We start from the raw sequence: 245,888 nt of genomic DNA, 5'->3' as shown, positions 1-245,888 counted from the left end.
ATGCAGTGTCCCCAATGATAGACCCCTCTATGCAGTGCTCCCAGTAATAGTCCTCTCTATGCAGTGCCCCAGTAGTAGTCCACCCTATACAGTGCCCCCAGTAGTTTCCATCCCCCCCATAACATGCCCCCAGTAGCGGCCACCCCCTATACTGTGCCCCCTAATAGCCACACACCCCCCCCTGTGCTGTGCCAGAAAAAAAAAACACACAGAATAAAAAAGGCAACTTACCTGATCCCCGCTTCTGCTGACGACCAACTCTATTCACTCCTCGGGCCCGCTCTCGCTCTGCACCATGGGATGGGAGAAACGTCATGATATCTCTCCCGTCACCCGCTGCGGGGGGGGAGCCGTAGGTCATGAGTGTGCTCCAGCTGGCTCCCTCTGTGGATGCAGCAGCCAATGAGAGTCTGTCTGACTCTCACTGGCGGCTGTGTTTGTTACTGTGTAGGGCAGACCGCTCTCACTGCGGTCTGCCCTACACTTGTGGGGCCCGGGGGACTAGCGGGGCTAGTTCAAGCCCCTGGGGTAGTCCACCCATTGGCTGCTGGTGGCACTGCCGGATGGCACACCCCTTTGGCCGCACCTCTGGTGAGTGCCATTCTGGCCAATGGGTAGATACGCCCCTGAATGGCTGTTAAGGATGTAGCTGGATTTACTGTCAGCCGGCTCTGTCAGATCTATTATGGTCCCCGCTATTCCTCCTCCGCTACCCCCGCAGTTAGCACAATGCTGGGGGTTAGTTAGTCTTATATATTGACAGTGTGTGGCTGCCACACATACACATAAGACGCCTGGACCCTCCACAAAACAAGAGAGGGAGACCGTTGCATCCCGTGCTCCCATAGGGAGTTTACAGAGCACACACAGCGCGGCCCAACCACTGATCAGAGCGCAGCGCGCCATTATGTAGCACTGCTCTCCTCTCACAAAGAGAAGAGAGGCCGTGTCCTTCTGCTCCTACGAGGGCAGTACAGTATTGGTGAGTGGTTATCAGTAACTAGCGCTCTGCAGTTATGCTGCGCTGATGGGATGTCTAGGGGTGTATACTGACTCGGCGAGCGCCTCCATGCTGGTGTGCTCCTTATAATGTGGCCCCACCAGTGTTGCCAACTCTGAAATGGAAAACAAGCAACCTATAAGTAAAAAACAAGCCTAAACCAATCCAAAAAAAGCTAAATTTATGGGGGTGTCTCTTTGTCCTCACTCTCTATCTGCCTAACTTCCTTTATTCCCCCTCTTCTCTAACCTAAATATGTTAGTATGTACACAGTCTTATCTGCCTATATTGCTTTTCTCCCTCTACACCAGCTTCCATATTGTTACCTCCTCCCTCTTTTCATACCTCCCTTGCCAGTCTTCAGCTGGGTACACACTTGCCAAAGTGTGTGTCCAGCGATGCGACACCCGACCACCCAATATATATCGGGCGGTCAATACATACTGCATGATGTGGTGACCAAACATCCGAAATGTCGGGCACCGGCTCCATCCACTATGCCGGCGTCGGCATCTGGGTCGTTCCATCGGCCGACGGAATGTCCCCGATGGACAACCCGTGGAAGTGCGCTGAATCACGCATAGTGGTTACACACTGGCCGATGTGGACGATATGTTGGCCCAATCGGCAGGATCAGGCGACATATTGTCTAGTGTGTACCCACCTTTCCTTTACCTGACTATTCTTCTCCGCAGTTTTCTCACCCCTCATCCTTACCTCCTTCATTCCTGTCCATTATCCCCTCTTTTTAACAGCCTCAGCAATTTTAAATTACCCCCATGTACCTGCCTCATTTCTGTCATCTAGTTTACCTCTCCTTCATGCCTGTCCCCTCCAACTTCACCCTGTACACTGCCCTCTATTCCCCAGACAAAACCTTCCCCCATCCCTCACACACACATTTACTTACCTCCAGGGGTGCCTCGGCAATGCTCACAACAAAAACAAGCTAAAAAATTAGCCACGTTAAAAAAAACAAGCAACTTGCAAAAAAAACAAGCAATTTGCAAAAATAACAAGCCCAATTCCGCTTTTTATAAGCGGACTTGGCAACTATGGGCCCCGCCTTTTCATTATATTGTTGGGGGGGCACCACAGGCTGCTACAGCTAGCAGCACTATTACTCTGTATTCTCTGCCAATGTGTTCCTTAAGGCTGACACGTATTTGCTTCTCGGCCTTTGGCTAGGATCAATATACATTAAGATATGTAATTACATAGTGTTCCTGGCGCTCTGTAGTCCAGGTACAGTGTTAATGCTATTGCTGAAAGGAAAAATGCGGAACCAACAGCGTCAGTCTTCCAAAAATCTAGCGGAGCACCATTCCTATCTGTTACGCCCTATAGGGGGCCTATTACGATTTAAATCGAATTGCTCTGGGAAGCCTATGACCTCTCCACCCTGAACTCACAGATCTAGTCTGATCTTTGAAGCTTGCGGGGTCAGGTTGGGTAAATACTTGAATGGAAGACCATATGTAGGTACGTGTGTGTGTGTGTGTATATATTAGAGATGAGCGGGTTCGGATCTCAGAGATCCGAACCCACCCAAATTTCGGGGATCCGAGCGCAGCTCGGATCTCCCTGCCTGCCCCGGATCCCTGACCCGAGGCAAAACCTCGCAACCCGTCTGTCGAGTCGCGAGGTTTTGTTTTGAGCGGGCTTAATGCTGATTGGCTGAGAGAGCCGTCTGACACTGCTCTCAGCCAATCAGCATTAAGCCCATTGAAAACCGCACAAAAGAGGAAAAGAAGATGGTGCTCGCCATCCCCCGCCGGCACCCCCTGCTGCCGACACTACTGGCGCCCCCACTGGAAGCATCCCCCGCTGCCGACACCACCGCTGCCGACACTCCTACACTGCTGCCCAACCTACTGAGGACACCGTTAGCGACCCCCACACTGCCGACACTCCCACACTGAGGACACCACCAGCACCCCTGCACTGCCGACACAGTCAGCAAACCTGCACTGAGGACACCGCTGGCACTCCCGCTCTGCAGACACCGCCGGCTCCCTGCATTGAGAACACCCCCGCACTGCCGACACAGCCAGCAAACCTGCACTAAAGACACCGCTGGCACCCCTGCACTACCAACAGAGCCAGAAAACCTGCACTAAGACAACGCTGGCACCCCCGCACTGCCGACACAGCCAGCAAACCTGCACTAAAGACACCGCTGGCACCCCCGAACTGCCGACATCACCGGTACCCTTCACTGAGGACACTGCCAGCACCGCAGCACTGCCATTCCTTGTACTGAGGACACTGTTAGCAACCCCGCTCTGCCAACACTGCTGTCACAGTAAGTGCACTATTGGTTATCCAACCCACACTGTATAACACACTGTATCCGTGATGGAAATTAGAAACTGAACTGCCACATGTTAGTGCCGCCCACTGTGACATTTAGCTTAGTCAGCCAGCTAGCTGGATGCAACCTTTTGGCCTTAACTAGATGAAGCAAATAACATTGTGAGGTGGTCAAAATTGATTGGAAACTACTGGAAATAAATGTTATTGAGGTTAATTATACTGTAGGAACAAAAACAGGCCCATTTCATGTGATTTTAGCTGTTTTTATGATTTTTTAAGAAAAAATCCAGATCCAAAACCAAAACACGAAAACAAAACACGGAGGTGAGGTTTTGGCAAAACCAATCCAGATCCAAAACCAGGGCAGATCCAAAACCAAAACACGGGGGTCGGTGCACATCTCTGGTATATATATATATATATATATATATATATATAGCTTTTTGTCCTTACCCTAAAGCAAGGGTAGGATCTGTTCTTATCAGTTCATGGCTGATGTCTAGCATATTTAGAAAAACAAAGGAAATAATATATATTCTCCCTGAGAACACAATAGTATAAATACCATGTTGTGTGTGTATATATATATTCTGCAGCTTACATTGTGATAGTCACAATTCCCTAAAACATTGCTAAATCTCTATTTCTAGTACGTAACCCATACATACCTGGTGCCTTCTTCTATGTCCACGCATGTATATAAAGGTATGTACTTACATAGGTGCTCTAGGTGCCTAGGTTCAGCTCAGGCTGTTCTGAGAGGGGCTTTCTGCCTCACCATTCTTAGGTCTTGGGCTATCGCATCTCGACCTAGGACTATATCTAGTGTAGTTCTGTCCCCATCAATTTCTACTAAGAATGCAGTATTCTAAGTAATATACAAGCATGTTGGTCTCCTGGTGCGGGAGTCTGACCATAAACTTACTAGGTTGGTACTAACTCTTCATTTCAAAGAGATTGATTGCATATATGTACATACATACGTACATATAATTATATATTTCCATTCTTTGTATGTATATTTCATTATAATCGTGGACGCCTGTTTCAAACCCTTACTTGGGTTGTAATACAGATATACAGTATCCCTTATTTAATTGGGATAAGTATCACATTCTATATCCGTGTACAGGTACCCTTCTCAGTATACAACCATAATATTGTCTTGTTGCAGACTGAACAAAGATAACTCGGCAAGTTAAGTCTCTAAAGCGGTAGTCCCAATGTACTGTAGATTCCTACCAGAATATAGAGAATCCAGGTCCTATCCCATCCTCAGGGCCTTTTTGCTTGCATTATAGCAGACTGCAGTTACAGCTACTAGGCCTAAAAGCTTGAGGGCCATCCGCCTGATGCAGGCCTGGGTGGTATAATATGGTAGGTATCAAGTAAATCTTTGACCCTGCAGTTCATTTTTATCCCTCTCGTTGTGACCTCTTTAAAGGTCAAGGGTCACTGGTGAGGATCCATTGACATTTCCATGCATACCTTGACCGAGATAGGGTCTTAGTTAATATCTTATGCTATCCTGGGATTGTTTTTTATTTGGCTAATACACACTTCCCCTTTATGTGTTACTGTAATGATACTTACACTAACAGTCTTTTTTTTTTTTTTGGGGGGGGGGGGGGTATAGTCTCTATATGGATACACATCCCTAATGGTACACTCTCAAGTAAAGTCATGGGGGCATATTCAATTGGGTGCGTAAATAGCAAAAATCTTGCACCTGCGAGGTTTTACCTGCAGGTGCGGGATTTTTGCTATTCAATTAGGTGCGTGGGTTTTTCTTTTTTGTGTGCTTATTGTCAGATTTTTCCCAAAAACGTTATTTTTGAGGAAAATTACTGGGACTTGCTCTGGGACCCTAGCGGCACCCGCCCTGAGGACTAATTGAGCAATTGGGAGTATCCAATTAGCTTAATTAGTCCATAATTACTCACCTTCTGCAGCGCTGTCTTCTGCATCTTCTTCTTCATCCAGCGTCGGAAGCCGGGTCCTCGGCTGCAGGATGAGTATGTCAGTGTGTGTATGAGTGTTGTGTGTGTGACCCTCGGTGTGTGTGGCCCCCCAGTGTCTGTGTGCCCCCCCCCTGGAATGGGCGCTGGGAGAACTACATCTGCCAGCAACCCTTGCCCCTCCCACCAGCCCCCTCTCCAGGAGCCGCGGAGACCCCCGGTCAGGTAAGTGGAGATTTTTTTTTTCTCGCGCCACAGGCTTTTCAGAGCTAAAAACGCCGCGACCACTTTTTTTTTTAATGGATACCTCGGGTATCGGGAGCGCGCATACCCAAGGTATTCCAAAATTGGGTGCGAGGGACGCAAGGTTTTTACCTCGCTAAACCTCGCGCCCAACTGAATTTGCCCCATAGAATGCAGTCCTGTTGCATGACCTAAATGTCTCCACTAACAATTCTGCTAGTTTCTACAGTATTTTCTGCTGCAACTCTCCAAGCTGAAGTCCGAGCTGTAGAGCAACTGGGTTTTAAACCACCGATGCTATTCTCTATTCCTGACGAGACGGGTTGCAGAGAGATGGAAGAGGTCAGTGACATTCTACGTAGCGTCCAGAGGACTTCTGGTCGCTCATAGGTAAGTGGGCTTATCCCCACTAATGCCTCGGAAGATGCTCCTGATAATGCATCCTGACATTACACAGCCGTTATTACTCCCTCCCGCACACTGGCTGTTGCCCTACTGTAGAAGCCATCCGCCATGTATGGTACCTCTCAGGGGCGTTTCTAGAGAGGGGGGGCCTGTGTGCAGTCTCCGACACGGGTCCCCTCCTCTCCGCCCGGCGGACGGCAGCGCACTGAGCTGTGCACGCCCAGCACCGGAGTTATAGACTCTGGGCACTAGAGTGTGCCCAGAGACTATAATGAATGCACAGGTCACCGGGAAAATGGGCGCAGCGGGCATTTTCCCTGTACTGCGCATGCGTAAACGATGGGAAAATGGCAGCCGCGGCCATTTTCCAGTCATTTTACAGCACCGGACACCCGCGCCGATGTGGGACTCTGGAGAGGTAAGTAATATTATGGGTGCACGGTGTGCGGTGCGGGGCCCCCCTGGACCCAGGGGCCCGTGTTTCCCGCACACTCTGCACCCATTATAGATATGCCCCTGGTACCTGTTCATTTTAGTGGGCTCTACACCTTAGGGTTTTCCTAGCGTGTGGGTTCATAATTTCAGTGTACAGATTTGTGACACCATTATACTAGAATCTGTTGGTATGCTATATTCTGAATTGAGGTGCAGCTATGGGTTAGCGCCAGGTTTACATTAAAGTGTGACAGCAGAAGGCCTAGTTTGGTTTTACTGTTCTGTAAATGTTAATATTTTCATTACACTGACAGGAACTTTCATGGTTGTCCTGGTGTATAGGATATTTCTCTTTTGGGTAGTTTGCTTCCCAGGGGGGCTGTTGCATCTGTAATGGTTAACAGCTAGGGTAACCCAGTTATTTTCATTCTATGTTAGGGCCAGAAGCTGGTTCTGTCTTCACACTTCCATCAGGTTGGAAGTAGTCTGTTGTTTTGGGTTTTTCTGCAGTGGTTTTTCATTTCCGCTGTTACCGGAGGTTGTTTGTTTTTTCCAGGCGAAGTGGACGCTGGTCTTCGCCTGGTCTCGCTGAAGGGTTTCAGTTGCTGTTTTATCCCTCTGTTCCAGTATGGGCTGTCCTGTCCCTCCGCAAAGAGTTGTAATCTCAATCCTCTCAATGCTGTCTCTGCCTCCTGCACAGTGGGAAGTCCACTTGTTGGAGGCTTCTATATTCTAACCCTTCCGCTGGTTAAAAAAACCCTGATTGGTTGGACCTCTAGAATGGTCCTAGTCGACCTTCATGTATACCTTTTGTTAAAGACGTCTATGGACAGGATCAGTTTTTTATATATATATATATATATATATATATATATATATATATATATGAAAAAAATAATCAGCGGCACTAGGAGACTTGAAGAAAAAATTAGCTTTAATGTGCCATAAAATATCACATCACCAACGTTTCGGGGCTCACAGGCCCCTTTGTCAAAAACGTTGGTGATGTGATATTTTATGTAATATTAAAGCTAATTTTTTCTTCAAGTCTCCTAGTGCCGCTGATTATTTTTTTCTTTTACACCTACTTGCGGAGGGCACAGGAGCACTAGTATATCCAGTATAGCTGAGTGCCGGTCCAGACAGCCATTTATGTATATATATATATATATATATCTGTATAGTTCTACATATATCTATAGGATTGTTATTGTCCGGCAGTGCTGGGGTTCTACTGTCTGCAACTGTTGCATCTTCTTGCAGTTTTCTTGTGTTACCGCCCTTCTCCTATGGATTCTTGTTGGGGCTCTCTGCTACCAATGGTTCGGGTTGGTCTGTTTTCAGCTGAGATTTCAGGGGTTGTGAAGATTCTCATATTTTGTTGTCCATATTTTTCGGTTCCATTCGCCTTAAGCTGTATGTTGTGGAATTTTTCTGTGGCTGTTCCGCACGGAGTTCTGATTGTCCCTGTGCTCTATGACTCTTGCTCCTCTGCCCTAGCTTTTCGCTTAGACCTATGGTCCTTGACGGTCCCTGTTTCGGATTGGCCGCAGGGTCGGCAAGTTCTCCGCGCTTCCCACCTGGGAGGTTCGCTTTGGGATGTCCCCACTTAGCTCCAGTGTCCCCTAGTGGACTGGACGCCCGCACAGCGCTGCGTACCTGCCATTCTGTTTGGTCATTATATGGTTGTGTGACTGCATGTATTCTCTGCAGTGGATTCCTCTGTTCTCCTTTAGTCGGTCTTCTTCCATCCTGTGGTCTTTTCCTTCTCTTTGTTTTCCTATTGTCCTCCGTTTCCTCTCGGGCTCAGGGCCTGATTCAGAGCCGCTCGTAAGCGGCCACTCGCTTGCTCCGAGCGATGTTCGCACATCTGCGCATGTGTATGGGTCATAATGCGCATGAGCCAACCAGTCATTGCGGGCGGAAATCGTGCGCTCGCAAAACAGCAAGGGCCTGCTAATTTGAGTGACAGAATGAGGCGTTTGTGGGTGGTAACAGGGGAAGATGCTTGAAAACGGGGAGTGGAGATCCGAACACAGGCGTGCCAAACGGTCAAAACGGGCGTTTTAAGGGTGTGCATAATTAACAAAGCAGCATCATCGACCACGTCACTTGGTTGTCTTTTAGCCTGAACTGCTCGCAGTGATTGCGGGAAGTAAAACCTACCACAAGCACTGCGAGCAGTTCAGACGCCTTTCGATGTACTCGATTAATCTAATAAATAGTAGATATGACGTATGATGCGAACGGCCAGGGGGCGTCTTTATAAAATTGCGAGCGCATGTTTTCGTTCGCTCGCTCAGACATAGAGGCGTCAACAGACCGCAAAGAGCGAGCGCTCAATTTAAATAGCCGGCCCCTTTTTCTGAACGACCGTTCGCAAATAGCGTCCGGCTCTGAATCAGGCCCTCAGTTTCTTAAACTGGGACTGATGGGGCATAGAGTGGGAGGAGCCAGTCACACTTCTAAATTATTTAAAGTGTCAGGCTCTACTCTACCACCGTCTATATCCCACTGTCTTTGGCTCCAGTGTCCCCTGTGGAATCGGAGAAATGGATTTACCGATAAGTACCAAAATCCTGTTATTAATGCAGCTGATTTGTTTCTAAAACTTGAATGCCTGCAATTTAGAGTAGCATTGGGATGGCATTATCAGAAGCACAGGCACTTTATTTGTTATGTATAGACATTGGCAGTCCTCTGATTGTGTACATACAGATTCCGAAGGGAATGATTAATTAATTTAACTGGTAATCTCATTGTTTCATTTAAGCCTGCCATTAAGATTAGCTGATTAGCTCCTTTTTTGCACTACATATAAGCACAGGCACTTTATCTATCTTGCATAGACATCCGTAAATCTGCTATTTGAATGTACATGATTTGTTACACACAGCGTTCTCTGATTTTTTTTCTATGTACCTGGTGTTTGCATTTGACTGATGAGATTTTGTGAATACATCTGCAAATTCATCAAGCACTTGCTGTTGTCATTTTGGTTATACAACAGGATGACTCTTTTGTATGCTGACTTGTCTATTATTATTGCATATGTATATTAATCCACACAACAAATTACATCCAGATGCACTATATGACTCATTATATTAGTATTTAACACTGCCATTAATACGTATTAATCTATAAATATTATGAAATGTTTATTTATATATATGCTGCCAAAGATAGATATTTCTCTGCACTTTAACAACTTGTGAAGAACAATTGTTTACAATCAATTACTACTACTCTCTACAATTATTGTTGCAGTTGTATGTTACTTTGCATTTGTTAATATCTTCTATCAATTTTCTTATCAACCCCCTAAAATAGCCTACTAGTTCTCTCATTTACTGTCTAATACCTGAGGGCAATACAGTAGAAAGCAGAAATAAAAAGCTGTACCAGGGATTTGATACTAGCTGTTTTTTCCAAGGGGGACTGTACAACATGGGTCTCTCACTCCCCACCCTATGCCCACGGCAAGATAGGAAGCAGCAGAACTTGATGTATAACAGATTTCTTGCCTTTTTCTACTATTAAAATGCAGTGTCCCACGACAGCGCCTTATATCTACATACAGTACTAGTCAAAAGTTTGGACACACCTCATTCAATGGTTTTTGTTTATTTAAATTATTTTCAACATAGTAGTGTAATACTGAAGACATCAAAACTATGAAAGAACACATATGGAATTATGTTGTAAACAAAAAAGTGTTAAACAAATCAAAATATGTTTTATGGGGCGTGGCTTGATGGCCTACGATGGTGGACGTTACTTCTAGGGCTCCACATCCATCACCCAAACAAAAAGGCTTCCCTGTCGGATAGGTGGACGAACCCTGCACCATTGTTTGCCCGGTGCCCTGCTAAGGGCATAGGGGTCCTGCTGAATACGCTTGTGGGGCTCCCCGATGGTGTGTTTCCCTGCATAGAGACCTCTCCTCGGTGATTCCCACCGCCATTAATCCTGCTCATGGCTGCTTCCCCACGCACCTTACCTGGGGCGGCTCCTCTGGACGGATCCTCATCGCTGGTGAGGTGACTGGCTTCCCTGCTCGCGGCCATGGCTGGACACCTGGACACCGCCGAGGATCACAGCCACGTCGCCATCTTCCCTCCGCGATGAGTGCTGTAGCCGGCACCCGACGCCTCCTCACCCTGCGCTCTGGGATTGCCGCTGTGCGGTCCTTGCTGCTTCCGGCTGGGATGCTGAGGTCTGCCAGAGTATCGCCTCCTGCCCCCCGCAGGGTCTCTCGCAGACGGCACATTCCTCCATCTCCCTCTCCCATCAGCCCAGTACTAGCATCAAGCACTAGTATGATTAGTGATATACAAATTATTCATGAATTGACATATCATTTTTCTAAATAATACTATGGATGCCTTATATAAAATTATTTCCTGTGTATATAGACTGTAAAGACTGCTGCTTTAATCATTAAGTATTGAGACTTGAATACTTTATCAATATTTGCTGTATTAGCACCTATACATTTTAATATCTGTCCATTTTCATGTTGTTTGTCTTAGTATTGACTTATTATTTTAAACATAATTTAATAAAAGTTAGTTTTACATTAACTACTAAGTGTGCCCCCAAAAAGATGAGAATTTCTTTTCTTCTCTTTTCCCCCCTAATGATTATAGTATTTATACTCTCAGGGGAGCACCCCCACATGAGACAGTGGTATCTGAGGATACAATATTGATCTATAATAGTGGGTTTAAGATTACATTGCTTGCTACTCACCTACTCTATTTACCATCCTCTATCCACCTGTGCTCGGGTATCCCTATTTTTCCCCTTCCTTTACAATTTAGAATCTACATTTTAAGTTTTGCAATATTTTGCTACGTAGTAATCTAGTAATAATATTTCCATCTCTGTTATTGTGTACCCCTTGGTGACCCACTGTATTCCCTCACGCCATTGTCCTCCCATTTACGGAGTAAACTATTCCCCTGACATGATACTGCCAATGCCCTTCATAGCCTTAACTCAACCATTTCTATAGGTATTAGGGCAATTTATACGGTAGACCTGAAATTTGTTGCTCTGTTACTGTTTTTCTATGGTGTGACAAACTTTATATTCTGCCGTATTTACTTTTGTTTTTGTATCAGTATTATGTTGTCCTTCCATCTCTGATGCTGACCATCTTCCTGACCTGTTTCGGCTAATGCCTCCCCTCGCCTTATTTTAATTATTAATATTGCTCCATGGGCAATCTATAGTTTTGTCTGCTGCTAGGCTTATTTTGTGTTACTACTGTGATAGGCTGAATCTCATATTTTACTGTATTTTATTATGTAATTCTTGTATAAGTAATACTTTCTCCACTGTTGTACTTACTGTTATTGAACCTCATTACTTCTATTGCCCTCCTCCCTTGCCTCACTGACCACCCTACTCTTATATGGTTTCTGAATGTGGTCCCCCCCCACCCCCCTATAATTATCTGTATTAAACACTGACCCCTTCTGACCACCCTTTCTATGGCAGTTGTATTGCCATCCTCCTTCCCCTAATTCACACACGTTCCCTTTTTTCCTTTAAGTAACTTCTTTTCACCCTGTTGTTTTCTTGTATTGCTTTTACTATTAACTCCTTCCTTCCTTCCTTCCTTCCTTCCTTCCATCCATCCATCCATCCATCCATCCACGTTAAAGGTTTGAACAGCCCACATCGTCATTCCACCTTGTTTCATACTCTTCACCAACTCCAAGGTGATGTTATTTTTTTACAGGAGACCCATTTCGCTGGCACTCATCACCCCGAACTTAAATCCAAATACTTCCCCTTAACTTATCATGCTTGTGATCCTACTCGTAAAAAGAAAGGTGTTGCTATACTATTATCTCGTCGGGTCACCATTGTTCCCTCCTTAGTCATTCAGGCCCCAGAGGAGCGCTATCTTCTCTTTGTTGGGGAATTAGATGGTACCCTTTTTACATTTGTTAATGTTTATGCCCCCAATTCTGCACAACCACGCTTTTTTCACAATCTAAGTTTGCTGTTGTCCCAACATAGAAGAGGTAGAGTGATTGTGGCAGGTGACTTTAACACTAGCCTAGACTCACGGGTTGATAGATCTAAGCCTCCCCCATGCTTGTCGTATAGCTCTGTCCGTGCTAATTCTGACGCCTTACAAAAGTTATTCTCCCAACACCTTCTATTTGACTCTTGGTGCGTAAAAGAGCCTTACTGCTAAAGATTTTACCTTTTATTTGCCTGTTCACGATGTCCACACGAGGCTAGACCCCAGCACCTGGTCAGACCACTTCCCATTACCAGTAGATATTGAATCTCCTTTTCCTCATAATCATTCTCATGTTTGGCGCCTTAATAATAGGCTCCTTGTGAATCCTGCCCTGCAGTCACAGTTGGCCTCTGAGATTACAGAATGTTTATCTCTTAACTCCAATCCTACTACCTCTCCCCAGCTTCTCTGGGATGCCCATAAAGCAGTGATCCGAGGGTCTCTGATTAAGTCAGCGGCTCTTGCTAGGAGGGCTAGAAGCAAGAGACTTCTTGAAGTCATGGATCTCGTTACTCGACTAGATAAAATCCACAAAACCTCAGGCTTGGCCGACGATTACCGTAACCTTGTAGCTGCCAGAGGAGAACTAGGCCTCCTTCTTACAGCAAAAGCTGAGACTTCTCTTAAATGGCTTAATCAAACCTTTTGCGAAAAAGGAGATAAAGCTGATAGAATGCTGGCATCTAGATTACAATCTAAACTTTTGCAGAACAATGTTCTGACGATTAACTCTCATTCAGGCGAACCTATCGGGGATCCCTCACACATTACTGAGGAGTTTCATCAATTTTATACTAACCTATATAACCTTTCGTCTTCTTTAGGTAGCTCTTTACCTGCTGTGAACTTGGTACAAAACTTTTTAGCCAGCTGTCATTTACCTAAACTATCCTCATCGGCCCTTGAATTCCTAAGTGTTGAGGTGCGGGAGATCTCAGAAGTGATAAAGAACCTTAAGGTCAACAAGGCCCCTGGCCCCGACGGTTTTATGGCCACCTATTATAAATCCTTTATCTCCTTACTCTCCCCCCATCTTGCCGCTGTGTTCAACGGTGTGATTTCTGGTGGTTCTTTCTCCAAGGAAGCCCTTGAGGCTAGGATTATTGTTATTCCCAAAGAGGGTAAAGGACCACTCCAATTGTGCTCATTACAGACCCATCTCGCTGTTGAACACCGATGTTAAGATTTATGCAAAGATACTTGCCAACTGTCTGAAGTCAGTATTACCTAGCCTGGCCCATAATTATCAAGTTGTCTTTATACTGGGGAGAGGGGCCAGGGACAATACCAGGTGAGTTATTAGTCTCATTCACTCCATCAATTGTACTCGAACTCCAGCCCTGGTGCTCTCCCTAGACGCTGAAAAGGCCTTTGACCGGATCTGCTGGCCCTTCATGCTTCAAACTCTGAGGGCCTTTGGCTTAGGTGGTAATTTTTTCCAGGGCATCCAGGCCCTATACACTACTCCTTAGAATGTAAGCTCTCATGAGCAGGGACCTCTTACCTCATGTGCTTCTCTTTACATTTTCTTCTACTCTCTACTCCCCATTAGGGCACCTAACACGGGACCGCCAACTCCCGGCAGCTTATTGTGAGTGCTTTAATCACTATTTCAGCAATGTATATAAGTTGTGTCCCTGTCCTGCACTGTAATGTACTGTAAGTTACTTGTTTCTTGTTCACTTATTAGTTCTATGTACTATGTAAGGCGCTGCGGAACACTTGTGGCGCCATATAAATAAAGGATAATAATAATAATAATAATACTCCTTCAGCTAGGGTCTCGGTGAATGGTCTTCTCGCGTCCCCTTTCCTTATAACCAATGGCACTAGACAGGGGTGCCCTCTGTCACCTCTGATCTTTGCTCTCATCATTGAGCCCCCTGCAGCGCAAATTCGCTTTGACTCGGATGTACTCCACTCGGAAAGGCTGAATACAAAGTGTCTCTTTTTGCTGATGATGTACTCCGAAACCCTAACTTCTACCCATACGTCTCTTCCGAAACTTTTTCAAGTTTGGGCTGACTATATCTCACTTTTGGGCTATAAGATTAACTTTTCTAAAACTGAGTCTCTCGCACTCAATATATCATCTAGGGCCTTGGATCTCCTGCGTCACAATTATAACTTTGCCTGGTGCCCCTCTAAATTTAAATATTTAGGAGTTTATATAACTAATAGGTACGACACCCTATACTCTGCGAACTTCCCCCCCATGCTTAAAAAAATTAAACTGGACCTCCTCCGATGGCGAGATCTAATAATTTCCTGGTTGGGTAGGATAGTGGCAGTTAAAATGAACCTTATGCCTAGACTACTCTACCTCTTCCAGACCCTCCCTGTTGCTGTCCCTAAATCAACTTTATTGCAATTACACAGGTGGTTTGTCCAATTTGTATGAAAATCCAGGCCTCCCGCATCATTTTTCTGACTCTCCGTCGTCCCACCACCAATGGGAGCAATGGGTTTCCAGATGTTCACCTTTATTACTATGCTACCCATTTAAGTCAGGCAATAGCTTGGTTTGCATCTCCCCAGACATCCCGGTGGGTGGACGTTGAAGCTAATGCATGCAATATCCCCTTTCTATCTGCTATTGTAGGTTTGGCTACACCCGATTGGCTTCAATTTGCTCACTCACACCCGGTTATCTCCTTTACATGCTCTATATGAGATTACTGTAAATCTCATTTTAACATTACTTCCTATCCATCCCCCATTACTCCTATATGGTCGAATCCAGCATTTACCCCGAGTTTTAACCTCACCCACTTTTCTTCATGGATTAAAGGTGGGGTTAGGGTGGTATTTGATGTTCTTGACTTGGGTGGATGCGCCTCTCTGGGTTCCTTACAGAAAAAACTTGATGTATCTTCTGTCAACACTTTTGCTTATATTCAAATACGACACTTCATTAACTCTTTCCCCATGAATTCAATTGACAGATCTCTAACAGCTTATGAGTCTTTGTGTCTCTGCAACCCTCTCATGAAAGGTATCATATCTGTCATCTATAACCTTTTACTTTATGTTAATTTACCAGATACACCAGGCCATGAACTTCAGTGGGAAAAAGATCTGGGGAATCCACCTGATGAGGACACATGGTCTGTGGTGCTGGAGAGGGTATCCAAGTCTTCTATTTCCACCTTAATTAAGGAAAATGCCTACAAGGTATATTATAGATGGTACCTGGTACCTGCCCGTTTGCACAGAATATATCATCTAAAATAGCCAATTTCTAGGATGATGTCACCATTCTCCTTTTGGAAATTCTTAAAATACCACTGACTAAGTCTCCCTGGTCTTTCCTCCTTGGCTGTCCAGTCGAGGGCCTTAACGCACATGCTGATAAGCTGTCTTCACATATTTTAAATGCAGCCCGATGTCTAATTGCAAGACACTGGAAACTCGTAAATAAAATCTCGCACGTGGCAGCCATGGAGAAAATATCAGCTTATCTCCACAATACCTCTCATAAGTTTCTTACAATTTGGGATGACTGGTTCCTTTATAATAGCACCACGCCACACAGAACCCTGCCCTCAGGCTATTCGAACCTTCTACTTTAATGATCATAATTTACTTATATTATTTATTTGTCTATTTTCTTTTAATTCTGCTATGGCGATTTTTTATCAGGCTTTCCCAATATATAATATAAATCCGGATTCTTGCCCTGATTCAGAGCCGGACGCTCTGACAGAGCGCTCGCTCTGAATCAGGGCCGGCCTTCTTGTTTTTTAGAGCGGCCTCCTGGAGGCTCGCTTAGCTGTGGGTGACCACCCACAGCTGTAGCGAGCGGCCAGGAAGATGGTCGCGATGGTCAAGACCATCGCGACCATCGGGCTTGCGACGAGACCCTTGTCGTAGGGTCTCGTTGCCGCAAGCCCCAGAGAGATTTCGGCTCTCACAGAGCCGAAATCTCTCCCACTGACATCACTCGTGATGTCAGTGGGGCCGCCCCCAAACTGAGGCATTCACATGGGAACGCCTCCGTTTGGACAGCCACTCCTCCGGCCTGCCCACCAAAGGGGGCGTGCTGTCACTCAACATCGACAGCACGCCCCCTTTGGTAAGAGGCCCGGAGAGACGGTTTGCCCTTCGCTATCCGGGTCTCGCGCATACGCACGACGGAGCCGGCTCCGTCGTGCGCATGCGCACTGGGCCACCATCGACCCGCTTGCGAGAGGGTCTGAATGACGCCCTCTGTCTCCTCCCTACTTTCCCTGTCCCCCCCAACATATTCCTTCCCTTCTTTTTCCTTTCTTTTCTTCTTTTTCTCCATCTCTTTCCGATGTGATTCTTCTGTTTCCCATTCATATTTTCTTAATATTTTAGATTTTGTATTGTTATATATGATCTATTCTAATGTGTTTTAATATATAATAGCTTTTATTTTTTTATACTATATCTATTTTTTTTTTGTGCTTAAATATGATACCGTGCTATTTTGTATTTCTGTATAGCCCAAATGCTTTTCTCTTTGCTTATGCACATAATAGTTGTACTATTTTATTTTTGTAAAATCTAAAAATAAACTTGTTAAAAATTTTTTTTTTAGATTTTAGATTCCTCAAAGTACAGTAGCCCCCTTTGCTTGGATGACAGCTTTACACACTCTCAATCAGCTTCATGAGGTAGTCTCCTGGAATGGTTTTCCAACAGTCTTGAAAGAGTTCCCAGAGGTGCTAAGTACTTCTTGGCTGCTTTTCCTTCGCTCTGCGGTCCAACTCATCCCAAACCAGCTCAATTAGGTTTAGGTCGGGTGATTGTGGAGGCCAGGTCATCTGACGCAGCACTCCATCACTTTCCTTCTTGTTCAAGTAGCCCTTACATAGTCTGGAGGTGTGTTTGGGGTCATTGTCTTGTTGAAAAACAAATGATGGTCCCAGTAAGCGCAAACCAGATGGGATGGTATGGCGCTGCAGAATGCTGTGGTAGTCATGCTGGTTAAGTGTGCATTGAATTTTGAATAAATCACCAACAGTGTCACCAGCAAAGCACCCCCACACCATCACACCTCCTCCTCCATGCTTCACAGTGGGAACCACACATGCAGAAACCATCCGCTCAGCTTCTCTGCGTCTCACAAAGACACGGCGGTTGGAACCAAAAATCTCAAATTTGGACTCATCAGACCAAAGTACAGATTTCCACTGGTCTAATGTCCATTCCTTGTGTATCTTGGCCCAAACAATTCTCTTCTTCTTGTTGTTCATCCTCAGTAGTGGCTTCTTCGCAGGAATACGACCATGAAGGCCTGATTCACGCAGTCTCCTCTGAACAGTTGATGTTGAGATTTGTCTGCTCCTTGAACTCTGTGAAGACTATGGGGTATATTCAATTGGGCACGAGGTTTAGCGAGGCTAAAACCTTGCGGCTAAGTTCGGAATCCCGCGGGTATGCGCGCTCCCTATACCCGCGGGATTCAATTAAGAACAAACAGTGGCCGCAGGATTTTCATCAATGAAAACCCTGCGCTGCGTAAATTAAAAAAAAAGAAAAAAAGTCACTTACCTGCCCGGGACTCCGCGGCTCCCAGTGGCTTCCCCTCTCCATTCTTACTGGAGAGGGGGCTGCTGGGAGATGTAGTTCTCCCAGCGCCCATTCCGGGGGGGCCATACACACTTACATACACCACACACACTAACATACTTACCCTGCTGCAGAAGAGCCGGCTCCCGACGCTGGATGAAGACACCGCTTCAGAAAGTGAGAAATTAAGGACTAATTAAGCTAATTGGATACTTCCAATTGCTTAATTAATCCTCAGGGGGGGTGCCGCAGGGGTGTCAGAGCAAGTCCCGGTGATTTGTCCTTAAATCATCAATTTTAGGAAAAATCACGCTTGCTCAGGAGGTGCGTGAAAAAAAACCTCCCAGTGCGTGTTTTTAAAAAAAATCTGCACCTGCAGGAAAAACCTCGCAGGTGCGGTTTTTTTGCAATTCTCGCACACAATTGAATATGCCCCTATATGTGGTCTCTAATCTGAGGTGCTGTTAAGTAGCGGTTTCTGAGGCTGGTAACTCTAAAGAACTTATCCTCTGCAGCAGAGGTAAATCTTGGTCTTCCTTTCCTAGGGCGGTCCTCATGAGAGCTAGTGTCATCATAGCGTTTGATGGTTTTTGCAACTGCACTTGAGGATACATTCAAAGTTCTTGAAATTTTCCGTATCAACTGACCTTCATGTCTTAAAGTAACGATGGACTATTGTTTCTCTTTACTGAGTTGAGTGGTTGGTGCCATAATATGGATTACAACAGTAGTCAAATAGTGGTGTCCACTGTGTACTAACTCTACCTCTGCACAACACAACTGATGGTCTCAAACACATTAAGAAGGCAAGTAATTCCACAGATTGACTCTTGACAAGACACACCTGTTAATTCAAAACCATTCCAGGAGACTACCTCATGAAGCTGATTGAGAGTATGTCATGAGTGTACAAAGCTGTCATCAAAGCAAAAGGGGGCTACTTTGAGGATCTAAAATATAAAACATATTATGATTTGTTTAACACTTTTTTGTTTACAACATAATTCCATATGTGTTCTTTCATAGTTTTGATGTCTTCAGTATTAATCTACTATGTTGAAAATAATTTAAATAAACAAAAACTATTGAATGAGAAGGTGTGTCCAAACTTTTGACTGGTACTGTATGTACACATATGGTGCAGTAATCCATAGAAACGTAAAATTATACATATGGATTCTGGTTGTATTTTATGATACAATTCTAAAAATACAAATAATGTATGTTATTGTTTGTTGTCATATTTTACCGTTCACAGAGGGATGATCCCTCTTATCCCCATTATACACTCCTTACACCATACCCCTTCACTTTTACGTCCATTTTGTGAGTCAATTTTAAACGTCATTCTTTATTATCAATAAAAGTAATATTTTATGTGAAATTACATTACCCCTTGCCTCCGGCAGCCTGGGCAGCTGGCAGAAAGGCCCCCTAGCCACATGGTAGGCAGCAGCAGCTGCCAGGCTCCGGCTCCCAGTCAGTGTTCTAAAGTCAATGGCAGGTGGGAACCTGGCCCCTTGAGACCAGTGGTCCCTAGGATGGCTGGGAGTCTCTTCCGAAAATCGTGTGGCACTCCTGGCCCCCCGGAAAAGTAGGCAAATCTTCCCTATTGGGTTTGGATTGATTACTTTTGATCTATAAATCCCCTAGAAGGCTCATCATTTAATATTATGTTCAAGACTGCACCGGAGGATGTTGCTGTATGTATGTGTATATATATATATATATATATATATATATATATATACATATATATATAGTTTGCAGCAGATTGGGAAGATAAGTTACAGTCGAGGAATGCTACAGTTATTGGTATCACAGTCTATTAGAGGATGCTGGCCAGGAATAACAATTACAAATATTATATGCATTCTTAATGCTACTGTACTAAAATTGCCCAAAACAGAGCCTATATAAACAATCAGAGAGGTTATGTATCTGATGCATATGTCGCTATACCTAAAGTGTGAGACAACTATATAAAAGGCACACTAAGGGGCATATTCAACTAAGCGTGAGGTTTAGCGGGGAAAAAATCTTGAGTGTTGTGGGTCACACACAACACTCATATACACACACACACACTCACTCATACACACTCACTCATACACACTTACAAACACTCACACACACTGACATACTCACCCTGCTGCAGAAGACCTGGCTTCCGACGCTGGATGCAGACAGGACTGCAGAAGGTAAGTAATTATGGACTAATTAAGCTAATTGGAAACTTCCAGTTGCTTAATTAATCCGCAGGGAGGGTGCCGCCGCGGTCCCAGAGCAAGTCCTGCAGATTTTTCCTAAAATTAACGATTTTAGAAGAAAATCGCACTTGCTCTGGAGGTGCAGTAATAAAAAGCTCCCAGCGCTCAAAAAAGGAAAAAATCTGCACCTAATTGAATAGCAAAAATCCAGCACCTGCAGGAAAGACCTTGCAGTTGCGGGATTTTTGCTTTTTTCGCCCCCAATTGAATATGCCCCATAGGTCCTCATTCAGGCCAATGGTTTGCATACTACTCCGATGGTAGAAGATCAGCACATGTGCAGGATCTGTACTGAATATGCGCCGATCTCTCGCAGTTCCCCAAAGTCGCAGACTGATTGACAGGCCGTTGGGTGCAGGAAATGGGAATGGCCAGCCTCCGTACCAGAAAATGGGGGCGTGTTGCCCATTTCCTGAGAGCGCCAAGGCCAGGATTTTGACGTGGTCACGCCCCCAATGTTACATCACATTCTAGTCACTCCCCCTCCAATGATGAGCCATGCCTCCTGCTATGCCAACATGGCAGCCCCCCCCACTTTCATCTGACTTCTGATTCTTTGCACAGAGGAAGAAGGTAAGTCATATGATATTTACTGCAGGGCATTTCCGCCTTCACTGATCTGCACTTCCTGCAAACACTATAACGTCACATGTTGCAGAAGTGGCTACTCTGATCATGTGACTCTAGTGCTTCACCTGTGGCCCCAGGTCTGACTGATTCAGGCATATTCCTGAAAGTGAGGGCTCCAGGTGAAAGCTCACCATGCTGCCTGTCAATGAGTTATATGTAACCGTTATTATTTTGAGTGCATTATCCATAACAATCTTAATATATAAATAAGAGCACTTGATAAGAAAAAATGCACAAAAGCTATTGTGACAAAATAAACTTTATCCACATACAGTTTTACAATATAAAATAGGTTTCCTGTATTATTCTGTGAAACAATTTAAATCTATTGTTACATGATAACAGGAACCTAAACATATTTACATTAATTGGTTCTCCATAGTTCATCACATGTATGTAGTACCCAAATTTGCATTTAATAAAATCAAAACATTGAAATGATACATTACACCTGCCAATACTTTGTAAAGATAAGTATCTGAAAGGCAGATGCACATAATTGCATGAACACTCTATATGTAACAGCACAGGTATCATCTAGGTGTCCATCAGGATTTCTCCACCTTCATTAGGTGATGTTTCCTGCTGTTATCCCATTCCTTTCATCTGTTAATAAAAAAAATATACAAGTCAGCATGTAGGACGGTGTTTGTAGCCTGTATTTGTTTTCTGTATCCTGCTACTGTACAAGCTGGACAGAGATATGATGTATCAAAAGTACAATATTTTTTTGTGCACTGTGGATCACATGGGAAACTTCACTTTGCTTGCGATAGCAGCTGCACTTATTAGGGACCAACCTAATTAGCAATTATAAATATCGCAAAAAAGTGCTGTGCTTATCTTGTGTACTATAGTGCAAGATATGTAGTGATTAAACTGCCTGACTGCTACCAAATATGATGATTACTGATACAGAGTAAAGAATGATAATACATTTTACTTGTAAATAAAAATTATGAATACACATGAAGACATAAAATATATTGAGGCACATTAATAAAATCATTCCATATAAACTTGTGCCAGTGATGACAATAAATCTAGGTACAATCAATAAAGGTTTTCAGCTCCCTTCTATTAGAGGCTGATGCTGTGCTCTCTGGCACTTATTATGCAGAGAAAAATAATATATTTATGTTGCCAGAGGGTATATGTTGTCCTTATCATATGAGTCTAGAATAACCCATCCAGGCTCAATTCTTAATCCAAATAAATGAATCTAGTCCACCTATAAAGGTAAATGAATGTCACTAAAATATGAGGTGCAAAAGTCAAATTGTTTTCAAGATGAATCGAAGCAGCGTCCCGCTTGCAAAACAAAAGAATCTTATGTAGGAAAGGATATAGTTGGTGCACATGCAGCTGTAAAGGGGGGGTGAAGGGGTCAGATGGCACACTTATGCTGAGGGCTGACTGCGTGGTTCTCTTCAGGGGCTCCGGACCTGGCTCAATCTCCCAGTGTCAAAACACTTGTGTCCACCTCATTACAGACGTCCCCCGGTGTACGGCACTATCAGACTGATGCCGGCATCTAAGTGGGGGTAAGCCGGGTTGGGCTTGCAAAGGCCCGCCGCCGGGTACCCTGCCACTAAGGAGACTCACCTGTGTGTTGCTCACGCCGACTGCTCCTGCGTGCTGGTGCCCGATCTCCCTGCTGTCCGTCCGGCTGCTTCCTTCTCTCCTCTCCTGCTGCCAAGCGCTCGTTGGACCACGTGATCAATGCGGTACTGGAGCTCCCGTCCGAATGTCTTGCTCCTTTCCTTTCCTGCGCTGATTTGGGGGGCCTGCGCTCTGGATTTGAACCCTAGTATGTTAGGGACCTACCCTAAAGAGGTTACCTGGATATGGTGAGTAGGCCCATAACGTTGGCCATGATTATGCTAAAAACCTCTATTGATTGCAAAATGTTATTGCATTTATATATTATCAGTAATTTGGAGTTGTGCACCTGAGATTTGTCTGTTTCTGTGCCTACAATTAGTCTCATCAGGTAGCACCTCCCATTATATATATTCAGGGTGTGCAGTCCAGGATCTTTCCTACATGTGCACCAACTATATATTTTCCTACACAAGATTCTTTTGTTTTGCAAGCGGGACGCCGCTTAGATTCATCTTGAAAACAATTTGACTTTTGCACCTCATATTTGAGTGACATACATTTACCTTTATATGTGGACTAGATTCATTTATTTGGATTAAGAATTGAGCCTGGATGGGTTATTCTGGACTCATATGATAAGGACAATATATACCCTCTGGCAACATAAATATAATTTTTCTCTTCATAATAAGTGCCAGAGAGCACAACATCAGCCACTAATAGAAAGGAGCTGAAAACCTTTATTGATTGCACCTAGATTTATTATCATCACTGGCACAAGTTTATATGGAACGATTTTATTAATGTGTCTCAATATATTTTATGTTTTCATGTGTATTCATAATTTTTATTTACAAGTAAAATGTATTATCATTATTGACTCTGTATCAGTAATCATATTTAAACTGCCTGACTGCTACCAATCACTACATATCTTGCACTATAGTACACAAGATAAGCGCAGCACTTTTTTTCGATATTTATATAGGTATGCCCATCATGAGTTCTAACAATGCTTGAGCACCATGTCACCATCATAGTGAATGGATAAGGCTGTGTTTCTCTGTTATATAGTCATTGTTATAATATAAGAGCATGACAAATAACCATGTTCTAATTCCTGTAACATTGCTGGACAATTAGCCTTTCTTGTCCCCTTCCACCAGATTAATTATCAAAAACAAAATAGCAACACACACTCATGCTTATTACAGTTTCGACCATCCAATCAGGTATAGTAAAGGAGAAGAGAGTATATCAGCTATAACAGAGGAGTAGAGAGTATATCAGCTATAGTAGAGGAGGTGAGAGTATATCAGATAAATTAGATGAGGAGAAAGTATATCAGATATAGTAGAGGAGGAGAGGGTATATCAGATATAATACTGTAGTAGAGGAGGCAAGAGCATATCAGATATAGTAGAGTGGGTGAGAGTATATGAGATATAGTAAAGGAGATGACAGTATATCAGATATAGTAGAGGAGGTGAGAGCATATCAGATATAGTAGAGTGGGTGAGGGTATATCAGATATAGTAGAGGAGGTGTGAGTATATCAGATATAGTAGAGTGGGTGAGAGTATATCAGATATAGTAGAGGAGGTGAGAGTATATCAGATATAGTAGAGGAGGTGAGAGTATATCAGATATAGTAAAGGAGATGACAGTATATCAGATATAGTAGAGGAGATGAGAGTATATCAGATATAGTAGAGGAGGAGAGGGTATATCAGATATAATACTGTAGTAGAGGAGGCAAGAGCATATCAGATATAGTAGAGTGGGTGAGAGTATATGAGATATAGTAAAGGAGATGACAGTATATCAGATATAGTAGAGGAGGTGAGAGCATATCAGATATAGTAGAGTGGGTGAGGGTATATCAGATATAGTAGAGGAGGTGTGAGTATATCAGATATAGTAGAGTGGGTGAGAGTATATCAGATATAGTAGAGGAGGTGAGAGTATATCAGATATAGTAGAGGAGGTGAGAGTATATCAGATATAGTAAAGGAGATGACAGTATATCAGATATAGTAGAGGAGGTGAGAGTATATCAGATATAGTAGAGGAGGTGAGAGTATATCAGATATAGTAAAGGAGGTGAGAGTATATCAGATATAGTAAAGGAGATGACAGTATATCAGATATAGTAAAGGAGATGACAGTATATCAGATATAGTAGAGGAGGTGAGAGCATATCAGATATAGTAGAGTGGGTGAGGGTATATCAGATATAGTAGAGGAGGTGTGAGTATATCAGATATAGTAGAGTGGGTGAGAGTATATCAGATATAGTAGAGGAGGTGAGAGTATATCAGATATAGTAAAGGAGATGACAGTATATCAGATATAGTAGAGGAGGTGAGAGCATATCAGATATAGTAAAGGAGGTGAGAGCATATCAGATATAGTAAAGGAGATGACAGTATATCAGATATAGTAAAGGAGATGACAGTATATCAGATATAGTAGAGGAGGTGAGAGCATATCAGATATAGTAGAGGAGGTGAGAGCATATCAGATATAGTAGAGGAGGTGAGAGCATATCAGATATAGTAGAGGAGGTGAGAGCATATCAGATATAGTAGAGGAGGTGAGAGCATATCAGATATAGTAGAGGAGGTGAGAGCATATCAGATATAGTAGAGGAGGTGAGAGTATATCAGATATAGTAAAGGAGATGACAGTATATCAGATATAGTAGAGGAGGTGAGAGTATATCAGATATAGTACAGTGGGTGAGGGTATATCAGATATAGTACAGGAGATGACAGTATATCAGATATAGTAAAGGAGATGACAGTATATCAGATATAGTAGAGGAGGTGAGAGCATATCAGATATAGTAGAGGAGGTGAGAGCATATCAGATATAGTACAGGAGGTGAGAGCATATCAGATATAGTAGAGGAGGTAAGAGTATATCAGATATAGTAAAGGAGATGACAGTATATCAGATATAGTAGAGGAGGTGAGAGCATATCAGCTATAGTAGAGTGGGTGAGGGTATATCAGATATAGTAAAGGAGATGACAGTATATCAGATATAGTAGAGGAGGTGAGAGCATATCAGATATAGTAGAGTGGGTGAGGGTATATCAGATATAGTAGAGGAGGTAAGAGTATATCAGATATAGTAAAGGAGATGACAGTATATCAGATATAGTAGAGGTGAGAGCATATCAGATATAGTAGGGTGGGTGAGGGTATATCAGATATAGTAGAGAGGGTGAGAGTATATCAGATATAGTAAAGGAGATGACAGTATATCAGATATAGTAGAGGCGGTAAGGTGAGAGTATCTTATATATAATTATTAATTGGTCTGTTTGTCTGTCTGTCTGTCTGTCTGTCCGGCTATGCATTCGGACACCCTGCACCAATTTGGATGAAACCAATGTGAGGTGGTCCAGATGGAGCCTGACCAGATTTTAGGGTGGTTAGGGTCCCGATCGGACTTCCCATTGGTGTACGCTGGGCAGAACTTTGACCTGGGGACGCTGGGCAAAACTTTGGGAGTCTATTCTGGGTATTCCACTGGATGAATTTCGATGAAAACTTCACAGAGCTGTGGCAATTGGTCTGGGATGCTTAATGTAGTGGTTGGGGCCCCAGCTGGAACTCACGGCAGAGTGCGCCAGGCAGAACTTTGACCCAGGGAGCCTGTTTTGGGCCATCCACTGGATGGATGTGGATGACACCACATAATTTGGACAAAAACTTCACAGAGTGGTAACAGTTGATCTCAGAAGACATACTAGGGGGTTGAAGTCCCCAGTGTTATGATCCGCTACCAGGATTTCTGACAGCCATAGCAGTTTCTAGTCCTGGCTGTTGCTAGGCAGCAGGGAAGCTGTCTGTATTGTGGAAGCATTCAGCTGCAGCAAGTCTGCAATCTAGCTCTCAGTGTGTATGCAGTTCAGCTGTATTGCAGTTAGGAGGATGGTTGCATTGGTTCCTCTTCCTGTTATATTGCATTCACTCCCAGCATTCCCTGCCGGTGATAGCTTATGCCTTGTGTTGGTTCCTGGATCGTTCCATGTGTATAATTGTTCTGGTCTCCTGCTCTGCATATGCCCAGCCATGTCTGTTCCCAGTTTACTACGTTCTTGTGGAACTTTCATTATTGTTTCTATCAACTGCAAGCATTACCAAACCTACACAGTGAATATCTTCCTTGCACACCTATGCTGACAAAGTAAATATAATCTCTGTTGTAGTGTTTCTGCTAATACAAATATCTGCCTCGCACAAGTATATATATATTTTATAAAGGCACAGGCATATTTTATATTAAGGGGTAAATTTACTAAGATGGGAGTTCTATTTAAGAAGTGATGTTGCCCATAGCAACCAGCACCTTCTAGAAGATAATACCTGGAATCTGATTGGTTGCTATGGGCAACATCACTTCTTAATAGAACTCTCATCTTAGTAAATTTACCCCTTAGGCTACATCTAAAAAAAGGTTTTCTCCATAGAGAATTCTGGAGTGGGGGCGTGGTGTTTTAGGGGCTACACCTCAAAAGCTATAAAAGGTGCCGGGCTGAAATTTGCCACGGACGGGTATAACTGTCGCTTGGTGCTGCATACCAAATTTCAGGGCAAAAACATAATAAATTAGGATTTGGGAGTACTCTAAAGCTCCAACTGTCACTTTTTTCTGACTTTCTCAATTAGGACCAATTTTCTGCTTTGCCTTTTTTTTTTTTTTGGGAAGGCATAACTCAGGGTAAGGGGCAAATTTAGACTTGGGGTTTGTTTTATTAGGTAGCTATTGTGCTAGGGTATGTGCTTTTGGGGTTCAGGTAAATTAGAAAGTTACAGTTTTTAAACTATTACCTCAAGAATGTGTCATTGAATAGACAGGAAATTTCAACTTGTTGTGCAGCCGCAGTAGGAGCCTTCAGCAGGTGTATTCACTGTGGCTTCACTTGGGTGCAGCAAGATGGCTGCCTTTTGCATTCGGTAGCGGGGGCCAGGTTCGGGGGGAAGGAAGCCGGCGTTTGCTGCGGCCGGTATGCGGAGGAGAGGGGGTAGCTGTTAGCAGGCATTAGCTGCTGCCAGGGACGGTAGCGGGCGTAAGTGGCGGTGTAGCAGGCATTAGGACCCGGGGGACGTAGCAGCACACAGATGCAGGCTCAGATCTGGAATATCCGCAATACCTACATCTGTGTTTAAAAAAAACAAACACAGAAGCAGGGATGGGTCAGCGAGACCCGTCTGTGCTTCTGTATTTAATAAAAAAAAAAATGGCATGGCCCCCTCCCCCCCCAAAAAATGAAAAGGGCACGCTCTGTTATCACCATTGAAGTCAATGGTGAGAACAGCTCATTGGCTGAGAGGCGGAAGGCTCATTTCTGAACTGAAATGCCCGGGAAGAGCTGTCATTCGGGTAGTAGTGTCCTTAGAGGACACTGTTACTGTTCGTGGGTCCGGGTATTTTGCGTTTTTTTTTTTTTGCCAAGACCCTGAATTGCCTGAAGAGGACAGATCCATGCATAGGAGGAGGTGAGTATGGAATTTTTATTATAGGTACTCCATTGTATGTTTTAATAAAATTGTACCTTTCTACGGTGTGTTTGTTCTGTAGTTTTTTTAATATTGCTTTAGCTGTGGAACTACAGGTACCAGCAGGCCGGTAATGCCTCGCATGCTGATACTTGCAGTTCTCCAAGTACCAGAATGTGGTGGAGGCTTGCTGGTAACTGTAGTTCCACAGCAAAAGACAATATTTTAACTTACTTGCACAACACTACACAATTAACCCGACACCCACCGCCCAGGGGTGCCAGGGATAGCCCCAGACTATCAGCCTGGGCCTGGGGTTACCTGGAGAGGGGGACCCCTTTATTGGGGGGGGGTCCCAGCTCCCCAGGGATCCCTGGCCTGGGCTGACTAGCGGTCAGGGGTGATGCTTCAGCTGGAGGGGCCCGGTGAAAGGGCTCCCCTGGTTGTGTATTGGCATCACCCATTCCCCCCCCCCCCCACTAGAAAGAGACTGGTGCTGGTTCTGGTAAATACAGGGTGTCGAAGCCGGATAATTGGCAGACAGGATTTGCGCGACGCCATCTTGCGAATGGCGACAAGACTCCATCTTAGAAATAGGGCACACAGCGCCATTTTGTCAAAACCACATAGTACACAAAACATAACGTGCACACTTACATAAAAGGTTCCCTAGTCAAGGTTTATTCAGTAATTATTAAATAAAGACTATTTGATATCTAAGGATTTATACATGATAAGTAAATAGTGTTTGGTATTGTACTGTCCTACACTTTCTCAAGAGCTTTCCGGTATCATCGGGGTGAAGATCGAAACATGCATTCTCAACTTATGGATCATAGAGAGTTAAAACACCAAAATGTACCTTGTAAAACGTTAGCAGCTTAGTTATGCATGCAGGGGGGAATAAGGAGACAACAAGCTTTTGGAGGCTGATCTGTGTCCATTTGAAGTTACCTGTTTAGCATTTGTATCACACTGTTGGGATAGGAGTTTCAAGGTTTGGGAGGCCCTTTTCACAGGTGAGGGGAGGAGTATGGCATTCTGAGAACACACAGGCCAGCAGACACACTTGGAGCAGGGAATTGGAGGAGAGAGGTTCTCTCTCTCACAAGACAACCAAAACAATGGGACTCTGTACCCCGGGAACATGGCTAAGTATATTGTTGTTAAACTGTACAGTAGTTAGTCTATTTGGGTATCTGTAGCGAGTTTTGTGTTAACCTGTTATTAGCTTATCTAGATTGTTTGTAATAAGTTTGTAGTTTGGTAAGGGAATTCATAAGTCTGTGTTAGCATACAGTGGATGATATAATGTGATCTAGTCTGTAATATTATCATCTACACTGTAGTGTACAATAGTCTGTTCATACTGGTTGTTTTAGCAGCATGCAGGAAAGGGAGTGATTATGAAGTTATTGTAATATTTGTAATGATTGCTGCTGGTTGATATAATTGTTTGAGATCCTCTGGTGAGCTGTGTTAGGGTCTTCCCATGTGCTTGAACAATATCACTGCTTGGGAGAGATAGGCTTAGTATGTGTTGTATACTCTTCAATGTAATCATAGGCTAGTATTAGTGTTATATTATGGAAGTTGAATTAATAACAGCTTTGAATGGTCAGAAGTAATTATCGTGTGGAAGAGTAGTCTGCAGTTTGTTAAAGATGGCTACCTCCATGTGGGGTGAACAAAGGAAATTCCATGTGCTCCACGTTTCCCCATTGAATCATGTGTTTGATTCAATGGAAGTTGTGAATTGCTAGTCTTGTGGTTATAGTTATAATTCTACCCAGTTTTGGTGTTGTATAGGTCAGATAGGTATATTGTAATTATTATAATTGTGATCATTAATGGATATATGATTTACAGAGTTACAACTTAATGTGGGTTTTCTTACTTTCAAAATGGAGTTTGTCTAGAGACCATGCGGTTTGGACAATAGGGCATGTATCATTCCCAAACCCCCACACACACACACCATCACCAGCCATCTTGGGCATGTGTCTCAGCAGACATTAATATCTCTCTCATTGTAGTTTGATCTGTCTCTCTGTCTCTCTCTCTCTTTCTGTGTCTCTCTGTGTCTCTCTCTCTGTGTGTGTGTCTCTCTCTCTCTCTCTCTGTGTGTCTCTCTCTGTGTGTGTGTGTCTCTCTCTCTCTGTGTGTCTCTCTCTGTCTCTCTCTGTGTCTGTGTGTCTCTCTCTCCCTGTCTCTCTCTGTGACTCTCTCTCTCTGTGTCTCTCTCTCTGTCTGTGTATCTCTCTGTCTCTCTCTGTGTGTCTCTCTCTGTGTGTCTCTGTGTCTCTCTGTCTGTGTCTCTCTCTGTGTCTCTCTTTCTCTGTGTCTCTCTGTCTCTCTCTCTGTGTCTCTCATTGTATTTTGAAGTTTAATCATGCATATGTATATCAACTGTACCTTGTGACTTTATGATTTATTTGCGCTTATTGTACACAGATCACAGCGTGTAACTGACTGTACTTTTACTTGAATAATACTTTGTGCTTCGGAACCACATGTTCTGAGTCTGGAGTCTCTATTGTATGACTGTGTACGCAAATTAGCGTCATCCTTAGAGGTTTATAGGAAGGATTTTAGAAGGTACAGGCAGGGGTATATAGAAGTTCAATTTAATACCCTACGTCATTTGTCCCCCATATTTTGGCAACCAGGACTGGTTCTGAAAAGCCTGGTGCTGGTTGTGCTTAATACGGGGAACCCCAACGTCATTTGTCTCCTGTATTTAGCACAAGCAGTACTGGCTTTCCGAATCTCGGGGCTGGTTGTTGTTTGTGGGGAGGAGGCCACGTCATCAGATCCGAGCCTGCATCAGTTTGCTGCTACCTCCCCCGGGTCCTGCTGCCTGCACCACCGCCGCTAACACCCATGGGTCCCAGTCGCAGCTAACGCCTGTTATCCCCCAGGTCTGGCCGCAGTTTACGGCTGCTTCCTTCCCCCGAGCCCACCGCCACTACCACCCACACTGACCTGCCATCTTGGTGCACCCAAGTGAAGCCACAGTGAGTACAGCTCCTACTGCAGCTGCGCATCAAGTTGAAACTTCCTATCTCTATAATGGCAGATTCATGAGGTAATAGTTTAAAAACTATAACTTTCTCAATTACCTAAACCCCAAAAAGCACCTACCCTCGAACAATAGCTACCTGATAAAACAAATCCAACGTGTAAATTTGCCCCCTACCCCGAGTTATGCCTTCCCAAAAATCCCCCATAGAGAACAGCAGAAAAGTGGTCCTAATTGAGTGTCAGAAAATACTGACAGTTGGAAATTTAAATTACTCCGAAGTCCTCATTTTTTATGTTTTTGCCCTGAAATTTGGCATGCAGCACTGAGCGTCAGTTCTACCAGCCCATGCCAAATTTCAGCACCGTACCTCCAAAAGCTTTTGAGGTGTAGCTCCTTAAACACGATGCCCGTTTCTGCCATTGCTCCGCACCTCCACTGCTGCCACTGCCCCACACACCAGCAGCCTGCCCCCTGCATCCATCTCTCCCTCTGCACCCTTAAAACACCTCCTGTGTGCTGTCTGCTCCTCCACCTGTGTTAGTGTACCTATTAGTTGTCCTTCTGCCCTGCAGGTGGCCTGGTTTGCTCGTCAAAACCCTGATGGTTAATAAATTATAAAAAAGCAATGAAATTCCATAGTAAAAAAACCTTACGGTTTTACATGTCCCATTAAGGTTTCTTAGACATGATCTGAAATTTCACAAAACCTACTGAATCTGTGCCACTCAAACTAAAAAAAAGCAATGAAATTACGGTCATTAAGGCTGACGCCTTAATGGACGTGTTCCTTGCGCAATAAAGATGTGGTATGCCATCACACCCTGTGGTTAACTGCAGAATCAGCACTCTCACAGAATGAGATTGCTGTCGTTCACAAAATGGTGGAGCTGCTAATTCCCAGAATTGTGTGCTCATTGGAATACATACATGCAGTCTATGCAACTGAGGTCTAAGCAGAAAATAGAGCTGTGCAGATGGGATAAAAGTGGTGTGGATGGGGGGAGGAGACCCAGCAGCATGGATAGATGAGACACAAAGGCATGTAGAGGAGGGAAGGTTAAGCAGTACAGATGAATGGGGGGGAAGCAAAAGTGATGCAGATTTGTGAAAAAACAGTGGTGCGGATAAGGTGGAGGAACAAAGTAATGCAGATGGGTGGAAAACAGTGGTGCGGATGGGGGGGTAGAAAGTGGCATGAACGTGGGAAGACAGAGCAGGGCAGATGGGTAAAGACAGATTGGTGCGGATAAGGGAATACAGACTAACACAAATGGGAGAACACACATAAGTAGGGATTAAGGAATACAGATTGGTGTGGATGGGATGGGTAGGAAGACAAAGTAGTGCGGGTGGGGGGAGGAGACAGAGTTGCACAGTTGGGGGGTGGACAGAGTGCTGCAGATGGAGGAAGAAAGAGTGCCACAGAGGAAAGGAAGACAAAGCAGCGTGGCTTAGGGGAAGGCAGTGGTGCAGAAGGAAACAGAGTGGCATGGATGCAGGGCGGTGTGGATGGAGAAAGACAGATAGGTTCGGATGAGAGAACACAGACTAGCACAGTTCGGAGACCACACAGCAGTAGGGATTGGGGAAGACAGATTGGTGTGGATGGGGAGGAAGACAGGGTGGTGGGGGGAGACAAAGTTTCATGGTTGGGGGGGACCAGAGTAGTGCAGATGGAGGAAGAAAGAGTGCCACAGATGAGAGAAAGACAGCAACGTGGCTGTGGAGAAGGCACGGATGCAGGGCGGTGCGGCTGGAGAAAAACAGATTGGTGCGGATGAGGGAACACAGACTATCACAGTTGTGAGACCACACAGCAGTAGGGATTGCGGAATATATAGCAGCATGGAGGCATATAGGGGAAGAAAGTGTACATGCATATACAGAGTATGATAGTTTTAAAAATAAGGGAGCTGAAGGTGTATCCTAAATGAGATAAATGTATGCAGTGAGAAGGATGTTGGAAGCCAGTGAGATTGTTGTGGTGATCGAATGGGAAGATTGTGGGCTGAGTGGGATGTGGGAGCAACATAACTGCTCAAACCTCAGTTGCATAGACTGCATGTGTGTATTTCAATGAGCACACAATTCTGTGAATTAGCAGCTCCACCATTTTGTGAGTGATAGCAATCTCATTCTGCGAGAGTGCTGAATATGCAGGTAACCACAGGGTGTGATGGCATACCATATCTGTATTGTGCAAGGAACACATCCATTAAGGAGTCAACCTTAATGATCGTAATTTCATTGCTTTTTTTTAGTTTGAGTGGCACAAATTCAGAAGGTTTTGTGAAATTTCAGATCATGTCTAAGAAGCCTTAATGGGACATGTAAAACCATAAGGGTTTTTGTCTATTGAGATATATATATATATATATATATATATATATATATATATATACACACTGTGTTGGATTCTGTGCTGCTGCTACGCCTGCAAGTCTCGCTGTGTGGAATATTGTTGCTGTCTGCTAAATCATCTGTTTGCTATCCAGACTAACTGTCCTGCAATTAACTCTGTGGATGCTTTATATATATATATATATATATATATACACACACACACACACCAAGTTCCAGTGAACCGCACACATCACTTTAGTCCAATAGAACCGGGTGCAGGGCCATTAATGTAGTACAGATCCTCCATCTACTACTTGTATGACACAAGGTAGAAATGTCAGCCAGCACACCATTTGAAAAAATAGCAAAAATATTTAATAAAGTCCCATAAATGAGTGAAAAGCCATCACAGTAAACACTTGTTAGGGAAAACAAAAAAAAATACTTAGCACATAGTTTCCATGTAAACTGGGGAGCCAAACTCTGAACCCAGTGACCAGCCCCAACAGCTGTTTCGGTCCTCCTTCCTCAGGGGACTGCTGTGAAACTACTAAACCCGTGAATCGGCTTATAAACCAACCCTGCATCAACAAGTAATGCAACTCACCTGGGTCATCCTGTGTACAGGTAAGCCGCCTCCGACGGCACGGGTCGCGCACACTGGCCGCCCGGCAGTATACATCTAACCAGCGGGCGGAACTAGAGTGAACACCCACGTGCCCTGGGGAAGACAGCAGCGTTCCCTGTCACCGGAAGTGACGCAGCACAAACAGCGCTATACAAAACAAACGCCATAACAACATAACACATAGCCCAAAATAGACAGTGCATGTAATGACCGATAGTGGTCACTCCTACAGAGCAAGCCATACCATATGAAGGCTATAAAGACACCATTTTGCATTAGCCTATTAATGGAACCAAACCATCCCCATTCGTTTCTGGGGAACAGAAAAGGTTCCTAGCCACCGGATGTGATGTCATCAACACCTAGGTAACCACAACCTGTACTATTCTCAGTGGTAAACATCAATGGGTTGCTAAGCAACCTGCTTTAACTCTATATAACTTAGAAAAAAGGGCCAATTAAACAAATGGCTCAAGTAGAATAAACATTAACCTGTAAGGTCATGGGTCCTAAATAGACATAAGGTGCATAATATTTAGCAATACTATTGGAAGGCATGCACCTGTAAGGTCATGGGTCCTAAATAGACATAAGGTGCTGTCGAAGCTGAATAATTGGCTGAATAATTGGCTGAGACAAGTTCAGTTTAAAATTTAATCGCGACGACGCCATTTTGCGACTGGCCTCAAGACACCATCTTGTGAATGGCAGCAAGATTCCAATTTAGAAAAGAAAGCTTACACAAGCGCCATTTTGTCAAAAATACATAGTACACAATCCACAGTGCAAAATTGCTAAAAGTAGCAATTTTGCTACTCACAACGCAAAGTTGCTAAAAAGTAGCACGAACAGCTTTTTCACAATCTTCCCCAAACACCTACCGACGGTGTTTAGCAGACATAAAATAACTTTCCAACACATTAAAATCATCACAGACTTATATTTGAAAAGTAGCAAATTAGTGGTGTTTTCCCTGCACTTCATGTTAAACATAGGACAACGCAAAATAGCTATTTAGACGCACAGCCAGCTTTTTAGTGATCTTTCCCAAACCCATACTGGCATGCTCACACACATACACAGAAGCCTTTCCAACTTAGTGCTGGTCGCTAAGTGCCCCACAGACCGTCAAACGCACAACACAATTTAATGTCATTTCTCCCCGCATACACATTTAAAAGCAATGGTCCCGCAGCACGAAAGGAATGATTATTATTTGGTTTAATCGCAATGTCAGCATATGAAGAAATGAATGTTTTCTGTAACTATGGTTTAGTAAATGGCAAATGGACCGTGATTGGTGCCGTACTGATCTACTCTTTTCCCACAGCGTTCCGGTGGCATCGGTGAGGAGATCAGAACATGCGGCTATGAAATATGAATGATAGAGAGAATAACTCCTTGAAATGTTGTATGCCATAGTTTAGACTAGATTTATTATGCAGCGGGAAAGTGGACACAATCAGGCTGTTGGAGGCTGGTTTGAGTCTTTGCACTGACCTATGAATTGTACCGTAACGGAAGAAGCAAGAAGAGGAACCAATGAGAACCTGCCAACGTATTCTATTGTATTGCTTATCCCAGTACGGGTATATATGTGAGTGCTCTGAAACGAGATGCCAGTCTGCGGTGGTCCTGTTATGCTGTTTCGACGAAGGTTTCATTACTGATGCCGATATCTGGTCCCAGAGCGCACGCGTATGTATTGACTGTACCTTATGACCTAAATGTTGTACAATTTAGTTTGCGCTCATTGTTAGATCATAGCGTGGTAACATCTGTACTTTTACCTGAATAATAATCTTTAGCGCGTTGGACCGCTATTCCACTGTCTTAGAGTCTTATTAATGGTATATTTAAAACACAGCGCTAAATAGCGACACCTTATGGTTTTAGGAGGTATAGGCAGGTTTTGTCTTAGAGGTTCTAGGCAGGTTAATCTTAGAGGTTTATAGGCAGGAATGTACTAAAGGTTCAGTTGCACGATTCAACAGTTGGGGGCTCGTAGGTTTATCACGTTATCTGATACACGGTAACACTCGGTCAGTTCCCTCTCAGCAAAAGGGTGGAGGCGCCTTTTGAGAGACGCATTAGTCTTTCATTACCACAGTGTTGCTGAGAGCGTACTGCCGGTTATTGTGTAGAGGAAGCACTGATCAGAATCCAGGGACAAGGAGAGAAGTTATTTTCTCTCGTTGATAAAAGTTTAGAGGGAGTAGCATAATAGTGTTAAGGTAATAACACGTGGGTCTGGTCGCATCACTATGCATGCGACTAGTCGCACAATTGTGTACACGTACTTCCGGTTGTGCTGCCACGTGTTTGAACAAAGCCATTGAGGTTTACATTTTTTTCTATTACCAATATCTGGTTTAAACGTGTATTTTTCTGCGCAGAAAAAAGTGTGTAACAGTGTGTGTATTGTTGATAGGGGTAATTTATTCCCTAAAGTTAAGGGTACCGTATGATCCTTAAGGGCTAGGTGCAAGGGTTAGCCTAGTCGCTCGGTAAGCAGCTTTACCGTTCTATACACAGTAGCAGGTGTACATGTTGTCTTTTGTTGTATAGAGGTGCGTGAGAGTGGCCGACATATAAACTCTCATAGGCTTGGAAGTTGCCTTACTAAATCTTATCCGGGTGTGGAAGTTGCCTTTTTCAAATCTTATCCAGGTGTGGAAGTTGCCTTACTAAATCTTATCCAGGTGTGTGGGCGCCGCCGACTTAAATCGTCCGCAGGTAAGTGAAAGTATCTTGATTGTCTTTCACCGGTTTAAATTTTTATTGGAAAGCGTAGGAGTTGTCCCAGAATGGGAGCCATGCAAACAGTAGAAATGTTAGGCAATGATGTGCTGCTAATGGAGGCGCCGATCGGATCGGCCCGTCGTATCATGCATACCAAATACGGTACTTATGCAATAAGGTATTGTGATTTATGGCTTAATATGACGAGGAAGAGTGTCAGACCGTTTCCCAGAATTGGTAGTTTTGATAAAAATGTGTTAGATAATGTCCGGGATCACATCAGTTTGATGCGATCCCGAGAGAAAAAGATTAAATATTTTGAATGTTTAAAACTGTGGCAGCACGAGGGGGAAATGTGGCTGAAGGAGGTACCCGCGACGCAAGCAGGCGTCGCAGGCACAGTCTCGGGCAATGCGCCGGTGACGCTAAATAGCGCCACAGATGCATCGCTTGATAGCGCGCACGCACTGCAAGGTAGCGTCGCAGAAGGTAGTACAGATGGTTCACGCGCACCACCACCACTCTATGCGGATGGGGGTGTAGGTGCAGTCAATGAAAAAACAAATTGTACTCTCTCTTAATCAACCTTAAAGAAAATGTTCATGATGTGGATGATGAGCCTATTGTAATGTCTGCCATTTCCCATGCTGTGCAAATGATAGATGCTGCATCACCACAATCACGGGTGGTGCCGCCATCTCCATCGGTAACAGCAAGGGAAGTGTTAACACAGTCTGCACCCATAGAGGAAGTTGTTAATACCATACGTAGCAGCAGCAGATTAAACCCCCAGCCAGGTAACCAAGTCAAAGGTAGCAGCGCTACCGGTCTGCATCCCATTCGGACAATAACTGTTCCAAATGGAAATGCAGACGCAAACGGTATAGTGCCCACGAGGGAAGTAGTAATGCATTGTCCTTGGACAAGAGCAGAACTAAATTCCATCATAAATGATTTCCCCGATCCCAAAAAGGAATTAGCCAAATGTCAAAGATTTTTGAGAAATTTGGGTAGTTCACATGAGCCCACTAATAAAGATTGGCGTGTGGTGTTAAGGGCCTGTCTGCCACGCAATACCGACGTGACAAAATTTATCACGGATTGTGTATTGGATGGTGACGTCCTCTTAACAGATCAAGTAAACCAAGGTAACATTTCCCGCATAGTAACTCAATTGGGTATATATTTTCCAGTAGTAGTTAACTGGAACAAAATTTTCACAATTAAACAGAAAGAGAGTGAGACTGCAGAAGATTACTGCGATCGGGCTCTGCAGGCTATCACCCAGTACACTGGGATAGAGGATATTAAAGATAGCACTCACCACCGGGGAATGATAGTCACAGTACTTGTGGACGGTCTGAAAGAGAGTTTGAAAACTCGGGTACAGACCTCACAGCCTGGCTGGCGGGGACTTACAATAGATACCCTCATAGAAACCGCAATTGAACATGATAAGAACATCTCCAAAAAGAGAGAAGCCCAGAGTGAGAAACTGATGGCTGTCAGTATACAAGCTCTGGAGGGAATGACGGTAACATCACAGCCAACAGACACGCTTGCACTTGCACACACACCCACTCTCACTAACCCCACTCAACAACAAACGCAACTCTATCCCACTAACCCGATGCAACCACAGGTCCCAGGCTATCCACCAACTTCTCATCCCCCACAATACCCTTACCCTCCCTATCCTTACCCATATCCACCACCTTTACCCTCTGCGCAAACCTCACAACACCACATGTCTTCACCCGAAACACGAACATGCTTTAACTGTAAACAAACAGGACACTTAAGTAGAAACTGCACAGTAAAAGGAGTAGGAATCCCACATCAGGGAAAATTTAGATATCCCCATAAAGGATATGCACAAAGGCCAGCAAATGTTCAACAGGCACCAGCTCCGTAAATGCTTTATTGGAGAACGGTAGCCAACGCTAGGGGTCAGGTCATACCTGTAGTCTACAGATAGTCAGGTTAACGGGAAGTACTAGGGAAGAACCGGTCATGATGGTTGATGTAGCTGGTACTGAATATCCTTTTCTTGTAGACACAGGGGCGACCAGGTCAGTGATGAAATCTCCCGTTAATTTACAGGTGACCAATGAGACAGTACCAACAATGGGTGTAACAGGTAAAGTGGAACGTTATCCTTTAACAAAGTCCACAGAGGTTACTATTGGGCCGTTGCATACCAGACATTCGTTCCTTCTGGCTGCTGCGGCTCCTACTAACCTACTGGGCAGAGACTTGTTATGTAAGATGGGATGTGTTATATATTGCACCCCTGATGGGGTATATTTAGATATCCCAGAGAGAATGGTATACGAGGTGCGGGATATGTTAGACACTCCTCAAAGGATAATGTATCACTCTACAGTTTTAAATGAAACCCCATCACAAGTAGACGAAATGTTGTCCCTAATTCCAGATTCCCTTTGGACTAAGGATGGACAGGACACTGGATTAATGGCAAATGTAAGCCCTGTAATGGTAAACTTAAAAAACGGTAGGCAAGCTCCAAGAATTCCCCAGTACCCACTAAAACAGGAGGTAGAATTAGGGGTGTTTCCAATAATTGAACAACAAGGAATTTTAGTCCGTACAGCTAGTGTAGCCAACAGTCCCATCTTTCCAGTGAAGAAGAGTGGTGGGAGGGGCTATAGGCTGGTACAAGACCTTAGAGGTGTTAATAAGGTAGTAGAAAGCCAATTCCCCGTAGTGCCAAATCCAGCTGTCATTTTGATGCAGATCCCACCAAATGCAACCCATTTCACTGTCATTGACCTCTGTTCTGCTTTTTTCTCTGTGCCTCTCCATCCTGACTGTCAGTATCTATTCGCATTCACATACAGATGTTTACAATACACATGGACACGATAACCCCAAGGTTTCATAGACAGCCCCAGTATCTTCTCCCAGGCATTGCACGACTGTTTACAATCTTTTCAACCTGCCAATGGATCTGTTCTAATTCAATATGTGGAATATTTATTGCTATGTTCTGACTCGTTTATGTCATGTTTGAATGATACTAAACTTTTAATACTTCATCTCTCACAAACAGGACACAAGGTGGCTAAGGACAAACTACAGCCGTGCCAATCCAGAGTAAAATATTTGGGACACTGCCTAACCCAGGGGTTACGAAACCTTACAACAGATAGAATACAAGCCATACAAAACATGACACTGCCGCAGAATCAACAGCAAATTCGTACCTTCTTAGGAATGTGTGGATATTGCCGAATGTGGATCCCAGGTTTTTCTATTTTGGCCTTACCTTTACAGGAATTAGTCTCTTCCTCAAAGCCCGATCGTGTCATACACACAGAGGAATCAGAACAGGCTTTCCTTAATCTTAAGGATAGTCTGACAAGAGCTCCTGCATTGGGAATACCTGATTATGAAAAACCTTTTGATTTGTATTGTACGGAAGCCGATGGTTGTGCTGCAGGTGTCCTTACACAAAAACATGGTGATGCCAGTAGGCCCGTAGCATACTACAGTGCCCAATTGGACACGGTAGCAAGATCACTCCCCACTTGTTTGAGAAGTGTAGCAGCTACCGCTCTATTGGTGAGTAAAAGTGAGGACGTAGTATTGGGCCATGATATGATTGTCTACACTCCCCATGCTGTATCTGCTCTGTTGAACTCAGCTCAAACCAGACACGTCTCCTCAGCTAGGTTCACCAAATGGGAACTAGCCCTAATCGCTCCTGCAAATGTTACTGTTAAACGTTGCAGTACGCTGAATCCAGCAACATACCATATGTACAACATGATGTACAAAGGGTGGAAGGAGAAGAGTTGCTGGTGGGAGGTGAGTTCGGCAGACATAATGATACGCACGATTGTATGACATATCTGAATCAGACCTTTACTGCTAGACTTGACATACATGACACACCTTTAGAGAATGTGGATGTAACTTTTTATACGGATGGGAGTTGTCATAGACAAACAGACACAGGTGAGTTATGTACAGGTTATGCTGTTGTAAATGACACAGACATCATGGAAGCTAAACCTCTCGGTCCTCCTCACTCGGCCCAGGTGGCAGAGTTAGTAGCACTGACTAGAGCATGTGAACTGGCAGCAGGCAAATCTGCTAACATTTACACTGATTCGAGGTACGCGTTCGGGGTAGTGCATGATTTTGGGGCTCTATGGCGTCTGAGAAATTTTATGACAGCAGCAGGCACACCAGTTGCACACTCCCGACACATAAAACATCTCTTAGAAGCAATCCAACTGCCCAAGGCAGTGGCAGTAATTAAATGTAAAGCCCACACATGTGAGGATGACCCGGTGTCACTGGGCAACAACAGAGCCGATGAAGCTGCAAAATGGGCAGCAGGATTAAAAAAGTTTTCTCCAACTGAAACAATTATGCCATTCCAAACCGTTGACATGCTAAAATTAATTGAGATGCAAAATTTGTGTTCAATTCAGGAAAAATCCATTTGGAAGTCCAAGGGGTGTGGGCAAGAGTCCTCTAGGCTCTGGAGGGACGGACATAGTAAACCAGTAGCCCCCAAGGCATATTACCCCAGCATGGCTGAGGCAGCACACGGTCTGACTCACCTGGGTAAACAGGGTATGTGCAATGGTGAGGGCATACTGGTGCGCACCAGGTTTTTCTTCACAAGCAGAGAAGATAGCAATGTCCTGTCTGACCTGCTTGAGAAAGAACATAGGGAAAGCGATCCCTACCGAACCGTCCCACATTCCACCGACTGATGGACCTTTCCAGGTGATACAAATTGATTTCATCCAATTACCACCCTGCAGGAACCTTAAGTATGTACTAGTGTGCACAGACGTATTTTCTAACTGGGTTGAGGCCTACCCAGCGGCCACTAATACTGCTGCATTTACTGCCAAGAAAATAGTTCAGGAATTTGTATGCAGGTATGGTATCCCTAGAATCATCGAGAGTGATAGGGGTACCCATTTCACAGGTGATGTTTTCCAAAATATGTGTAAGCTGATGGGTATTAATAGCCGACTTCACACCCCCTACCGACCGCAAGCCAGTGCCAAGGTAGAGAGGATGAACGGGACTATTAAAAATAAGCTAAGTAAAATCATGGCAGAGACTGGACTAGGATGGCCAGAAGCATTACCCTTGGTCCTACATAGCATAAGGACCACTCCTAGACCTCCTCTGAATCTGTCCCCATTTGAAATATTGTTCGGTAGACAACCTCATTTGATTATAAGTCCACAGGAAGATCTAAAGGGTAACAACGAGGTAATTGTAAAGTATCTTATATCAATGAGTAGGCAGTTAAAGCAACAGCAGCAGAAACTGAAATTGTTGTCTAATGATATGCCTGAAACTAACTGTCATGATGTTGAACCAGGAGAATATGTAATGATCAGAAATTTCTTGCGTTCAGGTTGTTTGACTGACCGGTGGGAAGGTCCATACCAGGTGCTGCTGATGAGTACTACATCTTTGAAGGTGGCCGAGAGAGATACCTGGGTCCATTCGACTCACTGCAAAAAGGTCAATCAACCGGTGGAGAAACAAGTCGGAGACAAGGCTGATAGTGTGAACCTGTCACTCGCGAGCTTGTTCCGGGAGGATTGAAAAGGTCGTAGTGAGATACCTGAACCGAGAGAAATTTTGCAGGACTTGTTGTTAAAATGGACAGGCCTGCTGTGTTCATTTTCATATTCTCTTTTAGAGTGTTCACCATTCTGGTCAGTCCAGGGATATCCAGTGTCTGTGATGGGGGACCGATTGAGGAAATGGGAGCTGATGGCAGTGCCGATGGAGTGGAGACAGGAGGAGTGCAATGCCAATCAGGGGAGTGTCTTTCCAATCTTAGTACTGTTATTGTTAAAAGAGCTATCATTCCGGATACTCGGGGAAGGTGTGGAGGGTTATCGTCTGAGGATTCCTGTATTTGTGAGCTTTGTGGGTCCCTAGTTGATGAGAACTGTATCCAACGGTGCCAACCAAAATATAATCCGTACTGGGGAGGGTATCCTTTAGAGGATTATCACAGCATGGTAGGCAAAGTGTTAAATCAAACCGATTGCTGGGTGTGTTCACATGTGCCACAGGGACAGCATAATGTAGGGTTGGTGCCATTTCCGCTGAATATCACGGAAATTTTAGAATTGCAAAAAGGGAAAACATTGGATGGAAAATTCCTCTCATCCAAACCACCTCATTTCAAACTCTATCAATTCCAAGTAGATAGATCACTTTTGTGTTTGAACATAACCAACCCCAATAAACCCGGAGGTTGGGAAGTGACGGGGAATAATCAGATGATGACCTTCTCACAAAGAGCTGATAATGAGTCCATAAACTATGTTCTGCTACGCTCAATTAAATCAAGTGGGAAACATTTTAGGTACCGGTATACATTGAGTTCCACCAAAGAAATGATTGGTAAAGTACCACATGGTTATTGTGCTAAAATAATACAACCAGAAACTTGCTTATACCAGATGGAAGAGTCTGAGATAGGATTGTTTGCAAGAGAAATGTGTTTAATGATAATGATGCATACCATTCCTTATGTTCTCCCTGATAATGTATATTTTATATGTGGAAGAAAAGCGTATAAATGGCTCTCCCCGAGTTCCGATGGTTTGTGTTACCTGGGAAGAGTAGTCCCAGAAGTTATGACCCTCACACATGTTGAAATGCTGAGTATACATAAAAACACACCGTCACCATATCTTCACACTCAATATGAACACAGAGGCAAGAGAAATATGATACCTGGTGATATGCATAAAGCCGCTCAGTTAATCAGTGAGACAACTGGCTTCCAAGTTTTAGTCGCCCTGGATCCCACCAGAATTGCAAGGGGTACATTAAATTTTAGATATATCCAAGAACTTGCTAAATTAATAGATAATATCACCGAGATGTACGATGACACATTCAGGTACACAGGGAGAGAATTGCAAGCGTACAAGAAAGAACTGGTGCAACACAGGCTAGTGTTGAATTATTTAACAGCTGTTACTGGAGGGTATTGCATAACATTGGCCACTCAATTTGGAGTAAAATGTTGCACCTATGTCACCAACGATACCAGCGACCCTAAGGAGGTGATAGACCGGAAGATGGATGAAATTCTGCAGCTAAAGTGGGAATTTCGCAAGAACCATAACGCTTCAGTGGCTGAAGTAGGGGAAAAGATAGAAGGATGGGTGTCATGGCTGAACCCAGTGAAATGGTTCTCGGGTCTAGGGGAATGGGTCGAGGAAGTGATCGCCAGCATAGGCAAATTCTTGATCCTTATACTGATTGTCATCATAGTAATTGGCATATGTGTCCGGTGTGTTCCTATTGTGTCGAAGTGTGGAAAATGTAAAAACAGAGTGGAACGAAGGAATGAAACTGTGATGGTGGTTAGAAATGATAATATGTATACCGAGGTAGATACAGAACTGCATTACAACCCTGAGCTAGGAAGTACCATCATTTAAATGTGTAATATTTTAGACATGCATAGAGGATATTATTGAAATGTTATTTATAGAACACCCAGAAAATGTAAAGTCTCAAATTCCCCTTCAAAACTGCTGTTATAAGACTGGTGCATTCCCACACCTGTCACATGATCTCCCAAGATCCGCGGTGTGCGTATAATAGTAGTTTTATGTCCCCACCCAGAGACACATTATTGATGGATTAAGAACCACCTTGTGCCATCCCATAATAACACTAAATAATATATAAATGTAAGCCAAAATTAAATCCTAATAGCAGATTGTGATAGCATGTTGTTTGCTATCAAAGGGTGGACTGTCGAAGCTGAATAATTGGCTGAGACAAGTTCAGTTTAAAATTTAATCGCGACGACGCCATTTTGTGACTGGCCTCAAGACACCATCTTGTGAATGGCAGCAAGATTCCAATTTAGAAAAGAAAGCTTACACAAGCGCCATTTTGTCAAAAATACATAGTACACAATCCACAGTGCAAAATTGCTAAAAGTAGCAATTTTGCTACTCACAACGCAAAGTTGCTAAAAAGTAGCACGAACAGCTTTTTCACAATCTTCCCCAAACACCTACCGACGGTGTTTAGCAGACATAAAATAACTTTCCAACACATTAAAATCATCACAGACTTATATTTGAAAAGTAGCAAATTAGTGGTGTTTTCCCTGCACTTCATGTTAAACATAGGACAACGCAAAATAGCTATTTAGACGCACAGCCAGCTTTTTAGTGATCTTTCCCAAACCCATACTGGCATGCTCACACACATACACAGAAGCCTTTCCAACTTAGTGCTGGTTGCTAAGTGCCCCACAGACCGTCAAACGCACAACACAATTTAATGTCATTTCTCCCCGCATACACATTTAAAAGCAATGGTCCCGCAGCACGAAAGGAATGATTATTATTTGGTTTAATCGCAATGTCAGCATATGAAGAAATGAATGTTTTCTGTAACTATGGTTTAGTAAATGGCAAATGGACCGTGATTGGTGCCGTACTGATCTACTCTTTTCCCACAGCGTTCCGGTGGCATCGGTGAGGAGATCAGAACATGCGGCTATGAAATATGAATGATAGAGAGAATAACTCCTTGAAATGTTGTATGCCATAGTTTAGACTAGATTTATTATGCAGTGGGAAAGTGGACACAATCAGGCTGTTGGAGGCTGGTTTGAGTCTTTGCACTGACCTATGAATTGTACCGTAACGGAAGAAGCAAGAAGAGGAACCAATGAGAACCTGCCAACGTATTCTATTGTATTGCTTATCCCAGTACGGGTATATATGTGAGTGCTCTGAAACGAGATGCCAGTCTGCGGTGGTCCTGTTATGCTGTTTCGACGAAGGTTTCATTACTGATGCCGATATCTGGTCCCAGAGCGCACGCGTATGTATTGACTGTACCTTATGACCTAAATGTTGTACAATTTAGTTTGCGCTCATTGTTAGATCATAGCGTGGTAACATCTGTACTTTTACCTGAATAATAATCTTTAGCGCGTTGGACCGCTATTCCACTGTCTTAGAGTCTTATTAATGGTATATTTAAAACACAGCGCTAAATAGCGACACCTTATGGTTTTAGGAGGTATAGGCAGGTTTTGTCTTAGAGGTTCTCGGCAGGTTAATCTTAGAGGTTTATAGGCAGGAATGTACTAAAGGTTCAGTTGCATGATTCAACAGTGCATAATATTTAGCAATACTATCGGAAGGCATGCACAATTAATCCTCAAAACAATTAAACATATTTCATATACAGAAAAACATATATAGCAGCAAATATGGAATAGAGGTGGAGACACCAAGTGAGAATAAGAAGACATTGGTCAGGTTGTTCAACAAACGACTTATTCAAAGGTACAGTCATGTGAAGACCTTTACAGTCTTAACGGTCAAGGAGACACAATCCTGGATATAGAATTCAGATCTCTATATATCAAAAAATACATAATAGAGTCCTACATTTAGTTGAGTTCACAAAATGGGAGTGAGTAAAAACTCTTCATTCAGCCCGTGGGGCACCATGGTTCTGAGATGGTGAATCCATCTGCACTCTTGTTTTAGGAGCAGCTTATGCCGATCACCACCCTTCTCATGGGTGGAACATGGTCGATGGGCATAAAGAGAAAGTCCTTAATGGTGTGACCATATGTCACAAAATGCCTTGCAACAGGTGGTGTGTTAGGTTCAATTTTAACAGCAGCCTTTTTAATAGAGGACCGATGCATGGCAATTCTTTCTTTAAGCATTCTAATCGTTTTGCCCACGTAGATCTTCTTACAAGGACATATAATGATATAGGTCACAAAGCGAGTTTCGCAGCACATACGATGTCTCAACTGAAATAAAGTCCCATTCAGTGGGTGTGTAAATGTTTTCCCAGTTTGCATAAACTTGCAATTAACACACCCTGCACATCTAAAGGCCCCATTTTGCAATCGTAGCCAATTATTCGCTTTGTTAGCTCTCGGGCTGATATCAGAACAACTTATTAATTCCTTTAAGTTGTGGCTTCTTTTATAGCAAAAGAGAGGTGCTTGCGCACAATGGTCCTTAAGGATCGGGTCAGTTTGGAGTATGGGCCTGATTCAGAGCCGGACGCTATTTGCGCTCGCTCGTTCAGAAAAAGGGGCTGGCTATTTAAATGAACGTTCGCTCTTTGCGGTCTGTTCACGCCTCTATATCTGAACGAGCGAACAAAACATGCGAACGTAATTTTGAAAAAAACGCCCCCCTGGCCGCTCGCATCATATGTCATGTCCGCTATTTATTAGATTAACCGAGTACATCGAAAGGCGTCTGAACTGCTCGCTATTCTTGTGGTTGGTTTTTCCAACCACAATCATGCGAGCAGTTCTTACTATAAAACAACCAAGTGACGTGGTCAATGACGCTGCTTTGTTAATTATGCACACCCTTAAAACGCCCGTTTTGACCTTTAAGCACGCCTGCGTTCGGATCTCCACTCTCCCTGTTACCACCCACAAACGCCTCATTCTGTCACTCAAAATAGCAGGCATTCGCTATTTAGTGAGCACACGATTTTCGTCCGCACTGACTGGTTCGCGCATGCGTATTAAAATCCGTACGCATGCGCAGTTGTGCGAACATCGGTAGGAACGAACGAGCGGCTCTGAATCAGGCCCTATGTGCAAGTGTTTAAGGATGGCTTTTCTTAAAACACCTGAGGTGAAGGAGTAAGTACTTGTAAATACCATTTTGGTACTAGCATCGTCCTTAACGGCCGGAGTGAGTAATTCATCTCTATCCAGTGCTTGGCATTTATGTATAGCATTATGGACTACTCTGGGGTCATAGCCCCTGTCTATAAATTTCTGGCCCATCTGTTCCAACGCCCCCAATAAGTTCTCCTTATTAGATGTATCCTGACTACGCGAACTAATTGGGAGTAGGGTAGCCCACGTTTCAAGGGTTGTGGATGGAAACTCATTGCTGACAACAGCGTATTTTTGTCTGTCGGTTTTCAAAATATTTCAGTACAAAACTCTCCTTTTAATGATTTTAATACAAACATCAAGGAACTAAATTTTCTCTTTATTACGTGTACATCTAAATCGAATGGAACCAGGTATTGTGTTCAGACCCTTGACAAACTCAAAGCAGCCACATCACCAGTCCAAATCATAAACAGGTCGTCGATGTATCTTACGTAAAATTTTATAAGTTTGGAGAATTCGGGATTTGCCATAACATATCTTTTCATAAACGTACTTATATAAATTCGCATATGACGGGGCCATGTTCGACCCCATCGCTGTCCCTTTTAGTTAAAAATAAAACGCATTGTTAAACATGATGTAATTTCTGTATAAAATTTTCTCCATCAATGACAGTAGGAATTCGATCGGCGGACCTGGACTAAAAGTAATGGCCTCTCTAACTGCCTGTAGACCTTCAACATGTTCAATATTCATGTATAAACTGGTCACGTCAAGCGTGACCAGTAGACAGTCTCCAGTTGGCCAACCAATTGATGTGATTTTAGTCAAAAAATCTACTGTGTCTTTAATAAAGTAAGGCATATCTTGGACCACAGGTTGCAAAAAATGGTCAACATATTGAGATAAACTTTGTATGTTCGTCAATCCAGGAGTTATATACAATTGAATTAGTGTATCAATTTCTCTCTTATATTGATCAGTAGGGTCATAGGTTAACTATTTATAGCAGATATCATCAGACAGCTGTCTATCCACCTCCCCAATATAGTAACTTCGACTTAAGATAACAATTCCCCCACCCTTATCGGCCTGGCGAATCACAATTTCAGTGTTATCACGTAAACTAGAAGCCTGGTTTTCTAATCTGGTTAAATTGGAGTGTGTAATTTTTGCCTTATGTACAGTGGGAAGGGAAGTACATCTGCCATCTGGTGGCTGACATTTCTACCTTTCGTCATACAAGTAGTAGATGGAGGATCTATATATATATATATATATATATATATATATATATATATAGCAAATGCGGATGGCGGCGGCACTCCAAACAAACAGTCGAGAACATATGGGTCAAAGGACCTCTATTTACTTCAACGTTCTGTCCCCATGGACAAGTCCCCATGGACTTGCTTATATAATATATATATGAGCAATTAACCCTGTGGATGCTGGTTCTGCAATTACCCTGACCTTGTAAAGTATCTGTATCTACTCCAGCCAATATCCTGTGATCACCCTTGTATTGTATATGCCCCTGCTGCCTGAGCTTAAGTCCTGGCGACCGCCTAAGTATCGGTGAGCGTATTCAAATGTATGGGAACAATGGGTGGTTGTTATAGGCAGAAGATTTCAGTACGAGGCTCTAGGGGGTATTATATATATATATATATATACATACATACATATATACATACACACAGGGGTGTTGCATAACACCCAGTTGGACCTCCCATTGGTTTACGCTGGGCAGAACTTTGACCTGGGGAGCCTGTTCTGGGCCTTCCACTGGATGGATTTGGATGACATCACATAATAAAATGTAATAACTTGAATATTTAAAGCTGGCCGACACCGTGTTCTCCAGCTAGTATCATACATAATAGAGGAGGTGAGAGCATATCAGATATAGTGGAGGAGGAGAGAGTATATCAGATATAGTAAAGGACGTTACAGTATATCTGCTATAGTAGAGGAGGTTACAGTATATCTGCTATAGTAGAGGAGGTTACAGTATATCTGCTATAGTAGAGGAGGTGAGATGAGAGTATATCAGATATAGTAGAGGAGAAGAGACTATATCCGATATGGTAGAGGAGAGAGTATATCAGATATAGTAGAAGAGGTTACAGTATATCTGCTATAGTAGAGGAGTTGAGAGTATATCAGATATAGTAGAAGAGGTTACAGTATATCTGCTATAGTAGAGGAGATGAGAGTATATCAGATATAGTAGAAGAGGTTACAGTATATCTGCTATAGTAGAGGAGTTGAGAGTATATCAGATATAGTAGAAGAGGTTACAGTATATCTGCTATAGTAGAGGAGGTAAGAGTATATCAGATATAGTAGTGGAGGTGAGAGTGTATAAAATATAGTAGAGGAGGTTACAGTATATCTGCTATAGTAGAGGAGGTGAGAGTATATCAGATATAGTAGAAGAGGTTACAGTATATCTGCTATAGTAGAGGAGTTGAGAGTATATCAGATATAGTAGAAGAGGTTACAGTATATCTGCTATAGAAGAGGAGGTAAGAGTATATCAGATATAGTAGTGGAGGTGAGAGTGTATAAAATATAGTAGAGGAGGTTACAGTATATCTGCTATAGTAGAGGAGGTGAGAGTATATCAGATATAGTAGAAGAGGTTACAGTATATCTGCTATAGTAGAGGAGTTGAGAGTATATCAGATATAGTAGAAGAGGTTACAGTATATCTGCTATAGTAGAGGAGTTGAGAGTATATCAGATATAGTAGAAGAGGTTACAGTATATCTGCTATAGTAGAGGAGTTGAGAGTATATCATATATAGTAGAAGACATTACAGTATATCTGCTATAGTAGAGGAGGTGAGAGTATATCAGATATAGTAGAAGAGGTTACAGTATTTCTGCTATAGTAGAGGAGGTGAGAGTATATCAGATATAGTAGTGGAGGTGAGAGTGTATAAAATATAGTAGAGGAGGTTACAGTATATCTGCTATAGTAGAGGAGGTGAGAGTATATCAGATATAGTAGAAGAGGTTACAGTATATCTGCTATAGTAGAGGAGTTGAGAGTATATCAGATATAGTAGAAGAGGTTACAGTATATCTGCTATAGTAGAGGAGTTGAGAGTATATCAGATATAGTAGAAGAGGTTACAGTATATCTGCTATAGTAGAGGAGTTGAGAGTATATCATATATAGTAGAAGACGTTACAGTATATCTGCTATAGTAGAGGAGGTGAGAGTATATCAGATATAGTAGAAGAGGTTACAGTATATCTGCTATAGTAGAGGAGGTGAGAGTATATCAGATAAGTAGAAGAGGTTACAGTATATCTGCTATAGTAGAGGAGGTTACAGTATATCTGCTATAGTAGAGGAGGTGAGATGAGAGTATATCAGATATAGTAGAGGAGAAGAGACTATATCAGATATGGTAGAGGAGAGAGTATATCAGATATAGTAGAAGAGGTTACAGTATTTCTGCTATGGTAGAGGAGGTGAGAGTATATCAGATATAGTAGTGGAGGTGAGAGTGTATAAAATATAGTAGAGGAGGTTACAGTATATCAGATATAGTAGAAGACGTTACAGTATATCTGCTATAGTAGAGGAGGTGAGAGTATATCCGATATAGTAGAAGAGGTTACAGTATATCTGCTATGGTAGAGGAGGTGAGAGTATATCAGATATAGTAGAAGAGGTTACAGTATATCTGCTATAGTAGAGGAGGTGAGAGTATATCCGATATAGTAGAAGAGGTTACAGTATATCTGCTATGGTAGAGGAGGTGAGAGTATATCAGATATAGTAGAGGAGGTGAGAGTGTATCAGATATAGTAGAAGAGGTTACAGTATATCAGATATAGTAGAAGACGTTACAGTATATCTGCTATAGTAGAGGAGATGAGAGTATATCCGATATAGTAGAAGAGGTTACAGTATATCTGCTATAGTAGAGGAGGTTACAGTATATCTGCTATAGTAGAGGAGGTGAGATGAGAGTATATCAGATATAGTAGAGGAGAAGAGACTATATCAGATATGGTAGAGGAGAGAGTATATCAGATATAGTAGAAGAGGTTACAGTATATCTGCTATAGTAGAGGAGGTGAGAGTATATCAGATATAGTAGTGGAGGTGAGAGTGTATCAGATATAGTAGAGGAGGTTACAGTATATCAGATACCCTAGAAGAAGTAACAGTATATTAGTTATAGTAGGAGAGGTGATATATGTCCATTGTTCTAATATTGTCCACCTTCCCAGTGGCAAACACAGGATTTCTAAAGGGGAGTTTCCAAATGCTTGATTTTACGAGTGTAGCCAGTCCATGAAGAGGGCATAATTAGCACTTATCCAGCTTTAATATGCATCGTACAAAGTGTTCTGAACTTTTGAGTGTCATAATTCCAACATATACAGGATCAGTGATCACACTAAGCTATTAAAGCAGCAATAGGGCCATCCTGCGTGAGCTGAATGTTTTTGTTTCAGATGTGGGCACCATTCCAGAGTATGGGAGCAAGTCCAGGAGTCTGGGGGAGCAGCAGAAGAACCTAGCACTGCCCTGGACATACTGTATATGTACATATTGGTCTCGTTCTGCACTGGATAGTGTATTTGTATATGGTATTAATAATGAACCCAATTGATGGTCTATAGCAGTGCAACCCTAAAAGTACATGTTTTCTAGTTGATGCACAGGTGTATTTATTACTGGCTGACATATGTTAAAAGATCCACTGGTGGTGCTAATTATTAAATACTTAGAAGAACATGCAGCATTAGTAACATTCTGTTATATTACTATTTCTATTGTGGTCATGGTGTGGACTGGGGAGGGGGGTTTCCAGGCAACCGGAAACCTCCCCTGCGTTTGCCTATGCTTCCCTTATACCCCTATTCCCCCTTCATCTTGAATCTTACTTTTTCCCAACTTTAGGTAGCTGTGGTTTTCTGCTAGGAAATATGTATAACTAAAGCAATATTTATGTGTTTGTATAGTATGACATAGTATAACATATACATTAGGGTAGTTTTTCAAAATTGATTAATTATCTTTTTTACCTGCAAATATTGTATAACTAGCATAAGAAATAATTGATGCTTACCAGAGAGATCGCTTCCTTCCAGAGACAAATCTTGGGAGCCAAATTTCTGTTTTTCCAATATAAGAGACCTGTTACAAAACCAGGTATATATTTTAAAATCCGTTTTACATTATGATATGTAAAATGCTAAAACTATGCAAAACAAGATAAAGGCATACTGAGAATATAATTAATTGCAGGAGATACATTGTAACATAGAGATCAGGGGTGTAGCCAGACCTTTGTGGGCGTCATAGCCATAGCTTCTAGAGAGCTTCTAGAGAGACCTCTCTCCACAGTGATTGTTCATTCTTTGACCCATATTATTCAGGGACGCCGAGAGGGGGGGAGTGGGTACTAATTAACCGTGTCTGGGCTTGTTTGGAGGGGACCAGCGGGGGCGATGCCACCCCCCCTCTCTCTTAACTGAGCAGCAGTCTCCTCTTTTCTGCCTATGGGGTGGAGCGATCACACTGATTGTTCCCCCCACTGGATTTGCACCAGGCCAAGGGGCTCACAGCGCGGCCCCAGCGTGCAGCGCCGTGCTTTCATTTTCTTCTGAGGGGGCGTGGGAACCCGTAAAGGACTTGAAAGACCGCGCAGTGTAAATAGTGCGGCCCAGGTTACAATGACCCGGGTCATGCCTCAAACCAGCGGATTAGCTGGCTTCAGTAGCGCTTAGAGATAACATCATCTCTAAGTGTCCACTGTAACGCCGGAAGAACTGGGTCTGGTGTGAACGACTGGACCCGGGAAATAACCCGGGTCCAGCCACCAGTGTGAAAGGGGTAAAACCTGGCTACAAACCATGCTCAGTGTCCCGGGTTGGACCCGGGTTTTTGGTGGAAAGGGGATATAAGATTGTCCATGCTAGCATTTAGAAGTCTGGAAATCCTGCATTTGCCCCTGACACTGTCACTGAGCAATGCACTCGTGTGGCACTTGTTACAGCTCAGTAACAACTACTGATGTGCAAGTGGAGATGCAGCTAATTGTGTCTGACTCTGCAATGCACATACAGATGTGTCTTCCTTATCATTGCCTCCGCTGCAACTTGCCGCGACATGTATGCTGCAAGCCACGCACTCTTGAATGGGTGCGTGTGGCTTGTTTGCTCCAGTGATCCATAGGATTGCTTGGTGTGAATGCTGCCGCGGCCTGGCATATACGTGTATTGAAAATTGCATGCCGCAATGCGTGCGCAAGTTTGCCGCATTGACGGTAGCGATGAGCAGGGATATATCTGTAGGTGTTATTTCTGGAGCATGTACAGTGCCCCCCCCAGATGTACTATGTAAACAGGGGTACTCTCATCTCTGCCTCAGCCCCACAGACTGTGCGTTCTGCTTTTGCTTGGCCGTTCAGCACACATTTGTGAATTCTACATTAGTGGGAATTTATAGTCTGAATCAATTTAATTAACTCTCCCCGACAAGTCCGGGTGAGTAAGTGCAGTTATATTGCATGTGTCATGTGTTTAAATATCATCATCTGCAATCTGCTCAACTAATGCGAGGGATTGGGCGTGTGCAAGCAGAAACCCATGCCAGCCATTGGTTTTTTTAAACTATGTAGCAAGCCTTAATGCCAGCATGATTTCCTAATATTTCTTATGCTGGGCATACACTATACAATTATAGCCCGATATCAGCGGATCACCCCGATAATTGTACTGTGTCTGCGGGCTACCAAGGATACAATATCGATCGGTCAGGCATACCGGATCGTCCAGCATGCCCGTCATATGCAATATTTTGGAAGTTAAATGTCGGCCGCATCGGGCAGTGTATGCCCAGCCACGGCTGACTGACAGACATTTCCCCTATTCCTTCACAGGGAAGGAACGGGGAAATGTATCCTCCCCAGGGGCGGAGCACAGATATCGGGGCCAATACACTGTGAGATACCTCACAGTGTATGCCCGTGATATCTGCAGGGTGACAGGCTGCCAGATAAAATGTCTGTCGGTCTGACAGGCATTTTATCTGGCAATGTATGTCCAGCATTACATCAATCATCTGTTCTGCATGTTCAGTGGCAGAAACAGTACTGCAACACCTTATTTTCCTTTCTCCCACTGATACAGCAAGACTGTTGAGGACTCCAACGCTAACATTTAAAATCCCTTTGTTGATTCCCCCCCCCTTGTAGCCCAGGAAATACTCCGTAAAACACACACCACACGTACTATAACAGCACTCCTCACATTTGTATGTAGTGTATTGGGAGTGACCACATACATTGTACTAGTAATTCACTGCCCTGCATTTTTCCCAATAAACTTGTATAGCAATGTTCTAGTATTTAGAGTTGTCTTTGTTTCCATTGCATGCTGTTATTGGTTGCAGATGTGTCCTCATACACCTAGCCTCAATAATCTATGTGGCGCGAGACGCCTGGCACAAATGAGCCCGCCAAGTCCTATTGGACACGGCTTGCACCGAGAGTATTTTTCACCCGAAAAACAAGAGATATGGTAAGAACTTACCTTTGTTATCTCTGTTTCTACGAAGTCCATAGGGTCCACAGGGTTGACCTTGGGGATATAGCTGGATCAGGATCCATGGGCACCACACAGTTAAGCTTTTAGCTCCCAGGATGCACTTGGGTCCTCCTCTATATCCCGCCCCCGAGCCACAGGCAACTCAGTTGGTAAGCAGCCTAGGCTGGAGGAGAATATGGAACAGAGAGAAGGAAGACTGGAACACACAAGAAACCATACTCACAGAAAATGGAGACGGAAACACCGGTGACCAGCAACACAGCCCATTTGAAGCCAGGTGCGTCAGGGCAGGCGTCCTGTGGACCCTATGGACTTCGTAGAAACAGAGATAACAAAGGTAAGTTCTTGCCATATCTCTTGTTTTCTACTTCAGGGTCCATAGGGGGTCCACAGGGTTGACCTTGGGGATGTCCCAAAGCAGTTCAACTAAGGGCGGGGACGCTCCTGTGCAGAAAGGAGAATCCTGCGCCCGAAGTATGCATCCTGAGAGGCAAAGGTGTCAAACGCATAAAATCTTAGAAACGTCTGAACCGAAGACCAAGTGGCTGCCTTACACAGCTGAACAGCTGAGGCACCACGTCTAGCAGCCCAAGAAGGGCCCACAGAACGAGTGGAATGAGCCTTAACAGAGGCTGGAACAGGTAAATGCTCTCGTATCTAAGTCTCCCTAATAACAGAACAAAGCCAACGGGCCAAAGTCTGTTTGTTGGCAGGCCAACCCCTCTTATGAAAACTAAAGAGGACAAACAAGGAGTCGGACTTTCGAACAGAAGCAGTCCGATCAACATAAACTCTGAGAGCACGGACAACGTCCAACGAAGTCTCCCCTGCTGTAAGATCAGGGGACTGAAAGGCTGGGACCACCAGTTCCTGATTGATATGGAACTTAGAGACAACCTTCGGTAAAAACTCAGGACGAGTGCGAAGCACTGCTCTGTCCTGGAGAAAATAATTAAGAAGGGGGGACTACATGAAAGTGCCCCCAACTCGGAAACCCTCCTTGCTGAAGCAATAGCCAGGAGAAACACAGTTTTAAGCGTTAACCATTTGAGGTCAACTGACTCAAGAGGCTCAAAGGGAGGTCCTTGCAGAACTCAAAGAACCACCGCCAAATCCCACGGTGCCACCGGAGGCACAAAGGGTGGCTGAATCCTGAGAACACCCTGGAAAAAAGTCTGTACGTCCGGTAACATAGCAATTCTACGTTGGTACCAAACCGATAAAGCAGACACGTGCACCTTCAGAGAGGAAAGGCGTAAACCTAAGTCCAAACCCGACTGAAGAAAAGCCAGAATCCTTGAAACTCTGAATACCTGAGGATCATAGTTTCTGGACTCACACCACTGAAAGTACGTGTGCCACACTCTATGGTAAATCCTTGCAGAAGCAGGCTTGCGTGCCCTCAGCATGGTAGAAATAACGGAACTAGAAAAGCCCCGGGACCTTAAGACGGCCGTCTCAAGAGCCACGCCGTCAAAGACAGACAACCCAGATCCGGGTAAAGGCAGGGCCCCTGAGACAACAAGTCCTGCCGCTGAGGAAGAAGGTACGGAACGTCGATGGACAGACTCTGTAGGTTGGAGTACCACGGACGTCTTGGCCACGCTGGGGCCACCAGTACCAGAGTGCCTCCGTCCTGCTTGAACTTGCGCAGGACCCAAGGCAGAAGGGATATCGGAGGAAACAGATATGCCAGCTGAAACGTCCATCTGACCTACAGAGCGTCCACCAGACTGGCGCCGTCGTCCCTTGTCCTTGACCCGTACACGGGCAACTTGTGATTGTGACGAGAGGCCATCAAGTCCACCTCCGGCAGTCCGTTCTTGTCCATGAGTAGTTGGAATACCTCTGGATGAAGCGACCATTCCCCTGGATGCACGTCGTAACGGCTGAGGAAGTCTGCCTCCCAATTGAGGATTCCGGGAATGAAGACTGCCGACATCGCTGGAAGGTGGCACTCCGCCGAAGTTAGGATGTGAGACACTTCTGCCATCGCAGCCCGGCTGCGAGTTCCTCCCTGGTGATTGATGTACGCCACCGTGGTGGCGTTGTCTGACTGCACTTGCACTGCTCTTCCGTGAAGAGTGGTGCCGGCCGACTGCAGAGCCCTGTACACGGCTCTTAGTTCCAGAACATTGATGGGGAGAGCCGCTTCCTCCGCTGTCCAACGACCCTGAAGTGACAAGAAGCCTGTCACCGCCCCCCAACCCCGAAGACTGGCATCTGTCATGAGCAGAACCCAGTCCGGGATCCAAAAGGGGCGAACCTCGAGGAGGTGAGCTGTTTGAAGCCACCAATTCAGGGACTGTCGTACATCCGGAGATAGCACCAGCGTCTGGGACCGGATCCGGTGAGGCAACCCGTTCCAGTTTGCTAGAATCAGCCTCTGCAGAGGCCTGGAGTGAAACTGGGCAAATTCCACCATATCGAATGCCGACACCATGGAACCCAGCACTCTCATTGCCGAGTGTACCGAAAGACAGGCACAATCCAGGCAACTGCGTATCCGCAACTGTAGGGAAGATACCTTTTCTGGAGTTAGAAAGATCCGCTGCTGACGAGAGTCTAGGAGGGCCCCCAGATGGACCATCTGCTGAGATGGGATCAGGGATGACTTCCTCCAATTTATTAACCACCCGTGCGTCTGCAGACAAGCCACCGTCAGTTGGAGATGTTGCAGCAGAACCTCCGGAGAGCTTGCCAGCAATAGGAGGTCGTCCAGATACGGTAACAGCCATACCTCCTGGTTCTGAAGGTGGGCAGCCATAACTGCCATCACCTTGGTGAACACCCTCGGCGCTGTGGAGAGCCCGGAACTGGTAGTGATGGTGCAACAGAGCGAACCGCAGATACCTCTGATGTGACGTTGCTATCGGCACATGGAGGTAAGCGTCCTGGATATCCAGGGAGACCATGTAATCCCCTGGTTCCATAGCCAGAATTATGAAACGCAAGGTTTCCATTCTGAACTTGGGAATCCTGAGAAACCTGTTCAGAGACTTTAAATTTAGAATGGGTCGATGGGAGCCATTGGGTTTCTGTACCAGAAACAGCAGAATAGTACCCCATCCCATGCTGAGATTGTGGAACAGGTACAATGACCCCTGCAGTCAGCAAGGAGTCTATAGCTTCCCTGATCAGCATAGCCTTGGCTATGTCCTGAGAAGGACTCGTGCAGAAAAACTGGTGAGGCGGTCTGCGCCGAAAAGACAGGGCGTACCCCTGGGAGACCACTTCTCGCACCCAGGCATCGGTGGTGGTATTGAACCAGCTCTGGGTGAATTGAAGAAGTCGGCGGAAGGCTTATCTTCCTGTTTGGAAGAGGGACGCCTGGCACTCCAAGCTTGTTTTTTGGACCTGGAGGCAGACTTAACTGCTGCTTGCCTCGGGAAAGACTGACTCTTGCCTTACTCTGAACCCGAAAGGGCCGAAAAGCCGAACTCCGGACCTTGGCAGATGCTGCAGATGAAGGAAGGAAGGCCGACTTGGACTTAGCCAGTCTATCCACGATCCTATCCAAGTCTGGACCAAAAAGTAATTCCCCATTAAAAGGTAAGGCCTCCAGGCCCTTCTTTGAATCAGCGTCTGCTCTCCAGGACCTCTGCCATAAGGAGCGGCGGGCATGCACAGCCGCAACCGACACCCTAGAGGTTAGCAGACTAGCGTCCAAGGAAGCTTCTCCAATATAAGAAGCCGCATCTCTCATCTGTCCTAGTAATGCCCTCTGGACTTCCTGAGTATCCTCAGGAAAAGTGTCCTCTAAGGCATTGGCCCAACCCTCAATGGCCTTAGCCACCCAGGAAATGGCCATGGACGGGTGAGCAATTGCTCCCGAGAGGGAATAAATAGACTTAAGGCAAGCCTCAACCTTTCTGTCCGTGGGATCCTTTAACGAGGAAACTGACGGTATTGGCAGCGTAGCACTCCTAATAAGGCGTGTGACGTGGCAATCCACCGCCGGTGGAGCTTCCCACTTCCTACAATGCGCCTCCGGGAATGGATAATTGGAAGCCAACCTCTTTTGAGGCACAAATCTCTTACTTGGTGTCTGCCAAGCCACCGCCATATGATCCGTTAATTGATCAGACAGGGGGAACACCGCCGAAGTCACCTTAGTTTTTTTAAAACTAGGGAATTTCGACTTAGGAGCAGGTGCCTCATCCTCTATTAGGAGAATGGCACGCACCGCCCTAACCAGAGCTCGTACATTAATAGACGACCGAGATTCCACCTCCTGAGCCGAGGTGTACTAATCGGAGTCGTCCTGGACCTCACCCTCATCTGAGGACCCCTCAGTGTCCGAAATCTGCGCCGCATGCAACTTATGTGCACGCTTAGACGCCCCTGCAGACCTGTCATTGTGCAGCATCGACTGAAAAGTCGAAGATGCAGCTGCCAGACTCTGGACTGAACTGGAGAGCACGTCCACCCATGGTGGAGGAGCTGCCACATTGGCCTGGAAAGGCACCACAGACTGTTGTGTAGCAGGAGTGGCCTGAAAATAAGATAGGCAATCCTGAATAAGGGTCCACAGTCTGTGACCCAGAGGAACTCTGCAATAATTGCGGGGTACCCTGGTAATGGGAAATGGTAGGCTGGGACAGAGTCCTCGTAGGGACAGCAGACGGAGCCGCAAGGCGGTCCGCCAGAGACACCAGCACCTGTGAAAACATAGCCCATGGTGGCTCCTGTGTCATAGGGGGTCTGGATTGACCAGGAGTCAACTGACACCGCTCACAAAGGCCATCCAGAGATGCCTTTTCCCTATGTGATCCCGCAGAGCAGCGCCTGCAGGAAAACAACACTGGAGTCCCGGAGTGCTCAACTTCACCCTCAGACATGACCAAATATAATTTACAGACAAAATATATATGGCAATAGAGGAAAAAAGAATTGCACTTCCCTGTGTGCTGAACAACAGTCCTGAATATGGCACTGTGTAGCACACAACTGTATGTGACAGACCTCACAAATACTTGATTTATATATGTGAGGTTAGTATAAAAGCCCCTCCTCCACACCTGTAGGGCTAAGGAAGAAGGAAAGAGATAGATATAAGCTGACAGTAATGAGAAAAATACAGACAGCAGCACTAGCAAAAGTCACATACCATGCAGGAAGATATACTCACTGCACCTTTACACTACACTCAACCGCCCAGATTCAGTGTCTGGGAGGGCTATAGTGCTGTGTACGCCGTCCTAACAGGGGAGAGGTACACAGGGGGACCGGTCCGCGTGCTCCCTGAGGTATCTGCGCTGCCACATGTAGAAAAAAATGGCCGCCAGAGACCTCAGAGGAGGAGTGGCCGAGTGAACTGCAGCTCAGGGACGCTAGACATGCAGGCTGAAAAGCGCGCTGAGCTGAGGGGAGGAGCCGCTGAACAGGGAAGGCTTCCTCCCTTGGCTGGCCATTAACCCCAGGGATGATGGCTTCCCGCTTGCCGGTTATCCCTGGTGGTCTAGTGGTCCCATGGGTTATGGGGGGGCCCGCCGCCACTGCCAGCAGCCTCCGGTCTGTCCCCAGGACCGGAGGCTAAAGGACTGCATTTTAAGGCTTACCTGAATCCCCGGCGACTCCGGCAGCAGTCCTGGGAGGTAGACAGAGTCCGGCTAGTACGGACTCTGTCCTCCCGCCGCGATCCCCAGATCAGTACTGGCGTCGCGGCGCCAGTCGGGGATCAGAGCGGCAGCGTGGGCATCTGTACAGACAGCCCTTCGCTGCCGTCTGTAGTAAAAAGAGAAACTAAAATAAATAAAATCTATTAGAAAATAAAAAGCTTCTGGGGGCTGCTCCTGCAGCCCCCCTGCGCGGTGACCGACTCTGGCCGGGCACCAACTTACACTGAGGTGCCTGTGGCTCGGGGGCGGGATATAGAGGAGGACCCAAGTGCATCCTGGGAGCTAAAAGCTTAACTGTGTGGTGCCCATGGATCCTGATCCAGCTATATCCCCAAGGTCAACCCTGTGGACCCCCTATGGACCCTGAAGTAGAAATGGGTCTTAGTTGCAATCAGATGCGGCAAACCGCTTCACGAGACTGCAATGATTAATGTGATATGGGACACTTGTATATCTGTGTGCGGCTGAGTCTGTATACAAAGCACAACGGAACTTGGCGTGGAACTAAAGCTACAGCCGCTACATCGTAGCACTTTGTGTACAGATTCAGACTCAGTCGCACACAGATATACAAGTGTCATATCTCAAATCAATCAGTGCAGTCTAGTGTAGCAGTTTGTCGCATCTGAATGGGACGAAGACACATTTTCTGGCATAAAAGGCGCTCAGCGCATGCCGAGTCACACAGGACCTGGAACGCTGAGAAGGGATGTTTGGTGCGACTGCAGCGATAGTGTATGAGGACATAACACCCTCTAGGGGATGGTATTTCTAAATACACCCCTCTCCGTGTTAAAGCTTGCTTCCTGTTGTAGATATTGCATTCCTGAAACCCTGGGGATCAGTTTTCAGGTAAAGGCGGGGCTGGAGAGATAGACACGCAGGGGTGGGTAGACTGGGTGTGTAACAGGCAGATAATAGAAAGGAGGGGCGAGGAAGAACAAAGGGATTGAGAAGAAGAATTTGGGAGAGAGCAGACATCTTTGGGGAGAGTCAGAGCTGGAAGCAGAAATTTAACCCTCATGCTCCCCTGGCAGGGTGAGATTGGCGGGGCAGTGGTGGCTGCCACAATGCCCATCTAACGCCAAAGGGGAGATAGGTCTGGAGTGAGACCACTGAGATAAAGTCTGTGAGAGACCACAGAGAAAGAGCTGGAAGGTTGCAGTGTGAGCCGCCCAGTGAAGTGTTCAGCTCCCATGAGAGGGGTAAGAGATGTCAGTATATGTGTTGAAGAGATGGGCAAGAGGAATTTCCCAGTAGCTTTATTGTTAATGGACAAGAGGAGTCCCTTATGCATAAAAGCCCCTCAGCAGCCATTAAAGGGGGGGTCACTGTGGTAGTAGTGTGGCTATAGGATCCATTCCTGTAGGATAGGGATGGGCTGCAGCTGAGAGTGTGACAGCTGCAATAGAAAAGTCTGTATATTGCTGTCCCATGTGAAAGAGAAGGGGAGCAGAGAGAGGCAGATTGGGTGTGAGACACTCTGTATATTGTCTTAAAAGAGACAAAGAAGAGGCAGAGTGCAAAAGAATTTATGTGAGATGTGTGTGAAGCTGTGGGACTACAGGCACCAGCCAGAATAGGCCCAGGTGGACCTGCACGTATGAAGTGGAGAACTAAAGGCACCAGCCAGCGAAGGGCCAGGTGGACCTGTGTGTGTAAAATGCAAAGCATTCATTATGAATGTGCTTAAAGACTGATGTAATGTAACTACATCCATAAGATTGTCATATACCAGCTGACATGCCAAGTATATGAGCTGGAGGGAGAGGAGAAGCTGCTGTAACCATATTCGCATTCTTTAAAGTCATGTGCAGGAGGAGAAAAATAAAGTGGTATATTTTTATAAGAGAAGGTCTGGCGCCCAAGTTATTCAACAAGAACTGTTGCTGCATATGTCTATACCTATATCTATATGTGTGACTGTAATAAAGCCTGCATGGGCAGGGACTCTCTTCTCAGGTATTTCCCACACCCTGGACAGCTAGCCTGAGGCAATAGGAGGTGTATCACTCCAAATGCACCTTATACCATGCCGCACACTGAAGGGGGGTTACATCTGTATGTTAGCTATCCTAATGCTGCCCCTAAATGCCTTATAGAATAATAGTGTACGAGGACACATCTGTATGTTAGCTATACTAGTACTGCCCCTAAATGCCTTATGGAATAATAGTGTATGAGGACACATCTGTATGTTAGCTATACTAGTACTGCCCCTAAATGCCTTATGGAATAATAGTGTATGAGGACACATCTGTATGTTAGCTATACTAGTACTGCCCCTAAATGCCTTATGGAATAATAGTGTATGAGGACACATCTGTATGTTAGCTATACTAGTACTGCCCCTAATTGCCTTATGGAATAATAGTGTATGAGGACACATCTGTATGTTAGCTATACTAGTACTGCCCCTAAATGCCTTATGGAATAATAGTGTATGAGGACACATCTGTATGTTAGCTATACTAGTACTGCCCCTAAATGCCTTATGGAATAATAGTGTATGAGGACAGATCTGTATGTTAGCTATACTAGTACTGCCCCTAAATGCCTTAATGAATAATAGTGTATGAGGACACATCTGTATGTTAGCTATACTAGTACTGCCCCTAAATGCCTTATGGAATAATAGTGTTTGAGGACAGATCTGTATGTTAGCTATACTAGTACTGCCCCTAAATGCCTTAATGAATAATAGTGTACGAGGACACATCTGTATGTTAGCTATACTAGTACTGCCCCTAAATGCCTTATGGAATAATAGTGTATGAGGACACATCTGTATGTTAGCTATACTAGTACTGCCCCTAAATGCCTTATGGAATAATAGTGTATGAGGACACATCTGTATGTTAGCTATACTAGTACTGCCCCTAAATGCCTTATGGAATAATAGTGTATGAGGACACATCTGTATGTTAGCTATACTAGTACTGCCCCTAAATGCCTTATGGAATAATAGTGTATGAGGACACATCTGTATGTTAGCTATACTAGTACTGCCCCTAAATGCCTTATGGAATAATAGTGTATGAGGACACATCTGTATGTTAGCTATACTAGTACTGCCCCTAAATGCCTTATGGAATAATAGTGTATGAGGACACATCTGTATGTTAGCTATACTAGTACTGCCCCTAAATGCCTTATGGAATAATAGTGTATGAGGACAGATATGTATGTTAGCTATACTAGTACTGCCCCTAAATGCCTTATGGAATAATAGTGTATGAGGACACATCTGTATGTTAGCTATCCTAATGCTGCCCCTAAATGCCTTATGGAATAATAGTGTATGAGGACACATCTGTATGTTAGCTATACTAGTACTGCCCCTAAATGCCTTATGGAATAATAGTGTATGAGGACACATCTGTATGTTAGCTATACTAGTACTGCCCCTAAATGCCTTATGGAATAATAGTGTATGAGGACACATCTGTATGTTAGCTATACTAGTACTGCCCCTAAATGCCTTATGGAATAATAGTGTATGAGGACACATCTGTATGTTAGCTATACTAGTACTGCCCCTAAATGCCTTATGGAATAATAGTGTATGAGGACAGATCTGTATGTTAGCTATACTAGTACTGCCCCGAAATGCCTTATGGAATAATAGTGTATGAGGACACATCTGTATGTTAGCTATACTAGTACTGCCCCTAAATGCCTTATGGAATAATAGTGTATGAGGACACATCTGTATGTTAGCTATACTAGTACTGCCCCTAAATGCCTTATGGAATAATAGTGTATGAGGACACATCTGTATGTTAGCTATACTAGTACTGCCCCTAAATGCCTTATGGAATAATAGTGTATGAGGACACATCTGTATGTTAGCTATACTAGTACTGCCCCTAAATGCCTTATGGAATAATAGTGTATGAGGACACATCTGTATGTTAGCTATACTAGTACTGCCCCTAAATGCCTTATGGAATAATAGTGTATGAGGACACATCTGTATGTTAGCTATACTAGTACTGCCCCTAAATGCCTTATGGAATAATAGTGTATGAGGACACATCTGTATGTTAGCTATACTAGTACTGCCCCTAAATGCCTTATGGAATAATAGTGTATGAGGACAGATCTGTATGTTAGCTATACTAGTACTGCCCCTAAATGCCTTATGGAATAATAGTGTATGAGGACACATCTGTATGTTAGCTATACTAGTACTGCCCCTAAATGCCTTATGGAATAATAGTGTTTGTAGTCGCTTACTGTTTGCATGGAAAGCTGGATGCACACATGGACAGACAGACATTACAGGTAACACAAGAAACATACCGGAATGATATTGCCTGTGTGACAAATCGGCGAGCTTTGTCTATTCCTTTAGCAAGTCTTTTTAAATCATCGCCTTCAAATGTTGGGAGGGCTGGGTCCTGTTATAAAACCGATACAAACAGAAGAAAATGAATATTAGTATGATAAATGTTCCCTTACTTGCAGCACATTATGCCTGTTCTATTTACCAGAGTACAGTCAGTACCTCTCCAAATAGAGCCATGTGGCAAACAAGAATTGTATAATCGATTACAGAAATACACCAGACACTCATGAACATTCCATGTTCTGGGCTTGTGTATATCCAAATGATAACTTTGTGCTGTGAGAAGATTACTACAGTATATCACTAGTGCTCAGAATGAGCACAGTGCAGATGCCCTTTTGTCCAGCTGTGCACAGGTGTTCTTGTATAAGGGCCTGATGCAGAGATGGATACAGTAGCTGCGACTTTGGAAGAAACTACTGTGCTAAAATATGCCAGCAGAAGGCGTCTGAAGGTAGAAGACGCCTCCAGCTGACATTGCAGATCTGAGTGCTGTGTCTGAAGACGCAGCATCGGATCAACATCGCAAACCATCAGTCCAAATGTTTGTAACATCGGCCATCTGAATAAGCCGAAGCTTACTCAGACTGACCACCTTCTGCCGTTTACAAGGCCAGGAATTCTGCGTCCTCCGATACAGACCCTGGCCCTACCAGAAACCGGGGGCGACATTCCCCCGTTTCAGGGACTGCCGATGACACCCCCTCCCCGCCCCCAAACGACCACAGCATGTCCATCATGCTGCGGCCTGGGGGCACTGCGTGCTAACAGGCAGGACTCGTTCTGCCCATTGGGTTTACATGCGTCTCTGTATCAGACCCAAGTGCAATGTTTGCACAGGCCAGGGGGAGAGTTGAGCTAAATGAGAGAGTGACTTGCTACGCATGGGATAGGCTCAGAGTCTTCTAGACCAGTTCAAAAACAAGAATTAATTTCAGGTCTCATGACATTGGAAGCACTTTGCACATTCATGTTGCACTTAGACAAAAAAGGCACGCCGCCTACAATAACAATCCAGACACACAAACATATGTAATAAAGACAGTCCTGATATCCCCCCACTTCTATGATAACTAAGGCTAAACCAAGCAGGAGAACTCCAATGAAATTGTGGTTATAAAGTGGTGGCAGGTTAGTGTAATGTGATGTATACATGTGTGCACCTCTCTGCACACCTAGATTTAGTGATCTGTTCACAAGGAATAAACGCTCTACTTAATAACCATTTACTTATTTTACACAGACAACTGTAATAACTACATGTACATACATCTTCATCGGTGAAGCCCTCCGTCAGCATCCTGTGTGCAACAAAGTGACCATCCGTATCCCCGTGACAAGAATGGTATCTCCCACCAGACAGAGAAGCCAACTTCTTCAGGAATTCATTCCCTGTTCTACTTGGAGAAGGAAGAGGGGAATGAACACTCAGCTCTGGAATGTGTACAGTATTCAAAATAAAAGGGAAATTATACATAGTAAGAGAATTATTGCTTCATAATGACGTAGTTTACAAATATATTTTAATTGATGTATTTATTGCAATTGGCTCTGTTACATTTTATGCTTTGAAAGTTCTAATGTTTAAACCCTGTGAGGATTTTAAGGCGCTGATTGGATACCTGCTGGACTAGTCCTCTGACCGATCTAATGACCTGGTTGGCTAGTGATTTGTTTGGCCCCTTTAAGGGTCTAATGCTCTTATTGGCTACAGACAGTATAGGTCTGTTTATGTTCTAATACGGTTATTCTAACCCCATGAACATATAAAGATCATCTTCGTTACAGACTAATCTACTCCTATACATTTTCTTTTGCTCTGGTTGGGTCTATGTTACTTCACTTTTGTTAAAGGGGTATATTTACAAAAGTGAGGGTTTTTAGAAGTGGAGTTGTTGCCCATAGCAACCAATCAGATTTCACTTATTTATTTAGCACCTTCTAGAAGATAATAGCTAAAATCTGATTGGTTGCTATAGGCAACATCTCCACTTCTAAAAACCTGCACTTTAGTAATTATACCCCAAAGTCTGAGTGTGCTGCAGATTGGTCTATGCCTGTAAACATTGTAATGCTCTGACTACAGGTTGGCTCATTACATCTGCATACCTTTCAGATGTGTTAAAAGAAATAGTGTTCACTTTAATATTGTGAGACTTTAGAAGACGTTCCGCCAGCAAGAGGTTATAGCTAGTGTCCGGCTTCCCATCTGTCAGGAGATAGAGACCTTGTACATCCGGATAAGTAAAACCTTCCTGAAAAAAATAAAAATAAAACACATGAGAGTTTCTGAAGTGTTAAAGAAACCCCCCGTTCTCCAAAGTAAGGGCCTGATTCAAAGATGGATGCAATGAGATTCACAAGAGGAAGTTAAAAATCAGGGGTAATATCTTCCCTTCTAGAATGACCTCACAGATCATGCAATAGAGTATTCTATAACTGAATGAATAGGTCTGGTCACCAAGAAATCATGGTCTGGTCACCATGTGGGTAAATAAACAGTTTAGGCTCTGTTGTAACGTAAAGGACAGTGCACACTGACCTATAGGGTGGTAAATAAGACTCTAGGGGCCTGATTCAGACCCACTCGCAAGCGGCTGTCTGCTCGCAAGTGGGTCGATGCTGTGCACTACGCATGCGCACGACGGAGGGAGCTCCGTCGTGCGCATGCGCCAGACGCGACGAGCGAAGGACTTTCCTTCGCTCGTTGTGTCTGATCAAAGGGGGCGTGCTGTCGATGTTGATTGACAGCACGCCCCCTTTGGTGGGCGTGCCGGGGGCGTGCCTCCTTGACGGGGGCGTTCCCAAGGGAACGCCTACCGTCAGAAGCCGGTCAGTGGGAGTGATTTTGGCTCTGATAGAGCCAAAATCACTCCGGGCCTTGCGGTTGAAAAACTCAACCGCAGGCTCCGGCTCGCAGTGGCAATGGTCGCGATGGTCAAGACCATCGCGGCCATCAAACTGCACGCTCGTATAGGCTGTGGGTGGTGACCCACAGCTATACGAGCGTCCAGGAGGACGCTCCATAATTATGGAGGGCGGCCCTCATTCAGAGCGTGCGCTCTGCTCAGAGCGTACGGCTCTGAATGAGGGCCCTAGTCTGCTCCTCTGTAGATATAACGGTAATATGTACAGGTCTTACTAAACCAAGTGCAATCTGCCTGATTGTAGTGACAGAGTGCTACATAACATGTTGCACTCATGATGTAAGTTATTATAACAATAGTACTGCTCAGTGATAAGGGCAGGTGTATAAAGGTAATGTGCAGCTCCTGTCTCAGTTCAAAGTCCACCAACCTCCAGAGCATGGAAAATGCAGGTGTTTCCGCGAGGCTGTAGCCTGGAGAGCCATTGCACAGCATCCTGACACGCTTCATCAGTGGCTTCCACCAAACACTCCTGCCACGGCTCAATGTTTTCCGCAAAGCTTATCATATTGAAGCTGCATGAGAAATGGGTCACAATAGTGGACATTTACCAACCCCAAATTATTCAGTACGCGCCACTATTTGGTACATGCAGGCGCTAAGATCGCATCTTGCAATACGATCATGGGCACTAGTGATGTGCAAATGCGCTTGTTGACAATGGGCCCTATTGTGTCATATCGCTGATGGATAATTCAAGCCTATTGTCAGTGTTGGGACTGTCAATCATCTGAAATCTGCTGTAACAAACCAATGGATACAAGCAGATAAGTTCTTTTTAGGGAAGGGGGTGTTCATTTCCCTGTGTTTTCAATGTTCAGCAGCGCACATCAGGGTGCTGTACGATGGCATTTTGCCGACAGCGGCAAGAAATAAATCACCCCCTTATAGTCTAACTGCAGTACTTATAATATAATTACTATTAAAAAGGAAGCACATTTTTATAAAGGACCCCACTGACATACAGTACAATAAACATAAAACTGGATAATAGTTATAGGCTGCTGCATAGATCTTATAAATGGTGTTTATACACAAGTCTATATTAGACACGTTTCCATTACAGTGATAAATTCTTAGGTATAACTTTAGCTAAAGATGAACTTTTTGTTTAAGTAAACTTCCAAGGCAAGTCTGACTGTTTAGGTTTATCTATAGGTGCTTAGGGCCTGATTCAGAGCCGGACGCTATTTGCGCTCGCTCGTCAAGAAAATAGGGGTGGCTATTCAAATGAACCGTTCGCTGTTTGCGGTCTGTTCACGCCTCTAGGTCTGAACGAGCGTACAAAACTTGCGGTCGTTTTTTGGGAAACTACGCCCCCTGGCCGCTCGCATCCTACGTCATGTCCGCTATTTATTAGATTAATCGAGTACATCGAACAGGGTATAAACTGCTCACTATTCTTGGGGTTGGTTTTTGCTACCACAATTTTGCGAGCAGTTCTGGCTATAAAATAACCCAGTGACATGGTCAATGACGCTGCTGTATTAATTATGAACACCCATAAAACGCCCGTTTTGACCTTTAAGCACGCCTGCGTTCGGATCTCCACTCCCCGTTTTCAAGCACCTTCCCCTGTTACCACCCACAAACGCCTCATTCTGTCACTCAAAATAGCAGGCACTCGCAATTTAGGGAACAAACGATTTTCGGCCGCACTGACTGGTTCGCGCATGCGTATTACAAACCGTACGCATGCGCAGTTGGGCAAACATCGCTCGGAGCGAACGAGCAGCCACTTGCGTCTGGCTCTGAATCAGGCCCTTAGTGTTTGATTTTTACTCTTAATTAGTACTTTACTAAAGCTCTCCCTATGAATAGCTTTATTGTCTTTCCATAGCTAATGTATAGTAGTATACCCATTCCATAAAATCATTGCATTGGTCTGTGAACAGTATGCTATGTTTGACATTAAGGCTCCCATACATTGCAAATTGCACGATTGCTGCAATCAGTTGCTGATGTATGGGGGCCTTTATATGTTACCACAATTAATCTCCACCTACCAGAGGTTTCTTGGCCTTAGCTGTTCCCAGAGGAGTGAGGTCAGCCCCTTCTGCAGCTCTGCCAGGAAAGGAGCCATGGAACTTGATGCATCAATTAATATGCACACCTTATTCTCCAGTATGGTCCCAAACAGTCTGCGGCTCCCTGCAATGTTCAGCACAGTGTACATTATAAACTCTGATAGGCTGATAGCATGTTCAGTATACAGTAAGTGTGTGAGATAGGGCTGATTGGGTCAGATGTAATGGAGCAATTGTAACCGTCTGAACATGCATCTAAGTTGCACTGCGAATGTGCGCCCAGATTCCCTGCGCACAGAGGGCCTAATTCAGAGATTTATGTAAACGCAATGTTTACGCAACCTCCGATGTTTTGAGATCTGCACATGTGCAGACCTGGGGCTGCGATGTTGCTCGCAGTGACCCAAAGGTTGCAGTATATCAAGCTGCTGGCATTTGAGAGCGGCATCAGGTTAGTGACACAGAGCGTCCCAGAAAACAAGGGCATGTCGGCCCTGATGTCAGTGACTGCATCTTTGGACGCATCCTCACAGGTCTCGGCTGTGTGATTTTCCCGGACATTAAACGTCAGGTTACTCAGATGTCCGATGGTCACACAGTTGATCCGATGGCTGCATATCCGGATGCAGATTCGGATCAGAGAACACACCTCCTGTGGCTATAGCATAATGACGCTGTGAACAAAGACGTAGCGGCTGTGATACTGTGTCCATCTCTAAATCAGGCCCAGAGTTGTAGCTGCGACTGAGGCGCACGTACAGAAATGTTGAGTGTCCAAACTCAAATGAAAATTACAGTGTAAAAATAAAGCTATCCAGCATTTCTGGGCTACATGCAAAAGCAGCCAGTATGTACCCTGCATGCAAAAAATAAATAAATAAATGTATTTGCCCCTTATTTTTTAGTAAATTTTTTTTTTCTTTGCTCCCAACTCAGAATCAGTACTATAATATTTAATATACAGCCAGGGATGTATCTATGGTAGTGTCCCTTATTCACATTACAATACACAGTAGTGCCCCTTATTCACATTACACTACACAGTAGTGCCCCTTATTCACATTACACCACACAGTAGTGCCCCTTTTTCACATTACACCACACAGTAGTGCCCCTTATTCACATTACACCACACAGTAGTGCCCCTTATTCACATTATGCAACACAGTAGTGTCCGTTATTCACATTATGCAACACAGTAGTGCCACTTATTCAAGTTATGCCTAACATGCTCCAGAGGCCTAGGCCTGATTGCACCCACGAGCTGAACTGCCGCCGAGAGAGGTCGCTGGATTGGCTCTTCGGGGCTGCTTCTGATTGTCTGCCAGTCCTCGAGGCGTGATTGCCTCACAGTCGGTGACAAATTGAAACTGGCACTGCCCACCACTGCTGCTTGACCAGTGCTGGGAGCAGACACATTGTCCCTGCGCCGGCCACTGATGTGTCCCACTGGGGACACATCTCTACATCACGCCACAGCACTATCAGCGCTGGGATCCGACACTTGATCCCAACGCAAGCTCCAACCACATACACACTAGGGCACATCTCCACATGTTCTGTAAGCCGGGCACACCACTAACAACATACATCACAGCAGCACCCGACTAATAGAGATTGAAGCAGCGGCAGAATCTGGCCCCAGGGCATTCTGCACACTGTGTGGCAGCACCGACCGTACCGCCTCGTTGCAGCCCTGGTTCTATCCCTGTCCGCGTGTGGCATCGCTGGGAGATGTCCCCACCCTTGGCCGGCGACCCTGGCGAGTGCTATCCTGGCCAAGGCATGGATATGCCCCTGAGATCCATTAATATACATCTCAATGAGTTAGCGAACATTCCCCATTCCATGACTGAATCTGGGATTGACCAGACTTTATCTGGCACCTGGTAGTTATGGTTTAAGCAGGGACATGCAGTCAGGGGAGGCGGAGCCTCCCCTATCATACTCCTGAGATTTGATATAAAAATGATTAAAATAATACTAAGAAGATATTTTTAACTTTTAAACATCTTCTTTGTATATTGTACTCATTTTTATAGTTAACACTCACCAGCTTTGTGGAGCTCCCTGGGACTGCAGGGAGATGAGAGATGAGGCAGCAACAGCTCAGCAACACTGCTTGCAGAGCTGGGGACTGGGCCACACCACGGGCAGTAAGCTGCACAGAAAGAGAGTTTTGGGGGGGTGTGCCTTGAGCACTGATTGACAGCTTGGATGTGTCATGTGACCAGGAAGTGCACTAAAGTGTTTAGAGATTGGAGCTCAGTCAGCAGCAACAAGAGAAGATACAGTGATGCAGGTAGGAGAATCAATGGATACTGAAGCTTAGTGTAGTGAGGGGAGAGTTACAGTGAGTAATGGTAAGACGGGCTCCCATCTCCATGTGTGCCTCCCAGCTATTGACCTCGTGTCACTGGGTCTAAGTAGTGCTATAAAGATATGAATATGTGCAGACTGCTTTATGGGTTATAGGATAAATAGTCACCAGACAAAAGCCACTGCAGCCTTTGGATGTAGCGTCTTAGAACCTTCTCCATCTGTTCAATATACTCCTCCAGCTCCTTAGGCTGAAACTGGAGATGCCTTACCACTCCCTGCAAACAGACAATTCCATTAGACTTTAGCAATAAAGAAATAAAATTAAGCTTCACATGTACTTTCAAGCAATTCAACTGAATAAAGAAGAAAAAAACAGTGTGATCATATATTACTGTGCAGCAGAGCCGTAGGAGGTGCGTAAATGATAACGATGTAACTATAATCATAGATCTGAAGGTGAGATAGTCTTGTACAGTAACATTACAGGGATTCTACTGGCTGAGTTCTGTGGATTCATCTGCACCCAAATACTGACAATACCCCACAGCAGAGTTTTTTAACCACTGTGCCGTGGCACACTAGTGCGCCCCGAGCGGTTGTCAAGTGTGCCGCGAGCTCAATGCAGTCAGAGCTGACTTTACTTGTACTGCTGGGCTGGGAAGTGCTGGGCCCTTCAGGGAGGCAAAGGCACGCTCAGTCTGTGACCTATGGAAACGCAGCGGCGTGACATAGGTCATGTACGCCGTGTTGCACACCTGCCTGCACACTGCTCCCAGCTCTACACTGTGTGCTCAGTCACTGGCTGTGACTGAGCAATTCCAGCAGATGAGGGACAGGACAGGGACAACAGTGAGCCTTCTCAGCTGGTTATTTTCTGTGAAGGCCAATGTGTGTGTTTGTTTTATTTCTGTGGGGTCCATTTTGTTTTATATTTTTTTCTGAGGGGCCATTGTGTTTTATTTTTTCTCTGTGGAGCCCAATGTGTTTATTTTTGTTCTTTGGGGGCCATTGTGTTTTATTTTTTTGTGGAGGCCAATGTCTATTGTTTGAGTTGAGAAAGGTTAAAAATCACTGCCCCACAGCATTCATCTCAATCACTGCTAGATGATCACAAATGTCACGTGGAAGGTCTGATGAGAGAATTGAGGGACTCACATTGATCTCCACACTTGGGAAAATGGTGCAGTATTTGGCTGAGACCTTTTTATTTAGCGTTGGCACCAGCTTTTTCTGGTGAGTGCAGTCCGGGCCAAAGACCAGCTTTGGTAGCTCCAACTTCAGTTTCTTCAAGCCATACTTTTTCAACCACTTTAAAAAAATAGAGCACAATAAGGTTACACAATAACAAATAACAGGATACTGTGACTGTGCACAATTATAGTTGCTCTTCTCAATATCATAAAATAAAATACATGTGGCAAATGTACAATAACATAACTTCCTATTAGTCCCTCGTTTCAGTGCATACCATGTACCATTGTCTACACCTACTTCTTTACCAAATGTCACTCCCTCAGCTTAATGTCAGGATACAGAGAGAAACAGGAAGCTACACGTCCCAGTACGTCTAATGTAAAGGGAGATGTGGCTTCGATATGTACTGTTTGGGGTTTATACAGACGCGTTACTGGGGTGTGGCGACAGCCGGTATGGGACTTGTATTCCCCTAGCGCACGCCTTTGAGCGATAGGGGGCATGACCTAGTGTCCGAGGCCACGCCCCCTGATGTGCTGTTTTGAGGCAGTGACTGTGTATCATGCATGTCACGTTGGTGGCCTCTCTCAGTGACTGCGTCATCCATCACCACTGCAACTCTGCTCAGTGACACCATCCGAGGGGCTGGGTGTGATATGTATTATGTTCAATCCCGACAGCGGCTGCCGGATAAAGGAGGAAATCCCGATCGTCCTAAAGGTAAGTATTTACTAACCTAACTTAACCCTCCTTAGGGGTGCCTAACCCTAACCTCCCCCCTGTGCCTAACCCTAACCCCCCCTCTAAGTGCCTAAACCCAACCCCCCCTTCCCCGCTGCCTAAACCTAAGTCCCCGGGGGGGTGCCTAAACCCTAACCTCCCCCCTGTGCCTAACCCTAACCTCCTTTCTAAGTGCCTAAACCTAACCCCCCCTTCCCCGCTTCCTAAACCTAAGTCCCCGGGGGGGGCCTAAACCCTAACCTCCCCCCGGGGGTGCCTAACCCTAACCCTCACTCCCCCTAGCCTAACCCTAACCTCCCGGGGGGGTGCATAACCTAAGTCCCCCCCGAGAGAAGTAAACCTAACTCTCCCCCCCCCGCGGCTGTCCGCTGCGGCGCCCGGCATCCGTTCGATCGGGATGCCGGGCGCCGGTCTCGCGACGTCGGGCAAATTACATGCGTCTACATTTAGACGCCTGTCATTCGGCCCTAGTCGGGATAAAGAGCAGTCTGGAAGCCGGCGGTAGGCATTTAGACCGTCGGGTTCCAGACTACATCCCGAGGGGCTGACAACAAAATAGCAGAGCAGCTCTGCTATTTCGGTGTCACCCCCTTGGATGGTGTGACTCGGTGCACCCCGCACTCCTCACACAGTGACGCCACAGGGTCTATGGAGACATTTTGATTACTTTGAAACTATGTATGACTATTATTTATATTCTTTATTTGTTTTTGTTTTTTAAAGAAAACTAATGCTGTTGCCCTTTCATACATAAAATGTTATAAACCAGATTTCATGGTGAGCAGGCATTATACCTAATGAAAAACTGGTGGAATATAATTTTACAAAAATCAAGGAGACCATGCAGGTTTCTGCTTTGAGACACAGTAAGCCGTGTGAAAAACTCATTACTTTTTAATACAGGTTGAGTCTCCCATATCCAAAATGCTTGGGACCAGGGTTATTTTGTATGATGGAATATTCCGTATTTTGGAATATTTGCATATCATAATGAAATATCTTGGGAATGGGGCTCAAATATACACACAGAATGTATTTATGATTTATATACACCGTATACACACAGCCTGCAGGTCATTTTATACAATCTTTTCAATAATTTTGTGGCTCAAGCAAAGTTTGTGTACAGAAATGAAATTCATTTATGTTTCATATACACCTTATACACACAGCCTGAAGGTAATTTTATACAATATTTGTAATAATTTGTGCCTTATTCAGAGTTTGTGTTCATTGAACCATCAAAAATCAAAGGTTTCATTATCTCATTCATGCCAAAAAAAATTAGTATTTCGTAATATTTGGATATGGGAGACTCAACCTGTAGTTCTGAAATAGAACACATTACTTGCCTTATAGCATTATTTGTGCTGATATGAAAGGTTTGTATACTTTTCTTGCTATAAATGCCATAAGTAAATGCTGCTATGGACAGTGAGCAGGCAAGAGAAGTGTGACGTAGGGAGAACACCGAGTGGGCAGTATATAATTGTACGCCAAAGCCACCTATCACATGCTGCTTTGTTACGCCTAAACCCAATGACATACTGTACAACCACGATGTCACTGTCTGTTTTTTTCTCACTTTTCCCAACAGTTCGCTGCAAAAGCAGCAGCTGGTATTTGCCACAAGGGGATTAATACACCGCCTTTATACAAATGATCCCCTCACTGCAGCACTATAACCACTACAGCATTGTGTAATGCAGCCACACGTCATATATTGCCACACACTGTGCACGTCTTACTCCTTTTGTTGAACAGATCTCCTCTTCTTTTGGTAATACAATGAAAGGAATATGTTTCCTTACAGTCTTGGACATTGGATAGTCTTTGTACACCACTCCTGCACAAAAAAAGAATGTTTTATCAAAAGGACAATTAAATTATATCATTGAGTACTTATTCTGTAATGTCACTTTTCTTTAAGTACTCATTCCTTTACCTACAACATACATGATACATTTACTAACTTTCTTTGTCCCCTAGCTTGTGCTCTGGGGAAATAGTTGCAGGGAGCGTCCTCAGCAGAAAAACCGCCAGGCGTGAGCGGGAGGACCAATCACATGATGAAATTAGAAAATAATCACACTGACCCTCTGCCACCATTTTACACTGGCATAGAGAACGCATGTAAGCATATATGAAAACGTAACCCATGGTTTCCAATGACACCAGACCCACTTAACTTTTTACTATAGATTGGGTGCGTTATATTTGTCTTGTGTTTTACCGAATGCACCCTGTTCTATTCAACGCATATACAACCAGTTAAATGCACTTGGGGAGGCCTAGAGTTACCTCTAAAGGCCAAATAATTTTTCACTAAAATTAAAAAAAACTACAGATCTGTGCACATCTATCCCTGCACATTTCAATACACACACATATATATATATATATATATATATATATATGTTTTCTGAAGAAACTTTAAATTGTATCAAAAAGGGTCTGACTGACCCATAGCCTTATAGGACTAGAAAATAGAAAATAAGACTAAACAATACAAAAAAGATCCCAACTTTAGGCCTGATTTAGAGATGGACGGAAACTGAACCCAATGCTGATGATGGTGGAGTTGAGCGATTATTTGCTACTGCGCATGCGCAAAATACTCAGAGCCCCACGGCACATACGCTACCCTGAGTGTAAGCACAAATGTGCTGTTGTGTAAGATATCACTAGAATTAGGAACTGCAAAGTCAAAACCATGGGCATTTGTGACTGGGAGGTGGCCTGAAGTGTGCGCAAAAAAAGTCTCAGGGGCGTGTTATGCAAGTGTCATAAGCGTGTCTATGAAACCGGCTGCATTCTCTCACAGAGCTGCAGCCGTAGAGGCCATGTTTATAAGGAGTTGAGAAAAAGACACTGCGCCTGCCATAGGCTGGTGCAAGGGTCAATTGGGAATGCAATGGTGCGTCGATTGTGGAGTGTTTGGAACCACCGGCGGAGTTCCGCTGTCCACAGTCATTGAAAGTGGTCATCTCATAGCTTGTACTCTACAGGGATCGCTAGCACACAAGTGGAAGGCTGAAGCCAGCATATGCTTATTACCACCGCCTGCAAATCCTTAAAAAATCACAATAGGGCTACAATAATGTTGATCTGTGAATCAGGCCCTATGTAATGAGTTCCACCCATATCCCTGCCTGTTATTCTCCCCTTTTTTTTGTTTTTTGTACCATCAAGGTTTTACTTACTTACTTTTCTTTAATAAAAATTGATGAGAAAAAAAACCGACTCTGTTTGTCGTTACTATCCAGCCGAGTTAGTGAGACTCAGTATTACTACACACAGAGGAGGAACTAGGAAGACTCACTTACCAACATCCCTCCCATTTCCAGTATAAAATACATTAAATGACGTTTTCTGATGTTTCTTTTGTTTCATTTTCTTGTCAGTAACCAAATCCCGATCTTTCAATGGCTGAGCTGTAGTAAAAGTAAAATCATTGTTGTCTTTTATTTCCGTCTTCTCATTTCTGTATAACTTTTAGCTTTAGTTTTGGATTAGGTAGTTGTAGCTGTACTAGTACGCTTGCCGCTATAAAGGAGGATAAATACTGTAGTATTTGGTGATACATTATTTAATTTGGACCAACAGATCATTTTTTTAAAGACAAGTTTACAAATAAAAAAGTATTTAAATTTTTAACTGGTAAACTTCTGTGATTCAGTACAGTCTGACCCGAAGAAGGGAATAAAATCTTTAATGTGTATTTACAAATGAACTGTAAGTCCAAATTAATAAGTATCACCAGACATGTAAAATCGCACGTGGCAGACACAGAAAGCACCCCAATTATAGTATGGGACTGCGACTATAACCAAACTTTACCAGTAACGAGCTGGTGCAAAGTTCATGTCCAATTACAACATGTAAATGTCTGTACTCTTCTACACAGAAAGAGCCATCACTAACAATGTACTCCTCCACCCATTTAGCATTCTTGCACTACTCTGCAAACCTGAAAGCCCAGGAGCACCTACTCCATACATAGCAAGGAGCACCCTCACTGCACCTAACTCTTCCTTTCCTTAATTACAAACGTCTAAACCTCCACAAATGTTACCAAATAGTGGAAATCTAGGTAAATCTGAGCTAATTAAGGTGCACAACACCATCAAATGTGATTTTGTGATTTGTAAAAACAGGGCCCTATATTTTCTGTGACCCTTGACATTGTCTACTTGTTTTAAGCAGAACTTACTTCCCAGCCATTCAGTAGCCAGGGTCCAAAGCAGGTAAGAAATCTTCAGCAGAGTCGTTTCAACCAAATATGGGGGCCGTGTGTGCTCCATACTTGGCTGTTAGCAGCACCATCCTTCCTCCTCCATTCCTGGCTGTTAGCAGCACCATCCTTCCTCCTCCATTCCTGGTTGTTAGTAGCACCGTCCTTCCTCCTCCATTCCTGATTGTTAACAGCACCATCCTTCCTCCTCCATTTGTGGCTTTCAGTGGTACCATCCTTCCTCCTAGATTCCTGGTTGTTAGCAGCACCATCCTTCCTCCTCCATTCCTGGTTGTTAGCAGCACCATCCTTCCTCCTCCATTCCTGGTTGTGAGCAGCACCATCCTTCCTCCTCCATTCCTGGCTGTCAGCGGCACCATCCTTCCTCCTCCATTCCTGGCTGTTAGCAGCACCATCCTTCCTCCTCCATTCCTGGTTGTTAGCAGCACCATCCTTCCTCCTCCATTCCTGGTTGTTAGCAGCACCATCCTTCCTCCTCCTGGTTGTTAGTAGCACCATCCTTCCTCCTCCATTCCTGGCTGTCAGCGGCACCATCCTTCCTCCTCCATTCCTGGTTGTTAGCAGCACCATCCTTCCTCCTCCATTCGTGGCTGTCAGTGGTACCATCCTTCCTCCTCCATTCCTGGTTGTTAGCAGCACCATCCTTCCTCCTAGATTCCTGGTTGTTAGCAGCACCATCCTTCCTCCTCCATTCCTGGTTGTTAGCAGCACCATCCTTCCTCCTCCATTCCTGGTTGTTAGCAGCACCATCCTTCCTCCTCCATTCCTGGTTGTTAGCAGCACCATCCTTCCTCCTCCATTCCTGGCTGTCAGCGGCACCATCCTTCCTCCTCCATTCCTGGCTGTTAGCAGCACCATCCTTCCTCCTCCATTCCTGGTTGTTAGCAGCACCATCCTTCCTCCTCCAGTCCTGGTTGTTAGCAGCACCATCCTTCCTCCTCCATTCGTGGCTGTCAGTGGTATCATCCTTCCTCCTCCATTCCTGGTTGTTAGCAGCACCATCCTTCCTCCTAGATTCCTGGTTGTTAGCAGCACCATCCTTCCTCCTCCATTCCTGGTTGTTAGCAGCACCATCCTTCCTCCTCCATTCCTGGCTGTCAGCGGCACCATCCTTCCTCCTCCATTCCTGGCTGTTAGCAGCACCATCCTTCCTCCTCCATTCCTGGTTGTTAGCAGCACCATCCTTCCTCCTCCATTCCTGGTTGTTAGCAGCACCATCCATCCTCCTCCATTCCTGGTTGTTAGCAGCACCATCCTTCCTCCTCCATTCCTGGTTGTTAGCAGCACCATCCTTCCTCCTCCATTCCTGGCTGTCAGCGGCACCATCCTTCCTCCTCCATTCCTGGCTGTTAGCAGCACCATCCTTCCTCCTCCATTCCTGGTTGTTAGCAGCACCATCCTTCCTCCTCCAGTCCTGGTTGTTAGCAGCACCATCCTTCCTCCTCCATTCGTGGCTGTCAGTGGTACCATCCTTCCTCCTCCATTCCTGGTTGTTAGCAGCACCATCCTTCCTCCTAGATTCCTGGTTGTTAGCAGCACCATCCTTCCTCCTCCATTCCTGGTTGTTAGCAGCACCATCCTTCCTCCTCCATTCCTGGCTGTCAGCGGCACCATCCTTCCTCCTCCATTCCTGGCTGTTAGCAGCACCATCCTTCCTCCTCCATTCCTGGTTGTTAGCAGCACCATCCTTCCACCTCCAGTCCTGGTTGTTAGTAGCACCATCCTTCCTCCTCCATTCCTGGCTGTCAGCGGCACCATCCTTCCTCCTCCATTCCTGGTTGTTAGCAGCACCATCCTTCCTCCTCCATTTGTGGCTTTCAGTGGTACCATCCTTCCTCCTAGATTCCTGGTTGTTAGCAGCACCATCCTTCCTCCTCCATTCCTGGTTGTTAGCAGCACCATCCTTCCTCCTCCATTCCTGGCTGTCAGCGGCAACATCCTTCCTCCTCCATTCCTGGCTGTTAGCAGCACCATCCTTCCTCCTCCATTCCTGGTTGTTAGCAGCACCATCCTTCCTCCTCCATTCCTGGTTGTTAGCAGCACCATCCTTCCTCCTCCTGGTTGTTAGTAGCAACATCCTTCCTCCTCCATTCCTGGCTGTCAGTGGCACCATCCTTCCTCCTCCATTCCTGGTTGTTAGCAGCACCATCCTTCCTCCTCCATTCGTGGCTGTCAGTGGTACCATCCTTCCTCCTCCATTCCTGGTTGTTAGCAGCACCATCCTTCCTCCTAGATTCCTGGTTGTTAGCAGCACCATCCTTCCTCCTCCAGTCCTGGTTGTTAGTAGCACCATCCTTCCTCCTCCATTCCTGGCTGTCAGCGGCACCATCCTTCCTCCTTCATTCTTGGTTGTTAGCAGCACCATCCTTCCTCCTCCATTTGTGGCTTTCAGTGGTACCATCCTTCCTCCTAGATTCCTGGTTGTTAGCAGCACCATCCTTCCTCCTCCATTCCTGGTTGTTAGCAGCACCATCCTTCCTCCTCCATTGCTGGCTGTCAGCAGCACCATCCTTTCTCTTCCATTCCTGGTTGTTAGCAGCACCATCCTTCCTCCTCCATTCCTGGTTGTTAGCAGCACCATCCTTCCTCCTCCATTCCTGGTTGTTAGCAGCACCATCCTTCCTCCTCCAGTCCTGGTTGTTAGCGGCACGATCCTTCCTCCTCCATTCCTGGCTGTTAGCAGCACCATCCTTCCTCCTCCATTCCTGGTTGTTAGCAGCACCATCCTTCCTCCTCCATTCCTGGATGTCAGTGGTACCATCCTTCCTTCTCCATTCCTGGATGTCAGTGGTACCATCCTTCCAATGAGGTCTTCAGAAAGATGGCGCATGTGCAAAAAAAATACATAAAATCTGGCACATTGCGAGTCTTTGCTATCTCCTGTGTGGGATCCTCCTTTCCAAAGACATCACTGGAAAGATGGCACCGCCAGCAGCCCAGTAAAAATGTTCTTGGTGCAGAGTGTGTAGCAAGGTGTCCCTCCTGAATCATGGGCCCATTTGCACAGCACACACTGCACCCATTGTAGCTTCTCCTCTCATCTCAATGTGAAGTCAATGTGTATTATTTTTTTTATCTTGTAAATGAATAATCGGGGCTCTGGTCCAGAATACCAGAAAGCTCTGATGAAAAGTGGAGAGCAGACCAGGTATCAAAATAAACGCATCCGTCACATTGCCTCTTCTACCACTTGCCATATCGCCGCTGACTGGGAGCAACTTGCTCCTTTTTCTCTACATTCCATCTTATCCCGTATTTGGTATACATACCGTATGGAATACATGACCTTGATCATTAATAATTCTTTCAAATCATTTCAGAAAGTTTGGGACCCCTGGCTCACCTCAAAAAATGCCCATTCTCCATTTGAAATAGGTTAAGTTACCTCCTATTTTTATCTTTTTATTTTGGTATCCATCCACCTGGATCTCTTTCCTCTTCTCTCCTCTTTCTGTACCTGTCTTTCTCTCTTTTCCTCATTACGGCCCACCACACCATCACTTCTCCTAACTCCTTTCTCCTCCCTCCTTTATAATAAAACCAGTCACTATGTGATTTGCTGCATTTTGATAGGCATTGACTATGTTCTGTTTTTGATGCTCATTGGTGACTGTCTGTATGTCATTGCCACTATTTGTTGTGACCTTCTCAATAAACTTTATGTATAAAAGAAAAGAGCAGAAGGGGCAGGCCAAGGACCAAATAAAACTTATAGCAAGTCTATGAGCAGAGTGTATGAGTGAATGTACACGCTGCTTCCCTATAAAAGACTATTATGTATATATAGCATATATCACAGACAGGATTGTCAGACTAATATCCCTGCACCAAGTACAAATAAATAAGAGCATTGTTTGAGGTTTGCGTTCCTAAATGTGAACCTGGAATAAAGAATAAAGAGTTACTGTAAGTACCTGGGGGAATATCGGCCTTGGCGCTATTTGGTCGCCACAGCAATGCTTTCATGTTAGCATCCTTCTTGCCATCTTGCTCTTCGTTAATACCCTGAAAATAAGATTTAATATTCCCCCTTTAATAAGTACTTATAAAGCATTCTGAATACAAATGAAATGATACTGTATCAATACCAGGTAATCCATACCCTATTGTTACAAGGTGTCTTTTGTTTTAAAGTTTCCCTTTAATAGCTTATTGGAAGAGAATCACCAGCTGACACCTAATCAATTTTTCCAGTATGATACTGTAGTTGACATCATGACATATGAATAATGAAGTAACATTACACACCATTCTAGCAAGTGTCAGCGCAGTTGGTTTTGGAAGTGGCAGTTTTTTTGGCTTGCATTTCTCCTTCTGGTATGGGATCACTGATCCGTCTGCTGGAGAAATCGGGCTCTCGTCTTTATTTCCTGCGCGCAGCTTTAAGGATTCCACCAAATAAGCGCACTGCAACAGACAATCACACAAACTACTAACAGGTTTGTATGTCAGAGTGTACTAGTTGCCTATTATTAGATAAATAGATAGATAGATAGATAGATAGATAGATAGATAGATAGATGGCACATGCATTGGAGGCAGGGATTGTGTTGAATATTCATGATAATGAAGCATATCAATTCACCAGGGATTACATGACTATTGGATCAGCCCACATACGGCTGTGTCCATGGTGTGTAGGTGATGAGTACATGTAACATTCTCAGAGATAATTGGAAATACCTTTTTGGAGTAGTTTACAGCTTTTTCCATCTCGGATATGAGGCAATTGATGTCATCACTTTCAATCATACCTGTAAATAAGCAAATATTATTGCACTGCCAAAATGAATATTTTCAAATAAAGTGTCATTTTACTAAAGAGTAGTAATTTAATCACCATATATGGGTATCATCCCTGGGTGTCACAGTATATAATATGTGTTCCTCCACTGATAAAGCCACTCTGTAATCTAACATTCTGGGGATGATAGCTAAATAGCAAGGAGGAGAAACGCTGTACAGCACTGTGCACTGCACTACATTACAGTAAGATCATTAAAGGTATTTAACAAATGCCCCCCAAGTAGTTGGCAATTTTTGAAAAATAGTTTCAGGTTAATTTTTCACCTGAGCTGGTGCCTCTAAGCACATCACATGCGATACTGTCTTGATGGACTATGAAGCACTACAATCCCCATTGGATTGGGTATGAAATACGGGCAGTCGTGATGCCTGCTGTCAAAATGCTGACAGCAGCATCCCAATGCTTGGTATCCCGACAGGGGTCGGGTAAGTATACTAACCCTACCCCTTCTACCCCTAACCCTCTCTTCTTGCACCCCAGCCCTTCCCATCCCGCACCCTAACCCTCCCCCTTAGTGCCTAACCCTAACTCCTAACCGTCCTCCAGTGGTGCCTAACCCTAACTCCCCCTAATGGTGCCTAACCCCCCCAAACCAAACCCTAATTCCCCCGTGGTGCCTAGACCTAACTTCCCCCCCGCGGCTAACAGCTAAGACGCCCCAGTTTACCTTCGTTCAGGATGGCGGCTGTCAAGATTCCGGCGTCAGGATATAGACTGATGTTGGGATTTTAACTGCCTATTTTTAGTCCCGCGTCGGGCTTCCAACAGCCGGCATCCCATTCGCCGGCATACTACCTACATCCCATTCCCATCATGTCATGTTTTCTCAATTTTATTATAATGCACATTCTAATATTAGAAATGCTCCTAAAAAAGGCCATAAAAAGAGGAATTTTATATTTGAATGCATTTTGTCAATGCAGGAATATTTCCTGTGACAAAAACTTGGACTGTTCCTTGAAATTAGGGACAGTTAGCAACTACAGTGTACCTACGGCATGCTACTGTCATTATTGTTTGCCAAAGATCTTAGTGAGTTTGCTTTACTGACGGCTTTGAGGAGCAGAAGTTACATTGTGTGAGAATTGTGATGATTGTGTCACAATGCTAATGTACAATCTTACTGAGTAATGGGGATGCAGTCAGGAAGCCGACGGTCGAAATGCCGACCGCAAGGGTCTAATGAGAGGTGTCGAAATCCTGACGCCTGTCCTTTTACCTACGCCGGTAGTCCGACGCCCGGCTTCCCGATCAAAGGTAAGCCGAGCGGTGGGCGTGGACAGCCGCCGGGGGGGGAGGGTTAGGTTAGGCGCTCCGGGGGGGACTTAGGGTTAGGCACCCCCCTGGGAGGGTTTAGGGTAGGGGAAGGGGGGCTTATGGTTAGGCACCCCCAGAGGATAGGGTTGGGAACCCCCCCGGGAGGCTTAGGTTTAGGCACTTACAGGGGGGGTTAGTGTTAGGCACTTGGGGGAGAGGTTAGGGTTAGGCACCCCTAAAAGAGGGTTAGGGTTAGGGCGGGGTGGGTTAGGTTAATAAATAAAGAAAATACTCCCCTTCCGGGATCTTCACTGCTGGTGTTCCAGCATCGGGATTCGAACTGCCGGACGTGCGTCTGGCAGTATTTCATACCGATCCCGGGTAATGATACTATCGCCAAACATATGTGCTAAAGCACTGTTATAATATCACATGTGCAAACATACAAAACTGTAAAACGGCTCAGTATAAAAAAGGGTACATGTTAGACTTTAACAAAATGCATTACATTTACTCTGCCTCTCTCAATTGTTAATACATTTCAAGTCACAATTGTGAGACTTTTATGAAATTATATTGTTTACAGTATATATTACATAAAACTCCAGAAATGCTTTCGTACAATGGGCTGGCACACTCATTGCAGGATTTTTCCCACCTGTGATATCTGGAGGCAGGGTATTGTGTAAAGCAGTGGTTCCCAAACATTGGGCCTGATTCAGAGCCGCTCGCTCTGACAGAGCGCTTGCTCTGAATCAGGGCCGGGCTTTTTTTTTTTTAGAGCAGCCTCCACAGCTATAGCGAGCGGCCATGATGATGGTCGCGATGGTCAAGACCAGGGTCGTAGCTAGGGTAGTGCGGCCGGTGCCATCGCACAGGGCACCACAGGTCAGGGGGCGCATTTTGGGCCTGTCAAATTTCTGTTTATTACCATTCTTGCTTGCAGCTTCCTCTTATTTCATCCCCAGCATCTCCGGGCCTCTCCTATCTCTTCTCTGGCCCTTCCCCATGAAACCAAGGCCCTTTTTTGGGTGCATTATGTTCCTTTGAAAAATGAGGGGGGCACCAATGCTCTTTCTGGCACAGGGCACCAAAAAGTCTAGTTACGGCTCTGGTCAAGACCATCGCGACCATCGGGCTTGCGACGAGACCCTTGTGGCAGGGTCTCGTTCATCGCAAGCCCCAGAGAGCTTTCGGCTCTAACAGAGCGGCCGCTCGGTCGTACCCAGCGATGTTCGCAAAACAGTGCATGCGTAAGTTTCGCAATGCGCGTGCGCAAACTAGCTGTTGCGATCGGAAATTTCTCTCTCCTTCAACTTGGCCAGGTCGTCAGTTTGAGAGACAGGATGAGGTGTTTGTGGGTGGTAACAGGGGAAGGTGCTTGTGAACGGGGGAGTGGAGATCCGAACGCAGGCGTGCCTGACTATGCAAACAGCGGTTTATGGGAGTGCATAATTAACTAAGTAGTGTCATGGCACATGTGACATGGGAGGTTTTTACACTGACTTGATCGTAGTGCTTAAGAGAGGGTATGGTCAACCTTAAGCTCTATGACCAGCTCCGATGGTTTCCGATGGTATCGATTAATCCTTATATGCCCGGAGATGACGTGTATTGCGAACGAGAAGAGGGCGTGTTTTTAGTCTTACAGCCGCATCCTCCCCTCGCTCGTCCAGCTAACGATCCCATCTTAACGATGCAACTTGCGAGCGCTTCATTCGCATATCCGACCCCTTCTCCCTTACGACCGAGCGGCCGCAACGACCGACTCTGAATGAGATCCTCTGTCTCAAAACTTCTGAAGACACAGGGCCTAGATCTGGCTACTCCCTTATCGTGCTCTCGAGCCTTGGCTGTGCTTTCAGAGTTGCAGACCATGGGGATTTGGGGCAGGTGGGGAGTGGTCTCCTTGAGACAGCTGTATGCAGGTGGGCTTAAATCCTTCAGTTACAACTTGAATTTGACCTCCCACAGTCACATTTCTTCAGATATTTGCAGCTCAGACATGCAGTAGCGACCCAATTCCCTGATGCTCCCCCAAATATTCAGGATTCCCCTGTTAAAATATTTCTGTTTATAAGCGGATCTCGCCGTATTGTTTCTTACGCTTATTCCTTTGTAATGCAAGCTCACCACCATGATGATATGCCAGCTCTCAGAGCTAAATGGGAGGTTAATTTGGATGTAATACAGGAGGAATCATGGCAGGATGCATTGGGATGTCCACGACTAGCTACCACCTCAATTCGCTTCCAACAAATCCAGTTATTTCTGTTGCACCGAGTTTATTTAACCCCTGATCGCCTGTTCAAGTTTGGGGGGGTGTTCAGATTCCAATTGCCCTAAATGCAATGCCCCTTTGGCCACCTTTTGGCATTTGCTCTGGGAATGCCCTAGGATTATGTCATTCTGGGAAAAATACTCAGAGTAATCTCCTCTACAGGAGTCTCACAGGCTGTTCTTACTCCTATTGTTTGCACGCTTGGAATTATAGACGAACGCTTGCTTCATAGACACACTCGTCAGCCGGAATATTATGATTGGTTATCCCTAGTCTCCACCACAATTACGCATGAGAAATATACTTATTTGGGTATAAACGCTGAATCTAAATTTGACAGCATCTGGGCCAAATGGTTTAACTCTGCTTATGCTCAGACCTCCCATGAGCTGCAATCTGTTAATAATTCTACATCTAGGTCTGCTATCTAACAGCCTACACAACCACTTGTTAGTATGTGCATTTCTTTACATGTAACCTGTTTTTCTTTGTATATTTATAATGAAGTGTTATCAATATATACATGACTATTGATATAAATAATGGTTATATGCTGGCCTGTTTGTCCATTGTAATATGACATCAACTGATATGTTATCCATACATCTTTTTATATGGATTGTTTTTTCGTTTTTTACTTGTTTGATTTGTTTTTTTTTCTCTGAAAATCAATAAAAAATATTGAATAAAAAAAAAGCAGGATTTCTACAGAGGAATTTACAAATGCTTGATTTTAAACAAGTGTGGCCAGTCCATGAAGCGGGCATAATCAGCATTTAACCAGATATAATATACGTCATACGAAGGTATAAAATATTTCTGACATACACAGGACCAGCAATCACATTATGCCATTACATGCTACAATAGGGCCATCCTGTAGCTGAATGTTTTATTTCAGATGTGTGCTCCATTCCAGAAAATGTAAGAACGTTCTAGAGCCTGGGGGACCAGAAAAAGATCATTGCAATGCCCTGGACATAGATGTACAGATTGGTCTCCTTATGTACTGGAGAGTGTATTATTATACAGAATCAATAACTGACTCTATAGATGGTCTATATCAGTGCACCCCTAACAGTGCATGTTTTCCAGATCTCCTAGTTTGTGCCCAAGAATATTCATTACTGCCTGACACATTTTAAAAGATCAACAAGTACTGTAGTGCTAATTCTTTCATTTGTGACACTGATGGGATCTTAAAAAAAACATTAAACTTTTGGTATTATATACTATTTCTATTGTGGTCATCATGGTGTGGGCTGGGGAGGGGGGTTTCCTGGCAACCGTAACTCTCTCCCCTGCATTTTCCTATGCCATTGATCTGCAAAGAATATCAAAGAGGCACCACCACTAACTAGCACACATTTCAAATAATAACATACACAAAATAATCTAAATCAATTAACTTGTATTAAAAATAAGAATTTTAAATGTTTGCAATGCATATGAAGGGGTGACACTTGACCCATTACCATCCCTACAAGCTGTATAATAATGTAAAAAATGTAAATACATTTTATTGAACCATCATACAGCATACATAAGCAGCAAGAAGATTACAGCAAAAAATATAATTATAAAATGGTTTTAAGGACCATGCCCTAGGTGATTACAAAGTAGTATAGTAGCATATGACAGAAGTATTTGCATGAGAGCATAGCTTTTCCAACTGTCATATAGTAAAGACCCAGCACTTGGATACACATCCTGTATAGGGCATTCAATATTGTATCTTACATGTGGAATACATTCCCAAGGGACATCCTAAGCTATGCAGCACAGATGTGGCATTAAAGGATCTCCCTCCAGAAAAACAATACTGATGTCATGCAATGTGCAAAAGATGAAAACTAAAAAAGCATTTTACTTTAGACTATCTCTCAGAATATTATTAAAAGCCTCTCTTTCCCCGTTGCTGCTAAGGATGAGTGGGACTTATCCTAAGCACTGCAGGGGCTCGAATAGGGCTTATCGGAAAGACCACCCTTATAGTTACATTTGTTTGGACAAGGGAAAGAGCAGGGTTTGATGATGTCATAGTTCTGGCATTGTAATAATGCAATTAAGCCCACCCCTTCAAGGCAAAACACTACAGTACATATAATTTTATTAGCCAGAATATCGGAAAATTAAAAGTGTTCTATCGCCTCCATCCTGGCACCCACATATTCAGGGGTATCCTCCTTTGAAAAGAATAAGTCCTATCTCTCAAATGATTTGACACCCTGGGAAGTTATTCTCTGTTAATAATGTGTGATCACCTGAGAACACCCTGATCGGGGAACATTTCTAAATCCTGGCTTCAATAAACTCAGTGGCACCTTTGTTTAAAAGAGAGTCCCCTCTTTCAAATGATGTGACCACTTAGTGGTTATTGTCTGCTGATCATCCTTCATTTGATGTGGGAGGATATTTGTGAGTGGTGTGCAGGTACGCTGCTAGTGTGTCAGCATCTATGTGTCTGGAACTGTTTAGATATTGAGGTAACAAATCTCCAATGTGACCAAACAGGAAAGATGTATATTTCAGCGTTATACCTGGGGTGTGTGTCTCGTGATTTATGACAGGATGAAATCATTCATGGTACAAGAGCCTTTGCACCATCTTCCCGAATATCACTGGGAAAATGTCGCCGGCTTTAGAAGGTACAGGGGGCCCATTACACAGTAAGGGGGGGGGGAAGCTACACATAGAACAACCCTGATGTAAAGAGACACTTCGCTATTCATTAGTATAGCGAGATAACGCAGTTGCAGACAGGATTCGTTACAAATATTTAATTTTTTATATTTTGTACAAATGCAGTTTAGTAATACATTGCACTTGGACAGTTTTAAACAAGGGTAACATGTAGTTCTCCTCTGGTGGTCTGTACCCTGCAGCAATCAGATCTGCAGAGCTGTCAGGAGTTGTCTTTACTCCTCAGACGCCTCCTGCTGCTTTATTTTTACAGTGCTGCTGCGTCCAAAATGCAGCAGCGATGTGACATGTGTGCATCTGTGATTCAGGCCCTCAGTCACTTACAAACAAGCCTGTCTACTTCTGAAAACCCAACAATTTGAAGCCTTCTTCTGGAAAGTGAGTTTTCTTAGGCATTGGATAGGCTACTGGATTAAGGTGTCTGTAATAATATAATGTTTGTTACCTAATGATGGCTTATGGGGAGAGGCAGCTAGAAGCTCAGGACTCAGTGCCAATGCATAACTCACATTCTTCAATGAAACATAAGTAAGTGAATGGGCAGCCCCCACTTATGTACTATGATATAATTTATGTGTGTTCAGTAGGTCCTTGCTATGCCTGGAACCACTTCTATGTCTGCCTCCCTACTAAGTTACCTCCCAAATGTGTCTGCTATTTTACTCTGAGATGCTGCCCTGTGTCTCCCTGGGACCCATATACCGGTCTGTCATATTCATACACAAAAAGAATAGACAAAGTGAACCCAAAAGTAAATGGCATAAGCTCTCACTCGGCCTGTGTAGTGCTGGCAAACCCTTAAAGTATAAAGTAATGTGAATATCATTATAGCACTGGGACCCTGGGAAGCCACTCATCCATACGTTAATAAAGACAAACAAGAATACACAGACACAGCACAAAATACATGCTTGAACATAAACATAGAGGGACATGTACAGTTCACTTTAATGACCGGCTCACTTTTGCTAACTCTTCTAATCCCTACGGTGTACTTACCTTTTTCATCAAACCAGTGAAGCCTTCCATTAGTGACATGTGCCAAATTTTGTAAGGCATGGACGGTGTGACTCCTGTCATTGGTGCTGTCATCAGTAATGTTATACAGACAGACATGGAGCTGTAAATCACAGCCAGTAGCTGCCTCTGACAAGTAAGCAGAAATTGCATGCTGTGGGGAACAGGAATGGAGCACTCATTATTTGCATATTGCTTACTGGCAGCTGCAAGTGATTGGGTGTAATGATCTATGCAAATTAACTTACAAAACTACAAGGCTTCGCAATAGCTGACCCTTCAGTACTACATAATAAAAGCATTAAAAAAGGAGAAAATACACCTACTCTAGAATGGCAGAATATCTTTTCAACTAAGCATCTCTCAGTGGTGTAACGTGGGGGGTCGAGAGGGGCATGTGCCCTGGGCGCCGTCTAACCCGGCAGCACGGGGCACCACCGGCCGCAGTCCAGGACACATCCGCGGTACATTAAAACAAACACGCCACCACCAGCGGTGTGTTTGTTTTAGCACTGCAGCTGATAAGAGTCAGAAAGACTCTTATTGGCTGCTACTCCCAGGGCCAAAGCCAGGTTGGAGCTCACTCATGAACTCCGCTTTCCAGCTCCCGCACTTGGTGAAGGGAGAGACATCATGGCGTCATGACGTCTCTTCCATAGTGCCAAGCGAGACAGGAACAGCGGGCGCAGGAGCAGAGATTCTGGTAAGTATAATGTTGTCTGTCTGTGTTTGTCTGCAAGTTTTATGTGTAAAAGGCACTACTACTGGGGGCACTGTATAAAGGGCACTGCATAGGGGGCACTATATAAGGGGAACTACTGGGGGCACTGTGTAAGGTGCACTACTGGGGGCACTGTATAAGGAACACTGTATAATAGGCACTAATGGGGGCACTACATAATGGGCACTACTACTGGGGGCAATGCATAATGTGCACTTCAACAGGGGGCACTGCATAAGGGGCACCACTACTGGGGTATGCTATTCTGTGCCATCTCACCATGAGAACCGCATGTTTTCTTTAGCAGGCTCCATAAAGAAAGAGTAAACTCTGATATAGAGTATATACTCTGATATAGATATGAGAGCTTTCCATCAGTGACAGAAACCCTCTGTTACTGCACCAGGGTATAACATCATGATGCAGAAGGACCGGTCACTCACCACTTCCTGATCTGGAGCACCGCTAGTGAATAAGTACATTCCCTGGGATTCTTGATTTTCTTTATCAGTGAAGTTGAATTCCACTGCGCTTTTTATAGCACCCATTACATTCCTACCACCTTCACACTGCAAGGTCAGCAGCCACCTGGAAGCAGAGGACACTTCATCATTAAGGGTCAGGTAATTCTTTAGGGTAAATCCAGAAAACAGATATGGTTAAGAATTAATTGCGAATAACATGATAGACTGAACAATAACATCCCTTAAAGTAAAATAGGGGCCTATTCATCAACCCTAAAGTTCAGTTTTTAAGCAAATTTTTTCTATATTTATCTTTCACTTGTATTCATTAAAACACTAAATGTAAGAGATATTACCGATATCTCCTGGTTAAGTCCGTCTACGTTGAATTCCACACTCCCCATATATTAATATGGTTATGTCTGAATTCCTTCATCAAACTCAGGAAATCTTAGATTTTCGGTAATTGAAGTTGTAAATGTACGCCATCTCCTGATGGCGTACAGCCCCCGAAAGCACTCACAAGCTGCTGTTTAGACAGCACGGCAGCTTGTGTAGCAATATTCCACCCGCTTCTGTGCGCTCCTCCTCCCTCTCCTCGTCGTGTCTGGCAGCGGTCACCATCTTCACCCGTAGCACAACAAATCTTACCCCGGCAGCTGCCTACCGTTTACAGCAGTTTTCTCCGGGATGTCGGCTCTGTCCTCGGGGTCCCTCATCATTTGGGTCACCCCATGCTGCTGCTGACGGGAAGCATCTCCCCTCTGTTCCCCGGTAGCACTTGTAAGTAAGCTTAATAATTAACTGATTATTTACTATAAATAGTTAATTGAATAAGCACTTACAAGTGTCACTGGGGAGCAGATAGAGGGGTCAGCAGTATCTTGAAAAAATAATATATATATATTTTATATTCAATTACCGCAGCTGTAATCAGTGCTGCTCATGTGCTGCTTCTGTTTTCCTAAAAGCTGTCATCGCAAAATGACAGCTTTTCGGAATAGATACTGATGAATTCCTCCAGTAATTAGGTAGAACTCCATGCGAGTTCTAAACCTAATTATCGCCATAGATTTCTAGTAATGATGAATAGACCCCTTAGTGTCATATTTATCAGAAAATATTTTCAGGATATTCCCTGAAAACACTTGTTTTCAGGGGCTACATGCAAATGTTAAGGATCCCCTGAATATATATATGTATGTATGTATGGGGGTCCGCAGCAGATATAGGCAATATCTGCCGCAATTAGCAGTTTCCAAACCACAAAAGCAGCCCCCATAGGTTTCCATGGGAGCTTCTAAAATGCCAAATTTACCAAGCCCCAGTAGCTAATGCCATCTTCAGATGACGGTAGCCATTGTAGCCTATGGTTTAAAACACCACAGAAGATTCTGGAAGAGGGATCAGCAGGCTCTTTCTGCTCGCACATATACAGTGTGATCACTGCACATACGCATTAGCGTGGCCTGTCTGTCTGTCATAGCAACAGTCGGGGAACCGGGGGAAAGCCTGGATAATGCCATCTCCAGGTGGCGTTATCATCATAGGGCTTCCCCTGGTATTTTTTCACAATTTATTTGTAGTAAACTTGAGCAGATCACATTTCCCATTACAAGAATGGGAAATGCATTCTGCTTACTAAAAATAAGTGAATTGAAGGGCTTGGAGTAGCTTTTCATGAAAACTGCTCCCAAACCCCTAAATAATAAACACATTTAATGTGATATTAAAATAATTTGAACACCCATTTTCACATTTCTTTAGTAAAAATAATATTGATAAATAGGCCCCTAAATGTCTTGACAGTAACACGTGCCATCTTGAGCATAAAATGGGCAGATACATGCTGTTGTATGGGGACTCCTCACTTATTAATTGACCTCCTACTGTATGTCTAAACATGAACCTACATCCAAGCACTTTGCAAATTTTCACAAGTTGCAGCGACCATTTCTGACTTCCAGAATTGAATATCACTTCCATATCTGTAAGACACAAAATGGCAGATTTCAAAAATCTAAATAAACATCCTACAATAATAATTATTACTAATACTAGTATCCATTAAGATACTTATGGTATTCATTTTACAAGTCTCAAAATTATAATACAACTTAAAAAGTTAATAGTCGGCTAGACATGGAAGGAAGCTTCATAAATGTAACTAGCTGATCATGTAAATGTGGCCTCTGTAGAGCACACAGAACTTCCCCTCCCAACTCACTGCAAACATTACAATTCTTGTTACTTAACCAAATTCTCCATCGCCCCTTTTCAGGACTACAGAAGCTCCCCCGCAGAATATCTGCCAGCCAATTCCACACCTGGACTCATGCAGGCCTCAGGTTCCCAGTAACTGTACCAAACAGTGATGGTGGGTTGCCCTCCCAGATAACCTCCCAACTGAAATGAACATCCAAATTAATTAAAATTAGGAAATTCCTGTTTTTGCAGCTTAACGAGAGAAGTCAACCTTAAAGGCCATTTGCAGCTGCTCAACTATATGCAAAGGCACGAATTATAGAACATATAATACCACCATTGGACAAGGATTGCTGCATGAAAGCGAAAGAAAGAAAAGCAAAAATCTCTATCTCTACCCCCAGTTAAAGAAACAGTCTATATTATATTATATGTGAGACTATAAACTGGGCAGGTTTAGGAAGATATTTTCTCCTTCCATCCCCAGACGTTGGAGGAATAGCTGCAACAAGGGAACTGTACTCCATATCAGTTGGGCTTCCAACAAATTATTATTTTCTGGAATTAGATACACGTCCTCTTTGATTCCATGTTGCAGTATCCTGTTCATAAGGATGCATGGACATTCCTTTTTGCTGACCCCCAAAATCTCACTAGACATCCAAGGAGCTAATCACTCATGTTCTGCCCACTCCTAAATGTCTCTTTGCTAAGAATGAGAAGAACACCCATCCACCTTAATCTTAAACTCTTAAATCATCAATGAATCTATGGAGAAATTACACACTATTTTAATAACAAAGATCACGCATTTGGGCAGGTATGGTCATCTGGGGTCTTTAAGGAATTCCATAACCAACTACAGCCTCCATGATTGTTTGGTGCCTGAGCCGTACCTGGAGCCATTCTTGTTGTCTGTGATGTTCCCAGTCCTACTGCAAGTACTCATACCCATATTCTGGGATGTAGTTAGGTTACCGGCGGCCAGGATGCTGGTCGTCAGAATCCTGACAGTGGAAACCCGACCTGAGTCTAAAGATAGGTGTCGAAATCCCAACGCCTACTGTATCTTTAGCCCCACGCCGAATTCCCTACGGCCGGCATCCCGAATGAAGGTAAACCGGGTTTCTTAGATCGAAGCCGTGGGAGGGGGCGGGTTAGGTTCTGGAACCACAAGGGGAGATTAGGGTTAGTCTAGGAGAAGTTAGGGGAGGTTAGTGTCAAACAACCAAGGAGTTTTAGGGTTAGGGACCACTATGGGAGGGTTAGGGGAGCGAGAGGGGAGTGTTGGGGTACTTACCTGCCCTAGTCATGATCTCCATCCTTCGGTTTTTCAGCATCGGTGTTTCATCCGGGGGCTATTCAGACACTGGCATTACATACCGATTCCCATATTCTTACTTGGAGCCTGTCTCTTTGCCAATTTCATTACAGAATTCTATTAACCATTCCAATCGTCCCTATATTCTTCCTACCTTAATCTTCCCAAAAACTTAAGGTTTGCATAGTAATTCTCTAACTCTTAGCATACTAACTCACTATCCTGATGTACTTCTTGACATGCATTATGCTAAATGACTATGAAAAATTATGGTAATCCATCTCAGTGTTTTTCTATTCATGATGACCTATCAACATAAAGAGCGTTAACAGCAGGAATTATATTACTTCATTGTCTTCAATGCATCTAATAACTTACGCTATGATGTTAAATAAATCCTTGTTTGCCATTTGTTCCTCCAGGAGAAGTCTGAGAGAATGCTGAATGTGTATAATGTGCAAGGCATTCTCAGCTGATATGTCCACCAGCAACACAACCCTGCAGGAAAAGAAACATAGATACTGGCCAATTACGGTACATTTCTTCCTATAAGTTAAAATCTATATTTGGAGCATCAATGAACAAATCTGTTACAGAACTTTAGTTAAGTGATACTAACCAACTACTTCTGCATCCCCCCTCCAAATCACATTATCGCCCCCTCCCTCCCCCACTGTACAATGCTGTGATTGGTGTATCACGTAACAGCGGGTGAGACCATGAATGGCGTCATAAAGCCCCTGGTCTTTCCTGGGGCAGTGGACGGGATCCTGGAGGCTGTTCTGCTCTCCTGGGAAACTCGGCAAGCATGATTTAACTTGAACTGTTTAAAGTACTTTTAAAATATAATATTAATAATAATTTTATTTATGTAGCGCTTTGCTCCAGAAGGACTCAAGGATTCTTCAAACCTATGTATTTATCCTATGTGAGGGCTTCTCCATATTTATCTGTTTTTAATGTGCCATTCTTAATAAATACATAAAAAAGAGCATTAAAAAATGTACAAATAATAGTCAGTGATGTTACGAGTGCATTCTAAAATGCTAGCACTGTATTGAAGACTTTAGAAAGTAGCATGGCCGATTTGTAATGCACAACATGACACTGCAAGGCTAGTCTTACTAAAAGTGATGTGGACAAGTCACTAAAGAATGCTCTAGAAATCTTCTGAACACAGGTTAGTTTTCATTCCATTCTCTGCTTCCTCCCAGTACATATGCCTGAACCAGTCCCAATATTTTCCCTTATATCGGCTTTGAAAAAAGTTAGGAAACTTGCAAAGAAAATAGGCTTTGTTTATGTAGGTCAGTTATACACTATGGCTGCATCAGTTTAAAAGAGGGGGCATGGGAGCCTTTGCAGCAGTACAAAACATAAAGACAAACATTGCGGTAAAACCACAGATGGGCAGTGACAAGTGCAGGGGAAAGGACAGGGTATCTCTCTGTAACCAGAGTCAGCAGGCAGTGATGAATAGCAGAAGGCACAATAACTCTCAATGTACCTGTACCCATCACTAAAGGGGAGAAGAGAACAAAATACAAGGAGCTCTGGTGGAATAGTGCAAGGGAAGTGCAAGAGGGAAGAGGGCCCGAAAGCTTACATTCTATAGGGAGGGCGTAATATGGACACAGGGAGGATAATAGACCCCCTAGGTGTTTTATTTTTCATTAAAACATTTAAATTGACTTAAAAAAAATATTTTTACTTACTTTTTCTTTTAAAAATTTTTTTAATTTTTTTAATGTCATTTTTATTTTATTTTTTAATTATGAATTAAGTGGTTAAGAATGCATTTTACTTATCTAGTGGTCAGGAGAAGGTTAAACATCCCATCATAAATATACAAACTTATTGTAACTATTAGGGGACAGAACTGAGCTTTCCAAGCACACATTCTCCCTCATGGTAAGATGCTGGCAGCTGCTCTCTAGTCCGGTGTGCTAAGTGAGCGCTCAGATCCACACACACAGCAGACTTGAAAGGATAAGCTCAAAGTTGCTGACAATCTGGCTGCCTCTTCCGGGAGGAGGCAGCCAGATCAGCACAGGAGGGGACAGCAACGCAAATTTGGGGGCGGGACTTTGCGATCGCGTCATCATGGCCACGGCCAGCTACACAATGCCGAGATTACTGGCATTGTGCAGCCGGGGCCACAATCATGCAATTCAGCGCGAATTGCGTCATCGGCTCCCCCGGACCGCCAACTTACAAGGGGGAGCGGATGCCGGCGAGGGGGTGTGGGGGTTTGAAGCAGGATACGGTGGAGGGGTGCGGGCAGGTGGCACCGGCCGGGAGTCTTGTCCACTCTTCCTGTGGGCCGGGAGCGCAGATTTTCGGGAGGCAGCCGACCGTCCCAGGAGAGTAGGCAAGTAGAGTATGGATAAGATGCTGCCACTGGGCATGCACAGCAGCTCCGTTCCATCCCTTACCCTGCATGATGTGGCTGCAGTTTAGTAAAACCATATTGTATTAACAATGCTAAAAAACACTAGACAGCGGTAAATTAACAAAAATGTAATAATAATATTAAAAATACAAAAACAAAATATAAGAAAATATATCAATAACCTGATCACAAACACTGGCCGGTGTAACCACAATTTTATAATTTAATAAAAAGTAAATAATAAATAAACACTAAGACATCAGACTATGAACTAATGATTGATCAAAGACATGTGCTTTTGAAATCTGTAGAATCCTACATATAAAACCTTCTAAATAGCTCTCCTATGGTTGTTTGAGATCCTTATTTCACTAATACATAACATATAGGATATATAGAAGAACAGCTGAGAATATGGTTAAAAACAGCTTGAGGATAAATCGTTTGATATTCAGCAGTCTTTGTCAGTCAAGCATATTCATAGAGCAGTCAGCCCAAATACTTATTGTAGATAGTAAAGTAAATTATTAGGTCCTTAGGCAAGCAAAGGAGGAGAAAAGCAGTCTGTTTTGTAAGGGTGGAGATCTTTTCAGATCTTAATTAGAACTTAATCCCACAGGACAGGTTATTTTTAGGAAATCTGAAAACCTAAGATCAAAATTGACAGCGAGTAATTTTAAAAAAGAAATGCAGCAAGCTACAGAAGATAATTCATGGCTTCCAACAAGACCTGCAGGGTTCCTTAGATGCGGCAAGTCTATGTGTGGCACATGTCAACAGACAGAAAGGAAGAGTACAGATTTTATCTCAGCTGTCAGTAAGGAATGTTTTCAAATTAAACAATCTTTTTTGTTTTTTATTTTTAATATTAATATAAAATTTTTGTTAATTTAGCGCTGTCTAGTCTTTTTTTGCATTGTTTGTATTAATAGGGTTGGTTCACGTACAAAACCAGAAATATCGGAAACATGGAACACTGGGCCTGATTCAGAGCCACTCGTAAGCGGGCGCTCATTCGCTGTGAGCGATGTTCACACAACTGCGCATGCGTATGGGTCGTAATGCGCATGCGTAAATCAGTCGTTGCGGTCGGAAATCGAGCGCTTGCAAAACAGTGAGGGGCTGCTAATTTGATTGACAGAATGTACCGTTTGTGGGTGGTAACAGGGTAAGGTGCTTGAAAACGGGGAGTGGAGATCCGAACGCAGGCATGCCTAACGGCAAAAAGGGGCGTTTAATGGGAGTGCATAATCAGGGCCGGATTAAGGTCTGTGGGGGCCCCTGGGCAACAAACATGTGGGGGCCCCTATTAAATGTGACAAACTGGGGGTATGCGCAATGGGGACCTTATGCAGAGCCCCCAGTAGTGTCAGTGCCCACAGTGGTAGTGCCCCGTATGCAGTGCACCCAGTAGTAGTGCCCCTTATGCAGTGCCCCCTATGCAATACTCCCATTAGTAGTGCTCCCTGTAGTAATGCCCTCTGTATAAATGCCCTCAGTAGGGCCCTGTAGTTGTGCCCCAAATAGTAATGCCCCCCAGTAGTAATTGGACATGTGCCCAATAGTAATGCCCTAGTAGTAATGCCCCCTGTATAAATCCCCCAGTAGAAATACCCATGCAGTTGTGCCCCAAATAGTAATGCCCCCAGTAGTCATTCCCCCTTTAGTAGAGCCCTCTGTAGAAATGTATCCAGTAGTAATGCCCCTCTATTAGTGCCCCCAATACTAATGCTCCCTCTCTAGTAGAGCCCCCAATAGAAATGCCCCCTGATTAATGCCCCCAGCAGTAATGCTTCCCCCCCGAGTAATGTTCCCAGTAGTAATTCCCCCCCCCAGTAATGCCCCCAGTAGTAATGCCACCCCCCTCCCCGAGTAATGCCCCAGTAGTAATGCTCCCCCCTGAATAATGCCCCCAGTAGTAATGCCTCCCCCCTCCCCGAGTAATGCCCCAGTAGTAATGCCTCCCCCCTCCCAGAGTAATGCCCCAGTAGTAATGCTCCCCCCTGAATAATGCCCCCCACCAGTAATGCCCCCAGCAGTAATGCCTCCCCCCTCCCCGAGTAATGCCCCAGGTGTAATGTGTAATGCTCCCCCCCGAGTAATGTCCCCTTTAGTAATGCCCCCTGCCAGTAATGCCCCCAGTAGGCCTTTGCACTAAAAAAAATAAAAATAATGCTCATACTTACCTTAACCTTAGCCCCTCGTCCGCTGCAGTCCGCTCAGCTGCTCCTCCACACTATGGCAGAGACGTCATGACGTCTCTGCCATAGTGCTCTGCGTGAGCGGAAGCTGGAGCTCATGTGAGCTCAAGCCTCCGACTCCGGCTGCTGCTGCGGGGAGGGAGCCGGACGCCTGCTGTTTACAGCGGGCGCCTGGTAATAGGAGCCTCCCTGCGGCGCCGGGGTTAGGTTGGCCGGAGGAGGCGGAACTGGTTCCGCCTCCTCTGGTCCACTTTAACCCCGATGGGTGTGGGGGCCCTTAACGTGTGGGGGCCCAGGGACGATCGCCCCTGTCGCCCCCCCGTTAATCCGGCCCTGTGCATAATTAGTAAAGGAGCGTCATCGACCACGTCACGTGGTTGTCTTTTAGCCTGAACTGCTTGCAGTGATTGCGGTAGGAAAAACCTACCACAAGCACTGCGAGCAGTTCAGATACCTTTCGATGTTCCCGATTAATCTAATAAATACCGGAGATGACGTGTGATGTGAACGGCAAAGGGGCGTCTTTACAAAATAGCGAGCGCATTTTTCATTCGCTCGCTCATAGAGGCGTCAACAAACCGCAATGAGCGAGCGCTCAATTTAAATAGCCGGACCCTTTTTAGGAACGACCGTCCGCAAATAGCGTCCGGCTCTGAATCAGGCCCACAGATCAGACGGCCATCAGCCTTCTGAGTAAGTATAATCTGTTGCAGACATAGCCGTTCTCCAGACACGCAGAGGGCTCTTCTGTTGCATGCATTAATGCAGTGGCTAATTTATGGACGTCCAGAAAACAGAGTTTAAATGGTCTGACACGTCTGCGTTTTTGAGCCACCACCGTTGTCTCCCACAACAATACAATGTAGCACATACAATACAGGTAAATCTCCCATTGTAATCAGAATGTTGTCATGATTTTCTCAGCCATTTACAGACATTCTAAACCGTATGTGACAGGAGGGGCTTTCTCTGCCATCCTGATGCAGCATGCTTTAATGGGGTTTACTCATAAGCGTTTCATAAGAGGAGGGGACCATCTGAAGCTTCAATGCAACACCCCCTTACGTCTGCACATTAGATGAGAAGAATCCGGCACTGTGACCAGAGTCTACTTAACACGTGCCAGGAAATGTAGCTGGTGCAGCGATGGAAAGGTAAGTATAGGCAATGGGTGCAGGGTGAGCAGTGTGGGCCTCATTTGAGTCTGGAGCCCGTTTGCACCGCACGCCCTTCACAGTTATAGATACATCTATGGTTTCACTGGTTGTCAGCAACTTTTTCTCGCTGAATTGATACTCCTAATGGCACCACTCACTGTCTGTCAAATGTGGTGCCCTCAGTTGGAGGAATATGATTGCTGCAAAAGGCCAGGCTCCTTCACTGGCACCCTGAACCATTTATGTGTATAGTGGCTGCAGCACCACTTTGCTGGCTTCGTGGTTGAATCCTTCCTGCCCATACAGTATACTTTGTGAGAGCACTGTTGAATACCGGGCTGAACTTTCACTCAGGTCACATGACAGCAAGTGTGTGGTCACAGGAAAACAGCAGAGACCGGAACTAAGGAGGATCTAAGTATAGATTAAGTTTATTGCTCATGTACTGGCAGGAGTGGACCGGGCTACAGGGAGGACAGGACACTTCCCACTGGGCTGGACTCCCTCTCTGACCAGGTCAGTGCCAGACTAAAGGGGGGTCATTCCATGTCAAGTAGACCTATTTTGAAGATCATCCCCGTCTGACAGTTGCACCCACCCCTAATTTTAGGGCCATAGTTTTACTACTACATATTGTGAACTAGAATTTTCCCAAAATTAGTCTGACATTTATGCCAACCTTACTGTAAACTTTCAAAATTGGAGATGGTCAGGTGGGAACCCCTGAGTGCACCTGACATAAAAATACCCAGGGGAGACACTGGGGTCACATGCCTCGGGCCCCTGTCACCGATCGGAAGTTGCTGTCACAGCTTCACTCAGGGGAGAGAAGGAGGATAATGGAGTAATGGAGGGGCCAGAAAGTGAGAGAAGGAGGATAATGGAGAGGAGGATGTGGGTGGGGTGTAAGGGAAGGAGGAAGATGAAGAAGAGGAGAAGCTGGGAGTGTAAGGGAAGAAGGATGATGGCGGAGAGGAAGGGTTGAGGCGTGGGAAGGATGATGGATGAGAGGAGAGGTTGGGATGTAAAGGAAGAAGGATGATGGAGAGGAGGGGTTGAGGTGTGGGGAGAAGGATGATGGAGGAGAGGAGAGGCTGGGTTGTAAGGGAAGAAGGATGATGGAGGAGAGGATGTGCCTGGGGTGTGGGGGAAGGAGCCTGAGGAAAGGAGGGAGTGGGGTATGAGGGAAGAAGGAGGATGGAGTAGAGGAGGGATGGGGTGTGAGGGAAGAAGGATGATGGAGGAGGGGATGAGGCTGGGGTGTGAGGAAAGAAGTAGTATGGAGGTAAGGAAGGGCTGGGGTGTGAGGAAAGAAGTAGGATAGAGGAGAGGAGGGGCTGGCATGTGAGGAAAGGAGGATGGAGAAGTGGAGGGGCTGGGGTGTGAGGGAAGGAGGATGGAGGAGAAGAGGGGCTGGGGTGTGAGGAAAGGAGGATGATGGAGAGTTGTAGAAAGTAAGGAGGTTGAATTCTGCAGTAAAATAGTACATAAGGCTACTGTATTTCACTCAGTGCTGTGTCCTCAAATCCTTCATCTTCTCATAGGAATTAATGATCTCTATTGCTGATGAACTTAAAAAAGCTGCCAACATTAATTCTGAACTGAAAGAGAGGTGGGTCACAGTGAATCCTCACACAACTGCAGCACCTATATCCCCCAAGACCTAGTTATATTAGGCTTATTCTATTTTTAGACATTTCAAAGTGACTGACTAGTCAAGGTCCACAGCAGTTTTTTTCATAGTGGGATAAAGACACACTGGACAGTGAAATTATCTTATCTTTGTTAGCAATTAAACTTAGATGTTGGGTGAGAGGGGCCAGAGTAACTGAGTAACAGAGTCATTGTGAGTAATTGTAGTTGATGGGGTAATGCAATGCTGACTACAAACAGTGTACTTGGAGGGTGTGATGGTCATTATCTATAGTTTAAATATTTATATATTACAGGTACAGTATACTAGCCAGCACACAGCTGGAGGAGGCATAGGCCTTATACAGGGGCGTATCTATAATTGGTGCAGCGTGTGCGGGGCACATGGGCCTCTGGGTCCAGAGGGGCCCACACCATACACCCTGCACCCATATTTCCTAATACTTACCTCTCCGAAGTCCCACATCGGCTGGAGAGGCGCTACACAGAATGCCTGGAAAATGGCAGCAGATGCCACTTTCCTGCGTTTTGTGCTTGCGCAGTACGGAAATTGCCGGGAAAATGGCTACCACACAGTAGACTTCAGGCACAGACTAGTGCACAGAGTCTACTGAACCTGTCAGTGGTATGCTGCAGCCGCCTGAGAGCGAGGAGGGGGCTCAGGATGGTGAGTGAACACGGGCCCCCTCCTCTCTAAATACACCCCTGCCCTTACCCCATCTCTGACTTTATTAGTGATGAATAATAATGTATTACCCCCTAACACTGTCCTTTTTGCCCCAGCACAATGACTCACCATTCTGTCACCTCTATTTGACAACCCCTCCCCTACAGATTATAAGCTCTCAGAAGCAGGGCCCTCTTCCTATATTTAATCTTTATTTGCTTACCTGCACCATCATCTCTTCTCTCTTAGGGCCAAAATCAATTATCCTCAATATGCAACCAAGTAACGAAAAGGGTTGTAAGCCTGTGACTTCTACATCCGATGCTATTCTATTATGAGCCTTTCCCTCAAGCGGTAAATCCGCTGCAACCAAGCATTAACCCATAGATTCCAGGATAAGTACCCAGAGCTATGGGTTAACGCTATTGCGGCGGCCATGACAAAAACAGCAAGCCCTACTGAAAACTGATTTCTGCTCAAGCCTCTAGAGAAGGTGAACAGAAATCCGTGTTAAGTGCAGCCTGCGGGCTTATCGTGGGCTGTAACTGAATAGCCCGGGCACTGCTTTGAGACTAATTGGAGCTTAAAGGCTAATTGAATCCGGACCCTGGTATTCTTTTGAAATCAGTGGCTCTAAACCAAGGGGTAAAGCTTTGCGCATGACACCCGGGGTAAAGACTCAGCTTGGAGACCCCTCCCCCTGCTCTCCTTTTAACATGTTTGTTCTAATATGCCAACACAATCCTCCACAAGCCCCTTTATAGACCATCTGTCCCATCTAGGTGCCCCATAAAAGTAATCAGACACCACCCCCTCCACAGACTCCACTCCCTATGTATGGCTGCTTCCAAAATTTCCCAGGCTGGTTTTTCATCCCAATCCGTCCGTGCAATACCAAAATCATGTTATTAAGTATCTGTGTGTTGTAAGTTGGATGGCGATTAGGTGCATGTACAGATGATGGGAAGACCTGTGTAATGTGCAGGAACACCATGCCATTTGTGAAGGATAAACACTTTTTAGTAGTGGGCAGGAGAGAAGCTTAGTATAGCTTTTGATTGATGTGTATTTTGTTACAGGGATGATTTTATGTTGTGGTACAGATGTGTCCTTATACATCTTTTTTGCCGTCATGCTAAAAAGCCCCTCTTGGCACGCCAGGTCCCATGAAATGCGTGCAATGCGATACAACTAGGATGCACCAGCAGCCTGTGCTGATTAATTTGATATGCGAAACCTGTATATCAGTGTGCGACTAAAGCTGGCCACACACTAGACCAACTTACATCCAACCAGCCAACTTGTTGATTGGTTGGAATGAAAATCTGGTAACGTATGGGAGTAACTGATGATCAGCAATTTGCTCCTAAATGCCAGAAAACAGATGAAAATGGCGTCAGACAAGTTTGTTAAATGTTTGATCTAGGTGTGAGCGGGTTTGGATTTCTGAAATCCGAACCCCCCCGATCCGAGGCAGATCCGAGTCAGGCTCGACTTTTCCCGCCTGACTCGGATCTGAAATCGAGGCAAAACGTCATCATCCCGCCTTCCGAGTCTCGCGGGTTTTGGAACCTATATAAGGTACCCGCGTCGGCGCCATTTTCTCACTCGGCTGTGGACAGTGAAGAGGGAGGGTGGGAGTTAGGGCTGGCTGGGCTGTGTAGTGTAGTGTAGTGTAGTGCAGAGTAGTGTTGTGCTGTGCTGTGCTGCTGTTGTCCACTACTTCAAAGTCCATAGGGGCTGGCTGTGTTGTGCTGTGCTGCTGTTGTTAATAGGGGCTGTGTCCACTACTTCAAAGTCCATAGGGGCTGGCTGGACTGTGTTGTGCAGTCAGTTCTCCATAGGGGCTGTGTCCACTCCAAAGTCCTGTGCAGTGTCCCAGTCCTAAAGGGGTGCTGTCGTATTGTCCAGGGGGTGCTCTGTCCATCAGGGGTGCTCCCCCCAAGTGCTAAAAAAATAATATTTTTTGTGTGTTTGTGAATTGTGTGTGCAGTAGCCGCACGTGCATCAACAAAGTAGTGCCAAGCGTGCGCCTGTGTCATAAGTAAAGAGCCGGCTGGCTTGACCGTTAAAGGGTGCTGTAACCCCCAAAGTACACTCCAGTCCAAACCAAAAAAAAAATTATTTTCTGTGTTTGTGAATTGTGTGCGCAGTAGCCGCACGTGCATCAACAAAGTAGTGCCAAGCGTGCGCCTGTGTCATAAGTAAAGGGCCGGGTGGCTTGACCGTTAAAGGGTGCTGTAACCCCCAAAGTACACTCCAGTCCAAACCAAAAAAAAAATTATTTTCTGTGTTTGTGAATTGTGTGCGCAGTAGCCGCACGTGCATCAACAAAGTAGTGCCAAGCGTGCGCCTGTGTCATAAGTAAAGGGCCGGCTGGCTTGACCGTTAAAGGGTGCTGTAACCCCCAAAGTACACTCCAGTGCAAAACCAAAAAAAAAATTATTTTCTGTGTTTGTGAATTGTGTGCGCAGTAGCCGCACGTGCATCAACAAAGTAGTGCCAAGCGTGCGTCTGTGTCATAAGTAAAGGGCCGGCTGGCTTGACCGTGTGCACTTGATTGTGTGCACTGTGGCTGCACGTGCATCAACAAAGGAGCAGCGCCAAGCGTGCGCCTGTGTCCCATAAGTAAAGAGCCGGCTGGCTCATTTCTTAAAGGGTGGTGTAACCCACAAAGTGCACTACTCTCCAGCAAAAATAAAAAAATATTTTCTGTGTTTGTGTGCGCTTTAGCCGCACATATATATCAATATAACATAAATGGAGGACCAAACTTTCTCCGATAAAAATAAAATAGGGAAAGATCAAGAACCACTTCCTCCTAGTGCTGTTGCTGCTGCTGGGAGTTGTTCATCATCCCAGAGAGGAAGTAGGAACATCACTACTTTTACTAAACAATTGACCCTCCAACAGACCCTAGCGATGAGGATGAAGTACGACAGCAGTCATCCTGAAGTAAAACGTATAACTGAGGCCTTGACTGCTATGTTGGTGTTAGACGTGCGTCCGGTATCCGCCATTAGTGCAGTGGGATTTAGACAATTGATGAAGGTAGTGTGTCCCCGGTTCCAAATCCCGTCTAGATTCCACCTGCATCCTCAAAGCAGCAGCGACAAGCGTGCGTCTGTCTGTTAAAGGGTGGTGACACCCTCAAAGTGTGCTACACAAACAATAAAAATATTCTTCTTTTTTTTCTGTCTTTGTGAATTGTGTGGGCTGTAGCTGCACTTGCATCCTCAAAGCAGCAGCGACAAGCGTGCGTCTGTCTGTTAAAGGGTGGTGACACCCTCAAAGTGTTCTACACAAACAATAAAAATATTCTTCTTTTTTTTTCTGTCTTTGTGAATTGTGTGGGCTGTAGCCGCACCTGCATCCTTAAAGCAGCAGCGACAAGCGTGCGTCTGTCTGTTAAAGGGTGGTGACACCCTCAAAGTGTGCTACACAAACAATAAAAATATTGTTCTTTTTTTTTCTGTCTTTGTGAAATGTGTGGGCTGTAGCCGCACCTGCATCCTTAAAGCAGCAGCGACAAGCGTGCATCTGTCTGTTAAAGGGTGGTGACACCCTCAAAGTGTGCTACACAAACAATAAAAATATTCTTTTTTTTTCTGTCTTTGTGAAATGTGTGGGCTGTAGCCGCAGCTGCATCCTTAAAGCAGCAGCGACAAGCGTGCGTCTGTCTGTTAAAGGGTGGTGACACCTTCAAAGTGTGCTACACAAACAATAAAAATATTGTTCTTTTTTTTTCTGTCTTTGTGAAATGTGTGGGCTGTAGCCGCACCTGCATCCTTAAAGCAGCAGCGACAAGCGTGCGTCTGTCTGTTAAAGGGTGGTGACACCCTCAAAGTGTGCTACACAAACAATAAAAATATAGTTCTTTTTTTTTCTGTCTTTGTGAAATGTGTGGGCTGTAGCCGCACCTGCATCCTTAAAGCAGCAGCGACAAGCGTGCGTCTGTCTGTTAAAGGGTGGTGACACCCTCAAAGTGTGCTACACAAACAATAAAAATATTGTTCTTTTTTTTTCTGTCTTTGTGAATTGTGTGGGCTGTAGCCGCACTTGCATCCTCAAAGCAGCAGCGACAAGCGTGCGTCTGTCTGTTAAAGGGTGGTGACACCCTCAAAGTGTGCTACACAAACAATAAAAATATTGTTCTTTTTTTTCTGTCTTTGTGAATTGTGTGGGCTGTAGCCGCACTTGCATCCTCAAAGCAGCAGCGAGAAGCGTGCGTCTGTCTGTTAAAGGGTGGTGACACCCTCAAAGTGTGCTACACAAACAATAAAAATATTGTTCTTTTTTTTTCTGTCTTTGTGAATTGTGTGGGCTGTAGCCGCACTTGCATCCTCAAAGCAGCAGCGACAAGCGTGCGTCTGTCTGTTAAAGGATTACATCGGTGACAGCATCCAAGTAGGCATGTCAGACAGTCCGTACCTGTACTGGCAGGAAAAAGAAGCAATTTGGAGGTCCCTGTACAAACTGGCTCTATTTTACCTGAGTTGCCCCCCCTCCAGTGTGTACTCCGAAAGAGTGTTTAGTGCAGCCGGGAACCTTGTCAGCGAAAGGCGTAGGAGGTTGCTTCCACAAAATGTGGAGAAGATGATGTTCATAAAATGAATTATCAACTCTTCCAGGGAGACCAGCCTCCAGAACGTACAGAGGGACCTGTGGTTGTGGATTCCAGCGAGGACGAATTAATACTCTGTGAGGATGAGGATGTACACAACACTGAAGAGGGTGAGGAATCGGTGGATGAGGAGGATGAGGACGACATCTTGCCTCCGTAGAGCCAGTTTGTGCAGGGACAGATTAATTGCCAGCTTGTTTTGTGGGGGCCCAAACGAACCAATCATTTCAGCCACAGTCGTGTGGCAGACCCTGGCGCTGAAATGTTTGGTTTGTTAAAGTGTGCATGTCCTGTTTATACAACATAAGGGTGGGTGGGAGGGCCCAAGGACAATTCCATCTTGCACCTCTTTTTTTTCTTTGCATTATGTATAGTTTGGGGCCTAGTTTTTCAAACTGCCATCCTGTCTGCCACTGCAGTGCCACTCCTAGATGGACCACGTGTTTGTGCCGCCCACTCGTATCTCTTAGCATAGTCATCCAGCTACCTCGATGCAACCTTTTGGACATAAAAACACTATTGTGAGGTGTGAGGTGTTCAGAATAGACTGGAAATGAGTGGAAATTAAGGTTATTGAGGTTAATAATAGCATAGGAGCAGAAAAACCCACAAATTCTGTGATTTTAGCTGTTTTTATGCTTTTTTTCAAAAAAATACAGATCCAAAACACAAAACCCAGAACCCAAAACACGGAAGGGTGATTTTGGCAAAACCAATCCAGATCCAAAACACGAAGAAAGATCCAGATCCAAAACCAAAACACAAAACACGAAAAGTGGCCGGTGCACACCCCTAGTTTGATCTAAACTATTTGTTCAAACAACAGTTTTGGTCCATTTTCCAGCGTTTGGGAGCAAATTGCTGATTGTATACCTTACCAGATTTTCATTCCAACCAATGAACTAGTTGGCTGGTTGGACAGATAATCTTTAGATGTGTGGCCAGCTTAAGTCTCTGAATCTGTATACGAAGTGCTACAATGTAGTGGCCGCAGGTTTTTTAATTCATATACAGACTCAGGTGTACCCAGTTATACAAGGGTCGTATATCAAATTAATCATCTCAGTCTGCAGGTGTGTCCTTAGACACATTTTCAGTGAAGAAAGACACACGACACTAGCAGAGTTGCAGAGGACCTGTCGGCTCACTCACGCCAGGCAAGTCGCGCTGTATGGCATATTGAGGCTAGATGTATGAGGACACATCTGTAGTATGCGTTTGTGAAAAATGATAGTCGAGTGCACTTCCAGGAAATAATTGCAGAAGGATGAGTTAATACTAGTTGACCACTTTTGCATTGCATTATTGTTGCACATTGCAGTCCCCAAGTTGATTATGGGTTGACCATACTATGTTGCTGGAACTGAGAAAATGTTTATGGAGATGAAGTAGATACGCAGAGACCCTTAACAGGTAGCAACAAGTTCCATCTCAATCAGGGAAACCCCGTCCCCTAACTTTAAATCCCCATTGACAGCTCCTGACCATAGTTAAAACCTACTGCTATTGCTGCTGTATTATTCCATTGTTCCATCAGAGAGCCTGGTAACTCCATATACCATGCCAAATTTAAGTTGTTTTCATTAGCAAGCTGATCTTTAAATAAAAATGTAGATCAGCCTGTTCTAGATTTGCTGAAGAGATATATAGTTCACTTACCGGAGATATAAAATCATGCTATATAAATAAATAGACATACAACCAGTCAGGCTGAATAAAACTATTTTATTAGGTAGTATAAAGGTTCTTGTAAAATCAGTCTCCTTCTTTAAACAGTGATAATCAATAAATAAATCTATTTAATGTAAAACTGATATGTGATATCTAAAAACATCACAGTAAAATATATGAATATATAAATTGCTATTAAATAAAACCTAATACCGGTATACTTGACATACAACAAAAGACAACATATAAGCTGATAAGCAATGTCTGATATTGAAAGTTCTGATTGAAATGTCAAAGTCCCATAGTAATCACTTGCAGGGTCTCCTTGAGCAAAAGTGAATCTCTATTATCCTGAGGAAGCCTGGATAGGCGAAATACGCTAGGCGTTGATAGCGGAGCCCAGCATGCAAACAGTCTGCCGGCAGACACTTCACCGCCCAGTAATGAAGCCGTGACCAAGGTGAAAGGTACCACTAGAAGCTGAGAGTCAGATGGCTAGCGGGAGACACTGAGATCGAGACCATCCACAGTAAAGTCGAAAGGGAATGGGGTGAGTAAACACGCCAGGACATCTTCCTATTACTCCCGTAATTTCAATTAATCTGAATTAGCATTCAATTTTGCTCAAGGAGACCCTGCAAGTAATTACTATGGGACTTTGACATTTCAATCAGAACTTTCAATATCAGACATTGCTTATCAGCTTATATGTGTCACAATCCTGGCTAGTTTTTCACCTTTTGCATTGAGACTTACCTCTGCATGCTGCTTCGTGGATCTGTGTTTGCAATTCGCCTGGGAGATCTGTCCTGATCATGCTGGCTGCAGCACTTCTGTGTGTGCATTTGGACTGTTCTCTCCTTTCCACAATGATTACTCACCTGGGCCCTCCTCTGTCTGTGAACACTGCTAGCCTTGAATGAGGTTGCAGGTGTAGTTCTGACTCTCCATACTGCAGAGATGATTGCTCCCTCTGCATGTTGTGCCCTCCACCACTCAGAGTGCTACTGCCAGACCACCTGACCGTATCCACCAATTCCTGCCAGAACCAGGGTATATACATCCTCCTCTGATAGCATTCAGAGCCTGAACATCTCACTACTTCCCATAGTGTACAGATTGTGCTACTCCTGTCTCCCTGTGTACAAGTGTATCCCAGGCTCCTGCTGGCTGCTGGTGCATCCGGAAATCCTGCTGGTTCCCAGACCAGTTCATCTAGTAATCCTGCTAACAGCAATACCTGGCACATCTAGAAATCCTGCTGGTTCCCAGACCAGTTCATCTAGTAATCCTGCTAACAGCAATACTGGAAGTCCTGCTGGTTCCCAGATCAGTTCATTCCGCAATCCTGCTAATAGCTATACCTGGCACATCCGGAAATCCTGCTGGTTCCCAGACCAGTTCAGTCAGCAATCTGGCGCCTCCGGAAATCTTAATGGTTCACAGTCAAATTCAGCAAGTCCTTTAGTTTGTCTAAAGAGAGTCTCCTCACTGTGCTCCCAGAGCATTTTCTACCTTCCAGTGAATAATTCTCCTTACGGCTTCCCAGCCGCACCAAGTAGCTCCCTTGTTACCACCCTTCTCCATATGGCTTCCCAGCCGCACCAAGTAGCTCTCGTGCTAGCACCATTCTCCATACTGCTTCCCAGCTGCACCAAGTAGCCTTTCGTGCTACCACCATTCTCCATACGGTTCCTCCAAGTCATCTACTGGTACCCTGTCCAGTTCAGCTAGCCTTCCTGCCGGTCCCAGTCCGGTTCCTCTACGTTTTCTACTGGTTCCACTCCAACATTACAAGTTTCCTGTTCCTGTCATTTGTCATTAAAGGTAGTTCTCACTGCCATGCAATTCTGATGCAAATAGAGCTATTTACCTCATCCATGGTTCCAGTCAAGCTGGTCTCCACTGAATCCAGTTCAACACCTGAGTCAGGTAACTCTCAGACACCAATTGTGACAATATGTTGTCTTTTGTTGTATGTCAAGTGTTAAAGTTAGATATCTTGGAGGAAGGCATTTACTTATATAGGTTACAATTTAAATGATCAGCCAGTTTTTATGTTATCAGATCTGATCGTATGCTATTGTGATTTATTATATTGCACCATTCCTTGGCCTTGTTCTGTTATATATTTCAATAGGATAACTTTGGTGACCATGCAGAAATGATTACACCGTGCGGTTATAGAATATGATTAATGCAAAGTTCTTACTTTAAATATACTTTAAGTATAATTATAATTTTACATAACTGTATAGTGATGTTTAGTCTTGTTTTAATCAGAATTTAATAAGTATTGCTTTATAGATATATACTGGTCCTCTGTTGTAATATAAATGTAATATTATTGATGTAATGTTCTAGATCCCTTTATTTGCAGTTAAGAAATGTAATGTTCTGCCCCTGAAACTCAAATATTTCCCCTCACCCATGATACTGTAAGACAAAGAAAATCCAGCATGGGAAAGTCATCGGCCGGGCCCCCAGGCCTTATGAAGATCCGGCTGCACACACAAAGGAGAATGAACTGACCTATCCAATGTTGAGTATACACAGATCCCTGACTGCACCCAATTATTTTATTCCCTAAGGACTATTTATTTGTTTTTTATTTAGTTTATTCATCAGAGCAATAATATAATATACATCCATCAAAGAACATGGTAAGTAATAAATAGAACAAAAACCTATTAAAGGTTGTAGTATACAAATATTACAGTATAAATACAAAAAAGTATTTCCTTCACAAAACAAAACCAAGAAATGGCATATATATTAGTCTCCTAAGCAGGGCCGTAGCTAGGGTAGTGCAGCCGGTGCCATCGCACAGGGCACCACAGGTCAGGGGGCGCTGTTTGAGCCTGTCAAATGTCTATTATCATTCTCACTTGTAGCTTCCTCTTATTTAATCCCCAGCATCTCCTGGCCTCCCCTATTTCTTCCCTGCCCCTTCCCCATGAGGCCATTCCCCTTTTTTGGGTGCATTATGTCCCTTTGAAAAATGAGGGGGGCGCCAATGCTCTTTCTGGCACAGGGCACCAAAAAGTCTAGTTACGGCTCTGCTCCTAAGGACTATTTGAAAGTGAACTTATAAATTGTACTGCAGTGACCGTTGGAAGTCAGTGCATTCAGAATTAAAACCTTGTGTTGGTGCCAACCGCGCATGCGCATTGTAAGGGTCGGGACTCTTTATTTCTTTGTGCAAATAAATCTTTTGGACTTTGGAACTCCAAGTAAGCTGAGCGGACTTCACAATTATTTTACTTTAATACAAGTATATCGGTATAAGGTTCCCAATGCGCTGTGTCCCCTGTCGCCCGGTCACCCTCAACATGTCCTAGTTGCCACGGATGTTGGATGTGACGCCGAGCTGCGCCGCCATCACATGTTCTTCCCATTGGAGGCTCCATGTCCACCGGCAATAAGGACACATGCCGTTAGTGAGTGTTCTGAGAGACAGGACGAGGCGCATTGGGGCAGGGAGGGAGTACCGGGTTGTGCAGCTCGGGCCCAGCACAGTGCAGGGGCAGTGTCAGGCTGGAGGGCAGAGATCCCTCCCCCTGTATAAAAGCACAGACAGTATCTGGGAGCTGTATAAAAAATTATTTCTGTGGTGCCACTGCCAGCAAGTGGGACCAGTATCTGTGTAGCTGGCAAGTGGGAACACTGTATCAGGGAGCTGTAAAAAAAATAAATTCTGTGGTGCCAGCAAGTGGGGCCAGTATCTGGGAGCTGTATAAAAAAATAATTCTGTGGTGCCAGCACTAAATAACCTGATGCTTATTTCACTAGAGGGGCCAGATCCTACAGACTTTGCTTATGAAAAAGCTGCAGATGACTGGGCCTCTAAGAAGAAGAGGATAATTAATATATAACATGTTATCTCAAGTTAAATCATTATAAGGCCAGGATTTAAAACATTTATTATTGCGAAGGCCCCCACCAAGCTACTTCTTGATGCCACCCGGCTGGAAACATTTTCTGGGAAGAACACTGAGTATCCCTGTTTATTTCCCACTTGCTGCTACTGCGAAGAGTATTAGATGTGACAAGGGCAGCCAAAATATATTTTCTGTTCTATATTTGTCTGTTAGTGACATGTGATTAAGTATATTCTCTAATGTTCCATTGTGGCCTCAGAGATCCATATGACCTGTATTATCCAACATTGTTCAATTTCTAGTAATTCAGAAGTAAAGAGAGACTACAGAAAAGAAAAAAATGATTGAAAAAATTGAGAATTACAGTAATCCAAAACAGCAGTGTACTAAAGGAGAAAAGAAGCAAGCGTAATCTAATGCACACAGTCACAGAAAAGAATAAACTGGATGAAAATGCAAGCAGTATGGAAACCAGTGAAAATGACATCCATCATATCTAGACGTAATCAGGACTATAAAATAAATAATAGAATGACCTTTGGACTATATTTGGTTTACTCTGTGGGCAAAACTTACTAAGCGTCGGTTTCTATTCTATTCTAAACCCCGGCGGTTTGGTGGCGGGTTCTATTTTGTTCTAAACCCCGGCGGTTTGGTGGCGGGTTCTATTTTATTCTAAACCCCAGGGATTTGGTGGTGGTTTTGCAGCAGTTTGTAAATGACAGCCCTGTTCTATTTTATTCTAAAATGTGTTTTGACTGTGGTTTGGCAGCGGTTATTAATGATGTATAATTATCTATACTGTTTTGCTATTTGTATTTCTTTTGGTTTCCCCCAATAAAAACACTATGGGCCAAATGTAATAGGTAGTCTGTTTTAGTAACAGTACAAACTCGCACTTTCTCGCACTTTTAGAAAGTTTGAGTTTGTACTGAAACTCGCAAATTCAATAGCCTGCGAACTTTTGAGCTCGAGGCTACAGCATTTGCGAGTTTAGGCGAGTTTAGGACAATGTAAACTGACACCTTTTAATGCGAGTAGTATTAAAAGGTGCGAGTTTTAGAGAAGCCATCACAGATCAGTGAGATCTGTGATGGCTCCTGTGTGTGTGTTAAAAAAAACAAACGTGCACCCCCTCCCCAAAAACATAACCAGCCCCGGGCTTTATAAAGCCTGTTCTGGTTCTAAAAATACAGGGGCCAAAATGCATAGGGGGCCCCTGTATATTAAGAACCAGCACAGGGCTTTGTTGAGCTGGTCCTGGTTCTGGAAAATCAGGGGACAAAACGAGTAGGGGTCCCCCGAAAATTCCAGAACCAGCACCGAACTCTGTCTAGCGGGGGGATAATGCCACAGCCAGGGAAAACCTTTCACCGGTTTCCCCGGCCAAAGCATTACCCCTGACCGCTAGTCAGTCCAGGCCGGGGATCCCTGGGGAGTTGGGTACCCCCCCAATAAAGGGCTACCCTCTCCAGGGCACCACAGGCCTAGACTGATAGCCCGGGGCTATCCCTGGCACCCTAGGGCGGTGGGTGCCGGGTTGATAGTGTTAGTGTAAAATAAAATTTTCAATATTGTCTTTATTTGTAGAACCACAAGTACCAGCAAGCCTCCCCTGCTTGCTGGTATTTGGAGAACCACAAATACCAGCATGCGGGGCATTACGGGCCCACTGGCACTTGTAGTTCCACAACTAAAGAAATACATAAATAAACAAACATACACCGTGAAAGTATAATTTTAATAAAACATACATGCACACTCACACATACTCACCTAGTATCCAAAGTAATCCATAGGGGTGTACCTGAAAAAAAAAATCCATACTCACCTCTCCTATGCGTCGATCACGTCCTCTTCTGCAAGTAGGCAATCCAGGGGTTAAAATAAAAAAACGAAAAAAACCCGATCCATGCCGGACACAGCAAAGGTATGTGTGTACACATACCTTTGCTCCGCGTAAATGACCAGGGCACACCTGTGCCCCGTCAGTGAAGGGGCCGCCAGCCAATCAGGGAGCATCTCCATCGGAGCAGCTCCCTGATTAGCTGAATGCAGCCAGCCTGTGTGTCCCATAGACGTCTATGGAGAGAAATCCCCATAGACGTCTATTGTGGGAACCGCTGCATCGTAGCCGCAACATTAATTGAGGTTAATCTTGTGGTTACATCAATGATACAATGTCGCGACTTTCACGGTGTATGTTTGTTTATTTACGTATTTCTTTAATTGTGGAACTACAAGTGCCAGCGGGCCCGTAATGCCCCGCATGCTGGTATTTGTGGTTCTCCAAATACCAGCATGCAGGGGAGGCTTGCTGGTACTTGTGGTTCTACAAATAAAGACAATATTGAAAATTTTATTTTACACTTTACACTAACACTATGAACCCGGCACCCACCGCCCTAGGGTGCCGGGGATAGCCCCGGGCTATCAGTCTAGGCCTGGGGTGCCCTGGAGAGGGGTACCCCTTTATTGGGGGGGTACCCAACTCCCCAGGGATCCCCGGCCTGGACTGACTAGCGGTCAGGGGTAATGCTTTGGCCGGGGAAACCGGTGAAAGGTTTTCCCTGGCTGTGGCATTATCCCCCCGCTAGAAAGAGTTCGGCGCTGGTTCTGGAATTTTCGGGGGACCCCTACTCGTTTTGTCCCCTGATTTTCCAGAACCAGCTCAACAAAGCCCTGTGCTGGTTCTTAATATACAGGGGCCCCCTACGCATTTTGGCCCCTGTATTATTAGAACCAGAACAGGCTTTTTTTGGTTATGCTTTTGGGGAGGGGGTGCACGTCATTTTTTTTTATTTAAAACCATTTTACATAAGTACACACAGAAACATGTACATATCTCATGGATATGTGCATGTTTCTGTGTTAATCTGACCTGCTCAGGATGTACTCGCTAGCCTGAAGCAGGTCTATTATTTGGGGACTGTTGGTAAACTTTTTTTTGCGAGTCTGAAACAGAGTTGATTGTTTTCAATGTGAAAACATCTGGATGCGAGTTTGAGAATGGAGAGTTTTAGTAACTCTGAAAAATGCGAGTTTTAGTGAACAGACACCCTATTACATTGGGCGAGTTGATTGTTTTCAATGTGAAAACATCTGGATGCGAGTTTGAGAATGGAGAGTTTTAGTAACTCTGAAAAATGCGAGTTTTAGTGAACAGACACCCTATTACATTGGGCGAGTTGTGAAAAATTGCGAGTTTAGCACCAAACTCGCAATTTACCAAAACAGACTACCTATTACATTTGGCTCTTTGTTTTCAAAATAAATAATGGAATATTTTCTACATGAGCAATCAAGCTTGATCATCAATGCAATTAAGGTGCTATAGTAAGAGGACAAATGGCTCATGAATTAAAACTCATCCAACGTAATAAGCATATATTTGAAGAGAATAAAATTGCATAAATGCAATAAAAACTTTGGAACAGATATCATCACTTGGTATATAGGTCACGCTGAAATAATTTACATCTGACAGGTTTCCCAAAAACAGTGAGAATGATGCCCTTATGCAGTAGGCATATACACTTTTAAAAATAATAAAGTTACCAGAGGATCTACACCAGGTACATTCAAGCTTTTTTCTTGGAGTGCCATATTAAGAAAATGACTTTGAACAGAGGGCCATAACATTTTATCTCACAGGTCAGAGCCCTCCCATGACTTTATATGCCAGCACAGAGCCCCCTAGTGAATTTATATGCAAGCCCAGAGCCTCCATCTCATAAACACATATGCCAGCCCAGAGCCCCTATCTCATGAATTTATATACCAACCAAGAGCCCCCTCAAGAATTTATATGCCAGCCATAAGCTTCCCTCATGTCCTTATATGTCAGCCCAGAGCTCCTCTTATGTCACTATATGCCAGCCCAGAGCCCCTATCTCATGAATTTATATACCAACCAAGAGCCCCCTCAAGAATTTATATGCCAGCCATGAGCTTCCCTCATGTCCTTATATGTCAGCCCAGAGCTCCTCTTATGTCACTATATGCCAGCCCAGAGACCCACTTATGAACTTATATACCAGCTCAGAGCCCCCTCAAGAATTTATATCACAGCCATGAGCTTTCCTCATATCTTTATATGCCAGCCCAGAGTTCCCCCTTATAAATTTATATGCCAGCCCAGAGCCCCCAAACAAACTTATATACCAGCCCAGAGACCCACTTATGACTTATATACCAACCCAGAGACCTCCCTTATAACTTTATGTGCCAGCCCTGAGCCCACCTCATGTTACTTACCTCACTGGCAAAATATGTCCTCTTGTCTCTATTTTCCTGTAGCCCATGTGCCCCACGCCTACTCCATTGACACCAGTGACTGTGACGTCCGCTGATTCTGAAGGGTTAGGGCGGACTGGAGGTGTAGCTGCAGAGATGGCTGGCCTGGCAGTGACGTTGTCAGGCCACACCAAGCATTCATCACCACAGGAATCCAAACAGAGGTGCCCCGGATGGAGGGGCTGAATTTTAGCAGGAGGACGGCCAAGTTTGGCCTACAGGCCATAGTTTGGCCTCCCATGCTCTATGCTCATCATCATAAAAAGTGCCCATAGAATACAGGAGGTCCTACTAGGCATACTTCAAAAGCAAGAACTACTGCGATCATTATTATTAACATTTATTTATACTGCTCTAGCATATTCTGTTGTACTCTAGGAACACAGTAGTAAAACAAGACTGGGTATTAGCAGACAGACAGAGAGTTAAGTGGGCCCTGCTACATATAGAAAGTGCTTATTGGCTGTATAATCCAGTCATACAGCAATGTTTGCAGCAATTTTGTTCTGGAATCATAGGGCTGTTTGAGTATGGAAATAATGTAAATCTTGTTTGATCTGTGTAAAGGTAATTAAAGTACTTTAGGGATTTTAAGTGGGTGGTTCTAAAAGTTGATATGCTTGCCTGAAGCGATGAGTTTTTAGGGAATGTTTGAAGGTTTGGAAGCTAGAGGAAAGTCTAGTTGTGCGAGGAAGGGTATGCCACAGAGTGGGTACAGTCTGAAAAAAGTCCTGTAACTGGCAATGGAAGCAGGTAATGAGTGTAGATGACAGATGCAGACACAGGGCCTGATTCAGACCCGCTCGCGAGCGCATAGTGCTCGCAAGCTGGTCGATGGCCGGGCAGTGCACACGCACGGCATGCGCACTGTGCGAGCCCCGTAGTGAGTGAATTTTCACTCGCTGCGGGACTCGCTACAAGACGGGGCGGCTGTCGATTGTGATTGACAGCTGGCCCCGTTTTGTAGGCGTGCAGGGGGGGTGGCTGGACAAACGGAGGCGTTCCTGAAGGAATGCCTGCCGTTTGTGGGCGGCCCTACTGACATCACCAGTGACGTCAGTAGTGAACTTCCTGCTCTATTAGAGCAGGAAGTTCACTGGGGCTTGCGGTGGACGAAACCCTACCACAAGGGTCTCGTCGCAAGCCCGATGGTCACGATAATCGCGACCATCGCCAGGCCGCCTGCTAAAGCTGTGGGTGGTCACCCACAGCTTAGCGAGCAGCCTGGAGGCCGGTGAAAAAAAAAAAACGGCCCACCCTGATTCAGAGCGAGCGCTCGCAAATAGCGAGCACCTATGAATCAGGGCCACAGTTCAGAGCGGAGGGGGTGAGTTAGGAGATATTTTGAGACATGGGAAGAGATGTATGTTGTAGTCTTGTTTATGGCCTTGTATGTTAGTTGAAGTATTTTCTATTAGATTTGATAAGATACAGGCAGCGAAAGTAAGAAGATAGATCTATGGACAGTGTAAAAAAAGATAAACAATATTAGGAAGGAAGTCGTTTACACCTGTTTATTTTTTGGGGGGGATGAAATAACAAAGGGACCATATATAGAAAGTTGATCCCCGGGTTAATATTATAAAGATAATGGAGACCACAGATTGGTATCTGTAAACCCAAGTTGAGGAAAATGTATATAAAAACATAAAATTGTATATATGATGGAGAAAGGTAAATAGAATACAAAACAGGGTTCAAATGACGTAGATACTGATTGCATAGAGGCTAATTCTGGAACTTTTTTTTAATGGTACTCTGATATTCATTTTACAAGTTAGAGATAGTGATGTGATGATAAATGTATTGTATCCTTAACATTATCACAGTCACTAATGTATAACATTTATTCTGTAAAGATGCGGATGGGATGTGATAAATTCGCAATGCAAAAAATACCCTGATAGTGTGACTGCGCATGGGCCGGATCACCGGTCACCTGAATGCAGGTAACATGTTCATATTTAATTATGATACAATTTTTCCATTGGTTTGTGATAACGGCCGAGAGGTTGGTATCCTCTGCCCTGGGATATTTTACAAGAAAAATAGAAATGTCTGGTATCCACTATAGTTTCATGCTGACCACTATAGTTTCAGGGTGACCACTATAGTTTCAGTGGGAAAAAAATGTTTATTGAACCGTACCTTTTTTCACACACTGTTCCCCACAGTCTTCTGCTTCCCTTTGTGAGCCAGTCTATTCTCTTTTCATAGGTCCGCGCTCCTTTGGCTAGCTGTTTCTGTGTACCAGACATAATAATGAAATGTAAAAATGATATACCGGTATATATTTCTTTAATACTACATATATAGACTGTCCTTCTTACTGGTATGCATAGTATCAAAGCTGATTTTCAGCAGTTGTTTAATAGCTTGTGTGACAGATCCTGGATAGATAACAGATAGACCAATGTAGCACTTTTTGCTTGAGTTGTTTTCCTGCTGGCCCCCCATGCTGCTGTATAAAACATAGAATAATTTCTGGTAAATTTAATTCCAATGCATTATACTTGAGGCAGTAAAAGGAAATGTGATTTCTAGCAGGAAACCATATTGGATAAAATCCAGCTGTTCTGCCCCTGGGGCCAGTTAATGCTTTTAAAAGACTGTACACACAAGTTGATACTGTAGCTATTGTCTTCCAGTAGCATTTATCAACAAGTCTGAGAATGATCCCATTACTCTGGATCACATTATCATCAACACACATATGTCGGTCATTTTCAGGCCAATGTCTACCATGATATTGCAGAACATGGCAAGCCTTAGGCTCAACGATGGCCACCAGACATCGCAACCGCCGGCATCTCATACCCAACATGGCCACCAGGGTGGAATTTTCTTTACTTGCCAAATTCAGGGATAAAGCTAAAGTGCAGTGATTCTCTACACTACCAGTAGTGGAAGACATTACTGCTTTATAAGGAAGATATTAGTGCTTAGATCAGACTTTTGCGGCTGCAGCATTAAAATGTACACAATACGATTTGGTGATATATTTTTCTTTCAAGATAATTAAACCAATAGCAAACAATGGTTGTGTTTATAACAGCTCTGCCATGTAACATATTCTCAAATGCCCATTATAAGGAATATGATTGTTCCTCAAAGAGTTACCTGGTATTCATAGAGCACGGGAAGGTCTACATGAATGTTTTTCACAGTACCATCATGCCATTCAAACTGCATCATTGCACGCTACAAAAAAATGGCACTCCTTTATTTTCAATGAATATAAACTTGTCATCACTTAAGTAATCACAGTTATCTACAGTATATCCATTCAAATGGAAAGTACAACAGTCTCTCACAACTAAATTACTGGTACTGGTGGCCACAATCCTCATTCTGTATAACAGTCTAGTATTACTTTAGGCTGGTGACACTGAGCGCTTTAATCCTCTGCTTTAGCCCCGGTCCTTACATGTTGCATTTTCCTACACATAGCAGAATCAGCTTCTGTCACAAAAGTGCGTGAACAATTATGTTAGTGTGAACCAGCGCTTGTGTGACAGGAACATGGTGGTTATACTGCCTGATATGTGCAGACAAATACTGTCTGCAAGCTCCAGGTTACATACACACCATCGAGGAATCCATTTTGATACCTGAACCAGTATTCTTTATATCAATGCACCCACAAAATGGAGGCCTGCACTGTTTGTAGGTGACAAGTGTACTTACAAATTGCCAGCTCTGCACAGGATCCGTCTTTTTTCTTTCCTCAGTTGAGAGTGTTTTTCTCTCACATATCTCAGCATTCATCCCATGTCATGGTTTATGTTATGTTGTGCTTGATTTTAAGTCCATAATATCCCAGGGGCTATAAAATATTTATAGGCACTGTATTGCAAATCACCGAGTATAGGATCCCAGCAGTGTCTACATCTCAGCACATCTACAGATGGAGTTGGTTACCGGAGACTTGCTCCCTCTTATGGGAAGGAGGTCCGGGTTGTGAAGAAGGATCCAATCGGATCTCTTTGCCCCCTCCTGCAGTGACCATGTGTGAACTAAGGGCCTGATTCAGAGCCGGACGCAATTAGCGCTCGCTCGTTCAGAAAAAGGGGGTGGCTATTCAAATGAACCGTTCGCTGTTTGCGGTCTGTTGCCGCCTCCATGTCTGAACGAGCGAACAAAACATGCAGACGTTTATTTGATAAAAACGCCCCCTGGCCGCTCGCATCATACATCATGTCCGCTATTTATTAGATTAATCGAGTACATCGATCAGCGTATGAACTGCTCGCTATTCTTGTGGTTGGTTTGTGCTACCACTATATTGCGAGCAGTTCTGGCTATAAAACAACCAGGTGACGTGGTCAATGACGCTGCTGTATTAATTATGCACACCCATAAAACGCCCATTTTGACCTTTAAGCACGCCTGCGTTCTGGTCTCCACTCCCCGTTTTCAAGCACCTTCCCGTTACCACCCACATACGCCTCCTCATGTCACTCAAAATAGCAGGCATTCGCTATATAGCGAACAAACAATTTTCGGCCGCACTGACTGGTTCGCGCATGCGTATTATAATACAAACCGTACGCATGCGCAGATGGGCGAACATCGTTCGGAACGAGCGTACTGCCGCTTACGAGCGGCTCTGAATCAGGCCCTAAGTACATGAATATTCATAGGTATCCAGGGGACGGCTGCTTTTGGGGCTCCACTCTGAAGCAACATTGAATTGTTATGTAGCATCCACTGCCACAACTTGCACCGAGTTGGATACTTAGGGCCTGATTCAGAGCCGGACGCAATTAGCGCTCGCTCGTCCTGAAAATAGGGGTGGCTATTCAAATGAACCGTTCGCTGTTTGCGGTCTGTTCACGCCTCTAGGTCTGAACGAGCGAACAAAACTTGCGGTCGTTTTTTGCCAAACTACGCCCCCTGGCCGCTCGCATCCTACGTCATGTCTGCTATTTATTAGATTAATCAAGTACATCGACCAGGGTATGAGCTGCTCGCTATTCTTGTGGTTGGTTTTTGCTACCACAATTTTGCGAGCAGTTCTGGCTTAAAAAAAACCCAGTGACATGGTCAATGACGCTGCTGTATTAATTATGCACACCCATAAAACGCCCGTTTTGACCTTTAAGCACGCCTGCGTTCTGATCTCCACTCCTCGTTTTCAAGCACCTTCCCCTGTTACCACCCACATACGCCTCCTCATGTCACTCAAAATAGCAGGCATTCGCTATATAGCGAACAAACAATTTTCGGCCGCACTGACTGGTTCGCGCATGCGTATTATAATACAAACCGTACGCATGCGCAGATGGGCGAACATCGTTCGGAAAGAGCGTACTGCCGCTTACGAGCGGCTCTGAATCAGGCCCTAAGTACATGAATATTCATAGGTATCCAGGGGACGGCTGCTTTTGGGGCCCCACTCTGAAGCAACATTGAATTGTTATGTAGCATCCACTGCCACAACTTGCACCGAGTTGGATACTTAGGGCCTGATTCAGAGCCGGACGCAATTAGCGCTCGCTCGTCCTGAAAATAGGGGTGGCTATTCAAATGAACCGTTCGCTGTTTGCGGTCTGTTCACGCCTCTAGGTCTGAACAAGCGAACAAAACTTGCGGTCGTTTTTTGGCAAACTACGCCCCCTGGCCGCTCGCATCCTACGTCATGTCTGCTATTTATTAGATTAATCAAGTACATCGACCAGGGTATGAGCTGCTCGCTATTCTTGTGGTTGGTTTTTGCTACCACAATTTTGCGAGCAGTTCTGGCTTAAAAAAAACCCAGTGACATGGTCAATGACGCTGCTGTATTAATTATGCACACCCATAAAACGCCCGTTTTGACCTTTAAGCACGCCTGCGTTCTGATCTCCACTCCTCGTTTTCAAGCACCTTCCCCTGTTACCACCCACATACGCCTCATCCTGTCACTCAAATTAGCAGGCATTCGCTATTTTGCGAGCACATGAATTTCGGCCGCACTGACTGGTTCGCGCATGCGTATAACGATCCGTACGCATGCGCAGTTGGGCAAACATCGCTCGGAGCGAACGAGCTGCCGCTTACGAGTGGCTCTGAATCAGGCCCTTAATCATCAAGGGCCAATCAGCCCGCTATGATAAATAGGCTTTTATGTATGATTTGATTTTTAAATGATAAAAGAACTGGTTAAAAAGTATAAAATATAAAATGTAGTTAAAAATTATACATATTCACATATTGATTAAAAATATTAGTTGTGCCAAGATTTTGTGTCCAGGCTCCCAGGGCCTGATATATTTCTTGGTGTCCCTGCCTCTCAATCACCACAATAAGAATTTAGGGATCTATTTAATAAACACTAAAAACCCTTTTCACTGGCCTTTGTACCTAAGCAGCGATTGCATTGCGATCACACACGCAGAAGACTCACTCGCAAAGTGAGTGACAATCTAGTCAGCGTGTGGGGGGTGGTAACAGGGGGGAGGCTACAAAAACGCAGGCGTGTCTGACCGTGTAAATGCCGTTTCATGGGCGTGTATAAATTAGTCATGTGTTCTCCTGCGCAGCATGAAAATTCTCTGCGTGTCAGGAGAGCTGCAGTGTTTGCAGCTGGTCAGACTTCACTTACAGACGTGCCAACATACATCTATCCTCCGTACGTTACAAGTCGCGCCACACAACGCGGGAGCTCAGTGTGACTTGGTAGTGCCGAACATCTTTTGTGGGTCTTTTTACCTTCAAATGCGTCTTATTCGCACAACGATGCATCTAGATAGTACAAGCTGATTAAAATGATATGCAGCATGCCTATGTTCTGTGTGTGACTGCGGGTGTATCTGCATGCTAAACACTACATTACAGTGTTACAGCCACTGACAGTCTAACGTAGCATTTTGCATGCAGATACATCTGCACTCGCTCACAGAACATAGGCATACTGCATATCATTTTAATCAGCAGAAGCTGCTTATGCTATCTAGTTGCATAGTTGTGCAAATAAGACACATTTAAAGGTAAAAAGACGCTCGTCGCCACCGAGTCATGCCACGGATTGGCGCAACTAGAAGGGCTGTTTAACGAGCAAGAAGGCTAGATGAATGTGGACCCATCTGTAGAAGCTACGTAGCTGCCCGATGTGCGTCGATATTTCCAGTGTTGCACTGTTGCACGTCGTCAGTCGGATAGGAGAAGGCAGCAGTGTGGGCGTCCCAATGCTCAGGTATGCTTTGGAAGGCATTATCATATTTTAGCAATGCGATCCGTGAGAGTATGCAGCTGCGTTTACAGTACTATCCGTCTCTAAATCAGGCCCAATATCATTATCTTAAAATATCTGAATGTTCAAGGTTTTCTCAGAATTCCTGTATCATAATACAATACTGTGTAGCATAAAGGTAACTTACCTCATGAAGTGTAGACGAGACAGTTTTCTGAAGTATAGGTACAAACTCCTCCACCAGAGAATATGCATTAGGAGCTAGTATTTGATAGAGGCTCAGTTTTTTGGCTAAAACCAAGAATATTTCTTATTTCACACAGACAGACATCATTATGAAGCATGTGTTCAAATGAACATTTTATTATATTTCCTCAACTAATCAAAACAACAGTACTCAAAAACCTGTGAGTACCTTCAATGAGTAAGATATAGGCTAAATACAGTGAGAATTTAAGATATCAGTATACAGTAGGAGTGGATACTTTGCATTGGATGTTAATTGGATTAGTATTGGTAATAGGGAGATGTGAGTTCCATTTCCATACTATAACAATGTTTTCCATCAATATCCTGAACATCCTGCACTAGGCATTAGGATCACTGAACGCCTCCGCTGATCATATGAGTGGGTAAGCCCTGACTGCAGGAGAATTGTGCTCTGCAGTGTTTTGCAGAGACCTGACGTGTCTAATGCTGCCTGCCTGCACAAAATAAAGGACAATTACACATTGCTTCTGTGTTTAAATATAACTCACAATCAGTGGCGTAACTAGGGTATTTGGTGCCCAGGGCAAATTTGAAAAGGGAGAAACCCCCCCCCCCCATGTGCGCGCGCCGCAAAAAAATGGGCGTGGTCACTTAAAAATGGGGCGTGTCAACATGACACACCCCTTTATTTTCACGCTGAACATTCCTATCCATATGCACCTTAACCCCAGTAGTACCCCTTATACAGTACCCCCAGTATGCAGTTGTGGTCCCTCTTATTCAGGCCCATAGTAGTGCCCCTTATACAGTATCCCCAGTAGTGGTCCCTCTTATACAGCCCCCAATTAGTTCCCCTTACTCAGTACCCCCAGTAGTGGCCCCCCAAATGCAGTGCCCCATGTATTGTCCCCCCTTATGCAGTCCCCTCAATGCAGTGCGCCCAGTAGCGGTATCCCCTTATGCAGTGTCCTTTATATAGTGCCCCCAGTAGTAGTCCCCCCCTATGCAGTGCCCTTTATATAGTTCCCCCAAGCAGTAGTCCCCCCCATGCAGTTTTCCCAGTAGTGGTCCCCCTTATGCAGTGCCCCCTGTAGTGGCCCTTCCTATTATTGCCCCCAGTAGTGGTCCCCCCAGTGCAGTGCCTCTAGTAGTAGGCCCCTTTTATAATGCCCCCAGTGGTAGTTCCCCCCCCCAAGTAGTAGTCCCCAGTAGAGGTTCCCCCTCCCGATTAAGTGCCCCCAGTAGTAGAGCCCCCCCAGTAGAGGTCCTCCCAATAATGGTGCCCCCAGTAGTAGCCACCCCTCCCCCGTTGTGCCCCCACCCCCAGTAGAGGTCCCCCCAGTAGTAGCCACCCCCCTCCCCCGTTGTGCCCCCAGTACTGCAGACAGGTTTAAAAAAAATATATCTAAAAATATACTTACCTGAATCCACGCTGCTGCTCCGGACCGCGACACCGCTCCCGCCGCCACCGCCCGCCAGTCCTCCCGGGCTGGCGCGCTCAGCATTATGAGAGAGACGTCATGATGTCATGACATCTGTCCCATTATCCACTGCAGGAGCCGGACGGAAGTCCGGCTCTTGCAGTGGGTGCTGCAGCAGTCAATGAGAGTCTATCTGACTCTCATTGGCTGCTGTTTAACACACGCATCGCCGCCAGCGCTGGCGGCGATGCATGTGTTATGCACAGCCTGAGCCCGCCTCCTAGCGCTATTGGGCAAGCGCTCAGGGGGAGGGAACGGGCTCAGCTGTGCAGCACAGGACCGGCGCTGGAAGCCTAGCGCCGGTCCTGTGTAAATGTGTAGCGCTGACCGCACTCACTGCGGTCAGCGCTACACTGGTGGCTAACTAGGACGGGCCGGACTGTGGCCGGCGGTGCCCCCACGCGCCGCCGGTCCCACGGCGCCCAGGGCACCCACCCTGCCCAACCCCCCCTAGTTACGCCACTGCTCATGATCAACCTTAGTAAACAGGGTCCCTTTATCCCACCTAATGTGCCACTTTTACACTTAAGACCCCCATACTCGGTGCGATATAGCAGCCTATCCGACAGATTGGAACGATATCGCTGTTATATCGTTCCGTATGTGGGTATGATATCGACCAGTGCACGCTCCCTTGGGGTCGTACATCGCTCCACCAGATCTTTCTGCATGTTCAGTGTTGATATGGGGGAGCGATGTACGATCCCATGCAGCGCTATGCGGGTGGGGGGTGTTGGCATATCGGGCGGTCGGCCACCTGATATGTCGGCCATCAGATCGGCCGTCACATTGCAAGGTGCATATCACACCGTGTATGGGGCCATTTACTCTGAGAGGACTAGAAAAATAAATTAGCCTAAATACTGCGTTACCTTTTAGTCCATTTCTCTTGAGCCATTCAGCTGAGGTTTTGGGTGAAAAATTTGGTATTTCAATGTTCAATGGTCCATCATGATTGGGAGGTTTTGGAAGAAATGTAGAGGGAGGCATTTTGGCCACCTCAGTTGATATCTGTTAAAGAAAATAGTTTACATTGCTTATTTATACTTCTAACCCTACTGAGAAAACATTCATCTACTTTATTGTACATAATATTATTATATCATTTCATATGTCTACCATAATGTACAGTCCCCTCCTACAATTCCAGATTTGGCAAATGTAGCGATGTCATGCCTTTACCAGATAGTCCAAATGAACCAAAAAGAAAATGTTGTATGGACGCTATTTTATATAGAGATGTACAGTATTTATATATTTCGTAGAGTGCATCTGGCCGCAAATAGTGAGGTGTATTTAGTAGCCCGATGCACACTGCCCCAAATCAGAAATACAATAATCATATACACAAAAAAGATGAAGGGCAAAATTTACTAAGCGGCGGTTTGACGGCGGTTTCTATTCTATTCTAAATCCTGGCGGTTTGGTGGAGGTTTATATTCTATTCTAAACCCCGGGGGTTTGGTGGGGGTTTCTATTCTATTCTAAACCCCGGCGGTTTGGTGGGGGTTTCTATTCTATTATTCTATTATAAACCCCAGGGGTTTGGTGGCGGTTTTGCAGCAGTTTCTAAATGACAGCCCTGTTCTATTCTATTCTAAAATGTGTTTTGACTGTGGTTTGGCGGCGGTTTTGCTATCTGCAGATTTACTAAGTCCAAAACCGCTGCAAAACTGCCATCAAAGCACATTTTAGAATAGAATAGAACAGGGCTGTCATTTAGAAACCGCTGCAAAACCGCCACCAAACCCCCGAGGTTTAGAATAGAATAGAAACCGCCACCAAACCGCCGGGGTTTAGAATAGAATAGAAACCGCCACCAAACCGCCGGGGTTTAGAATAGAATAGAAACCGCCGTCAAACCGCCGCTTAGTAAATTTTGCCCGTTGTGCGGATCAAAAGGCGCTCTACCTCTATATAAATCACACAAGAGAAAACATACATACGGTAGTCCTTAAAGCAGGAGGTCACCACATCGATAAATTCCTTCTTATAATGATGTCGAAACCAATTCTTTTTTTCTCTCTTAGGGGTATATTTACTAAAGTGAGAGTTTTTAGAAGTGGAGATGTTGACCATAGCAACCAATCAGATTCTAGCTATTATCTTCTAGAAGGTGCTAGTTAAATGTTTAATAGAATCTGATTGGTTTCTATGGGCAACATCTCCATTTCTAAAAACTCTCACTTTAGTAAATATACCCAATCCAGTGTTAGAGCTCGGCACCAAAGTCTTAAAGATAAGGCATACCCAGCTCAATTGAAATTATTCTAATGTGGGTGTATAAAGGTTTTCTTACATGGTCATCATAACATGACACATACTCCCGTATAAATATGGCTGATCTTCCTGATAAAGGTTTCTTTATATTCCCCTTGAAGCACAGCAGTCACTGCATAGGATCCAATAGGAGCCAACTTATTGAAAGGTTAACACAATTAAAAACTCAACAAATAGTCCAATTCAAAGTCCCATGCTGTAGGTACAGATCTTATAGCTCATATGTATAGGTCAGGAATAATACAGAGCGATAAATTCTTCCAGTACTATACAATTGGATCAAGGGTCCTCTGTGGGCTAATCCTCCAGCAACCAACGCATTTCGATAATAAGATCTTTTTCAAGGCATCATATAGAGGAGTGTTTGACTCATTATTGTACTACATCACTTTCAGTATCACTGTCACAGCTCTTGGGTGGATAATGTGGATGCTGACTGTACGCTTGGATTTGACGTACACTCAGAACAAAAGCTCTGAATCTAATGTATTGACAGCTTTCACCAAGGACCCCCTCTCAGGGGATTTGAACTTCGCTGTGCCTAATACACAGATCGTGGCCCTAAGTCTGGGTTCCAATGTATGGATGGTGGTATGAAGGAACTGATGTCAAGCAGAGGCTGGTCGTCGATGCGAACTGGAGCGTAGTCATCAGGAATGGGTCAGAACCAGGTGGCAAATGCGGTACCAGGGAGTGAAGAAATCAAGGCAAAGGAATAGCCTCAGTCAATACCCGGAATCAGTAGATACAGTATCTGTGGTTAAACAGAATCAGGTGAAAATAGAATACCTCTGGGTCTTCCTGCTCATTCCCATTAGCCTCCTCCTGCCCCAAACAGGGCAGAGTGACCCATCAGGCAAATTAGGGCTCACCTGGGGCATGAGAGTAGCTATAGTGGGTGCATGGGGAGCCATTGCTATGGAACCCAGAAGCTTAGGGAGCCCCAAACCCAGCTCATATAGTGGTCTACCAACTTGCATACTAAGAAATTGGGTCCAGCCATTGCCCGGGCCTGAAAAGGGGGACAACTCAGTGGCAACCTCTGTCTTTCCCTATCAGTAACGCTCCACACTGATATGAACCATTTCCCACAATCCTGTTTTATGCTCATAGGCACAGCTGAGCTAATCAGTAAGCCCAGCATTGGCGTAGAGTTGGCTTCTCCTTGTTTACAGCCTTTGTGAAGCTGGGGGGGCGTGATTTGAGCTCAGAGAGTAGGACTGTCCCAGAAAGGGACAGCATCCCTAAATTAAGATCACCATTCAAAATGGAATGTCCTGCATTAGGAAGTATCCCCCACAGGTAGGGGCTGGTTGGTTGCCGCTCTCTGTGTGGCACTGTGTGGAATAATGTCTACTGGCAGCACTGCAATTTGGCATATTGAGCATTGGAGGGAATACAATTTGGCATAATATGAACTGGTCGCAATGTGTGGTATAATGTGAACTAGGGCACTTCTATGAGGCATGAAATTAACTAGGGTACTACTATGGGTAATAAAATTATGGGAATTGGTATGAAATACCGCCGGCCGCCGATTCCCGTCAGCGGCAGCCCAACATGAGCAGAGTTCCGAGCAGTGGAAGCCCGACAGCGCTGGAAATCCCGATCGTGGATAGGTGAGTATCTACTAACCTAACCCCCCTAACCCTAACCCTCCTTAGGGGTGCCTAACCCTAACTTCCCCCCCAAATGCCTAACCCTAATCCCCCCTCTAAGTGCCTAAACCGAACCACCCCCTTCCCCGCTGCCTAAACCTAAGTCCCAAGGGGGGGTGCCTAACCCAAAGTCCCCCCCGGGGGTGCCTAACACTAACCCTCCCTCCCCCTAGCCTAACCCTAACTCTCCCGGGGGGGTGCCTAACCCTAAGTCCCCCCCGGGAGCCCTAAACCTAACCCTCCCCCCCGCGGCTGTCCGCTCGCGGCGCCCGGCATCACTACGATCGGGATGCCAGGTGCCGGTCTCCCGGCGTCGGGGAAATGCGGGCGTCTACATCTAGACGCCCGGCATTTCACCCTTGCCGGAATATGACAGTCGGGAAGCCGGCTGCCGGTATTTAGGCAGTCGGCTTCCCGATTGCATACCAAATTATGGTACTACTATGGGGCATAAAATTAACTAGGGCACTACTATAGGTCATAAAATGAACTAGGGCACTATTACTGTATGGTACATAAAATGAACTAGGGCAATATTATGGGGCATAAATGAACAACCACTGTGGAGAGAAGTGTCTCTATAGAAGCATTGAGGAAGGGTCCTTTCAAAATATAGCTATGGAGTCTACAAAGTTCTGGCTACGCCCCTGGCCTGGGGACATGGGACACCTGGTGAGTAATCTGCTTAACCATGGGACCCGACGCCAATGCTGGTCCTTCCCCTCACCACCAGTGTCTCCGCCCCTCCCTTCTCTTCCTTGCTTGCTTCATTTGATTTTTTCTCTACTGCTCTACTCACTGGCTGGTGCATAGAGTAAATTCTTCACAGATAGGCAATTGTCTTGCAGGGGTATATTAATGTGTGAGTGTGTTAAAACATTACACAAAATTTTGCTACGTGCCCTTCATGTCATTTTATGGGACATGTTTGCTTTAAAAACTGAGACCTGCAAACTTTACTGTCAGAACTCCCTTGCTTCCTGCAGCAGGACTCTGACTCCAAAGAATTGAAGCTCATTGGCATCATGGGCATGTGTTGAATAATGTGATGGGCATGGGGGGGGCGTGTAACAAAAAATGTACTGGGTAAGGGGGAATGTAATGAAAAATGTGATTGACGGGGGGGGGATGTGATGAATTATGATGGGCAGGGGGTATGTTATGAAAAATGTGATGGGCAGGGAAGACATGTGATGGGCAGGGGGTGGATTGATGAAAAATGTCATGGGTGAGGGGGGGAGGGTGAGAAAGGAAAAATGTGATGTGTTGACTGGCATGTCAGGGAAAATCTGTTGGGTAGGGTGGAATGTGAGTAAAAAGCTGATGGGCATGGGAGAAGAAAGCAGTAGGGCAAAATGGGGCATGTGGGAAATGCTGGAAGTGGTGTGCAATTTGAAGAAGCAGCTGGTGGTAGATGTGTATGTGAGGAAAGAGCTGGTGGGCAGAGGGACATATGAGGAAGGAGCTGGTGGGCAGAGGGACATATGAGGAAAGAGCTGGTGGGCAGAGGGAAATATGAGGAAAGAGCTGGTGGGCAGAGGGACATATGAGGAAATAGATGGTGGGCAGAGGGATATACAGTATGAGGAAAGAGCTGGTGGGCAGAAGGACATATGAGGTAAGAGCTAGTGGGCAGAGGGACATATATAAGGAAAGAGCTGGTGGGCAGAGGGACGAGGAAAGAGCTGGTGGGCAGAGGGACATATGATGAACGAGATGGTGGGCAGAAGGGCTTCTGAGGGAAAAGCTGTTGAAGATTTTCACATCTTCATTATATTGTCCCCCTTATTTACAACATACACTTTGATGGCTGAACACGTAACTAAGAATTGTGCTTGCCCAACCTTGCAGTTTTAAGTGCATCCCTGTGGGGTGTGAGGGAAAATGCTCATGATGTGCTAGCCTTCTTGGACAATGCAGCTATCACTGCTACTTGAATTGCCCCCTATTATGATACCTGATGAACTCCTGCACTGTCAAAACCTAAACAAAGTGCCCTTCACCAATAACAACCCCCTTTCCCAGAACACACACTTGCTCATAGGTACTTGGTTACCGCCTGGACTTTGCACTTAATAACAGTGCAGGAAGATGATGATGATGTCCTCCATGACGTGTCCATCAACGGCGATTCCCTGACATCATCTTCTAGCGTGCTCTCTTAAGTGACTAGCGAAGCTGAACTTGGTCTTGAAAACCCCGCTAGGGTTGACTGTGTAGTTATAGGAGGGTTTCAAGCGGGTTTTCCGGATTTGGTGCTTGGCGTCAAGATCATCAAAGCGCAAATGCTCAAAGTTGTCCGTTCCATTTTTTACAGCATTTAGCCACTCCATTCTAACCAGTGCGAGTTCCTCCCAGATGTCGTAAGACAGGCCGCTTGAAGCCAGGTGACGCTTCAGGACATCCTTGTACCGCAGGAATTGACCCCCAGCCTTGTGCTTTCCACTCAAAGTTCGGAGTATAAAACCAACTTTGGCATCCGTACTAGGTGTCCACATCATTTCAACCGGCCCCTAAGCAAACACTCCATGCCATTCATCTTAGTCCGACGAAGAATCTCGGAGTTTGGTACACGATCCTGCCAATTCACACACAGAATTGCCCGAAGGCATTTCAAGTGGAGTCTGCCCACTCTTCTAATGTCTTCCATGTAGAGGCACCAGGTCTCAGAGGCATACGGCAATACATAGGTACTCGGCTACCGCCAGGACTTCACACTTAATAACAGTGCAGGAAGCACCAATATCAAAATATAGACATAGGAATGTGACACTCTAAGAACTCATATAGGGAACTACACCTAGATTTTCAGGTCTCCAATCCAGGAATAAACCCAAGCCCTTACTGCTTAGCTTCCCACACTAGACAGAAGAAGTCTGTCTAAAGCTAATTGATGCAGTCATACAAATAGCACTCCTAATCGGTGATTACCAGAATACTCTCCTGCAGTTAACGTCACTGCAAGCTAGTAAGTTAAGTAACTAACAAAAGGGTATGCAGTTATATTTTCACTGCATTAGTAATATATACAGCAATAGTAATAATTCCAGAATGATAATTCAATAAACATGAGAGTAACTGCAAAACTCAGTAATTTCTCTAGATACATAGCAAACTGCAGGATAAGACATTTAAAAACACATGGACTATTAAGAGTAGTATGTTAGCCAGGTGTACATCTGCTAGCAATGATGTGTAATAGAATGTATCCAGGAAACTTATCAGACAAAGAAACCAGCAATCATTCTTAGGCAGCTTGCAATGAGATAGAACAAGGGACCAGGCAAGACATAGCATCCTGTGAGAGACACAGCCAGAACAGAATAGCCCACACAGGCCCAAGAGCCAGCACCTGATTAAAACTGGCAAACCAATCACAATCGACCAGGCCAACGCCCAGGCTGACATCATCATAACAGGTGAATAAGTCATCAACCAATCTAATGATTCAGTCTAGAATCGACCAGCATCATTAGTATCATTTCCCAGCATTGGTTATAAGGCACAATGATCCCTATGGCTACAGGCATTTTCTGAAAAGTTTCAGTTTGTTTTCATCACTAAGTAGATCTTACTAACTGCTTTGGGCTCATTTTCATTTGTATGTAAATCAATTTTATGACACACTCTCAGATGTAGTAGCACACACCAACTTTAATGCAGCACTTATATGTGTTCCTTTCACAATCTCCCTGAAATGCTTTTTCAAAAGTAGGCAAGTATGCCCCCTTTATGTATTGTGCAAGTATACTGTCATTTCACAGTACCATTAAATAAATGCATAATAAATAGACAAGGGACTAGAACATATGATCACAAAAAGAGTGTCTAATACCAGTTGATTGTCATAAGTTTTTTGATGCTTTATTTTTGTGAAAATCTAGCATTTGGAAACCACCTGTCCCTAGATATGCTGCATTTGCCCTTGGGCAGCAGTGGGGCTAAAACTGCATGCTACATCAGATATCAGTGCATCTGCAGCCTTGTCAGCCACAAGCATGTAAGAGTTTGTTATTTTTACAAAATTTCTTTGAAGCAGCCAGAAATGCATCAGGTCGCCAAGGACCCATACCCCCTACAGCAGTTCTCCGATGCTCCTCAGCGGTACAGATAGGCGCATCTTCTATATACACAGAAGCCACACCCCTCATTCATTTGGTCGAGCCCTTTCCACCCACACTTCCCCACTAATTACGGTGCCCCCTGTAATTTTTTTTTGGATCCGCCCCTATGTATGAAGCATGTGCTAAATGCTGTGGAGCTGCTCTATATGTTACAGCTGTATTCATTTAATTGGTTGGTGTCTAACATGGAACTAATATTTTGTATAAATACATAAATAAGGTGACGCTCAGTTGCTGCGCCAAATACTTTAGTTCTGTTCTAGTTTCTAGCGCTATAGTTAAGTTATAATGTATTTCAAATATATACTTCATACCTTAATATGGGCAAGATTAGTTCATTGAGCATGGGTTTTGCATACCTTAGATATGAGCAGTTACAACTATTTGACTATACTTAGTCCACTGTCTTAACTTTGGGTGCCAATTAACAGAGTATTTTTGTTTGGATTAAACTTTCAGATTGTTTACCTTTAACGTGAATTTATTTTCAGATTTTTTACTTTAAAGTATAATAAAATTAGATTTATATTTATAATGAGTTCCTATGTTGATAATGTGACCAGATCAATAAGGGTTATGCAATTAATTTGCTAACCGCTAAGAGACTATAAAAACAGCAGAGCTGTTAAAAACATACACCTTGAGGAAGTCTGAATGCAAAATGCGTAGGGTTTCTTGAGGTGCCTGTTCTTAATGGATCCATCTCCTGGAGATCTGTTTAGACACCTGGTACCCTTAAGCTCGGTACACGCTTGTCGATATATCGTTCATTCGGCCGTCGTTCACAGACATCTCAGGCCAGCTCTGCAGCACAGCTGATGCCGATATATCATAGAGATATATAGATACGACTAGCTGTGTGTAAGCACGAGCCACCGCCCGCCCATACACTGGCTGCAGGAACTGCCGACACTGACATCACAACTGGTTGGGCAATTTTAAATGCTAGCCAGTCCATTTGTGATGTCTAGCCCGACATATCAAGCGGTCGATTGGTAAGCGAGTAATGCTTATCAAAGCGGACGCTCGGTCGGCACGATGGCAGGCCGGCCACTGGGTCGCTAAAGTGTGTACCCAGCATTACTTACAAGTCATCTTTTGTGCAGTAGTAACTTAAGTGTTTTTTTTAATGCTACGTAGATGTGTCATTCAGCACGTAAAATTTCCTGCCGCTAGCAAAACAAAATTAGCAAAGCTCCTACTCTATACTTACAATGCATAGACCACATCAGAGGATTTTACTGTATGTCTCAACTCGTTACTTACAATCTATAGACCACGTTATTTTTCTAGATGCTAATATATTACAATTGTTTTACAATGTAGTAAAACGCATTAACGATCAGTCCATTTTTATAAAATAGCCATTAATAAATGTTTTCATGGGCCAGCTACACTGGGAGATGTATCGAACTTTCTATAGAGGACGAGTGAACCATAGCAACCAATCAGATTTTAGCTATCATTTATCTAGTATATTCTATAAAATTATATCTACAAAATGATATCTACAATCTGATTGGCTGCAATGGACAACTTCCCTTCTTGTCCTCTCTGGAAGGTTTGATATGTACTTCCCCTTCATAGACCATAATTAAAATGAGCTCACCTCCTGCATTATACTGATAACGGTGTCATCCAGCCTCCCTTGCTGCATTTCCTTGATCCTGTTCAAGATGTCATCAGCTTTCTGCACCTCTTTGAACAGTAACTTAATATCAGTGCTGGCATAGATCTCATCCTGTTACAAACAACATCAGAAAGAACAGACATGAACCTAAGCCAGGGGTTCCCAACCACGGTCCTCAAGGCACACTAACAGTCCAGGTTTTAGGGATAGCCATACTTGAGCACAAGTGACTTAATTAGTGCCTCAGTTATTTTGATTTAACCATCTGTGCACAATCATGGATATCACTAAATCCAGGACTGTTAGTGTGCCTTGAGGACCGAGGTTGGGAATCACTGACCTAAGCATTCATTATCAAGGAACATGATACAATATTCTGATGGATCGCTGGCATGAGAAACCACAAGACTGTGATAAGCTTTACCTCTTTCCATGAAGAAAAGCAATGAAAATGTCCTCCAATTGTGTCTGCTAGCCTTTGTAAATCAGCCTGTTGTGGAATAAACAACTTGTTACATAATATATTTATTATTACATTTAAACTGAATGAAAAATACTTTGCTTTGGTTTAGCTTCTTGAAAATCACAAGCTAAGAAATTATAGTTACCTGCCCAATGCTGTCAAATGCAACAACATGGAATTGTAGCTTTCTTCCCAGAGTGCACTGCAGGAGGTAGTCAGATAAGACGTCTGAAGTCTGGTCAGGGCTGGCAACAAGAACAGTAATCAGAGTATTATAGTGGGGGAATTATAAATAATAAATGAGGATATTAATATCTATACTACCATTTTTAAATGTAGCAACTGACACAAAAAAATCTCACTGAAAGCAAACGTGATTTGCAGCCATTCAGGAAGTAATCAACTATTGTAAATCTTTATTTTATAGTGATTTAAATTTGAAATGACCACATCTATCTCATGCAAACTGACATAATGGGGTACATTTACTAAAGTGAGAGTTTTTAGAAGTGGAGATGTTGCCTATAGCAACCAATCAGATTCTACTTAACATTTAACTAGCACCTTCTAGAAGATAATAGCTAGAATCGGATTGGTTGCTATGGGCAACATCTCCACTTCTAAATACTCTAACTTTAGTAAATATACCCCAATCAATTTTCCAAACCTACCGCGAGCCCTAAAAATTGCCAGACATTACAAAATCACCAATTACTCAGTGTTTAACATAGAATAGGCCAAGCCTATGAAGGATCTATTTTGTTATCACTGTGGAAAAAGACTAAAAAAAGATTAAGAGGTTTGAGATGGCAAAACAAATTTTTGTACGGAGCTTTTCTCATTAGTTGTGATGGCTGATTCATTTCAATGAGGTTACCGGCTTGTACACTGCATATGCAAAATACAATTTAAGTATATGAGCAAAAAAAATTAATAATACTAGTGTGCACAGGGCTGTTGTCTGTATGGGGAAGACTGCCAAATCAGCATGTCAATCTTTCAAGCTACCAGTCCGGCCCTGATAAGCAATGAGGCTCTTCCACAGACTACAGCAGCTCAGAGCAGAAGACAGGCACAGCTGGGAGAGTTCATTGTTCTTGCTTCAGAAGTGCTTGAACGGAACAGGGATCCTTCTTTGTGCTACACTTACCACTTATTATAGAGCACCGAGGCTCTTCCCAAACTCCCTGGACTGTGAAGCATAGGGGTGTTGTGCAAGACTGGAAATACCGGGGTAGCAATTTTGCCAACTCAATGATCCCAGTATAATGGATACAGGGACTGATTCAGACTTGTACTCAAACCGAATGGTTTGCGTACAAGTCCGATAGTGTGTGCACATGTACAGATCGGGCCCAGCGTTATTGTATGCAGTGCCTCCTAAGCATCGGCCTGATTGACTGCGGATCACTATTGTGATTGCAGCTGCAATTACGCACGTAGTTCTGCTGCAAAAATATGCTAATGTTTGCAACTGCTCAGCCAGCATAGATCCGCCCACTACCACTTTCTCACATCCGTAAGACCTCGCAGTCCTGCGTAAAAATCGGTAACATTGAGTAACATCAGCCCCTCGTGTAGAATTACATCAGGTCTGACCTGTCTCAGAAATTGCAAGTCTCGTTGCATGCAGTGAGCACTTAAGATGCGTATACCTTCACAGCGGCTAATTTATGCACGCCCATGCAACGGCGTTCAAACGGACAGGCACGCCTGCATTTCTCCGACCAGTCCCACGTCACCACCCCCAAACTCTGACGTCCCGTCACTCACTCTGCGATGGCTTTCTGTCTGCATGCGTGATCGCAATCCTAACCTGCGCACGCGCACTGCGGTGCATATGCATGCGCAGTACGCACCATTGGGCGATCTACGTACACTGTTGCAATTGTGATCCGTAATGATCAGGCCCCTAGTTGTGTATTGTGCTCAGGGGCGGATCGGGAACTTAAAGTGGCCCTGGAAAGAATTCTGATAGTGGCCTCATTCGAATTTAAACTGTAGGCACCTCAACACAAACATAAGTGGTGCTAGCAAACAGCCAATTTACAAGCCATAAAACACAGAGAGCATCTTTATGCCTGCTATATAGTACAAACAGCATCCCAGTTAAGGACATAGCTATAGTAGGTGCAGAGATTGCGGCTGCTATGGGGTCCAGGCCGCCTCTGGGATCCAACCCTCTCCCTGCACTGAGTTAGACTGCCATCTCCTGAGCCCCAGCTTTTCTATTCTCACCAGAGTGCTGCTGCAGGCAGAGACGGCCCTAGGCATAGGCAAGGTAAGCAAATGCTTAGGGGCACCCAAGCCTGCCTAAGGCCGGTGTTCAGCAGAGGTTTGTGGTGGTGCACATGGGCGGTGGGGCTCTGCTAGTAGTTAGGCAGCTGCGATCGGAGCTCTCAGCTCCGATCAGGCAGCAGCTGCAGCAGGCAGCTCGCAGTCAACAACAGCAGGCTGCCGCTGTGGGAGCAAGCAGGGCCAGGTAGGCTGGAGCAGAGTAGCAGACTGTCCACAATGGGGGCAGTGGGCATGAACAAAATGGCCGCTGGTCGCTGGAGGAGGGCTGCTGCACATGCCAAGCCGCAGCAACTCCTCATCCCATGGGCCTTTGCGGAGTACAGCAGGTTGAGCCGGCACTGAGTGCCAGCACCACCCCCACAAATTGTAGTGGGAAGGATTCAGCAGGAGCTGCAAAACAGCAGGGGCAGATGCACAGGCAACCAGCCAGACAGTTTTAAAAAGTAAGTGACTGTGTTAGAAAAATACTTGAATTAAAGTCAGCTCAGCCTGTAGTGAGGGGTGATTGTACTGTCTGCTGGCCGGGTAAGGGGTAATTAGAGATGGGTGTTGTCTGTGACTTGATCTGTGCTGCTGGGATGAGGGGTGTTGTGCTGGGAGAGGGCAGAGGGGTTCTGTATGAGGGGTGGTGTGCTTGGTGAGGGGTGCTGGATGAGGATTGCGGTGTGGGAGAGGGGTGATGGGTGTTTTTGGCTGCCTCTGTGATCTGTGCTGCTGGGTGATGGGTGCTGTGCGACAGGGAGAGGGGAGCTTGGTCAGAGGTGGAACTAGCGGCGGTGCAGCCGGTATAGTGCACTGACCTGGGCTCGCCGCAATGAAGAGGCCCGCAGCAGTAAAATGAGTCATTTTACGCCGTTCACCTCTGTGTCATGGGCCTTAACAAAGGAGGATGTCTGGATAGTTGTACATTTTGTGCGGTTAGCAGTTAGCACATTTCTTTGACAATAAGAATAAGACATGGTGTCCGTGTTTAAACACTAAACTGTGTTGGTGGGATTATATGCTAGGAAGTACTAACAAAATTCTTGCCTAGGGCACCAATTGCTTAGGGTCAGCTCTGGCTGATGGGCATATGGGCCCAGAGCTGATCCGAGCTACAGCCATCTCCAGCTGCTGCCTGCATGCACTGTGATGTCACAATGCAGGTCACAGCCCAGTGTAAAGGATGCCCAGCTACTGGCAGCCATTCTGTGGTGACATTTGGTCCTACATTGATAATGTCTTAGTAGTTCCGGCTTTATTTAGGTAACTTTGGATAACGACACCTGATATGAAGTTTGGATTATATCTTACAATAAGGTCCTGTACAGCACCACCTCTTTAGGAAAAAAATCTGAATAACATCTTCAGGTAAGGAGTTGATAACAAAATTTGGTCTGTCACCCTTATCCCTATATCTATTCAAATATCTATATATAATCTATATAAAAATCTATATATAAATCTCTCTCTCTCGCTCTCTCTCTCTCTCTCTCTATATATATATATATATATATATATAGATAGATACCTATATAGATTAGATACATATAATATATAGGGGCCGGGCGTCAGGATTTCGGCGTGGGGCTAATGATAGGCGTCGGTATTCTGACTACATCCCAATATATAGATAGATGATATGTAGCCATATTATATATATATATATATATATATATATATACACACACACTGCTCAAAAAAATACAGGGAACACTTAAACAACACAATGTAACTCCAAGTCATTCACACTTCTGTGAAATCAAACTATCCACTTAGGAAGCAACATTGAATGACAATCAATTTCACATGCTGTTGTGCAAATGGAATAGACAACAGGTGGAAATTATAGGCAATTAGCAAGGAGTGGTTCTGCAGGTGGTGACCACAGACCACTTCTCAGTTCCTATGCTTTTTGGCTGATGTTTTGGTCACTTTTGAATACTGGCGGTGCTTTCACTCTAGTGGTAGCATGAGACGGAGTCTACAACCCAGACAAGTGGCTCAGGTAGTGCAACTCATCCAGGATGGCACATCAATGGGAACTGTGGCAAGAAGGTTTGCTGTGTCTGTCAGCGTAGTGTCCAGAGCATGGAGGCGCTACCAAGAGACAGGCCAGTACATCAGGAGACGTGGAGAAGGCCGTAGGAGGGCAACAACCCAGCAGCAGGACCGCTACCTCCGCCTTTGTGCAAGGAGGAACAGGAGGAGCACTGCCAGAGCCCTGCAAAATGACCTACAGCAGGCCTCAAATGTGCATGTGTCTGCTCAAACAGTCAGAAACAGACTCCATGAGGGTGGTATGAGGGCCCGACGTCCACAGGTGGGGGTTGTGCTTACAGCCCAACACCGTGCAGGACGTTTGGCATTTGCCAGAGAACACCAAGATTGGCAAATTCGCCACTGGCGCCCTGTGCTCTTCACAGATGAAAGCAGGTTCACACTGAGCACATGTGACAGACGTGACAGAGTCTGGAGACGTCAAGGAGAATGTTCTGCTGCCTGCAACATTCTCCAGCATGACCGGTTTGGCAGTGGGTCAGTAATGGTGTGGGGTGGCATTTCTTTGGGGGGCCGCACAGCCCTCCATGTGCTCGCTAGAGGTAGCCTGACTGCTATTAGGTACCGAGATGAGATCCTCAGACCCCTTGTGAGACCATATGCTGGTGCGGTTGGCCCTGGGTTCCTCCTAATGCAAAACAATGCTAGACCTCATGTGGCTCGAGTGTGTGAGCAGTTCCTGCAAGACGAAGGCATTGATGCTATGGACTGGCCCGCCCGTTCCCCAGACCTGAATCCAATTGAGCACATCTGGGACGTCATGTCTCGCTCCATCCACCAACGCCACGTTGCACCACAGACTGTCCAGGAGTTGGCAGATGCTTTAGTCCAGGTCTGGGAGGAGATCCCTCAGGAGTCCATCCGCCACCTCATCAGGAACATGCCCAGGCGTTGTATGGAGGTCATACAGGCAAGTGGAGGCCACACACACTACTGAGCCTCAGTCTGACTTGTTTTAAGGACATTACATCAAAGTTGGAGCAGCCTGTAGTGTGTTTTTCCACTTTAATTTTGAGTGTGGCTCCAAAACCAGACCTCCATGGGTTAATAAATTTGATTTCCAATGATAATTTTTGTGTGATTTTGTTGTCAGCACATTCAACTATGTAAAGAACAAAGTATTTAATAAGAATATATCATTCATTCAGATCTAGGATGTGTTATTTTAGTCTTCCCTTTATTTTTTTGAGCAGTGTATTTATAGTGATATAGATAGATATAGATATATAGATATATATATATCTATATCTATCTAATAGGTGGAGTCGGCGCCAGCTAGTATTTATATAATAGTTGAGATCATAACCCACTAATATGGGCGTCAGCTCAATTTGTCACTAGTAATACAGTGCTGGTGGTGCACTATAAAAAATGAAATAGAGATAATGGAATTGACCTGTCAAGCGACTAGATAGTAACAATTAATAAGGTGTACAGGGTTATCAACCTTTAAAGTGACTAAGTGTATGACCAAAATGCTAAAATATAAACAATACTAATTGCTTATATAAAGTGCTAGTGTATATATATTAGGGATGTGCAGGCTCGGATAGGTTCGAGTTTGCACGTTGAGTTCGGATTTTTCCCTCCAAAAAAACGGAACTCAGAAAGAGGCAAAACGTCATCTTACATGGACGAACATCATCATTCCTGGACCTCATTGTTTTATGTGCAATATTAATTACGCCTCTTTGTGATAGAGGTGGTAGTTTTACAATGAGGACATCAAAATCACAATATAAAATCGAGTATTTAGATAAATAAGAGGTCAAGCTGATCGGAGATAAACAAGTTGATTTCTATAGTTTATGAAGCAAGAATCAAGAGCTCCCAACGCATTTATAAATATTTATCTCGTGATTTTACTGCGCTTTGTACACTTTGCTACTTAAGGCACATTAGCACTTTTTCAATATATATTGAATTTTTTAACAAACATTTTTGCACACATATATACACTAGCACTTTATATAAGCAATTAGTATTGTTTACATTTTAACATTTTGGTCATACATTTAGTCACTTTAAAGGTTGATAACCCTGTACACCTTATTAATTGTTACTAGTATCTAGTCGCTCGACAGGTCAATTCTATTATCTCTGTCTCTCTCTATATATATATCTGGATCTGTCTTAAGAAAAGGGGCACTTTCAATCTTAATAAAATAAGCACTGTCTGTCATGGATGTGACTTTTACTTACCCCTATAACATCTGCTGGTACAGACAGTGAAGGATGGTGCAGAGTTGCAGACACACAGGTGGCCTCTCTATGCGAGCATTGCGCAGCGGTGGTCAGTTTCACTTTAGTTCCTGGCCTCCCTGGCCCTACTCCTCAGTGGATGACATAGTGCAGTGGTAGGCCAGGGATACCGGCAATATGCGCCAGCGCCCAGTCCTCGGCCACACTCCACACCAACAAGTAGTGATGGGGACAGCGGGGCACCGGGGTAATCCTTCAGGATGGGGGGAGGGGAGCCAGACGGGCAGTTTGTGCCCCCGAGCCCTCGGGGCCCCTTAGAACCTCGGTACCCGACACACATGTGCCCCTTTTACCCCCCTGTCGCCAGGCCTGTATATATGCCTACATACCTGTAATTTTGCAGCAGATCTCAGACAGTAGGTGCAGAGAGCGCGGCTGCTTTGGTGCCCAGGCCGCCTCTGAGTGTTGCTGCAGGGCATCTGCTGTCACTGGTCCAGCCGCCTCTGCCTCCATCTCTCCTCTATAACTGATTTATTGGTGAATCATAGCCTTCTTATATACCATGTTATAGCATAAACATTTAGGATAAGGGAGACTATATCTATTTTAAAAAATATATAATTTTTTTCATTTATAATGCTTACTATATGCTAATCCCCATTCATTTAATCCTGCATGTCAGCTAAGTAGACAGATAGTGCAAATATTAGGTCATTTACAATCAAAATGGATAAGCTGCAAAATAATTTGCTATGGGGGGCCCTTTGGAAATTTGATATGGGGCCCTCATAGGTCTTGCTACGCCCCTGATCCCTGTGATCATCATACAGTACAGAGAGCATCTCAGTCAGTGTCAGTTTTTAACTAGGGGCAGCGAGTCTGCAGCCCCCAGTAAAATCCTCCACTTTAGTGAGCCAGTGCCGTCTGTGACTACACTGGCTGCACTGTGACTGGAGGTGGTTTCCCATTGGAAGCCTCACCTGCCAGTCATGCCCAGGACAGGCAGCCCCAGGGGGAAGTGTCTCCTCCCCCTGGGACTTTCGGGCAGCCCAACAGGGCTTCTCAGGGCTGCAAACAATGCAGTCCCCAGAAGCCAGTATTATGTGCATGCACGGCACCACCACCGCCCATGAGCATGCGCTGGTCCCGGCGCCTGTCAGATAATTGTGCAGGCGCCGGGACTCGGCCGGCCATGGCTAGACTAGCAGCAGCGGCAGCCCCCCTCAGGTAAGAGGACAGGTGCTGATCTCAGTCACCACCACAAGTCTAGAGACCAGCTTGGTTACCAGCATAAACTACAGAGATCATTCCAGGGACTGCCAAACATTAAATTGAGCATCCTAGTGACAATACAGCACAAGCAGCATCCTACTTACCACCATACAGCAAAGACTATATCCCATGATCACCATACAGCACCCCAGTGACTGCCATAATGTACAGACAACATTCCACTGAATGTCATACAGTACATTAAGCATCAAGGTGATGCCATAAGGCATGGGTCTTCAACATTTGTCCCTCCAGCTGCTGTGGAACTACAGATCCCAGGATGCCCTGCCACAGTTGTAGCATGCTGTTATATCAAAACGGTGGCAGGGCATGCTGGGATGTGTAGTTCCACAGCAGCTGGAGGGCCAAAGGTTGAAGACCCCTGCCATAAGGTGACATCATAATGTACATAGCACCCCATACTTGTAGCTTGATCACTTCTGGATGACCAGCTCATGGAACAGCACTCTGGCCATAGCCAGTGTCCAACAAACTGTGTGGAGACCAGCATGGGAGATCACCATGCTTGAGTGTCTATGGACTTGGACTTTTCTTGTCCAATTCCTATTACAAAACAAATTACATACATCTACCAGCGAAGCCTACGACCAATCCGTCCTGCTGTTTAAGTGTGCATAGTTATTCTAGTCTACAGCAGTATTTTAAGTAATTGTTTCCTATAGTTTAGTAAAATTAGCCAGTTTTTTGGTTTAAGCATGTTTTCTCATAACTTGCCACTAGTTAAAGTTAGTATTCTGCAGACTAGAGTAAGAGAATGCCAAATTAAGTATCCCGGAGTTGGTTTAATCACAATTGTATTTTGATTGCTGGCAATCTAATTATTGTGCGTTTCTGTTACTTTGATAAATGGATCTTAATATGAGCACTGTATGTTTGGATGTTTAAGTTATATTTCCCGCACCCCATTTATGAGAGAGGAGGAGTCAATAAAATGTTGAGGAGGGGAGGTCTTGGTGGCTGGGACCCACTCTGTTAATCCCCAGAGATGAAATCTCTAGCTGGTTGGTAACCGAGTAGACAGGACTTTCCTCCCTGTGAGGGAGTTTCTCAGATGCTGGACTTGGGGCCGTTGTTCTTCTCCTGTCAGCAGGGCCAGATTAACAATGGGGTGGATGGAGCTACAGCTCTAGGCCTCCACATAAAAACAGGCCCATCATCACGGAAGCATGATGATGATCAGCTGTATCAAATAGTCGGTCATAAATCTTAACTAATGGTATTTCTATTTTTTTCCCCACAAAATTCTCCAATTTTTCTATTTTTATGTATTTACACCCACACAGCACTGGTCACACCCACACAGCACTGGTCACACCCACACAGCACTGGTCACAGATTCTCCCCTCCTCAATATAGGCCATTGAACATTTACAGCCTCAGGCCCAGTTCCCAGGGGGCTGACCCCAGTATAGGTACCCCCCAGCAGTAAGTTCCCATAGGACTGCCTCCAGCTGCAGTAACAAGAGTCACAACTTCTGCAGAGTGTTTGCAGACACTACAGGAGTTGGATTACCAGGAGTAGAGCTCCAGAGGTGCCTCAAAATTTGACCAAGTCCTGTAAGGGCAGAGAGGGGAACACATACACCGCCAGCCTATACCCTACCATACTTCTACTCTACCTGCCTATATACCCTGGCGTATCCAGGGGACTATAATACAGTGCAATGAAAGATGCTGCAGCCCCCACAGGCAACCAGGTGAGTAAACACCCCGCAGCGCCCCAGACAGCAGCCCCCCAGGTGCATGCACACCCCGGAATTCCACAGAGGCACTCACCCAGCAGCAGGAAATGCTTGGTGTCCAATGTTGGATAACTCATGCCCGGTGACCAATAAGAATTTGGAATACAGGGATCTGCAGGAGGGTGAGGAGGAGAAACGGATGACCTCTGCCACAGCAACCGTGAGGGGCAGCAGCAGCCACCAATCCCAGCATCCACAGAATACATCCACAGGCAGTCAGTGTGTGTGTAACCCCAGCTTTGAGATGCTGCCTGTGCTGCTCATCTCACACCCCCATGTCCCAGCACCTGACGCCACCAGTGGGGGGCCAAGGGAAGGGGAGTAGTGGATCAGGAAGAGGTGTGCTGATCTGCGAAGCACAGCCATAGGTGGCTGGACCCTGGTGTGGGGTCAACCACCATGAACAAATCATATCGGCTTCAGCCATTAATATGCCAGGGCCAACTCCCGTTGGGTGAGTTGGGTCACATATTTAAAAAAGTCCCCACTGAATGAATTGAACCAGCATCCAGTCTTCCTGATGGAGCTTGATGTGGCCATGGGCCAACTATAAACGGCCACATCATACACTGACACTATTGGTCCCACAAAGCCCTCGGTGACTAAGGAAATATATTGTAGGACCAATACGATGCCAGTGAGTATTTATTTTTTTCAGTATGACGTGCGACAAATTTGGACTTTCTGCCAAAATCCCATTCCATTATATTTCTCTAACAGAGACAATATCCACAAGTCACCAGTAGATGGCACCCTAATACTAGAGAAAACGATAAATATACCAATATAAACCATTTAGATTTATTGGTCTATATATCAGAACCAGTATAATGAGACACCAGAACGTTCTCCAAATCATACCAGAATACATATAAGGAAGAACATTTCTAAATATATATTTGTTCATAATGTAATTCACATTAATGCAATTTTGATTACCATTATATTATACACACACACACACACATATATATATATATATATATATATATATATACCCACACATACATATGTCACACATACAGTACCTTAGACACATACACATCTACTGTATGTCACACATACATTACACACACACTTACCTTACAGCAGCTGCGGGTTGTAGACCTGTGATGAGGATGGGACCTGGCAGGCAGGCACCATGTCATTAGGCCCCTCCCCCTAGCGACAAAATGCCGCGACTTGCGGGTGAATCAGGAGGGGGTGGCGCCAAATTATGTGATTCTAATGAAATCACATCATATTGGCTCCGCATCCTACAATTGACTCGCGAATCGCAGCATTTTGTCGCGAGGGGGCGGGGCTTAAGAAGATGGTGCATGCTCTCCAGTCTGTCAGGGGTAGTTTCTGGATGCTTAGAAATCCCCCCTGCGTGCGCTAGTGGCCCTAACTGTGTGGAGTCTGTATATTCTCCACGTGTTTGCGTGGGTTTCCTCCTGGTACTCCGGTTTCTTCCCACAAACCAAAAATATACAGCTAGGTTAATTGGCTCCTCACAAAAATTCTATTTACTAAGGATCGTATTTGACTTCTAAACAAAATCGCTGGACATCGCCGGAAGGTTTTATGTTTAAAATCACAAATTTACTAAATCAGTGTATTTGACTATTTAGATTTGATGATACTCTAGAGTGTGCGAGATCAGTCGATATTCCCTATTTACAATACAGTCTGGTGACAAATAGGAGCATCAATCCGCTGACAGTTAGTAGCAGATCCAAAGCATTGCACAGATCCGTATCATCTGTGTAGGCTTTTGTGTTAAAACTATTAAATAATGTGTATTTTTTTTTTCAATTGCGTGGGGTTCCTCCCCAAAACCATAACCAGCCCGGACCTTTGAGCCCGGTCTGGTACTGGAAAATCATGGGAAAAACCAACGTGGGGACCCCCTTTTATTTCCAGTAACCAGCATCGTGCTGATCAGCTGGGGTGGTTTACACTATAACAGAGAGACACACAGTGTGGGATCCCCCTGCCATCATGTAAAACCAGCCCCACACAGGTCAGCCCAAGGCGAGAAATCCTTCGAAAGTCGGTACCTCAAAAATGAAATGGGGTCCCTCTCGCAAGGTGGCGGTGGGTGCGGGGGTAATTCTGTAAAAGATAGAAGTAATATTGTTCTTTACAGTGGAACTACAGGTCCCAGCAAGCCTTCCCCAGCATGAACGCACTTGGAGCAGAGGGCCGACACGCTGTGTGTCTCCCTGCTACAGTGTAAACGCCCGCTGCTGGTTATAGGAAAATAGGGGGAACCCCACACACTGGTTTTTCCCCTGAATCTACAGAACCAGGCCAGGCTGAAAGGTCTGAGGCTGGTTATGTTTTTAGCGGGGGACCCCACGCAAATTTTTATTTAAACATTAACCTTTCATTACACTGTCACACACCAAAGCTTGCACAGATCATACTAATCTGTGCAGTGCTTCAGACAAATACGTTGTTTACAGGCAGATCTATTGATTTTGTGCATTGTGCTGCAATTTTGGTGTGATTTTGATCGTGTTTGACAACATGATTCTTAGTAAATCCGTGAGTTCATGTAAAGGATGCAATGTTTGTCCAATAGTTTATTGCTGCGATTTGGTGTGTTAAGTCACCTGCGATTTCTTAGTCCAAAGCTGGCAATACACTAAACAAGGCATATTATTCAACTAATTCTACTTTCCATACATGTTATCTTTCCTGCATCAGTATCTTAAGCTGTCTGCTAGGAAAGACAGATAATCCTACCAGTTGCTGATAATAATGACAAGAGAATCCAGATCTTGGATCTGCAGAGCTTTTCGTAATGTTAGAAGTAAGTTACAACCACCTCGAGGTTGTAACTCTTGAATCCACTGTCTGGCTTCATGCAGGCTGCAGGGACGACAGAAAATAATTAGTATTAACTAGGGAAGAACAATCCCTGAGATACATATTCAGTAAAACACTAAGGGGTCTATTCAATTTGTTAATTATCAGGTTCCGAACGCACCTTGATAAGTAACATTTGTTCTCACTGTGAGCGCTGGAGCAATTCATCATTCCTCCGGCACGGAAACAGCTGATCCGAAAATTAGCTGTCTCCACGGAACTTTTCACTGCTCCTTTCAGAGCAGTGACGGTAGTGTGCACGATTCCCGACGTCCGGCGGAAGGACCTGGACAGGGGCGATCCAAAAGGATCCCTCTTCGCAACACGGGTTGCTCGTACCGAGTAGGAGCACTCGCAGATGGCGAATGCTCCCACAGTCAAGCTCCGAAAATATTGTATCTTTGGAGCTTGATCAATTCTGTCCCCATACTAGTGTATGGGGACAGCGGGCCATTCCCGGAGAGAAAGGTAAGCAGGAGATATCTGTGATACTAGTGTATGGGGACAGCGGGCCATTCCACAAGAGGAAGGTAAGCAGGAGTTATCTGTGATGCTAGTGTATGGGGACAACGGGCCATTCCGGGAGAGGAAGGTAAGTAGGAGATATCTGTAATACTAGTGTATGGGGACAGTGGGCCATTCCGGGAGAGGAAGGTAAGTAGGAGATATCTGTGATACTAGTGTATGGGGACAGCGAGCCATTCCGGGAGAGAAAGGTAAGCAGGAGATATCTGTGATACTAGTGTATGGGGACAGCGGGCCATTCAGGGAGAGGAAGGTAAGTAGGAGATATCTGTGATACTAGTTTATGGGGACAGCGGGCCATTCTGGGAGAGGAAGGTAAGTAGGAGATATCTGTGATACTAGTTTATGGGGACAGCGGGCCATTCTGGGAGAGGAAGGTAAGTAGGAGATATCTGTGATACTAGTGTATAGGGACAGCGAGCCATTCCGGGAGAGAAAGGTAAGCAGGAGATATCTGTGATACTAGTGTATGGGGACAGCGGGCCATTCAGGAAGAGGAAGGTAAGTAGATATCTGTGATACTAGTGTATAGGGACAGCGGGCCATTCTGGGAGAGGAAGGTAAGTAGGAGATATCTGTGATACTAGTGTATAGGGACAGTGGGCCAATCCGCCAGAGGAAGGTAAGTAGGAGATATCTGTGATACTAGTGTATGGGGACAGCGGGCCATTCCGCGAGAGGAAGGTAAGCAGGAGATATCTGTGATACTAGTGTATGGGGACAGCGGGCCATTCCGCGAGAGGAAGGTAAGCAGGAGATATCTGTGATACTAGTGTATAGGGACAGCGGGTCATTCCGCGAGAGGAAGGTAAGCAGGAGATATCTGTGATACTAGTGTATGGGAACAGCAGGCCATTCCGCGAGAGAAAGTAAGTAGGAGATATCTGTGATACTAGTGTATGGGGACAGTGGGCCATTCCGCGAGAGGAAGGTAACTAGGAGATATCTGTGATACTAGTGTATGGGGACAGTGGGCCATTCCACAAGAGGAAGGTAAGTAGGAGATATCTGTGATACTAGTGTATGGGGACAGCGGGCCATTCCACGAGAGGAAGGTAAGTAGAAGGTATCTGTAATATCTCCTATTTTACCTTCGTGATGAATGGCCCGAAAACTTAATTTCTACAATTGCAGGTGAAAATATGCATTTTCACCTGCTTTTGTAGAAATTAAGTGATGATGAATAGGCCCCTAAATCCAAAACAAGGAAAAAGTAAATCTTAATCTCTTTGTGTAACATGCACTTCCGTCATATCCCTCCCCTGTAATGGCCACTCCCGTATGCACAGTAGGCTGCCCAATGTCCCACAACACAAAGTAACATGATCGTTGGTGCGATCACTTTACTTTACACATCGCAAGGAGGGGCTCATATCCCCTGGATGGGCTCATATCCTGTGACTTCTAATACATCTGGGTGGTACAGAATGTTTTATTGCCATGAGTAGCGGTGATCAGAAATTCTAATTATCGGGTCTAAAACCCTATATATAATAAATGGGCCCCTATGAAACACACGTCAGTTTAGATCAGCAAAACATCAGACTGCAGCTTTGTAATTACCCAGACTACTTTACCTAGCTGAAGATACTTACGTTCGTATGTTCACATTTTGTGCAGACTCCCAGAGGCACGAGACATCGGTTCCAAATGACATCAGGAAAAGCTGATCCTTATAGCACAGCTGCTCATCCACAAGGCACTAAAATGTTATTAATATAAATAAATGTATTTACTCATGCGGTCTCCAGTAACACCTCTACATTAATGACTTCTAATTTTACTTATTTCCTCATGGATAGTCTAATGCTACATAAAGCTCAGTAGGTCCAAAACAGATTTATCACCTCCCCTTAAAGCGCCCTAATCCATATGTCGCCACTTCAATCTATCCTAAATAGAAACATAGAATTTGACATCAGATAAGAACCACTTGGCCTATCTATTCTGCCCTTTTTTTTAACCTTTTGGTAACCTCAACCCTCTTGATCCTTAGTCAGGCTATTCTTGCGCCTATCCCAAGTATGTATAAATTGCTCTACTGTCTTAGCCTCTACCACCGCTGATGGGAGGCTATTCCACTTATTCACTACCCTTTACGTGAAGTCATTTTTCCTCAAATTTCCTTTGAACCTCCCTCCCTCCAGTCTCAGTGCATGTCCTCATGTTCTAGTACTTCTCTTCTGTAGAAGAATATCTCCCTCCTGCACCTTGTTGAAACCCTTGGTATATTTGACAGTTTCTATCATGTCCCCTCTTTCCCTTCTCTGCTCCAAACTATACTATATTAAGATCTTTTAGTCTTTCCTGGCACATTTTGTGATGTAGACCTTGCACCATTGTAGTTGCTGTTCGTTGTACAGTCTCTAATGTATTTATATCCTTTTTGAGATATGGCCTCCAGAACTCAACACAGTATTCAAGATGAGGCCGTACCAATGACCTATACAGGGACATCATCACTTCTTTATTCCTGCTACTGACTGATTCCTCTCTCTATGCAACCAAGCATCTGACTTGCCTTTCTCATTGCTTTGTTACATTGCTTCTCTGCATTCAGGTCATCTGAAATAGTGACACCTAGATCTCTTTCTTCCTCTGTAGTCTCCATTATAGTAACCTTGATTCTATATTCAGCCTTTGGGTTTTTCAATGGCCCGACAAGACTAATCTTCCTCTCGCCACTCCTAGACTTGCTCCCCATATCATTCAGTATGCAATTCAAATAACTCTCCTCAACTACAAATCCTCAAAACAAGCCCTTCCTTCATTCCAAACCTCATCTCTAAATACTCTCCCTCATCCCCATTACATCTGCCTCTGACTTGTGCCTCGTCTCCTCTCCGATAACCACCTCTAACTCCATAAGACTTCTCCAAATTCCCCTTCACACCAGTCAGACTCTGCCCAGGTCTTCAAATCTGAAAACCAACCACTTTACTATATACCAACAACTCCAACCTATGCTTCTATGCTGGTACACCCATGTTCTTGTCCCAAACTTCACACTTGCTTCTCTTGTCTCATTTCTACCCTTTTCCCCACTAGACCGTAGGCTCTAACAAGCAGGACCATCCCTTTGTTCTCCCATGTGCACTAGGTTTTCCACCCTGTAATTCCCTGTTTTATGTATGCTGTACTGTCCGGCGCTGACAAACAAATCAACGACAATAATAATTATTAATGAGAGACTCTATTTCACTCGCCAAGAGAGTACCAACAATACAACAAGTTTCTGAGTAGTTAATTTGTCCTGTACAGAAATTAAATGTAGCTACAGTACGTCTACTTATGCAAATGAATTGGATGAAAGCAGATGGGCTTCCACATGGAGAGCTGGATGCAGGCACAATATTCTCTGGGTACATCTATCTCCGCAGCTGCAGCAAGTCAACAATTACAATAAGTCAAACCCCAGGAAAAGCCCGACCAGCCAAGCAGATTAAAATTAATTGTTTATAACCGCAGCATTAAAAATTGGCTCAAACTGATGACAAAATGAATGAAAAACAAAAACCATGACCCTCTTGGGTGCACCATGCCAGGTTGCTGATTTTATTCACAACATAGGATTTATTTTACTCCATCTGTCTGATCCGGAGTTTTCCTGGGATGTTAATCACTGTAGTATGTGTACTTATACTATAGGACGTTGAGCAATGTAAACACTATATAGATATAGAGCATAACTCAAACAGAGTGATGATCTATTAGCTTTACAAAATGCAAAACATTGCTGTTTCTAAGGTCCAATTAACATAGGGCAGAACAGTGCATCATCCGGCCTCACAGCAAAATGTGGGGGAGAGCCTGGCAATGCCTACAACTCACAACCGTGCAGCTTTTGGAGAGCCTGGCAATGCCTACATCTCACAACCGTGCAGCTTTTGGAGAGCCTGGCAATGCTTATATATCTCACAACCATGCAGCTTTTGGAAAGCCTGGCAATACCAACATCTCACAACCATGCAGCTTTTGGAGAACCTGGCAATGCCTACATCTCATTTTGGAGAGCCTGGCAATACCTACATCTCACAACTGTGCAGCTTTTGGAGGACTGTTCTGCAATTGAGACTTTCGGCCTGATTTGCAGGGATAGGGAGATATTCCTGCGCAAACAATGGCACTTTTCTGCTACAAATGCCAGCTGGTGGTGTGGCCATGTACAACTCTCCAGTCTCCCAGCTGATCCTGGCAGCTTGCGAGGCCAGGAAGTCTTCGTCCATGGACGTAGACCCTGGCCTCAGCACTCACAGAAAACAAGGCACCGTTTCCGTGACCGCAGGCCTTCCCCGCCCCACCCCCCAAACGCTTCTGTCAATCAGGCAGAGGCTTGGGGGAACTTTGTGCGGTATCACAGGACCCATTCTGCACATGCATGGAACGGCGAGTACAAAACATCGGAAATGTGAGCTTACCATCAGGTTAGCGTACATCTCTGAATCATTGTGCATGTCTGTCACCATGTTAGTTATTTCAAATAGCCATTAAGGTGGACATTGTACACCTACAGCTTATGTCACAAAGTGAGAGCATACTGTATTCTAATGAGCTGAGTGGTGTGCTAAAAAAACAGCTTTGTTTTGGCCTCCGTATACAAGAAATGATGTATACTACTATGCTCTGGGTTTTGGTGTTTGTTTGCTTGTTTAACTATACAGATTCTTGCATTACTGCAGCGTTTGTGTATCCATGCAATGTCCATTATTGTTGCTATTGCTATACGTCTACAACAAAATAAAGTTGTTAAAAGAAAAAATCTATTCTTTTTGTATATCTCTTATTAAGCATATTGCAGTAATCTATAAACCAAACAGTCAGCTAATTATAAAATCAATTTGCTACACTTACATCAGCCCAATGCTTAGTTTACATGGACAAATATGTCAATTAATTACCAAGAGGCCTCTTAAGAAATCCATTCTCCTTGGACCACAGTTCAGATGCGATGAATCGATCAGCAATCCTACATTTTTTCCTTTTACAAGGCCAAACATCTGCAATATAAAATGAAGACTGTGCTTTTTAAGGGACAATTCATCATACAATGATTCAATAAGGAAAATGATAGTAAATACAATCTTCTCTGAGCCGGGTCCATATGCTTGCTAGATGCCACTTATGGCCAGCACTGTACAAGGAAAGACAAAGCATTTGGGAATGACAGGCAGGGTAACTGCCCAGGGCCCTACCCTCCTGTGTGCTCCAAAGGTTTATCCTCCCCTTCTTTACTGCTAGTAGCTTGTTTCCAGGGGGAGGTCTGGAAGATGTAGCTAATGACAGCTGTCGGTGGCTTTTTATTTTACTACCTCCATTATACGGCTCATTCCTTTGGCTAGTGCTGGTAGCTGTCTACAGTACTTGTCATTAATGAAAATTACCCTAGAAATAATTAGAAGCTCTCATAACAACTAGTGGGTAGCTCCTGACAGGATGTAGTTGAAATCCCAGCGGTCAGAATTCCGGTGCCAACATCCCGACATTAAGTAGTGCGGTGAGGGGGAGGGGTTAGTGTTAGGCACTAGGGGGAGGGTTAAGGTTAGGCATTAGGGGAGGAGGGATAGGGTTAGGCACTAGGGGAGGAGGGATAGGGTTAGGCACTAGGGGAGGAGGGATAGGGTTAGGCACTAGGGGAGGAGGGATAGGGTTAGGCACTAGGGGAGGAGGGATTGGGTTAGGCACTAGGGGAGGAGGGATAGGGTTAGGCACTAGGGGAGGAGGGATAGGGTTATCCACTAGGGGAGGAGGGATAAGATTAGGCACTAGGGGAGGAGGGATAGGGTTAGGCACTAGGGGAGGAGGGATAGGGTTAGGCACTAGGGGAGGAGGGATAGGGTTAGGCACTAGGGGAGGAGGGATAGGGTTAGGCACTAGGGGAGGAGGGATAGGGTTAGGCACTAGGGGAGGAGGGATTGGGTTAGGCACTAGGGGAGGAGGGATAGGGTTAGGCACTAGGGGAGGAGGGATAGGGTTATCCACTAGGGGAGGAGGGATAAGATTAGGCACTAGGGGAGGAGGGATAGGGTTAGGCACTAGGGGAGGAGGGATAGGGTTAGGCACTAGGGGAGGAGGGATAGGGTTAGGCACTAGGGGAGGAGGGATAAGGTTAGGCACTAGGGGAGGAGGGATAGGGTTAGGCACTAGGGGAGGAGGGATAAGGTTAGGCACTAGGGGAGGAGGGATAGGGTTAGGCACTAGGAGAGGAGGGATAAGGTTAGGCACTAGGGGAAGAGGGATAGGGTTAGGCACTAGGGGAGGAGGGATAGGGTTAGGCACTAGGGGAGGAGGGATAAGGTTAGGCACTAGGGGAGAAGGGATAGGGTTAGGCACTAGGAGAGGAGGGATAGGGTTAGGCACTAGGGGAGGAGGGATAGGGTTAGGCACTAGGGGAGGAGGGATAGGGTTAGGCACTAGGTGTGGAGGTTAGGTTTAGGGTGTAGGGAGGGAGGGTTAGGTTTAGGGGTAACGTTAGGATACTTACCAACCGGTGATTCTGACCACCGGGATCCCGAGCGCTGGCATCCCGTACCCAACCCACTCCTGACATGCGGTCTCACTGACTGCTTTTGCTTAATTCTCCTTTCACTCTAAGGGGGCAATTCAATTCAACGTGATGTGAATAGTACCCAGAGCTATTCAATTGGGAATCGGTATGAATTACCACCGGGAGCCCTAAACCTAAACCCCCCCCCCTGCAGCTGTCCGCAGCGGCGCCCGGCATCACTTCGATCAGGATGCCGTAAAATGACAGGCGTCTACATTTGAACCCCCGCCGGGATAAAGCTGTCATTTAGCCCTCGACGGGATAAAGCAGTCAGGAAGCCGGCTGTCGGGATTAGGTCCGCCGGCTTCCTGACTGCATACCTTCAATTGTCCCCATCACGCCCTGCACTCAGTCAGGAGATGCTGGTTACCGCACCTGTTTTAGCTGCGGTAACCAGAATTCTCCAACTAAAGTGTGGCCGTGATGCACTAAACTCGAAACCAGCATGGCGGCCGGCACTTAAGTCGGATTCTGCTCACACTTCAGGAGAGTGCAAGCAGAAATCATCTAGTCGGACTTAACAGCGCGGTTAATTAAATAGTTTTGGGAAATCTTTCATGGCATTATTCACATCAAGTTGAATTGAATCGCCCCCTAAAGAGAGGAGTCATTACTGGGGGCCACTGTTGTCTTGCCTTGTGGCAGCACTGCATTTTATTGGATGGAAGCACTGCAATGTCATTGGGAGGGAGAACTGTAATTTCATAGGATAAGAATGTGGGGCTCCCATATCTTTAACTTCCATGCTAGCAGGTCTTATCCCTGTTTAGATAGAGAGACCAATAACTGTTCACATTAATGGGATCAGTGGGTTTTGTGTGCATAATGATCACTAATGGAGAAGGGAATATAACTGTAGCAGGTGGACATGAAACACATACTGGGCACATGACTTTAGGTAGAAAATATTGGACAAATGTGGGTATGAGACACATATATATGGTGGGACCTGGATTGTGGTTGGCGTGAGGCTTATATATTGGGCACAAGAATACTCAGTAGTCTGGGTACTGTGGTGGGCATGTATATATTGAAATACATATGGTGGAGCAATGAACTTAGTGAGCATAAATATGATATCTTGGGCACAGGAGTGATTGGTTAGAATATATGTTGTGGGATTTATACAGTGGCAACTGCAATGTGGTGGGTATAAGGCTGATACACTGGGCACAGGAATGACTGATTAGAATGTATATGACGTGATTTATATGGTGGCAACTAGAATGTGGTGGGTATAAGGCAGATACATTGGGCACAGGAATGATTGGTTAGAATGTATGAGGTTAGATTTATACAGTGGGCACTGCACTGTGGTGGGTATAAGGCTGATACATTGGGCACAGGAATGGTTGGTTAGAATGTATATGGCGTAATTTATATGGTGGCAACTGCAATTTGGTGGGTATAAGGTTGATACATTGGGCACAAGAATGATTGGTTAGAATGTATGAGGTGGGATTTATACAGTGGGCACTGCAATGTGGTGGGTATAAGGCGGATACATTGGGCACAGGAATGATTAGTTAGAATGTATGAGGTGGGATTTATACGGTGGGCACTGCAATGTAGTAGGTATAAGGCTGATACATTGGGCACAGGAATGATTGGTTAGAATGTATGAGGTGGGAATTATACGGTGGGCACTGCAATGTGGTGGGAATAAGGCTGATATATTGGGCAGAGGAATGCTTGGTTAGAATGTATATGGTGGGCACTGCAATGTAGTAGGCATAAGGCTGATACATTGGGCCCAGGAATGATTAGTTAGAATATATGTGGTGCGATTTATACGGTGGCAACTGCAATGTGGTGGGTATAAAACTGATATATTGGGCAGAGGAATGCTTGGTTAGAATGTATATGGTGCGCACTGCAATGTAGTAGGCATAAGGCTGATACACTGGGCATAGGAACGTTTGCTGAAAGATGAAATGTGATAGGTATGAATAAAAGGGTTTGATATGCTTGGCATTGGATTGTTGTGCACATAACACCGATATACTATATGCAAGGTATGGTAGGCTTTGTCCAGTGATGATATTAGGGTGTTAAGCTGGCACATGAATGTCCAAGTGAGAGACATGGGACTGTGGAAAACGTAGAGGCTATTGGATTGTCATTATCGGATTGTAATCTCTATACCAGGCATGATGCATATAACACCTACTTATGGCATATTTCTGTCACTTTTGACGGACTATTTCATTTTGATACACATGAAATTATTACTACCTGCCATACATTATCTAGAATCACAATTTAGCAGACACAAAATAACCGAAGTTATATCCGCATTGTCGTGTCACAAACAATACAGCAGTAATAGTCCCATTCTTAACAGGGCAATTATTCTTTTAATTACCTTCCTGCTGCCTTCCATTAGCCAGCGAACTCTGTTATGGTATTGCTCTATAGCCCTACAAAACACAAAATGTAACATCATAAAGAAAGAACCAAGACAGAATTATTTCTGGACAGAAAACACAGCACGGTACTAAGTAACCAGTAATCAGAAAATAATCGGTATGTATGACCTCTCGGCCAGCGGTTGAAATCCCGACGCCAGCAGCCCGATGGGTGAAGATCCGACAGTGGAGGTAAGTAGGCTATCCCTACCCTCCCCCCCCCTAACTCTCCCTTAGGGGTACCTAACCCTAACCTCGCCCCTAGCGCCTAACCCTAACCTCCCCCTAGGGGTGCCTAAACCTAAGCCCCCCTCCCCGCACCCTAAACCTAACCCTCCAAGGGGGTGCCTAACCCTAGACTTCCCCCCCCCCGAAGGCGCCTAACCCTAACCCCCCCTTCCCCTAGCCTCCCAGGGGAGGTTCCGACGCCGGGCTTCGGGATTTCGGCGGGTGGATAATGATAGGCAGGGCCGGCTCTAGGTGTGTTTGACCAGTGCGGTCGCACAGGGTCACCACCCGTAGAGGGCGCAGCCCTCCCCAGCATCCCGATTTCAGTGGGAAGTGGCCCGCAGGTGATCAAATCGGAAGGTTGGGGACCCCCACCGCTGTGCGGCGGTGCCGGACCTCCGGAGTGTGAATGGATGCCATGCGCCATTCACAGACGGGAGAGGGCTGGGGACAGTCTGGGAAGACAGTGACGAAGGGCTGGGCTTTACCCCCAGCCTGACGTTACTTGGAGGCGTGCCATGCGGGCACGCCTCCAAATAATGCCACATAGGGGGAGTGGCCTATGGTAATTAGGCCACACCCCTACATTTTGTCGAACGGCTGCACCGAAGTGCTCATTATTAAGGGCCGGCACAGGGTGCTCCAACCCCTGGAGCCGGCCCTGATGACAGACATCAGGATTTCTACGCCTCTCATTAGTCCCATGCCTGGATTTGACAGTCGGGAAGCCGGCAGTTGAAACTTCCTGACTACATACCATCAGAAACTTACAGTAGCAAGCTACACAAGCAATGTACTGTAGCTTCAGAAAGCTGGGGACATTATATTAATTGAAGACTTTTGTAAAAGAATCAGATTTAGATTTACAACATAACTGATCCCAAGTACATCATATATTATCATATATTATCAAGTATGAGAATCTAATGTCACCATAGGCCGGGGAATAAGTAGCACTATAAAAGAGAGGTGACATAGATGAGGAGGCACCGCCATCCAGCTGTCAGTGCTAGAACTGCAAACCAGCAAAACTGTGCGAATCGGAGCTCGGAGCGCAACGCGACAGGTGCGATTTCAGATGGCGTTGCCTGCGTTTTAGCACCCTTCGCAGACAATTGGATTGACCCCCTAGACTTTCATTATTGTTTATTATCATTATTATTATCAGTATTATTCTTATTCTTATTATTAATAAACTATATTGTTTTATTATAGACACATTATATAATAAGAAATATTTTTATCAAGCCCTACTTTCTGACATATTAGGGGTAAAATTAAGAGAACTGACTGTAACTTTTTCTATAAAGGTCAGTAAGTAATAGACATACCATTTTGTTCTTGCTAAAATCTATGGTAGTATTCGCGGTTTAGCTCAGCTAATTGTGGCCACAACTTGCCTGTCCTGCCTGCAGTCTTTTCACTGTGATGGTTCCAGACTTTGGGTTCGATATGTCTTAAAGACTCGTCATCGGATCGGTGCACTGTTACTGCTATTCCCACACTACTCCTGCATGTTGTATACTGCTGTGCTAGCTGCAGGCCATTGTTTAGTGTTGGCAGCTGCTTTCTGTTTCCCTACATTTTTTTTTGTTTAAGTATATTTCTCTATATATATGTTCCACTTGCAGTTACGCTGCTGTTGCTGTACCTATGTATGGTTGCCTGTCTTGAAAAAGGTCATGTTTGACCGAAACATCGACGTTATTCTGACATGGATATGTAAGCATTAAAGCTTGTTGCTGCCGGTAAATGCTCTGGTGAGTGCCCCGTTCTACGATTGACAGTATCTTACCTGGACCAGTGTTGGTCTCAATGGGGAGCACCCCATTACCTATTGTCTATTTGAAGATGAGAGTGCGGATTCAACTGGAGAGAGATATACTGTATATATATATATATATATATATATATACACACACACATATACATACATACATATATATCTATATATAGCAACCAACCAGATTGTAGCTATTACCTTCTAGAAGCTGCTACCGTAGGTAAATGTTAAGTAGAATCTCACTTCTAAAAACTCTCACTTTAGTAAATTTACCCCCATATGTCAAGAGATTCAGTTGTTCAGACCTAATACCAGAATGTGGAAAAAAATGTATCAAAGTGACTGACAGTGAAAAGATTGTTGTGCTAAATGGGGTAGTTTAAGTACCTCAGAAATTGCTGATCTCGGATTTCTCACACAACAGACTCTAGAGTTTATAGAGAATGGTGCACAAACCATTGAGTAAGTAACAGCTCTGTGGGTGAAAATGCCTTGTTAATGAAAAAGGTCAGAGGACAATGGCCTGATCTGTTCAAGCTGAAAGGAAGGTAGCAGTAACTTTAGTAACTATGTGTTACAATAGTGTTATTTAGAAAAACATCTCTTAATATGCACACCACATTGAACCTTGAAGTGAATCGTCTACAGCAGCAGTATACAGTACTATGGACCCGATTCAGAGATAGACGCAATATCAATGTTGGACACAGTGGATCGATTTTTTGCCATTGTGCTTGCGTCAAAGCCCCACTACGCACATGCGATGATGGATTAGCGACGACGGTTGCAGAGGAGATTTATTCACAAAGTGAGTAACAGGTAGTCAGTGTTTTGGGGGGGAGGAGGGGAACAGGGTAGTGGTTACAATAACTCAGGCGCGTGGAGACCGTTATCTGTGCATGCTCCTGGTGAGCCTCTGCAATTTCATTTACAGCTGCAGAGACCCCGGCATCTTAGGAGAGCCGCTCTGACAGCATAGGCTTACTCACAGGTTCCATGTGCGACTGATGTTTCTGATGTTCCCGCTTTTGTTTGTGAGGGGGAAATGTCAGATGCTGGAGATCGGGGCCTCAGTGCACAAGACTAAGCTAAGTCGTTAGCATGTTTTCCCAAGTCAGCTGCATAAGGAATAGCAGTCGGCAGGGGATTTGCGTCCATCTCTGAATCAGGCCCTACGTTCGGTCAGCTAGGAAACAAAGGCCCTCATTCAGAGCCGCTCGTTAGCGGCAGTACGCTCGTTCCGAGCGATGTTTGCACATCTGCGCATGCGTACGGTTTTTAGTACGCATGCGCGAACCAGTCAGTGCGGCCAAAAATCGTTTGTACGCTATATAGCGAGTGCCTGCTATTTTGAGTGACAGAATGAGGCGTATGTGGGTGGTAACAGGGGAAGGTTCTTGAAAATGGGGAGTGGAGATCCGAATGCAGGCGTGCTTAAAGGTCAAAACGGGCGTATTATGGGTGTGCATAATTAATACAGCAGCGTCATTGACCACGTCACTGGGTTATTTTATAGCCAGAACTGCTCGCAAATTTGTGGTAGCAAACACCAACCACAAGAATAGCGAGCAGTTCATACGCTGGTCGATGTACTCGATTAATCTAATAAATAGCGGACATGACGTATGGTGCGAGCGGCCAGGGGGCGTTTTTAACAAATAAACGAGCGTATGTTTTGCACGCTCGTTCAGACTTAGAGGTGTGAACAGACTGCAATTTGTGAACGGATCATTTGAATAGCCACCCCTTGTTTTTGAACGAACGACCGCAAATAGCGAACGGCTCTGAATGAGGGCCAAAGAGCAGAGGCTACCGTGGCTACAGGCTCACCAAAACTAGATAGGTGAAGATTGACAGAACATCCAATGGTCAGTATGTGTGGTGACATGCAGAGAGTAGGCTCAGAATATGGCCGAACCAACATGAATCCATCCTGTCTTGTGTCAATGGTTCAGGTTGGTGTTGATGGTGGTGGAATGCTTTGGAGAATGTTTGCTTGGCAGAATAAGGCCCCTTAAAACCTTTAGCATTGTTTAAATGCAACAGTCTACCCAAGTCTTGTTGCTGACCATGTGCATGCTTTCATGGTAACAGTCTTACCTATCTTCTAATGGCTACTTCCAGGAGGACAAAGCACTGTGTCACCAAGCACATGTCATCCCTAGGTGGCTTCATGAATATATTAATAAGGTCAATATACTTCACTGGCCTCCACAGTAACCAATAGGGCACCTCTGGGATATGGTGGAACTGTATCCATTCAACTGTGACCATTTTGTGGACTAGTGTAGTGTGTATAACAGTTGCATAACACACAGAGCTGTGTAATTTTTTTGGGGGGACGGTGGTCTGGCTCCTACACTTTCATCCTGGCTCCTAGATTTTAGAAAAATGTGTCAAGCTCTGATATATATATATATAATATATATATTACCATGTATTCTTTATAATGTGTTCGATCCATCATGAAAGTTCTGTACTTACTCATGTATTTTGATTGTAAATTCATTTATGGTTTCAGCAGTAAATTCAATCTGGTTTGAAGCATTCTTTGTAGTTTTCCTTGGGAAAAAAAATCAGGAACATAATTACTAACAAACATAAGACCTAGAAGTCTATGTACTAAGCCATGGAGAGAGATAAAGTGAAGAGAGATAAAGTACCAACCAATCAGCTCCTAACTGTCATTTTTCAAACAAAGCCTGTAACATGACAGTTTGGAGCCGATTGGTTGGTACTTTATCTCCATCCACTTTCTCTCTCCCCAAGGCTTAGTACATAGACCTCAAAATTGACTTTCGCACCAACATTCTTATTTGTAAGCTGATGTTGCCATGTTGCTGTACCTATATCGGTGCACAATGATCAGTCCATGTTGCTGGAAACCCTTTTTCTCACATTAAGGAGCTGATTCTGAGTGGGATGGATCTCTGTGCACGGATGGAAATGGCGGGTTTGTGCATACAGCATGACGCAGATGTGAAATTGAATCAAGTGTACAGAGAAGGCAAGCCAGTTTCTGATGGGTCTCTCACACCTAGCACAGGGCTGATGCAAGTGCTGATATTAATGATCTCGGTTGTGAGGGTTGGCGTAAAATCAGTGGGCGGAACGGGTTTCCGCTAACAGACGCAGGAAATCCTGCATTACCCCTACAGACTCTAGCATTATCATAAGGTAGTAATTCAAGCACCCGCGGCTGCCTGCACCTGCAGCCATTATGGGCAGGGGCGGGGCGTATCTATAATGGATGCAGGGTGTGCGGTGCAGGGGGGACCACACCACACACCCTGCACCCATACTATTTAATACCTCTCTGAATTCCGTCGGCTGGAGAGCCGCTACACAAAACGCCTGGAAAATGGCCACCGCGGCCATTTTCCCAGAAGTGGCGTAACTACAGCCCCCGCAGACCCCGCGGTGGAATGGGGGCGCGGGGGCTTATGGGGCGAGGTGGCTGCAGATTCCATGCGGACTAGCCGTCCGCATGGAATCTGCAGAAAACGGCCCTCCAAAAATGGCCGCCGCCTAGGAGGAGACAGATGCTAGAGGTCCTACTGGACCTCTAGCATCTGTTAGTCACGCAGGCAGGGCGGTAGTGCGGCAGCGCCGGCAGCTGTGTGTTTGTTTTAGCAGCCGATGAGAGTCAGACAGACTCGGCTGCTTGCTCTTCCGGGTGATGATGGGAGAGATGTCATGACGTCTCTCCCATCATGCAGAGCGGGCCTGCCCGGGAAGACGGAGGACGGAGGAGCCTATGCCGGAGCGTTGATCAAGGTAAGTGGATTTTGTCTGTCTGTCTGTCTGGCGGGGGGTGGTTTACTACTACTGGGGGCATTGCTGGGGGGGTTGTTTACTACTACTACTACTACTGGGGGCATTGCTGGGGGGGGTTGTTTACTACTACTACTACTACTGGGGGCATTGCTGGGGGGTTGTTTACTACTACTACTACTAATGGGGGCATTGCTGGGAGGGGGGACTACTACTGGGGGCATTGCTGGGGGGGAGGACTACTACTGGGGGCATTGCTGGGGGGGGACTACTATTGGGGGCATTGCTGGGGGGGATTACTACTGGGGGCATTGCTGGGGTGGAACTACTACTGGGGACATTGCTGGTGGAAGGACTACTACTGGGGACATTGCTAGGGGGGACTACTACTGGAGGCACTGGTGGGACCACTACTGGAGGCATTGGTGGGACCACTACTGGGGGCACTGCACTGGTGGGATCACTACTGGGGGCACTACACTGGTGGGACCACTACTACTGGGGGCATTGCTGGGGGAGGACTACTACTACTGGGGGCACTGCTACTGGGTATGTAATTCTTCTAAAGCTGGGTACATTTAACAATGTGTACCCAGCCGACCAATCATGCGTCGGGACCCGGCGGGGTCCCGGCATCGGGAAGAGCATACACACTTGCCGATGTCGGGAGCGACAGCGGGGCCATGCTTCATTCGGCAGCATGGCCCTCACTGACGATGTCGCCAGATGTTGTCAGTGACATTGAGGGTACACCCTAGAGGATGTGCCCGATATGTCGGATCTGACAACATATCGTCTAGTGTGTACCCAGCATAACATGTTTAGGTGAAAGGTGTATTGTAATAACAGGAGATATGGTAAGAACTTACCTCTGTTTCTACGAAGTCCTTAGGGTCCACAGGGATACCTTGGGGTATAGGGCTTGGCTCCAGCCATGGGCACCACAGAGTTAAAGATGTCCCTCCCAGGATGCACCAGGCCCCCTCCTATACCCCACCCCCAGGCCAAGGCACCTCAGTTTTAGTATCAAGCCATAGGCCGGGAGAGAGGAAAAAGGAAGAAGAAAGTCTGGAACACACAAGATTCACATTCTCATAGTAAGGGGAGACAGAAACTGGTGACCAGAACAACACCCTACGGAAGCACAGGGCGTCAGGGTGGGCGCTCTGTGGACCCTAAGGACTTCGTAGAAACGGAGATAACAAAGGTAAGTTCTTACCATATCTCCTGTTTTCTACCTCAGGGTCCTTAGGGATCCACAGGGATACCTTGGGGATGTCCCAAAGCAGTATCCTTCAAGGGAGGGGACGCTCCTGTGCCGAGAGGAGAATCCGCCGCCCGAAGGAAGCATCCTGAGAAGCAAATGTGTCAAAGGCGTAATGCTTGACGAAAGTATGGACAGAGGACCACGTGGCCGCCTTACAAAGCTGAACAGCTGAGGCGCCACGTCGAGCTGCCCACGAAGGTCCCACAGATCTTGTAGAATGAGCTTTCACAGAGGGTGGCACTGGAAGTCCCTCATGAGTGTATGCCTCAGAGATCGCCATGCAGATCCAGCGTGCCAAAGTCTGTTTATTGGCAGGCCAGCCATCCATATAGGACAAACAAAGAGTCCGATTTTCCCAAAGAACTGGTACGGTCCACGTAAATCCGCAGAGCCCGTACCACATCCAAATAAGCCTCACCAGCTGAGAGATCAGATGAATTAAAGGCTGGGACCACAATTTCCTCGTTAATGTGGAAACTAGACACCACTTTAGGAAGAAATTCGGGACGGGTACGAAGTACCGCCCTATCCGAATGAAAAATTAGAAATGGGGGACGACATGAAAGAGCCCCCAAATCAGACACCCTTCTGGCTGAAGCAATAGCCAAAAGGAACAATGTTTTTGCCGTAAGCCATTTCAGATCCACAGAACCCAAAGGTTCAAATGGAGGATCCTGTAGCGCCTTCAGGACCACAGCCAGATCCCATGGAGCTACCGGATGGACATAGGGAGGCTGGATGCGAAGAACACCCTGCATAAAGGTACGGATATCAGGCCGCGTAGCGATCCTTCGTTGAAACAAAACAGACAGGACAGAAACATGAACCTTCAGTGAAGCAAGGCGTAGACCTAAATCCAAGCCTGCCTGAAGGAAAGCCAACACTCTCGATATTCTAAACTCGCGAGGATCGTACGCTTTAGGGCGACACTACTCAAAATAGGTATGCCACACCCTGTGGTAAATTGTAGCTGAAGCCGGCTTACGAGCATGTAACATGGTATTGACCACCGCTCTAGAGAAACCCTTGGACCTCAAGAGGGAAGTCTCAAGAGCCACGCCGTCAAAGATAGCCGACTCAGGCCCGGGTAGAGACAAGGACCCTGAGACAATAGGTCCGGCCTCTGAGGTAACAGCCAAGGAGTGTCGATGGATAGACACTGGAGATCCGAGTACCAACTCCTTCTGGGCCACGCAGGGGCCACCAGCAGGATCTTGCTTCCTTCCTGCCTGAACTTTCGAATTACTCGAGGCAGCAGGGAGGACGGAGGAAACAGGTACGCGAATTGGAAGTTCCATCGTACCGACAGAGCGTCCACCAGGAGAGCTCCTGCGTCTCTTGTTCGGGATCCATACGCCCACAGCTTGCGGTTGTTTCTGGAGGCCATGAGGTCTATTTCGGGAAGACCCCGCTTGTCCACCAGGAGTTGGAACACCTCCTGGTGAAGAGACCATTCCCCCGGGTGTACATCGTGGCGGCTGAGGAAGTCCGCCTCCCAGTTGAGCACATCCGGAATGAAGACGGCCGAAATGGCCGGAAGATTGTCTTCTGCCCAAGTCAGAATGCGGGACACCTCCCTTAGAGCCGCTTGGCTTCGAGTTCCTCCCTGACGATTTAGGTAAGCCACCGTGGTGGCGTTGTCTGACTGAACCTGCACAGGTTTCCCCAGCAGGAACGGTCTTGCATGCTGCAGCGCCCTGAACACTGCTCGAATTTCCAATATATTGATTGGCAGGTCCGATTCCTCTGACGTCCACCGGCCCTGGAAGACGTGTGGGCCTGTCACAGCGCCCCAGCCCCGAAGGCAGGCATCCCTTGTTAGAAGGACCCAAACCGAAATCCAAAACGGACGTCCCCTGCTGAGATGAGACTTTTGTAACCACCACGTCAAAGACAGGCGCACTTCCGGAGTGAGCCTGATCATCTGCGTCTTTATTCGATGGGGATTTCTGTCCCATCTGGACAGGATCAACGTTTGTAGAGGCCTGGAATGGAACTGGGCATACTCCACCATGTCGAACGTTGACACCATGGAACCCAGTAACTTCATCGCTGAGAGAAGAGACACTCGGCGACTGCTTAGAACATTGCGTATCTTGGACTGCAACAGGGCTATCTTTTCCTCCGTCAAGAAGATCCTCTGTTGTTGAGAGTCCAACAATGCCCCAAGATGGACCATTCTCTGAGAAGGAATTAGAGAGGACTTCTTCCAGTTCACTATCCAGCCGTGAGCCTGCAATACTGATATTGTCAGTTGTAGATGGCTGCAAAGGTCTTGTGGCGACCCTGCCAACAACAGAAGGTCGTCCAAGTAAGGTAACAGGCGAACTCCCTGCAACCGCAGGTGTGCCGCCATGACCGCCATTACTTTTGTGAACACCCGAGGAGCCGTGGAAAGGCCAAACGGTAGAGCCTGAAACTGGTAATGGAGGTCCGACACTGTAAATCTGAGGTAACGCTGATGAACCCTGGCAATGGGGATATGCAGGTAAGCATCCTGAATATCCAGGGACACCATAAAATCCCCAGGCTGCATAGCTAAAACAATAGAACGCAGAGTCTCCATTCGGAACCGAGGGACCCTTAAAAACTTGTTCAGGGACCTGAGGTTGAGTATAGGTCGGTATGATCCATTTGGTTTCTGAACCAGAAAAAGGTTGAAGTAATATCCGGTCCCTCTCAGGGATAACGGAACAGGTTCTATTACTCCCATCTGAAGCATAGAACGCACCGACTCTTGGATCGCTAGAGCCTTCGTTGGATCTGAAGGACGTGCTGATACAAAGAACTGATGAGGAGGCCTTCTGCGGAAGGAGAGGGCATAACCCTGAGATACCACGTCCCTTACCCAAGTGTCTGTGGTGGTTTTGAACCAACACTGAGCGTATTGCAGAAGTCGGCCTCCCACCTTGGGGTCCCCCAAGGGGAGGCCCAACCCGTCAGGCTGTGGGTTTGTCGTCCGGCTTGGCAGCTGGACGTCTGGTACTCCAAGCTTGCTTTTTGGTCTTAGCGCTCTTTTTGGGACCTAATGGTCTCGGAAAAGACTGAACCCTAGGTTTTCCCGGAGGGCGATAGGGCCGAAAGGATGGATTTTTAGACCCAGACGGAGTCGGGGCTGAAGGTAGACATGCAGATTTGGCAGCCGCCAACGTGTCCACTATTTTATCCAACGCTGGTCCAAACAGGACCTGCCCATTGTAGGGTAAGCATTCCAAGCCTTTCTTGGATTCAGCGTCCGCCCTCCAAGAACGTAACCACAAGGACCGTCGAGCAGCTGCAAAAATCCTAGAAGTAAGCAGGCTCAAATCCAAAGCTGCTTCGTTAATGTACGTAGCGGAATCCCCACTAACCCAACCTGTTCGCTGGTACCCTCAGAAGCAAATGATACTTCCAAAGCGTCCGCCCATCTTTCCATAGCCTGAGCCACCGAACAGACAGCCATAGCTGGTCTAGATGCTCCTCCAGCAAGGGAATAGATACACTTTAGGCACACCTCCACTTTACGGTCTGTAGTATCCGTCAGAGAAGACATAGACGGCATAGGCAAAGTTCTTTACTAAGCGCGTCACATGAGAATCCACCTGAGGAGGAGACTCCCATTTAGTGAAGTAATCTTCCGCAAAGGGATATGTATGAGCCAGACGCTTGTGAGGTTGAAATCTTTTACCCGGATATTTACAGGCCTCCTCCATCTGATCAACTAGCTTACCAGATAGAGGGAATACTGCTGCAGCTCCTTTAACCTCTTTAAAATAAGCATGAGTAGGTGCTGCAGGTAAGTTGTCATCAGTAATAACCATGGCCGCACGGACTGCCCGTATGAGGCCTGGAATGTAAATACTAGACTTAGCCTCTGCCCCTACTTGAGGAGTATCAGTGTCCGACAAATCTAGAATTTCGCCCTCATTAGACGAGCCATCATCCTCATCATCTTTTAGCAGGTCTAGATTGATCCTGCTGAGAGCCCCGCACCCCAGAATCAGACAAACCTGGGTCAGCCTGATTAAGGACATGCTGCGGGGAGCACTGCATAACTATCGGCCCCGGAACTCCCAGAACAAGAGGCGGGACTACCGCCTGCTGTGCAAACCCCAATTGTGGAAGCGCAGGAGGGGCTGCAAGCCTATTTACAAGAACAGTCAGGGCTTGTGCAAAACAAGCCCAAAGTGGTTCCTGAGAGGTGCTGGATACAGCAGAGGTACCAGGGATGGCCAAACATGCAGCACATAACCCATCCTGAAGTACCGCCCCCTCCCCCACACCTGTTGTACTTCTGGAACAGGAAAATAGGAGAGGTGCTCCTCTAACAGAGGGCCTGATTCAGAGCCGGACGCTATTTGCGCTCGCTCGTCCAGAAAAAGGGCAGGCTATTTAAATTAACCGTTCGCTCTTTGCGGTCTGTTCACGCCTCTATGTCTGAACGAGCGAACAAAACATGCGAACGTAATTTTGAAAAAATATGCCCCCCTGGCCGCTCGCATCATACGTCATGTCCGCTATTTATTAGATTAATCGAGTACATCGGACGGCGTATGAACTGCTCGCTATTCTTGTGGTTGGTTTTTCCTACCACAATCATGCGAGCAGTTCTGACTATAAAACAACCAAGTGACGTGGTCGATGATGCTGCTTTAGTAATTATGCACTCCCATGAAACGCCCGTTTTGACCGTTTGGCACGCCTGCGTTCGGATCTCCACTCCCCGTTTTCAAGCACCTTCCCGTTACCACAACGCCTCAATCTGTCACTCAAAATAGCAGGCATTCGCTATTTAGCGAGCACACCATTTTTGGCCACACTGACTGGTCCGCGCATGCGTATTAAAATCCGTACGCATGCGCAGCTGTGCGAACATCGGTCGGAACGCATCGGTCGGAACACACAGCGCTAGCACAAACTCACATACAATGCAGAAGCCCTGCACTAAGTGCACTATCACATACACAGACTTACAGTCTGGCAGTGATAGCGCTACATACGCTGACCTTATACTGGGAGGAGAGGGGCACCCAGGCTCCGCACCCTGCACCACAGCGTCTTTGCTCATAAAATGGCCGCCGGAGGATGAAGGGAGGCGGGCCTGGGGAGGATCACTGCCTCAGCCCGCCAAAACCACATGTAAGGCGCCGAAGAGCAGCGATGGGGAGGAGCCTCCTGTGCGCTACAGGGAAGGCATCCTCCCCTGGCAGGCCTTTAACCCCCCAGGATGCTGGAGCGTGTTCCGCAACGCTCCAGCCCCGTATCCCTGGTGGTCTAGCGGAGAGCGCAGGCATCCGCCTGGCTCCACTATACTGCCGTCCCCAGGGAGCCCACAGCCCTGGGGACGCCGTACTGTGAGTCAGCGGGCACCTACCGCAGACGCCCGCTGCTTACCTTATGTCGCCCCCCGTAGATCCGGCCACAGTCCCAGGCCCCCGGGGGCTCCGCTAGCTGGAACCCCCAAGAGCCCGCCGAGCTCCACGGATCGCTACCAGTGGTCGGCGCTGGTGGGGGTGTCGGAGCGGTAGCATGGATGTGCCCTGGACAGTCCTATGCTACCGGTCTTGAAGATCTTCAGGGGCTGTTATACACAGCCCCCCTCTGCGATGACCCAGCTCCCGGCCGGGCACCTACTGAAACTGAGGTGCCTTGGTCTGGGGTATAGGAGGGTGCATCCTGGGAGGGACATCTTTAATTCTGTGGTGCCCATGGCTGGAGCCAAGCCCTATGCCCCAAGGTATCCCTGTGGATCCCTAAGGACCCTGTGGTAGAAATCTTAATATTCTTGCAGTGATCTATTCTTTTTAACCTAAATATGGAGATTTACCAGACATCTCCACCTTTAAACAATGACATTCACATACACAGTAAACAATACCTGGAAAAACATCGATTAAAATGGACGATATGAACGATATCGATCATATCGTTATCGTTCATATCGTGCATTTTTCGGTGCCCAAGTTGAGTTGGTGGTGTGCTGGATGATCGATCACCCAGCACACACGGGGGAGATCGTACAGCTATATCGTTATCGTTGTCGATCGTCCCGTGTGTACGCACCATTACTCTTACTCCCTTAATGGCAATAAGGATGGTAGCCGTCATTATAGAAACACCTCTTTTCCAGGTCTCTAAATCTCTAACTAAAAGGAGAGTGGTCTCCTAATGACTAAATTATATATGAAGTGGGTAACGGCCTACAAAGTACTGTGGGCCTGATTCAGAGCCGGACGCAATTTGCGCTCGCTCGTTCCGAAAAAGGGGTGGCTATTTAAATTAACCATTCGCTCTTTGCGGTCTGTTCACGCCTCTATGTGTGAACGAGCGAACAAAACATGCGGACGTAATTTTGAAAAAAACGCCCCCTGGCCGCTCGCATCATACGTCATGTCCGCTATTTATTAGATTAATCGAGTACATCGGACGGCGTATGAACTGCTCGCTATTCTTGTGGTTGCTTTTTCCTACCGCAATCATGCGAGCAGTTCTGACTATAAAACAACCAAGTGACGTGGTCGATGACGCTGCTTTATTAATTATGCACACCCTTAAAACGCCCACTTTGACCTTTAGGCACGCCTGCGTTCTGATCTCCACTCTCCGTTTTCAAGCACCTTCCCCTGTTACCACCCACAAACGCCTCATTCTGTCACTCAAAATAGCAGGCATTCGCTATTTAGCGAGCATACAATTTTCGGCCGCACTGACTGGTTCGCGCATGCGTATTACAATCCGTACGCATGCGCAGATGTGCGAACATCGCTCGGAATGAATGAGCGGCCGCTTACGAGCGGCTCTGAATCAGGCCCTGTGTCGCTCTGAAGAATCATTGCAATTTCCATGTACTGCACTACAGTCACTGGGGAAGGGGTCTCCACATACTAATAATTATTATAATGTGTTTTTTGGGGGGACAGTCTTACACTATTACAGGGATAAGGAGATTTTTTTACACAGAGTTGTATTTATCACAGTCCTCATTTGAAATGCAATGTTTATGTGAAATACTAATTGCACCTCCATTGCAATATTCAAATGTATCAGCCAAATGTATAACATTTCAATACTGCCTTTGAAAAAGCCGTCTGTGACTGGGAAACGCGTCAGCTCACCACCACAGGATAGCTCTTTACTTGCTGGACCACCCACTATACTATATATTACCTTTGGGAAAAGACTTTGCTCTACCAAAAACCGGATGAATGTAGAAGAAGCCACTCTGGAACCAATTTGATTGGGAGCATTTTACAGCCAGGCATCATAATATTTATATAATTTAATTGTATGTGCCTGCTGGATTATTTTAGATTGCATATTGTGCTTATTAAATTTGTCTTTTATGCCTTTATAGGTTGCTCACACAGTATTTATTTATTTCATTTTCATTTTTGGCAGTATTTTTTGCTTTGCGCCATACCTTCTAAAAGTTATTTTTAGTTTTCTGGGGGGACTACCCAGTATATACGGCAGCATTCTTATTGTATGTATATTTCTAGAATGTGTGTTTATTGATTTCTATTATAAGTGGTTATTGAAAAATTGTAAACCCTATACTGGGATTGGTTTCAGACAGCGCCTCCCATGTGTGTTTTTACACTATAAAATTTCATGTGGCGAATAAGGAGGACACAGCCTCCACATCCTGCTTTCTCTATTGCCAAAGCCTTCAAATGGCAGCAATTGATCTGTGCAGTTCTACACTGAGCATACGCAGCTGGTCAATATCAGTGTCCAGCCCCAGCATCACCGCGCAGTGCCGGACAGACTGAGGGGTGAGGACAGCAGCGTACCGTGGAACAAGCTCCCTCAAATGCAAGTAAAACTTAAAAATGTTGCAACACCTGAAACACATACATTGAATTTATTGTTAATAAAGTACAAGATTTCAAGATCAGCCTTGTACATTAATATACAATAGTAAATGTGGTTTATATTCTTAAATGTGTGTCAGTTAGTTTCTGATGGATGAGTGTCAAAACATTTATTTTCAGAAAACATTGGCAAAACCGTGCTTGATAAATATGCCCCACTGTGTCGTGGATTGTGTTAGTGGACTACTTTACACCAGGCCATGACCTTGTTTACCTCTAACTCGCTGTTGTCCCTGGTGCTGAATGTTTTTTTTTTCTCTCTCTCTCTTTCCTCCTGTCTCTCTTCAACGATCCCCTCCTTTTTACTGCGTCTTTCTCTTCCCCCTCAAGAGGAAGAGGAAAAGGCAGAGAGAGGAAGGGAGAAGGGTAGAGGCAAAGAGTTATGGCGGGCACACATTAGACAAGACGATATGTCGCCCGATACAGCGGATGGGCCGACATATCGTCCACAACGGCAAGTGTGTACCCACTATGAGCGACCATGCGTTCAATGGGGTCAATTCAATTGTGGCGCACGTCCCCCGCTGACCGTCTATAGTAATGGGCGTCTATCAGAACAATTAAATTGTTTCTCCGATAGACACCCATTACCGCGGCAGTGACTTTTATTCTCGCAGTCTCCGATGGTGCGATAAAAAACTGTCTAAAGACCCACTTTTTGGGCACCTCGACGGTGCTTTGGTCTCCCGATGGTGATTTAGGCGCCCTAACCTCCTCTTTAGACAGGTTTAGCCGCTTTGTGCGCGACTAACCTGGTACCTGTGGGCGCGGTAAATGCTAATGGACATCCGAACTGAGAAACTATTTAATTGCTCCGTTGGGTGCCTATCGCACAGACGTCCAGCAGGGGGCGCGTGTCACAAGTGAATCGCCCACAATCTGTGAATTTGATGAACGACCCCATGCTTGTGGATTCGGCTGGTGAATGACATATCGTGTGTTCGTTCACCAGATTGTGCAGTGTTCAACGACCGCACTATATGTCGTTCGACGCATCGTGTTTCGGCCAGGTACACACATAGTGTAATGTGTACCCGGCTTTAGTAAGAGTAAGGAGGGGAAAAGGGGTAAAAGATTGTTGGCAGACGCTGCGTTTAATGGAGAGCTATAAGTGGTTATGTATGAGCCTTATGATAAGAAATCCAGAGAGAGCAGATTCCAATAAATGTATGTGGAGACGCATGTATTCAGCTAGTGATAAGTGCCAAGTGGTAAGTGTGCCAAATGAAGTTGTATAGAGTAGAACAAGAGGAGGGGGTCTGCTTTCTTCCAGTGAGCTGCTATGGCACAGTTAGCTGAATTAAGGATGTATTGAGTAAGTGAGTGAAGCTATCTCCATTGTGATAAGAGGGAATATGAGAGGCAGTGTGTGAAAGAGATGCCCGTGAGGGAGAGAATTAAACAATGTACCAAGTCCCAAAAGCATCTAATCTTAGGACAGCGCCACCAAATCTATCTGAAGACTGAGGAAATATAGCTCTAAGGCAGGTAGGTACTAAGGGCCTGATTCAGCAAGGTCGATTGTTGCCTTCTGCGCATGTGTATGCATCGCAGTGTACGTGCTGCGAACTAGCCATTGCGATCGGGACTGCGATTGCAGCGACTACGCAGATCCATCGCAGAGTAATTGAGAGGAAGTACCGTTTAGGGGTGGTGACGGCGGGGGGGCGGTGGTCGACTGAACGCAAGCGTGCTAGTGTATTTCAGCGCCATTACAGGGGCATACATAAATTAGTCACAGTGTTAGCATATGCAGCAGGAGCTCTGGCTGTGTACAGGAAGTTTAGCAATTTCTGGGTAAGGTCTGACCTGCCTTAATTGTGCGTGAGGCTCCGATGGTACTCGATGCTACCAACGTTTTCGCAGACTTGCAAGGTATTACAGATATGAGTAAAGGGAAGTGGGCGTCTTTATGTTGTGTAGCGGCTGCATTGCATTCGCAATCATTTGCATAATTTCACAGCAGAATTGCGTACGCGATTGCTGCCGCGATCACATCAGCGATCCTTGCTGGAATCAAGCCCTAAGTACCATCAATATAAGCGTTTATAAATATTTTCCCGCATCCTTACACAAATGGAGGATTTAGCGGACAGTTCTCGAATTGTAGCCCATTCCTCTGGCTCCAGAGTCTTCCCAATGTCAAAGTTTTACAGATGACTAGTGTAATTTTGTTTGTATTTGTTTAGGGGGAAAGGCGAGGGCTGCATTGCAGGGTGCTCGTGCGTGCTCCAATGTGATGACATTGTTTTGTTTTTATCAGCACTTGATTTATTACATAGCTTATCCTTCATATTACTTTTTTCATCTTTACTATTGTACTTTTATCGGTCGTCCTCTCCTCTTTCTGTATGTGGCCTGTGCATCCCTATGTGCCTTTTCCCTTTCTACTATACTGCTATACATTTTTTTATTGTGGATAATGTTGAGATTTTATTGGGTAATCTTCAGGAGTGTCAGTGTTTTCATCATGCGGTGATATGTGATGAGTAAGGGCCTGATTCAGAGCCGGACACTCTGACAAGAGCGCTCGCTCTGAATCAGGGCCCTCCTACCTGTTATTGGAGCGGCCTCCTGGCCGCTCGCATAGCTGTGGGTGACCACCCACAGCTTATGCGAGCGGCCAAAAAGATGGTCGCGATGGTCAAGACCATCGCGACCATCGGGCTTGCGACGAGACCCTGCGGTAGGGTCTCGCTGCTGCAAGCCCAGGAGTCCTTTTGGCTCTATTAGAGCCAAAAGCACTCCCACTGACATCACTAGTGATGTCAGTGGGGTCGGCCCCAGACGGTAGGCGTTCCCGTGGGAACGCCTCCGTCTGGGCAGCAACGCCTCTGGCACGCCCACCAAAGGGGGCGTGCTGTCACTCACCATCGACAGCACGCCCCCTTTGGTGCGAGACCCATAGCGACGGCTTGGCCGTCGCTATTCGGGTCTCGCGCATGCGCACGACGGAGCTGCCTCCGTCGGGCTCATGCGCACTAGGGCACCATCGACCCGCTTGCGAGCGCTCAGCGCTCGCGAGCGGGTCTGAATAAGGCCCTAAGTACGGAACATAACAGGTGTTTGGTGACTGTAGATGTGTGTTATACAGTAATATATATATATATATACACTTGACAACTATTTTATAGATCTAAGTAGTTTTACTTAATAATAATAATAGAATAATCTAGCGATGCCCCAAATCCCTATTTAAGATTCAGTCAAATCCCAATGTGTTTTATACAAGATCCTGCCAAACTCTAATGCTGGGTAAACACTGGCCGATATATCGTGTGTGCATGGGCCAGTGGGCCTGATTCAGAGCCACTCATAAGCGGCCGCTCGTTCGCTATGAGCGATGTTCGCACAACTGCGCATGCGTATGGGTCTTAATGCGCATACCAGTCATTGCGGTCGGAAATCCAGCGCTCGCAAAACAGCAAGGAGCTGCTAATTTGATTGACAGAATGTACCGTTTGTGGGTGGTAACAGGGGAAGGTGCTTGAAAACGGGGGAGTGGAGATCCGAACGCAGGCGTGCCTAACGGTAAAAACGGCGTTTAATGGGAGTGCATAATTAGTAAAGGAGCGTCATTGACCACGTCACTTGGTTTCCTTGTAGCCTGAACGGCTCGCAGTGATAGCGGTAAGAAAAACCTACCACAAGCACTGCGAGCAGTTCAGATGCCTTTCAATGTACTCGATTAATCTAATAAATACCGGAGATGACGTGTGATGCGAACGGCAAAGGGGCATCATTACAAAATAGCGAGCGCATTTTTCGTTCGCTCGTTCAGACACAGAGGCGTCAACAAACCGCAATGAGCGAGCGCTCAATTTAAATAGACGGCCCCTTTTTTGGAACGACCGTCCGCAAATAGCGTCCGGCTCTGAATCAGGCCCAGTGTGTACAGACGATATGTCTGTGAATGATGCCCAATATATCTGCAGATATATTGGTGCATTCTGCTGTGTATACGGGCGGTCCTACATACACTTGCCAGTGACCGTCAGCTCAACTGGACATGCACATGTAAATGTCTGCCCAGTTGTGACGTCGGATGGGTGATCTGTCGTCCTAATATGTAACCGGCTTTAGGGACATAAAAGAATCCATTGTATTTGACATGTTAGCTCCTGGAAGTGATCACTATTTTTTCTTTACACTAAAATAACAGGAAACTTATAATTTTTATTTGGTTGGTTAAATCTTTGTGCAAACCGGTAGCTTATTAAAAAAAAAAAAAAAAGGGTTCAGAAAATTGAGTCAGTGTATCACTGCAATAAACATTCAGAGTTGTAGCTCACTCACAAGACGATACGTCCCAATTTGAGCAGATCTTGTATGGTAAGATGTCTGGACTCTATGCCGTGGCGGTTAATCCATTCTTCAGAGGACTGTGTATCATTCGGTCCATTTTCTGTATTCACCAGTCTCTGTGTGTCAGGGGGAGCAAGGAAACATGGAGTCATGATTTGGCCCTCAAATGCCCAAAGCATAAAGTACATGGCATTATTACATTGCATGTATGATTTCACAATTCCAGGTTCATTTCTGAAATACACTGCAATATACATTAGGGGCCTGATTCTGAGAGCAAGCAACTGCACCTGGACACTCTGGGATGTAGTTAATATGCCGGCGGACAGGATGCCGACCGTCGATATACCGACGCCAGAATACCAACGCCCGGCAAATGCTGATGCCGCTATCCCAAAGGGGATCAGGATACCGGTGTCGGCATCCCGACCGACGGAATTCCAAATGAAGGATCCAAGTATGTATGACGGGGGGGTTAGGTTTAGGGACCCCCAGGGGGAAATTAGGGATAGACACCCCACCGGGAGGCTTTGGCTGCGGGAAGGGGGGGTTAGGGGCCAACGGGGGGAGGTAGCCCTGGGAGGGTTGGGTTCAGGGTGCGGGAAGGTTGGGTTAGGGTTAGGCACCACCGGGGGAGGTTTGGGTTAGGCACCCCCAGGGAGGTTAAGGTATATCTATCATTTTTTTTTTTTTGTGTGCATGCAGGGTAAATACTGGCTGCTTTGCATGTAGCCCGCAAGTGCTGGACAGCTTTATTTTACACATAAATTTAGAGACGCCCTGTCTGCAAATTTTACATCTGCCCCATCTGCAGTACAGCATGGTTTTACCCAGGTACACAGGGCATCATTTATCAATGAGTTTTATCATTCACAACGAGTGATAAAACTTGTTGCGCATGATAAATGGTGCTCCATCCAATCAGCTCCCAACTGTCATTTTTCAACCAGATGACAGTTATTAGCGGATTGGCTGTAGCAGCATTATCATATGCAGCGAGTTTTATCACTCCTTGTGAATGTAGAGTGTGCCCGGAGTCTACTGCGCATGCGCAGAACACCGGAAAAATGGTCGTGGTGGCCATTTTCCGGTGTTCTGAGCAGCGCTGACACCAGACGCGAGACCACGGACAGGTAAGTTTAAAATAATATGGGTGCAGTGTGTGCGGTGCGGGGCCCCCTTGGACCCGGGGGCCCGTGTGCTCCGCACACCCTGCACCCATTATAGATACGCCACTGCCTATGGCAGGTGCACATTTTCTGATGGAGAACGACCTTCAAAGTTAGCGATTACGCACCTGTGCATGGCAACAAATCACTCCCATAACACGATCATACGATGGACCATCTCTCCGTGGGTCTGTTTAGCCATTTCCCAGTTACTGCCCAGGAAAGCCCGGCACATTTCCAAGACATTTCTGATACTGTGATGCTCAATCGCAACAGAGCCTTTTTAGCATAGGTATTTTCATGCAGTTGCAAAAAAAAATCCCAAAAACGCTCAACTAGATAAACATCGGCAATGCGTGCGACTCTGGCTCACAAGTAAATCTATGGAGAGCCTTTATAAATGTCAAAGGACAAAGTTACTGAACAGGTGACAGATGCCCTGATTCAGAGCCGAACGCTCCGACACAGCGCTCACTCTGAATCAGGGCCGGGCTATTTTTTTTTAGAACGGTCTCCTGGCCGCTCGCATAGCTGTGGGTGACTACCCACAGCTATAGCGAGCGGCCAGGAAGATGGTCGCGATGGTGAAGACCATCGCGACCATCAGGCTTGCGACGAGACCCTTGTGGTAGGGTCTCATTGCCGCAAGCACCAGAGAGATTTCGGCTCTAACAGAGCCGAAATCTCTCCCACTAACATCACTCGTGATGTCAGTGGGGCCGCCCCCAAACGGAGGCGTTCACATGGGAACGCCTCCGTTTGGGCAGCCACTCCCCTGGCCCGCCCACCCGTCGCTATCCAGGTCTCGCACATGCGCACGACGGAGCCAGCTCTGTCGTGCGCATGCGCTCTGGGCCAGCATCGACCCGGTTGCGAGCGCTCAACGCTTGTGACCGGGTCTGAATCAGGCCCAGAGTCAGGTGTCCATAAAATGTGAAAAAGTGGGAAAACCCCTGACAAGAGAGAGTGATGATTGACAAAGTCAGGTATCAGCGTCAGGTGTCAGTGATTAGTTTGAGAACATTCTGAAAAAGGACATCAGATCCAACTAAGGCCCGTATTCAATTACAGGCGAAAAGTCGGCAAAGTTTCGCATGTCTGACTTTCCGCCTCATTCGCCTGTTTCAGAGGCAAAATCGTTGCGTGCGCGTCCCCGCTTTTCACCTTATTAATTTCCAAAACGGGCGAAAATGGAAAGCGGCGAATGCAGAACAGGCGAAAAGTACTGAAAGAATTGGGGAAATCAGTCTGTACCCCATAAATGATGCACTAACATAGGGAATCAATATACAGTAGATGTGTACTAATAGCCCTAATAAGACTAATTTGGGTACTTAAGTTATGTAAACTGCTTGCCATTAGCATCTTTGTAAAAGTGGTGAAGAATGGCATAAAGCTGTATTTTTTTGTGAAAATAAGTAGTCCAGTCAAATTTGGGGCACTTGAAAATGTGTGCTAGCATATTATTATGTCTCTAAAGTGAACTTTGAAAAGACATGAAAAATCCACCTGCTGCATGCACCAAACACATGACCCATCCTTGTAGCCCCCCCAAGAGGCCAGTTTTTATGCTTGTCCCCCCCCACTTTTTACTTTTTCGTCCCAAAAATGACATGTGTTTTTTTGGGGTGTTCTTAGTTTTTTGGGGGGGGCTGATTTGTCCTTTGGGGGGCTGTCCCAAGGGTTCTGAGTAGTTTCCCCCACGTTTGCACCCCAAAATAAAGATTTTGCACTCCTGTTCACCTGCTATTCATTGGAGAATCTTTTTCGCCTATTACAATGAATTGTGTTTCCGCTTAGGCGAAAAAGTCCTGGAATTGAATTAGGAGATAAGTAGCAGATAGGCGAAAATCGGCAATAGGCAAAACTTTTTTGCCGAATACGGCTTTTTTCGCTTCTAATTGAATCCGGCACTAAATCAGGTACTCTAAATTGTCCAGGGCTTCGCTGGTGCTCCCAGTGTTCTTTATACAAAATAAGATTACAATCCATAAAGTATACATGCTTTTGTGTTATAAAAATGTAGACAGAACTGGTTAATGCTAAGTGCATAGAAGCAAGCCAATACCTATTGCATATACAGAGATAGACATGCACTTACATTTCTCATTGGTGGGGCAAGAAATGCTAAAGTTTCACAGATAAGAGGTTTTAGGTGTCAGATTTTCTGCTGCTGTCACTAAAAACGGAGGGTGAGTGATTACAGATATCTAGTGTAATAAATGACTACAGGATGCTTGACCATTGTCTATGAACCCCATCCCCAGATTGCTTGCAGTATTCTAAATGTTGTCTTGACTTTAATACCCAGATATTTCCTTCACTCTTTGTTAAGACCAGACATGCTTACAAGCAGGACTCCTAAAGGTATATTTACTAAAGTGCGGGTTTTTAGAAGTGGAGATGTTGTCCATAGCAACCAATCAGATTCAAGCTGTGGCCCTACAGCTGTTGTTGAACTACATATCCCAGCATGCCTTGCAACAGGTTTACCATGGCCAAATAGCAAAACTGTTGCACGGCATGCTGGGATATGTAGTTCTACAATAGCTGGGGAGCCGCTTATTGCACACCCCTATAAAGTACACTCTGATTGGTTGCTATGGGCAACATCTCCACTTTTAGAAACCTGCACAGTAAATATATCCATTAGACTGGGATTCATAGCAATTTATCCACACCTTACGGTCCCTATTTAGGGACTGTCATGCAGTACAACCAGCTAAATGTTTCTATAAAAAGGTGGGAGGTATGTAGGGATGGCCATCGACCATCAATTGTTAACAACCATGGATGGCAAAGACCTAATTGTTCTCTGCCATCAATGGCAAAGTGCTCAGCAATGTTTTTTTTCCCCCTCACCCAATGTGACTCATGAAGTCCCTTCCTCTTCCCTAATTGGCGCGCAGAGTTCCATAGTTGGGAGGTATGGTGAATGCCCTACACTCTATGTATAAATGTGACATGCTATCTTAACTTCAATTGTACTACGAAAGAAAAAGGACCAAGAATACCTGGAAAGGTTACAATAAGTTACTGTACACTTAGCTATTAATGGGGAATCATTCACTTTTGCTTTTTATATACTTCTGTTGCGGGTGCATTACATATGGACTAAGGACCTCATTCAGAGCCGCTCGCAAAATGTGAGTGCTCGCTCTGAATGAAGGCGGCCACTTCACATTTAAAATCCGGCCTCCTGGCCGCTCGCTAAGCTGTGGGTGACCACCAACAGCTTTAGCGAATGACCAGGTTGATGGCCGCGATGGTCGAGTCCATCGCGACCATCGGGGCTTGCGACGAGACCCTTGTGGTAGGGTGTCGTCTGCCGCAAGCCCCAGTGAGCCTTCGGCTCTAATAGAGCCGGAAGCTCACCACGAGCTGATGTCAGTGGGGCCGCCCCCAAACGGCAGGCGTTCCTTTGGGAACGCCTCCGTTTGGCCAGCCACCCCCCACCCCGCCCACAAAACGGGTCGAGCTGTCGATCGCCATCAACAGCCGCCCCATTTGTAGTGCGCCCCGGAGCGAGAGAATTTCTCTCTCGCTCCGAGGCTTCCGTACGCGCAGTGCAGTCGCTGCGTGTTCGCAGGGCCTCAAGATCGACCCGCTTGCGAGCACATAGGCGCTTGCGAGCGGGTCTGAATGAGACCCTAAGGGCCTAATTCAGAGATAGTCGCAATGCCGATATTTACGCAGATTGAACAATTATTTGCCATTGCGCATGTGTGTAAGCCGCATTGCGCACATGCAACGATTGATTTGCGAATATGCTCACAGAGTTTTTACTCGTAAAGTGAGTGACAGGTGGTCAGCAATTGGGGGAGAGAACGGGGGAGTGGTTAGAAAAACTCGGACCGCTTAAATGTCGGACCGCTTAAACACTGTTTTATGGGCGTCCATAAATTAGCTACAAGTAGCAGAAGAGCTCCCTGCTTGTCTGGAGACATGCTATGTCTGCCACAGCTTAGCCTTACTCAGAAAACTGATGGCTGCCTGGTCTGCGCTAAGTGATTGGCGGATGTGAGATACTTTCATTGGGCGTCTCTATGCACTGGGCGGCGAGTGAGTCATTAGCATATTTTTGCAGTTGTGATCTGTGAGAGATAGCAGCTGCAATGGCATTTGTGTCCATCACTGAATCAGGCCCTAAATCTTCAGCACGGAGGTGTAATAAAAACATGAAAGCACAACCTGGTGGGTGCTCATGCAGGGGGCCCACTCTGGTGTCACCCCTTGCAATGTTAACGTGTAACCTGGGTCGATGCAACCCGGGACTCGTTCACAGCATAGGAAGAGCCGATGCACCTGGTATGGACAAAATCCCTGGTGGCGTGACCAGAGTAGATTGCAGTGTGAAAGGGTATAACATAGCTGAACTGCTCCTTGCAGAATCCCATGCGAATAGACAGACCTGGAGGACTCTATATTTATTATTTTTATTGAAATATACATTAAAATGCAACCCATGGTTATCAAATTGATGATGATGCATGGTGTCTCCAGTATGCCGGCAGCCGGCTCATCATGATGAGCTTATATTGATGTGCATTAAACATATCTTCATGTGCATCCAGTTACATGCTCTTTCTTAATTGTATATATCTGAAGATTTATATAATTTAAAATGTTCACATATATGTGACATGTTTGCAGCACACATTGTACGTCGCACTTTATATGGTAAAATTAGTCATATCAGTTTTCAACCACTAGATGGCGCATCTCCTATTACAGTTAGACATAAATGTCTAGGAAAAGACAAGCTGCTAATGTAATTTTCATACATAGGTAAGTCCTGCCTTCTTTGTTACAGATTCCACTGTGGAACACTTTAAAGTCTGTCTTCTTTATTGAGCACAAACATACAATTAGGTGTCAATTATGGAAGTGAAATTGAACCTATAGTTGCTATATAACAACATTGCAAAACCATCAGCAGCTAAGGTTATCCCAATGGAATACAGTCAGTTTCCTGGAGGTCATCAAAATCCTGGTTTAATTATCAAATAGACCTAGAATTGACAATCTTCAGCACTTGTCTCCTTTTTCTTGTTAGTTGTGCTGTACTGAATATTCCCAGTGTACAGATCATTTAGATCTTTATTACACCATCCCTCAAATGTCAGTTCTTGGCTGCCCTCCAAATGTCCCAGGCTGTCCAATTATCTATATAACCCAAGCTATGATGCTGTTTCCTTGTCCTACTACTAAATAAAGCACTGTGATACCATTGCGATATCTTCTTCCAGTGTAAGCTGAAGAAAGCTGAGTTTGCATAACGGTTATTATCTTTTATGTATAAAGCACTGACATATTGCACAGTCCTGTACAATTAAATAACAAATGACATACAATGACATAATACAATATACAGTAAGAGATGTCGGATAAATTTGATACATAAGTTAGGCCCATACTTGCCCACTGTCACAAAATATCCGTGAGCAGGGACAGACTGAGGCTGCTGATCAGCCCTGGCAGTCCCCCTGCGCGCGCGCCTGCAAAAGGACTGTGGCCTCGCCACAAAAGGGGCGCAGTTACATCTAACGGGGGCGTGCCGCTAATCACGGTTGCCTGGCCTTGTGGCACGCCCCCGTATTTCATTATCCCGGCCGAGCAGAGTGCCGGGAGGCGGAGCTGCTCAGCCAGGGTTTAACACCGGACCGGCCCATCTGGCCATCAGCCCTTCTGGCATTTGGGATTGGGACTTTAAAATTATTGCTAATTTAAAAATACAGGAAGACTCATAGGAGTTCCCGCAGCAGCACCAGGTTGCACCCTATTACATAAGCCCCACTGGGTCTATGCCCCTCCGCAGTTCCGTAACAGGGCTCAACTGCGCTCTATGCCGACCTCACTCCATGAGCACATGACATCAGCACTGGTAAGTGCAGTCTGATCAGATGTTCAGACTACTGGGTGTCTATCTGGAGCGTCCTGCGCTCACCCCTAGTTACGGCCCTGGCCCTCAGCTGCACAAGTGGGGCTGTGATGATGCGATTCACAGTGCCCCACACCCTGCAGTTGTACCCAGGATCTCCCACTGGGGAGTCCCGCAAAGTCGGCAACTATGGTGTAGGCAGAACATTAACAGTGTGTGGATACCAGGAATATTAGGTGACAGTTTGCTTTATTGGCATTCGGTCTTCCCACCTGATCATGCCACACTGTGGCGCAATCCTTTCACTCTCTTTATGTATTGTTACCCATGATCTGTCGCTCCCGGTTTTTCTGTCTGAACAAGAAGGATTTACCGAATAACATACTGGCACTTATGTTCTAACTGTTTTCTGGTCTGTGCCACCATTTCGTGTACAATAGCAGCAGCCATAATCATGATCATATGAAAACTGGTGCACCGATGTTTGCTGTACTACTAAAAATCAGTTTTATTCAGCAGCGGAGGCAATTCTGCAATTTACACAGATCGGGTGATTATTTGCCATTGCGCATGCGTGTAAGCCGCACTACACAGGTGGAGTGGTCGCTTTACGATTACATACGCACATAGGAATCATTCGCAAAGTGAAAGTCAAGTGGTCAGCGTTTGAGGAAGGTAATGGGGGTGGTGGTTAGGTGAGCGCAGGTGTGTCTGACCGTTTAAATGCCGTTCCGTGGGCGTTCATAAATTAGAGACCTCTCTGCGTGGGAGGTGAGCTGCAGTTGAGACAGATCAGCCTTGCCGCAATGGGCCCATGGCTGTCCGATCTGCATCGATGTTACCGATGTTTTCGCAAGTACGCGATGTTGGATGGTAGCAGTGGGTTTCTCTGCCCGGGTAAGCTTTTCAACTATTAGAATATTTTTACAGCTGCGTTTCGTGTGAAATCACAGCTGCAATCTCATCAGCGTCCTCTGCTGAATCAGGCCCTCTGATCGGTTGCTATGGGTTACAACACCTGTTTTGCACAAATACCTGTGCACCTACTTTATGGACAGAAAGTTAGCCATTATAAAGACTGCAGTGCCATCTGAGCAAAGTTTAAATGAGGACAGCATATTTTTAGCTCATAATAAATAAAATTTTATTCACTGTACAACAGCATTAAATGAACTGAGACCATCCCATCTGCACTGCTGATATAGGCCATGTAATGAATAGGGATGGCTTATTTGCAATTAATATTACATTGTAAACATTTAAAATATTGCAAAACACTAGCAAGAAAGAGCTGTACAAAAAAGATTAAATCTAAGGAATGTATTATCATGTAATGACCTGTCTAGTATGAAGCCATTCAGGACACTTGCTTGTCTGAAACTAATGTGCATGTCTCCCAACTCTCTTGCCTTAGGCAGCACAATCCAGATTTCCGGGGTCTAACCAGGGCCACACCCAGAGCGTTTACATTGATGTTACTGCGCAGGGCGCAAGGCCAAAGGGGCCACACAGATGCTATAACAGTGGCATGAGTGCCCAGCTCATAAGTTACCTGGAGAGACACCTGGCACCCCAAAGAAATGCCCAGCTTCCTGCTCCTGGCTGGAGGCTTCATGATCTTTTCAGCACTGTGCGCGTGATGTCATAATGACACGTTACTAACAAAGAAGAGAAGCAGATAGGAGCGCAGCCAAAAGACAGAGAAGTAATAGAAGAATTTAAAAAAGAGAATCAGATAGAAGAAGCAAATGGGAGACCTGTAAATTACTGCACAGGACAAAGAGAACCGGGAAGCAGGCAGGGAGGATTACTAGATAGCACAAGCAGATAAGGAGGCTGGAGAGAAGGGGGGATGGCTCTCCTGTTGCGATCAAGAACGCGGTGGTTAATTTATGCACACCCAGAACCAGTGTTTAAACGGTATCGTCATGCCTGCTTTTCTCTATCCAGTCCCTGTTACCTTCCCCAAATGCTGAACTCCTGTCACTCAGTTTGCGAGTGAATCCTCTGTACGAGTGTAATCGCTATTCAATCGCTGCTCATGCGCAATGGCTAACAATCGTTCAAGTTGCGTAAACATCGGCATCTGCGTGTGGACCTGAATCAGGCCCTATGTGTGGTACATGAATTCCTACATACAATGGGAGCAGGAAATGAGGGCACACAAAGGCAGCAAAGGGCCATTACTCACTTCTAATTCTCCTGGATTTCTCTGCTGCATTTGATACAGGTGACCACTCTCTTTACATACGATTGCTACAGTCTCTAGGTCTTCAGGACACTGTACTATACTAGTTCTAATCCTACTTAACAAATAGATCTTTCAATGTTCACTGCTCTGGAAGCACCTTCCCGTCCGAGTACTACATAGCTCAGTCTGAGGTTCTCTGCTTTTCTCTAGTTATACCACTTCTCTTAGAAAGTGAATAAGCTCATTTGGATTTCAGTATCATTAGTATTTGGATGATTACACAAATCTACATATCCTCCCCAGCTCTCACCATCCATACATTACTGAATGTCTTTCTGCCATTTCCATTTAATAATAATAATTCCCTTTAGCCAACAGTAGTTACCAACCTGATATCTCCATTTCTGCTGACAACGCAATAAACCCTACCCATCATGCTCGCCGCCTAGATGTCGTCATCCTTTACTCAGAACTATCATTTGCTGTCCCCATTCAATCTGTATCCAAATCATGTTACATACATCATACAGAATATGTCCATATCTCACATAAACTAATCCATGCACACATTATTTCCTGCATTGATTACTGCAATCATTTCCTTATGGATCTTCCCCTAAACAGACTATCATCACTACAACCTATTTTGAATGGTCTTCTTCTGCCCCTCCGCTCGCTCTGTTAGTCCTTATATTCGTTGTCTGTTTGTTATCAAATTCAATAAAAAATACTTCTACTCACACTACAGGTCACACGTTTTAGAACACCCCCATTTTTCCAGTTTTTAATGAAATTGACACAGTTTGATTTGTTTCAATGTACTGTGACATTAAATTAAACAGTTGGAGAAAAATATTCTATGATTTCTTTATTGTTTATTAACCAAATGTAATGTAAGCTTTTGACTCAGCAAAGTAGCCACCTCTTGCAGGTATAACTGCTGAACTCGTGCCATTCTTTCCACAATGGAGAACATATTGTTTAGAAAGTTGTGCAGAGGTTCCCATAAATGTGTTGCACTTGTAGGTTGCATTGCTTTCACCCTTCTGCCCAGTTCATCCCAAATAAGCTTGATGGGGTTTAGGTCTGGAGACTGTGCTGGCCATTCCATGATTAGCCCACCATCTTGTTCTTTTCCACAATGGTAGTTCTGACATAGCCTGGAGGGGTGTTTTGGATCATTATCTTGCTAGAATGAACCCTTGACCATCTAGGTGTAGACCAGAGGGTATTATGTGATGCTGCAAAATGCTGTAGTAACCCTTATGGTTCAGGTTACCAGTCACCCTGTGCAAATTACAGACTGGGGATCCAGCAAAAGTGCCTCAGACTATAACGCTTCCTCCTCCATGTTTGACAATTGGTATCACAGGGGTTTATGTACTAAGCCAGCCAACACATCCTGGCATGTAAAAGGGCAAAGCTTTTACTAGCAAAATATGGGGTAAAGATCGGGTATTTTGCTATTAAAAGCATTGGGCTGATTCAGACTTGTACGCAAACCTGACTGACAGGCTGCAGCCGTTTGAGGGTGTGAAATGGGCAGCGACGGGGACCTTTCCCCAAAACATTTCCCAGCTTGGCCCTTCCGCTATGTGCAAGATCTGCATTTCTTATCCTCACTCATTACCTGCTCCAATTTAAAGGACTTTTTCTGGCTGCACCCACTCTGTGGAAGGCCCTCCCTCCAGTGGTGGATTTCCTACTAGTCACTTGAGACATGGGTGTGCCACTTGCTGGGGGCGGCACAGCAGTCTCCCTGCATCAGAGCCCCAGAAGGCCACTGGCCCGATAGGACCATCCGGATGCCGAGTGATTCATTTTTGTTTTGTCATTATGACTTATTTATTTATTTTGCAACCAGCAAGGGGTCGTAGGTATCAAACTCTTGTGTGGGAGTGGAGAGGGTGAGGTTGGCTGTCCAAAGACAAAGGAACTAGCCCCAACAATAAAGGGGCAGAGCCAGTAGAAACGTGATGTGTGTGGTAGGGATGAAGAGAGGCCAATGTTGGGGGAGGCAATAATGCTGTGCCTAGACCCCTAAATCCACCCCTGCTTCCCTCACACAGCAATACTTTCTTCTAGTCTCCAAACCTTCAAGCGATCCTTAAAAAAGACAACTTTTTAGGCAGCTTATCATATTCCACAATCACCCACATAACCTCCATAATCTATTCCACACAATTACCTCCCCTCCACACAGTCCACACATGGCTTTACATGGTTCTCTTTCTACACTCACATAGCCCTCTGACACAAGACGAGCATTGATCATATAGCCCACAAAAAACCTTGGCAATGTGATTGGACCAGTATGCAATATGTAACACTTTTCCTCATGTATCAAATGGTTATTTTACTCTGTATTGTAAGCACGTGAGCAGGGCCCTCTTACCTATTTCTCTGTCTATTATTAGCCAGTCTTGTTTTAGTACTGTTTTGTTTCCAATTGTAAAGTGCAATGGAATATGCTGATGCTACGTATATAAGCAAGTATAAACGTGACATACAAAAAGGAGCAGACATGCAGTATAGAATGATAGCAGACTGTGAGAAGACAGTTCAGTCAGAGACAATGGGAGCATACAAAGAGAAAATACAATAGGACAACACTTTTGGGAGAAGACAGTGTTGCTATTTCCAGGACTCAGATCCTTGCTATTAATTTAAGGTGGGGTGATGGGACTATTACATACTGCTGGGCTGGTTTATGGGTCTAGTAAATTAATGTAAGGCTAAGTTGTGTATAATAAATCCTATTCATTAAGTGAAGGTCTAAGTTAGGGAGGAGAAGTCCTATTTATTAAATGCATATGCTATTCATTTACTATCAGAGCTAGGGAGGAAGACTAGACCAGAGGTTCCCAATCACGGTCCTCAAGGCTCCCCAACAGTTCAGGTTTTAGAGATATCCATGGTTGAGCACAGGTGAATTAATTAGTACCTCAGTCTTTTTGATTTAACCGTCTGTGCTTAACACCAGCTGCAGCAGGTAAGGTAGGAGAAACACAGTCAGCCAACTGTCCTCATATTGGTGGACTATCCCAAGGAGTCAGGCCGTTTGTCCCTAAATAATATTTATATTTGTGCTGCAAATAAACAATGTTGTGGCCAATCAGTGTGGTAGCTAGGGCATTGCGACAAGTGGCCATTATCCAAACTAACAAAATGTAGGGTGACACTGTTCTCTGACTGCTCTAAAATGTTTAGTTATGACTCTCCCTCCTTCTCTCTTGGGACAGCTTTGTTTGGAGTTGGGAATTATGGGCCTGATTCAGAGCCGGACGCTCTTTCAGAGCACTCGCTCTGAATCAGTGCCCTCCCTCTCTTTTTTAGAGCGGCCTCCTGGCCGCTCGCATAGCTGTGGGTGACCACCCACAGCTATAGCGAGCGGCCAAAAAGATGGTCGCGATGGTCAAGACCATCGCGACCATTGGGCTTGTGACTAGACCCTTGTGGTAGGGTCTCGTCTGCCGCAAGCCCTGGAGTGCTTTTGGCTCTATCAGAGCCAAAAGCACTCCCACTGACATCACTTGTGATGTCAGTGGGGCCGGCCCCAGACGGTAGGGAACGCCTCCGTCTGGGCAGCAACGCCCCCGGCACGCCCACCAAAGGGGGCGTGCTGTCACTCAACATCGACAGCATGCCCCCTTTGTAGCGAGACCCATAGCAACGGCTTGCCCGTCGCTATGCGAGTCTCGCGCATGCGCACGACGGAGCCGGCTCCCTAGTGCGCATGCGCACTTGGACACCATCGACCCGCTTGCGAGCGCTCAGCGCTCGCGAGCGGGTCTGAATCAGGCCCTATGTTCCATTTACTACTGCAGGGCGAGGGTACATTGCATCAGGAGAGCTGGTCATGCCTCAGTGACACATAGTCACGCCGCCTTTGCATCCACACTTGCCCCAATTATCCAACAGTAAGTTTTGGGAGGTGCGCTAATGACAGTACCTATTGTTAAAGTTGAGCGATTTACATTTTTAACTTTCCATAACTAATTGTTGAACAAGGTTAGGTGAATGAGTGTGTATATCACGTGATCAGCTTGTATCCACTCATATGATGTCCCTTTTGGTTAGGTAAACTCCCTCTGATCGCGATAACAAAAATGCAATTTACTTGCGTGCTGACATCTTTTATTTGCATTAAGCAAAAAATAAATATCTTTTAAAATCAGTAGACAGCTCCAACATTTCCAAAAGAAGTCGTCGCTACTATGGTAATCTAAGAAAACAGTAAGGCTCATTTACAAACATGCACATCCATAGTCAGGGACAGTTCTACCACTATACAAAGCTAGGCAGTCACCTAGCGGGAATGTAAGAGTAAACTCTCAATGATTCACAATATGCCATTTAGTATTTTGCCTAACGTGAAGGCACACGTGGTGCGGCTACTCCATTTTAGTAATAGGCTGGGAGTATGGCACTTGGCCATAATGTCAGAGCCCAGCACTAAACTCCTAAGAACAGAATATACCGTCCCTGCTCTACACTTGGTAAATCTAAAGCTGCATACACACACACAACGATTGAGTTAATGAACGATTTTAGTTAACGATTTTCTACCTTGAAAAAATGAACTAAAATCGTTTACTAAAGTTGTTCATTTACTATGTTCATTTAAATGTAATGAACGATTTTTATGAACTACAAACGATTTTTGCATATTAACTTAATGAAAATCGTTGAGTTGACAAGTCTGACTGAACTACAAACTACAAACGTGAACGCGCATGAACAATAATCGTTCATCGTTTGACTCAGAAAGTGAATGATTTTTTCAAACGATTATCGCTAATCGTTGTGTGTGTATGCACCTTTAGGGTACGGGGGTGGAGGGGTTGCAACCAAGGGGAGGCATCTAGGGTCCCCGGAACCCACGCACTCGTCCTTTCCATTATTATAGGATCTGCACTTTAAAACAATGATATTTCAAGCGGTCGCCTACTGGTGACAGGAGCTGATTGTGACATCACTACATAAATTTACCTCTTTATACTCATTTTTTAGGGTTATTTTTATATATATTTTTTTTAACAATTTGAATAAAAATAAGATAAAACACATTTCCACCACATAAAACAACTGTATGGGAGGGCGAATTGCAAACAAGGGGCCTGATTCAGACCCACTCGCGAGCGGCTGTCCGCTCGCAAGTGGGTCGATGGTGTGCACTGAGCATGCGCACGACGGAGGGAGCTCCGACGTGCGCATGCGCCAGACGCGACGAGCGAAGGAAAGTCCTTCGCTCGTTGTGTCCGATCAAAGGGGGCGTGCTGTCAATGTTGATTGACAGCACGCCCCCTTTGGTGGGCGTGCCGGGGGCGTGCCTCCCTGACGGGGGCGTTCCTAAGGGAACGCCTCCCGTCAGAAGCCGGCCCACTGACATCACTAGTGATGTCAGTGGGAGTGATTTTGGCTCTGATAGAGCCAAAATCACTCCGGAGCTTGCGGTTGAAAACCTCAACCGCAGGCTCCGGCTCGCAAATTCGATGGTCGCGATGGTCTCGACCATCGCGACCATCACAATGCACGCTCGTATAGCCTGTGGGTGGTGACCCACAGCTATACGAGCGTCCAGGAAGACGCTCCATGAAAATGGAGCCCGGCCCTCATTCAGAGCGTGCGCTCTGCTCAGAGCGTACGGCTCTGAATGAGGGCCAAGGTCGGTTGAAGACCAAGTGGAGCCCAGGGCGAACATTTCCACTGGCGTGCCGGCACCATCAAAGGCTGCAGTAGAGCTAGGTAAATATTAGAAACACTCTCGTTTGAGAGATTATATGGACTGCGGTCCGAATTCAGAAATGTACGGAACTCCGATGTTCACGTACATCTCCGATGGTTTGAGAACTGCGCATGCGCAGAAGCTGTACTGCTCATGTGTAGATCTCATCCTGCGATGTTACCTGCAGCGCCCTGGATGCCGCAGTCTGATTGACAGGCCGAAAAGCGGTAGAGCCTGGGACAGTTTCCCAAAACAAATGTGTGTCATCTCCGTTTTATGGGAGTGCCGAGGACAGTAACTGTGTCTTCCAACGCAGACTTACCAGCCTTTGCAGCGGAGATGAGAAGGCCACTCGGATGGACGATGTTGCGACCGATGGTCACGATGTAGATCCGTAATGCCGACAATAGGCGTCTTTTTACACTGGACGCCTCCTGCGGTATTAGCAAACTTTCACACAGCTGCTACATACACCGACACAGCGGCTGTGTCTTTAGCATCCATCTCTGATTCAGGCCTTACAGTATGTACGTAAGATAGCTCTTATATTGTTACAACGTATCCTTACCTCTCCAGTGTCCTACATTGGCGCAGTAGAAAAATCACCAGGGACATAGCACAGGCGCCATGTTCCTGGGGATCTGTACATGCGCAGTAGACTCTGGCACAGTACTAAGGTCTAATCACCGGCACCACCCGAGGGAGAGGAAGGGGCCCCACACAGAGATTGCACACAGGTTCCCTCCTCTCTTAGGCCGCCCCTGGTCATATTATATCACTAACGGGCAATATCTGTCCTGGACTGTGTGCTATAATACTCACAAATGGAATTTGAATGAAAAATGTCACAGTATGCTTATAAAAACAATGCTCAACACTATATATATATATATATAAAATCAGGGTCAGTGCTAGGCGTCCCCTCCATCCCTTAGCTTAAAGCTAGCTGACTGGCCCCCTCATCTCCGACAGGGACAGGCAGATGCCAACTCTCTCTTCCTCTCTCACTCACTGGTCAGATGTAAGGCACTCAGAAAGCAAGCAGCGGGATGGCGCCTCTCCCGCCCGGCGCCCCCCTACAATGCTTACCCCGCTGACTGCGTTGCGCCGGCCCTGTATATAATGATAAATAGGATGATTTTTTTGGTAACACAGAATTTCATTTTTATAATAAATATTATCCATATCTTTAAAAGATTTAAAGCATAAAGGTTACACTATTCCATCAAGTGATATACAGTATGGTATCACCGTATTGCAAAACTAGAGGCACAGATTGCAAATATTGGAATAATATTCCCGCTGAGCAAAACATAGTATATGTGGTTTGAGTTCTTGTACGTCTGAATGTAACTTGTTCTTAATACAATAGGACGTAAAATAACGGGGTCTTTTTATGCATTTGCATCAGAGATTTGACTCATAGCCACTTTGTTTATTTCTGGCTAACACCAGAGAAATCAGAGATTGCCTTCATCTCCTCTAATGCCCCCACATGCTCATGATTCGGGTATAAACAAACCTATACCAAGCATTATATTAGGAGAACAAAAAACATACATCGGGCCTGATGCAGAGTTGTACGCCATTGCCAGTGCAGTAGCGATCCTGTACGCAGCTGCTGTGCTAAAATATGCAAATGTCGTGCGTCGCAGTGATATATATTGAGATGCCCATCGATGTCTTTGCACAAACATCTGTGTACAAAGGCGCAGCATCGCTCCAGGATCATTCGATGTTAGCAGTCCTGTGGAACTCAGATGCCAGAACCATATCTCTTGGGTACAGGATAGCAGATGCAGGATGCCCCGAAACAGTCGTGACATGCCTGCGTTTTTAGCCAACACTCCCCGTTACTTCCCCCATGACTCCCTACTCTCTTGTCTATCACCAAGCAATAAAATGATATCTTTACACTATCGCTCTCTAGGTACCTCTCTGGATTACACTACGATTGTTACGGGCCTGGCTCATTGGACTCAGATTTTTCCCACTCTCCCTTAAATCCCTTTGGATCAGTAATTTAGTTCCCTAATCTACTCCTGTATGTTCCTGACAGCCAGCTCTTATAAAGAGATATTCGTCAACATCTACCATCATGGTTACCTGTCCCCTCTCCGTCGCTGTACCATGGGTCTCTCGGGTACTGGGGAGTGTCCGAAGTGTGGGCAACCAAAGGCGTCCTTCTTACATTGCATGTGGGATTGCCTGCTTATTAAATCGTTCTGGTGTTGTGTTTAGGATTATACACATAATGTGACACTTTATCACCATGCTCCATCTGACATTTCTCCTTTTCTCCACACACCTCACTAGTTTATAGAACGTCTACAGAAAGCAGAGAGTTATTGTACACCCCTGGGGTGCTCTGTGCAGGCCATGAATGCACCGCTGGAGAACTAATGTTGTGCAGTGTGCATCCAGTGAGCTTAGGAAAAAAAAAAGGGTCTACTATGTTTTACATGCAAGGAAAATCAACATTTGGCACAATTTACACATGCATGCAGACACACATAGCAATAGCAAAAAGATGAGAACACAAACAGAGATAGACCCTTTTGTTAGGTTTACCTTTCAATACCAATCACGTCATGAATAGTTGGATAACCATTTACATTTCTCCTAACATTGGACACACGAAATCAGGACAAAATAAGCACTGCACCCTATCTGTCCAAACCCCAGCCTTATCCTCTCAGAAAGCTCTATATTTGGATTAAATGCCCCTTTCAGGTCTGCAGAACAGGACTTTTGCATATTATTAATAATAAGAGGAAAAATAGTAAGACAATATATTTTATGATCAACTCTGAAGATGACATATGTAAATCTATTTCATGCTCTATAACAAGTCATACGATCTTACATATGTGCATATATAACATAGCTACACCTATGTGAATTACCAGCAGGTCCTGTGTCTGATTGACGTGTGTCACCAATAAGCCGTTATCGTAAGTCAACTTGCCGGGTTTCACATCCTGCCAGGAAGGTCTTACACTTATGGGAAAGGATTTCAAACCTTCTTCCGGTTCTTGGCTTTAATACAACACAAAACCATTACATGTAAACATATGCTGTCGATTTTCCATTTAACTGAAATGAATAATTAATTGATACATAAATTCAGCTCAAATGAGATCTAGGATTCTTCTATAAAGTATATGCAAACAGTGGCATTAAATTAATGGTAGCTGGTAGACAGTAGTTATGAAATTGATTTCTTTCACATAGCTATAGTTAACATACAGTATTAAAATATACAGCTATCCTCTTAGTCGAAGGAAAAATAAGTTCTCATACATATAGGGGCAATAATGAAATTGGGGGTGCACAGGAAAAAGGTGCTATAACCAAAGCAACAAATAATTAGATTTTTTTATTATTGTCTAAAATGTACGGAAAAAAATCTGATTGGTCACAATGTGTTACTATCAGTCACATGCCCCAGTTATCATACATATCAATGGGTGGAAGTGATGTCATCAGCATGCAAAGAGCACAGAAATTTACCAAAGAAGAGGGTTAAAAAATAAATCTACATAACACCCTATAATTAAAATCACATACTGGGAGAGGAACAGACATTGCCCATGTTCCCTCAATTTTGTTATGGGGCCCAAGGGAGTCAGAGCATGCACAGTAAAACATAGTTGACACGTGCTATTTGGGCCCTCCTGCCCATGTACCAGCACTTATGCAGAACATGGGTGCTGGTACACCCAGAACAGCAGAGCAGCAGCCTCAGGTGGACGGACCTGCACTACTGGCTCTCCCTCACCTCCAGGCTCTATGGAGACTTAACACCATGTACTTGCATTAGCATTAGTTATATAATATATTATATTATATCAAACAGTCTGATTTGGCATTACTGGCTTTACAATTCAGCAAACAAGCAGCTATTTGTTCCCAATTACAATGGACTCAAACAGATGTTTTAATATGGCCATAATCTATAACCAAAAGTCATGTTTAATACTGACTGTAAGTGAACTAATCAAATAAACTGACTTTAAAAGATGCCTCATTCAGCGGTGTTGGGATCTGCTTACATTAAAGCTCTGGCTGCTGGAGCATTACCCTCGGCCAAACTGCTTTAAAATTACTTGTGAAATGCTATTACTTTGTGGAGAATTGATCACAATGAGAACAGCTCCTGCCACTTCACAGCTTAGAGCCCCTAAGTTCAATGCATTGTAGTATTTTTATATGTCGGCTGCAGTGACGTGCGGCGAGGTCAATGGCTGGGGAGGCACTGGCTGATTAACATCTCCCCACCCCCCTTAAAAAAAACACAAAAAAACCAGCATAGGGTTCCCCTTATTTAACAGTAGCCAGCACCAGGCTGAACCAGCCAGGGCGATACTGCCATAGCAGGGGGTACTCTCAGTGTGGTGCCCCCTTGCCATCACATTAACCACCCCTAAACTAGTCAGCCCATGGGCTGAAATTCCTCAGAAAATGGGGATCCCAAAAAATTTAAATTGGGTCCCCCCTCCCGAGCAACAAACAGCACTATGGCCCTCATTCAGACCCACTCGCGAGCGGCTGTCCGCTCGCAAGCGGGTCGATGGTCCGCACTGCGCATGCGCACGACGGAGGGAGCTCCGTTGTGCGCATGCGCGAGACCCGACGAGCGAAGGACTTTCCTTCGCTCGGAGTGTCTCATCAAAGGGGGCGTGCTGTCGATGTTGATTGACAGCACGCCCCCTTTGGTGGGCGTGCCGGGGGCGTGCCTGCCAGACAGAGGCGTTCCCAAGGGAACGCCTACCGTCTGAAGCCGGCCCCACTGACATCACTAGTGATGGGTCAGTGGGAGTGATTTTGGCTCTGATAGAGCCAAAATCACTCCTGGCCTTGCGGTTGAAAAACTCAACCGCAGGCTTTTGCTCGCAGTTTCGATGGTCGCGATGGTCAAGACCATCGCGACCATCATCCTGCACGCTCGTATATGCTGTGGGTGGTGACCCACAGCTATACGAGCGTCCAGGAGGACGCTCCATTTTAATGGAGGTGGGCCCTGATTCAGAGCGAGCGCTCTGGTCAGAGCGTCCAGCTCTGAATCAGGGCCTATGTCCGCACCCCTGGTGGCAGTGAGTGCGGGGTTCATGGTATAATAATATTGTTCTTTACAGGCAGCCTACAGGTCACAGCAAGTCTGTCCCAGCATGCCAGCACTTGAAGAACCACAAGGCTGGCACTTGTAGTCCACCTGTAAAGAAAATATTAAAATAAATATAAGACACTTACGGGTCTATTCATGATGTTAATTATCGAGGTCCGTTCGGACCCCGATAATTAACACTCTAACTCGCAGTTGAATCCAGGGTAATTCAGCATTGCTCCGGCGCGGTGACAGCCGATCTGAAAATCAGCTGTCCCGCAAGCGGCTTCACTGCTCCTTTCGGAGCAGTGACGCTAGTGCACATGCGTGACCTGCCGCCATGCCAGGTATATCCACCGGGTCCCGCCGCCGTTAATGTCCACACCTCCACTGTGTCCCCACCGCATCCCCTAAGCATATGCCTGCTACCCATCCAGTGATGACAGGGGATCCAGTTATGAATTTGCTGTCCGTCACATCTGCCTGACTGACAGGGGCATACTTTCATGTGGGCTAAAAGCACGTCCCTGTCAATGAGGCATTTCTATAGGTGTCTCTTTGCCCTATTTTATTCAATGAGCTTTTACAGCTTGTGGCATGGCCCTGCCCCCCGCTTCTGTGGTTTTCTATTGTCAGCGGGAGGCAGCAAGAGCGCTGCCTCCCCACTGATTTTAACTGTAGAGAATGATAGAATATTGTAAAGCAGATATTTATGACACAATCTGTGTTATAAATATCTTCTTTGTATTATATTACTCAGTATGACAGGCTCTGCCTCCCCTGACTGCACGTCCCTGGACTTGGCTGTAATGCTTAAATGCGAAGCTGTGACTAAGCAAGAGCGGCTGTCATGGCCATCAAAGATTCATAAGACAAGTGCACCTTACATTAGTCTGAAACTGCTGTGACATGGCTAATGCTCAGATACATGTATCCTTATACTAGGTGGTCAGTACCTATTGCATATCTTTTAAGGGCAATGATGTTCTAGGCTGACATTTATGAAACCTGAAAAGGAAGTGTTACCCGTAGCAACCAATCAGATTAGGCAATTTTCTATTTTGGTTTAGAATATGTAAGCAAAAGTCTGATTGCTCACTATATACAAAGGGATGTAGTGATATTCCCGGTGGTTGGGATGCCGGCACTCAGAATACCGGCGCCTGAGTCCCGACAGCAGACTGAATCCCGGCTCCAGAATCTCGACTGCCGGCAGCTCGACAGTAAGTATTAGGGTTAGGGGGAGGGTTAGGTTTAGGTGCTAGGGTTAAGCACTAGGGGGAGGGATTAAGGTTAGGCTGTGGGGGGGGGGTTAAGGTTAGGCTGTGGCAGGGGGGTTAGGGTTAGGCTTCGGGGAAGCGGGAGGTTAGGGTTAGGCTGCAGGAAAAGTGGGTTAGGGTTAAGGGGAGGGTTAGGGGTCTTACCTGCAGGTAGCGGGATACTGACTGTCGGGATGATGCTGTCGGTTTTCTGGCCGCTGGCATCCCAACCACCGGGATCCCGTAACTAACCCTATACAAATGCAATTTCTACCATGATGCCTGTACTATAATCTTCATAATTGTAATTTCTTTTGAACCCAGAAAATGTACGGTTATGTGCTTTTGAAATAATTGTGTCTGGCTCCTTTCAAGGCAATGGAATCATGAAATAAGGTTCACATGTGCTCTATTGAAGCTCAAAGTGAAGCTACAATCAAATTAATAAGTCAACGTCTTCAGATGCCCCAGTGTTTTTAAAGTATTTATAAACGCTTTTCAACTACTTTATAAAGTTTTCAAATGGTGAATTGTTAATGCATGATCTGAGTTATATTGACAATTTATATCATCGCAGTGTGTGTACACACCTTTAATATAATCTTTCTAGCAAAGATAAAAGTGCAAGACTACTTTCAGTATATCTTATACCCCTTTCACATCGCCAAAATAACCCGGGTTATTCCCGGGTTGTTGCCGGGTCGACACGATTTTAAAATGCACCAAAATGAATAACCCGGGTCTACTGACCCGGTATTTCAACCCGGGTTAAAAGAAGGGTTAAACACGGGTCGGACCCGGGTTATTTGGCTTTTAAATGGTACAGACCCGGGATATTCGACCCGGGTCTGAGAAAATAGTGCTGATTGGCTTTTTCCAGTCAGCTGACCAGCCTGCACACAGAGCACATGTCTCTGTAGTTACATCACTGTCCTGCACTGCACACTTTGGGCCTGATTCAGACCTGGTCGCAAGCGCTGAGCGCTCGCAACCGGGTCGATGTTTGCCCAATGGGCATGCGCACGACGGAGCCGGCACTGTTGTGCGCATGCGTGAGACCCGGCTAGCGACGGCCATGATTGCTGCACTGTAAGCATTCCCCAGCCCCTCCTTTTTCTTTACTGAAAACGTCATCATAATTGTGAGCCAATAAAATCCTTTAAAAATTACATCACACTGTTTTAACATGGGCAACCCGGGTTGAGTTAAAAGGCACCAAATCTGCAATAACCCGGGAATAACCCGGGTTATTATGGCGATGTGAAAGGCCCTGACCCGGGTCTGACCCGGGTTCAAAACCCGGGTCCGACCCGGGTTCAAAACCCGGGTCCGGCCCGGGTTTGCGATGTGAAAGGGGTATAATAAGCATCTAGACAGGGCTATTTTTACTAAAGCTCCATTTTAATAAATTTAATAATACTTAGAAAAAAAATGTCTGTTAGTAAATGTGTAATTTAGCCCCAGAAACACACCATCGATGTTGAACAATTTTGATACATTTTAAATCGATTTTAAAATTGCCCTTTAGTAAATATAACCCCTATAGTATAAATAGTTAAGAATGAAGACTATGCAGAACATAGTAAGTTTTATTTTACATCATTTGTATTTACAACCTTGTCACAAGAGCAGATAACCTAAAACACAGTGCACCAGCAAGCCACTACCACACACAAAGCTTCCTCCAACCGCTGACACCGCAGCAGCCATCCAACACCGCATCTGCAAAAGGAAACTAACACCAGCTACCAGCAGCCCAAGCCTTTTTCACCAACAAATCCTACCGGTAGGTAAATGACTCCGAGACTTATACCCCTGCGCGGGACGCCGCCAGGGTGTACATCCACAACCGCCAGACCCGCTGCCAACCCACCACTCCCCTCCCCCCGAGACATCCTAAGACTGTTGACCAAAGGTCCAGCAGGGGTAACGTGCCGGTCTATTGAACTGCACGGAAAGGAGCCCCCTAAAAGGGTCCACTCACCTCCCCAGTCTCCACCCACACACACCCCTAAGTGGATCGCTCACCACACCTGGGTACCTGGGACCGAACAGGATTAGTACTGTTTTTTTTCCAATAAACCCTTTGGCCCCCATTTCTGCCTCTGTCTTCATTTCCTCACCCACCACCTCCAGTCCATTAGACCCCCTTCCCTCCCTACACCCCATCACTCCACACACAACATCGAACACAAAAGACCACAACACACTATTACTCCAGCATTACACCCATAGGGCGAGCGCACCCTCCGCACCCTCTACCCCAACCTAAAACACATAACATCACATTCATATAACACCAAATAGGGAATATCACCTTTTTCAGCAACTTCTGCCAGATAGACAACTTACTGCCGTAATGCAACTCTGCATTTTTTTTAATCAATGGTCCCTATGGACAATTTAGTTTACAATGCAGGGCACATTCTGTACTTTACATAGTCACTGCATGGTGAACACAAGCCATCCACGGTAAAACCCGATGTTTGCATCTGACATAATACTTACTAGGATGTTTTGAAGAACTGCTCGTTTTCCAAAATATGAGCCATGTTTTCTGTGTGCAAATCCATTTGATAATTTCTGCAACATATAGATTATAGATCTTTAATGGAATGCAGAACTTTATGCAAATAGATTGATTAAATTAGATAATTAAAAACAAAATGACACTTAGAAACAACTTCTTAAAAATGATGATATATTTGCAGATCTATTCTTGTCACTACAAGCATGGCCTTTCTGCGTCAGGGAGATGGTTTATGCAAAATTGTTGATAATTCCATGGTAGCATTCTACAAAATTCATGATCATTTGCATACTAAGTGGAACGATTATATTGCTTTTTATGGTTGATACACAGTTTTATAATATCTTTAAAAAATATTATCCATCCAACTGCAACTACCCGTATACCCTAACATTATACATTACAGCTACACCTTTCAAGGGACAGTATTAAAAGTAGTATTGAAAAACATACTCTCACTTCCCAAACATTACACTAGTTGGAAAAAAAAAGAGAAGCAACAAAAACATCTTTAGCTACTGTTTGATTATGTCTTAATACCTTTATAGATTTAAATTGAAAAAAAAGTAACTACACTAATTGTTGTCTGGTTAGGGGTAAACCAGATATATTTCTGTTTAAGACTAAAGCTGGGTACACATTAGACGATGTGCAAACGATTCGATGGTTGTCCCGATTCTCCTTGAACTCCCGGACAAACGATATAGTGCATACACGCTGTGCAAAATTTCCAAACAACTGAACGATATATTGTGCGCTGTTCAGTCGTTTCATTGTTAACTATATAATGTTAATATTTGCCTGGTCGTCCAGTAGTGCGTACACACAATTTGCGGAATATCGTTGGCGATATCCTCAGATTGAGCAGCATGTACGGCAGATCTGAAGATGCGATGGACACCACCGTGGGAGAGTTATAGTGCATACAAACTGGACGATTTTAACAGTTTGTCGTTCTGATCCATTCGAAAAAGACAAATCGTTCAATAATTGTCTCATGTGTACCCAGCTTTAGGGACATATTTATTAACATTTTTTTGCATGATATCCTCCAAAAACCACTACTGTCTGAAGACCGGTAAAAGTTAAATATCTCCAGAATGTAGTAAAGGTTTTATGCGGACTGCTAAATTATGAAATGTGCCAAGCTTCGAAAAGCTTTCCAGAGCTTGAACTCGATAGCTAATGTCATCCATATATGGGGTTAGTGTTAGCCTATAGACTACTTTACCACAAATTTTGCCTGCAAGACATTGTTAATACATTCCCCTGATAATGACTTCCTTATTGCCGCAAAATGTGGTGACATGAAGTTCTAATTATCAGGCCAAAATGCAATTAAAGATAAATATGCTCCTAAATACTATAAAAATATAGTATTTTTTGTAACAAACCCCCTTCATACAGCTCATACTAACTCTATATATATATATATATATATATATATATAATTATATATATATATATATATATATATATATATATATATATATAAAGAACTATGTATATGTTAATGCTATATAGAAGTGAATGTACTGCAGATGGGTAATCTGATCCAACACACAAAATATTATTGTATATCAATGGATATGTTGCATTGCCCTTATCTGTGATCCAGGCCACAGTAATTTACGTACACCAGTTATTGAAGCTAGAGGACGGTTGTTGTGAGGCCCCTGTGGAACAACTACAGGTTCAAGAAAGCTTTGTCAGTCTCTGCGGGATATACAGTAATAGATCGTATAGCGCACATTCTCTTTACCTGCCTGGCTGGATTCAGCCGTCCCGGTCCCAGCACACAGTGCCCCCAGCTTCCTGCTACTGAGGAGATGTTACTGCGTCTCCATAACAACGGCACCTACCACTGATACCGCATAGTGGGGCAGGGGTGCACAGGACGGATTTAAGGGCGGGGTAAAGCGCGTTGTTATTATCATAATGTATAATAATAGAAGACTTAGCTATCAGTATCTAAAATGTTGTTATTTAAGTCCTGGAGTGTGGAAGGCTAGTTGGTATGGTCCGTTGCTAGGCAGAGGCTGCTTTTAATGAATTAACTACTCCACAGTGCTGCTGTAGTGATGCTTAGCAACACCTTACACGTGAAGTAATGGCATACGTGTTATTTTATTTATGAATCTGTATAGCACCACTTTATATCTTCACGTATTGAAGGCTATTGCAATACTTAAGTGCTTGTTTAGAAAGTAATTAATTTTAATGTAATGCTTCATGCAAAGGGATGGAATTATTTATGCATTAACATTTATATTGCGGCAAACATGTATTGCGCAGAGCATTACTGAGAATATTAATTGGAAACCCCTCTTCCCAGCCCATACCATTACTACAATACAAATAGTAATATAATAGAATTTTACTAGTGCTGAATGTTCTTCTCAGTATCACAAATGAAATAATTAGTACCACCTGTTAATCTTTTAACAATTATCAGCCAGTAATAAATAACCTGTGCACCAGCTAGGAGATCTGGAAAACATTTGCTGTTAATGCTGGGCATACACGCTGCAATTATCGGGACGATCCGCCCGATATCGGCGGATCGCCGCGATAATTGTAGCGTGTGGGGGGGCGACCGAGGGTTAAATATTGGTTGGTCGGGCATGCTGGATTGTCCAGCATGCCCGTCCGATGCGATATTTACCCGGTAACTGTCGGCCGCATCGGGCAGTGTATGCCCAGCGCGGCCGACAGACAGACATTTCCTGTGTTCCTTCCTACGGAAGGAACAGGGAAATGTCTCCTCCCCCGGGGGCGGAGCGCAGATGTCGGGCTGTACACTGTGAGATTTCTCTCACAGTGTATGCCGCGGACATCTGCGGCTGGCAGCCGGCCAGATAAAATGTCTGTCGGTCTGACAGACATTTTTATCTTGCCGTGTATGCCCAGCATAAGGGTGTGCTGTATTAGAGCCCAAGATGTACATATATGTACAGGGCAGTGCTAGGTTCCTCTGCTGCTCCCCCAGACTCCCGGACTTGCTCTAATACTCTGGAATGGTGCCCATATCTAAAATAAAACCATTCCGCTCAGACAGGATGGCCCTACTGCCGCATTTAATGGGTTACTGTGATTGTTGGTCCTCTATATATGACACACAATATACTTTGTATGACGCATATTAAAGCTGGTTAAGTGCTAATTCTACCCTCTTCATGGACTGGCAACGCTCACTCTAAAATCAGGCATTTTTTAAACCCCCCTCTAGAAATCCTGCGTTTGCCACTGACATCAGTTCCTATCCCCATGGACCTTACAATCTACATATTGTACAACAGACCCCCCCCACTTGACCCCTTCCACCAGGTACAAAATGTTCTAGTCAGGGGCGTCTTAAGAGAGGAGGGGGCCCGTGTGCACTCTCTGTGCAGGGCCCCCTCCTCTCTCCTCGGCGGCCGGCAGCCGACTTACACAGCTGGCCAGCCACCGGAGCCTTAGTAGACTCGGGGCACTATAGTGTGCCCGGAGTCTACTGCGCATGCGCAGAACACCTTAAAAATGGCAGCGGCGGCCATTTTCCGGGTGTTCTGAGCAGTGCTGACACCCGACGCTGGACCACGGACAGGTAAGTTTAAAATAATATGGGTGCATAGTGGGCGGTGCGGGGCCACCCTGGACCCGAGGGGCCCGTGTGCCACGCACACACTGCACCCGTTATAGATATGCCACTGGTTCTAGTCCAGGACTTCCCACTAGTGATGGCCATTGACCATCAATGATTGCAAACAATTGGTAGTCTATGTCCAATGGCAAGTGTTTTATTTGCTGTCGATGGCATGACACCAATGCTGGACCATTGATGGTGGAGCCCCATGTTTAGGAAACATTAGATGCGCCTGTCCGAAGGCCGAGGTCTACCTATGTGCAGCCAGAGCCGTAACAGTGCACAATTGTGCCCTGTGCCAGCCCCGCCTCCTGAGCATACAACGTCATGACGTCGCTTGCATGACGTCATTATGTCACACAGAGGGGGTGTGACCGGTAGCTCCGATAAGTTCACCTCTGACCGTTCATCCTCAAGATGCCCAATCAGCTGCATATATTGTGCAGGGTGCCCATCGGAGCGTCCTCAGGACGCTCTGTCAGTGCTGCAGCAGCAATCTTGGCAGCAGAGTGCCCTTCCAGGCACCCTGCTAGCCAGGAGCAAGGGCCATGTGGTGGCGATGGTGCCGCCCACAGCGCCTCTGCGCTCTGTGCAGTGGCACTGGTCGCTCATAGCTAGTTACAGCCCTGTGTGCAGCACTCAGCCATCAAAGGCTAAACCATCTATGTCTTTCTACAGTTCGTTGAAAACCATTGACCATCGATGGTATAACTTTTGATGGCCATCACTACTTCCCACTTAGTTTATAATTGCAGTTACTTGTGTTAAAATGATTAATTGATCAGAAGGGTGTTTCAACACAGGTGACTGTAATCGTAAAGTGGGAAGGCCAGGAGCAGACATTGTTGTAAGTAGTGTTTGCACTCTCCAGTACTCAAGGGCTGCTAACACAATGCATATTTTTTTAGATTTCCACAGTATCACAAGTGAAATAATTAGCACCAGTGGATATTTCAAAATGTGTCAGCCAGTAGTGGATACACCTGTGCACCAATTAGGAGATCTAGAAAACATGCACTGTTAGGGATCCTGTGGACTGGAGTTAGAAACACTTGTACAGGGTAGAAGGGGTCACATTGAGGGGATGTGGCCATGATGACACAAGTCACATAATTAAACCCACCATACCAGCACCCTAGACCTTGCCCTTTAGGATTTCCCAGATGGAAGAAACAAAAAGTACATAAGTATGCTTCAAGCATACTCCTCAATGATGCCAATTTCAGCTTAACAGACTCGATTTGAATTATTTTGAGCCACGTCAAAATCTGGACTGCATTTTCCAGATCAGCAGGATAGACAGCTTACATCAGTAAACAAAACACCCTCACTTGCGCTCCAAAATTATTCAGCTTTGATCTTCAACGATGGACCCATTCTCATGTATGAAAAAAACACAAAAAAACAAGAGTCCACAATAGTGTATTATTGTCAATTAAATAAAAGTTCCATCCCTATAGTAATGCTGGGAAGTGGAATTGGGTGCAAAGAATGATCCTCTCCACCAGGGTGACACTCCAGGATAGCTTCCAGAAAATATCTTCAAATCCCAAATCAAACCACCAGATTCGTGAAAGTACAAGATATACTGTATGAGGTGCTTACACGAATGCTTACTTCAAATCAACTGGTGTAAAACACATAACGGTTTCTTTATATCCCCATGCATCCATCCAAATGGAGGGAATATGTGGTGTCTGTACATATTAAAAAATAAAAATACACTTGTAGTATAACCACAGGTAAATTTATTTGAATCCAATTAAAACAAAAAAGTGGATGGACAGCGGTACCATATAGATGTTGCAATACTGAAGATGGTACCCGGGTAAATTCAGTAAGATATGGGTATGCTGGCTATCCCCAAGTAAAACACTCCTTACTATGTGCTTCGACGCACTGTGGTGTCTTTTTCAAGTGGAGTGAAAGTATGAATAAACTATAATAAGAGAAAATACTTTTTTCATTCAAACTATTAAAAATCTAATATATAAGAATACATATTGAATAACATTTAATCAAAAATGACCACTCCTCATAGATCACTAAGCACCAGTGTCTGCTTTTGCCGTTAGGCTAATAAAAAAAAGCCCATCCCGGCATAGTAAATGCTAAATAGGCCTTGGTAGCTTAGCTACGAGCTGCAAACACGTAACGTTACAGCTTCCGCTCCAGACGCCGTCATCACGTGTAAGGTCCGTATCACATGATCGGACCCACATATGCACAATACGGAACAAACCTCCTATATCCAGGACCAATGTGGAACGCAAATAATGCGTTCCACCTACACTAACTGGAATATAAAAAATATTAAAAAATATAAGTGAAAAAAATACCCGATTAACATCTTGAAAATAACGATACAAATACTTAAATATAAAAGACAAATGGCAAATTAGTAGAAAACAAATTACAAATATGTACAATTTTGATGAATGGCAAGTAGGTTAAGTAAAACCAATACAGGCAAGATCACAAAAACCATCTGACCTCAAAATCATGATTAAGAACTAGAGGTTTCAAAGTGTTTAGGTCATAGATATGCTTCATCTCTGATTTAGCCAATCTAATATCTCTATCCTTGGTTCTCCAATTATTCTTTATCCAAGCTATCCCAAAAAAACTTTTTAACCCCTTAGTTGATTGATCGTGTTTTTCTTTAAAGTGTAATGAAAATGGATGATTATCATTGCACTTAATAATATTGCGGACATGTTCTGCCCATCTTATCTTAACTTGTCTCTTAGTTTTTCCGACGTACATAAGGTCACATGTACATATAATACCATAAACTACATAGTCTGTAGTGCATGTAATAAAGTCCTTTATGTGGACTGTACGATCTTGAATGGTAAATTCCGTCATCTTTGAGTTGGGATTGTGACAAGCCCTACACATTTTGCAATCCCCGCATCGAAAAAAACCTTTGTTTCTGGGTAAAAAACATTTACCATCCATCTGAAGAGCACTGGAAACTATTTTATCTTTAATCGTCGGGGCTTTTCTGTATATGAATTTGGGCCTGGGAGGTAGAATGATTTTCAAAACATCATCCATTAATAGAGTGTACCAATTTTTCTTAATTACCACTTCAATTTTCTTATACCGTTTATTAAATTGTGTACTAAAGCATATTTAAAAATTTGTATTCTTTCCCATTTCAGTGGCCTTTGATTTCAATAGTTCTTTCCTGTCTATTTTCTCTACATCATCCATAATCATTTGTAACTGTGCAGGTTTATAACCTTGACTGATGAAATTCTTTTTCATACCTTGTGCTTGTTCCCTAAACTTATTTTCACTCGAACAGTTTCTTCTCAACCTTAACATTTGGCCCTTAGGAACATTATTAAGCCAAAGGGGGAGATGGTTGCTATGCAAATTAATAAAGGTATTGCAATCTGTAGTTTTCTTAAAATTACTAGTGACTATTTTGCCATCATGAACTTCTATATTTAGATCTAAAAAATGGACTAGTGTTTTGTTGATGGAATAACTGAGAACTATGTTTAACAAGTTAGAATTCAAGTATTCACAAAACTACCTCAGATCCGTCTCATTACCTCTCCATATGAACAAAATATCGTCTATATACCGCCACCATTGCACCAGGTTCACACTCCAGCCATGATCTGCCCAGACATGGGACTCCTCCCATCTGGACATGAACAAATTAGCATAGCTGGGTGCGAACCTGGTGCCCATGGCGGTACCGACGAGTTGTTTGTAATACACACCATCAAAATGGAAATAATTATTCCTGAGAATAAAATAAATGCCTTCCAAGATGAATCTACTTAATAGATCATCCACATTATTATATTTTAATGTATTTTTAATAGCATCTATACCATCCTCATGAGAGATAATGGTATATAATGAAGATACATCTGCGGTGACCAGGAAAAAAGAATCTTCCCACTCTACATCTAATAGATGATCAAGTACATCTTTCGTATCTTTAAGATGAGACTTTTCTTTTGTGACAAAGGGTTGTAATTGGTAATCTATGTAGGCCGACAGATTCAAAGTGATAGAATTTGTGCCCGCTACTATCGGTCTTCCTGGTGGATTATTTATGCACTTATGTATTTTTGCCAATAAGTATAATTCTGGAATTGAATAATTCTCATTAATTAAAAACCCTGAGATCTCAGGAGTAATGACTCCTAAGTCAACATATAATAAAATCAATTGCTGATAGGATTTGAAGATACTTGATGAGGGGTCACTCTTAAGTTTAGAATAAGTAACACCATCTTGGAGTTGCCGAAGTCCTTCTTGTATATATGCTGTTCTATCTAACAGGACTATTCCCCCACTTATCTGCCTGTTTGACAACAATATCTTTGTTGTCCTGAAGCGTTTTTAAAGCCATTATTTCCTTCTTATTTAGATTATTTTGATATTTATGACTAGTGTTTTGCATTTTATCATAATCATTACGGACATTTCTTTAAAACGTTTCTACAAAGCATCCTCTGCTGTGTGTTGGATTAAATGTAGATTTTTTCTTAAATATTTGATTATTTGTTGGCGGTAAAGTTTGCAAACAAACTTTTCAAGATCTATATATAGATAAAAATGGTTAACTTCGTTTGTTGGACAAAATTTGAAACCTTTCTTAAGAACATGTTGCTCTATATCGTCCAAAACGTATGTACTCAGATTGAAAAATGTTTTCACTTATATTTTTTAATATTTTTTATATTCCAGTTAGTGTAGGTGGAACGCATTATTTGCATTCCACATTGGTCCCGGATATAGGAGGTCTGTTCCATATTGTGCATATGTGGGTCCGATCATGTGATACGGACCTTACACGTGATGACGGCGTCTGGAGCAGAAGCTGTAACATTACGTGTTTGCAGCTCGTAGCTAAGCTCCAGCGCTGTGGAAACAGATGATTGCGTTCACCTGAAGTCCACGTGTAGTTGGCGTTTTCCGGGTCTCATGACCACTTTACCACTACCCATTGGCTCATAAGCTAAGGTTACTAGGCAACCAAGGCCTATTTAGCATTTACTATGCTGTGATGGGCTGTCTTTTATTAGCCTAACGGCAAAAGCAGACACTGATGATTAGTGATCTATGAGGAGTGGTAAGTCATTTTTGATTAAATGTTATTCAATATGTATTCTTATATATAAGATTTTCTAATAGTTGGACTGAAAAAAGTCTTTCCTCTGATTATAGTTTATTCATACTTTCACTCCACTTGAAAAAGACGCCGCAGTGCGTTGAAACGCGTAGTAAGGAGTGTTTTACTTGGGGATAGCCAGCATACCCATATCTTACTGAATTTACCCGGGTACCATCTTCAGTATTGCAACATCTATATGGAACGGCTGTCCATCCACTTTTTTGTTTTTATTGGATTCAAATAAATTTACCTGTGGTTATACTACAAGTGTATTTTTATTTTTTAATATATATGGACACATATTCCCTCCATTTGGATGGATGCATGGGGATCTAAAGAAACCGTTATGTGTTTTACACCAGTTGATTTGAAGTAAGCATTCGTGTAAGCACCTCATACAGTATATCTTGTACTTTCACGAATCTGGTGGTTTGATTTGGGATTTGAAGATATTTTTTGGAAGCTTTCCTGGAGTGTCACCCTGGTGGAGAGGATCCTTCTTTGCACCCAATTCCACTTCCCAGCACTACTATAGGAATGGAACTTTTATTTAATTGACAATAATACACTATTGTGGACTCTTGTTTTTTGTGTTTTTTACATACATGAGAATGGGTCCATCGTTGAAGATCAAAGCTGAATAATTTTGGAGTGCAAGTGAGGTTGTTTGGTTTTGTGTTTATATATATGTGTCATAAGTTTGGTGACTTATTATTCTGCGGCCTTTGCTGCTCCAAGTGCAGCGCCATTGGTTCGAATATTATCTTGTAAGCTTACATCAGTAGATACAACTGATAAATGACAGTTCTAATATGAGTGAAATAAAAAGACTGTTTATTTGTTGAACTCTATCCATCTAACCCAGTGGTGCAGTTTATCTAGGGGCTGCAGCCCACCCCAGTAAAAATCTGCCACCAGCAGTGAGCCTCGAGTGATTGCAATGGCTTCCCATTGATAGGGACTGATTGGAATCAATTAAGCGTAATTTCCGGTGCCCGCCTCTGTTTGACTTACTCTTCGTTACAGAGTTAAAAACCTGGAGATTTACACAACATGATAGATAAGGTAAATATGTACAAAGGTAATATTGGAAACCCAGTAATTTTCATTTGAGCCAAGGGATCATCCCTTACGGGTCCCGACATCACTCCCGCCCAAACGTGTGACCTGAGTTCAGCATCACTTCCGCCCTGTCTCCGCAATCAAGTCCCGGCATCACTTCCGCCCAAGCTAGTGGACCGTTCAGAGTCACTTCTGCCCGGTCTCCCTATCAATGGGGTATAAATATAGAGACACCCCACTGGAGTAGTTAAAACGCGTTGGGAGCTCCTATCTCTTGCCACATTGATTATTTATTTAATTCTTGAACTCAGATAAGCATATAAAATTTAAAAAAAATATTTATTCCTATCTTTTTATTGAATTTCTGTCTATGTGATTGTATGTGACACTTATTTGGAGTGGACACGTATTTAATTAATTGTTTTTTTTTAATAAACTGTTGGATTTTATTTATTAACTTATTGTGGTTAATATTTGTGTTCTGCACTTGAGTTGCACTTTCTAATGTTACATACATACATATATATATATATATATATATATATATAGCAAATACATCGGGGTCTGGCACTCCTCGCACCTCCAAACTTTGCTGGGTGCCTCCATGAATATAGAATACAAAGGGTAGCAGGTGTGGTACTCCAGACAATAACACTAGGGCACTTAGTAACGCTGCCCTACCCTGGTATTATTGTCTAGAGTGCTACACCTGCTACCCTTTGTATATATATATATATATATATATATATATACACTAATTACTGATGGGGCACTTTGATTAAACACAATTTTACAGAATTTTACATATATTATTACATATATTATTAAACAATATGTTTCCTCCAGAGGCTTATAGGTCCTGATTCTTTTCTTTTGGAGAGGCAATTTTGCCGTTGTTCCTGCTTGTTAACAATTCTGACCAAATTAGTCCATAGAATAGAGTTGAGGTTGCTCAAAATCTTCCTCGAGGTTCTAAAAAAGATAACCTCGTACCAAGAAACATCCGAAAAATAGGCCCAAGACCTACATTAATAAAGATTAAGAATGTAATTTCTTTATTAAAAATTTAACAATATATCAGATGGACAATATCTTACACAATTCTGGTAATATGCAACCTTCCACTCTTTGGAGGAGAATATCTTACACCTTCCAATCAAGGGAATATTCATATATGGTGTCCACCTTTCATTAAAACCCTACGTGTTTCATCTCATTCTGAGACTTCTTCAGGGGTAAATCTCAATATTGGTGCAAACACAAATGCTTAATGTATGTCCTTAAATTAGATGATTCTCTGAATCAGATACTGTGTGACCTCGTAAGTGATGTAAATTTAAACGATATTCGTAGTTAGTGTCTTACCATATAATAGCCGATTCAATGAATCAAAAAGTAGCCAACTGGAATATGTTAGCACTTTTCTGTCCACCAGCTAAAAATATTTATTCCTGTCTTTTTATTGAATTTCTGTCTATGTGATTGTATGTGACACTTATTTGGAGTGGACACATATTTAATAAAAAATTTTTTTTCAGAAACTGTTGGATTTTATTTATTGTGGTTAATATTTATATTCTGCACTTGATTTGCACTTTCTAATGTTACATACATATATATCTATATATATATATAGAGAGAGAGCGAGAGACAGAGAGAGAGACCAGTCAGACGGCGGCACTCAGTGCAATGAAGAAAACACTTGCAGCGGTTTAAGGGTTACCAACATTTCAATGCAAGGAGCATTTTCGTCAGGGTGCAACATACAAAACAATAACACTTACCCTTATAGAATCCCCCTGGACTGCCCGAGGCGGCAGGCCGCCGGCGCGGTCGTGCCAAGTGCAATGACATCATCAGCGGTGCGACAACACGGAGGTCACAGCATGTGAACTGAAAATGGTAGGACAGAATGTTGCTAAGCAACCATAGACAACAATGGATATGAACAATACAAACAAACTATTTAACCTAATAGAAAAAGTCACTTAAGAAATGCTATATCAAAAGATCAGAAATGACAATGTAATTCTGATGCTAAATATGTCACCACAAAATATAGAATATAGAAAATATAGAAAAATACACATGATGGTCAATTGAACCAGGCGATCAATAAATACAATAAATACAAGATCATCCAGATTAGATCAATCTAGAACCAACATTGAAAAGAATCTAAATGAAAATAGGAAGATATGGATAAATATAAAATTAATATGAAAATAAACAATAAATAATAAAGAAAAAGATAATTAGAATTAGGGGTGTGCACCGGCCACTTTTCGTGTTTTGTGTTTTGGTTTTGGATCTGGATCTTTCTTCGTGTTTTGGATCTGGATTGGTTTTGCCAAAACCACCCTTCCGTGTTTTGGGTTCTGGGTTTTGTGTTTTGGATCTGTATTTTTTTGAAAAATAGCATAAAAACAGCTAAAATCACAGAATTTGTAGGTTTTTCTGCTCCTATGCTATTATTAACCTCAATAACCTTAATTTCCACTCATTTCCAGTCTATTCTGAACACCTCACACCTCACAATAGTGTTTTTATGTCCAAAAGGTTGCACCGAGGTAGCTGGATGACTATGCTAAGCGACACGAGTGGGCGGCACAAACACGTGACCCATCTAGGCGTGATACTGCAGTGGCAGACAGGATGGCAGTTTGAAAAACTAGGCCCCAAACTGTACATAATGCAAAGGAAAAAAAGAGGTGCAAGATGGAATTGTCCTTGGGCCCTCCCACCCACCCTTATGTTGTATAAACAGGACATGCACACTTTAACAAACCAATCATTTCAGCGCCAGGGTCTGCCACACAACTGTGGCTGAAATGATTGGTTCGTTTGGGCCCCCACAAAACAAGCTGGCAATTAATGTGTCCCTGCACAAACTGGCTCTACGGAGGCAAGATGTCATCCTCCTCATCCACCGATTCCTCACCCTCTTCAGTGTGTACATCCTCATCCTCACAAAGTATTAACTCGTCCCCACTTGAATCCACCACCACAGGTCCCTCTGTACGTTCTGGAGGCTGGTCTCCCTGGAAGAGCTGATAATTCATTTTGATGAACATCATCTTCTCCACATTCTGTGGAAGCAACCTCCTACGCCTTTCGCTGACAAGGTTCCCGGCTGCACTAAACACTCTTTCGGAGTACACACTGGAGGGGGGGCAACTCAGGTAAAATAGAGCCAGTTTGTACAGGGGCCTCCAAATTGCCTCTTTTTCCTGCCAGTACAGGTATGGACTGTCTGACATGCCTACTTGGATGCTGTCACCGATGTAATCCTCCACCATTCTGTCAATGGTGACAGTATCATATGCAGTGACAGTAGACATGTCAGAAATTGTTGCCATGTCCTTCAGTCCGGACCAGATGTCCAAACTTGGTCCTGCCTGCCCTGCATCACCGCCAGCGGGTTGCTTAGGATACCTAAGTTTTTTCCTGGCAGCCCCAGTTGCGGGAGAAAGTGAAGAAGGAGCTGTTGACGTGTCACGTTCCGCTTCAGCTGACAGTGTGTTCACCAGCAGGTCTTTGCACCTCTGCAGGCTTGTGTCGGCCGGAAAGAGAGACACCACATAGGCTTTAAACCTAGGATCGAGCACGGTGGCCAAAATGTAGTGGTCTGATTTCAACAGATTGACCACCCTGGAATCCTGGCAAAGCGAATGAAGGGCTTCATCCACAAGTCCCACATGCCGAGCGGAATCGCTCCGTCTTAGCTACTCCTTCACTTTCTCCAGCTGCTTCTGCAAAAGCCTGATGAGGGGAATGACCTGACTCAAGCTGGCAGTGTCTGAACTGACTTCACGTGTGGCAAGTTCGAAGGGCTGGAGAACCTTGCACAACACGGAAATCATTCTCCACTGCGCTTTAGTCAGGTGCATACCCCCTCCTTTGCCTATGTCATAGGTGGATGTATAGGCTTGAATGGCCTTTTGCTGCTCCTCCATCCTCTGAAGCATATAGAGGGTTGAGTTCCACCGCGTCACAACCTCTTGCTTCAGGTGATGGCGGGGCAGGTTCAAGAGTGTTTGCTGGCGCTCCAGTCTTCGGCACGCAGTCGCTGAATGGCGAAAGTGGCCTGAAATTTTTTGGGCCACCCAAAGCGTCTCCTGCACACCCCTGTCGCTGTTCAGAAAATTCTGCACCACCAAGTTTATTGTGTGAGCAAAACATGGGATGTGCTGGAATTTGCCCAGATGTAATGCCCGCACAATATTGGTGGCGTTGTCAGATATCACAAATCCCCAGGAGAGTCTAAGTGGGGTAAGCCACTGGGCGAAGATTTCCCTCAGTTTCTCTAAGAGGTTGTCGGCGGTGTGCCTCTTACTGAAACCGGTGATACACAGCGTAGCCTGCCTTGGAACGAGCTGGCGTTTCTGAGATGCTGCGACTGGTGACGCTGCTGCTGTTACTGCGTAAGGTGATACATCTACCCAGTGGGCTGTCACAGTCATATAGTCCTTAGTCTGCCCTGTTCCACTTGTCCACATGTCCGTGGTTAAGTGGACATTGGGTACAACGGCATTTTTCAGGACACTGAGGACACTTTTTCTGACGTTTCTGTACAGTCTCGGTATCGCCTGCCTAGTGAAGTGGAATCTAGACGGGATTTGGAACCGGGGACACACTACCTCCAGCAATTGTCTAAATCCCACTGCACTAATGGCGGATACCGGACGCACGTCTAACACCAACATAGCAGTCAAGGCCTCAGTTATACGTTTTGCTTCAGGATGACTGCTGTCGTACTTCATCCTCCTCGCTAAGGACTGTTGGAGGGTCAATTGTTTAGTAAAAGTAGTGGTGTTCCTAGTTCCTCTCTGGGATGATGAACGACTCCCAGCAGCAGCAACAGCAGCAGCGGCAGCAGGAGGCGTAGCAATGCAGGATCCTCCGGAGGAATCCCGGATAGGAGAGTCAGTCATGCCAGTGACATGGCCTGCAGGACTACTTCCGATCCTGACTAAGGAGGAAATTGACGAGGAGGGAGTTGACGGTGTGGTTTGCAGGTGCTTGGATACAACAGGACAACGGGATTTAGGTGTCCCTGGACTGCTTACGATCTTAGCCAAAGTTTCTGAACTTGACAGTAACTTATTATGAACGCGCTGCAGGTGCCGTATAAGGGAGGATGTTCCTATGTGGTTAACATCCCTACCCCTACTTATTCCACCTTTACATAAGGTACATATGGCAAGACAGTTGTTGTCCGGATTTGGATAGAAATATTGCCAGACCAAAGAGGTGGAATGTTTGGTCTTCTGCCCAGGCATGACCGTGATGGGCTTTTTCATCCCACGGACAACAACTGTCTCCCCCGGAGCCTGATTTAAACAAACCACATCACCATCAGAATCCTCCTCGCCAACTTCCTCCTCAGCGCCAGCTACACCAGTATCCTCATCCTGTTGTACTTCAACAGTGACATCTTCAATTTGCATATCAGCAAGTGGACTGTGGGTGCTCCTTTCAGCACTTGCAGGGGGCGTGCAAATGGTGGAAAGAGCCACCTCTTCCCGTCCAGTGCTGGGAAGGTCAGGCATCGCAACCACCACCACACTTGGACTCTCCTTGGGGATTTGTGATATCTTCTTAGAAAGCACAGTTCTTCGCTGTGCTTTTGCCAGCTTAACTCTTTTGATTTTTTTAGTGGGAGGAGGGCTTCCATCGTCATGTGAAGCTGAACCACTAGTCATGAACATACTAGGGATCGACCTTAGCCGTTCCTTGCCACTCTGTGTCGTAAATGGCATATTGGCAAGTTTACGTTTCTCTTCAGATGATTTAAATGTTTTTTTCATGGTCATTTTCCTGAACTTTGTCATTTGGGATTGTATGTGCCCTCTATTATGACATTGGGCATCGGCCTTGGCAGACGACGTTGATGGCATGTTATCGTCTATGTCATGACTAGTGGCAGCAGCTTCAACACTAGGAGGAAGTGGTTCTTGATCTTTCTCTATTTTATTTTTATCGGAGAAAGTTTGGTCCTCCATTTATGTTATATCGATTTGATATATACGTGCGGCTAAACACAGAAAATATTTTTTTTATTTTTGCTGGAGAGTAGTGCACTTTGTGGGTTACACCAGCCTTTAAGAAATGAGCCAGCCGGCTCTTTACTTATGGGACACAGGCGCACGCTTGGCGCTGCTCCTTTGTTGATGAACGTGCGGCTACTGCGCACACAATTCACAAACACAGAAAATAATTTTTTTTTTGGTTTGGACTGGAGTGTACTTTGGGGGTTACAGCACCCTTTAACGGTCAAGCCAGCCGGCCCTTTACTTATGACACAGGCGCACGCTTGGCACTACTTTGTTGATGCACGTGCGGCTACTGCGCACACAATTCACAAACACAGAAAATATATATTTTTTTGGTTTGGACTGGAGTGTACTTTGGGGGTTACAGCACCCTTTAACGGTCAAGCCAGCCGGCCCTTTACTTATGACACAGGCGCACGCTTGGCACTACTTTGTTGATGCACGTGCGGCTACTGCGCACACAGTTCACAAACACAGAAAATAATTTTTTTTTTGGCTTGGACTGGAGTGTACTTTGGGGGTTACAGCACCCTTTAACGGTCAAGCCAGCCGGCCCTTTACTTATGACACAGGCGCACGCTTGGCACTACTTTGTTGATGCACGTGCGGCTACTGCGCACACAATTCACAAACACAGAAAATATATATTTTTTTGGTTTGGACTGGAGTGTACTTTGGGGGTTACAGCACCCTTTAATGGTCAAGCCAGCCGGCCCTTTACTTATGACACAGGCGCACGCTTGGCACTACTTTGTTGATGCACGTGCGGCTACTGCGCACACAGTTCACAAACAGAAAATAATTTTTTTTTTGGTTTGGACTGGAGTGTACTTTGGGGGTTACAGCACCCTTTAACGGTCAAGCCAGCCGGCCCTTTACTTATGACACAGGCGCACGCTTGGCACTACTTTGTTGATGCACGTGCGGCTACTGCGCACACAATTCACAAACACACAAAAAATATTATTTTTTTGGTTTGAACTGGAGTGTACTTTTGGGTTACAGCACCCTTTAATGGTCAAGCCAGCCGGCCCTTTACTTATGACACAGGCACACGCTTGGCACTACTTTGTTGATGCACGTGCGGCTACTGCGCACACAATTCACAAACACAGAAAATAATTTTTTTTTTGGTTTGGACTGGAGTGTACTTTGGGGGTTACAGCACCCTTTAACGGTCAAGCCAGCCGGCCCTTTACTTATGACACAGGCGCACGCTTGGCACTACTTTGTTGATGCACGTGTGGCTACTGCGCACACAATTCACAAACACAGAAAATATATATTTTTTTGGTTTGGACTGGAGTGTACTTTGGGGGTTATAGCACCCTTTAACGGTCAAGCCAGCCGGCCCTTTACTTATGACACAGGCGCACGCTTGGCACTACTTTGTTGATGCACGTGCGGCTACTGCGCACACAATTCACAAACACAGAAAATAATTATTTTTTTGGTTTGGACTGGAGTGTACTTTGGGGGTTACAGCACCCTTTAACGGTCAAGCCAGCCGGCCCTTTACTTATGACACAGGCGCACGCTTGGCACTACTTTGTTGATGCACGTGCGGCTACTGCGCACACAATTCACAAACACACAAAAAATATTATTTTTTTAGCACTTGGGGGGAGCACCCCTGATGGACAGAGCACCCCCTGGACAACACTACAGCACCCCTTTAGGACTGGGACACTGCACAGGAGTGGACACAGCCCCTATGGAGAACTGACTGCACAACACAGTCCAGCCAGCCCCTATGGACTTTGAAGTAGTGGACACAGCCCCTATTAACAACAGCAGCACAGCACAACACAGCCAGCCCCTATGGACTTTGAAGTAGTGGACAACAGCAGCACAGCGCAGCACAGCACAGCACAACACTACTCTGCACTACACTACACTACACAGCCCAGCCAGCCCTAACTCCCACCCTCCCTCTTCACTGTCCACAGCCGAGTGAGAAAATGGCGCCGACGCGGGTACCTTATATAGGTTCCAAAACCCGCGAGACTCGGAAGGCGGGATGATGACGTTTTGCCTCGATTTCAGATCCGAGTCAGGCGGGAAAAGTCGAGCCTGACTCGGATCTGCCTCGGATCGGGGGGGCTCGGGGGGGTTCAGATTTCAGAAATCCGAACCCGCTCACCCCTAATTAGAATACAACAACAAGCAAAATGATAAACAAGCATGAAGAAAAAAAATATTGAAAAAAATTTGGGAAAAAAATTCTAAAAACATGAAAGGCCCAGACTTTCCTTAAGGCCGTGGGGAGACAAAGGGCCTAATTCAGACCCGCTCGCGAGCACTGAGCGCTCGCAAGTGGGTCGATGGTGAGATAATGCGCATGCGCACGACGGAGGGAGCTCCGTCGTGCGCATGCGCGAGACCCTCATTGCGACAGCCAGCTGTCGCTATGGGTCTCGCACTAAAGGGGGTGTGCTGTCGATGGTGAGTGACAGCACGCCCCCTTTGGTGGGCGAGCCGGGGGCGTTGCTGCCCAGACGGAGGCGTTCCCATAGGAACGCCTACCGTCTGGGTCCGGCCCCACTGACATCGCTAGTGATGTCAGTGGGAGTGCTTTTGGCTCTGATAGAGCCAAAAGCACCCCTGGGCTTGCGGCAGCGAGACCCTACCGCAGGGTCTCGTCGCAAGCCCGATGGTCACGATGGTCATGACCATCGCGACCATCTTTTTGGCCGCTCGCATAAGCTGTGGGTGGTCACCCACAGCTATGCGAGCGGCCAGGAGGATGCTCCATTTTTAGGTAGGAGGGCCCTGATTCAGAGCGAGCGCTCTGGTCAGAGCGTCCGGCTCTGAATCAGGCCCAAAGTGTCCAGGCGATGTATCCATCTACTTTCTGCCTGGAGTAACATCAGCGATCGATTGCCTCCTCGTTTAGGTACTGGAATATTGTCAATAATCCGGTAGCGTAATGCAGCCAGATTGTGTGAAGCTTCAGAGAAATGTCTAGCCACTGGATGTTCACTGCCACCTGATGAGATGGCTTGTCTGATGGTAGATCGATGTACAGCCATTCTCTCTTTAAAGTCCCGTTCCGTTTTCCCCACATAGTTATGGCCACAAGGATAAGAAATCATATATACTACGAATTTACTCGTACATGAGACCCGGTGATGAATCTTGAATTTTTTTCCAGTGTAAGGATGTAGAAAGGTATCACCAGGTACCAAAAACCTGCATGTAGTGCAATTAATGCACTTGAAAAAACCAGGTTTAATGCTACTGAGGAAGCTTCTAGTAGTATTCAACTGTTCCAAATCTCTACTAGAGACATTTGTATGGACAACAATATCCCTTATATTTTTACCGCGTTGGTGTGCCACCATAACTTGGCTCTCCTTCAAGGAGGATATTGTAGAATCGGATTGTATGATGGGCCAATGATCCTTCGAGCTTTTCACTATTTCTGGACTTAAGGTGTTAACCTTGTTCATCCATATACATTTTTTGTCATCCACCATGTTCTTACAAGAAAAGTTAAGCAGTTTTTCTCTAGGCAGCTTGATGATTTTTGCCATAGATATCAAGAGCAGGGCCGGCGCTACCACTAGGCAAACTTAGGCATTTGCCTAAGAGTACCGGCCACTGCAGGGCGGTAGTGTGGACGGCACATACGTGCCGTCCGCAGTACACTACTAGGAACAACACACAGCCGCCGGCGCCACCAGCTGTGTGTGTGTTTTAGCAGCCGATGAGGGTCTGTCTGACTCTCATCGGCTGCTATAAGAAACACACAGCCACCGCTGGCGGCTGTGTGTTTGTTACTGTGTAGTGTGGATTGCGCTCACTGTGGTCTGCACTACACTAGCGGCGGGGACACCAGTGGTGGGTGCAGCGGCGGCTTTGGGCCCATGCACCATAGAGAGCCCCGGTGCAAGCCATCGGCTGCACCGCCGCTAGTTCCGCCACTGGTCCAGTACCTCCCAATGGTAGCGCCGTAAGAACTCATGCGTGGGTTTGGCTGAGTGTGGCCTGGCATTATCATGCAGCAATACGACACCAAACCTGTTCCATGACATGACGTTATCACCATACACCTTGACAAGTTGGCAATGAATTTCAGCTGCTGATGTGCCCTTTAGATGCAGAAATCTGATCACACTACGCACCTCAATGTTTGACCATGTTTCCGCCAGCCCCGCCATCTTACAGCTAATGTTAGGACAATATGACTGATATGAGGTGCAGTCTAATGGCAATGAGGGGAAATCGTGGTCTGACTGGAAATTAGAATGAAATAGAGAACATTACATACGTGAGAGGTCTTGTTATCTTACTTATTGAACCACCCTCGTACCTTGTGGCACACTTCCAAAATTCCACACTTTGTGTACTCAGCTATACCTTCAGCATTTGTGCCTTCTGTGTTTAGCACCTGAGGGTATTCTGTGGCTATCACCTCTCAGAGCATTGCAACTATACCTTTTTCTGTGGGTTCCCCATAAAAGCAAAATCCTTACGCTTCACACACAGCTGGTGTCAATATATGTCAGAGAGGTCCTTATCTACATAGAGGGACATTGGTTTTCATTTGAGTGAAACTTTGCAATACATGGGAGGGAATTCAATTCAGTGCGATGTTGAATAGCGACGAGAGGGAGCTCCCGCAGCTATTCAATTAATGCGCTGTTTGGGCGGGCTAAGGATTTCTTCTCGCAACCCCCTGGGGACGTGAGCAGAAAACCGACCAAAGTGCTGTGCGCGCAGCTGTTTTTCTGCTTAGCTCGGCGCTAACAGCCGCGCGCCCCATACTTTGGTCAGAGAATGCTGGTTACCACATCTTAACATCCTTGTTAAGGCGCGAGAACCGGCATTCTCCAACCACACAGCGCACTGAATTGAATAGCTCCAGGAGCTTGCTCCCGTCGCTATTCAATTCACATTGAATTTAATTGAATTGCTCCCTATGAGACTAAGGGGATAATTCAATTAGGCACAGGGTTTGCCATGAGGGGAATAACTCTGGGTTTCACGCCCAGAGCGATTCAATTAATTGCCATTTTCCCCCGATGGTAAACCATATATTCCGCCAAAAGTGCTGGGTTTCCCTGTGCACTAAAATTTAAAGCAGATTTTTCCCTCATTGCTCCTGAGGCCAAGAGGAAAAATATATATATATAAAATATTGTTTTAAATATGACAGGACCCCCATATCTCACACCAGATTGTCATCCCATTGGCTGACATTTCTTACTCTACTTATGCCGGAGCAGCTGGGAAGCTCCCGAAAATCATGTGGCACTCCTGGCCGTCCGGAAGAGTGGGCAAGTCTCCCGAAGCCGGTCGCCACCCGTCCGCACCCCCCCCTTCCCCCTCCAGCCGCCCACTTACCAGGTAAATGTGGGCGGTCCGGAGGGCCCTGATCTAGGCACTATATAGTGGGGTGGGGGCACGATGATGTAATTGCGTTGCCATGCCATAATGTCCTGCACCGCCCTACTAGGGGACAGCCAGAAAGTCAGCAAGTATTAATTATCCACTTAACTGAACTGACAATCCTAGTGGATCACAATCTTTTAACAACACATGTAATGTTGGATCATTTTGAAAAAAGGAAAAAAAACAATGAGAAAAGTATATCCTTTTGTGTGTTATTTGATTTACTGGGTTCTCTTTATATTTTTTACAGCCTTTGATGCATTTAAGGTCACATTTAGGCAAACATTCTGAATATCCTAAAGGACTAACAGCCATTCTAGCATTGCTGTATTAATTTTGTATATTGTTTTAGTTGCTTACATTGTAGGTGATGCACAGACTGCACAAGCATCTGTACTGTAGAAGACAAATGACATGCTGACACTAGTTATAAGTTGAAAACGGCAATAAGTCACAGACAACAGATGATGCAGGTTCTTGGTGGAGTTCATCTATCATGCTTGATGAAATATACACCCCATGTGACTTTTCTTCTTTCCTTGATGTATGGATTATAATGTGTATTCTGACATGTCTGCACCAGACTTGCTGTATTTTCGCCAACCTCCTGGATCACATTGCTTAGAATGTTTTCCCGGAACATACCTTCTAATGGTTTTATAATGTCTTGCTTAAGTCTCGAGGGAACAGACTACAGCATCAGGCTCTTGTATTAAAGCCACTGCAGTAGACACAATTTGTACAGACATTCTGCATGACTGGGGGCAAAAAGCAGGGGAAATGACATCTCAGTAGCTGAGAAGTGTCATTTATTTAACTAGTTCTGTAAAAGACCATATTTGGCAACTGAAATATGATTTATTCCCAGATAATCGTATATAATTACACATAGTGTAGATTAAGTTATAAGGGAATCGGTATGTAATACTGACAGACGGGATCCAGGCGGTCAGAATCCCAATGCCTGGAGCCTGACAGGGTTAACATACCGACACTTGGTGGCCGGTGTACTAACCCTCCTCCTTCTCCCTACCCTAACCCTAACCCTCCCTCTTTGGTGCCTAATGCTAACCTCCCCCCTAGTGTGTGAACCTAACCTCCCCCTCCCCAAACTATAACCTAACCCTCCCCCTTAGTGCCTAATCCTAACCCTCCCTCTAGTGCCTAACCCTAACCCCTAAACCTAACCCCCACCCCGCAACCCTCGGCATCCCGTCAGTCGGGAAGCCGACGCCAGGACTGTGACCAAACTCATACCCCTCAATTGCTGGCTTGTCAATGTATTGGGATGTTTCTAAACCAGGAATGGGTGGCACTGTCTTACGTCTTTGTATGTCTGTTTATGCCCAACCTTAATTTTTTACTGTTTGTTCCTTATTGCTGCATTGTAGGCTGACAAATGTGAAAATATAAATAGAAAGATTTGAAGAGTGTTTATAAATTTGCTATTGGCTGTTTGTAATAACAACGGATTTACCAGAGCAGTGACCAATTTGACTATGTGAAATGTACAGGTTGACCAAATGGTTGGCTAAACCAGAGCTTTTCGACTCCAGTCTTTATGTATCCCAACAGATAATGTTTCCAGGATTACACACGTTGTCACAGACGCCGGGGATTGAATTTGTATTCCAGAACTGGTGTCTGGGTCAGGGGTTCCTGGGGCAGCTGAATGCACAAAGCTTGGTGGTTTAATATACTTCCTGAGCAAATAGTAGCCAATAGCTGAGAATTAAAGACTTTGAACCTGGAACTGTTCCCAAGAAGCAGAGATAGAGTAGTAATCTTTAGGCGCTAACTAAAGTCCGTCTAATTTCTGAATATTATGGTTAGACTCCTGCACCTCTACAAGAAAGACGTGGTTGAGATGCCAGGTAGGTTCCAGGGAGACTTGGACTGGATTCCAGGCTGGTACCAGAGATACACAGACAGAACTCCAGGCTGGTACCGGAGGTACATGGACTGGACTCCGGGATGTTACGAGAGTGACACAGACTGGACTCCAGGCTGGTACCGGAGACTCGTTGACAGACCTCTGGGCTGGAACTAGAGAATTTGTCCAAAAGACCAAAATCAGAGAGTTCACTGGGACCACTGGAGCACAGATACAGATCTTATGCTGTGGGCTATGAGTCTTGTTGCACTGGCAACCAGACTGAACTGCAGGATTCTCCTTTATATGTTGCTAATTGGCTGGAACCCCAGAAGCTCCATTGGACGCTTTGGGGTCAGCTGATGTGACCTAAGAAGGCTGCGCCCATACAACCTTAGACGGGGCTGACAGAGCACTTGGGACGCCGGACCTGCTGTCATGGAGAGACTGCAGGCACCGACGGGGGGAGAGGAGTCCGGCTGCCTGCGCCAGACTGCCTGAGGACAAAGCAGTGGCAGGAGCACCAGAAAGCGGGAATTTTCTGCCTTATCCTATCAAACAGGATCAGATATTGTCAGTGTACAGCAATTGCTTAGGAGACTCATACTGTGCCTTGTTCTGACTTTAGCAAGATTCTAGTTCAACCAAATGCAACAGATTTGAAATATAATGTAGTGGCAGTTCCAGCGGTGGGGCTGCAGCGCAGTTCAGAATTCAAATAGGGGATCCACACAAACTGCCACCCCAAACACTGCCAAACATTGCCAGCCAGGACTCGCTGGCAGTTGGTGTGGCTCCCCTACTTGAATTTTGGACTGCACTGCAGCCCCACCAATGACAATTAACTTTTTTGGAAGCTAAAATCATATTTTAACATTTAGGTGGGAATTCAACTCCCGAAAACAATGCAATGTGCCATTCCAATATGTCACGTTGTTTCCTGGTGGTATGCAAGGGAAAACTTGCGATGTTGGCCCAATAAGTGCAATGCCTGGTGGTATGTTAGGCTGAACTGAATTCCCCCCTAAGGGTGGGTACACATTAGAGTAATATTAGTGTGTCGTACTCTATGGTAACAACAGGCAGTTGTTATAGGCAGAAGCCCTCCATAGAGTGACTCTAGGGGACTTATGTAAATACAGGGAAGATTCATTACAACATCAGTTTTTTAAAATTTTTAGAAAGTAGCCTCCTACATTGATTGCTCACAAGGTCCCTTGCTGTGCTAAACACTCTTTCCGAGCTTAATTAAAGCAAAGCTACTTTGTACAAGGGGCTTCAAATTGCCATTTTTTTCTCCCAGTATTCAAAGAGACTGTGTGAAATGCTAATTTGTACATTGTCATTAAAATAAGCCTCCATTGATGCTTAGGGGTAAATTTACTAAGAATCGAGATTGGTCGAGTTGTCAATCTTGGGTGATTTAAGGCTTGATTTTCATCTCCCAAAGTCAGGTGAGTTAGAGAGAGATTTCTCTCATCTCACTCTTAAAACTCGGGTGAGATCGCAATCTCGAATCAAATCACCATCGTCCCAAATCGGAAGCACTTTTCACCTAAAACATACACCTTTCAAATTTACAGAGAATCAGGATGACAAGCTCAGGTGAGATTGGAGCAAACTCTCTTGCAAAATCACTTTTCAATCTCTCAACCTCCTGAGCTGCGAGATGGTCAGAAACATACACAAATCATGAACAAGGTATTTGATGGACTTGGTTCCCTTTCTTTTCTTTTGTATGATAGCAAGTCTTCCCTTTTGAGTTTTTCTACTTTTTTAAAAACATCATTGATATTTTTCTCTGAGTAGTTTCTCTCCAAAAATCTTTTTTTGAGGAAATTACTTTGTTCTTTAAAAATTTCATTGTCCGTACAGTTCCTTTTTATTCTTTGAAATTGTCCTCCTGGAATGTTGCCAATCCATGTTCGTGTTTGGAGTGTGTTATTGTTAACGTAAATTTCTAGATCCAAAAACTGGATGACATCTTTGCTGTGATTATGAGTGAATACTAAGTTAAGTGAATTATTGTTGATGTGGGTCAAGAACTCCATGAGTAATTGGTCTTCTCCCTCCCAGATGAAGATAATGTCATCTATGAATCTTTTCCAAATTATTAGATGTTTAGCAAAGGGATTGTTGTTCCATATACAATCATCCTCCCACTTAGCAACAAACAAATTCGCATAGCTTGGTGCAAATCGACTGCCCATTGCGGTCCAGTTACTTGTTTGAAGAATTTGTCCTGGTACCAAAAGTAGTTATGGTCCAATATGAATTCCATACTACTCATCAGGAAATTAATTTGCTGATTCGGAAGATTTGACATGCAATCTAAGTAATGATATGTGTGCGCGCAACCATCTGAATGACGAATACATGTGTACAACGATTTAACGTCACAGGTGACCATGGTATAGGATTCTTTCCATGTGATGCTGTTCAGATGTTGAAGTATTGCCGTGGTGACTTTGATGTAACTTCTTTGTTGTGCAACTAGTGGTTGTAGAAAAATATCCACATAGCCTGAAAGATTCGAAGTTAACGATAGGATGCCGGATACTATGGGCCTCCCTGGTGGGTTGAGTGGATCCTTATGTATTTTAGGGAGGTGGTAAAACACTGGTGTTCTTGGTGCGTTGATATTCAAATAATCATATTCTTTTTTATTTAAAATGCCCAAATCTAGACCTTCTTTCAGGTGCTCTTCTAGTTCTCTCTGGTATACGTCCAGGGGGTCTTTCACTAGTTCTGTGTATGTTGTATCCTCTGCTAACAGTCTTTCTAACAATCTCTGCTAACAAGATTAGGGGAACATATATATAATATACAGAAAGGAGTAACAACACACAGTGTCTCTAATCACTTTTTAACACACCACCAGAGAAATCCTAAAGGGATGAAGTTCATGGCAATTAAGAAAATATCGAAAGACTGGCGAGGAGGTCAATATTTGGAAAAAATCTCAAGGTCCGAAACAGAATGGATCTACCAAATTGGAACATTACATCCTAAAGGATTAAATATAGACTTCGATTTAGGAGCTTTTTTAAGACTATGACCAAAAATCCTGACTCCAGCAAGATATATACATATGTGCAATTGATTCATCCATTTTCATTTATTTTTGTTCATATTTCTTGTTCCCATTTTTTTACTTACTGTATCAGCCAGAATTACATTCATTCAAGACAGTGTTTAAATATTTTAGTAACATTTTACTCAATCCAGCATGAGGTGTAAAAGCAGGAAACATTCTACTGACAAAGTAACATATATGTGTTTGCTAGCAATCTGTGAAGGAGATTATTATATTTCATTTCATTATTTCATGTTAGAACGACCATTAATTTTATTTTTATTTTTATTATTTTTATTTTTAACTTCATTCAATTTTTAACATCAGTCTCATTATTTTTTAATTTTGCTATTAATAAAAAGATATTTTACAACACACACACACCCAAGGATTTGCATACTGGGCAATTATCCAGCCGCCTCCTCCGATATCCAGCTAGAAGGCTTATTTGATTGACATGAAACACAAGCCAATCAGCAAGCTAGCAACAGGGTAAAAGGAGAACAAGTACAATCCTGAAGCACCTTGACAAAGTCCGAAAGGATGAAACGTGTTGGTGTCCACAACCCGATTGACGTCACCAGGCAGTGAGCGCGGTAATTGAACTCCACGAGGAAGCGGTGTGTAGACAGTCGCAGGACTACCACAGCAGGAGGCTGTCCCGGCGCATCGTATATCTTACCAACGGTGAGCGGAGCAGACCAGCAGCTGACTGAACAGCAGGAGTCCGGACCAGGCTAACCCCGCACGGAGGAGCATAGGGAAAGGTAGGGTCAGCACTTACACCCTTGCCATACCGCCACGCAGTCATGGGTACAACTGATATCCTGGACTATAAACTCTTCACAGAAAGCGCTATATACATCTATTGTGACATTGTATGTTGAGTGTTGTTTGTTTGTCTCACCTCAGCTGGTATAGTATTCCACCGTATAATATATGTATTGTTAGTTCCCACAGCACTTCTTTTACTTGATTTAATATCTGAGTGAGGCATATCACAAATATCTGAATGACCCATCGGACACCCATAAAATCATTTACATACAAACAAAAATCTCATGGAAACCTTCCTTTCTAATGAAGCGCAGTTGAAGGTGTCCTATGCTAAGAATAGATATTTTAGATGGGGTGGAAAGGCAGGAAAACTACTATCATACATGGTCCGACAACAATCCAAAAGAAAATTTATTTCTAAATTAAAAACACCAGGAGGAGTTATTACATCACAATCAGACATAGCAAACAACTTTCACTCATACTTTTCGGAATTATATCTAGCCAACCCTGACTCTCCTCAATTAGCATAATCCTTACTTTCAGAGGCACATCTACTTAAACTAACACTGTCACAATGTGAGATAATGGAGTCAGATGTAACGGTTGAGGAGGTCTGTCAGACCAGCCATTCATTTAAACTTAATAAGGCTCCGGGGCTGGATGGCTTTAGTGGCGAGTACTATAAGCTTTTATATGAGGATCTGATCCCTGCTTCTGCATCCTTATTCCAGCATATCATAAAAGGTACGGCGAATTATACAGACTTTAACGAAGCCCATACTATATTGCTGCCAAAACCCAATAAAGATGAGGAACTGGTGGGGTCCTACCATCCAATCATGATTCTCAATCAGGACTTTAAGTTACTAGCAAATATAACTGCTACCTGCTTACAAACATTGATGCCTTCCCTTTTAACTCACCACCAACTAGGCTTTACTAATTCGAGACACTCAGTCCTAGGTATTAGATCTGCTATTTCTGCCATTGTTGCGTCTAAGAATCGTACTAACGCTCCAAATGTCTTGTTAAGTCTTGACGCAGAAAGGCAATAAGATAGCCTGGCCACACCTATATCGGGTGCTGGAGGAGAGAGCATTTGGCCCTAAATTCATTAACCTGATCCGTTTTTTCTACTCCAATCCCACAACTAAACTAATCGTTAACAATTTGTTGGGTACCCCAGTTCTTCTTGCTAGGGGAACGAGGCAGGGGTGTCCTTTATCCCGTCTCTTTTTCAACTTAGCCCTGGACCCCCTACTATGTATTCTGCAAAACCTTAGTAATTTTAAAGGCATTCCCATAGGTATTAAATCTCTGAAGATTCTGGCTTTTGCTGATGATTTACTCCTCTTTTTCTCTAACCCTGAAGATATTATGAGGAAGATCTTATCTAAGATTTCTCAGTTTGGCCTAATTTCTGGCTTTTCTATTGAGATAAAGTTGATAGCTATGACTTTCTCTCCAATCCAGTGTCCCAGGTGGGCAGCTAATCTAAATCTCCAATGGGCAAACACTTCTATTCCTTATTTGGGTATTCAATTACCAAAAAATATCTCCTTACTATACCCACTTAATATTCCTAAAGCAATCTTCAAAGTCACGGAGGAATTGAGTTGTTGGCAAAATCTACAGTTATCTTTTTCGGGTCGTGCACAACCCATAAAAATGATTTCTTTCCCGAAATTATTATATATTTTACAAGTTTTACCCATAGTCCTAACCAATGAGGATGAGCAGAATCTGAATGCCACTTTCCGCCGCTTTATATGGAATGACAATAAACCCAGAATCAGCCTTAAAATCCTACAAAAAACTAAAAAGGTGGAGGTATTAATTCCCCTCATCTAGCTTTCTATAACCAGGTGGCTATCTGCCGTTATATAAGAGATTGAATACATTCTAAAAATCATTATGCCAACTCCGAATTGGAACAATAGCTCATACCTGACATTCATCTAGTGACCTTCTTGCATATGGCAGAGAAAGACATCCCACTTACAGTAATTAAGAATTCACTGCTAACATCCACTAGAACAGTGTGGTTTAAAATATGGAAAGCCTGGAATTTAAATCCCTCCTACTCTCTGTTTTTGCCATTCTGGGGGAACCCAGCTTTCCAAAACGCCAGTACCAATTACCCCTTCTGCTCCTGGTCCAGATCTGGGCTTACTTCTCCTAGATGTATCATGGATATTTCAGCTAGGAAACTGTTATCATAATGCAATATAAATTCGGATTTCTTAAAAATCAAACTTTCGCCTATTTCCAATCGCAACACTATGCAAACACGTCTGTACAAAATCTGTCAGGTAATGACTGGATCAACAAATTGGACCCGTCATTTCTTAGACCAGACCAAGCATCTAAAATGATCTCTCATTTCTACTCACTAGTATGCTCACCTTGCTTCTCCAAACCACATCGCACAGGCAATATCGACATGGCAGGAACAATTTTCACATCTCCAAATCTCAGATATTTTAACCACTCTCTCCTATTCATTGAGTACCTTACCGGCAACCACATATAGAGAAATCATATACCAAATATTTTATAGGGGATATGTTTCCCCTCTCGGGCAAATGTGGTGGGGTTGTCCGACTCCTCCTCCTGTCCCAAATGTGGCCAATCTCCTGCTACACTTTTTCATTGACTCTGGAATTGTACCTCCATCCAGTCTTTTTGGTCATAAATCACCCACTATATTATTATTATTATCATTTATTTATATGGCGCCACAAGTGTTCTGCAGCACCTTACACAGTACATAAACAAATAAGTAACCAGTGACTTACAATACAATACAAAGCAGGACATGGACATGTATAATAAACATTGCTATATTAGCGACCTTTACACCCACATAAGCAGCCAAGTGTTAGTTGCCCTAGTGAGGGGTAAGAGATAAATTAAATTACAGTAGGGAGAAGCACAAGAGGGTAGAGAGCCCTGCTTGAAAGAGCTTACATTCTTTAAGGGAGGGGCAGACAACAGGAGTGACACAGATGGGGTACCAAATCGTTTATACTAACCCCTGAATGGGCGGTTCTGGGCTTTTTAGGTTTTGATCATCATCCACCTTTAGAAAACAGGAGAATCCTGACCATAATATCCAATGTGGCTCGCAAGAGTATCCTGCAGTAATGGATATCCCCACTCCCACCTTCCTTTAAACTGTTTGAGGAGAAGCTGTTCTTCATTTTTAAAATGGATTGGACGGAGGCATCTCTTCAGAAGGAACTTTGAGTTAAAAGGTTTTTCGTTATATAGGAGAGATACATAGCTTCTCAACCTAGCGATATTAGAAATATGATATCTAGATGTTTTAGTTCAACACAATGGCTACAGTTGCATACTGCCTATGCTGACGCCCTGCCCTAGACAAGAAATGTATGCCTCCCTATCTTATTCATGATGTGTGACTGGCTGTTGGGGGATGTGATGCCCCTCGTGCTCCAGCTCTGCTGCTCCCCCTAACCTCCCCTCCTCCCCCTTTCCTCCTCCCTCTTACTTCCTTTCTCTTTCTCCTTTGTTCTTCTCCCCCACACTTTTAAGAATGATGTACTTCTATCTCATCATCTTCCTTTCTTGTCACACATACCAATACTACACGAATTCCAGCTGCCAGGACGTCACGGGGTTTCCCACATTCCACCAGCCAATCAGAGGCCGCTTCACATATAGCGGCCTCTGATTGGCTGGCGGGATGTGGGAAACCCTGTGATACCGCGTAGTATTGGTATGTGTGACAAGACACATACCAATACTAGTCGGTTTGGTTTCGGGTAAGCGTGTTATTGTTTTGCTAAGACCCCCCGGGATCCTACGGAGACCAACGCAAGGATCAGGTGGGTATAGGATCTTTGTTGCAGGTACTCCCATTGGAATGTACGGGGACAGAAACTTCTAGTAGAAGGTAAGTATGTGTGATTAAGATATGTATGTAATAAACTTTTATCAAATACAGTGTGTGTCATTCTTTGTTTAACTATTTATTTTACAGTGGGGGTACGGGTGCTGGCCGCCTCCTGGTACTTGTAGTTCCACAAGTGCCAAAGGGCAGGCATGCTGGCACCTGTACTTCCACTGTAAAATACAATAGTTTCTTTCATTTAACACTTTATTACCCCCCTTCCCACAGCCCAGGGGTGCGGGGAAGAGCCCCGGGCTTCAGACCAGGCCTGGGGTTTCGGGAGGAGGGGGTCCCCTTTTTTAGGGTGTCCCCACCTCCCCTGAGATCCCCGGCTTGGCCTGAGTGGCTTGGGGTGAGAATGCTTTGGCCCTGGAGACCCGGTAATAGGGAATCCTGGCTCTGGCATTACACCCCAGTCGTTTTGGGTCCGATGCTGGCTTTAAATATAGGGGGACCCCTACGCAATTTTTTCCCTCCTATATTTAAACCAGGACTGGCCCTGCAGCCTGGTGCTGGTACCTAAATTACGGTGGAACCCTACTCATTTTGTTGCCCTTAATTATAGGTACCAGAACAGGCTGACAAGTCCGGGGCTAGTTATGATTTTGAGGCGGGACCTCCCGTCATTTTTTTTAAAGATTTTAACCAGTTTTTTACAGGACTAACACGCAAACAGCTTACAAATATCTCACTGATATGTGCAGGTTGCTAGCTCGGGAGAGATTTGCAGAGAGAAAACTGTAATCTCGGGTGAGTAATCTCCTGCTAATCGAGATACTCGGGAGCGATATCTCGTTCTGCTTCACCATCGGCCAACTCGATTTGCCTCCTTGAAAATCAGGACCATCTCGAATCTTAGTAAATTTACCCCTTACAGGGGTATTCAATATGGGTGCGATAACATCGTTTTTGCGTTAATATCGGAGGTATGACGTCATTATCGCAAGTTTGACTTTTACATCGTATTCAATTTCAAAGACTTATCGGAGTTTTGAAAAGTCTGCGAAAAAACGGGGATAACTTTTCACCATTGAATAGGTGTCGAAAAAAAGTGCAGAATTGGGGTTTAGGGGTGCAGGCTTAAAAAAAAATAGCCTGCACCCCTGGAACTGACATTTAAAAAAGAACTGTGTCAAAAAAAGTTTTTAAAAAAAATAGGGACACCCCAAAAAATTTCTCGCAAGCTCTGTCCCTGCAAAGGATTTGTAGTAAATCCCTGTGATATTGCCTGAATTCGCAATGCGAATTCAGTCGATAATATCACACTACAATCTGCATTCAATATGTGGATTGTAGTAAATAGAGCCCTAGGAACCCTAGAGATAAGTAAACACTAGAAGACACTAGAATCAGGATAGTCACTGGGGATAATCCGGAGGCAGACTTGCACTGATAAACACAGGGATTGTAGACACAGGAATGTACTGGGAGTTGATAGAGATCCAATCGCAGACTTGCACTGAGAAATGTAGATACAGGAATACACTAAGAATAGGTTGGGATCCAGTCACTAGGTTGCACTGAGAAATGAAGACACAGGAATCCACCGAGAGTTGATAGGGATCCTAATCGCAGAGTTGCACTGAGAACACAGGGAAATGTAACAGGGATGCACTGAGAATTGTAAAGGAACCAGTTGATGACTTGCGCTGAGAACACAGGGAAATGTAACACAGGGCTGCACTGAGAATTGTAAAAGATCCAGCTGAGAGTTAACTAGTAATTAGCATGAAAGCTGACACCAGTAACACAGGGAGGCAGCTGGGGAGCTGAACAGCACAATAATAACAACACAGGAGCTGTTATATAAAGACCTGGGGGTAAATTTACTATTGGTCAATTTGCAGGTCGATTTGAGGAGTGATTTAGCACTTCTCAAATCGACTCAAATCGAATGTTTGAAAACCAGGGATTTTGCCAAATTTACTAATATTCGATTTGAAGGTCGATTTGGCAAAAAAAAATTAGATTTGAGTCGGTTTTGAAGAGTGATTTGCAGTTCGATTTGACATGTTCATGTCCAAATTGAACAGCAAATGACCCTTCAAAACGACCTGCAAATTCCAGACACAAGAAATTCTTCATGCTTTCACTTTCAGCATGAGCAGTTCGTTGTCACACAGATACATGCAGACATCAGTGAGATGCCTACATGTATCTGCCTGGGAAAAGTGTGTAAAGAGTTAAATGAAAAAAAAATAAATGTGAGGTCACCCCCTAAATCATAACCAGCCCCGGACTACTGAAACCCAGTTCTGGTTGACTAAGTACAGGGAAAAAATGACGTAGGGTCTCTCTGTACTATGGGCCTGATTCAGAGCCGCTCGTAAGCGGCCGCTCGTTCGTTCCGAGTGATGTTTGCCCAACTGCGCATGCGTACGGATCGTAATACGCATGCGTGAACCAGTCAGTGCGGCCGAAAATCGTTTGTTCGCTAAATAGCGAATGCCTGCTATTTTGAGTGACAGGAGGAGGCGTATCTGGGTGGTAACAGGGGAAGGTGCTTGAAAACAGGGAGTGGAGATCAGAACGCAGGCGTGCTTAAAGGTCAAAACGGGCGTTTTATGGGTGTGCATAATTAATACAGCAGCATCATTGACCACGTCACTGGGTTATTTTATAGTCAGAACTGCTCGCACGATTGCGGTAGGACAAACCAACCACAAGAATAGCGAGCAGTTCATACGCTGGTCGATGTACTCGATTAATCTAATAAATAGCGGACATGACGTAGGATGCGAGCGGCCAGGGGGCGTAGTTTCCAAAAAAACGACCGCATGTTTTGTTCGCTCGTTCAGACCTAGAGGCGTGAACAGACCGCAAAGAGCGAACGGTTCATTTGAATAGCCACCCCTTTCTTCAGAACGAACGACCGCAAATAGCGTCCGGCTCTGAATCAGGCCCTTAGTACAACCAGCACTGGGCTATGGGAAGCAAGGCTGGTCCTGGATTTATAGGGAAAAAATTGCGTAGGGTTCCGCTGTAAGATCCAGAACCAGCCCTGGACCCTTTCTAATGGGGGACTGATGCCACAGCCAGGGGAGCCCTATCACCGGGCCCCCCAGCTGCAGCATCAGCCCTGACCGGTAGTCAGCCCAGGCCAAGGCACCGGGATAAACTTTAGTAACCCTGCGGCTCCCACCATTGGCTTCAATGGAAGGAACCGTTCATTGGCTGAGAGGCGGGGCCTGACCTCTCTCAGCCAATGAACGCACAGACACGGAGCTTCAAAGGATGAAGCCACATCTGTGCGCTTCATTCGGGAAGGAGTAATCATTCTGGTTAGAATGATTATTCCTTAAAGCGATGGTCAGGTTTTCATTTTCTTATTTTATCCCATGGATGCCTATTGGAGAAGGGGACCACTGGAACTAATATAGGTGAGTATGTGTGAGTGTGTGTATGTATGTATTTGTTAAAGTTTTACTTTGTAAGGTGTGTGTTTCTTGCAACATTTCTTTACAGGTGAACTACAAGTCCCAGTGGGCCCTTAATGCCCCACATGCTGGTACTTGTGGTCCTCCAAGTACCAGCATGCGGGGGAGGCTTGCTGGGACCTGCAGTTCTACTGGAAAGACAATGTTTATTTATATATATATTTTTACACAACACCTACACAATCAACCCGCCACCCACTGCCCAGGGGTGGAGGGGATAGCCCCAGGCTATCAGCCCAGGCGAAGGGTGCCCTGGAGATGGAGACCCCTTTTTTTGAAGGGGTCTCCAACTTCCCAGGGATCCCTGGCATGGGCTGACTAACGATCAGGGCTGATTCTGTGGCTGGGGGGCCCGGTGATAGGGCTCCCCTGGCTGTGGCATCAGTCCCCTGTTAGCATGGCCGGATTAATAATGGGGCTGTTGGAGCTACAGCTCCAGGCCCACCTTTGACAATAGGACCACAGGATCCCCTGCAGTCAGAGGCAGATTGCAAGTTAAATTCAACGGGACGTTTCCCGGGAGGCCGATGGAACTATGGGGCCGGTTGCTGTATGTGGCCCCACCCCCAGTATCTCGGCCACGACATTCACCCATCACAACTCTGGTATTACAGGTACTGTCAACCCGCCAGCGCCTGTCAGCAGACCGCGACTCAGAGGAATTCTCTGCTTCACGAGAAGAGGCTGTACTCTCGCGATGCTGAGGCTGAGCTCCTCCAGTCACAGCTTTCCACCCAGAGAAAACTATGCTACAGCCCGCTCAGACAGGGGTCAGAAAACAGCAGAGAGCTGCAGCCCGCAGCAGCAGAGCGATCAGTGCAGCGCCCCAGGGGTAAGTGAGTCAAATCAGTTATTTTTCACTGTCAGGAGGGCCAAAAAAATTGCTGACAGATGGCAGACTGGCAGCAAATGGATGTACATTCTCTGTATATTTTTATTGGCAAGTAAAATGTATGCAGTATAGTACTATTATTAGTTTTTACACTGAACCTACATTGTGTTTAAACTGTGATAGTGTATATACTGTGGTAGATTTTCCTTGTCTCTCAGACAACAGCATATACTACAGGGGAGGGTGGAGCATAATTTTTATTTATATCAATCTCGTTTCTATACCATGGGAATAATACAACTAAACATATATATCCATGAAATGAAATGATGTATTCGTTATTAAAATAACGTACATAACCAATTGTAAAAAATTTGCAAGGGAGAGTGTGCGATTTCTTTTTGCCACTCTTCCTCAATGCCTGGGATTCCACATGGCTCCGATTTTATAATACTTATCCTCCTTATTTAATTTGTGATCATACCCATGTAGCAGACTCTGGCGCAACCTGCCAGTACCTCCTTGGGCACGTGTGTTACCCTGACTTGATGCAGACATCGCTGTTGCATACAGAGAGACGCTTGCAATAGGGCTTGAGGCGCCCTACTCTGGGCGTTCCTGGGCCATAGGCAAACACAGGGGGGTTTCCATCTGCCTGGAAACCCCCCTCCCCAGCACAATCCATGACCACAATAGAAATAGTAATATAATAGAATATTACTAGTGCTGCATGTTCTTCTCAGTATCACAAATGAAATGATTAGCACCACCTGTGGATCTTTAAAAATGTGTCAACCAGTAATAAATATACCTGTGCACCAACTAGGAGATGTGGAAAACATGCACTGTTAGTGGTGCACTGCTACAGACCATCAATAGGGTTAATTATTAATACTGTGTAATAATACACTATCCAGTACATAAGGAGACCGATATGTACATATATGTCCAGGGCAGTGCTAAGTTCTTCTGCTGTTCCCTCAGACTCCAGGACTTTCTCCAATGCTCAGGAATGGTGCCCACATGTGACATACTGTAGAAACATTTAGCTCAGACAGGATGGACCTACTTCTGCATCTAATGGCATACTATGATCGCTGGTCCTGTATATGCTGGAATTATGCAACACAATAAACTTTGTATGTAACATATTAAAGCAGAATAAGTGCTAAGTATGCCCTCTTCATGGACTGGCCACACTCACTCTAAAATCAAGCATTTGGAAACCCCCCTCTAGAAATCCTGCGTTTGCCACTGCTGGGCGGTGATCTTAAGTGTTGGCAAAAAAAAATACTGTCTCATGGGCATGCTATGGTAGTGTCAAGGACGTGTCAGTGAGTGCAGCTGCATTTACAAATGTACAGTAGATCCACAGCCACAGAGGCCACATTAACACAAATTTGAGAAGGAAACATTGAGCAGCTCTTAGGCTGTCACAAGCGTTGATGGAGGAGTGTTCAGAACCACTGACCCAGTTGTACTGTCCACAGAAACAAAAAATTGGAGTTTCAGCACTTGTACTCTTCGTTGCACATGGGGAAGGCAAAGATTAGCATTTGCATATTATCCATACTTGCCGACAATCAGCTCCAGCCTTCCGGGAGGGAGCTGATTGTCGGCTAACAGTGGGGGGGCGGGGGCGGTCATTGGGGGCGGAGCTGGGGGCGGGCCAGCCAGTTGGTGGTGCATTGGGGTTGGAGCCGGGGGCGGAGCCACACGAGCGCGTCATCGTGGCTCTGCCCCTTTTCACAATGCTGTTATTTTTGGCAGTGTGAAGCAGGGGGCGGGGCCGCGATGACGCGATTCAGCGCGAATTGTGTCACCAGCTCCCCCGCTGTTGGGGTTTATAATCTTTTCAGGGGGGAGGACGGGAGGATCGGAGGCTTCCGTGAGGCTTGCCTGCCTTTCCGGGGGGCCGGGAGCGGCACTCGAAAATCAGGAGGCTCCCGGCCAAATCGGGAGGGTAGGCAAGCCTGATATTATCGCTCCCTGTGTTCGCCAGTGGCCACTATTGCGATTTGTCCACCTATGAATCAGGCACTAAATGTCTCCTGGTAAGCAGATGGTGGCAAACTGTGGGTCACCAGCTGCTGTGGAACTGCAAGGTCCAGCAATCCCTGCTAGCCAAAAAGTCACAGCTTGTCCAAGATTGCTATTAACATACCTCACATATGTGATTGCACATTACATCGTGAATAAAATACCTGTTTTGTTTTTAATGACATTGCAAAACTACTGTCATTCCCATATAAATTTACCATAAAAATCAGATTAATGCCGTAAAGTACTGTAAGGATTTAATGAAACCATGCAATATAAACTTGCTTGCACATAATCCACATAGAGACTGTAGTTTGGCTGGTATAGCCTTGGCTGGGTGCAGCTTTTCTAAGTGCAGTGTTTTTAAGTGCATAACTAGCGTTAGACCTGCGTTAAACCGAGGAGAAACAGAAGGAGAAAAGGTCCATCAAGCAACAAACATCAACAATCTAAAGACTCAGACTATAACTGGACTCCCTGTACAATCACGGCAAGAACACTTCTATTGCTATTAATAATGCTGGCCTTCTGATTCTCGCTTACAATTCAATGCTTATCGTACTTTTTCCCATGTCAGTTTACATCTATCTACTTTGAAACACTGTCCTTTATCTCAGCTCTCTTGCCTAGCCTTACATCCTCTATCTGCTTACAATCTACATTATTTTTCCAATTCTGCACACATTAGAACCCTACTTCTAATACTCCCTATAACAGTCTTGTTAATCTGCGTACATATTGATACACTGTTTTTTGATACATCACTGTTTTTTTCACTTGCATTCCTCCAAATCTCTTGCACTCATATCTCATTTACATTTCCAAATTTCATTCCTCTTGTTTACTTATAAACACCATGACAAGGTTTTCGTCAACTCCCTCCTTCACTCAGTCTCTACCTAATCCTCTATTCTGCCCCCTGCTTCCACCTTTATCCTTTCCCCCTTATCTCTTCCACCTCCTCCTCCCCTTCTCCCCCCTCCTCTGTCTGCCTACTCTTCACTCCTCACCCATTACTCCACTTTCTTCCTGTTCTACCCCCCCTCTGTCCTACAACCCCAACACCAAACCCTCCTCCTACACTCCTCTCCCTGTCACTTCACCCCACTGCCATCCACATCTCCCTCCCTGCCCACCTCCTATAGGTTTCCTTTCTAGCTCAGGTGCCCGCACCATCACTAAACTCGCTTCATATCGGTTCCCCAAATTAAGCTTACCTCCACGTTACAGCAACCCGGATAATCTTATTCACATCTCCCCCACAAATGCTATCTCTCTATCCTGTGCCCTCTGGAATGCCAGGTCAGTCTGTAATAAACTGGTCCCCACCCATGACCTTTTTATCTCCAACTCTCTGAATCTCCTAGCCATCACTGAAACTTGGATCTCACCCTCTGACACCACTTCTCCTGCTGCTCTATCCACTGGGGGCCTCGCCTTCTCCCACACCCCCCGGCCTGGGGGTCGCCATGGTGGTGGTATTGGGGTCCTTCTATCCACCAGTTACTCCTACCAGCTAATACCCTCTGAACCATCCCTTACATTCCTCACATTTGAGGTTCATGCTATACGCCTCTTCCAACCAGTAAACCTCAGAGTAGCTGTCATTTACCGTCCCCCTGGCTCTCCCTCCAAATTGCTTGACAACTTCGCTTCCTGGCTCCCTCACTTTCTCTCCTCAGATCTTCCCTCCATTATCCTAGGTGATTTTAATATTCCTATTGACATTCCCACAGAATCCTCTGCAGCTAAACTCCTTACCCTCACCTCTTCATTTGGTCTCGCCCAATGGACCTCCTCACCCTCCCATGTGAGTGGGCACTCACTTGACCTGGTCTTTACGCACCGTTGTGATATTTCTGATTACTCCAATTGCCCATTCCCCCTCTCTGACCATCACCTTCTCTCTTTTAACCTATCCCTCTCTCCTTCCCCTCCTCTAACTCCTAAGGCTACCATTACTAAGCGTAATATTGAGGCTATTGACACTGTTGCTTTTTCCTCCCTGCTGGACTCTCTTCTCTCCCCTATCATTTCTCTCTCCTGTCCTGAACAAGCTACTTCCCTGTACAATTCCTCCCTTACTTCTGCTCTTGATTCTGTTGCTCCAGCAATAACTACTCACCCTCGCAGATCCACACCACAACCCTGGCATTCCAAATGCACCAGATACCTACAAAAGTGTTCAAGAATTGCAGAGCGTCAGTGGAGAAAGTCACGCTCTAAGGCTGACTTCCTCCATTTCAAATTTATTCTCTCTTCCTACAGTGCTGCACTGTCTCTCTCCAAACAAACATATTTCAAGAACCTCATCTCCTCCCAGTCCTCAAACCCCCGGCGTCTCTTTGCCACTTTCAACTCCCTACTCTGCCCTTCCCCTCCTTGCCTTCCCTCCTCGCTCTCTGCCCTCGACTTTGCCACCTACTTTACATCTAAAATTGACTCCATACGTGAGGACATCATATCCCATCAGACCCTCAGCACTCCTCCCCCTCCTTGCCCTTACCACCCCTCCCCTTCTGTCTCACCAACTCTGACATCCTTCTCCCCTGCTTCTGGAGAGGAAGTCATGGCCCTCATCCGGTCCTCCCCTCCTTCCACCTCCCCTCTTGACCCTATCCCTTCCCGTCTCCTCTCCCACCTGTCTCCTTCTGGCTGTTCCCAACTGGCTCACCTCCTTAATCTCTCCCTATCTTCTGGCACTGTCCCTTCTGCATTAAAACATGCTCTTGTCTCCCCCATTCTTAAAAAACCTACCCTTGATCCTAACATACTTTCCAACTATCGACCCATCTCTCTTCTCCCTTTAGCTTCCAAACTCCTTGAGCGTATTGTCTACAACCGCCTTACCACCTTTCTTTCCTCCCACTCCCTCCTTGACTCATTTCAATCTGGCTTCCGATCTCTCCACTCTACTGAAACTGCCCTCACGAAAGTCAGCAATGACCTCCTTGCTGCCAAATCCAAGGGCCACTACTCTGTGCTCATTCTCCTTGACCTCTCTGCTGCATTTGACACTGTCGACCACCCTGTCCTCCTGCAAATCCTTTACTCTCTCGGTCTACGTGACACTGCCCTCTCCTGGCTTTCCTCCTACCTCTCTGATCATTCCTTCGCTGTGTCCTCTCATGACTCCTCTTCCCCTCCACTTCCACTAACAGTAGGAGTTCCCCAAGGTTCTGTTCTTGGACCTCTCCTTTTCTCCCTATATACATCCTCTTTAGGTGAACTCATTAACTCCTTTGACCTCCAATATCATCTGTATGCAGATGATACTCAAATTTACCTTTCCACCCCTGAGCTCCTTACCCGTATCTCCAACTGTCTCTCTGCTGTCTCTTCATGGATGTCCCAGCGCTTTCTTAAACTTAACATGTCTAAGACTGAGCTGATCATTTTCCCACCCTCTTCCACTACATCACTTTCCACAATTTCATTATCTATTGATGGCACAACTATTTCCTCTAGCCCCAAAGTGCGCTGTCTTGGAGTTATCCTAGACTCCTCCCTCTCCTTTAAACCGCACATTCAGCACCTCTCGCAGTCCTGCCATTTTCACCTAAAAAATATCTCCAGGATTAGACCCTTCCTCACCCAGGATGCCACTAAAACCATCATCCACTCACTGGTCATATCCAGATTGGACTACTGTAACCTTCTCCTAGCTGGTCTCCCAGTCTCTCACCTCTCTCCACTACCATCTGTTCTCAATGCTGCTGCTCGGCTCATCTTCCTCTCCAGACGTTCTACATCTGCTTCCCCTCTCCTTCAAGCCCTACACTGGCTCCCCTTCCCCTTCAGATGCCAATTTAAGGTTCTTACATTCGCCTACAAAGCCCTCACCAAATCCTCTCCCGCATACATTTCTGACCTTCTCTCCCTTCACACTCCCGCCCGCCCACTTCGCTCAACTAATGCATGCCGCTTCTCTTGCCAACTGATTACTTCCTCCCACTCCCGCATCCGAGATTTTGCCCGTGCTGCTCCCTACCTTTGGAATGCTCTCCCTCTCCCCATCAGACTCTCCACCTCTCTACAAATCTTCAAACGGGCTCTCAAGACCCACTACTTCATCAAGGCCTTCCAGCACTCATCCTAACCCACCTCATGCTCTTTCCTTCCTATCTTCCCCTTCTGTGTCACGCCTGTCTGTCTGCCCCTCCCCTTAGAATGTAAGCTCTCATGAGCAGGGACCTCTTCCCTCATGTGCGTCTCTTTACATTTTCTTCTACTCTCTACTCCCCATAGGGCACCTAACACGTGACTGCCAACTCCCGGCAGCTTATTGTGAGTGCTTTAATCACTATTTCAGCAATGTATATAAGTTGTGTCCTTGTCCTGCACTGTAATGTACTGTAAGTTACTTGTTTCTTGTTCACCTATTAGTTCTATGTACTATGTAAGGCGCTGCGGAACACTTGTGGCGCCATATAAATAAAGGATAATAATAATAATAATAATAATAGAGACCAGCCTACTGCATGTCAAAACTACCCACATCTTAAAGCCCAATCAACAAACACAGAAGGAAAGTTTAATGTTGATTATTTAATTGCTGCTTTAGCATTGTCTATCATCAATGTCTCCAGTTATAGTGATGTAGTAGTGCCGCCGACTTTGGTGTTGGCTCAGCCTACAGTAGATTTGGTGCCGCCCAAGTGAGGCCACTTCAAGAGAATTTTCCAGGGCTACTTTTAGTCCCCAATCCACCCCTGCATGCAGTGCAGACAGACAGTGTTGAGAGGAAAAAAAATACCTGTCAAGACTGTCTGCACTGCACTTGAAGGATCTGAAGTCCTGGCCGTTCACCCTGTCCCCCTCCCCACATCGGAGAAAGCTCCGCCCTGGACCATCTGAAGCTCCGCCTCTTGGTCTTCCAAATACTCTCCTTGCTGCCCGAACCTCTGCCCCATGCCATTCTAAAGCAACCCTGGCCCGTCCAAAGTGTTCCCGTGTCACCAGAAGCTCCGGTGCCCTCAGCATCTGAAGGCTGTCCATTCGCCCCCCTTGGCCCCCACTTGCGGCAACTGAGTTGACAGCTGGGCACAGGTATTATGAAACAAGCAAGCCCTGCTCGTTGAGGAAAGTTGTCACCAGCCAGGAGTAAAATCCAGCATACACAAAGTACTGTACCTTCAGACAGGTCAGTGTAATGCCTGGCATATAATATGTATATACAAATATCAAAGTTTATACTATATATAAAATAAATATATATATATATATATATATATATATATGTCCCCAATATGCCGGCACTCAGTCAAATAAACTGCAACTTCCTCCGGGCCCGTCCATAACATGTCATACATCTCAGAAAAAACAAGACGGCACGAGAATGGTGTAAAAAGCATCAGTGGGACATACCTCGAAACGTCAACGTGATGCTTTTTTGAATATATGTATTTTTGTCTTTATACCATTCTCTGAGTGCCGTCTAGTTTTTGCTGAGATATATATATATACATATATATATTAATGTGTGTGTGTAATGTGTGTATATATGTATGTATATGTGAATATTTATGTGTGTGTATGCATGTATATATGGGGATGCGTTCAGTATCCTGACAGTGGGGATTCCGGTTGCCAGAATACCAGGACCGGCATCCTGACCGCTGGGATCCCAAAGGTAAGTATTGGGGATAGGAGGAGGGTTAGGCACTAAGGGGAAATTTAGGATTAGGCACTAAGGGGGGAGGGTTAGGTTTAGGCACTAGGGGCGAGGTTAGGGTCAGGCACCAGGGAGGGAGGGTTAGGGAGAGGGTTAGAATGCTGACCGACAAGTGTCGATATTCTAACTCTGTCGGTATTCGGGCGGTGGTATTCTGACCGCCAGCACCCCGACTGCCGGGAGGCTGACTACATCCCCCTCACAGCACAATGGTCATGAATTATGAGTTATGGTGTATCTGTGCATAGTTTTTATGTCCCCCATGTTCGTTTGCATGGGTTCCGCCAAAGCGCTTGTCATACCCCCTGCAGTGGCACACAATAGGCCCTTCCTATGTTTCAGCTCCAGGCCCATGTGGACCTTAATCTGGCACTGCCCGTTAGAAAGGGTCCAGGCAGTGGCGGAACTAGAGAGTGGTGGGCCAGGTGCAAGAATATGCTTTGGGCCCCCTCCCCACTTTCCTGGCACCAGAACATTTTTTCACCACCCCTCACTCCACCCCAGTACTTAAATCCAGTGTCTGTCCTGCTGCCCAGCCTTGTTTTTTTCACCACCCCTCACTGCCCCCCTAGTCAGTAAATCCAGTCTGTCCAGCCCCAGTGTGTCAGCCTCATTCTCTCCCCCAGCCCGTCAGCCTCATTCTCACTCCATCCCCAGCATGTCTCTGCCTCGTTCTTCCCCCCAGCATGTGTCCCAGCCCCAGCATGTCAGCCTCTTTCCCCCCCCAGTCCCAGCATGTGTCCCAGCCCCAGCATATCAGCCTCTTTCCCCCCCAGTCCCAGTGTGTGTCCCAGCCCCAATGTCTCAGCCTCATTTTCCCTCCATCCCCAGAGTGTCAGCCTCTTCCCCCCCAGCATGTGTGTCAGCCTCTTCCCCCCCAACGTGTGTGTCAGCCTCTCCCCCCCCAACGTGTGTGTCAGCCTCTTCCCCCCCAGCATGTGTGTCAGCCTCTTCCCGCCAGCGTGTGTGTCAGCCTCTTCCCCCCCACAGCGTGTGAGTCAGCCTCTCCCCCCCAGCGTGTGTGTCAGCCTCTCCCCCGCCAGCGTTGTGTCAGCCTCTCCCCCCCAGCATGTGTGTCAGCCTCTTCACCCCCAGCTTGTGTCAGCCTCTCCCCCCCAGCGTGTGTGTCAGCATCTCCCCCCCCAGCATGTGTGTCAGCCTCCCCCCACCAACGTGTGTGTCAGCCTCTTCCCCCCCACAGCGTGTGTGTCAGCCTCTTCCCCTCCAGCGTGTATGTCAGCCTCTCCCCCCCAGCATGCGTG

At 45.0% G+C, this 245,888-nt stretch overlaps 1 protein-coding gene across 3 annotated transcripts; it reads right to left on the bottom strand.

Annotated features, from left to right (window-relative positions):
• Positions 1 to 21,110: 21,110 nt before the first annotated feature.
• On the bottom strand, positions 21,111 to 203,542 carry VWA3A (von Willebrand factor A domain containing 3A). 3 transcript variants are annotated; one of them, XM_088476214.1, is made up of 34 exons: positions 203,475 to 203,542; positions 201,691 to 201,765; positions 195,723 to 195,855; positions 177,839 to 177,963; positions 163,133 to 163,210; positions 158,595 to 158,649; positions 154,584 to 154,682; positions 151,281 to 151,387; positions 149,038 to 149,163; positions 136,875 to 136,974; positions 136,691 to 136,756; positions 136,246 to 136,377; positions 127,447 to 127,585; positions 125,071 to 125,174; positions 120,830 to 120,910; positions 119,858 to 119,952; positions 95,546 to 95,665; positions 93,555 to 93,629; positions 91,621 to 91,765; positions 90,439 to 90,610; positions 83,075 to 83,145; positions 82,640 to 82,798; positions 82,306 to 82,396; positions 77,463 to 77,570; positions 75,885 to 75,982; positions 73,357 to 73,509; positions 72,368 to 72,476; positions 69,859 to 70,003; positions 68,223 to 68,367; positions 67,035 to 67,180; positions 66,196 to 66,322; positions 64,880 to 64,977; positions 52,472 to 52,539; positions 21,111 to 21,447 (listed from the first exon to the last, which is right to left on the bottom strand). In XM_088476214.1, exons 2-34 carry the CDS (start codon positions 201,753 to 201,755, stop codon positions 21,410 to 21,412), a joined length of 3,573 nt encoding a protein of 1,190 aa, XP_088332340.1. In that variant the 5' UTR covers positions 201,756 to 201,765; positions 203,475 to 203,542; the 3' UTR covers positions 21,111 to 21,409. The 3 variants fall into 3 exon arrangements, with proteins under 3 accessions (XP_088332340.1, XP_088332342.1, XP_088332341.1); XM_088476216.1 differs by lacking the exon at positions 77,463 to 77,570; XM_088476215.1 differs by lacking the exon at positions 120,830 to 120,910.
• Positions 203,543 to 245,888: the final 42,346 nt, after the last annotated feature.

The sequence above is a fragment of the Taudactylus pleione genome, unplaced genomic scaffold, assembly GCF_031769625.1.
Source record: "Taudactylus pleione unplaced genomic scaffold, aTauple2 ptg000184l, whole genome shotgun sequence".
Lineage (NCBI taxonomy): Eukaryota > Metazoa > Chordata > Amphibia > Anura > Myobatrachidae > Taudactylus > Taudactylus pleione.
Note: the sequence above shows the minus strand (reverse complement) of the source record. Positions and strands in the feature narration are given on the sequence as shown.

What these genes read in the sequence shown, in the direction of transcription:
- VWA3A (XM_088476214.1), bottom strand. Translation starts at nt 201,755, where the DNA reads ATGGATTTGCACACAGAAAACATGGCTCATATTTTGGAAAACGAGCAG. An exon ending in ATCAGACACAGGACCTGCTG is followed by an intron (nt 177,964 to 195,722) that starts GTAATTCACATA and finishes CCTGACACACAG; the next exon opens with AGACTGGTGAATACAGAAAA. An exon ending in CTGTAAACTACTCCAAAAAG is followed by an intron (nt 82,799 to 83,074) that starts GTATTTCCAATT and finishes TGTCTGTTGCAG; the next exon opens with TGCGCTTATTTGGTGGAATC.